The 288,358-nt window shown below is 44.7% G+C and overlaps 1 protein-coding gene across 6 annotated transcripts; it reads left to right on the plus strand.

Annotated features, from left to right (window-relative positions):
* The first annotated feature begins 181,010 nt into the window (after positions 1–181,010).
* Positions 181,011–186,204, plus strand: LOC125512594 (60S ribosomal protein L6-like). 6 transcript variants are annotated; one of them, XR_007285438.1, is made up of 6 exons: positions 181,011–181,314; positions 181,415–181,521; positions 182,240–182,421; positions 182,509–182,672; positions 185,136–185,363; positions 185,726–186,204. XR_007285438.1 is itself a non-coding variant. In XM_048677691.1 (5 exons), exons 1-4 carry the CDS (start codon positions 181,100–181,102, stop codon positions 182,662–182,664), a joined length of 660 nt encoding a protein of 219 aa, XP_048533648.1. In that variant the 5' UTR covers positions 181,011–181,099; the 3' UTR covers positions 182,665–182,672; positions 185,136–185,596. The 6 variants fall into 6 exon arrangements, 5 of the variants coding, with proteins under 5 accessions (XP_048533648.1, XP_048533647.1, XP_048533645.1 ...); XM_048677691.1 differs by lacking the exon at positions 185,726–186,204 and having other exon boundaries at positions 185,136–185,596; XM_048677690.1 differs by lacking the exons at positions 185,136–185,363; positions 185,726–186,204 and adding an exon at positions 184,852–185,119.
* Positions 186,205–288,358: the final 102,154 nt, after the last annotated feature.

Here is a 288,358-nt window from a genome sequence, read left to right on the forward strand (position 1 = left end):
AATTGAATTATCAGGTACTTTTGTTTCTTGGTAACGATTCTAATGTTCATGAGAATATGATGCTTTCTAAATTGGATACATTTGTTTTGCTTACAAATGAAGGGCCTAGCTTGGACAAGAAAGATGAACCTTGGAGCAAGTTCAAGCATGGAGATGATGGCATGCGCAAGGGGAACAAGAACGGAGTTACAAGTGATGATTCCAGGACTCTGAAGCCACCATAATGAGTGCATGAAGCATGGGACGAAATATACAAGATGCCACTTCATAAATTTCGTCCAGAGGCTATTTTAGGTGCTGCGTCACCTTATTATTGGGCCAGGCCCATGTATTTTTGAAGTACTTAAGTATAGGCTGTTTTTAGAGTCCGTATGTGTGGGGAAACAAGAGTTAGGGTTGGTTTCAGACCCCTCCACCAAGGGCCACGAAATTCCCCCTCTCTCCTCCATATATACAGCCCTTAGGGCATCGTTTAGGCTTTGGGTTTTGTTTAGATTAAAAGTTCGCCATAGCTGCAACTTCGCGTACTTCGTTTGTGTCCAACCACCAGACCAAGATGTCACAGAACCCCACCTTGATCAATAAAGCTTTCATATTATATTCGCAATATCCAGATTGCAATCTCAGTTTCTTGCTTGTTCTTCGTTTGCTCGCAGGAAACAGACCCTCGTGGTCAGGTTGATCATGCTCCGGCGTGCTCAATAACCCTCGGAAGTTGGTTTAGCGATTGCTAAGGCGCGACGTCTCGCACGTTCGTAGTCGGATCGTCAAGGTCGACTCCCACAGAAAACGATAGCCACCATCTCATTGAAACATCGGGACACCTTTGCCTCTATCAAGTGGTATCAGATTTTCAGGTTGCTCGGTGAGATTTTACAGTTTTTCGTAGATTAGATCGAGTTTGTTCTTCATACCTACAGTCCACGAAAAAGCCAAAAATAATTAGGGTTAGTTCGTCCTATCCGAACCAATCTGAGCCTTTGCATAATCTTTTCTGTATTTGCTTTGTTGAATTTGCGGTTGCATCGTCATGTCAAGTTGCTGGTCTTAGCGTCTAGTCCTTTAGAGTTTCGAGTTCTGTTCACAGGTTGTCACGCCGCCGCCGCACCATCGTCATCATCATTACCATATACCACCACCCCACCATATACATCGCCGCTGCCATATACAACCACCAATCCGAGTCCACATATACCATCGCCATATACCACCACCAATCCGAGTCCAGATATACCATCGCCATATACCACCACCAATCCGAGTCCAGATATACCACCACAGTCCGACTTCCACCAGATTCAGATTCATCTCCGCACCAGTCCTAGTCCGTGTCCAGTATTTGTTGCTTTGTTTTTGAGTTCTAGATCACGCCATACTCCGAGTCGTGAGAGAGTGGGACTCCTGAGATTCCGTGCTACCCGCAGAAGAAAAATAGTTCCAAACTCAAAAAAAAACTAAGTTTGGAAAATTCTGGCTAGGCAGTTTTTAGACCATTTGTAGACTTTTTCGAAAAAAAAATGTTGTGGAGCAAAAAAAAAGAGGAAAAAAGTGCAAAAAAAAGTGAAAAAAAGAGAAAAAAATTCAGAGTGTGCTCCTCCATTGTTTACGTGCAGCATCGTGATTTTGTTAGTGTTCTAGGCTCGCGTCTCTAGCACGGTCTAGCCTAGGACCAGCACAGTACCGTCGTTGAGCGTTTATTCAACTTTGCATCTCTGAATTGATTATTGCTGACCCTTTTTGCTACCATATTATAAGCCTTCCCAGCTCCACATACATCTACGTCGTGCGTTTGACTCTCCCTGGTAATCACTCTATCCAAGCTTTGAGAGTTTTGACTACAACGGTTTCCGATCACTGCCTGCTGCTGGGTAAGAACTGGTAAGAATTTGAGATTGGCTTGACGGATTTGTGACACCACCACCACCTCTTGTTAGTATTCTATAGGATCATATTCTTGTGTGTTTCTATTGTTGGCTAACCATGGCAGGATCACAAGCCGACGAGACTGACTAGGAGAACATGACGAATCAGGAGTTGCATGATAAATTTCAGCAAATGATGAATGGACAGGTGCAGGATGTGCTAAACAGATTTGAAGAGGCCATGGAGAAGATAGATGGCATGGAGAAGACGTTCAAAACAAAGCTCGATAACATGTTTAATGAATTGCTCGCACGTCTTCCACCACCACCACCGGCTGCACCTAACGCACCTCTACAACAACAAGAACGACTACCTACACATCGTGAAACAGCCCTCCGCCGAGCGAGCCGTCTCCCTCTTGCACCTGGCCAAACTGTTGGTGCTGCTGTTGATACTTCTGTGGCTCCTGCTGCTGATGCGGAGGAGGATGATTTTGCCGGCGATTACGAGGATGAGGTTAATCAAAATCAGAACTACGTGCCGCCACCAGCACAGCAACCACCAGGTCGTCCACATGCAAATAATGGCAATGATAGGGCTCACCCTCAGGTACGAGATCATGACCATCTCCCTAAACTAAAATTGAATATTCCATCATTTGAGGGTAGATATGTTCCTGATATATATCTTACTTGGGAGTTAGAAACTGAACAACGATTTACATGTTTACAATATCCTGAGGAGAGACGTGTTCCTGCTGCTGTTTGTGCATTCACTAGTTTTGCATGTGTTTGGTGGTCTGAGCATTGTAGATTATATCCTATTCCTGCTACTTGGGCTGCTTTGAAAACTGCTATGCGTACTCGTTGGGTTCCACCATATTATCAACGTGAATTACTTCAAAAATTGCAGCGTTTAAGACAAGGAAAAAAATTCTGTAGAAGAATATTATCAGGAATTACAAACTGGCATGATTAGATGTGGTATTGTTGAGGAGAATGAAGCTATGCTTGGGAGAATGAAGCTATGCTTGCACATTTTATGGGTGGATTAAATAGAGAGATTCAGACCATCCTAGAGTATAAGGAGTATAATAATATCACTCGTTTATTCCATCTTGCTTGTAAAGCTGAACGTGAAGTGCAGGATCGACAGGCATTGGCGCGAACTAACTTTTCTGCAGGTCGATCTTCATCATGGACACCACGTGCATCCTCTACTTCCACTCCACCAGCACCTACATCAGGTGCCACCTCCAGCCGTGATACAATAAAGCAGGCACAACCACCACTATCTGCTAGGAGCACACCTGCTGGACCTGCGCAGAGCTCTTCTTCTTCCATGGCATCAACAGGGCACACAAGTGATATTATTTGTTGTCATTGTAAGGGAAGAGGACATTTTGCGAGAGAATGCCAATCTCAGCGTGTGATGATTGCTACTGAGGATGGTGGGTATGAGTCCGCTAGTGACTATGATGAGCAGACTTTGACTCTTATTACACGTGAAGAACACGGTGGAGATGATTCTGATCATGAGACGCAATACATGGCTGCTGAAGATGCTGACAGGTATGAATGTTTAGTTGCTCAACGTGTTTTGAGTGTGCAGGTTACACGAGCTGAGCAAAATCAGAGGCATAATTTGTTCCATACAAAGGGAGTTGTGAAGGAACGTTCTGTTCGCGTCATCATAGATGGAGGGAGCTCCAATAACTTGGCTAGCATGGAGATGGTGGAGAAGCTATCTCTCACCACAAGACGACATCCACATCCTTACTACATCCAATGGTTCAACAACAGCGGCAAGGTTAAGGTAACACGTATTGTCCGTGTGCATTTTAGTATCTCTACATATGCTGATTATGTTGATTGTGGTGTGGTACGTATGCAAGCATGTTCCTTATTACTTGGTAGACCATGGCAATTTGATAAAAATTCTGTACACCATGGTAGAAACAATCAGTATACTCTTGTTCATAAGGATAAAAATATTACTTTGCTTCCTAGGACTCCTGATTCCATTTTGAAAGATGATATTAATAGAGCTAATAAAGCAAAACAGGAGAAAAATAAGAGTGAAAATCAGATTGTGGCAAAAGAATTTGAGCAACAAATGCAGCCCAATAATAATAAACAATCTAGTGTTGCTTCTGAAATTAAATTGAAAAGTGCATGTTTACTTGCCACCAAATCTGATATTGATGATCTAGATTTTAGCAAATCTGTTTGCTATGCTTTTGTGTGCAAAGAGGCATTATTTTCATTCGAGGACGTGCCTTCCTCTTTGCCTCCTGCTGTCACTAACATTTTGCAGGAGTTCGCTGACGTCTTTCCACAAGACGTGCCACCGGGATTACCACCTATTCGAGGGATTGAGCATCCAATTGACTTAATTCCCGGTGCATCATTACCCAACCGTGCACCATACCGTACCAATCCAGAGGAGACGAAGGAGATTATGCGTCAAGTACAAGAACTGCTCGACAAAGGTTATATACGCGAATCCCTTAGTCCTTGTGCTGTTCCTATCATTTTAGTGCCGAAAAAGGATGGTACGTCGCGTATGTGCGTTGATTGTGAAGGCATTAATAATATTACTATTCGTTATCGTCATCCTATTCATAGGCTAGATGATATGCTTGATGAGTTGAGTGGCTCTACAATATTCTCCAAAGTTGATTTGCGTAGTGGATACCATCAAATTCGTATGAAATTGGGAGATGAATGGAAAACAACATTTAAAACTAAGTTTGTATTATATGAGTGGTTAGTCATGCCTTTTGGGTTAACTAATGCACCTAGTACTTTCATGAGGTTAATGAACGAAGTTTTACGTGCTTTCATTGGACGATTTGTGGTAGTTTACTTTGATGACATATTGATTTATAGCAAATCTTTGGAGGAACATTTGGAACATTTACGTGCTATTTTTATTGCTCTACGTGATGCACGTTTGTTTGGTAACCTTGGAAAGTGCACCTTTTGCACCGACCGAGTATCTTTTCTTGGCTATGTTGTTACTCCACAGGGAATTGAAGTTGATAAAGCCAAGATTGAAGCTATTGAGAGTTGGCCGCAGCCCAAAATGGTCACACAAGTGAGGAGTTTCCTTGGCCTCGCTGGTTTCTATAGGCGTTTTGTGAGAGATTTCAGCACCATTGCTGCACCTCTCAACGAGCTTACAAAGAAGGATGTGCCTTTTGTTTGGGGTACCTCACAGGAAGAAGCCTTCACGGTATTGAAAGATAAGTTGACACATGCTCCTTTACTCCAACTTCCTGATTTCAATAAGACTTTTGAGCTTGAATGTGATGCTAGTGGAATTGGATTAGGAGGTGTGTTATTACAAGATGGAAAACCTGTTGCATACTTTTCTGAAAAATTGAGCGGGCCTAGTCTGAACTATTCTACTTATGATAAAGAATTATATGCTCTTGTTCGGACCCTAGAAACATGGCAACATTATTTATGGCCCAAGGAATTTGTTATACATTCTGATCATGAATCTTTGAAACACATTAAAAGTCAAGCAAAACTGAACCGTAGACATGCTAAATGGGTTGAACTCATTGTGACTTTCCCTTATGTCATTAAACACAAGAAGGGTAAAGAAAATGTTATTGCTGATGCCTTGTCTCGTCGTTATACTATGCTTTCACAACTTGACTTTAAAATATTTGGTTTGGAGACCATCAATGATCAATATGTTCATGATGCTGAATTTAAAGATGTATTGCAGAATTGTAAGGGAGGGAGAACTTGGAACAAGTTCTTTCTTAACGATGGATTTGTGTTTCGTGCTAACAAGCTATGCATTCCAGCTAGCTCCGTTCGTCTTTTGTTGTTGCAGGAGGCGCATGGAGGAGGATTAATGGGACACTTTGGCGTCAAGAAGACGGAGGATATACTTGCTACACATTTCTTTTGGCCAAAGATGAGACAGGATGTTGAGCGGTTTGTTGCTCGCTGCACTACATGTCAAAGAGCTAAGTCACGACTCAGTCCTCATGGTTTATATATGCCTTTTCCTGTACCTAGTGTTCCTTAGGAGGATATATCTATGGACTTTGTTTTAGGTTTACCTCGAACAAAGAAGGGGAGGGATAGCATATTTGTTGTCGTGGATAGGTTCTCGAAAATGGCACACTTTATACCATGTCATAAAAGCGATGATGCTATTAATGTTGTTGATTTGTTCTTTCGTGAAATTATTCGCTTACATGGTGTGCCAAATACTATTGTTTCAGATCGTGATACTAAATTTCTTAGCCACTTTTGGAGATGTTTATGGGCTAAGTTGGGGACTAAGCTGCTTTTTAGTACTACTTGTCACCCCCAAACTGATGGACAAACTGAAGTAGTCAATAGATTCATCTCCGCCACCAGTCCTAGTCCGTGTCCAGTATTTGTTGCTTTGTTTTCGAGTTCTAGATCACGCCATACTCCGAGTCGTGAGAGAATAGGACTCCTGAGATTCCGTGCTACCCGCAGAAGAAAAATAGTTCCAAACTCAAAAAAAACTAAGTCTGGAAAATTCTGGCTAGGCAGTTTTTAGACCATTTGTAGACTTTTTCGAAAAAAAATTGTTGCGGAGCAAAAAATAAAAAGAGAGGAAAAAAGTGAAAAAAAGAGAAAAAAATCCAGAGTGTGCTCCTCCATTGTTTACGTGCAGCGCCGTTATTTTGTTAGTGTTCTAGGCTCGCGTCTCTAGCACGGTCTAGCCTAGGACCAGCACAGTACCATCGTTGAGCGTTTATTCAACTTTGCATCTCTGAATTGATTATTGCTGACCCTTTTTGCTACCATATTATAAGCCTTCCCAGCTCCACATACATCTACGTCGTGCGTTTGACTCTCCCTGGTAATCGCTTTATCCAAGATTTGAGAGTTTTGACTACGACGGTTGCCGATCACCGCCTGCTGCTGGGTAAGAACTGGTAAGAATTTGAGATTGGCTTGACGGATTTGTGACACCACCACCACCTCTTGTTAGTATTCTGTAGGATCATATTCTTGTGTGTTTCTATTGTTGCTAACCATGGCAGGATCACAAGCCGACGAGACTGACTGGGAGAACATGACGAATAAGGAGTTGCATGATAAATTTCAGCAAATGATGAGTGGACAGGTGCAAGATGTGCTAAACAGATTTGAAGAGGCCATGGAGAAGATAGATGGCATGGAGAAGATGTTCGAAACAAAGCTCGATAACAGGTTTAATGAATTGCTCGCGCGTCTTCCACCACCACCACCGGCTGCACCTAACGCACCTCTACAACAACAACAACGACTACCTACACATCGTGAAACAGCCCTCCGTCGAGCGAGCCGTCTGCCTCTTGCACCTGGCCAAACTGTTAGTGCTGCTGTTGATACTTCTGTGGCTCCTGCTGCTGATGCGGAGGAGGATGATTTTGCCGGCGATTACGAGGATGAGGTTGATCAAAATCAGAACTACGTGCCACCACCAGCACAGCAACCACCAGGTCGTCCACATGCAAATAATGGCAATGGTAGGGCTCACCCTCAGGTACGAGATCATGACGATCTCCCTAAACTAAAATTGAATATTCCACCATTTGAGGGTAGATATGTTCCTGATATATATCTTACTTGGGAGTTAGAAACTGAACAACGATTTACATGTTTACAATATCCTGAGGAGAGACGTGTTCCTGCTGTTGTTTATGCATTCACTAGTTTTGTATGTGTTTGGTGGTCTGAGCATTGTAGATTATATCCTATTCCTGCTACTTGGGCTGCTTTGAAAACTGCTATGCGTACTCGTTGGGTTCCACCATATTATCAACGTGAATTACTTCAAAAATGGCAGCGTTTAAGACAAGAAAAAAATTCTGTAGAAGAATATTATCAGGAATTAGAAGTTGGCATGATTAGATGTGGTATTGTTGAGGAGAATGAAGCTATGCTTACACGTTTTATGGGTGGATTAAATAGAGAGATTCAGACCATCCTAGAGTATAAGGAGTATAATAATATCACTCGTTTATTCCATCTTGCTTGTAAAGCTGAACGTGAAGTGCAGGATCGACAGGCATTGGCGCGAACTAACTTTTCTGCAGGTCGATCTTCATCATGGACACCACGTGCATCCTCTACTTCCACTCCACCAGCACCTCCATCAGGTGCCACCTCCAGCCGTGATACAAGAAAGCAGGCACAACCACCACTATCTGCCAAGAGCACACCTACTGGACATGCGCAGAGCTCTTCTTCTTCCATGGCATCAACAGGGCACACAAGTGATATTATTTGTCGTCGTTGTAAGGGAAGAGGACATTTTGCGAGAGAATGCCAATCTCAGCGTGTGATGATTGCTACTGAGGATGGTGGGTATGAGTCCGCTAGTGACTATGATGAGGAGACTTTGACTCTTATTACACGTGAAGAACACGGTGGAGATGATCCTGATCATGAGACGCAATACATGGCTGCTGAAGATGCTGACAGGTATGAATGTTTAGTTGCTCAACGTGTTTTGAGTGTGCAGGTTACACGAGCTGAGCAAAATCAGAGGCATAATTTGTTCCATACAAAGGGAGTTGTGAAGGAACGTTCTGTTCGCGTCATCATAGATGGTGGGAGCTCCAATAACTTGGCTAGCATGGAGATGGTGGAGAAGCTATCTCTCACCACAAGACGACATCCACATCCTTACTACATCCAATGGTTCAACAACAGCGGCAAGGTTAAGGTAACACGTATTGTCCGTGTGCATTTTAGTATCTCTACATATGCTGATTATGTTGATTGTGGTGTGGTACGTATGCAAGCATGTTCCTTATTACTTGGTAGACCATGGCAATTTGATAAAAATTCTGTACACCATGGTAGAAACAATCAGTATACTCTTGTTCATAAGGATAAATATTACTTTGCTTCCTATGACTCCTGATTCCATTTTGAAAGATGATATTAATAGAGCTAATAAAGCAAAATGAGAAATAAAAGTGAAAATCAGATTGTGGCAAAGAATTTGAGCAACAAATGCCTAATAATAAACCATCTAGTGTTGCTTCTGAAATTAAATTGAAAAAGTGCATGTTTACTTGCCACCAAATCTGATATTGATGATCTAGATTTTAGCAAATCTGTTTGCTATGCTTTTGTGTGCAAAGAGGCATTATTTTCATTCGAGGACGTGCCTTCCTCTTTGCCTCCTGCTGTCACTAACATTTTGCAGGAGTTCACTGACGTATTTCCACAAGACGTGCCACCGGGATTACCACCTATTCGAGGGATTGAGCATCAAATTGACTTAATTCCCGGTGCATCATTACCCAACCGTGCACCATACCGTACCAATCCAGAGGAGACGAAGGAGATTATGCGTCAAGTACAAGAACTGCTCGACAAAGGTTATATACGCGAATCCCTTAGTCCTTGTGCTGTTCTTATCATTTTAGTGCCGAAAAAGGATGGTACGTCGCGTGTGTGCGTTGATTGTAGAGGCATTAATAATATTACAATTCGTTATCGTCATCCTATTCCTAGGCTAGATGATATCCTTGATGAATTGAGTGGCTCTACAATATTCTCCAAAGTTGATTTGCGTAGTGGATACCATCAAATTCGTATGAAATTGGGAGATGAATGGAAAACAACATTTAAAACTAAGTTTGGATTACATGAGTAGTTAGTCATGCCTTTTGGGTTAACTAATGCACCTAGTACTTTCATGAGGTTAATGAACGAAGTTTTACGTGCTTTCATTGGACGATTTGTGGTAGTTTACTTTGATGACATATTGATTTATAGCAAATCTTTGGAGGAACATTTGGAACATTTATGTGCTGTTTTTATTCGTCTACGTGATGAACGTTTGTTTGGTAACCTTGGAAAGTGCACATTTTGCACCGACCGAGTATCTTTTCTTGGCTATGTTGTTACTCCACAGGGAATTGAAGTTGATAAAGCCAAGATTGAAGCTATTGAGTGTTGGCCGCAGTCCAAAATGGTCACACAAGTGAGGAGTTTCCTTGGCCTCGCTGGTTTCTAGAGACGTTTTGTGAGAGATTTTAGCACCATTGATGCACCTCTCAACGAGCTTACAAAGAAGGATGTGCCTTTTGTTTGGGGTACCGCACCGGAAGAAGCCTTCATGGTATTGAAAGATAAGTTGACACATGCTCCTTTACTCCAACTTCCTAATTTCAATAATACTTTTGAGCTTGAATGTGATGCTAGTGGAATTGGATTAGGAGGTGTGTTATTACAAGATGGAAAACCTGTTGCCTACTTTACTGAAAAATTGAGTGGGCCTATTCTGAACTATTCTACTTATGATAAAGTATTATATGCTCTTGTTCGGACCCTAGAAACATGGCAACATTATTTATGGCCCAAGGAATTTGTTATACATTTTGATCATGAATCTTTGAAACACATTAAAAGTGAAGCAAAACTGAACCGTAGACATGCTAAATGGGTTGAATTCATTGAGACTTTCCCTTATGTCATTAAACACAAGAAGGGTAAAGAAAATGTTATTGCTGATGCCTTGTCTCGTCGTTATACTATGCTTTCACAACTTGACTTTAAAATATTTGGTTTGGAGACCATCAAAGATCAATATGTTCATGATGCTGAATTTAAAGATGTATTGCAGAATTGTAAGGAAGGGAAAACTTGGAACAAGTTCGTTCTTAATGATGGATTTGTGTTTCGTGCTAACAAGCTATGCATTCCAGCTAGCTCCGTTCGTATTTTGTTATTGCAGGAGGCGCATGGAGGAGGATTAATGGGACAATTTGGCGTCAAGAAGACGGAGGATATACTTGCTACACATTTCTTTTGGCCAAAGATGAGACGGGATGTTGAGCGGTTTGTTGCTCGCTGCACTACATGTCAAAGAGCTAAGTCATGACTCAATCCTCATGGTTTATATATGCCTTTGCCTGTACCTAGTGTTCCTTGGGAGGATATATCTATGGACTTTGTTTTAGATTTACCTCGAACAAAGAAGGGGAGGGATAGCATATTTGTTGTCGTGGATAGGTTCTCGAAAATGGCACACTTTATACCATGTCATAAAAGCGATGATGCTGTTAATGTTGCTGATTTGTTCTTTCGTGAAATTATTCGCTTACATGGTGTGCCAAATAATATTGTTTCAGATCGTGATACTAAATTTCTTAGCCACTTTTGGAGATGTTTATGGGCTAAGTTGGGGACTGAGCTGCTTTTTAGTACTACTTGTCACCCCCAAACTGATGGACAAACTGAAGTAGTCAATAGAACATTGTCTACTATGCTTAGGGCTGTTTTGAAGAATAACAAGAAAATGTGGGAAGAATGCTTGCCTCATATTGAATTTGCTTATAATCGTTCATTGCATTCTACTACTAAGATGTGCCCTTTTGAAATTGTGTATGGTTTCCTACCTTGTGCACCTATTGATTTGTTGCCTCATCCATCTTCAGAGAAGGTTAATTTTGATGCTAAAGAACGTGCTGAATTTATTTTAAAAATGCATGAGTTAACTAAGGAAAACATTGAGCGTATGAATGCTAAATATAAACTTGCTGGAGATAAGGGTAGAAAACATGTTGTGTTTGCACCTGGAGATCTTGTTTGGTTACATTTGCGTAAGGATAGATTTCCTAATTTGCGCAAATCAAAGCTAATGCCACGTGATGATGGTCCTTTTAAGGTGTTAGAGAAAATAAATGATAATGCATATAAACTTGAGCTGCCTGCAGATTTTGGGGTTAGTCCCACTTATAACATTGCAGATTTGAAGCCTTATTTGGGTGAGGACGATGAACTTTTGTCGAGGATGACTTCATTTCAAGTAGGGGAGGATGATGAGGACATCAATACCATTGTTACACCCACAGCCCCTGCTGCTATACACACTGGACCGATTACTAGAACTCGCACACGCCAATTGAATTATCAGGTACTTTCGTTTCTTGGTAACGATTCAAATGTTCATGAGAATATGATGCTGTCTAAATTGGATACATTTTTTTGCTTACAAATGAAGGGCCTAGCTTGGACAAGAAAGATGAACCTTGGAGCAAGTTCAAGCACGGAGATGATGGCGTGCGCAAGGGGAACAAGAACAGAGTTACAAGTGATGATTCCAGGACTCTGAAGCCACCATAATGAGTGCATGAAGCATGGGACGAAATATACAAGATGCCACTTCATAAATTTCGTCCAGAGGCTATTTTAGGTGCTGCGTCACCTTATTATTGGGCCAGGCCCATGTATTTTCGAAGTACTTAAGTATAGGCTGTTTTTAGAGTCCGTATGTGTGGGGAAACAAGAGTTAGGGTTGGTTTCGGACCCCTCCACCAAGGGCCACGAAATTCCCCCTCTCTCCTCCATATATACAGCCCTTAGGGCATCGTTTAGGCTTTGGGTTTTGTTTAGATTAAAATTTCGCCATAGCTGCAACTTCACGTACTTCGTTTGTGTCCAACGACCAGACCAAGACGTCACCGAACCCCACCTTGATCAATAAAGATTTCATCTTATGTTCGCAATATCCAGATAGCAATCTCAGTTTCTTGCTTGTTCTTCATTTGCTCGCAGGAAACAGACCCTCGTGGTCAGGTTGATCGTGCTCCGGCGTGATCAATAACCCTCGGAAGTTGGTTTAGCGATTGCTAAGGCGCGACGTCTCGCACATTCGTAGTCGGATCGTCAAGGTCGACTCCCACAGAAAACGATAGCCACCATCTCATCGAAACATCGGGACACCTTTTCCTCTATCACTAACCGGCTGGAGGATTCACAGTCCTCAAGTGTAAAAGTCTTCATATCACACAGACAGGAAGACTTCAGTGATGCCTAACACTCTTTGGCTCTGGGTGGTTAGGGCTTTATCCTCGCAAGGAATTATCTCTCAAAGGCTTCCAGGTGGGTTGCTCTCAAACGACAAAAGCCGTACACTAACTCTGAGCAGCCAACTGTTTATGGTTGTAGGGGGTGGGCTATTTATAGCCACTAGGCAACCCGACCTGATTTGTCCGAAATGACCCTGGGTCACTAAGGAACTGACATGTGTTCCAATGGTCAGATTTCAAACACACACAGCAACTTTACTTGGGCTACAAGCAAAGCTGACTTATCCAACTCTGGATAAGATTTGCTCTCATTGTCTTCGCTCGAAGACATAGGATTTTGGTTAAGCATCACTTCAGTCATTCTGACTGGTTCTCTTGGACCCCACTTAACAGTACGGTGGTTCTTACGACTCAACAGAGAAGAAAAAGAACGACGAAACAACTAAGTATTCGCGCTCCATAGTCTTCACACAATGTCTTCTCTTGTCATAGTCTTCAATGTGAATGTCTTCACATACCACCTTTGACTTCAATGTCTGCATACATTTTTAGGGGTCATCTCTGGTAGGAAAACCGAATCAATGAGGGACTTCTACCTATGTTATCCTGCAATTCTCACAAACACATTAGTCCCTCAACCAGGTTTGTCGTCAATACTCCAAAACCAACTAGGGGTGGCACTAGATGCACTTACAACCACACTTGTGCTTCAATAGATGCACTTACAACCACACTTGTGCTTCAAAGTATCACCATGTTCTTCATATAGAGAGTCTCTTGAGTTATCACTTTCATATACTAGTGGGAATATTCATTATAGAACTTGGCTTGTATATTCCGATGATGGGCTTCCTCAAATGCCCGAGGTCTTCATGAGCAAGCAAGTTGGATGCACACCCACTTAGTTTTAGTTGGAGCTTTCATATACTTATAGCTCTAGTGCATCCGTTGCATGGCAATCCCTACTCAGTCACATTGATATCTATTGATGGGCATCTCCATAGCCCGTTGATATGCCTAGTTGATGTGAGACTATCTTCTCCTTTTTGTCTCCTCCACCATCATATTCTATTCCACCTATAGTGCTATGTCCATGGCTCACGCTCATGTATTGCGTGAAAGTTGAAAAGGTTTGAGAACGTCAAAAGTATGAAACAATTGCTTGGCTTGTCATCGGGTTGTGCATGATTTGAATATTTTGTGTGGTGAAGATGGAGCATAGCCAGACTATATGATTTTGTAGGGATAACTTTCTTTGGCCATGTTATTTTGAAAATACATGATTGCTTTATTAGTATGCTTGAAGTATTATTGTCTTAATGTCAAAGGATAGACTATTGCTTTGAATCACTCGTGTCTTAATATTCATGCCATGATTAGACATATGGTCAAGATTATGCTAGGTAGCATTCCACATCAAAAATTATCTTTTTTTTATCATTTACCTACTCGAGGACGAGCAGGAATTAAGCTTGGGGATGCTGATACGTCTCCGTCGTATCTATAATTTTTGATTGTTCCATGCCAACATTATTCAACTTTCATATACTTTTTGGCAACTTTTTTATATTATTTTTGGGACTAACATATTGATCCAGTGCCCAGTGCCAGTTCCTGTCTGTTGCATGTTTTTGGTTTCGCAGAATATCCATATCAAACGGGGTCCAAACGGGATAAAAACGGACGGAGCTTATTTTTGGAAAATATGGAAAATTTGGAAGGAAAATCAACGCGAACCAGTGCCCGAGGTGGTCACGAGGCAGGGGGCGCCCCCCTAGGGCGCGCCCCTACCCTCGTGAGCCCACCGTAAGGTGGTTGACGCTCTTCTTTTGCCGCAAGAAAGCTAATATTCGGGAAAAAAATCACGGCGAAGGTTTCAGGCCAATCAGAGTTACGGATCTCCATATATATACGAAATGGTGAAACAGAGCCAGAACAGAATGCAGAAACAGAGAGAGACAGATCCAATCACGGAGGGGCTCTCGCCCCTCCCGTGCCATGGAGGCCATGGACCAGAGGGGAAACCCTTCTCCCATCTAGGGAGGAGGTCAAGGAAGAATAAGAAGGAGGGGGGCTCTCTCCCCCTCGCTTCCGGTGGCACCGGAGTGCCACCGGGGGCCATCATCATCACCGCAATCTACACCAACACCTTTGCCATCTTCACAAACATCTCCATCACCTTCCTCCCTCTATCTACAGCGGTCCACTCTCCCGCAACCTGTTGTACCCTCTACTTGAACATGGTGCTTTATGCTTCATATTATTATCCAATGATGTGTTGCCATCCTATGATGTCTGAGTAGATTTTTGTTGTCCTATTGGTGGTTGATGAATTGCTATGATTGATTTAATTTGCTTGTGGTTATGTTTTTATCCTTTGGTGCCCATCATATGATTGCGCGTGTGGATCACACCCTAGGGTTAGTTGTATGTTGATAGGACTATGTATTGGAGGGCAAGAGTGACAGAAGCTTCAACCTAGCATAGAAATTGATGCATACGGGATTGAAGGGGGACCAATATATCTTAATGCTACGGTTGGGTTTTACCTTAATGAACGTTAGTAGTTGCGGATGCTTTCTAATAGTTCCAATCATAAGCGCATAGAATTCTAGGTCAGGGATGACATGCTAGCAGTGGCCTCTCCCACATAATACTTGCTATCGGTCTAGTAAAGTTGTCAATTGCTTAGGGGAAATTTCGCAACTCCTACGACCACTTTTCCACACTCGCTATATTTACTTTATTGTTTCTTTATCTAGACAGCCCCTACTTTTTATTTACTTGCTCTTTATTATCTTGCAAACCTATCCAACAACACCTACAAAGTACTTCTAGTTTCATACTTGTTCTAGGTAAAGCGAACGTCAAGCGTGCGTAGAGTTGTATCGGTGGTCGATAGAACTTGAGGGAATATTTGTTCTACCTTTAGCTCCTTGTTGGGTTCAACACTCTTACTTATCGAAAACTGTTGCGATCCCCTATACTTGTGGGTTATCAATGCTTCTCCCCCTTTTGTCAGTAAGGACCAAAAAGGTTTGAAGACATAGAGCGCCTACTCGTTCCCATGAGGTGCAGGCGAGGCAGCAGGGTCGTCGTTGAGGTCCGGTGGTGCAGAAGAACTTGGTGCAGTGTCGACATGCGCTGAAGTTGGAAGAGGTGAAGTTGCATCATCTTGGTCATCGATGACTCTGGCATTCACTGTCGCAGCTGGGGACGAATAGTCAAAGTCTTCAAGTGAGGGAGTCCGACGCAAGTGAGCATTCCTTGGAGGAGTTGAGTCAAACTTGAATCTTTCGGTGAAGCCATCGTCCTGCAGATCAGCTTCAGCACTAAGCAATGTCAAACTCTTCCAAGACCTCCGACAGGTTTCATGAGTAACAAAGGCATTCTTGGTGGCAAGATTGCGAATGCGATTGACATCCACCAAGAGGCTTTGCATCTGACGCTTAAGCCAGTTGTGATGCTTGTCCTGTTTCTGGTGTAGCACGACGAGAAGCTCTTGGTCATTGAGAACACGAGATCGCCTCCGAGGCCTTTGGGCAATGGTGCTTCCAGTGGCGTCAGTTTGAGCGCGAGGGGCACGTGTATTGCCAGCCAAGGGATAAACACGCGAGACTGCCTGAACTCCTTCAATGGGCTGGGTGAAGCTTTGGTGATCAGCATTGTGAAGATAAATGGGATCCTTAGCAGGCTCTGGGTAAATAGCTTCAACAGACAAATCAACCTCTGGCAAGAATACAAGATGATTGCGCGTAGACGGCTGATAGTTGATGGCAGAGTGAAGCTTGATAAGGCGCATTACCCATGGAGCATAGAACTTCAGACCAAAAATGTCGGAGCCAGATGCAGCCAACTGCCTGATGAAGATGTCTTGAGCATTGAAGCTGATGCCATTGAAGATATAGAAAACCAAAGTCTTCATTGCTCCTTCAAGCTTCACTGCAGATGAATGTCCTTTGACAGGCCATAGAATTTTTCTGATGATATGATAAATGGTGCGAGGCAAATACTCTAGGTCTTCAACAAAGAATTCAGATGGGTAGTCAGCGTCGTGAGGCAAAGGCTTCATCATGCTCAACATTTGGCTCATGTTGGGTTCTGGCTTCTGAAAAATGCTCTCCAAATCATTCTGGTGTTGTTGACAACCTAGTTCATAGTATTCACCAGGAGTGGGCAGGCATGTGAGCTCAACGATATCAAGAGCTTTGGCTTCATGATGGACATTGCATGTCATCCACTCAAGGAACCAAGTCTTTGGATCCCTGTTGTAGCCTCGAATGTGAAGAGTTGCATAGAACTATAGCAGAAGCTCTTCATTCCAGTGTTCCTTGTCTGTGACAAACTGCAGGAGTCCAGCGTCTCTGAAGCAATCCAACGCTTCTTCTAGACAGGGCAGGCCAGCTATAGCTTCAGTATCAAGACGCATATGGGGAAATATGCGCCCTTGATTGTATAAGACGCAGGAATAGTAGCTGCGCTGCTGATAGCTCCAGAACCGATCCGATGAAATGCGAGGTTTGGTGTAAGGGTTCTTGGCGCTGTTGAAGAAGGTGTTATGTGCCACGAAGCCATTCACATTGAAGATTCAAGAGAGGTTGCAGTGCCTGGGAATCTAGGAAGTCTTGGCTTGGGCTTCTGGACATGAGGTCTGTGCTCGACATGATAGTCAAATTGTGGACCCGCAGCAGGTGGAGGAACCAGAATGGGCCATCGGACCATAACAGGCTGACCACGATCAAATGCCAGCTCAATTGTATGAGGTCTTGGAGGGGGTACAGAAGCATTGGCATTGGCGTTGACATGGGCTTCAGGGTCCACATTGGCTTCAGGAGCTTTAGTATTGGCTTTGGGCGCTGCAGTGGCTTCAGGTGCATGCACTTCTGGCACCGCATGAGCTTCAGGCGCCACATTAGCTTCAGCCATGACAACGTCATTGGCTTCAGTGTTGATGTTGGTGGCCGCCTCAGGATTGTTAACCTCCACTTTAGGAGCTGGAGGGTAGGACACGTTCTCCTCGAGAACAACATCTTGGTGGGACGGGGGTGTAACAACTCTTTCTACTTCAACTCGTGGTTCTTCTCCTTCATCGGCTGATGCAGCCGGAATATCTTCAGCCGTTTTGGCTTCAGACTCAGAAACGTGCACAGTAGAAGGGACTTGGGGCCCTGGTCCTTTGCGAAGCCTGCGTAATGCTGGCGACACTGGTGGAGATGGAGTCGTCTGGGCCTCAAAGTCATCATCATCTTGTGGTTGGGGGGCACTTGGGGTGTCTTGGTGTTGTGGGTGATCAGCCCATGATGCATCCTGAGAAGTTGGCGTCAGAGGACGACCAATGCTGATGAGTTCGCTATGCGTGAGCATAGGAGATGATACCAAATTGTGCTCGATCTAAGGAAGGACTTCATCATCTTCAACATTGTCGTGAGGACCAATGTCTTCAGCTGTGGTGGGGTCAACAGCTGGATTGTCTTCAGCTTCAGGAGCCTCTGTGGAAGCAGGCTCATGAACTATCACTTGGCGCTCTTGATGTTCAGACGCAGGACGAGCCACTGAGATTGGCTCGACATCAAGGGGCTCTGTGGGAGCAGACCGATCTCTCTTCTTGGTTTTCCATTTCTTGGTTGGGGGAGCATCATCAGTGGTGGCCTTGGTCTTGCGTTTTCTTGCATCGGCTTCAGCTGCCCTTGTTTTCTTGAGTTCTGAAGCCACTGTGGGGACCTTAGGCTTCGAGCCTGTCATACTGGTTGGGAAGACAATTGGATGTATTTCTTACCTTGGTGCTTCGGGTTCTACCACAGCTGGCTTCTTCTTCTTCTTGGCCGCCATTCAGGGGTCGATGCCCTGACGCCCCAAAGCCTTGCGCTTTTCAGCTTCATTGTATCCTTGAACACATTTAGCAGCAAGATCCTTCATGCGCTCACGAGAACCTTTGGTTTCTTCGCGTTTCGTGCGGAATGCTTCCTTGAGCTCATGCATCATGACCTGGAAGTTCTGAATGTCTTCAACATTGAGCTTGGCCATATGCTTCTTGAACTGAGCCTTTTCTTAATCTATCTTATGCTTCAGCTCAACAATTTTCTGAGCTAGAGCCAGCTCAGCAGCAATGGCTCCGTGGAAGGAGACGCTGAGGCCAATGGGAAGCTGAAGATCATCAAAGCTGACATTTGGGCTGTCAAACCACTCATCAATGAACTTGTTTAAGATTTCCACATCAAAGAGAGGAAGGTCATTGAAGATTTCCGCCTCTTGCTTGCTCTTGATCAACTGCTCAAGAACGTCATCGCCAAGATCGTCGTCGCTGGACAGATCAATGGTGTCATTCTCGTTGCGCAGAACAGCAGCAGGGGTCAGTGCTTGGCTAGTGGGTTGCATGGGCATCTTCACTTTGGCGGGCTTGGAGATACGTGAAAAATCTTCAGACTGCACACTGTCCTTAGGAGGTACAGTGGCTAGAGGCTTCGCCCGTGAAACCTTTGGTGCAGGGGAAGGCTTCGAAGCTTTAGGTTTCTTCAGCTTCTTTGGCTTCGGTGGTGCAGGCGCTTTGTCAGAATCAGCGTCGTCTGCAGGTTCATCCACGGCTGTCCCTTGAACCATAATATGAGAGATGAGACCATCTAGGTTGTAGAAGGGCCCAACAAGATTGGGTTCAGCTTCGCGAGTGCCATCGGCACGAGGAGCAGAGGGACCTGGATTGAAGTCTAATCCCCGCGACTTCTTGTTTTCTTTGGCCGAGTTCTTGGCAAACTGGAAGTTGCACTTGAACAGATTATTGTCACGGCACCATAGTAATGAAGATGGGTCTGCATCTGCAGGCTGTGGTCCACGGACCATGCAAGGATAGAAGCCTTGTTCAATGGCTTCAAATCTGGACCTCGATTGAAGATTTCTGTACAAGATGTCTCCCCACGGTCGCTTGATGGCATTCTTCTCAGCATATTCCTGGGTCACGAACCTGTACTTGTACCATTGTTCTGCCCAATATCTTCGAATCCATTGGATTCGGGTTTTCCGCTGATTGTAGTCCTCCTCTGGATCTGTCTTGTACAGCTCATAGAGGTCAGGAGGAAAATCTCTTGAGGTGTTTCCACGGCGCTGTCTGCCACCTTCCTTGCAGATTTCTCTGGTGCCATGAAGTTTAGACTGAAAGGCTTCAAAACTGTCAAAGTCTTCCGTCTACTGGTCAGACAAGAACTGGCTTCAGGAGAATTTATATGATGCTGTAAGAACTCTACAAATGAATGCAGACTATGAGAACCAAGGGATTCTCCCATGGACATGTACCTGTGACAGCATTAAAGGTGCGAGGGAAGGGGAAGAGGTCATATGCATTCTCAGAAGATTTTGAAGATAAATCAGTTTAGAAGACATTGACCTCATAGTGCGAAGACATTCACTCATAGGTAGAGAGTTGGTTCCAGATTTGTACGAATCCACGAATAAGTACAAGTGAGGAATCTAACTACTTTGTGAAGCATAAGTGAACATACTATGCATGTTATGAGATGCAGTATGAGATAGATCCAACTTGTGTGAACAGAAACTACTTGTGGTGGAAAAGGATGAATCTATCGGATCAAAAAGACTGTAAAAAGGAGGTTTTATTTACCACACGAGGAACTTCTAGACGGAGTGGGAGAGGAGGCCGAGCAGTTCGATCTTCTGTGCCCTAACTTGGCGATGGAGGACACCTACAGTGACGACGGAGAAGACGATGTCCGCGGCCGGCGTGAGGACGGCGTCAGTGAGGTCGCGGCAGCTAAGGGCTTCGTCGCCGGCGTCGTCAAGGGCTAGCGGTGGCGCTAGGGTTTGTGCGGGAGTGGAAGAAGAGATAATGACTGGGGTGAGGCTTGTATTTATAGGGACAGGGACGACACAGTGTTATTACACAGGTACCCCTGGCGATTCGCATCTGAAGGACACGTGGCGATCATGCAACACGTGAGAGGTTGTTCCACATTCCCACGCACGCCTGGATTGTCGGGTGGTCGTTCCCACTTCTCCGGGATTCAGGCAGAAGGGATTTAGCATTGAAAACAGATTAATGTTTGTCTCCATGTCTTCTACTGACAGGGATGCAGAGAAGATGTTTTGACAGTTTCAATAGAATGCATATGATTTGGATAGATAGACTTAAGACAGGAGCATAGAAAGGTTAGGGTCCGATCACATTCACTTAGTTCAAAATATTCAACAAGAAGACATAGCTATAAGTGAATGCTGTAGAGGACAGAAACAAAATCAGTACAATGAAGATAAACAAGAAGCCATGTTGACATTGAAGAAAAACGAAATGCGAAGACTTTGCAATGTAATACCAACAGAGAGTATTCCAAACAGGAGTTTGGTGGTGGCGTTACCCACCGTATAGGAAATATTAGACCCAGACACGGCGCACAATTATCGTGGCGCTCCGAAGTCAAATTCCATGTTAATGTATTCACACTCAGAATGTAAGTCTTCATTGATTGAAGACATACTTTACTTCGTGCGTTGCTCATCTAAGTCATCATCATGCATAAGTGTTAGGATGTGTGCCTGATCACATGACATTTGAGGATTCCAAGATATTTAGGTCACACCGTAACTTGCAAAACCTCTTCTCATCCAAGGGCTTTGTGAAGATATCTGCCAGTTGCTCTTCAGTGTTGACGTGTATGATATCAATATCTTCCTTCATGACATGATCTCTGAGAAAGTGATGACGAATTTCAATGTGCTTTGTCTTTGAGTGCTGAACTGGGTTATTAGCAATCTTGATGGCGCTTTCGTTGTCGCAGTAGAGTGGCACTTGCTTCAAATGAATGCCATAGTCTTGAGTGTTTGCTTCATCCATAGAAGCTGAGCGCAGTAAGATCCAGCAGCAATGTATTCAGATTCAGAAGTGGAGAGAGATACACAGTTCTGCTTCTTTGAAGACCAACATACAAGTGATCATCCCAGAAAGTGACATGTGCCTGATGTAGACTTGCGATCCACCTTGTCACCAGCATAATCAGCATCCGAGAATCCAACTAGATCAAACTCTGAGCCCTTTGGATACCATAATCTTAGTGTTGGGGTGTGAGCCAAATATCGAAGAATTCGCTTCACAGCTAAGTGATGCGATTCCTTTGGTGCCGCTTGGAATCGGGCACACATGCAAACACTAAGCATGATATCTGGCCTAGATGCACATAAATAAAGCAAATAACCAATCATGGAGCGGTATACCTTTTGATCGAACTCTTTACCATTGTTGCCAGGACCCAAATGGTGTTTAGCTGGCATTGGTGTAGTGTAACCTTTGCAGTCTTGCATTCCAAACTTCTTCAGGCAATCTTTGAGGTATTTCTCTTGAGATATGAAGATGTCGTTGCATTGCTGTCGTATTTGAAGACCAAGGAAGAACTTCAGTTCACCCATCATGGACATCTGATATTGCTCTTGCATCATATATCCAAACTCATCACTGTATTTCTGGTTGGTGCAACCGAAGATAATGTCATCCACATATATTTAGCACACAAACAGTTCACCATCTTATGTCTTCGTGAAGAGTGTGGGATCCAAAGAACCAGGTTTGAAGCCTTTGCTCTCCAGGAAGTCCTTGAGTGTGTCATACCAAGCACGAGGGGCTTGTTTGAGTCCATATAGTGCCTTGTTGAGCTTATAAACCATGTCAGGATGTTTTGGATCTTCAAAGCCAGGCGGTTGTGCAACATACACTTCTTCTTCAATCTTTCCATTGAGAAAAGCGCTCTTCACATCCATTTGATACAGAAGAATGTTATGATGATTTGCATAGGCCAATAGTATGCGTATAGCTTCAAGCCTAGCCACAGGAGCAAATGTTTCATCGAAGTCAATTCCTTCAACTTGAGTGTATCCTTGAGCAACGAGACGAGCTTTGTTTCTGACAACTTAACCATGCTCATCTTGCTTGTTGCGATATATCCATTTAGTGCCTATGATATTGTGCTTACAAAGATCGGGACGCTTGACCAGTTCCCATACATTATTTAGTTCAAATTGTTGAAGCTCTTCTTGAATAGCTTGAATCCATTCAGGTTCCATGAAGGCTTCATCAACTTTCTTGGGTTCAGATATTGAGAGGAATGCGAAGTGCCCATAGAAATTTGCTAGTTGTGTTGCCCTTGAACGAGTGAGTGGGCCAGGTGCATTAATGTTGTCAATTATTCTCTCAATCTGTACTTCATTTGCAACACGAGGATGAACTGGACGAAGATTTTGCTCTTGCTGATCATTGTCATAGTTGGAATGATTGTCTTCAGGCTGAGCATTGTCTTCAGGATGATTAGGTGCAGAGATGATGAGTTCCTCTTCAGGCTGAGCTTCAGATGGTATGATTTCTCCGGTTCCCATAAGCTTGATGGTTTCACTGGATGGAACTTCATCTAGCACATTTGGCAGGTGCTCTCTTTGCGAGCCGTTAGTCTCATCGAACCGTGCATCCACAGTTTCAACCACTTTATAGTGAAAGAGGTTGAAGACTCTGTAGGAGTGCGAATCCTTTCCGTATCCAAGCATAAAACCTTCATGTGCTTTCGGTGCAAATTTTGAAGTGTGATGTGGATCCTTGATCGAGCACCTGGCACCAAATACTCTGAAGTAGATGACATTTGGCTTCTTACCAGTGAGGAGCTCATAGGATGTTTTGTTCAGAAGCTTGTGAAGATAAGCACGGTTGATAATATGGCATGCAGTATCAATGGCTTCAGGCCAGAACTTTCTTGGAGTCTTGTATTCATCGAGCATCGTCCGAGCCATCTCAATAAGTGTTCTGTTCTTGCGTTCCACGATGCCATTCTGCTACGGCGTGTACGGAGCTGAGAACTCATGAGTGATGCCCAAAGTATCAAGATAAGTGTCGAGGCCAGTGTTCTTGAATTCAGTGCCATTGTCACTTCTGATGTGCTTGATCTTGACGCCATAGTTGTTCATGGCTCGATTGTCGAAGCGTCTGAAGACATCCTGCACTTCAGTCTTCACAGGCACCGCATAGGTGATCCTTCTTGAACTTGATGCCCTCGATGCCTATAACATGCTTCTTCTTTGCAAGAGTGTGCAAATTCCTCATGCCAGCATGCCCTAGCCTCCGATGCCAGAGCCAGCATTCTGAAGCTTTTGCTAGAAGACATACGGCAAGTTGTGGTCCTGCTGAGAAATCTACCACGTACAAATCATCTTTCCGATACCCTTCAAAGACTAGAGACTTGTCAGATTCCATTAGAACAAGGCAACGATAGTTTCCAAATATCACAATCATGTTCAAATCACAAAGCATTGAGACAGACATTAAGTTGAAACCAAGGGATTCAACAAGCATCACTTTATTCATGTGTTGATCCCTTGAGATTGCAACTCTGCCTAGACCCAATACCTTGCTTTTACCCGTATCAGCAAATGTGATGTGACTCTTGTCATATGGATGTAAAGTTGAGTCCATGAGAAGACTTCGCTTGCCAGTCATGTGATTAGTACACCCACTATCAATAATCCATTCTAAAGCAGCTGGCGTCATACCCTACAGTGCAGTTAGGGGGATAGGCTTCACGAAGAGAATTGTGAAGCATAAACATTTGACGAGCAAGTGGATTCTGAAAGCTTAGATCAAGGTTAGGACTGATAGGGCAGGTAGCAAGTGACTCAGGAACAATATACATAATAAGACCATTTGGGCATTTGATCTTGCACCCTACAAGATGTTTAAGGTCCCCAGCAATAGCTTCAGACGAATTTGATTTTCGGCAGGAGACCCTTCCCTGCAAAAGAGAGTTAAGATTTCTTAGCCACCCACATCTTCAAGGGTGGCTTCGAAGCAATGAGTCTAAGTGTAGCATCTGAGAACTTTGGCTTTGAAGCCCTAGCAAATAGTCTTGCATGAGGGCAATAGTACTCATAAGAATAAGCAGAGTAGTTCTTGGTCTTATGAACATGGAGATTTGATGAAACGCGCTCATATTCATAGGCCTGAGTATGGTTTCCCTACAAAACATTTGCATTAGTGCGACTCAGGTGAGCCCTCTGTCTGTATGAAGCCTTTGGACCATATGAAGCATGTGGTCTCGGGTTTGTCTTCTTCACTTGTGGTGTCATGATTACATTCACAGGAAGTTTCTCCAGACACCTTTTCGGCACCCAGACTTTCTTCAAGGTGGCCCATTCCTGCAGTTAGTACCAATATACCTGGCAAACACTTCACCATTCTGATTCTTAAATAGTTTATAGTTTGCACCAAAGGATTCATCAATAACAATGGGATTAGCACAAGTGAAGCCAGATAGGGTGGATGGATCCACTGAAGATTCCTTTGCACCAACCCATGTGGTTTTGGGGTACTGCTCAGGTTTCCAGTAAGAGCCATCAGCATTCATTTTCCTTTCGAACCCAACACCCTCTTTCCTAGGGTTTCGGTTCAGGATCTGCCTTTTGAGGACATCACATAGTGTCTGATGTCCTTTGAGACTTTTGTACATCCCTGTTTCAAGCAATGTCTTCAACCTAGCATTTTCATCAGCAATAGCAGTGGCATCCTCAGCAGAGGGGTTAGTTACCACATCAACAGTTGAAGATATTGCAACAGTAGCAGCAGTAGAACATCCAGCAACAGAAGTAGCGTTATCACGCTTAATGCATTTAAGACATGGTGGTTCAAATCCTTCCTGAGCGGGACTGATCTGTTTGGCGCGAAGTGACTCGTTTTCCTTTTGAAGATCTTCATGAGCCGCTCTCAATTTCTCAAGATCTTGCTTCCTTCGAAGATAATCATAGGAGAGCTTTTCATGAGTTGTTGAGAGCGTTTCATGACGACTTTCAAGTTCCTCATACTTAACATGAAGATTTTTTATGTCTTCAATTAAGGACTGAGATCGAGTCATTTCAGCATCTAACAGGCCATCGCTTTTGTCTAACAGTTTTTGAATATGTTCCATAGCTTTCTGTTGTTCAGTTGCAATTTTAGCAAGTGTTTTGTAGCTGGGTTTGGAACCACAATCAGACTCATCTTCACTAGATGTTTGATAGTGAGTAGTGCGTGAGTTTACCTTGGCACCGCGTGCCATGAAGCAGTAGGTGGGAGCGGAGTCATCCTGGTCATCAGCATCGGCGTCGGTGATGTGGTCATTGTCTTCAATGTTGAAGATGGACTTGGCAACGTAGGTTGTAGCCAGACTCGCAATGCCAGAATCGGACTCCTCCTCAGACTCCACTTCCGCCTCCTCAGAAGCAGACTCCTCCTCTGAATCCATTTCCTTGCCAACAAATGCACGAGCCTTGCCAGATGAGCTCTTCTTGTGTGATGAAGACTTGGAAGATGACTTTGAGTATTTCTTCTTCTTCTTGTCGTCAGAATCATATTCCTTGCTTTTCTTCTTCTTGTTGTTCTCATTGTCCCACTAAGGACACTCAGAGATGTAGTGGCCAGGTTTCTTGCACTTGTGGCATGTTCTCTTCTTGTAGTCATGAGCAGAAGCTTCATCATTCCTTGAGCTAGATCGCGAGGACTTTCTGAAGCCTTTCTTATTGGTGAATTTTTGGAACTTCTTCACAAGCATAGCAAGCTCCTTTCCAATGTCTTCAGGATCATCAGAACTGCAATCAGATTCTTCTTCAGATGAGGAAATAGCTTTTCCCTTCAAAGCATGAGTTCGCCCATAGTTGGGACCATAGATGTCTCTTTTCTCAGAAAGCTGAAACTCATGTGTGTTAAGCCTTTCCAGTATGTCAGACGGATCGAGTGTCTTGAAGTCAGGGCATTCTTGAATCATCAGGGCTAGGGTGTCAAACGAGCTGTCAAGTGATCTCAGGAGTGTCTTGACGACTTCATGCTTGGTGATCTCAGTAGCACTGAGGGCTTGAAGCTCATTTGTGATGTCAGTGAGTCGATCAAACATAAGCTGAACATTCTCATTGTCGTTTCTCTTGAAGCGGTTGCGAAGGACACTAATTCTTTGACCTCTCTGGGTTGATACGCCTTCGTTGACCTTGGAGAGCCAGTCCCAGACTAGCTTGGATGTTTCCACAGCACTCACACGGCCATATTGTCCTTTGGTCAGATGACCACAGATGATGTTCTTGGCAGTGGAATCCAGTTGAACGAACTTCTTGACATCAGCAGCGATGACACCTTCACCAGCCTTGGGGACGCCATTCTTGATGACATACCAGAGGTCGACATCGATGGCTTCAAGATGCATGCGCATCTTATTCTTCCAGTAGGGATATTTAGTTCCATCAAAGACTGGGCATGCAGCAGAGACTTTGATTATCCCTGCAATCGACATAGCTAAAACTCCAGGTGGTTAAACCGAATCACACAGAACAAGGGAGTACCTTGCTCTGATACCAATTGAAAGTGCTAGTTATCGACTAGAGGGGGGTGAATAGGCGATTTTTATGAAAGTCTTCAAAACATGGAAGTTTCGAAGACAACCGATAGAAACAAACCTATTACCATGCAGCGGAAGGTAGACTACACTAAGAAAACCATAGTCAAGTATTCAATGAGGAGACAACACAAAGACTAATAGCAGCTAGGCAGTATAGATCAGGATGGAAGATAGTATGAAGCCAATCAAAACAGCAGTCACACAGTGAAGATAAATAGATAATGCAGACAGGCAATGACTTCACAAGGACCAATCTGAAAGTAAAGAGATAGGAAGGATGGAACCGTAGCTCGTTGAAGACAATGATTTGTTGGACCAGTTCCAGTTGCTGTGACAACTGTACATCTGGTTAGGGAGGCTGAGATTCAACTCAGAATACCACGTCTTCACCTTATTCTCCTTGAGCTAAGGACACACAGTCCTCGCCCAATCACTCTGGTAAGTCTTCAAGGTAGACTTCCAAACCTTCACAGACTTCGTTCACCGGTGATCCACAATGACTCTTGGATGCTCAGAACGCGATGCCTAACCGGCTGGAGGATTCACAGTCCTCAAGTGTAATAAGTCTTCAGATCACACAGACAAGAAGACTTAAGTGATGCCTAACACTCTTTGGCTCTGGTGGTTAGGGCTTTATCCTCGCAAGGAATTCTCTCTCAAAGGCTTCGAGGTGGGTTGCTCTCAAACGACAAAAGCCATACACTAACTCTGAGCAGCCAACCGTTTATGGTTGTAGGGGGTGCGCTATTTATAGCCACCAGGCAACCCGACCTGATTTGTCCGAAATGACCCTGGGTCACTAAGGAACTGACCCGTGTTCCAACGGTTAGATTTCAAACACACACGGCAACTTTACTTGGGCTACAACCAAAGCTGACTTATCCAGCTCTGGATAAGATTTGCTCTCATTGTCTTCGCTCGAAGACATAGGATTTTGGTTAAGCATCACTTCAGTCATTCTGACCGGTTCACTTGGACCCCACTTAACAGTACGGTGGTTCCTATGACTCAAGAAAGAAGAAAAAGAACGACGAAACAACTAAGTCTTCGTGCTCCATAGTCTTCACGCAATGTCTTCTCTTGTCATAGTCTTCAATGTGAATGTCTTCACATACCACCTTTGACTTCAATGTCTTCATACATTTTTAGGGGTCATCTCTGGTAGGAAAACCGATTCAATGAGGGACTTCTACCTGTGTTATCCTACAATTCTCACAAACACATTAGTCCCTCAACCAGGTTTGTCGTCAATACTCCAAAACCAACTAGGGGTGGCACTAGATGCACTTACATTGGTGATGATGGCGGTGAAGTTGTTGGTGTAGATTGCGGTGATGATGACGGCCCCGACGGCGTTCCGGCGCCACCGAGAGAGAGGGGGAGAGAGCCCCCCTTCTTCTTCTTCTTCCTTGACCTTCACCCTAGATGGGAGAAGGGTTTCCCCTCTGGTCCATGATCTCCATGACGTGGGAGGGGCGAGAGCCCCTCCGAGATTGAATCAGTCTCTCTGTCTCTCTCTGTTTCTGCGTTCCATATTCTGCCCCTTCACCGTTTCTTAAATTCCCGGAGATCCGTAACTCCGACTGGGCTGAAATTTGGACACTGTTTTGATCCGGATATTAGCTTTCTTGGGGCGAAAGAAGGGCACCAACCGCCTTACAGGCTGGCCACAAGGGCCCAGGGCGGGCCTGACCCCGTGGGGCACACCCCCTGCCTCGTGGCCCCTCGGGCATCGTCTCGCGTTGATTCTACTTCCCAAAAATCACATATATTCCAAAAAAAATCTCCATCAGTTTTTATCCTGTTTGGACTCCGTTTGATATGGATTTTCTGTGAAAAAAACATGCAACAAACAGAAACTGGCACTAGGCACTGGATCTATATGTTAGTCCAAAAAATAGTATAAAAAGTTTCCAAAAGTATATGAAAGTTGTATAATATTGGCATGGAACAATAAAAAATTATAGATACGACGGAGATGTATCAGCATCCCCAAGCTTAATTCCTGCTCGTCCTCGAGTAGGTAAATGATAAAAAGATAATTTTTGATGTGGAATGCTACCTAGAATAATCTTGACCATATGTCTAATCATGGCATGAATATTAAGACACGAGTGATTCAAAGCAATAGTCTATCATTTGACATTAAGACAATAATACTTCAAGCATACTAATAAAGCAATCATGTTTTTTCAAAATAACATGGCCAAAGAAAGTTATCCCTACAAAATTATATGGTCTGGCTATGCTCCATCTTCACCACACAAAATATTCAAATCATGCACAACCCCGATGATAAGCCAAGCAATTGTTTCATACTTTTGACGTTCTCAAACCTTTTCAACTTTCACGCAATACATGAGCGTGAGCCATGGATATAGCACTATGGGTGGAAGAATATTATGGTGGAGGTTGTGTGGAGAAGACAAAAAGGAGAAAGTCTCAAATCGACGCGGCTAATCAACGGGCTATGGAGATGCCCATCAATTGATGTCCATGTGAGGAGTAGGGATTGCCATGCAACGGACGCACTAAGAGCTATAAGTGTATGAAAGCTCAAACTGAAACTAAGTGGGTGTGCATCCAACTTGCTTGCTCATGAAGACCTAGGGCATTTGAGGAAGCCCGTCGTTGGAATATACAAGCCAAGTTCTATAATGAAAATTCCCACTAGTATATGAAAGTGATAACTCAAGAGACTCTCTATATGAAGAACATGGCGCTACTCTAAAGCACAAGTGTGGTAAAAGGATAGTAACATTGCCCCTTCTCTTTTTTCTCTCATATTTTTCTTATTTTTTTGGGCCTTCTCTTTTTTTTGGCCTTTGTCTTTTTTATTTTTTTATTTTTTCGTCCGGAGTCTCATCCCGACTTGTGGGGGAATCATAGTCTCCATCATCCTTTCCTCACTGGGGCAATGCTCTAATAATGATGATCATCACACTTTTATTTACTTACAACTCAATATTACAACTCGATACTAGAACAAAGATATGACTCAATATGAATGCCTCCAGCGGTGTACCGGGATGTGCAATGATCTAGCATAGCAATGACATCAAAAAACGGACAAGCCATGAAAACATCATGCTAGCTATCTTACGATCATGCAAAGCAATATGACAATAAATTCTCAAGTCATGTATATGATGATGATGGAATTTGCATGGCAATATATCTCGTAATGGCTATGGAAATGCCATGATAGGTAGGTACGGTGGCTGTTTTGAGGAAGATATAAGGAGGCTTATGTGTGATAGAGCGTATCGTATCACGGGGTTTGGATGCACCGGTGAAGTTTGCACCAACTCTCGAGGTGATAAAGGGCAATGCACGGTACCGAAGAGGCTAGCAATGATGGAAGGGTGAGAGTATGTATAATCCATGGACTCAACATTAGTCATAAAGAACTCACATAATTATTACAAAAATCTATTAGTCATCGAAACAAAGTACTACGCGCATGCTCCTAGGGGGAGAGATTGGTAGGACAAGACCATCGCTTGTCCCCGACCGCCACTCATAAGGAAGACAATCATAAATACCTCATGCTCCAACTTCGTTACATAACGGTTCACCATACGTGCACGCTAAGGGAATCACAAACTTCAACACAAGTATTTCTAAAATCCACAACTACCCACTAGCATGACTCTAATATCACCATCTTTATATCTCAAAACTATTGCTAGGAATCAAACATATCATATTCAATGATCTACAAGTTTTATGTAGGATTTTATGACTAACCATGTGAATGACCAATTCCTATCATCTCTCTGAATAGATATAAGTGAAGCAAGAGAGTTTAATTCTTTCTACAAAAGATATTCCCACGCTCTAACAAATATAAGTGAAGCAAAAAGAGCATTCTACAAATGGCGGTTTTCTATTGAAGAGAAACAGGCAATCCAAACTTCAAATGATATAAGTGAAGAACATCAAGCATTCTATAAAGCCATACTCAAAAGATATAAGTGAAGTGCAATGAGCATTCTATAAATCAACCAAGGACTATCTCATACCAGCATGGTGCATCAAAGAAAAGTGAAAACTAAATGCAAAAGACGCTCGAAGATTTACGCATATCATGTGACGAATAAAAATATAGCTCCAAGTAAAATTACCGATGATTGTTAGAAGAAAGAGGGGATGCCTTCTGGGGCATCCCCAAGCTTGGTTGCTTGGGAGTCCTTGAATATTTCCTTGGGGTGCATTGGGCATCCCCAAGCTTTGGCTCTTGCCACTCCTTATTCCTTCATCCATCGTGATCTCTCCCAAAACTTGAAAACTTCAATCACACAAAACTCAACAGAAAGCTCGGTAAGATCCGTTAGTATAATAAAGCAAATCACTGCTCTAAGTACTCTTGCAAACCAATTCATATTTTGTTTTTGCATTGTAGCTACTGTAATATAACTTTTCCATGGCTTTTGCATTGTAGCTACTATAACAAACAAGTATATGGGATCAATTGTAGCCTATTTCGATAAGTAAGAGTGTCGAACCCAACAAGGAGCTAAAGGTAGAACAAATATTCCCTGAAGTTCTATCGACCATCGATACAACTCTACGCATGCTTAACATTCGCTTTACCTAGAACAAGTATGAAACTAGAAGTATTATGTAGGTGTTGTTGGATAGGTTTGCAAGATAATAAAGAGCGCGTAAATAAAAAGTAGGGGCTGTTTAGATGAAGACACAGCTAAGTTAGTTTTATTAGAGAGCTTGTTGTCACACAAGAAAGTTATTTGTCCCTAGGAAATCGATAACTAGACCGGTAATCATTATTGCAATTTTATTTGAGGGAGAGGCATAAGCTAACATACTTTCTCTTCTTGGATCATATGCACTTATGATTGGAACTCTAGCAAGCATCCGCAACTACTAAAGATCATTAAGGTAAAGCCCAACCATAGCATTATAAGGCATCAAGTCCTCTTTATTCCCATACGCAAACAACCTACTTACTCGGGTATGTGTTTCTATCACTCACGCCACCCACCATAAGCAAATCATGAACATATTGCAAACCCTACAGCGGGGATCCCTCATGCTTGCGCAACACGGAGAGCACCATAGGACAACACCAATAATAAAACATACAACTCAAACCAATCACGATCATCAATTAACCCATAGGACAAAATGGATCTACTCAAACATCATAGGATAGCCATACATCATTGGGAAATAATATATAACGTTGAGCACCATGTTTAAGTAGAGATTACAGCAGGTAAAAGAAGGGTTACACCGCTGGATAGAGGGGGGAAGAGTTGGTGATGATGGCGGTGAAGTTGTTGGTGTAGATTGCGGTGATGATGATGGCCCCGGCGGCGTTCCGGCGCCACCGGGAGAGAGGGGGGAGAGTCCTTCTTCTTCTTCCTTGACCTTCTCCCTAGATGGGAGAAGGGTTTCCCCTCTGGTCCATGGTCTCCATGGCGTGCGAGGGGCGAGAGCCCCTCCGAGATTGGATATGTCTCTCTGTCTCTCTCTGTTTCCGCGTTCCAGATTCTGTCCCTTCACCGTTTCTTAAGTTCCCAGAGATCCGTAACTTCGATTGGGCTGAAATTTGGAGGTGCCGTACGTTCGGTGCTTGGATCGGTTGGATCGCGAAGACGTTCAACTACATCAACTGCGTTACTAAAGGCTTCTGCTTTAGGTCTATGAGGGTACATGGACACACTCTCCCCTCTCGTTGCTATGCATCTCCTAGATAGATCTTGCGTGATCGTAGGTAATTTTTTTGAAATATTGTGTTCCCCAACAGTGGCATCCGAGCCAGGTCTATGCATATATGTTATATGCATGAGTAGAACACAAAGAGTTGTGGACGATAATAGTCATACTGCTTACCACCAACGTTTTACTTTGATTCAGCAGTATTGTTGGATGAAGCAGTGATGTCTACTACACAACCTTCTTCTTGTAGACGTTATTGGGCCTCAAAGTGCAGAGGTTTGTTGGACAGTAGCAAATTTCCCTCAAGTGGATAACCTAAGGTTTATCAATCTGTGGGAGGCGTAGGATGAAGATGGTCTCTCTCAAACAACCCTACAACCAAATAACAAAGAGTCTCTTGTGTCCCCAACACACCCAATACAATGGTAAATTGTATAGGTGCACTAGTTCGGCGAAGAGATGGTGATACAAGTGCAATATGGATGGTAGATATAGGTTTTTGTAATCTGAAAATATAAAAACAGCAAGGTAGCAAGTGGTAAAAGTGAGCGTAAATGGTATTGCAATGCTAGGAAACAAGGCCTAGGGTTCATACTTTCACTAGTGCAAGTTCTCTCAACAATAATAACATGATTGGATCATATAACTATCCCTCAACATGCAACAAAGGGCCACTCCAAAGTCACTAATGCGGAGAACAAACGAAGAGATTATGGTAGGGTACGAAACCACCTCAAAGTTATCCTTTCTGATAGATCTATTCAAGAGTCCGTAGTAAAATAACACGAAGCTATTCTTTCCGTTCAATCTAACCTAGAGTTCGTACTAGAATAACACCTTAAGACACAAATCAACCAAAACCCTAATGTCACCTAGATACTCCAATGTCACCTCAAGTATCTGTGGGTATGATTATACGATATGCATTACACAATCTCAGATTCATCTATTCAACCAACACAAAGAACTTCAAAGAGTGCCCCAAAGTTTCTACCGGAGAGTCAAGACGAAAACGTGTGCCAACCCGTATGCATAAGTTCACAAGGTCACTGAACCCGCAAGTTGATCACCAAAACATACATCAAGTAGATCACGTGATATCCCATTGTCACCACAGATAAGCACATGCAAGACATACATCAAGTGTTCTCAAATCCTTAAAGACTCAATCCGATAAGACAACTTCAAAGGGAAAACTCAATTCATCACAAGAAAGTAGAGGGGGAGAAACATCATAAGATCCAACTATAATAGCAAAGCTCGCGATACATCAAGATCATTCCGAATCAAGAACACCAGAGAGAGAGAGAGAGAGAGAGAGAGAGACCAAGCACATAGCTACTGGTACATACCCTCAGCGCCGAGGGTAAACTACTCCCTCCTTGTCATGGAAAGCATCGGGATGATGAAGATGGCCATCGGAGAGGGATTCCCCCCTCCGGCAGGGTGTCGGAACAGGTCTAGATTGGTTTTCGGTGGCTACAGAGGCTTCTGGCGGTAGAACTCCCGATCTAGGTTATTCTCTGGAGGTTTTTGTATTTATAGGAATTTTTGGCGCCGGTCTCACGTCAGGGGGGTCTCCGAGTCATCCACGAGGGTGGAGGGCGCGCCCTCCTATCTCGTGGATGGCTCGAGACTCTTCTGGCCCAACTATTTTACTCTGGGGGCTTCTTTTGGTCCAAAAAAATCATCAAAAATTCGCACGTCAATTGGACTCCGTTTGGTATTCCTTTTCTGTAAAACTCAAAAACAAGGAAAAAACAGAAACTGGCACTGGGCTCTAGGTTAATAGGTTAGTCCCAAAAATCATATAAAATAGCATATAAAACATCCAAGGTTGATAATATAATAGCATGGAACAATAAAAAATTATAGATACGTTGGAGACGTATCAAGCGGCCCGGACCGCCATTACATGACCGCGCTCATGAGACTGGTTCCACCGATGTGCTTCGCACACAGGTGGCTGGCGGGTGTCTGTTTCTCCAACTTTAGTTGAATCGAGTTTGACTACGACCGGTCCTTGTTGAAGGTTAAAATAGCACAATTGATGAAAAATTGTTGTGGTTTTGATGCGTAGGTAAGAACGGTTCTTACTAGAAGCCCGTAGCAGCCACGTAAAACTTGCAACAACAAAGTAGAGGGCGTCTAACTTGTTTTTGCAGGGCATGTTGTGATGTGATATGGTCAAGACATGATGTGATATAATTTCTTGTATGAGATGATCACAAATGGCAGGAGCCTGATGGTTGTCTCTTTATTGCATAAGATGCAAGCACCATATAATTGCTTTACTTTATTGCTATGCGATAGCAATAGTTGGAAAGGCAATAATTGGCGAGACAACCATGTGACGACACGTTGATAGAGATCAAGATGATGGAGATCATGGTGTCATGCCGGTGACGATGGAGGTCATGACGGTACTTTGGAGATGGAAATCAAAGGCACAAGATGATGATGGCCATATCATGTCACATATTTTTTGATTGCATGTGATGTTTATCTTTTATACATCTTATTTTGCTTAGTTCGACGGTACCTTTATAAGATGATCCCTTACTAAAATTTCAAGGTATAAGTGTTCTCCCTGAGTATGCACCATTGCGATAGTTCGTCGTGCCGAGACACCACGTGATGATCGGGTGTGATAAGCTCTACGTTCACATACAATGGGTGCAAGCCAATTTTGCACATGCAGAATACTTGGGTTAAACTTGACGAGCCTAGCATATGCAGATATGGCCTCGGAACACTGAGACCGAAAGGTCGAACGTGAATCATATAGTAGATATGATCAACATAGTGATGTTCATCATTGAAAACTACTCCATCTCATGTGATGATCGGACATGGTTTAGTTGATATGGATCACGTGATCATTTAGATGACTAGAGAGATTTATATCTAGGTGGAAGTTCTTAAGTAATATGATTAATTGAACTTTAATTTATCATGAACTTGGTCCTGATAGTATTTGCAAATTATGTTGTAGATCAATAGCTCGCGTTATAGCTCCCCGTTTATTTTTGATATGTTCCTAGAGAAAAATAAGTTGAAAGATGATAGTAGCAATGATGTGAACTAGATCCGTGATCTGAGGATTATCCTCATTGCTGCACAGATTAATTATGTCCTTGATGCACCGCTAGGTGACAGACCTATTGCAGGAGCAGATGCAGACGTTATGAACGTTTGGCAACCTCGATGATGACTACTTGATAGTTTAGTGCGCCATGCTTTACGGCTTAGAACCGGGACTCCAAAAATGTTTTGAACGCCATAGAGCTTATAAGATGTTCCAAGAGCTAAAACTGGTATTTCAGACTCATGTGTCGGCGTCCTGGGAACGGGGGTACCCAGACTTGCCTGCCTGCGGCCCACGGCGTGGCTCTACCGGCGGCCCGGTACAGCCCATCTTCATCGGCAACCACTCAAGACCCTCGCGAGGGGCCAAGCCTCGCGAGGCGGCTGACGCAAGACCTCCTCAGGGGCAGTCTCACTAGGCTGGCTCCCAAGGAGCGGAGATATCAAGGCGGGGGGGAGGCACCTCACGAGGTTCGGTGACGTGAGTCATGACGACCGAAGCCAGGCGGGCGCTAGTGGGCGCAGAGTGCCAGTTTCCTCTTCGGTGTTAAAGAGGCAGGAGCAGGTGAGGAGTCTCGAGGCATCAGGCAAAGGTTTCCATATCGGTGCAACAAGACCAAGACCAGCAGGACGGAGGTCACCGCGGAGCCCATAGGTGCATCACCACCAGAACCTTTGGCAGGCGAAGACCACCTTTTGTCAGGATAACTTGTACTAGTTGTCTCCCTTCGAAATTGGTCGTTGTGGAATCCCTTCCCGCCTAACATTTGGGAAGAGGACCAGGGCCTCTATAAATAGGACTAGCCACCACTGTAGTCATGATCGACTCATCTTGGATTGGATCCACTCCACCAAGGCCATCTCACCAGCTCAATGAGCGCAAGAACACCTCTCCTCAGGAGGCTGTTCATCCACTGTACTGGTTCATCCTTAGCCCACGAGGCAATCCACCACACCACACTTGAGTAGGGTATTACACCACAATGGTGGCCCGAACCAGTATAAACCCTCGTGTCTCTTGTTCCTTGGGTTCGGTGAGCTAGGCCTTGAGAATCGTTGCGAAAGTGAGCAAAGATGATAGAGGCGGGTGTCCCGATGTTTCGATGAGATGGTGGTTATTGTTTTCTGTGGGAGTCGACCTTGATGATCTGACTATGAACGTGCGAGACGTCGCGCCTTAGCAATCACTAAACCAACTTCCGAGGGGTTATTGACCACACGGGAGCACGATCAACCTGACCACGAGGGCCGGTTTCCTGTGAGCAAACGAAGAACAATCAAGAAACTAAGATTGCAATCTGGATATTGCGAATATAAGAGGAAAGCTTTATTAATGAAGGTGGGGTTCTGTGACGCCTTTGTGTGGTCGTTGAACACAAAAGAAGTACACGAAGTTCAGCTATGGCGAACTTTTAATCTAAACAAAACCCAAAGTCTAAACGATGCCCTAAGGGCTGTATATATGGAGGAAGAGGGGGAATTTCGTGTCCCATGGAGGAGGGGTCCGAAACCAACCCTAACTCTTGTTTCCCCACACATACGAACTCTAAAAACATCCTATACTTGACTATTTCCAAATTACATGGGCCTGGCCCAAAAATAAGGTGACGCGGCACCTATAATAGCCTCTGGACAAAATTTATGAAGTGGCATCTTGTATATTCCGTCCAAGTCTTCATGCACTCATTATGATGGCTTCAAAGTCCTGAAATCATCACTTGTAACTTCGTTCTTGTTCCCCTTGTGCATGCTATCATCTCCACGCTTAATCTTGCTCCAATGTTCATCCCTCTTGTCCAAGCTAGGCCCTTCATTTGTAAGCAAGAAAAATGTATCCAATTTAGGCAGCATCATATTCTCATGAACATTAGAATCATTACCAAGAAACAAAAGTACCTGATAATTTAATTGGCGTGCACAAGCTCTAGTAATTGGTCCAGTATGTATAGCAACAGGGGCTGTGGGTGTAACAATGGTATTGATGTCCTCATCATCCTCCCCTTCTAGAAATGAAGTCGTCCTCAACGGAAGCTCATCTTCCTCACCCAAATAAGGCTTAAAATTTGCAATGTTAAAAGTGGGACTAACCCCAAAATCTGTAGGTAGCTCAAGTTTATATGCATTATTATTTATTTTCTCTAACGCCTTAAAAGGACCATTAGCACGTGGCATTAGCTTTGATTTGTGCAAATCAGGAAATCTATCCTTACGCAAATGTAACCAAAAAAGATCTCCAGGTGCAAACACAACATGTTTTCTACCCTTATCTCCGGCAAGTTTATATTTAGCATTCATACACTCAATGTTTTCCTTAGTTAACTCATGCATTTTTAAAATCAATTCAGCACGTTTTTTAGCATCAAAATTAACCTTCTCCGAAGATGGAAGAGGCAACAAATCAATAGGTGCACGAGGTTGGAAACCATACACAACTTCAAAAGGGCACATCTTATTAGTAGAATGCAATGAACGATTATAAGCAAATTCAATTTTTGGCAAGCATTCTTCCCACATTTTCTTATTATTCTTCAAAACAGCCCTAAGCATAGTAGACAATGTTTTATTTACTACTTCAATTTGTCCATCAGTTTGGGGGTGACAAGTAGTACTAAAAAGCAGTTTAGTCCCCAACTTAGCCCATAAACATCTCCAAAAGTGGCTAAGAAATTTAGTATCACGATCTGAAACAATAGTATTTGGCACACCATGCAAGCGAATAATTTCATGAAAGAACAAATCAGCAACATTAACAACATCATCGCTTTTATGACATGGCAGAAATTGTGCCATTTTTGAGAACCTATCCACGACAACAAATATGCTATCCCTCACCTTCTTTGTTCGAGGTAAACCTAAAACAAAGTCCATATATATATATCCTCCCAAGGAACACTAGGTACAGGCAAAGGCATATATAAACCATGAGGATTGAGTCGTGACTTAGCTTTTTGACATGTAGTGCAGCGAGCAACAAAACGCTCAACATCCCGTCTCATCTTTGGCCAAAAGAAATGTGTAGCAAGTATATCCTCCGTCTTCTTCGCGCCAAAGTGTCCCATTAGTCCTCCTCCATGCGCCTCCTGCAACAACAAAAGAAGAACGGAACTAGCTGGAATGCATAGCTTGTTAGCACGAAACACAAATCCATCGTTAATGATGAACTTGTTCCATGTTCTACCTTCTTTACAATTCTGCAATACATCTTTAAATTCAGCATCATGCACGTATTGGTCTTTGATGGTCTCCAAACCAAATATTTTGAAGTCAAGTTGTGAAAGCATAGTATAACGACGAGACAATGCATCAGCAATAACATTTTCTTTACCCTTCTTGTGTTTAATGACATAAGGGAAAGTCTCAATGAATTCAACCCATTTAGCATGTCTACGGTTCAGTTTTGCTTGACTTCTAATATGTTTCAAAGATTGATGAGCAGAATGTATAACAAATTCCTTGGGCCATAAATAATGTTGCCATGTTTCTAAGGTCCGAACAAGAGCATATAATTCTTTATCATAAGTAGAATAGTTCAGACTGGGCCCACTCAATTTTTCAGAAAAGTATGAAACAAGCTTGCCATCTTGTATTAACACACCTCCTAATCCAATTCCACTAGCATCACATTCAAGCTCAAAAGTCTTATTAAAATAAGGAAGTTGGAGTAAAGAGCATGTGTCAACTTATCTTTCAATACCATGAAGGCTTCTTCCTGTGCGGTACCCCAAACAAAAGGCACATCCTTCTTTGTAAGCTCATTGAGAGGTGCAACAATGGTGCTAAAATCTCTCACAAAACGGCTATAGAAACCAGCAAGGCCAAGGAAACTCCTCGCTTGTGTGACCATTTTGGGCCGTGGCCAACTCTCAATAGCTTCAATCTTGGCTTTATCAACTTCAATTCCCTGTGGAGTAACAACATAACCAAGAAAAGATACTCGGTTGGTGCAAAAGGTGCACTTCCCAAGGTTACCAAACAAATGTGCATCACGTAGAGCAATAAAAACATCACATAAATGTTCCAAATGTTCCTCCAAAGATTTGCTATAAATCAGTATATCATCGAAATAGACTACCACAAATCGTCCAATGAAAGCACGTAAAACTTCGTTCATTAATCTCATGAAAGTACTAGGTGCATTAGTTAACCCAAAAGGCATGACTAACCACTCATATAAACCAAACTTAGTTTTAAATGTTTTTTTCCATTCATCTCCCAATTTCATACGAATTTGATGGTATCCACTATGCAAATCAACTTTGGAGAATATTGTAGAGCCACTCAATTCATCAAGCATATCATATAGCCTAGGAATAGGATGGCGATAACGAATAGTAATATTATTAATGCCTCTACAATCAACACACATACGCGACGTACCATCCTTTTTAGGCACTAGTATAATTGGAACAACACAAGGACTAAGAGATTCGCGTATATAACCTTTGTCGATCAGCTCCTATACTTGACGCATAATCTCCTTCATCTCCTCTGGATTGGTACGGTATGGTGCACGGTTGGGTAGCGATGCACCGGGAATTAAGTCAATTTGATGCTCAATCCCTCGAATAGGTGGTAATCCCGGTGGCACCTCTTATGGGAAGACGTCAGCGAACTCCTGCAAAATGTTAGTGACAGCAGGGGGCAAAGAGGAAGGCATGTCCTCGAATGAAAATAATGCCTCTTTGCACACAAAAGCATAGCAAACATATTTGCTAAAATCTATCTCATCAATATCAGATTTGGTGGCAAGTAAACATGCACTTTTCAATTTAATTTCAGAAACAACACTAGATGGTTTAGTATTAGGCTTCATTTGTTACTCAAATTCTTTTGCCACAATCTGATTTTCACTCTTATTTTTCTCCTGTTTTGCTTTATTAGCTCTATTAATATCATCTTTCAAAATGGAATTAGGAGTCATAGGAAGCAAAGTAATATTTTTATCCTTACGAACAAGAGTATACTGATTGTTTCTACCATGGTGTACATAATTTTTATCAAATTGCCATGGTCTACCAAGTAATAAGGAACATGTTTGCATAGGTCAAACATCACAATCAACACATGCAGCATATGTAGAGATACTAAAATGCACACGAACAGTACATATAACCTTAACCATTGGATGTAGTAAGGATGTGGATGTGGTATTATGGTGAGAGATAGCTTCTCCACCATCTCCATGCTAGCCAAGTTGTTGCAGCTCCCTCCATCTATGATGACGCGAACAGAATGTTCCTTCACAAATCCCTTTGTATGGAACAAATTATGCGTCTGATTTTTTTCAGCTTGCGTGACCAGATGTAGGTCTATAAGTCTATGATGAGTTTGATATTTACAGAGAAAGTCGACCCCTAAAAATGAATGTCTTCAATTGAAAACTTTGGTTTTCTGAAGACTTTGAAAGTGAAGAAATTGGTCTGATCCTAAAGACTTGGTATTTATGCGAGGAACATGAAGCGTGAAGACTTTTGTTTTTGTAGTTTCATTTTCTCCTTCTTGAGTCATAGGAAACACCGTACTGTTAAAGGGAGTCGAGGAAAAACTAAGGAAAAAATTCCACGTGATGCTCAACTCAAAATCCTACACCTACCAATCCCTTCGAGTGAAGCCGTTGGAAATCTCATACAGTTCAGTCAAGTTCTTCAGTGACAGAGACGAAGCTCTTCTGGTCTCTGAGGAATTTGTCTTGCCTGAGGAGTTAGGAATTCGCTAGTGCGGATTGCCTACAAGTGAGGAACATGATAGCCCTGAGGAATTTGAACCTCAAATTTCTGACCGTTGTTGTGCTATGCGCCAGCTGTCCCAAAATATCTTATCCACCTAACGGTCATATCATTGAAGGGCATTTATGCCTTATCATGTCGGGCTGCTCCTTAGGCTATAAATAGCCGCCCCCTACAACCACTAGCTAGTTGGCTACTCCAATAGAAACCGACACTTGTCACTGAGAGCATCCCATCTTCCGAGGACTTTGAGCGAAAATCATCAAGTGAGGAAAGCCCAAACCCAAACACCTACAAACCCAAAGTGATCAAGCATCACTGAAGAGATTGTTCCTGTGTGGAACTGACCCTTGTTACCTTTGAGGACTGTGCATCCTCCACACAGTTAGGCATCATGGTCTAGAGCATCGAAGAGGAAATTGTGGATCACCGAGTGACCGAGTCTGTGAAGGTTTGGAAGTCACCTGAAGACTTACCACGAGTGATTGGACGGGGTCTGTGTGACCTTAGTTCAAGGAGAATATGGTGAGGACTGTGTGTCCTCAGGTTTAAATACCTAGCCGCTCCAACCAGACGTACGATTGTCACAGCAGTTGGAACTACTCTACCAAATCATTGTCTTCACCGAGCTAACTGGTTCTATTTCCTCAACCCTTTCATTTTATCATTACTGTGTTGTGTGCTTGTTCATATCTGTTTGAAGGCTTTGATTGAAGACTTTCTCAATTTCCTCAGTTCAATTTCTTCAGTCTATTCATCTTCACCCTGTTTTATCCTATGCTTACGCTTTTCGTACTCTATGTTTGTTTTCATTTCATCATGATGTCCATGCTTATGTTATGTCATGTCTGCATCTGAGTACTTATTTCGCTGCAAGTAGTTCTTCGCTTAGGAATTTCCTCACCCTGAAATTCCTCAGTGAAGAATTCATAAAAATCGCCTATTCACCCCCCCTCTTGTTGACTTAACGCACTTTCAATTGGTATCAGAGCAATGTACTCCCTTGTTCTGTGTGATTTTGGTTTAACCGCCTGGAGTTTTAGTTATGTTGACCACAGGAATGAAGACAGTGACATGCCCCATCTTTGACGGTCATGATTATTCCAAGTGAAGGCCATGATGAAGAAGCGCCTCATGATGATGAACAACGAACTGTGGACCGTCACTGATATTGGTCTTACCGATCTCTGCAAGATGGTGAAGGTTGATGATATTCGTAAGTACACTCTACTTAACCTCGCGGCGAAGGACATCATCTGCTCCGTCTTGTCTCAAAATCAGTTCAAGAACATTATGCATCTCATTCATGCGAAGCTCATCTAGGACCATCTATCTGAGGTCTATGAAGGTCATTGAACTCATCATGATCCCTGGTTTGGGGATTTCATGGAATCACGCAAGGCTATGACTTCCAATCCGGAATCATCATCTTCTTCACCATGCCTTATGGCAAAAGGTGCCAAGGTAACTGAATGCTACCTAGATGAGTCTAGTGATGATGAATCTGGTGATGAATTTATACCCAGCTATACCAAACTTGCTTCCCTTGCCACTAAACAACAAAGAGCTTTGGAAAAAGTTCAAAACATGCTAGATGAGAGCGATGATATGTTGGGTGAAGAAATGGACCGTTCAAAAGCTTTGGCTGAAAGTCTTCAGAGACTTCAGACTAAGTTTGATAATCTTCAGAGTCATCATAACACTCTATTATCTGATCATGAGAAGCTTTCTTATGAATTTCTTCAAAGAAATCAAGACCTTGAGCAGCTAAGGGGGAGTTATGAAGATCTTCAGAAGGAGCGTGATTCATTACTTGCTCAACAAATCAGTGCTACTCAGGAAGAATTTAATCCTCAATGTTTGAAGTGCATTGAACGTGAATCTGCTAATTCTTCACCTGAAAGTTCAAGTGCTTCTATTGCTGCAAATTCTTCAACTATCTCTGCTATCACTAATTCCTCATCTGAGGATGCTGCTAGTATCACTGACCATGCAGGGCTAAAGGAATTGTATGTGATAGGCATGTACAAAAGGCTCAAAGGACATCAGGCTCTTTGTGATGTGCTTGAGAAGCAGATCCTCAACAGGAACCCTAGGACAGAGGGTATTGCCTTTGAGAGGAAACTCAATGCTGATGGAACCCACTAGAAGCCTAAGAAGTATCCCAAAACCTCATGGGTTGCTGCAAAGGGACCTTAAGTGGATCCATCTACTTTATCTGGCTTTACCTGTGAATCTTCCTATTCTTCTGATGAGTCATTTGACTCCAATTATAAGCTGTTCAAAAATCAGAATGGTGAAGTATTTGCTAGATATATTGGCACTAACTGCAGGAACGGTCCTCCTATGAAGAAAATCTGGGTTCCCAAAAGGTGCCTTCACTACAAAAAAAACACTTCCGTGATGATACGTGTTTGTCACAGTAGGTCACGTTTTCTGTCATGCATGTACATCCATGACAATTTTATGACAGAATCAAGATAGTCATACCTGTGATGTCGTAGAAGTGTTACATGACATTACCAAAATTATCATCACGGAAGTGTCCACTTCCATGCCGTTAAATCGCGCATCACAGAAGTGCTTTCGTCAAGGGTGACCGACACGTGGCATCCACCGTAACGGAACCTCGTTAAGCTATCAGGTCTGGTTTTGGATCCGATAACCCGTTAACAACCAGGACCAATGGGGATTTTCCACGTGTAAAATTCTGATTGGCTGACGGAAACACGTGTCAGCTCCGCGTTGGCACAGGTGTCACTCATCCAATGGGCGAGATGTGCCTATGATACGTTGACACGTGGACCGGCCCAAAAGTGGCCCATAAAGGTTAAATGGGCCGACCCAACTAAAGGCCCGCAAGATTTTGCGGACCATAATGGGCCAGCCCAGCTAAATGCCCACGAGATTTTGCGAGCCATAATGGGCTGGCCCAGCTAAAGGCCCACAAGATTTTGCGGGCCATAATGGGCCGACCTAGGTAAAGGCCCACAAGATTTTGCGGGCCATAATGGGCCGGCCCAGGTGAAGGCCCACAAGATTTTTGCGGGCCATAATGGGCCGGCCCAGCTAAAGGCCCATGAGATTTCGCCGACATTAATGGGCCGGCCTTGGTTGTACAACTGAAAACTTAAATTGAGAAGGACAAACTTTTGTTTATGAACTACATAATAAACTTTAAACATGCAATTTAATGCAAACACCAAAAATAAATAGCTGTTGCAGTCATGCCTAACCAAATATACACAACAAAGTTTGAAGGCTTGAGAAGGACAAACTTACATTATTGGTGAAGGCAGGCTCTATAAAGCCCTTGTCCAGCTGATGGGGGGGGGCAATTCAAGAAGTTTACCACCGAATCTTCTTCATAAGCATTGCCTTTATTCTACATTTTGTTAAGAGTAAATATAGATGTGACAATATAAGAAAAATGGAGAATATTTAAGATAAGATGAAGAGTGATGCTACATAACCAAGTAGCTATAAATGTAAGTACGACGATACAGGCAAAACGTACAGCCAAGAGCAATGCAGAGCTAAACTTCTTCAGTGCCATTCGTGTTATCCAACCTTATGGTAAGAGTAAATATAGATCTTATGTGTAGAAAATGGAGGGCAAAGGAAAATAAGCTGCAGAGTGATGGTACATAAACAACTACCTGTCAATATAAGTACACTGATAAAGGACAACAGGTGCTTACAAGAACAATGCAGAGCTAAAAAAATTCATTGGCATTGGATATATTCTACATTAATGTAACCATTCATACAGATAAGATAATTTGGAGCGAACAATTGATAAGCAAGCTATCATGCATACTGCTGTCACATAATGAACCAGGTATGTATGCAAGTACAGTGATACAGGACAACGGGTACTAACAAGAGCAAAGCAGCGGGCAACATATTTGCGATATCCTGTCGTTCTTTTCAAACCGAAATTCTTTTTCGAGCATATTTCCTGCAAAAAAGATCCGTAAGGCACATGCAGAAAAGTAGAAGTTCAAATTGTCATGTGATATCATAGACAATACCTCATCCTCGGAACGAGACCAGTGCATAACAAGGTTTTTCCATTCAATGTCTTCTAAATTTAGCACATGAGACTTCACCAGAAATTCGTTTATAGACTTGCCATCAAAGTGTGATTTCCTCAGGTAACACCAATGCTGCTGCAATGCTTCCTTGAAAAGCACAAGCAAGCTTTGCTCATCATGACTATCCAGATTGACCCTTGCCTACTTACAACAATGTAATGTAAATCATTGATGTGTTCAATCAGCAGAAAACAGGAAAATAATCACCATGAATAATAGCACTTACACGTAAGTGGGACAGGAAGATGTGAAAATGGTGTTTGTCTTCACTATAATATTCCCATGATGGGAATATATGCACGTAGTCCCTAACAACATTGAAAGCATTGTCTTTTAAATTGGGAATAACTGGAATGGGGTTCCAATCTGCAGGAATTGGCCGTGTCTGCAGTTGGGATAGGTCTTCGGCCGGTGGACTTGCTATACTTTTTGCTGGAGTGAGATTTTTTTGTGGTACGGCTGGTGCTATGGCAACTGAAATCGACATACTTTTTGCTGGAGTGCAGGTCCTGTGTGGCGCGGTTAGTGGTGTGGCCAGTGAAGTATGGGTACAGTCTGCTGGAGTTGGTCCTACGTTTTGTGTCACTGGTTGTACAACCAATATAAGTGGGGTGTTGTCTGATTTCTCCGGCACAACCACGTTTTTCAACGACTTTGCTGGTGGTCCTTCAGGTTCGGCAATCACCCTCTTCCTTTTTGATGTCCGATGCACAAGAACAACATTTGAGTGGAAAAACATGGTATGATGACAGATGGAAAATGTATTGATAATGGATGGGCATGGCATCTCGACATATATGATGAGTAAACTAAGCAGATGGCGGTGCAACAAAGTAGAGGAAATGCAAGACAACATATGCAAGATACACGAAATCAATAAAACCTTGCCAAATTAGAACATGCACCTTGATGGGTGAATAGGACAGGCCATCTGCCTTTGACTCCTCGAGGTTAGAATAGTCATTAGGATCATATTCTGAACAAGAATCAACAGGTGGGTAGCGTATGAGTTTCACTGCATCCAGAATGGCATTCAATGCCTTGGTGCCAATTTTGTAAGTCATTGCGGTGTTTAGCTTCAAGAGTGGACTGCTGCTAGTGCGACACAAAGCAGCGACATAGATCATAGTGTAGATATAACGGGAAAACCGTAAGCATAAGAGTAAAATCAGCAAAGTGGAACTTGCTGGAATATATGTGCTAGTATTGTCGATACGGCTAGAAAGGCTTCAGATACCAACTCTCTTCAACTGAAGGTGTGGTACTGTTAATCTCAGTGTAACTCTCAAAGGCGACACAGCTCCCCACATTTCCATGCTATTCTTATAGGATTCAAGTGGGCAGGCCACTACAAATCATATTCCCATGTTTACAAAATCCTACGAATCAAAGAGGCCCGAAGACTTCAAATTGTCCATACCAACCGACTGTATAGACCTCTACACTACAAATGTCCCTGCTCATCTTCACTACAAGGAACATACTGTACTACTATCATACTCCCTCCATTCCAAAATATAAGTCTTGGTAGAGATTTCCACTATGGATCACATACAGATGTATCCAGATACATTTTAGAGTCTAGATTCACTCATTTTGCTCCATATGTAGTCCATGGTGGAATCTATACAAAGACTTGTATTTAGGAACGGACAGAGTACTTATTAGAGAAGAACGGAAGAGGAACATGCTAAAGAAGAGCAAGTAGATTTTGGATAATAAAATGTTCGTTGCCCAGTGCCCACAGATGATGAACCAGAGCGCATTAAGAAAGCAACTCCCTGCTATCTCTCTATATGTGGTGCACGTGCTTTTTCGAAAGTAAATTAGGAACATTAGCTGACCAATTAAATGTTATCTGTTTTAGTAATATCAACATCATATCAGATTCGTACTTGAGCAACAAGTTTGGAATTATGAGTGGCACGTTGTTTAGTTTGATGGATTCAGGAGCAGTGCTAAGCAGGTACGATGATGGTACTAAATATAGAGGCATGTCTGCATGCAAGTCGCGTGACTTTTGTCATTTGGGTCAGTCGACCATTTCAGGCAGTTGGATGAAGATCCTACGTCTCCTAACCCTTCTTCTTCCTTGTCTCTGATTCTTCCCATACAGAACACCTCACAGGCCGCCGGCCGGACCACCGGCCCCCACCGCCTGTGTTCCTTCGCCACCCCCACCCCCACCCCCACCGGTGTGGAGTTTTCTTTGTTCGGCGAGGCCCCACCATCGCCCCCAACCAAAATCCCCACCCGAGCCCCTTCGTTCGCACCAGCGAACTCCGGCGAGCTCTAAAAAATCGACTGACCCAATTTTGAAATTTAGTCTACTATGATTTAACTAGTGTGGAATATAAAAGGGGAAAACCATAAGCATTGGGAGTATAGTGTTGAGCGTGCCATGGCGGATCTGAAGGTGCAAACCGGACAAAGGCAACTTCGCAACCAATGTTTGCTTTCAACTAGCAAGTAAGTGATGGACAAGAAATCAGAGTAAAGAAGTGGCGATCTATTTTCTTGCTGTGATAAATAAGTTGAGCAGATACGAAAGAGTACTGCCTCTGGTGCGGCGCCGTGTATGCATCTGCTGAGAATTTGACGGTGCTGTGGTAGCGATGGCTGTCGGCGGCGTGGAAGCAGATCTAGGGGGTAGACGGTGGCGGCGGGGCGCGGTGGACGAGACGGTCGTAGGAGCGGCGCCGGCAAGGTGGACGACGGCGGGGATGAAGCGAGAGGACGGGATGCAAGGATCATGGTCTGAAGCCGTGGATGAGAGAGGTCAATCTCTTGTAATGGACGGCGACGTCGGGGTATCAGCTCCGGCATGGTGGAGGAGGACGGCGGTGGATGGGGTGGCGGACGGAGGAGGCTGGGGTAGAGAGGGTGTTTTGGTGCCCACGGAGTACGATGGGGAAATGGAGGTGGAGAGGAAGGGGGAACCATGTCTTCAGGGTGCGCTTGTCTCAAATGCGAGGAAATTTACAAACTTAGCCCCCGTTTCAAATTTCCTACATCACAGCAATATTAGTCGGTTGGGGATAGGACGGCAATCTCGCATACATTGAATATTTGCCGAAGAGAGTTTGTTTTTGGGGCCCATCGTGTATGAATCGGGGAGGGAGTCGATTTCGGCCGAGGACACACTGTGTTTCGGCGCCCACCGTGTATGAATCTGGGTGAGAGGCGGTTATGTCACGTTTGAGTGAAATTACAAACCTACCCCTATCAAAACCTATAGAAATCGAGCAGATAGGCTTTCAATGGCAGGGATAGGCAGTAGTAATTTCCATCTCGCATATTTTGGTTTCGGGCGGTTACTGCGACTTTCCCCGCTTCGTTCAAATTTTGCAGAGTGCATGTTTATCGTGCCAACTCAATTCGAATCCCGTTTGTATTCTATTTTTTTGGGGCGGGATCCATTTTCGATTGGAATAAAATTATATATACATCATTTATATATATATATATACTTTCAAAAGCACAACAAAGAATTCTGCTCCTTTATATGTATAATATGATTTACAAATACAATTATCTCAAAATCATAAGGTTGAATTCAAAAAATTAAACCAAATTATGTTCTACTAAAATGTATGGATCAGTAATATCTACATATTAAATAACATAGATGCGCGTGAATTCATATGAGTATGCATGTTTGATAGATCAATTTTGGTTCGACTATGGATTACATGTATCATCATCTCGAATTGAAATATTTGAATCCCTTTTATGTTCACTCCTTTCACGCACATCTCTCTCGCATGCATGCTCCTTCATGTAGCTGTAATATCCCAAATTTTCAATTTGGAATGTTATACACTAGATCATCATTGCATATCATATTTATTGCATTTTGGTTGATCCTAGAAATTTCACGCAACTCAAGGACCCTCGGAGAGAGTTGGGATTTCGTTATTTTCATATTTGAGTTGTCTCAAATTTTGAAAATAGGATCATTCTTTTGATTTTATTTATTTTATCTTCAATTATTTATATTACAAAAATATGAGAGAGGGAATAAAATGACTTTCCCAAAATAAAGAAATATTGAGGATTTAATAAAAAATCAAATAAGAATTATTTTGGTTTTATTTGTTATTTTATTTGAATTTAGGAAAAATGTGTGTTTTTCAAAATTGCATTTAGGCCCCAAATAAATGTTCATCCTGTGCGGCTTGATTTTAGAAGCCGGGGAAAATTTATTTCAGGATTTTTGGAGTCCGTTTAGTATTCCTTTTGTTTTTTTTCTGAGCGTAACTATTTATATAAAAAACACAACCGACCTAACGGCCCGTGTCCGACCCGGACACTAGGCTCGTCCGGCTTTATAAGCCGGGGAGCCCAGCCCGGGACCTCCCAAACCCTAGCGCCACAGCCCCGCCGCCCTAGCGCCGCCGCCGCCGCGCTGCGCCGCCGCCTCGCCGCCGCTGACCGCCGCCGCCGCCGGAGCACCGCCGCCGCCCGCCGGATCCGTGGCCGGAGGTAGACCTCGCCGCCGACGGTTTTTCTCGAAAAACCGTTCGGTTTTTCCGACGGTTTTGTTCATTTTTTTTGTTTCGCTTTTTTTAAATAGATCGGTTTTTCTGGTTTATTTAAATAGCAAGCGTTCGTCCGTTCGTTCGTTTTAACGAACGTTCATCGTTTTTCTTTTTCTCGGATTAAATCTGTGTTTTTTTTAGATTGCGATTTCTGATCCGATTTTCGTTTTAGTCTAACTTTTCGCTCGTTTATCGGAATCAGGCGATTCAAGCGCGTGGAGTTTCATCTCGAAACCCTCTTTCCGTTTAACCAACTCAAACAAGTTTTTGTCACTGTAAAAAATTTCGTAGATCCAGAATAGTAAACAAAGCTTGTTTCTTTTGCCGTTTGTCTTTCGTTGCTTCGTTCGATTTGATTCTTTTTGCCAACCAGAGTTTTTAAATTGAACTTTCTGGTTAGATCTCTTATTTGAGGTTTACCTGTGCATTAGTTGAGTACTTATTGTATGCTTGTTTGTTTGCGATAGAGTACCCGGAGTGCGCCGCTTGCTACTTCGAATCGCTAGGTTTCCCAGATCACCAGCAAGGCAAGTAACACTTTGATCATGTTTTCCCACTACCCAGTTTTATTGCATTAGATCAATCCTCACACATTGAATGATTAGGATCTAATTAAATTGTGGGTTTGGGAAGTAGTTGAGGTAGTACCTATTACCTGTTTATTATCAAACCTTTGGGAGTTACTTCTATGTTTGCTTATTATGCCATGCTATGCTAGTAGACGTGGATGGGGTGAGTGTATCCATGACAGATGTGAGATTTTTAATTAATGGTTTATTTAAGGTGGCAACTTAAACACACATCTGGGTGGATTGAGGTACCTGGGTATTCCAGGATTGCCTGTTTTCTTTATGGACCGCCACCCAGGCTCAAAGGGATCATGAGATTATTCATGCTAGAAACTTCCGTGTGCAGCCAAAAGCTATTATGGGATCTAGCATAGTTGATTAAGTTGTGCGAACTCTTACAGTGGTAGACTAGCAGATGTAGGGGAAAGTAGGTGTAACGGTCTACCCGATCGTAAGGTGCTAGCGCTTCTGAAAGACTATGTCTCGGTCATCCATCTTCTCAAACACCATGCAATGCGAGAAACCAAACGGAGGCGATCGAGTCTTGTGGGGAAAAGTGCGCAAACCTCTGCAGAGTGTATAAACTAATCATGATTAGCCGTGTCCCCGGTTATGGACATCTTGAGTATCTAGTACTTGGATTATCATGTGAATCTCAACATGTTACTCTAAAATTTAATTTGTTGGGTTTTGTTTAATGATGATGCTTAATTGGGATTGAGAATGCTGTCAACCATTCTCAATGTTTAACAACTACCATGATAGTTAAATAAAATTTATTCCTTTGCAGTATGGAAAAATTGGCTTTACGCAAAACTGTAACCATAGAGCTTTCCACCAGCCGAATATGCATATAGAATAGCTGTTTCATTCCATTACTCTCTATATGTTACTTTGCCAGCATATTCCATGTGCTGACCCATTTCGGGCTGCAACGTTCATGTTGCAGACTTTTCAGACGATGATTAAGGAGTTTTTAGGTCGTGGTTCTATACTCAGTGATGCCGTTGGAGTTGATGGACTCACTTATCTTCCAAGCCTTCCGCTGTTATCATTATTAGATGGCCTTAAGCCATATTTATTGTAATAAGTTCTCTTTTGAGACACTCGATGTAATAAGTGTGTGATTGCTAATCTGTTATAAATCCTTCAAGTACTGTGTGGTGTCAGCATTACTGATCCAGGGATGACACCTGAGCACAGAGATTGGACCGTTTGAGGTCTGGTCGCTACAAGATGGTATCAGAGCACACGCTGACTGTAGGACACGACCACTAAGCTAAAGACCTAGATCACTAATCACTCTCTTCTCTTTCTGTCTTCTCATCTTCTCTACTCTTTTAGGATGGCGGGTGCAAGGAACAAGTTCACTCAACCGGATGAAGATACACCCTTTGGACATCATTTGAAGGAAGTCACTAGATATATGAACATAGGAGTACCAAGATTCACCGGAACCTACAACGCCAATTTACCTGAAGAAGGGCGCTGGATGATTCAAGTTCAAGTTCCAGGAAGGACGTTCATGCCAGTCACTGAGCCCATAGAGTTTTCTTTTGATGCACCAACTTGGAGTCTAGGAAAGAGCATGGCAGCTCACATCGCCATGGGACGCATTGGAGAAGTCTACCGCAGTGATCCCAAGGATACTATCTACCAGATTTGTGGGTGTTAAGATGAGCACTGGGAGATGATCAGCACCAGAAAGGATAGATCAATTGCAGCTTTTATCCAGGAGTTAAACCAGCACATTCGACGTCAGGAGAACCAGATGTGCGCCGACATGATAGATCTGAAGAAGGCAAGGACAAGAATAAAGGAACTAGAGGAAGAACTCAAGGCTACATGTGAAGATTATGAAGAGGAAATTGGAGTATTAGTGGATAAGAATGCCGACCTAACAATGAAGATTGGAATATTTATGGGAGGCCCTACACCAGTAGAAGAAGACGAAGAACCCAAGGAGATTCGCCCGGAAGACTACATCATCATCGACGACACCGACTCGGATCCAGATGATAGCGATGATGACTATGTTGATGAAGCCGGAGCAGATATAATGGAGTCTCCAACCGAAGAATATTTCTAGTAGACCACCTCATCAGTAGTAGTAGTCCACCATGTAAATATAGTAGCCCGAGCACTTTTGCGATAGTTAGACCGATCGTATGCCCTTGTTTGATTGATTGAATGAAGTGAATTGTTTGCTTTTGCCTCATGTGCATATGGGTAGTGTTTTCTCTTTAGACCCCCTCTATTTTTAAATCTCATCTTTTCTAAAACCCACAGATGCCTCCGAGACGTGACCCCGGATTTACCTTCCCACCGGAGCTCACCCAGTTGATCCAGCAGCAGAACACATTGATGCAGTTGCTAGTCCAGAATCAGAATCAAGGGAACAACAACAACAACCCACCACCACCACCACCTGTTGATAACTTAGCCCATTTTCTTAGGCTGAATCCGCCGGTGTTTTCCAGTAGCACTGAGCCGATAGTAGCAGATGATTGGCTCCGCAAGACAGCTAGAGAGTTGACCACAGCAGGATGCATGGATGCGGAAAAGGTGAAGTTTGCCACGCATTAGCTTGAAGGACCCGCAGCATCATGGTGGGAGAATTTCACAGCCACTTTCCCTGTCGACACTGTCACGTGGGACCAGTTTCAGCAGGCTTTTCGAACTGCCCATATTTCAACAGGAGCTATGGCCATGAAGAAGCAAGAGTTTCGCAACTTGCGCCAAGGAGGACAGACAGTTGACCAGTATGTGGAGGACTTTAGTAAATTAGCACGTTACGCCCCAGATGACGTTGCTACGGATGCAGCTAAGCAGGAGAAGTTTCTGGAAGGGCTGGATGATGAGTTGAGCATGCAGTTGATGGTAGCCACCTTCAACAACTACCAGGAGTTGGTAGACCGTGCTCTCATGATTGAAGGGAAGCAGCAGCAGATTGAGAACCGCAAGAGGAAGTATGGACAAGGGAAGCACACTTCAGGAGCTCAGCAGAAGCCACGTTTTACCCCTAGACCGGGAGGACATTTTCAGCATACCCATGGAGGAGGTAGCTCGCACAATCACAATGGCACCAAGAATGGTAATGGGAATGGAGGAAGTAACGGCCAGAACCGCACCAACCCATCGACCCCAGCCAAGAGAGACCTGAGCCAAGTCACTTGCTTTAAGTGCCAGAAGACCGGACATTATGCCAATGAATGTCCAGAATCATAGAATGGAAATGGCAATGGAAGCTCTGGGAAGAAGTCGAACCCTTTCAATAGGGGACAGGTGAACCACATTAACGTGGAGGAGGTTGAAGAGCAGTCGGATGTAGTAATCGGTAAGTTTTTGGTTAAGTCATTTACTGCACTTGTTCTTTTCGATACCGGTGCATCGCATTCATACATATCAAGGGGATTTGTGGATAAGTATAACCTGCCCACCAAAGTACTTAGAACACCTATGTTAGTAAGCTCACCAGGAGCGGAATATATGGCTAGCCAAGGATGTTTTCAGGTGCCATTAAGTATAGGTAGGCATGTGTTCCCCTCAGATTTGATAATATTGGAATCACAAGGTTTGGATGTAATTCTGGGTATGGATTGGTTGTCGATGTATGGAGGAAACATCGATTGCGCCAGTAAGTCGATCTTGCTTACCACCCCAGTAGGGAGAAGGATCAAGTATGTATCCCAGCATGTGTCGAAGAGGACTCAAGTAAATTGTTTAACAGGAGTTGTGTAGGAGGAAGTACCAGTAGTGAAGGATTTCCCTGATGTATTTCCAGAAGAATTGCCAGGCATGCCACCGGATAGAGATATTGAGTTTTTGATTGAGCTTTTGCCAGGCACCGGGCCAATATCAAAGAGACCATATAGGATGCCCGCAAAGGATTTGGTGGAAATTAAGAAGCAAATTAAGGAGTTACTGGATAAAGGATACATTCGCCCAAGTTCATCACCTTGGGGATCACCAGTACTTCTAGTGGAGAAGAAGGATGGATCGTAAAGGATGGTTGTTGATTATCGAGGATTGAATGAAGTAACCATCAAGAACAAGTATCCACTACCGATGATCAATGATCTATTTGATCGATTGCAAGGATATAAGGTGTTTTCCAAGATTGATCTGCGATCAGGATACCACCAGTTGAAGATTCGAGAACAGGATATACCCAAGACGGCTTTTACCACCAGGTATGGGCTGTACGAGTATACCATTATGTCATTTGGTCTGACTAACGCACTTGAATATTTTATGAACATGATGAACAAAGTGTTTATGGAGTTCTTGGATAAGTTCGTCGTAGTGTTCATTGATGATATCCTGATTTACTCGAAGAATGAAGAGGAACATAAGGAGCATTTGCGTTTGGTTCTTGGAAAGCTCAAAGAACATCAATTATATGACAAATTTAGCATATGTGAGTTTTGGTTGAAAGAAGTTGGATTTCTCGGACACGTTATATTCGGAGAAGGTATAGCAGTAGATCCCACTAAAGTTGATACTGTGACCAAGTGGGAAGCGCCAACCACAGTTGGAGAGATCCGGAGTTTTCTTGGACTCGCAGGATACTACCAGAGGTTTATTGAGAATTTCTCAAAGATTGCGAAGCCTATGATGGAGTTGTTGAAGAAGGATACCAAGTTCATATGGACTGAGGAATGTCAGGCTAGTTTTCAGGAGTTGAAGAAACGTTTGGTTACCTCACCAGTGTTGATTTTGCCAGACCAGACCAAGGATTATGAGGTGTATTGTGACGCTTCACGTCAAGGACTTGGAGCAGTACTTATGCAGGAAGGAAGAGTTGTTTCATATGCCTCACGACAACTTAAGCCTCATGAGTTGAATTATGCTGTGCATGATTTGGAGTTAGCAGCCGTAGTGCATGCACTGAAGACTTGGAGACATTTTCTGATTGGAAACCATTGTGAGGTGTACACGGATCATAAGAGTTTGAAGTATATTTTCACACAAAAGGAGTTGAATCTCAGACAAAGGAGATGGTTGGAGCTCATCAAGGATTATGATATGAAATTGCATTATCACCCCAGAAAGGCTAACGTAGTAGCTGACGCGTTGAGCCATAAGAGCCACGTCAACACCTTGATGATGGGAGATTTACCAAGGGAGTTAGCCGAAAATCTTCAAGAGCTTTGTTTGGAAATAGTTCCGAGAGGCTATGTAGCAGCATTGGAGATTCAGTCTACGTTGATGGATAGGATCAGAGAAGCCCAAAAGACTGATAAGGAGATTGCCGAGATAAAGGAGAAAATGAGCAAAGGAAAAGCTAAGGGATTTCGTGAGGATGAGCATGATACCTTATGGTTTGAAGACCGTGTTTATGTGCCGAATGATCCGGAGATCAGGAAGTTAATTTTTCAAGAGGCCCATGATTCACCATATTCGATTCACCCAGGGAATACCAAGATGTATTTGGATTTGAAGGATATTTTCTGGTGGACTAGAATGAAGAAGGATATTGCGAAATATGTAGCAGTTTGTGATGTATGTCAGAGAGTAAAGGCAGAACATCAGAAGCCAGCCGGATTGCTACAGCCATTGCCCATACCCGAATGGAAGTGGGATAAGTTAGGCATGGATTTTATTACAGGATTGCCCAGAACACGTTCAGGCTATGACTCGATATGGGTTGTAGTCGATCGCTTGACAAAGGTAGCTCATTTCATTCCAGTGAAGACTACCTATACCAGTGCAAAGTTGGCAAAGATATACATGACTAGAATCATTTGTCTGCATGGAGTTCCAAGGAGTATAGTATCAGATAGAGGAACCCAGTTTACCTCAAAGTTCTGGAATCAGTTGCATGAAACTTTGGGAACCAGACTGGAGTTTAGCACAGCTTTCCACCCGCAGACAGATGGACAGACTGAGAGAGTCAATCAGATTTTGGAGGATATGCTAAGAGCTTGTGCACTAGATTACAGATCTAGTTGAGACGAGAATTTGCCGTATGCAGAGTTCTCTTACAACAACAGCTATCAATCCAGTTTGAACATGGCCCCTTTCGAAGCCTTGTACAGAAGGAGGTGCAGGACCCCATTGTCCTGGGATGAAGTTGGAGACCGCCAGTTGTTTGGACCGGATCTGATAAAGGAATCTGAACAGAAAGTGAAATTAATTCGCAATAGGCTGAAGGTAGCTCAATCCAGGCAGAAGAGTTACGCAGATTCTAAACGCAAGGAGACAGTTTACAAAGCCGGAGACCGAGTTTATCTTCGAGTATCACCACTTCGAGGAGTTAAGCGCTTTGGAGTTAAGGGAAAATTAGCGCCACGTTTTGTAGGCCCATACATAGTTTTGGAGCGTATGGGAGAAGTAGCCTACAAGTTGGAATTGCCCAAAGGATTGTCGGGAGTTCACGACGTGTTCCATGTATCCCAGTTGAAGAAGTGCCACACAGAGATGGCTGACATACCGCTGAGAGATACGGTACCACTAGAAGCAATTCAGTTGGACAGTGATTTGACCTATGAGGAGAAACCAGTTAAGATTCTAGAGTATGCTAGTCGAGTCACCCGCAGCAAGCTTATCAAGTTTTGCAAGGTTCAGTGGAGCCACCACACGGAGGATGAAGCCACCTGGAACGAGAGGAAGATTTGCTGAAAGACCACCCTCACCTATTTTCTAGCCAACTCGAATCTCGAGGGCGAGATTCATCTTAAGGGGGGTAGGTTTGTAACATCCCAAATTTTCAATTTGGAATGTTATACACTAGATCATCATTGCATATCATATTTATTGCATTTTGGTTGATCCTAGAAATTTCACGCAATTCAAGGACCCTCGGAGAGAGTTGGGGATTTCGTTATTTTCATATTTGAGTTGTCTCAAATTTTGAAAATAGGATCTTTTGATTTTATTTATTTTATCTTCAATTATTTCTATTACAAAAATATGAGAGAGGGAATAAAATGACCTTCCCAAAATAAAGAAATATTGAGGATTTAATAAAAAATCAAATAAGATTTATTTTGGTTTTATTTGTTATTTTATTTGAATTTAGGAAAAATGCGTGTTTTTCAAAATTGCATTTAGGCCCCAAATAAATGTTCATCCTGTGCGGCTTGATTTTAGAAGCCGGGGAAAATTTATTTCGGGATTTTTGGAGTCTGTTTAGTATTTCTTTTGTTTTTTTCTGAGCGTAATTATTTATAAAAAAACGCAACTGACCTAACAGGCCGTGTCTGACCCGGACACTAGGCCCGTCCGGCTTTATAAGCCGGGGAGCCGAGCCCGGGACCTCCCAAACCCTAGCGCCCCAGCCCCGCCGCCCTAGCGCCGCCGCCGCCGCTGCCTTCGCCGCCGCCTAGCGCCGCCGCCGCCTAGCGTCGCCGCCGCGCTGCGCCGCCGCCGCCGCTGCCCGCCGGATCCGTTGCCGGAGGTAGACCTCGCCGCCGCCGGTTTTTCCAATGGTTTTGTTTGTTTTTTTGTTTCAGTTTCTTTAAATAGATCAGTTTTTCCGGTTTATTTAAATAGAGAGCGTTCGTCCGTTCGTTCGTTTTAACGAACGTTTGTCGTTTTTCTTTTTCTCGGATTAAATCCGCGTTTTTTCCAGATTGCGATTTCTGATCCAATTTTCGTTTTAGTCTAAATTTTCGCTCGTTTATCGGAATCAGGCGATTCAAGCGCCTGGAGTTTCATCTCGAAACCATCTTTCCGTTTAACCAACTCCAACAAGTTTTTGTCACTGTAAAAATAGCCCTAGATCCAGAATAGTAAACGAAGCTTGTTTCTTTTGCCGTTTGTCTTTCGTTGCTTCGTTCGATTTGATTCTTTTTGCCAACCAGAGTTCTTAAGTTGAACTTTCTGGTTAGATCTCTTATTTGAGTTTTACCTGTGCATTAGTTGAGTACTTATTGTATGCTTGTTTGTTTGCGATAGAGTACCCGGAGTGCGCCGCTTGCTACTTCGAATCGCTAGGTTTCCCAGATCACCAGCAAGGCAAGTAACACTTTGATCATGTTTTCCCACTACCCAGTTTTATTGCATTAGATCAATCCTAACACATTGCAAGATTAGGATCTAATTAAATTGTGGGTTTGGGAAGTAGTTGAGGTAGTACCTATTACCTGTTTATTATCAAACCTTTGGGAGTTACTTCTACGTTTGCTTATTATGCCATGCTATGCTAGTAGACGTGGATTGGGTGAGTGTATCCATGACAGATGTGAGATTGTTAATTAATGGTTTATTTAAGGTGGCAACTTAAACACACATCTGGGTGGATTGAGGTACCTGGGTATTCCAGGATTGCCTGTTTTCTTTATGGACCGCCACCCAGGCTCAAAGGGATCATGAGATTATTCATGCTAGAAACTTCCGTGTGCAGCCACAAGCTATTATGGGCTCTAGCGTAGTTGATTAAGTTGTGAGAACTCTTACAGTGGTAGACTAGCAGATGTAGGGGAAAGTAGGTGTAATGGTCTACCCGATCGTAAGGTGCTAGCGCTTCTGAAAGACTATGTCTCGGTCATCCATCTTCTCAAACACCACGCAGTGCGAGAAACCAAACGGAGGCGATCGAGTCTTGTGGGGAAAAGTGCGCAAACCTCTGTAGAGTGTATAAAGTAATCATGATTAGCCGTGTCCCCGGTTATGGACATCTCGAGTATCTAGTACTTGGATTATCATGTGAATCTCAACATGTTACTCTAAAATTTAATTTGTTGGGTTTTGTTTAATGATGATGCTTAATTGGGATTGAGAATGCTGTCAACCATTCTCAATGTTTAACAACTACCATGATAGTTAAATAAAATTTATTCCTTTGCAGTAGGGAAAAATTGGCTTTACGCAAAACTGTAACCATAGAGCTTTCCACCAGCCAAATATGCATATAGAATAGCTGTTTCATTCCATTACTCTCTATGTGTTACTTTGCCAGCATATTCCATGTGCTAACCCGTTTCGGGCTGCAACGTTCATGTTGCAGACTTTTCAGACGATGATTAAGGAGTTTTTAGGTCGTGGTTCTATACTCAGTGATGCCGTTGGAGTTGATGGACTCACTTATCTTCCAAGCCTTCCGATGTTATCGTTATTAGATGGCCTTAAGCCATATTTATTGTAATAAGTTCTCTTTTGAGACACTCGATGTAATAAGTGTGTGATTGCTAATCTGTTATAAATCCTTCAAGTACTGTGTGGTGTCAGCATTACTGATCCAGGGATGACACCTGAGCACAGAGATTGGACCATTTGAGGTCTGGTCGCTACAGTAGCTATCACTCTCTTTTTTTTCAGCTCACCCGCACGCTCACATCATGTTTCTCCTATCCTCACAAACATGGTCTCTCGACGTCTCCCTTGAGAAGTGTCACACTCTCCCTATCATTATACATTACACGGTTTTCATTATCTCTCACGTCTCTACCATTCTCTCGTATCACTAGGTACCTAAGCTTTCTTTTTCACCACCACACACACAGTCTCCACTCATCTTTCACTTTGTCTTTCTCTCTATGGGATTCTCTCACACACCCTATATGTCTCTAGATATGAATCATACCACTAAAATTACTCTATATCTCTCTTCTGTAGACACAACATTTGTTGCGGTCTCCTTTTCGTCTCCATCCCAGACTGACATTATTCATTTGTTTACCGATCAGACAAACTCCCCCCTCTCTCTCTCACACACACACACAACTCCTGCTTCCACTCCCCTTCCCAACTACCGTCTCTCTCTCTCACACACACACACAACTCCTGCTTCCACTCCCCTTCCCAACTACCATCTCTCTCTCTCACACAAAACTCTCGCTTTCGCACCCCCGACTCATATTTCTCTCACAAACATTTGTCGACTAGCCTACACCCGCACACTCATGCTTCCACTATCGCATACATGTCTCTGTCCCTCTCCTTGTATCTATGTAGATTTTTATTACCTTCTTGAGACACGCCCTCTCAATCATGCACACACACACTATCGCCTCATTTTAAGCTGATACCTCTCGCACACACACTCTTTGTGTCTTTGTCGCACATGCACTCTATCCTCCTCCTCTCTCCCTCTCTCTCTCACACACATGGGCTTTTTGCAACAACTAGCAAGATGCCCATGCGTTGCACGGAACATGAAGATGCATTTGTATGAGTAGTTTATCTTGTGGGAGAAAAGGATGAACAAGGGAAGGCCTCATTTGCAAGTGTGGAGCGGGGTGTGGGTATCTTTTTGCAAAATTGCCATAGTTTCCTTCCTATCCGTCAGATATAGATCGGACGGCCTATATTGCAGGATGGCAGGCACACGATCATCACCGACTATGCTTTTTATAAGAGTAGGGATAAAAAACAGAGTTGGTGATGATGGTGGGCCTGCCATCCTGCAATATAGGCCGTCCGATTTATATCTGACGGATAAGAACGAAACTATGGCAATTTACCCGCACTCCTCTCCACATTTGCAGATAAGGCATTCCCTCGTTCATCCTTTTCTCCCACAAGATCTTGATGTTCCGTGCAACGCACGGGCATCTTTCTAGTAAGAGTAGAAATTAGACATATACTACTTCTCGAATCTTGAAACCAACAACATTCCTCCCTTATCTCATCAAAACTGCCAAAGGAATATATTTTGAGTGAAACATAACATTTTCTTAGTGATATACGTATTTCAAAACACACACAACTCCTGCTTCCACTCCCCTTCCCAACTACCGTCTCTCTCTCTCACACAAAACTCTCGCTTTCGCACCCCCGACTCGTATTTCTCTCACAAACATTTGTCGACTAGCCTACACCCGCACACTCGTGCTTCCACTATCGCATACATGTCTCCCTCCCTCTCCTTGTATCTATGTAGATTTTTCTTACCTTCTTGAGACACGCCCTCTCAATCGTGCACACACACACTATCGCCTCATTTTAAGCTGATACCTCTCGCACACACACTCTTTGTGTCTTTGTCGCACATGCACTCTATCCTCCTCCTCTATCCCTCTCTCTCTCACACACATGGGCTTTTTGCAACAACTAGCAAGATTCCCATGTGTTGCACGGAACATGAAGATGCATTTGTATGAGTAGTTTATCTTGTGGGAGAAAAGGATGAACAAGGGAAGGCCTCATTTGCAAGTGTGGAGCGGGGTGTGGGTATCTTTTTCCAAAATTGCCATAGTTTCCTTCCTATCCGTCAGATATAGATCGGACGGCCTATATTGCAGGATGGCAGGTACACGATCATCACCGACTATGCTTTTTATAAGAGTAGGGATAAAAACAGAGTTGGTGATGATGGTGGGCCTGCCATCCTGCAATATAGGCCGTCTGATTTATATCTGACGGATAAGAACGAAACTATGGCAATTTACCCGCACTCCTCTCCACATTTGCAGATAAGGCCTTCCCTCGTTCATCCTTTTCTCCCACAAGATCTTGATTTTCCATGCAACGCACGGGCATCTTGCTAGTAAGAGTAGAAATTAGACATATACTACTTTTCAAATCTTGAAACCAACAACATTCCTCCCTTATCTCATCAAAACCGCCAAAGGAATATATTTTGAGTGAAACATAACATTTTTTTTAGTGATATACGTATTTCAAAACACACACAACTCCTGCTTCCACTCCCCTTCCCAACTACCGTCTCTCTCTCACACACAAAACTCTCGCTTTCGCACCCCCGACTTGTATTTCTCTCACAAACATTTGTCAACTAGCCTACACCCGCACACTCGTGCTTCCACTATCGCATACATGTCTCTCTCCCTCTCCTTGTATCTATGTAGATTTTTCTTACCTTCTTGAGACACGCCCTCTCAATCGTGCACACACACACACACACTATCGCCTCATTTTAAGCTGATACCTCTCGCACACACACTCTTTGTGTCTTTGTCACACATGCACTCTATCCTCCTCTCTCCCTCTCTCTCTCTCACACATGGGCTTTTTGCAACAACTAGCAAGATGCCCATGCGTTGCACGGAACATGAAGATGCATTTGTATGAGTAGTTTATCTTGTGGGAGAAAAGGATGAACAAGGGAAGGCCTCATTTGCAAGTGTGGAGCGGGGTGTGGGTATCTTTTTGCAAATTTCCATAGTTTCCTTCCTATCCGTCAGATATAGATCGGACGGCCTATATTGCAGGATGGCAGGCACACGATCATCACCGACTATGCTTTTTATATGAGTAGGGATAAAAAACAGAGTTGGTGATGATGGTGGGCCTGCCATCCTGCAATATAGGCCGTCCGTTTTATATCTGATGGATAAGAACGAAACTATGGCAATTTACCCGCACTCCTCTCCACATTTGCAGATAAGGCCTTCCCTCGTTCATCCTTTTCTCCCACAAGATCTTGATGTTCCGTGCAACGCACGGGCATCTTGCTAGTAAGAGTAGAAATTAGACATATACTACTTCTCGAATCTTGAAACCAACAACATTCCTCCCTTATCTCATCAAAACCGCCAAAGGAATATATTTTGAGTGAAACATAACATTTTTTAGTGATATAGGTATTTCAAAACTAGACCTTTTTTTCTATCAAATTGGTGAATATGTATTAATCTACTCTGATCGTGTGGTAGCGCATTGGCACATTGCTAGTAGTTATTATAATTTTTTGGACACCAGACAAATGGTGGAGTACATATACAAAGAGAAGAGGTGCACGCACATAGTCGGTCTCTCGCTGTCTCGCACACATGAGTGTTACGTAAAGGCAATGTTAAAAAATAAACCCTAAAACCCTAGGTGCATGATTGCTGCATTCGCGGGTACTGGGTACGTGGTGGAGTGCACCTTTGTAGGAATAGTCAGCTCGCGTGATAATTTGATCCATAGGAGTTGATGGTCGGGACCACAAGTGAATGACTTGGAGGCGGTGGCTCGCCAGTTGCCACAGATCGAGTAGCCACGTTTAAAATATCATTTTTAGCGGGGTTAAGAGTTCTGATTTTCAATGGCGCGTTATAAGTACTAAGTAGTTTTTAGAACGATTGGTATGGAGCGAAACTGGAATTCATAGTACTACGTACCTCCTTGGCGTATGGTTGTATGGGTTTATGTTGCGAGATGTTGAACCTGGTAGTTCTAGGGCAAATACTATGGTTTAGATTTAGATGTTGGTTTTCAGTAATGAAAATCGGAAGGGGGAAACCCTTCTTTGATTAAAAAACTACTACCTCCATTCTAGTTTACTAGTCCCCATTGTATTTTGGGTCAAAGTTTGTCCACGAATTTTACTTGTAAAATGTGAATGGAAAACGAGATTTTGTTATACGCAAACAAAAAAGGACTGGAGGGAGTGATTGCTCTGACACGGATGCGACCTCTCATAGCGCAGGCATTGAACCGGCGCGCCGGCCAAGAGGGCCCCACTCGCTGCAGGCCCAGCTGAACACGCCTCCTCGCCGCATGCAACTGGCTTCAGACTGCCCCGCCTGCCTTCATTGAATCCGCGCGTGTGCCAGCAACACGTCCTTCCGCGAGCTGGCCGGCATTTTTGAACACAAAAAATGACCAAAATATAATTAATTATGCATGGTCTTGACTTATTGTGCTTGCACTGGTAGCAGGAACTAGAGGTTTTTCTTTATTCATAACTCTCCTCAATTTTTTTGGCTTTGAAGTGAATCATGGTTGTGGACATTATGTATGAATGTGGAGATATCTGTGAACATGAGTTTGATGTGGAAGTTGAACTTGGAATGCCGGGCTTGCGCGTGAACTATACCATGTCCAATGCTTCGTTTATTATTGTTTGGAAAGTAATTGTTGTTATTACATGACCCGAAAAAAATTGTGCCACGTCAGTAGATGCACGGACATCACAACAGGCATGTTGATTGGATAAACATTTGGACCTAGTTACTATGAAGGAAATTTTGTATTGACAACAGTTTTAGATAGCAAGAGATGCCTAGCCTGCTCTGCCTCTGCTAGCTTATTTCTGGCTTCTTCCATCTTTTCTTTGGCATGGGTGAAGATAGCATCTAATTGCTCTTTTCGCTTCTTCAGGAACTCAACTACATTCTCAAGGGCTGCTGCATGCTTTCTTTCAGCCTTTACTAGAGCCATGAGGACACGAACAGTTGACGACTCCACCTGGCTTGTGTGTAATCCAGCATCATCTGGGAATTTGCACCTTGTGTCTAATCCAGCATCATTAGGGAACTGGCACCTTGTGTGTAATCCAAACTCATTCTGGAAACATGATCTCGAGGTTGACCATACTTCCCTCCTCGCAGGAACTACATCCTGACATGAAGTTACTTCTTTTTTAGATCAATACTCAGAGCAACCCAGATCCATTTAGTAGAAGCCAGATAAATAGAACTGGTAGAAGTGAATTCAAAAGGAAAAAAAATTATAAAAATAGACTACAAGGTGAGAAAACCCACTTCCTACATCAAGCTAAAAACGAAAGCATTAGGATGATTAAGACTCTTCTTATGAAACATAGAAGAACACGAGGCTTAAGAGAAACATAAACTACAACATATACACATCGAAGAACACGAGGCTAAACGAAAGTAATTGAAAGGGTGTTACTTACCAAAGCTCGTTTTACAGGTTCGGTGCAACTCCTCTTTAACTTGCCACGCTCCTTGAAGATGTCCCCAATATCCCGTGTTTGGTCTTCATTGCTCATCTGCATGTTCGCACTCGTGGTTTTAAAATCTCAACATGGCAATAAAAATGGAGGCTATAACCAATTACTTTTACGGGAACAATAGCACCCAGGAAATTTGAAGGGTAGGTATGAACAAAATTGGAACTGCACATGTACTGCTAAGTGATTCAATACACACATTACCAATCAAGGAGGAGAACGATGGTCGCGGCGGCCTCTGTGAGTCATGGTCGGCAACGGGAGTCAGTTCATTGTCCACGACGGTGGTGCTTCTGCGCTTGGCGTCAGCTTCCGGGAAGCAGATCCGAGACCATGGAAGACGGTGCCGGGGGAGAGGCTCCATGTACGATGACGATGGTGGACCGGCTCCAGTGCGGCGTATGAGGTCGTCGATGAGGCAGATGCGCTGTGGTGGACGAGTGCACCAATGTAGAAGGGGAGGAGCACGAAGGCTGCGGTGCCGTGGAGAAGTCTATTTTGCGGTGGGGATAGAAAATGGGGAGTATTCAGGTGTACTACTCTGGGTGCCGGGGTGGGGTTGGCTGGGTAGGGTGAACCTGAAGTTACGAAAACAGCCCCCTACCAACCGTCATCCGTAGGTCTGTTCCGAAGGCTATGATGGTAACTTCCCACTGCTCGAATCAGGGTCGCGGGAGATTTTCCCGCCGACCTCAAAATTTTGTGACACTGAACTCCCCGTGTGGCGTGTTGGGTGATTCAGCTAAGCAACTAGCGAGTAGTACTAGTAAACTCTGCATATTTGGTTTGACCGAAGTTAAACTTCCTAAAGTTTGACCAAGTTTATAGAAAAATATAAACATTTACCATAATAGATATGTATGGTGTGAAAGTACATTCAATAATGAATCTAATGGTATTTATTTGTTATTGTATATGTTAATATTTTTTGTTATAAACTTTCTGAGAGTTTACAAAACTTGACTTTGACCAATGCTAATACGCGGACTTAAATAAAAACGGAGGGTGTACACATTTATTTTCTTAGTATGTAGTGAATTAATCATTTGTTGAAACTGTGAAATAAATATATTAGGCTACTGACTTCGAATGTAATGGTCTATACAATTCAATAGTTACAATCATTCTCGAATTCCAAGATGTATACAAGGTCTATAGTACTTCACAACATGCTCAAACTCGCATAATCCCAGTCAAATGACAATCAAAATGCATTTCATAGTTATTATTTTGTAGGATGCAACAAAACCAACAATAACTCTACATCAGCCATTATAGAAGCAACATTTTGAACATATCCCAATGTGTGAATGAAACATGCAGAGAGTGAAAGTGCGTTATATCGACTAGAGGGGGGGTGAATAGGCGATTTTTATGACATTCTTCACTGAGGAATTTGCTGGTGAGGAAATTCCTTAGCGAAGAACTACTAGCAGCGGAATGAGTACTCAAAAGTAAACATAACAGAATACAAGCATAGTCATCATGATGAAATGAAGACAGACTCAGAGTACAGGAAGCGTAAGCACAGGATAACACAGGATGAAGACAAACAGACTGAAGAAATTGAGCTGAGGAAATTGAGAAAGTTTTCAGTCAAAGTCTTTAAACACAGATATGAACAAGCACACAACACAGTTATGAGGAAATGAAAGAGTTGAGGGAATAGAACCAGTAAGCTTGGTGAAGACAATGATTTGGTAGACCAGTTCCAACTGTTGTCTCAGTTGTATGTCTGGTTGGAGCGGCTGAGTATTTAAACTCGAGGACACACAGTCCCAGACACCCAGTCCTGAGCACGCAGCTCAGGACACCATGTGCTCACCCTATTCTCCTTGAGCTAAGGTCACACAGACCTCGCCCAATCACTCGTGGTAAGTCTTCAGGTGACTTCCGGACCTTCACAAACTTGGTCACTCGGCGATCCACAATTCCTCTTGGATGCTCTAGACCATGACGCCTAACCGTCTGGAAGAAGCACATTCTTTAAAGGTAGCAAGCGTCGGATCCACGCAGGATCAATCTCTTCAGTGATGCTCAATCACTTAGGGTTTGTAGGTGTTTGGGTTTTTCCTCACATTCTTCAAAGGTAACAAGCGTCGGATCCACGCAGGATCAATCTCTTCAGTGATGCTTAAAGTCCTCAGAGGATGGGTTGCTCTCAAATGACAAGTGTCAGTTTCTCTTGGAGTAGCCAACCAGCTAGTGGTTGTAGGGGGCGGCTATTTATAGCCTAGGGAGCAGCCCAACATGATAAGACATAAATGCCCTTCAATGATATGACCGTTAGGTGGATAGATATTTTGGGACAGCTGGTGCATAGCACAGCAATGGTCAGAATTTTGAGTAGCAAAATCCTCAGGGCTATCATGTTCCTCAGTGTGTAGGTAATCCGCACTGGCGAATTCCTAACTCCTCAGTCAGAACAAATTCCTCAGAGACCAGAAGAACTTCGTCTCTGTCACTGAAGAATATGACTGGATTGTATGAGATTTCCAATGGCTTCACTCAAAGGGATTGGTAGGTGTAGGATTTTGAGTTGAGCATCACATGGAAATTTTTTCTTAGTATTTCCTCGACCCCCTTTAATAGTATGGTGTTTCCTATGACTCAAGAAAGAGAAAATGAAACTACGAAAACAAAAGTCTTCACGCTTCATGTTCCTCGAATGAATACCAAGTCTTCAAGGTCACACCAATTTCTTCACTTTCAAAGTCTTCAGAAAGTCTTCAGAGATTTAAAGTCTTCAGTCGAAGAACTTCATTTTTAGGGGTCGACTTTCTCTATAAATATCAAACTCCTCATAGACTTATAGATCTGTGTACACTCACAAACGCATTAGTCCCTTAACCTATAAGTCTTCCATACACTAAAATCACTAAGGGGCACTAGATGCACTTACAACCTCCCCCTTTTTGGTGATTGATGACAATATAGGTTAAGTTTTCAATGGGGATAAACATATGAAGTGTAAATACTGATATTGAGGAATTTGATTGCAATATATAGAAGAACTCCCCCTGAAGATGTGCATAGTGAGGAATTTGCTTTTGAAGCAATGCACACTTGAATAGTTGAATCATGGAGATCCCCCCTATATCTTGTAATTCATACACGCATTTTACATATAATAGTGAAGAATTTGAAATGCATGATGAAATATGGTGACTGATGTAATTCAGCATGCGTGCAATAACATATATGAGGAATAAGCATGCAGAAAAACATATCAAAAGTATCAGAGCACCATCGGGTTTAAGTTTACAACTCGATCCAATAAAGTCTCAGAAGAACGAGAGTTGTAACTTGCAAAAATAACGCCCATATAGAAGGACCCGCTTGAAGACTAACTCAAAATTCTCCCCCTTTATCATCAAAGGACCAAAAGGATCGAATATGAGGACTAACGCCCCTGAAGAATATCAAGTTGATGAAGGAGCGCCAGCGTTGTTGGGGTCGTTTGTTGTAGTAGGGCATGCCGCAGTGTCGTCCAAGTCTTCATTTTCATCAGTGTCGCGTGATGAAGAATATGAGCTGGCCACCAGAGAACGAACCTTGACCTTCTTGAATTTCTTCGGTGGAGGTGCAGACCAGTCAAAATCTTCCTTGAGACCCATTTTCTTCAGATCGTCTTCACCATACATGTAACGCCCCGAGACCGATGTGCCAGGTGTCGTCCAGTTATTCGCTGTTGTTTACCTTGTCATTTCTTGCGTGTCATGCATTGCATATCATGTCATCATGTGCTTTTCATTTGCATACGTGTTCGTCTCATGCATCCGAGCATTTTCCCCGTTGTCCGTTTCGCATTCCGGCGCTCCGTCCTCCTCCGGTGGTCATTTCTATCTTCTTCTCGTGTGTGGGGATTAAACATTTCCAGATTGGACCGAGACTTGTCATGCGGCCTTGGTTTACTACCGGTAGACCGCCTGTCATGTTTCGTGCCATTTCGACTTTGTTAGATATTCCAACGGTTAACCGAGGGACCGAAAAGGCCTGTGTGTGTTGCAGCCCAACACCCTTCCATTTTGGCCCAAAACCCACCTAAACCTGCTCCATCATCTCGGTCGTTCGATCACGATCGCGTGGCCGAAAATCGCACCTCATTTGGAGCTTCCTAGCTCTCTCTACCTCTATAAATAGACCCCTTCATTTTCGATTGCGGATCTTTTCCCCGAAACCCTAGATCTTCCTCCTCCGCGCGCCGGACACGTCCACTCCACCGCCGGACATGTCCGCCGGCCACCTCACCCCGGCCAATCGCGTTGTGCCACGTCATCGCCTCCTCCGCCTCAGCCACTCAGCGCGCGCCACCTCATCCCTCCGCCGCCCTCTCTCTCCTCAGCCCCGCCGCCGGCCCGCGTGGCCCGGATCGGGCCCGCGGGGCCCGTCTAGCCAGCGCCGCCGTTCAACCGCCGCCGCCGCCCCTGTCTCCCCGAATCCAGGCGGGATCGGGACGACGACCTCGCGCCGGCCATGTGGGCCACGGCCCAGCTCCGCCCCCGCCGGCCCATTTTCCCTCCGGCCCGGTGTATTTTTTTCCTCTCGCAAGGGTATATTTCTACTAAGTCACTGAATTTCCCAGATCCATTTGCTCCTGTTCATCGCCTCGTAACTTTGCATCCATAGCTCCGATTCATGCATATAGCATATCAAAATGTTCGTCTCAGAGAGTACATCATTTCATATCATTGCATCATTTTCATTTGAGCTCATCTTGATGCCCGAAATGCTGTTAGAAGAATGCTACTTGAGATAATTGTCAGATCTGCTGCTCCATTTAGATATTTGTCATTTTTGCCATGATTATTGTGTGCATGGTATGCCCATGAGCTCTACATGTGTTTTGTTATATGTTTTGCCATCTATCCAGAGGTGCAACCCATGTATTTTTGTGATGTGTGTGGTGATTAGCACAAGCTTGCAAAGTGGTGCACTTGTTAATGCTGATTTCAGGGACTTAGCATTTCCACCAAGTCCTTGGTCTGTTTATCTTATTATGCCATATGTTCATGTTGTTTCCTAGTGATCTGTGCCTCTTTTGAGGATCATCAGTAAGGATGTTTTGTTAATCTTGTAGTTCTCTATCCATCCATGTCTTTGTTTGCAATTATGGAGCACCCTAGCTTGAGTCAATCGAGCTCTACTTTTGCTATTTTGTGAATCTGGGCAGATTGTCTACTTGTTAGCGATTTTGCCAAGGATGTTGTAGGTGATCCGTGCATGCTATGTTATTGTTCTTGCCATTTCTAGCTTGAATAATGTGTATTATTGATGGGTGTATGCTTAGATTGTCCTGACTTGCTCTGTAGTGAGTGCATCGAGCTCGTAAACATGCCTACTTGATATCTGTTTCAGCATGCTCCAGTTTTCACTAAGTCTGTGAGCTGATTATGTTTTTGCCATGTTCACATGCTTGCAATTGTATTTTCTGATCCCTTTTGGCTCAAGGTCACTAAGGGACTTTTGTTAAGCTCTTTGAGTAGCTCCATGCCATGCTTTACTTTGCCATGTTCAGGTCCTGTAGCATATAGTTTTCATGCTCCAAAGAGTGCTATCTGATCTGAAATTCCAGACAAGTGTTAATTTCACTAAGTCTGAAATCTGTTTACCAAATGCATTTTTGCCATGCTTGTTTGAACCTGTTAATGGATGAATTAGCCGTAGCTCAGTGCTAGACTTTTGTTAAGCATCATGAATGCATCCCTTCCATGTATTTCGTTACCATGTTTGGGTGTTGTAGCTTGTTCATATCATTGCATTTAGATGGCTACTTGCTGTAAATCGCAGATCATAGTCATATTTGAATTGCTTGCCATTTCCAAACCGTAACTCCAATTCCAGTGATCTTTATATTGTTTTCAAGCGATTTCATCTCACCTTTCCAGTGGAACACTTGGATTTCCATGTTGAGGCCAGGTTCATTCATTCCTTGTCAAATTATGCATATGCATCGCATACCGCATCCCGCATATCATACCATGTTCATGTGTTGGTTGTTTACTATGTTGTGTGCTTCTTTTCCGGTGTTTGCTTCTTCGGGTTGGTTCCGATGACGCCGCGTTGTGAGGACCCGTTCATCTACGTCCGTTTGTCTTCTTCATGGACTTGTTCTTCTTCCTTGCGGGATTTCAGGCAAGATGACCATACCCTCGAAATCACTTCTATCTTTGCTTGCTAGTTGCTCACTCTTTTGCTATGCCTATGCCGCGATACCTACCGCTTGCTTATCATGCCTCCCATATTGTTAAACCAAGCCTCTAACCCACCTTGTCCTAGCAAACTGTTGATTGGCTATGTTACCGCTTTGCTCAGCCCCTCTTATAGCGTTGTTAGTTGCAGGTGAAGATTGAAGTTTGTTCCTCGTTGGAACATGGAGATGTTGTTCCTTGTTGGAACATGTTTACTTGTTGGGATATCACTATATATCTTATTTAATTAATGCATCTATATACTTGGTAAAGGGTGGAAGGCTCGGCCTTATGCCTGGTGTTTTGTTCCACTCTTGCCGCCCTAGTTTCCGTCATATCGGTGTTATGTTCCCGGATTTTGCGTTCCTTACGCGGTTGGGCTATTATGGGAACCCCTTGACAGTTCGCTTTGAATAAAACTCCTCCAGCAATGCCCAACATTGGTTTTACCATTTTCCACCAGCCTTTTCTTTTCCCATGGGAGTCGCGCTCCTGAGGGTCATAATTATTTTACCCCCCCCCCCGGGCTAGTGCTCCTCTGAGTGTTGGTCCAAACTAGAGTCCTGTGCAGCGTCCCCTCGGGGAAACTCGAGGTTTGGTTTTAGTTGTATGGAGAGCTCATCTGAGTGTGCCCTGAGAACGAGATATGTGCAGCTCCTATCGAGATTTTTCGGCACATTCGGGCGGTGTTGCTGGATTTGTTTTACCATTGTCGAAATGTCTTGTAACCGGGATTCCGAGTCTGATCGGGTCTTCGCGCTAGAAGGAATATCCTTCGTTGACCGTGAGAGCTTGTGATGGGCTAAGTTGGGACACCCCTGCAGGGATTTGAACTTTTGAAAGTCGTGCCCGCGGTTATGGGCAGATGGGAATTTGTTAACGTCCAGTTGTAGAAAACCTGAAGTTAACCTTAATTAAAATGCGTCAACCGCGTGTGTAACCGTGATGGTCTCTTTCTGGCAGAGTCCGGGAAGTGAACACGGTTGTTGGAGTTATGCTTGACGTAGGTTGTTTTAGGATCACTTCTTGATCATACTTTTATCGACCGTGCTTTGCCTTCTCTTCTCACTCTCATTTGCATATGTTAGCCACCATATATGCTAGTCGCTTGCTGCAGCTCCACCTCATACCTTTACCTTACCCATAAGCTTAAATAGTCTTGATCGCGAGGGTGCGAGATTGCTGAGTCCCCGTGACTCACAGATACTTCCAAACCAGTTTGCAGGTGCCGATGAGTCCTTGCAGATGACGCAACCAAGCTCAGGAGGAGCTCGATGAAGATCTTGTCCTTTGTGTTGTTTTGTTCTAGTTGATCAGTAGTGGAGCCCAGTTGGGGTCGATCGGGGACCTTGTCGCATTTGGGGTTCTTCTTTTATTTTGGTTCCGTAGTCGGACCTTGTGTGTATCTGGTTGATGTAATGCTTTATTCATGTATTTGTGTGAAGTGGCGATTGTAAGCCAACTATGTATCTTTTCCCTTATTGTATTACATGGGTTGTTTGCGAAGATTACCCCACTTGCGACATTGCTATCAATGCGGTTATGCCTCTAAGTCGTGCTTCGACACGTGGGAGATATAGCCGCATCGAGGGTGTTTCAATACAGATGTGACAGTATTGCCCAGGTGCGACCGAAGACTTCATGGAGGTAGTAATGGTTTTTCTTCACTACATTGTGTGTAGCAGTCATGTTGTGAAGAAATGAACCAAACTGACACTTAAACCATTTATGATTCCGATCCACCTTCTGGTGAAGACTAAGCAGAAGCTCACGATCAGTCATCACACGAGGAGCAGTGGCTTGAGGAGTAGACTTGGGTGCATTGGCAGAGTCATGTGTGGCAGAGTCATCATTGGTGGAATAAGAGGCAGGTTTGCGAAACTGGCATCCAATGGACGAATGCCTTCATCTATAACAGTTGGTGCCTTGCCCTTTCCATCAACTAAGATATAAGTCTGCTTGAGGACTTCAATCGGGGGCATGTATCTGAGGTGATTCTGAAAATCAGCTTTGTAGTTGAGTGAAGACCTTGTCCTGACGAATCTCATAATCCAAGGTGCGTAAGGCTTCAGCTCAAATGGAGACAGTGCAACATTTGCCAGAGTCCTCATGAAGAAATCATGATAATTGACAGGAATGCCATGAACGATATTGAATACCAGATTCTTCATGATGCCAACAATTTCCTCATCAGATGAGTCGTGGCCTTTGATAGGACTCATTGTCCTCGTAAGAAAACGATAGACAGTTCTGGGCACATAAAGCAATTCCTTCACGAGGAATTTGGTTCTTGGTGCCTGACCTGACTTCAAAGGTTTCATCAGAACCTGCATGTAGTGATTTGTAAGCTCAGGTTCATTGTAGATGCAACGAGCTTCTTCAAGTGGAGGACTGAGTGGTAAGGCACGAAGCAATTCAGAAGCTGGTGCAGTGTAGTGAGTGTTTTTAGACATCCAGTCCAGCACCCATGAATTCACATCTTCAGAATCTCCTGTGATGTGCAGTGTTGCATAGAATTGAAGAATCAGTTCTTCATTGCAATCGCAGATGTCAGAACAAAAGTTTAACAGTCCAGCATCATGAAGAACACTAAGGACTGGTGTGAAGCACGGCAGAGATTCCATATCCACGTGAGGAATATGCTCATGGTAGAAGATTTTCTCTTTGTTGAACAACACTGAGGAATAGAAATTTGCTTGACTAGCAGTCTAGAAACGCCTCTTCCTAATGCGAGCAGAGTTATAAGGGTTGTAGTCTTCGAAGAATACATGCTCGCCGAAGAAATCATCAGCCTTGAACTTTTGCTTTCGTGAGAATGGATCCTTTGGCTTGGGCAGAGGAGTGTCAGTGAGTTGCATCACGACCTCAGGAATCACAATCTCAGGTTCTTCAGGCTGAGGAATTTCTGGTTCCTCTTTAGTGGCAATCTGTGTCTTCAGATGTTCAGCAGCAGCAGTTTCTTCAGCACTAGTGGCTGGAATTTCTTCATGCACAGATGAAGTGGGGTGCGTTTCTTCAGAGCCCATTTGAACAGTTGGTGCAGGCGACTGAGGTATTTGCTGCAACGGTGTGAACATTGGAGAGTTTGGATGCTGACTTTCCCAGAATTCATCACTGATTACAGGTGTGGAGCACCCAACGTCCACATCTTCATCTTCCATTTCTTCAACGCCAGCCTCTTCAGCTGTGAACTGAGGCATAGGCGAGGAGATGATCGGTGTTGAAGGGATCGCATCCACTTCAATTTCTTCATCAATCTTCTCTGACGAAGCAGCAGAATGATTTTCTTCATCAGATCCGCTAGGGATCTCATATTCTTCACCAAAAGGAACAAGGTCCTTTGATGGCCTGGTTGAGATGGGAAGAGCATCAATGGGATTAGCAAATGAACTTGACATGGGCTTCATCTTCTTTGGAGCTGAAGAATCTGAAGCACCTGATGCTTTCCTTTTCTTCACTGCTGCACGCTCCGCAGGCTTGGTCTTCTTCACATCTTATGCAGATGGAAGGATTGGAGTTGGTGTAGGCGCAGGAGGAGCAGAGGAATTTGGTTGATTTTCTTCAGGCACAACTGATGTAGTTGCCCTGATTTCTTCAGTTTCTTCAGGCGCACCACTAGTGGATGCCCTGGCAATTTCTTCAGCGGCTGGAATGCATTCATCAGCCCTAGAAATCACATTTTCTTCAGCAGCCGGATTGTCATCAGCGGTGCTGGCATTTTTATTCAGTAGCCTGAGCAGATGCTTCAGCCTGAGGAATTTCCTATTGCGTTGGGGCTGCAACACTGGAGGTGAACTGTTCTGTGATCTTTACAAATCTGACTTTGGCTCCCAGCTAGTCAGCATAATAGCAATCAAATTCATCACTCAGTTTCTTGATTTCAGATTGGAGAGCAACAAGTTCTTCAGGTGAAAGCTTCAGAACGTTTTGCTTCAGAAAGCGCTCTTTCTTGTACTGCGCTTTCTTCACTCTCCTCCCCTGTTCAAATTTCCACTTCTCTTCTTGTATGAAGTGAGTCAGCATGTGACTTTGACCAGGAGTCAGCTTGAAATCAGGCATGGGAGTGTTGGGGTCCTTGTGCCAAACATCAATGTATTCGAGGATCAACTTGGGATCCAAAAGCAGTGGCACATTTGTTCCCTTGGCTCTAGCGGCCCTGACTTTCCTATCTCTGATGATTTCTGGAAGTTCATCATCATCCGCTTTGTCTTCATTGGACGACACTTGGAAGGCGACTTGCTTCTTCTGAGGAATAGGGCGAGGACCTTGTCCAGCAGTGGCCTTAGTCTTCAGTAGAGAGGGTCACGTTGAGGAAGTTGGTGCAGCTGAGGAACTAGCTGAAGCTCCTGAGGCAATGGACATGCATGTAGTCCTTTGGCACGAGGCATGATGCACAGGTGCTGGGGACTTTGTTGGAACAACTGAGGACTTTGGAGGAGCTGAGTATTTTGAGGGAGCAGGAGCAGCATGAGGAATTTGCCGTGAGGGCTTTGAGGATTCTGGCCGTGAGGGCATTGCTGAGGAGCTTGGCCTTGAGGGCATTGTTGGTGAAGCACTTGGCTTGCGCGCAGGCTTCTTTGACATAGCCTTCTTTGGCTTGACAGCAGAGGCAGCAGCAGCAGAGTCTTCATTGAATTTCCTCATTGCTTCTCTGGCTTGCTTAGCCAACTTGGCTTGGTGCTTGGCCCATTCGTCAGGATAGTCCTCACCGCGCTTGAGGCTGGTGGGATCAGCTATTTGTCCAGGTGCCAATGGAGGTCTTGGGCATGGAGGATTGAGTGCGAATTTCTTCATATACTTGGGAGTGACATATCTGTACTCCCTCCACTCTCTAGCCCATCTCCTCTCTATCTTCTGAATGCGCACTTTGCGCTCATTCTTGGTTTCCTCAGTAGGTGTGCAGTACCCAACATATATTTCATCAGGGATCTCAAACGTTGTATTGACCTCAGGCCTCTTTCCTCCTTTCTGTGGCTTCTTACCATCAGCCATTTTCTTCAGTTGAGGAATTTGGACAATTGAATTCTCTGAAGAAGTATGTAACTTTTCTTCGAGGAACGCTGCAAATGAGTTAAGTTGATGAGAACCTAGTGATTCAGCAGCTGACATGAGTACCTGTGAACATAGTATAGTTGCGAGGAATTTGGAGAGGTCATATGCGTTCTCAGAAGGTTTTTCAAAAAGAACAAGTTTGAGGAACTTGACCAGATGAGTCTTGAAGAATTTCACTAAGCGTTCTTTGTCTTAGGTTCCAGAGTTGTATAGATCGAAGATCCACACAATTGAGGAATCTTGAAGAAAAATGATGCTTAGAGAAACGAATCAAGAACAGATGACTTGTGAGGTGTTTAGTGTGTGAAGATATGAATAAAAACACCTTTAAAGATTTTGTAGATAATCATTCGAATCAACGAGGGCAGTAAAAGTAACTTTTAATTACCCTGGATGAAGAACACGACGAACAGTGAAGAGGAGAGGTGAAGTTCGTTTGTGTAGATCTTCCACGCCCTAACTCGGCGGAGGAAAATGGCTACGGCGGCGGCGGAGTGAAGATTTCCGCGATCGGCACGAGTACGTCGGCGACAAGGTCGAGGCAGTGAAGCTCTTCCTCACCGGCGACGATGAAGTAGCGGCGGCGCTAGGGTTTGAGAAGCTCGAGCTGGAGAGAGATCGAGCGGAGTAAAAGAAGTGAGGAAGGGAAGGAGGGGTATTTATAGCCACGGTGAAAAACTGCTCGCCCGAAGAAATTGGACGAACGTGCCCCTGACCCTTCTCATTCGCATGACATGTGTCACCCACGTACTGAGAGGTGGAGATCGTGTGCGATCGTGGGTGAATGGATAAGTGTATCGTGGGATGCGGAACGGTTTGAGCGGCAAAGCCGAAAATTTGGATAAGATAGGATTTAAAGTTTCGTTCGCAATTTCTTCAGCTGACAAGGACACGGTGAAGATTTTGAACGAGTTTCAAATAGAACGCACATGAAGAATTTGTGAACAGATTGGGTTGAGTATAGAATAGAGGGGGAAGGGTCCGATCACATTCACTTAGCAGAAAAAACCAACTTGAAGAATTAGCAATAAGTGAATGCTGTAGAGGACATAAACTTATATATATATAGCCAATGAAGAAAAACGACGGAAACAATGAAGACAATGCAAAGTTGAAGAATATGATTAATTGAGGAATTTCAACTTTTGGTGGTGGCGTGACCCACCGTATAAAAATGATGATTTCAGACACCGCGTACAATTATCGTAGGGTTTTGAGAATCAAATTCTTCGTTAATTTCTTCACACTAAGAGTGTTATTCTTCATTGATTGAAGAAAAACGTTTTCTTCATGTGTTGCACATCTAAGTCATCAATTTTGCATAAGTGTTAGGATGAGTGTCTTTTTCAAAGAACATTCGAAGGTTCTAGGATATTTAGCTCACACCGCAACTTGCTAAATCTCTTCTCATCCAAGGGCTTTGTGAAGATATCGGCTAGTTATTCTTCAGTCTTCACATGCTCAATAGAAATGTCGCCCTTCAACACATGATCACGAAGAAAATGATGACGAATCTGAATGTGCTTTGTCTTCGAGTGCTAAACTGGGTTGTGAGCAATCTTGATGGCACTCTCATTGTCACAGAAGAGAGGCACATTCTTCATGTTGACGCCGTAGTCCTTGAGAGTTTGCTTCATCCATAGCAATTGAGCACAGCAAGAACCAGCGGCAATGTACTCAGCTTCAGCAGTAGATAGTGATACGCAGTTCTGTTTCTTCGAGGACCAACAAACCAAAGATCGTCCGAGGAAATGACATGTATCAGATGTTGACTTGTGGTCCACACGATCACCAGCATAGTCAGAGTCAGAATATCCAATGAGATCAAAAGCCGAGCCCTTGGGGTACCATAATCCAAGTGTTGGTGTGTGAGCTAGATATCGAAGAATATGCTTCATAGCCTTATGGTGTGATTCCTTCGGTGTAGCTTGAAATCGGGCACACATGCAAACACTAAGCATTATATCTGGCCTAGATGCACATAAGTACAATAAAGAGCCAATCATGGAGCGGTATACCTTATGATCAAAGTCGATACCATTTTCATCAGTGCACAGATGGCCATTTGTGGGCATAGGAATTTTGACGCCTTTGCAATCTTGCATGCCGGATTTCCTCAGTACATCCTTGAGGTATTTCTCCTGAGATATGAATATGCCATTGTGTTGTTGGCGAATTTGAAGACCTAAGAAGAATTTCAACTCTCCCATCATAGACATTTGATATTCTTCACTCATCATATAGGCAAATTCATCGCTATAACGTTGGTCAGTACAACCAAAGATAATATCATCAACATATATTTGGCACACAAACAATTCACCATCATAGGATTTAGTGAAAAGAGTAGGGTGGAGTGAACCGGGTTTGAAGCCTTTCTTCATGAGGAATTCCTTCAAGGTATCATACCACGCCTGTGGGGCCTGCTTGAGGCCATAGAGGGCCTTGTTGAGTCTGAAGACTTTGTCAGGATTCTTTGAATCTTCAAAACCTGGGGGTTGAGCAACATATACTTCTTCCTCAAGCTTACCATTGAGGAATGCACTTTTCACATCCATTTGATATAAAGTGATATCAGGATGGTTAGCATAAGCAAGTAATATGTGAATAGCCTCAAGTCTAGCAACAGGTGCAAAAGTTTCATCGAAATCAATTCCTTCAACCTGTGTGTAGCCTTGAGCTACAAGCCATGCCTTATTCCTCACCACAAGGCCATTTTCATCTTGCTTGTTGCGGTAGATCCACTTTGTGCCAATGATATTGTGCTTGCGAGGATCTGGACGTTTGACCAGTTCCCAGACATTGTTGAGCTCAAACTGATGTAATTCTTCTTGCATGGCCTGAATCCATTCAGGCTCCAGAAATGCTTCATCTACCTTAGTGGGCTCTGTGATAGAGACAAAAGCATAGTGCCCACAAAAGTTAGATAAACATGAAGCTTTTGAGCATGTGAGAGGACCTGGTGCTTTGATGTCATTGATGATCTTTTCAACTTGCACTTCTTTTGCAATGCGAGGATGAGCTGGTTGTCATTGAGAAATTTGATCAGCATTCTCTTCAGCACCATTTTCTTCAGTATTTTCTTCAGGTGCATTAGCTCGACGTTCTTCATGTTCTGGAACGAATGCTTCAGCAGATTCTTCAGTGGGAATGACATCCTCAGTAGCCTTGAACTTGATAGTTTCCTCGGGTGCTGGTTCATCTATCACAGTAGGTAGGTGCTCTCTTTGCGAGACATTAGTTTCATCGAACCGCACATCTACAGTTTCAACAACCTTGTGAAGAACGTTGTTGAAGACTCTGTAGGTGTGCGAGTCCTTTCCGTAACCAAGCATAAAACCTTCATGTGCTTTTGGTGCAAATTTTGAGTTGTGATGAGGATCTCTTATCCAACATTTAGCACCGAAGACTTTGAAATAACTTACATTGTGTTTCTTATCAGTGAGGAGTTCATAGGCAGTCTTCTTGAAGAATTTGTGAAGATATACTCTGTTGATGATGTGGCACACAGTATCAATTGCCTCAGTCCAGAAACGATGAGGCGTTTTGTATTCATCAAGCATAGTGCGAGCCATCTCAGCAAGAGTCCTGTTCTTGCGCTCCACGACGCCGTTCTGCTGAGGAGTATAAGGAGCAGATAACTCATGAGTAATACCAAGTTCATCAAGATAGTCATCGAGACCAGAATTCTTGAACTCAGTGCCATTGTCACTTATGATGTGCTTGATCTTCACACCAAAGTTGGTTGAAGCCCTTGAGGAAAATCATTTGAAGACTTCCTGCACTTCATGTTTGTAAGTAACAAGGTGTACCCATGTGTAACGAGAGTAATCATCAAAAATAACAAAGCCATATTGAGATGCTTCATTTGAAATAGCAGAATAATGATTAGGACCAAAGAGATACATGTGAAGCAATTCAAATGGGCGAGTGGTGGTCATGACAGTCTTCGCTGGATGCTTGGCCTTCGTCATCTTCACAGCTTCACAGGCTCCGCATAGGTGATCCTTGAGGAATTTGACATTCTCGATGCCACTGACATGCTTCTTCTTCGCAAGCATGTGCAAATTCCTCATGCCTGCATGACCAAGTCATTGATGCCAGAGCCAGCCTTCTAAAGCTTTTGCAAGTAGACACACGGCTGGTTGTGGTCCTGTAGAGAAATCAACAATATACAGGTCTCCTCTCCTAAAGCCTTCGAAGACTTTGGAATTGTCAGCTTCCATAACCACAACACAACGGTACTTGTCAAAGACAACAACCATATCAAGATCACAAAGCATTGAGACAGACATAAGGTTGTATCCTAGGGACTCAACAAGCATGACTTTGTCCATGTGTCGATCCTTTGTGATCGTAACCTTACCTAGACCCAATACCTGACTTTTGCCTTTGTCAGCAAAGATGATATGCTTCAGATGCGACGGAGATAATGGAGCATCCATCAATAGTTTCTTGTCACCAGTCATGTGATTTGTACATACACTATCGAGGACCCACTCAGTGGCTTTGGGTTGATCATCCTGCAGATGAATTAGTGCAGCTTACAAACTCATATACTTCATCAGTGAAGAATATGACATCAATTCATTAGATCAATTTCATCAAGCAAGAGAACAGATAAAGCAATATGAGGACGTGAGAAATGAAAGTTCATTTCTTCATGATTAGCCTGCATCCTATCACGCATGCTCAGGTCTCCAGCAAATTCTAGACGATTACGTACGTCTGGAGACCTGACCCTGCAGAAGAGATTAGTTCTTTTTCTTCACCACCCACATCTGAAGGGGTGGCAAAGAGTTCATCATTCTGCGAGCTCCATACGAGAAGGATGGCATAGAAGCCAGTCCATTTCGTTTCACATAAGAGGGGTTAGAATAAGCATAAGAGTAAGCAGAGAAATTCTTCGAGGACTTATGGACATAATAATTTGAAGAATAATGCACATATCCATAATCCTTAGATCTTCCCTGCGAAACAGATGGGTTAGCACGATGATGTTCATATGAGGACTTTGATCCTTTTGAGGAATTTGATCCATGTGAGGAGTTTGGTCCGTATGAGGACTTGGATCCATATGAAGAATTTGGTCCATATGAATAATTTGAACTGGGGTTCCTATTCTTCACAGGTGGTGTCATGATGACATTCACCTGAAGATTTTCAAGGCATCTTTTGGGAACCCAGATTTTCTTCATAGGGGGACCGTTCCTGCAGTTAGTGCCAACATATGTAGCAAATACTTCACCATTCTGATTTTTGAACAGTTTGTAGTTGGAGTCAAATGACTCATCATCAGAATGAGGAGATTCACATGCATATCCAGATAGGTTAGATGGATCAACTGGAGGTCCCTTTGCAGCAACCCATGTAGTTTTGGGGTACTGCTTAGGCTTCCAATATGTACCATCAGCATTGAGTTTCCTCTCAAAAGCAATACCCTCTTTCCTAGGGTTCCTATTGAGGATCTGCTTTTTAAGCACATCACAAAGAGTCTGATGCCCTTTGAGGCTTTTGTACATGCCTGTCATGTACAATTCCTTCAACCCTGCATCATCAGTGATACTAGCAATGTCCTCAGATGAGGAATTAGTGATACCAGAGGAATGTGAAGAATTTGAAACATTAGCAGCATTTGAACATTCAGGTGAAGAAATAGCAGATTCACGTTCAATGCATTTCAAACAAGGAGGAACAAATTCTTCCTGAGATGCGCTGATTTGTTGAGCAAGTAATGAATCGCGCTCCTTCTGGAGATCTTCATAACTCACTCTTAGCTTCTCAAGGTCTTGCTTTCTTTGAAGTAATTCATAAGAAAGCTTCTCATGATCGGATAAGAGAGTTTTATGATGACCTTGAAGATTGTCAAACCTAGTCTGAAGTCTCTGAAGATTTTCAGTCAAGGCTTTAGTATTTAAACTCGAGGACACACAGTAGGTGTTTGGGTTTTGGGTTTTTCCTCACTCGATGATTTTCGCTCAAAGTCCTCACAGGATGGGTTGAGTATTTAAACTCGAGGATACACAGTCTCTGGAGATTGTCAACCCATTCCTCTTGGATGCTCTAGACCATGGCGCCTAACCGTCTGGAAGAAGCACAGTCTTCAAAGGTAACAAGCGTCGGATCCACGCAGGATCAATCTCTTCAGTGATGCTCAATCACTTGGGGTTTGTAGGTGTTTGGGTTTTGGGTTTTTCCTCACTCGATGATTTTCGCTCAAAGTCCTCAGAGGATGGGTTGCTCTCAAATGACAAGTGTCAGTTTCTCTCAGAGCAGCCAACCAGCTAGTGGTTGTAGGGGGCGGCTATTTATATCCTAGGGAGTAGCCCGACATGATAAGACATAAATGCCCTCCAATGATATGACCGTTAGGTGGATAGATATTTTGAGACAGCTGGCGCATAGCACAACAACGGTCGGAATTTTTAGTAGCAAAATCCTCAAGGCTATCATGTTCCTCACTGTGTAGGTAATCCGCACTGGCGAATTCCTAACTCCTCAGTCAGAACAAATTCCTCAGAGACCAGAAGAACTTTGTCTCTGTCACTGAAGAATATGACTGGATTGTATGAGATTTCCAATGGCTTCACTCGAAGGGATTGGTAGGTGTAGGATTTTGAGTTGAGCATCACATGGAAATTTTTCCTTAGTATTTCCTCGACCCCCTTTAACAGTATGGTGTTTCCTATGACTCAAGAAAGAGAAAATGAAACTACGAAAACAAAAGTCTTCACGCTTCATGTTCCTCGAATGAATACCGAGTCTTCAAGGTCACACCAATTTCTTCACTTTCAAAGTCTTCAGAAAGTTTTCAGAGATTTAAAGTCTTCAGTCGAAGAACTTCATTTTTAGGGGTCGACTTTCTCTGTAAATATCAAACTCCTCATAGACTTATAGATCTGTGTACACTCACAAACGCATTAGTCCCTTAACCTATAAGTCTTCAATACACCAAAATCACTAAGGGGCACTAGATGCACTTACAGAGAGAGCTTGCGAAGATGGAGCAGATAGGGCAGGAAAGACTGTATGTATGTGGACAAGAGAGTAGGAGACAAACCTAAGAAACAGAGAGAGGGAGATTGAGAGAGAAAGAGAAAGGAAGAGAGAGGAAGAAGTTCGGTCTGTGAGAAAGATGGAGACATGTAATATACGTGAGATGCGTGTGCATCCGGATTCTGTACACGTGGAAGGAGAAGAGACAACAGGTTTGATGAGAGAGCTAGAAAACATGGACGAGAGGGGAAGGATCTCGTGGGTTGAGGGATTGATAAATTTGTGCGGGGGAGAGAGGGATTGGTAATTTTGTGCGAAAGAGAGAGGGTGGGGGGAGGAGTCAGTCAGCCATCGTCACATCATCCTGCTTCCAAATGGCCCCGCATTCTCTAGCGCAGTGTGGTCGTCGTCTTCGATCTCCTCGATGCCCTCTTTGAAGATTGAGGTGTTGTGCATGCTCGGGTGCAGAGAAGCACAAGCAAGAGTGGTCGCCATATAACCTTGGATGGGGATGAATTGTGTGCTCGGGGGAGTGGGTGTGTGTGTGCTGTGTGCTGTGTGCTGTGTGTGTGTGTCAGATATTGAGAGAAAACAAACCTAAGGAGAGAAATGTGTGTGTGTGTGATGGAAAGCTACATGCTAAGCAGGGTATTCATGAAGAGATTGTGCGTGCGAGATAGAGAGTGATGTGTGGGCCTTGAGGTGGGCAGGGGGCGGGTGAGGGTGTCAAAATGTGCGCGTTGATGCATGTGTTACGTGCGATCGTGCAAGGGACGAACTCGAGAGAGATGGTTGTTGTGTTACGGATGCTTCTCTCTCACACACACACACACAAAAGTAAAATAGAAGACCGTTCTCTCATGTATACACAAGTACACAACGTATAGGCATCTGTCTATGTCTCACTCATGCATGATCATTTTCGCATTCACACCTCTCTATGCCTCTATCACACGCACACCGTCTCCACATTGCCCTTCCGCCACAACACACATATGGAGACATACACATGTTCTCTCTCAGTCACACACACAAAATCAGTATTAAAAAAACTAGGGCGCACCTAAAACGTCCAAATCCAAATAAACACGAACTGGAGCTAAATTCAAATATATGGAAATATTGTAGCGTCAAGAACTTTTCTAGGAAAAAAAGTTGAGTAATATTTGGGGATTGTTTTCACACACACACAAAAAGGTTCGGTGGATGTCCTTCGAGCGCGACACGGTGACGCACCGGTCGATCACCCGCGCAGTCGCGGTTCACGCGCTTGCACAGGCTTCCGTATCTGGTAACTAATAAAAGCGTGCTTAAGTCTAATGTTTACATGTACTAGTACTATTTTCTTTTAAGTTTGACCAACCCTATATAAAACTAAACAAAGCTCCCATACACGCACTCATCAATATGCCGCCGACGCTGTTGCGCATGCCAGCCCCCGCCTGCTCTGGCCAACAATTTCTCGCCCATCACCGCCGTGTCGCCGCCAATCGAAGGCTTGCCCGCTCATGTCGTTTGCAGTCCCTCCTCACGATGCCGCCGCGCTGCCAAGCACGCGAGCAGCTGGTGGAGCCGCGTCTATGCACGTAGTGTACGAAGAGGAGGACGAGCGCGTGCTTCAGCACGCCGGCGAGGAGGAACTAACGTGTCATTGTCGTCTCCACCCGGGCGGAGGAGGCGCGCATGGTGGCTATCGCGGCGGAAGCCGGTGGTCGAGCCCGCACACCGGGTGCGGACACGGAATCTACCTTCGAGACCTTGAATGCCACGTGGATCCTACAATCTGAAGGAGCAATTTGGGTCAGTCGACTCTTGTGAGCCGTTTGATGCAACATGGATGGCTAGAAGGGCTTCTTCAACCTCCGAAATTGATGCACGGTTCATCTTCTCAGCCCGCCACACGCCTAACCGCCTGCCGCCGCCGCGCCCTCCCCTGAACCGCCATGCTCCCCCCACCCCCGCCATCTGTTTAATCCCGGGCACGATCCATTTTTTTTGGCGAACTGCATTCCACACCCAACACTCATAAGATAGATCATGGGCACCCTGCCACCCTAATATAGATACTAGGGTAGCTTCTTTGCCATCTTCTTCCTTCGCTCCGTCGAACTTCTTTCACAAATCGACTGACCCAAATTATACTACTAGTACGAATGTATTAAGTATAGTAGGAACACGAAGATACGAGCAGTAGTACCAACTGCAAGAAGAACAGTAGTAAGACATGGTACTAGTACCATTGTACGTACTAAAGAGTTCAAATAATGAGAAAGAACATAAACATAGTTCTCCTGGGGCCTTAGCACAACACACCCTTGGAAATAAACTAAGCAACTAGTCCGCTTGACACTGCAGTAGAACCAGCATGAGCGACGACACTGCCACCTACTCGGAGTCCGAGTCCACATCCTCGACTTCGTCCTCGTCCCTCTTCCTCTTCCTCTTCGCCGACGCTTCTTTGCTTGAACCGGACACTGGGTTCTGCTTCTTCATCCAACCCTTATAGATATTTAAACAAAGGTAGGCATCCATTCCTGTGTACAGGATGTGATGTTCATCTAATGTCTTCGACTCCCATGCATGATGAAACTCGTGGTGAGGTTTCTTCAGTTTAGCGTACGAAGGATCAATCATGGCTGCTGCCAGGGTCAGCATTGAAGGCTGAGAGGAGGACACCAGGCTTGCCCTCTAGAGATCGAAGGGCTGGCCTACAACGAGGCCTATCCGACCCAGGACATCCCTGTCGTTCCTAAAGTCTACAGTAACGAATTTCACTCTCCCATCCTTGAGGAAGTTCTTAAAATCCTGGCACTCAACGTCGGCATGGCATATGTGGTAGACCAAGCACACATTATGTACGCAAACCTGGATCATGGCGGGCTTCTTCTTCTCTGCCTCCTTTAGTTTCTTCTCTCTTTGCAGGAATATGGTGTACTCAACATCTAGCCCAGCGACCCACTCATCCGTTGAACTGTTGAACATGCGTAGGAAGCGAGCAAGGCATGCTTTCACTGTCGCAGATCCACGTGTGTAGATGACGAAGAACTCATCGCGCAGCTCCGCGGCATGACACGCCACGCCGGGCGCCCGCGCGCGAAGAAGGAAGCTGCCAAGTAGTCCCAAGGCCGCCAGAAAATGCTCCTACGCTCCCAGCACCACTGCGTCAAGACCGGGTGCCGCCTGCGGCGGCGGCGCGTGGATATCAGGATCAGGCTCCGCCTCCGCGACGGGCTACGGTGACCACAGCAGGCCATCGTGCCTTCACTCCCGAGCTGCGCAGCGTCTTCTAGCCCGACAAGTTCAAGCCAGAGCTGCCTCCGCGCTACGACGGCACCCCCGACCTCGCAGAGTTCTTGCAACTCTAGGAGCTGAGCATCGAGGCAGCCAACGGCGACGAGAAGGTCATGGTGAACTGGTTTCGCATGGCCCTCAAAGATGGCGCGCGCTCGTGCCTCCTGAACTTGCCCGCGGGATCGATCTTCTCCTGGGCGAAATGCGCGAGCGTTTTGTCGCCAACTTCCAGGGCACTCGCGACCGCCCGCCGGCCGCGGGTGACCTGCGACGCATCAAGCAGCAGCCAGGGGAAACCTTGCAGAAGTACATCCAGCACTTCAACAGCGTTCGCCTCAAGATCCCCAAGGTGACGGACGAGGCCATCATCTCCGCGTTCTCCGACGGCATCCGCGACGTCAAGATGAAGGAGGAGCTCGCCATCCACGAGGAACTATGCACGACCCTGGAGATGTTCAACATGGCGACCAAGAGCGCAAGAGCTGAGGGAGGGCGCCTCTCCCTCCTCGAGCTTCGAGCCGCTGACCCGGAAGACAAGAAGGCCAAGGCCAAAGACGTGAAGCGTAAGGGGGTAGTCGTGCTCTCGGCTGAGCCAGAGACAAAGCGCGACCAAGACCACCCCGAGTCGTCCAAGAGCAGCCGTCCGTTCTGTGCCTTCCACAACATACACAACCACAACACCAATGACTGTCAAGAGCTCAGGGCCATCCGCGGCGGGCGCTTCGGTCGACGCCCTGAGCACAGTGACCGAGGCTACGACCGAGGAGGAGGATGAAGTGGAGGACGTTGGGATGATAGCGGCCCCCACCAGGAGTGGCGCGACTGACATCGTGAGGATCGCTGGCAGGACCAACCTCGCGAGGGTGCCTGGAGGGAGCATCCTCGTGAGGACCGACCTCAGGGCAACACCGGCCTCCCTCCGCTGCCACCGCTGCCAAGGAGAAACGATGACCACCATCAAGATGAGGGGGTTGGGGGCTTTCAGGAGCCCCGTGCCATCGCCTGCATCTTGGGTGGTGCTCAGGCCCCAGCCTCCCAGTGCATCTTCAAGCAGCTCGCCCGTGAGGTGAACGCGGCTCTCCCTTGGCTCAAGGCCACGCGCTTGCTCAGGTGGTCCAAGTGCGCCATCACCTTCAGCTCATTCGACCAGCTCAAGTGTGCGGCAACTACCGACGCCCTCCTGATGCTCTGCTCCCCCATCATCAGCAACGTCCAAGTCACCAAGACCCTCATCGACGGCGGCGCAGGGCTCAATATCCTGTCCGTCGAGACGTTTGATCGCCTCTAGGTGCCATATGATCAGCTGCAGCCTACCAAGCCCTTCTCAGGAGTGATCAATGGCTCCACCACCCCAATAGGGCAGGTCCGCCTCCCTGTCATCTTCGGCAAGCGCGATAACTACCGCACCGAGCTCATCTACTTCGACATCGCCCACATCCGCTTGCCGTACAACGCCATCCTCGGGTATCCAGCCCTGGCCAAGTTTATGGCAGTGACCCATCATGGCTACAATGTCCTTAAGATGCCAGGGACCAGCGGCGTCATCACGGTCGCCTATGAAGAGAAGGATGCAGTGTGCTCCCTCGAGCGTGCTTACCAAGCTGCAGCAGCTAAAGACCCAGATAACGAAGGCGCCATCTACCCTCCCGAGGCCATACCCAAGAAGAAGAAGCAGCTGCTCCACCAGGGGCCTCAAGAAAGCAGAATTTCTAGCGGCACCACCTCAGGATCTGCGCCCACAGCTGGGGTGCCTCCTTCCCTCCTCGGGCTGGGCTCGGGGGCTCTCTTCTCGAGGGCCTCAGACCTAGCCAACGTCACGAGGGAGGCGCTCGGGCACCACATGGAGGCGTGCTTCGCCGCACGTTTCCCTCAAGAGGGCACAAGGCGTGGAGTGCCTAGTGCCCAAGATTCCATCACCAAGGCGACTAAGGAGCACCAAGAAGCAAGGGCCATGTCCTGGCAAGAACGACGAGCTACGCATCTGCGTCGACATCCTAGGGCTACATCTCAGGAGCATTTCTGGCCTTCGTGTGTTCGGTGCGAGGGTCCACCTCAAAACTACGTTCACATGCCATTCGGCTTGCCGAACGCGGCTGTCACCTTCCAACGCCACTTACGGAGCGTTCTGGCAGCTCAGGAGGCCAGGCACCATGCAGTCCTGGTGGAGATGGTGACGGTTCTTCAAGAACCACTCGAGCCCCAGAGCCTCCTGAGGCTCAGGGCCCTAGCGGATCGTGAGGAGCGACCTCCCCAGCATACATCTTCAGCTGCTTCAACACCTCTTCAGCAATGGTACCAGGTGACTTTTTCTGGTTCGTTCAGCTGGGGGCGCCCCTCGGGCTACATCATCCCCATGTCGCATGGGCCTGTCCCTGCGACGTGTATCCTTTTGCATCTTTAGCTTACTCTGTTGGGAGCGACTCACGGGCTGCATCATCCCCAGGCTACTCGGTTCTGTCCCAGTGGCAAGTATCATTCTTGCATCTATCTGAACTAGCTTGCTCTCTTGCATGGATTACCTTCTAATCACCACATGTTTACTTGTCGCCCCTCGTGGCCACCGCATTGCTGACCAGCTTCCTGCTCATCCCGCAATGGGGGCTACACATGCTGGCACGGCGCTTGTGCTCGGGTCCGTCCCTGCAATGCTGACAAACCTGAGTGGTCAAGCTCTAGCTCGCGGCACGCCCGCGCACGTCACCTGAAAGTGCAATATTGCACTAAAGTGTTTTTTTGACATTGATGACAACTTCATTTGTGTTTCTAACCACATGCTCTAAGTGTTAACAGCCCCGATTAAGCTAAAAGTGAAGCATGGATGGTTATTTCCTCTCTTATTGAAAAAAAGGAAAAGCGGTGCACTCAAGAAAAGAAGAGTACCTTAAAGTGTTCTTATTTCTTGAGTCCTTAGGGCAGCCGCACTATTAAGAGGGGGTGCATCATAAAAAAATCCGGGGAATCAACTTACCTTCTCACATTGATCTGAAAATCCTAATGCCAAGTTTCTGTTCAAGCCGGAACTTCCGAGACGGCCGGAACTTTCGGGGACCGGAATGTCCGGGCGGGGTTCGGGAAGCTTCCGGGTACCCAGAGAAACTGCACTTTTTCGTGCAATCTTTCTGTGTAGCCCGGAACCTCGCCGGAACCTGGTCGGAACTTCCGTCGGCCGGAACTTCCGGGCACCGGAATTTCCGTCTCCTGTTTCAGTAGCTTTCGGGGTACTACTGAGTGGTGCAAACTCTCTGTGTAGCCCGGAACATGTCCTGAACTTGCCCGGAACTTCCGGGGTCCAGAACTTCCGTCTGTAGCCGGAACTTCCGGGCTACGCAGAAATCTGCCTCCAACGGCCAGATTTCATCCCCACCTATAAATAGTCCTCTTCTTCCTCACGAAGGAGTCAACAACTCCATTTCTCTCACCTCCATTTTCAGACCTCAATTTCTTGGAGATCTCCCTCCTTAGCCAACCAAAGCTCTTGATCTTTTGAGAAGTGAAGGAGAAGTGCTTGATCTACACATTCACCAAAGCGAAAGTTGATTCCCCCTTGTTTTTGTGGTGCTTCTTGTTACTCTTGGAGGTTGGAGACTCCTAGGCGGTAGGAGTGCTCTGGCGATGAATAGACCATTGTGATTTCCCCCGGAAAGTTTGTGAGGGTTTGGAGACCACCCCAAGGTCTACCACTAGTGGTTGAGAAATGCCTTCGTGTTGTTGTCTCAAGGAGAGAATAGGGTGAGCCTTCGTGGCTTTGGTGTGCCTTCGTGGTAACATCCACCTCTCTAAACGGTGATGTAGTTTCCCTCCAAGGAAGTGAACATCGGCATACATCCTCGTCTCTCGGAGTTGTGGTTATTCCTAACCCTAACTCTCTACTTGTGGTTACTTGTCTCTTAGCACTTACTTATATCATCCTGTGATTGCTTACTCATATATTTGTGTCACTTGTTTATCTTGCTTAGCTCATTAGTATCATACTTACAATTGTTAGGCTCACTTTCACTTTCCTCATTATTGCCTAAAATTGCTCAGTAACAATTAAAATTTGTAATTATACCTATTCACCCCCCCTCTAGGTCCATCTCGATCCTTTCAATTGGTATCAAAGCCTCGTGCTCTATTCTTGTGGCTTAACCGCCCTAGAGTGAGATGAACCCCGATGGGACTCCTCTTATTGTTGATCCAAAGGATAAAGGTGAGGCTTCTTCTGAAGTCAAGTCCTTTACTTCTGAGGATCTGGAACGGGCCCTTGCTAAGCAAAAACAGGAACATGATGCTTCTCTTGAGGCCTTGGTCCAAATGAGACTAGCCACGTTGTCCACGGTGCTTGCACCACTTTTGGGTGGTACGTCTTCGAGGCCAACTGTGCCTACTCCGTCACTTGGTCAACAACCTCCTAGCAATGAACACTCCAGTGTTCCTTGGCTTTATTCAAGACCCCAAGTTGAGAAACCGAAATATAACCCTCAAGGCAAACCTCCTTTACTTGATGCCACTTCCGATTTTTCCTTGTGGAGAGTTGCTATGCAGGATCATCTTCGATATGGAAATGATGAGATGCTAGAGATCTTGGAGTATGGTTACCATGTGGTTGATCCAAAGAATCCTACACCAAGAGAAATTTATGACAAGAATCTCAATGACACTGCAACCATGTGTATAAGGAGAGGTATGGTTGAAAAGCAAAGGAGACCTTTCATACACATCACAAGTGCCAAGGAACTACGAGAAAGTATTATAAGATCCAAGACCGGTACCTCCACCCTTCGGAGTGCTCAATATGAAATTGCCAAGGGGCAATTGCAAAACTTTTGTATGGAGAAAGGTGAAGCTCCAAATCAACTCCTTGAGCGTCTCATGACTCTCACCGCTGATATTGAGTCATGTGAGTGTGACAAGACACAAGATGGATTCAACATGACTAAGCGATTCCTTATGGACAAGTTGCTCCATGCTCTTGCACCATATCACCATCAAATGGTATGGGACATAAGACAACACCATGCCTTCAAGGAAATGACTACAGATGACATCATATCCACTTTCCAACTATTTGAAGAGTCAAAGGCAAATGCTACAAAACATCTTGCCATGCATGGTACTCCATCATCAAAGATCAATCTTGCATTGAAGGCCAAGCATGTATGTGAAGATGAGCAAAGTGAAGAAGAAGAAGAAGAAGAAGAAGAAGAAGATGATGATGATGATGATGATGATGATGATGATGAAGATGGTGATGAGGTTGAATCCGATGAGGGCCCTTCATATGAAGACATGGCTCTCTTTGTCAAGAAGTTTAGCGCGGGAAAATTCAAGGGAAGATTTAAAAAGAAGAAAGTAAGAAAATGCTACAATTGTGAAGAAACCAACCACTTCTCCAACGAGTGCCCTTATGAGAAGAGAGAAGATAAGCCAAGGTTTCCCAAGACCTTTCCCAAAAGAAGTTGCCAAATCCTTTGAACTCCAAGCTCAAGAAGAGAGATGGGAAAGCAATGGTTGCTCAAGAAGAATCCGATCTGGATGATGTTAGTGGTGTTGCCGGAGTTGCTCAAGATTCTCAAAACACATTGAGGCTAGTCAACAAAAGTGGTGATGTTGTCACCTACAACTACATGAAGGACTACAAGGGCAACGCTCACAAGTGTCTCATGGCAAAGGCTGTGGTAGAAGATGGGAGGACCAACACTCTCCTGACAAGGTCAAGGTAACCCCACGATCAAACCCTCCTCTTTTCACTCCTCCTACTCCTAGTGATGAGTATCTTGATGCGGAGGATAGTTATGAGGATGATGAGATAGATGATCCTATGCTTTCTAAACTAAATAAGTTCATGTGCTCCCTTAAAGGAAAGAAGCTCACTATGTTTCGTATGCTTATGGAGATGGTGAGTAAGCACACCATCTCCATTAAGGAACTCGAAACCCTCGTCGCCAAGGAAAAGGAAAAATATGAAATCCTTGAGCAGAAAGTCCAATATGCGGAAGCACGAAATGATGAACTATGCTTAAAAATTGGGTCAAACATTGATGTCCATACTAAAGATCTTGCCTCCTTGAAAAAGGCTATTGACACTTGCAAAGAGTTCATGAAGAATAAAAGTAAGCTTGTGAAGTCTAATGCTTCTCTCTCTAAGGATTGTGAGCTCCTATCCGTGTCCCTCAAGACTAAGGAAGAAGAGCTCACCCTTCTTACAAAGAGCTTTGAGACACTCAAGCTCACTTATCTTTAAACTCTAGCCAAGGCTTACTCTCTCCTATTATCAATGTTGATGCTTGTACTACTAACTCTAGTAGTGATCTAGCATCTATTCTTGAGGAGAATCGCTTTCTCAAGGCTCAAATCGAGAAAGGGCTCATGACATGTGCTCAAGGGTAAAAGAACCTTAATGAGGTATTGATCCAACACAATGAAGTGTTTGCCAAAGAGGGACTCGGGTTTGACCCAAGCATAAGCAAGAAGAAGACGTCCTCCCAAAAGTGCACCACCCCTCTAAAAGAAACTTTTGTACGAGAAGGGCACAAGGAGAAAGGTAAGGTTGTTAGTGGGAAGGCCACAAGGGGCATGCCCACTCTCAACAAGCCAAAAGAGCTCATGCCTCCATCCTATGTACTTCATAAGACTACGAATGGAGAGGTTTATGCAAATTTTGTTGGTTCTCGAAATGCATTCCGGTTTTATGCTATTTGGGTCCCTAAGACCCTTGTGACTAACCTGAGAGGTCTCATTGCAAAATGGGTGCCTCTAACCAAGTCATAATTGTGTGTAGGTTGCTTTCTCCGATGGACTAAAATGGGTGATTGACAGTGGATGTACCAATCATATGACCGGAGATAGCAAGTTGCTCTACGATTTCATGGAAGCTATTCAACCATTTATGAGCATTATGTTTGGTGGAGGATCAAAAGGACAGGTACTCGGGTTGGGCAAGGTGGCTATCACAAATGACATGTCTCTTGCAAATGTCATGCTTGTCCAATCCCTTAAATACCATTTGCTTTTTGTTCGCCAATTGGCTTCTATTGGTTACGATACACTCTTTGGACTAACGGATGTGAAAGTCTTTAAGAGAGATACTCTCGAAGTGGCCTTTGTTGGAGAGTTGGATGGCAACCTTTACATGGTTGATTTCTCGAAAGAGATCACATTCCATGCAACTTCTCTAATGGCCAAGGCCGACAAGGGGTGGTTATGGTATCGCCGGCTAGCCCATGTCAGCATGAGAAATCTTCAAGATCTCTTAAAGGGTAATCACATCCTTGGACTAACCAATGTCTCTTTTAAGAAAGATCGTGTGTGTAGTGCATGCATAGCTGGGAAGCAACATCAACCAAAGCACCCACCCAAGAATATTGTGTCTACTTCAAGGCCTCTGGAGCCCCTTCATGTGGATCTTTTCGGGCCTCCTTCATGGGATAGTCTTGGTGGGAAAAAGTATGGGCTTGTCATTGTTGATGATTACTCAAGATATACATGGGTCTTCTTCCTCAAGTCCAAGGACGAGACAAAGATCACCTTCATTGACTTTGCCAAGCAAGCTCAACGCAAGTTTGACAAAGAAATCTTGGCAATAAGAAGTGATAATGGCTCTAAGTTCAAGAACTACACTTTGGAAGAATTTCTTAGTGATGAACGGATTGAACATCAATATTCAGCTCCATACACTCCCCAACAAAATGGTGTAGCAGAAAGGAAGAACCGCACACTTGTGGAGATGGCAAGGTCCATGTTGGATGAATACAAGTCGCCATATAGTTTTTGGGCTGAGGCTGTCAACACCGCATGTCATGCATCAAACCGGCTCTTCCTCCGCACTATATTGGAAAAGACTCCATATGAGCTCCTAACTAGGAACAAGCCAAATGTCAAGTACTTTCGTGTTTTGGGTGCAAATGTTACATCCTCAACAAAAGAGAACGGTTAGGAAAATTTCAATCTAAAACCATTGAGGGCATATTTGTTGGGTATGGATCAAACTCTCACGCCTATAGAGTATACAACAAATCCAATGGATGTGTTGTAGAAACTTGTGACGTGGTGTTTGATGAATTTAATGGCTCCCATGGGGAGCAAGTTGATCTAAGTGATGTATGTGAAGAAGACTCTTCTCAAGATATCTTGACCATGGGTGTTGGCGCACTTATTCCAATGGAACAAGAACCTCATGATGATGAAGAAGAAGATGGAAGCTTCGCACATCATAAAACTACTTCAACACCCATACCACCACAAGCTCCTATTGCTCAACCAATGACCGTGGACCAAGTACGAGATGATGATCAAGTTCCTCTTCATGATAATCATCAAGAACAAGATCATCCTCAAGGGCAAGAACAAGAAAGTGCAATCATTGACAATGAACCTCAACCAATGAGAGATGAAGAAGAAGATCTTCCACCACACATTCATGATCCATATGTTGAGGATGTGGATGATGGACATGAAGTTGAACCTCGTGAAACACTTACCTCCATCATGCCTCGAGTGGCCGGTCGTGTTGATGTTGATAAAATCCTCACTGGCATATCGGAAGTTAGAGTCACTCATAAACAATTAACAAACTTTTGTGCTCACTTCTCGTTTGTGTCTAGTGTTGAGCCTCTCAAGGTACAAGATGCATTGATGGACAATGATTGGCTTGTTGTTATGCAAGAAGAATTGAACAGTTTTGAACGCAACCAAGTGTGGTCATTAGTCAAGAAGCCTACTACCGAGCACAACGTCATTGGAACAAAATGGATTTTCAAGAACAAGCAAGATGAGAATGGTGTAATCATCTGTAACAAGGCAAGGTTAGTGGCACAAGGGTACTCACAAGTTGAAGGTTTGGACTTTGGTGAGACCTTTGCTCCCGTTTCTCGTCTTGAATCCATTTGCATCTTACTTGCTTATGCTGCTTTCGATGGCTTTACTTTACATCAAATGGATGTGAAGAGTGCTTTCCTTAACGGTCCTCTACAAGAAGAAGTATATGTGTCACAACCACCTGGGTTCGTTGATCCCGATCACAAAGACTATGTGTATAAACTTCACAAGGCCTTGTATGGCCTCAAACAAGCACCTCGTGCTTGGTATGATCATCTTAAGAATTTTTTACTCGATGATGGTTTTGTGAGAGGGGTGATCGATCCCACTCTTTTTACTAAGAGGGACAAGGGTGATTTGATCTTATGCCAAATCTATGTAGATGATATCATTTTTGGTTCTCCTAACATTCATTTGTGCAAGAAGTTTGTGGCTTCCATGACCAAGAATTTTGAAATGTCACTCAATGCGGATTTGAAGGTCTTCCTCGGATTTCAAATTCAACAATTTCAAGAAGGAATTTTCTTGTCTCGAGCAAAATACCTCAAGGATATCCTAGAGAAGTTTGGCATGTCTAATGCTGGTCCATGTAAGACACCCATGCCAACAAAAATTGTACTCACCGAAGACACAAACGGTATCCCTTTCGACCCATCTAAATACCGCTCTATGATTGGATCATTGCTTTATCTTTGTGCATCTAGACCAGACATCATGTTTAGTGTCTGCATGTGTGCTAGATTTCAAGCTTCCCCTAGGGAAAGTCATCATAAGGCGGTTAAGATATTCTTAGATACCTTGTTCACACCCCAAAGTTGGGTCTATGGTACCCCAAGGATGCTAAGTTTGATCTTATTGGGTACACGGATGCGGATTGGGCCGGAGACAAAGTGGATTGTAAGTCCACCTCCGGCGCATGTCAGTTTCTTGGACGCTCCTTGGTAAGTTGGTCCTCAAAGAAACAAAATTGTATTGCCCTCTCTACCGTAGAAGCAGAATACATTGCAACCGCCAGTTGTGCAACTCAATTACTATGGATGAGGCAAAATTTGAAGGATTACGGTATCACCTATAGACATGTGCCTCTTCTATGTGACAATGAAAGTGCCATTGTAACACCCCGGATGTAACTTTCCCAATTTGTACTCCAACTCTTGTCGTTTCCGGCGTTAAGTTATTTTATTTTCTCGGGTTCGGGTCTTTGTCTCCGTGTGTTGTGGTCGTTGTCATGCATCTCATATCATGTCATCATGTGCTTTGCATTTGCATACGTGTTCGTCTCATGCATCCGTGCACTTTCCCCGTTGTCCATTTTGCATTCCGGCGCTTCGTTCTCCTCCGGTGGTCATTTCTAGCTTTCTTTCGTGTGTGGGGATTAAACATTTCCGGATTGGACCGAGACTTGCCAAGCGGCCTTGGTTTACTACCGGTAGACCGCCTGTCAAGTTTCGTATCATTTGGACTTCGTTTGATACTCCGATGGTTAACCGAGGGGCCGAAAAGTCCTCGTGTGTGTTGCAGCCCAACACCCCTCCAATTTGGCCCAAAACCCACCTAAACCTGCTCCATCATCTAGAGCGTTCGATCACGATCGCGTGGCCGAAAACCGCACCTCATTTGGACTCTCCTAGCTCCCTCTATGCATATTTAAATACCACCCCGCCGCCGCGCGCCATCTCCGGTGAGGGCGACCGCCGCCACCATCGCCGCGCCCTCAAGCCGCCACCACTCCGGCCGCCGCCATCCTCGTCGCCTCCTCGTCTCCGGCCGCCGACCACCACCGCCACCTCGGTCCCCGCGCCACCCCGCACCATCCTCGCCGTCTCCGGCCTACTCCAGCCACCGCGACGCCACTCCGGCCAGATCCCGGCGATCCTCGGTTTGCGCGCCGGGTTAAACCCTAGATCCGCGCGGGGTAAATTTCTTCTAAGTCCCGGAAAATCACAGATCCAAGTGCTCCTGTTCGCAGCCCCGTAACTTTGCATCCGTAGCTCCGATTCATGCATATAGCATATCAAAATGTTCATCTCAGAGAGGACATCATTTCATTCCATTGCATCATTTTCATTTGAGTTCATCTTAATGCCTGAAATGCTGTTAGAAGAGGGCTACTTGAGATAATTGTCAGACCTGCTGCTCCATTTAGGTTTTTGTCATTTTTGCCATGATTAATGTGTGCATGATATGCCCTGATGCTCTACATATGTTTTGTTAAGGGTTTTGTCATATTTCCAGAGGTGCAACCCATGCATTTTTGTGATGTGTGTGGTGACTAGTGCAAGCTTGCAAAGTGGTGCACTTAGTAATTCTGTTTTCAGGGACTTAGCAATTCTACTAAGTCCTTGACCTGTTTATCTCATGATGCCATATGTTCATGTTGTTTCCTAGTGATCCATGCCTCTTTTGAGGATGATCAGTAAGGATGTTTTGTTAATATTGTAGTGCTCTATCCATCCATGTCTTTGTTTGCAATTATGGAGCACCCTAGCTTGAGTCAATCGAGCTCTACTTTTGCTACTTTGTGAATCTGGGCAGATTGTCAACTTGTTTGCAATTTTGCCGATGATGTTGTAGTTGATCCGTGCATGCTATGCTATTGTTCTTGACATGTCTAGCTTGCATTTTGTGCATTCTTGATGGGTGTATGCTTATCTTGTCATGACCTGCTCCGTAGTGAGTGCATCGAGCTCATAAACATGCCTACTTGATATCTGTTTCAGCATGCACCAGTTTTCACTAAGTCTGGAAACTGATTATGCTTTTGCTATGTTCACATGCTTGCAAATGTATTTTCTGATCCCTTTTGGCTCAAGGTCACTAAGGGACTTTTGTTAAGCTCTTTGAGTATCTCCATTCCATGCTTTACTTTGCCATGTTCAGGTCCTGTAGCATATAGTTTTGTTGCTCCGAAGTGTGCTATCTGATCTGAATTCCAGACAAGTGTTAATTTCACTAAGTCTGAGATCTGTTTTCCATATGCATTTTTGCCATGCTTGTTTGAACCTGTTAATGGATGATTTGGCCGTAGCTCAGTGCTAGACTTTTGTTAAGCTTCTTGAATGCATCCCTGCCATGTATTTGTTGTCATGTTTGAGTGTTGTAGCATGTTCATCTCGTTGCATTTAGATGGCTACTTGCTGTAAATCGCAGACCGGTGTCATATTTGAATCGCTTGCCATTTCCAAACCGTAACTCCGATTCTGGCGTTCTTTATATTGTTTTCAAGCGATTTCATCTCATCTTTCCAGTGGCACGCTTGGATTTCCATGTTGAGGCCAGGTTCATGCATCCCTTGTCAAATCTTGCATATGCATCCCGCATCGCATCCCGCATAGCATACCATCTTTGCATCTTATTGTTTGAGCTTGCACGTGGTTGATTGTGTTCCATTTGCTTGTTTGTCTTGTTTGGGTAGAGCCGGGAGACGAGTTCGCTAACGAGGAGCCCGTTGATTTTGCTTTCGAGGATCCAGTCAACTCTGACAACTTTGCAGGCAAGATGATCATACCCTCGAAATCACTACTATCTTTGCTTTGCTAGTTTGCTCGCTCTTTTGCTATGCCATTGCTACGATGCCTACCACTTGCTTTCAAGCCTCCCAAATTGCCATGTCAAAACCCTAACACACCATGTCCTAGCAAACCGTTGATTGGCTATGTTACCGCTTTGCTCAGCCCCTCTTATAGCGTTGCTAGTTGCAGGTGAAGATTGGAGGCCGTTCCTTGTTGGAACATTTATTTACTTGTTGGGATATCATTATATTGCTATGTTATCTTAATGCATCTATATACTTGGTAAAGGGTGGAAGGCTCGGCCTCTCGCCTAGTGTTTTGTTCCACTCTTGCCGCCCTAGTTTCCGTCATATCGGTGTTATGTTCCTGGATTTTGCGTTCCTTACGCGGTTGGGTTATAATGGGAACCCCTTGATAGTTCGCCTTGTTTAAAGCTTTTCCAGCAATGCCCAACTTTGGTCTTACCATTTGCCACCTAGCCTCTTTTTCCCTTGGGTTTCCGGAGCCCGAGGGTCATCTTATTTTACCCCCCCCCCCCCGGGCCAGTGCTCCTCTGAGTGTTGGTCCAAACTAGAGTCCTGTGCAGCGCTCCCTCGGGGAAACTCGAGATTTGGTTTTAGTTGTATGGAGCGCTCATCTGAGTGTGCCCTGAGAAAGAGATATGTGCAGCTCCTATCGGGATTTGTCGGCACATTCAGGCGGTGTTGCTGGTCTTGTTTTAACCTGTCGAAGTGTCTTGAAGAACCGAGATACCGAGTCTGATCGGAACGTCTTGGGAGGAGGTCTATTCCTTCGTTGACCGTGAGAGCTTGTCATGGGCTAAGTTGGGACTCCCCTGCAGGGATTGAACTTTCGAAAGCCGTGCCCGCGGTTATGGGCAGATTGGAATTTGTTAATGTTCGGTTGTAGATAACTTGAACCTTAACTTAATTAAAATGAATCAACTGAGTGTGTTACCGTGATGGCCTCTTCTCGGCGGAGTCCGGGAAGTGGACACGGTGTTGGAGTAATGTTTGCGCAGGTTGCTCTCTAGTTTCTCGCTCACGGTTTGCCTCCTCTTCTCGCTCTCTTTTGCGAATAAGTTAGCCACCATACTCGCTAGTCGCTTGCTGCAGCTCCACATATAATTACCTTGCCTTACCTATAAGCTTAAATAGTCTTGATCGCGAGGGTGCGAGATTGCTGAGTCCCTGTGGCTCACAGATTACTATTACACCAAATGCAGGGCCTGATGATTCCGCTCCAGGAGACGCGTATGAGCTCAAGTGGGAGTTCGACGAGGACTCTCAACGTTACTATGTTTCCTTTCCTGATGATCAGTAGTGGTGCCCAGTTGGGGGTGATTGGGACCGTGTCGCATGTTGGGTTCTCTTTTATTTTGGCGCCGTAGTCGGGCCATGAGTGTTTGGATGATGTGATGTTATTTATGTACTTGATTGACGTGGTGAGTGTAAGCCAACTATGTTATCTCCCCTTTATGATTTATATTACATGGGATGTTGTGAAGATTGCCTAACTTGCGACATATGCCTTCAATGCGATTATGCCTCTAAGTCGTGCCTCGACACGTGGGAGCTATAGTCGCATCGAGGGTGTTACAGCCATCAATATTGCCGAGAACCCCAAAGATCATACCCGCACCAAGCATATTGATATTAGGTATCACTTCTTGAGAGATCATGTGGAGAAGGGTGATATTGACATTTCTCATGTTGGCACAGATAAGCAACTTGCAGATATTTTCACCCAGCCATTGGACGAAGCAAGGTTTTGTCAACTTAGGTGTGAACTTGGTATCTTGGAGCTTGACAATATTATGTGAAATCTAGTACCCATTCATGCATTTTCATAATGTCGTGTCTAGATGTAGCCATGTATTTAGGGGGAGACATTCAACCCATGAGTTATCTCACCCTATATGATGCATAAATAAACCAAACACTCTCAAAGTTACTATGTTATCACTTTGTGACTTAGTACTTTAAATGATGGAGTTGTGATGTTGGGCTCAAGGTTAAAATCTTCGCAGTACCAAGTCACACATACTCAAACATGGTGGACTCGTCCACCGCCCTCTCTTAGAGAGGCTGGACTTATTCTTCATTTCTTTTGTTGTGTGTTTGTCCGGTGTTCTTTCTCTATTTGAGTGTTCTTGTTGTTGCTCTTGTGTTTTGCCCCTAGCTCAGGTTCTACCCAAGCCCCTCTCATCTCGAAACCATCTGATATTTATCTAGTGCACAAGCTTCAAATCATCACCACATAAATGTTGATGTGGTGTGTGGTGTCTTGGGAGCTTCCGGACCACCTCCCTCTAGTTCTCAGGAGTTCAGAGAGACTGTAATCTCTTAGGATATCCCAGAACTTCCGGGGGTGGGCCCGGAACTTTCGGCCGTTGGAACTTCCGGCCTTGCTCGGAACTTCTGGGCGTCGTGGGTAGTGGGCACATATTATGGGCAGGGGATAACAAAGGGGTTCCTTTTGTTTTCCTCCTTCTCCTCTGTTCCACTGCTCTCTCTCTCCCTGCGGCGCCCCTCACCCATCAGCGACTTCCGGGCAAGCTGTCGGCCCCCGGAACCTCCGGCCCCTTCTTCCCTTTCATCGTGCTTGGAGGGAATCTGTCCTCTCCACCATCTCCATGGAGGAAGGTAACCTAAGCTTCTCTCTGCTCTCTCTAGATTCCTAGGGATTGTAGGCTACGCTTATGGTTCTAGGATAAACACAAACTTCACATTCTCAAGCCCTGCATCCACTTTAGATCTGCAGTGCTCCATGACTTCCATTTCTCAATTGGTCGATCCATGTCTGTCCCCTGCTGAGATTCGGAAGGAACCTTGCGACCATGCTGCTGCTCGGAACTTCCGGGCAGGCCGGACCTTCTGGCCTCGCTAGGGTTTCCATGTTTGGGCTGGGCCGGTACTTCCATTGGCCAGAACTTCCGGGCTCCCCAGAACTTTCGGCTTCTGAAACTTCTGTCCTCCCCCGGAACTTCCGGCCCAAGCAGAGTTCTGTCAAATTTTCGACCAGTGAGATTCTTTGATTTTCTTTCTTTTGAGGCTTGTGTACTTATTCTATCCCTATGCTATTCTCTATCTCTGTTAGGAGGAGGGTCCGGTTCGCGTGCTCACTCATCCAAGGTGTATGAACGGAAAACCAAAGTTAGGGTCAAGAAGACAACGGCTGTTGTTTTGGGGCGTGAGAACATGTTTGACTGCCATCCTGAGGAAGATGCTGTGGCTGAAGACAGTGCATCTCCTCCTGCTGCTACCGCCCACTCCAAGAAGTGGAAGACCACTTCCAAGAAGGCCAAAGCACAAAATGTACAACCTCCTCCTCCTGAGCCAGTCACCATGAAGGAAATTCCCGCACCGGAGTGGATTGCTCTGCGCCGTGTCAATCCCTATCGTCAAGACCGTGATCATGTAGCTGATTCCAAGTTTTGGACACTTTTCCAGCAACGCAACTATGAAGAGATTTTTTCTCAGTTCGTCAACAAGTGTGTCATTTAGAAGAATATCAACATTGCTCACTTTGACAAGACTCCAACAAACTCTGCTTACTTTGAGGGGATCCAGAACATGTGTGTGAAGCTCAACCTCCTTCCACTCATGCGCTTTCAACATGATGTGTCTCCGCCTCTTGTGGCTCAATTCTATGCCACTGTGCATTTTGGGACTGATATGCAGCGCACTCTTACTTGGATGAGTGGTAATGAGAAGTTCTCTGCTCCGTTCTCCGTGCTAGCCGGTCTTCTGGGCTATGAGTATACTGACATTACTGCTGACCGTGGCTACAAGATTCACGACAAAGGGGTCTTCCAAGCTATTCACTTGGCTGATTTGTATCCTCCATCCGGAAAGGTTGGATCTGTTGGTGATCTTCTGCCTTTTTATGACATCATGCACCGTATCTTTCGAGAGATCCTTGCGGTCAAGGTAGGTGACAAGAACAAGATTCGTGGCCACCTCATCAACCTTCTTCACTACACTTGTCACAACTCCGAGCAGGGACCCATTGATGTGATGGACTTTATGTGGCATGAGCTATACAGTGTGGTAATGAACCGCAAGGTTCCTATCTATGCTCCATATATTACTGCTTTGATTGCTGAGATTGCTCCTGATGCACTTGCGGGTCAGCGTCTGACTGGCCACTCCAGTGTTAACTTGCTTATTAAGAAGGGCAAGGCAACTGCTCATGAGGGTGAAGATAAGGAGGCAGAGGAGCTACATGCTGGAAATCCACACCACTTTGAGCTTCGTCTCTACTCACATACTTTTCATCATGGGGAGCCTAGTGACTCCGGGTCCAAGAAGAGCAACAAAATTTGGCGTCTTCTCAAGAACATGTTTTGTCTTCAGCAAGATATGCATAAGAAGCAGTGGGATGAGCACAAGTCTAGGAAGGAGAGCATGAAGGCTCTTAAGGATGGTATGCGTGCATCTGGTATGGACATTGCTCACGGCTCCAAGTCTCATGCGACTTCTTTTGAGAAATACTAGTCCAAATTTGCTCGGTTTGATGTTGAAGCCGGCGATGAAGCCTCTTCTCACCGCCCTCATGGCTCAGAATCTTCTGGAGAGTCGTCTGATGACCCTTCTGCGTCCCTCTCCTAGGGGCTATTTATGGATTCCTCCATCTTTCCTTTTTTCCATCTAGGTGACAACAGGGGGAGATGTTGTGGTGCTTGATATAGGGCTTATCGTTTATCCTTGTTTATCTGCCTATTTACCGTTGATCCTTGAACCTTTGCTTTTATTTGCCTCCATTTGGATCTTAGCTTGCTATTTGAACCTATTTATGTTCCGTTAATTAATCTATCTGTGTGTGAGAAACTTATGGCAAGGAGGGTACATGGCATATTCTAATTGCTCATATTGTAAGAGAGATCTATCACGCTATGATTATATCTATATTTGTACCCTCACTATGAAGAACAAAGGTTAGTAAAGTGTTCTATGTTGATATATCATTCTTGTGTGGGTATGCATAGTGATAGGGGGAGAATCCTCTAACCATGTCATTTCATTTCAAATGCAATCTTAAAATAAGCCATGGGTTGTGGGGAAGTACCTTCCTGTCATTAAAGTTGCTTAATTCTGTATATACTTTATGAGTTTACCCTCTCAAGCATTGTTGTCATCTATGTCAAAAAGGGGGAGATTGAAAGTGCAATATTGCACTAAAGTGTTTTTGACATTGATGACAACTTCATTTGTGTTTCTAACCACATGCTCTAAGTGTTAACAGCCCCGATTAAGCTAAAAGTGAAGCATGGATGGTTATTTCCTCTCTTATTGAAAAAAAGGAAAAGCGGTGCACTCAAGAAAATAAGAGTACCTTAAAGTTTTCTTATTTCTTGAGTCCTTAGGGCAGCCGCACTATTAAGAGGGGGATGCATCATAAAAACATCTGGGGAATCAACTTACCTTCTCACATTGATTTGAAAATCCTAGTGCCAAGTTTCTGTTCAGGCCAGAACTTCCGAGACGGCCAGAACTTCCGGGGACCGGAATGTCCGGGCGGGGTCCGGGAAGCTTCCGGTTACCCAGAGAAACTGCACTTTTTCGTGCAATCTTTCAGTGTAGCTCGGAACCTCGCCGGAACCTGGTCGGAACTTCTGTCAGCCGAAACTTCTGGGGCGGCCGAAACTTCCGGGCACCAGAATTTCCGTCCCCTGTTTCAGCAGCTTCCGGGGTACTACTGATTGGTGCAAACTCTCTGTGTAGCCTGGAACCTGTCCAGAACTTGCCCGGAACTTCCGGGGTCCGGAACTTCCGTCTGTAGCTGGAACTTCCGGGCTACGCAGAAATCTCCTCCAATGGCCAGATTTCATCCCCACCTATAAATAGTCCTCTTCTTCCTCATGAAGGAGTCGACGACTCCATTTTGTCTCACCTCCATTTTCAAACCTCAATTTCTTGGAGATCTCCCTCCTTAGCCAACCAAAGCTCTTGATCTTTTGAGAAGTGAAGGAGAAGTGCTCGATCTACACATTCACCAAAGCGAAAGTTGATTCCCCCTTGTTTTTGTGGTGCTTCTTGTTACTCTTGGAGGTTGGAGACTCCTAGGCGGTAGGAGTGCTCCAGCGAGGAATCGACCATTGTGATTTCCCCCGGAAAGTTTGTGAGGGTTTGGAGACCACCCCAAGGTCTACCGCTAGTGGTTGAGAAATGCCATCGTGGTGTTGTCTCAAGGAGAGAATAGGGTGAGCCTTCGTGGCGTTGGTGTGCCTTCGTGGTAACATCCACCTCTCTAAACGGTGACGTAGCTTCCCTCCAAGGAAGTGAACATCGGCATACATCCTCGTCTCTCGGAGTTGCGGTTATTCCTAACCCTAACTCTCTACTTGTGGTTACTTGTCTCTTAGCACTTACTTATATCATCTCGTGCTTGCTTACTCATATATTTGTGTCACTTGTTTATCTTGCTTAGCTCATTAGTATCATACTTACAATTGTTAGGATCACTTTCACTTTCCGCATGATTGCCTAAAATTGCTCAGTAACAATTAAAATTTGTAATTGTACCTATTCACCCCCCCCCCTCTAGGTCCATCTTGATCCTTTCAGTCACCTCACCAGACCCTCAGTGCCTTCATCTTCTTGTGGAACGACTAGCGGCAGGACAACAAAATGAGATTACAAGCTATATTCCCCTCTCGAACTAACCCGCAGGAATCTCTGGAGCTTGACTACGGGTGGCCCCGCCAGCTGCATCCTTTCTCATGCAATTCGCTTGCGTGTTAAAGGGGGGCTCCTGAGAATCGCGCCTCAGGAGCTCTTACTGACTCTCCAGCCCTCACCCCCTGGCCTTGACCACGGCATCGCGACCTGGCATACCAGCGGCGGCTGAGCTTCGCTCGAAGGTCAGGACCCGAGGACGCAGAGCACTTAGAGGAGTGTGAAAAAGGGGGGAGATGGCGCGGGCCTAACCCAGTCGTACCACCATGGCTGACGCGCAAATCGGGCACTGTGCAAGGGATCAACCCAGGATCGCTAAGATAAGTCACGCACTCAAGCCAGCCCAACGCTGTGACACAGGATTTCCAGCTGTTGCAGCATTTCTTCCTGCCTTCAAGGAGTTGCTTGCATGCTAAAGGGGACCTCTTGATCATCACGCCTCGGGAGCTCTCACCGGACCTCGGGCCGCTCACCTCCTGGCCTTGACCACGGCATCGCAGCCTGGCATACCAGCGACGGCTGAAGCGTGCCTAGGGACTGGGACATGTCGGTGTAGAGCGCTAAGCTACCGCGAGGTTGGAAAGGGGGGACCAAGCCAAAGCAAGAAACGCAATCCTAAATTTTCGTAATAAGGATGATATTGACACAATAGGCACTACAGATTCTTTAGACACCCCCGAAGGGTTCATCTCGATTCCTTCCAGGGAATAAAAGGAGAAGTCTATCAGAAGTCGTATCTACCGGCATCGCCGCCGACGCCATCATCAACAGTGGGCCATGGGAGGCCGGTGCCAACCCCATCCTGATCAACGACGACGATGGGCGGACGCTGTCGGCGTTCTGGGAATGGGGGTCCCCAGACTTGCCTGTCTGCGGCCTGCGGCATGGCTCAAAGGGGGCCCGGCACGGCCCATCTTCACCAACACAAGACTCAAGACCCTCGCGAGGGGCCAAGCCTCGCAGGGCGGACGATGCGGAGCTTCCTCAGGCGCGGCCTCATCAGGCTGGCTCACGAGGAGGCAGAGAAATCAAGGCGGGGTACCTCGCGAGGTGCCCGTGACGCAAGCCATGACGACTCAGGGCGCCAGGCGGGTGCCAGCCCGCGTAGCATCCTCCTTTCCTCTTTGGTGCAAAGGGAGCAAGCGCAGCCGCGGAGTACCGAGGCATCAGGCAAAGGTTGCCATTTCGGTGCAACGAGACCAAGACCAGGAGGACTACAAGACGGAGGTCATTGTGGAGCCCAAGACGGCGTCATCACCAGAGCTTTGTGCAGGCGAAGACTACTTTTGTCAGGATAGCTGATACTTGCTGTCCCCCTTCGAATTAGCCCTCCATTGTTGGCTCCCTTCCCGCTCAATATTTGGGAAGAGGACCAGGGCCTCTATAAATAGGACCAGCCGCCCACAGAGCAACGGGGTTGGAAACAAGGAAGGGGAGGCTCGATAGAGAGGTTGGAAGCATAGAGAGAGAGAGAGAAAGGTGGCTGAACTCCTCCCAGCAGTTCATTGCCCCAGCCAAGAGCAGACCCTCGCGAGGTTGTTCTTCCTTGTATTGTTCATCATCATCAGCCCCAAGAGGCAATCCACCCACCACACACTGGAGTAGGGTATTACACCACAACGGTGGCCTGAACTAGTATAAACCTTGTGCCTCTTGTGCAGTTCTTTCAGTAGTCTAGATCCTTGCGAAACGGAGAGGTAGAAGACGTAACCTTCGCGCGCACCCCAGAGTTCGAACCTTAAGGGTCTGCCGGAACCCGAAATCCGACATTTGGCGTGCCAGGTAGGGGTGCGCTGGAATTAGTCTTCCACCGCTCCGTGCCCCGTCGCGTCGTCATCACCATGCCTGGCGACCAGGAGGGCAACCCCGCCCCATGGGCTGCGTGGCCCGCCCGCGCGGAACCGCTCGCCTCGGGCGACCCCGTGCCCCAGGCAGCTCGCGGTCCGCAGGGCGCTGCAGGCCGCGGGCGACGCGGACAGACTTCGACAACTCTTACACCGCGACAGGCACGGTCGGCAGCAAGGGCCTCCAATCACGCCGCGACCACGACGCCGTACACCCGCCGGGAGCAGGCGAACTCGAGGGCCGCGCTCACGGTGGCCCGAGAGCTGTTGCAGTGCAGACTGCTGGAGGGCGGCCATGACGTGCTGCTGGAGCGAGTGGCGGAGCTCCTAGGCTTCGCCGCCTCGGGGGCTCACCCCTTCTCCACCCAGCTCCCATCTCAAGCCCAGGGCGACCCACGCGCGCCCGCGGGCTCCAAGGCTACTCCGACGCCAGCGAAGCTGTCAGCGCCGGACCGGCGGCGGCACTGCCCCCGCCCCCGGCCCGCGAAGAAGAAGGACTCAACGCGACCCGCGGCCCCAGTGGGCGGCCGCGCTGCCACCCCGTAGTGGGCGTGACAGGCAGGACCGCGTGGCATGCGGGGCATTACAGCGTAGCATTCGGGATGACGGCGCCGGAGGAATACGTGCCCCTCATGATGGACCAAGGACACCCTCACGAGAACGGACAAGGCTTGCTCCTCAGCCCAAGCTGGGGGGACGAGGCACTAGAAGCTGGGCCTTTTCAGGAGCCCCGGAACGGTCCCACTGACCACGCTGGAGGCAACGATTATCGGGCACCGCTAATTCCTCAGGAGCAGGTATACGCTAACCATGGATCGCAGGAGGTGCAGGTCGCCGCAGCAAGCAGCTGCCCCGCTCCCACGGTTTCCTACCCCTCGGGAGGAGGGCGCAGGGGGCTGCAGGAGAGGGGCCGAGATCCGACATCACCACCGCGGCGTTCGGAGCAAGGTGTTCTCAGGAGGTAGGCCCTCTGTTGGGGAGGTGCCTCAGGGCCTGCCCCTGGCGGAGGACCCGTGGTCGTCGGGGGAACCGCTGGCGACCGCTCTACCCCATCGGGCGGCGTCCTGGGTTCCGGTCGTTGCTGATGGCACTAGAGTGTGGCGCAAGGCGGGGCCCTCGTCTGGCGATATGAAGCAAGGCCAGTACCTGTGAAGAAGGCCCAGTGCCTGTGAAGCTCGCCGCCCCGTGACACTCTCACGTAATAATGAGTGGGGTTGTACACGCCCCGGAGTCTCAGGGGTGCCGGCCTCAGGCCCTGGGGCTCCCTCCCACGCCCAGTGGACAGCACTTAGCTCCGCGCTGGTGAGAAGATGTCCAAGACTAGATTAGGTGCCAGACGCGGCCTTTTGTCTGCTTTCATTGCCTTTCCCTTTGGCTGTATCTTTTCCCCCACTGGATTTAAGTTGGATTCGAATTTGAGATTTGCGTGTGTTCGGGGAAGGGGTGCTTATTCTCGTTCGAGCCATTTCTCGCATTCTGGTTACCGCTTCGCCACAGCTGCCTCCCCTCGTGAGCCCCTCGCGAGTCGGGTCAGGCCTGGCTCGTGCACAACCCAAACTGCCGATGTTGCTCCCTCTCGGGAGGATATTCAAACGCCTGTGAAGCTGTCGCGTTCAGAAAAAAGGCCCAGAGCCTGTGAAGAAGGCAAACGCCTGTGAAGCTGTCGCATTCAGGAAAAGGCCCAGAGCCTGTGAAGAAGGCAAATGCCTGTGAAGCTGTCGCGTTCAGGAAAAGGCCCAGAGCCTGTGAAGAAGGCAAATGCCTGTGGAGCTGTCACGTTCAGGAAAAGGCCCAGAGCCTGTGAAGAAGGCAAATGCATGTGAAGCCGTCGCATTTGGGAAAAGGCCCGGAGCCTGTGAAAAAGGCCAATGCCTGTGAAGCTCCCCGCCAGCGACACTCTCGTACCCTACGGATTCAACTAAAGAACACCCAAGACGTCACAGGCTGCTTCGGGGCTTGCACGAAACAAAGGTAAACCAGCCAACCACCAGGCGCGGGCACTCGTGCAATATGACAACTGCCAATACGATGAACACAGGTTTTACATGAGGGGCTTCCCCTCCCAAAATGCTCTCACGGCCATCAGGTCAAAAACCTGAGTTCTATTCATGCAGGGTAAAAAAGACAGGAGCAATACACACTCAGTCGTACCAATCCCCCAATGCGTCCTCAGAAGCACCTCCCGGGCCGTCGCTGGCGTCGCCGGACTCGCCATCGTCATCTGCGTCGCCACCAACGGCGTCAGGACCGTTCACCGCACCGCCCTCGTCAGCAGCCACGATCACGTCGTCATCGTCCGAAGCGAAGGCCCTGACAAGGGCATCCACGTTGTCTTCCACCCAGTGCGCCAGGTCGCCTCGGACGGCCTGGGGAACTGGGGCGATGGCGGCGTTAAAATCGAAGTGGGAATCCATGTTCAGGAGATGGCTGAAGGCACAGGAAAAGGCGCGCCCGAGCAGAGCGCGGCTCCTCTCTTCCACCAACCTGTCGGCCCTGGCCGACCACGCCTCCAGCTGCGTCACCACGGCGGTGAAAAACTGAAGGTTGCCGGCATAGTTGACTGTGTGCGGCTCGCCGACGGCCGCCTCATAGATGTTGCCCAAGTCTGTGCTAGCTCTCTCCCGGAGCGTTGCGAGCATGGGGCCGTGCATGTGCTCTAGGACCTGCCGCTGACATATCTCATCCGCGTTCTGGCGTGCGACGCCCTCAGCCTCCTCCACCCACTGGCGAAGACGGAGCATCTCGGCCTGGGAGGCGGCTAACTCCCCTTGCGCTTCCTCAAGGGCAGCCCGGGAGGCGTCGTCCAGCCGCGTCGCCTCCTCCCGCTTGGCCCTCAAGGCTACGGTCCTCCCTTTAGCTTCGGCCCGGATCAACTCCAGCCTCCCCTCGAACTCACGCTCGAGGTCTTGGCGCGCCATCGCCACCCGGCGCCCGACCTCCTCCAGGACACGAGCTTCCCGCGCGGCGACATCGTCCTCCGCCTGCGTCACCAAGTGCTCCCTTGTCTCCAACCGCTCGTACTCGCGGGTGCGTTCGGCGGCCTCCAGCGTCAATGCTTCCTCACGCTTCTGGAGCTCAGTTGGGTCGCTGGAGGCCACCCGCATCGACGCAAGGGCCAACTCACGCAGCTCCACTTGCTCCTCCAGTGAGTGGCACCGGGCCAGGAGCTCCCGAGCCCGCTCCTCCGCCGCCTCTCGCCATCGGTCAGCTCCCCGGGCCTCCTCGGCAGCCTGGGATCGGGCCACCCGAGAGGCCTCTAGCGATGCCTTCACCTCTTCATCGTCAAGATCACGCTGACAGCGCGCGAGGACGATGGCGGCCTCCAGCTCGCGCCTCCCTGCAGCCAGGCGCAGGCCCTCGGCCTCCAGGCGCGCGTCTTCGTCGGCAAGCTCCTCCCCAAGCAGGTTCACCGCGTCAGTCGCCCTTCGAAGGAACCCTTGGCGGCGAGCGCGGCGTTCCCGGGCACGCTCGAGCACGTCTTCCACACCATCATCAGCCCCAAGCAAGCGCCGGGGGCCATGAATCATCGTTCCCCTTCGGGCAGGGGGCTGGGGGCTGGCACCCTCGCGACGGCCGGGCGCGCCGCACCAGAAGCCCAGCCTGGAGCCAGCCCGTCTCCAGATGAAGGGCGCAGGGGGCGCCTCAACCAGTCGCAGTCCATGACCAGACGAGAAGGCCACGGCAGGCTGGCTATGCCTCGAGAGGGCCCGCGAAGGAAAATCGGGGGGGATGAAGGGCCGCGGTGCACCTCGGGGAGGTCCACCCCTTCGATCGCCCTCACCACAAGGGCAGAGCGGCTCGGAGCACTTGAGGACGGTAGAGGGGGCGAAACCAAAGGAGGCGGCACCTCGGCTACTTCCGCGAGCTCGGCCGGAAGGGGCCTGCGGATCAAGGATCAGTGAAAGCAACGAGAGGATCAGGAACCAGAAAGGGAGAAGACTTACTCATCAGTGGCGAAGTACTTCCTACGCTTCAGTGCGCGACAAGGAAAGTCATCACCCAGGGCCTCCCTTTTCCTCCGGAGGGCCTCAAAGTCCACGCGGAAGCGGCCCAAGAGAAGAGCGCAAGGATCAACCTGCGACGAAGATGGAGCATCGAAGCGATCCGCGTCAGGGGCGCCTGCCTGGCGCGTGCCGCCAATCACCTCGCCAGAAGATGTGGCTGGGGCCTCAGAGGCCTTAGCCCCGGGCACTGGGAGCGGCTGCTTGCCACCCTCAGCCTCAGCGGCACGGGTCCCAGGAGCTGTCCCCTCGAGAGCATCACCCGGCGCTGTCACCTCATCGGGAGCCCCCTCGGCCTCCGGCGCCGCATGCCTCCCTGCTCCGCCACTTGAGGAGGAGTCGCCTTGGCCGATTGGAAGGGCAGTCACCACCACTGGATTCTCACGAGGTCCCTGGAGGCCGGCAGGACGCAGCCCCCACTCATCGAAGACGGGCATCTGCTTCACAAAGTCGACCCTGCTCTGGCAGAGATACAACAAGGCCCCTTCCTGTCGGACGCTGCCGGGGTTGGGGTCCCCGGCCAAGGTCAAGAGCGCTGTCTTCAGCACCTCAGGAGCCAGGTCCTCTTCCTGGAGCCTCATGTTATCCTCGCGCCCACGGAAGGCCCACATCCGGCGAGAGTGGCGCTGAAGGGGAGCAACACGGCATAACAGAAACTCCTTCACCACCTTGGGCGCTGTCACGCCAAGCGACCTCAAGAGCGCGAAGCAGCGCCAGACGAAGACGAGCCGAGGGCTCTCGAGCGTCTCCTGTCCCCAACCCGAATTGGGGACCGCACGCGAGGCCGGCTCCGATAGCAGGGGGCTGGGCACCCCTGCGTCCACATACAGCCACCGCTCGCGGAACCCAACCCCGGGCAGGGGTGCTTGAAGTCGATCCCAGAGGCCGCAGTCTCAGGCTCGGCAGCGAAGCTCACGCACGCCCAGCATTGGGTAGGGTCAACAAGATGCAGCGAGAAGAAGTGGCGCAGCAAGGCAACCGAAGGAGGGATGCCCACCATGGCTTCGCAAACGAAGGCGAAGACCGAAAGGAGGGTGATGGACTCAGGACTTAGGTGCATCATGTGGATCTGATAATGGGAGAGCACGGTATTGAAGAAATCGGAAAAGGGGGGAACCAGACCCGCCCACAGGGCGTCGTCAAAACATGGGACCTCGGTAGCTATCCTGTCGATGGAGAAGTGGGGCGCGGGCCAGGCCGTCGTCCTCCCGCACTCATTGAAGATGGTGGCCAGAGCCAAGCTGACCTTGCCCAGACACTCTCGATCGAGTATGGTCGATCGGCCGACGGCGGGGGCCACCGATGGTGGCACACAAGACGGAGGCATGGGTTTCTTTCCTCTCTCCTTCTTCGTCGGAGCCATGGCGATGGGAAGGAGGGGAAGATTCGAGATTGGATTGGAAGCAGGAGCTGGCGTTCGAAGGGAGGAAGAACAGGGGACGCTCGAGCAACAGGAAGGGGAGCGGCTGTGTACAACTACAAGTCCGCCTAGCAGGGCGCAGAATAAGGGGGCGTGGGGGAACAGTGCCGCCCACGTCCAATCAACCGCCACGCGGCGCCCAAGGCCGCAGGTTGTTAGGGCCCGCGGCGCTTCGCCCTTGCCCTTTCGCCTCTCAGCACGGCCAAGTCTGGACGCGCCTTGGGCCCGGGGGCTACTGTCGGCGTTCTGGGAACGGGGGTCCCCAGACTTGCCTACCTGTGGCCTGCGGCATGGCTCAAAGGGGGCCCGGCACGGCCCATCTTCACCAACACAAGACTCAAGACCCTCGCGAGGGGCCAAGCCTCGCGGGGCGGACGACGCGGAGCTTCCTCAGGTGCGGCCTCATCAGGCTGGCTCGCGAGGAGGCGGAGAAATCAAGGCGGGGTACCTCGCGAGGTGCCCGTGACGCAAGCCATGACGACTCAGGGCTCTAGGCGGGTGCCAGCCCGCGCAGCGTCCTCCTTTCCTCTTTGGTGCAAAGGGAGCAAGCACAGCCGCGGAGTACCGAGGCATCAGGCAAAGGTTGCCATTTCGGTGCAACGAGACCAAGACCAGGAGGACTACGAGATGGAGGTCACCGTGGAGCCCAAGACGGCGTCATCACCAGAGCTTTGTGCAGGCGAAGACTACTTTTGTCAGGATAGCTGATACTTGCTGTCCCCCTTCGAATTAGCCCGCCATTGTTGGCTCCCTTCCTGCTCAATATTTGGGAAGAGGACCAGGGCCTCTATAAATAGGACCAGCCGCCCACAGAGCAACGGGGTTGGAAAAAAGGAAGGAGAGGCTCGATAGAGAGGTTGGAAGCATAGAGAGAGAGAGAGAGAAAGGTGGCTGAACTCCTCCCAGCAGTTCATTGCCCCAGCCAAGAGCAGACCCTCGCGAGGCTGTTCTTCCTTGTATTGTTCATCATCATCAGCCCCAAGAGGCAATCCACCCACCACACACTGGAGTAGGGTATTACACCACAACGGTGGCCTGAACCAGTATAAACCTTGTGCCTCTTGTGCAGTTCTTTCAGTAGTCTAGATCCTTGCGAAACGGAGAGGTAGAAGACGTAACCTTCGCGCGCACCCCAGAGTTCGAACCTTAAGGGTCTGCCGGAACCCAAAATCCGACAGACGCTGCGGCGGCACTCTGGTCACGGCGAGAGCTCGGGGCGTGTAGCTGTCTTCGCTCGTCTCCGGAGACTCGTCGGGCTCGGGAGAGTCGCTGGACTCCCGGGCATCATCGCTGCTGCTGGAGGAACTACCGGCAGGACCAAGGGCGGGCCCAGCGCCAGCCGCTGCGCCATCCCGGCGACCCCCTCCAGGGCAGCATTCCAGGCGGCGGCCTTCCTTGTCGAAGACCTTGAAGAACAGCGTGGATGTGCCGTCGTACTCGAAATGGATGACGAGGGCCCCCTCCGCGCGGCAGACACGGGCGACCTCACCCCATCCGCGGGTCATAAAGATCTTGCCCGGGGAGACGACCTCGACCTCTGCTCCCGTCGCCGGGGTGTCGCACTCAGCGTGCTGCAGCCACAGCAAGAGTGGCCTCCTCGGTGGCATCTCTTCAACATACAATTGCAGGAATCGGATCCACGTGCGCGGAGGCATCGCCGCCCACACCACGAGTTCAAGCGAGGAGCCCTCGGCGTGAGTTCGTGGGGCAGCGGCACGCACCGCCATAGCATGTTCACCGCGGCCAAGGCGCGAGCGGCGCGGGCCGCTGCCCCCTCTCCGGAGCCTAGCGCCTGGGCATACAAGGGCAACGGGTAGCCGGGGGGAGGCCGCTCGTACCAAGGCCTCGTCACCTCTGGCCTCACGGCAACATCGTGAGAGCAGGCCAGCCTCTTCTTCCGTGGGAGTGGCCCAAGCTCTTCGAGGGGGGTTTTCCCTTCTCGGCGGCAAAGAACCTCCGTATCTGTGCCATGAGTGTCGTAGCAAGGAAGAGGAAGAAGAAGCAGGCGGATGGAGGAAGAGATGAGAAACGGGGGCTCCGCCCCCCTCCTCATTTATAGCCAGATGGAGGCCAACCGTCGACCTCCACGATTGCAGGTAATGATGGTTTTTTCTGCATGCAGCAGGGACTCGTCAAGGTGAACGGTTGCCGAGGCAGCGTGGGGGGCGGAGACGCACGCGTCCTGTCAATCGCCAAACATCAATCAAGGTTGTAGGTGGTTGGGGCTGGCGGCGCTCCGCACTTGCCCTTTGGCTTCGCCTCGAAGCCAAGTCCGAGCACGCCTGGGGCCTGGGGCCTACTGTCGGCGTCCTGGGAACGGGGGTACCCAGACTTGCCTGCCCGCGGCCCATGGCATGGCTCTACCGGCGGCCCGGTACGGCCCATATTCATCGGCAACCACTCAAGACCCTCGCAAGGGGCCAAGCCTCACGAGGCGGGTGATGCAAGACCTCCTCAGGGGCAGCCTCGCTAGGCTGGCTCCCGAGGAGCAAAGATATCAAGGCGGGGGGCACCTCGCGAGGTTCGCATGACGTGAGCCGTGATGACTGAAGCGAGGCGGGCGCCAGCGGGCGCAGAGTGCCAGTTTTCTCTTTGGTGCTAAAGAGGCAAGCGCGGGCGAGGAGTCCCGAGGCATCAGGCAAAGGTTTCCATATCGATGCAACAAGACCAGCAGGACGGCAGGACGGAGGTTGATACGTCTCCGTCGTATCTACTTTTCCAAACACTTTCGCCCTTGTTTTGAACTCTAACTTGTATGATTTGAATGGAACTAACCCGGACTGACGCTATTTTCAGCAGAATTACCATGATGTTGTTTTATGTGCAGAAAACAAATATTCTCGGAATGACCTGAAACTCCATGGGAGGTCTTAGAAAAAATAATAAAAAATCCTTGCCAAATATGAAGACCAGGGGCCCACACCCTTCTCACGAGGGTGGGGGGCGCCCCCCCCTAGGGCGCGCCCCCTACCTCGTGGGCCCCCTGGAGACCCTCCGACGCCAAGTCCAACTCTATATATTTGCTTTCGGGGAGAAAAAAATAGGAGAGAAGAAATCATCGCGTTTTACGATACGGAGCCGCCACCAAGCCCTAAAACCTCTCGGGAGGGCTGATCTGGAGTCCGTTCGGGGCTCCGAAGAGGGGGATTCGTCGCCGTCGTCATCATCAACCATCCTCCATCACCAATTTCATGATCCTCACCGCCGTGCGTGAGTAATTGCATCGTAGGCTTGCTGGACGGTGATGGGTTGGATGAGATTTATCATGTAATCGATTTAGTTTTGTTAGGGTTTGATCCCTAGTATCCATTATGTTCTGAGATTGATGTTGCTATGACTTTGCTATGCTTAATGCTTGTCACTAGGGCCCGAGTGCCATGATTTCAGATCTGAACCTATTATGTTTTCATGAATATATGTGATTTCTTGATCCTATCTTGCAAGTCTATAGTCACCTACTATGTGTTATGATCCGGCAACCCCGAAGTGACAATAATCGGGACCACTCCCGGTGATGACCATAGTTCGAGGAGTTCATGTATTCACTATGTGCTAATGCTTTGCTCCGGTTCTCTATTAAAAGGAGGCCTTAATATCCCTTAGTTTCCAATAGGACCCCGCTGGCACGGGAGGGTAGGACAAAAGATGTCATGCAAGTTCTTTTCCATAAGCACGTATGACTATATACGGAATACATGCCCACATTACATTGATGAATTGGATCTATTTCTGTGTCACCCTATGTTATGACTGTTACATGATGAACCGCATCCGGCATAATTATTCATCACTGATCCGGTGCCTACGAGTTTTCCATATACTGGTTTACGCTTATTTACTTTTCCGCTGCTACTGTTACAATCACTACAAAATACCAAAAATATTACTTTTGCTGTCTTTACTTTTGTTGCCGCTACCATCACTATCATATTACTTTGCTACTAAACACTTTGCTGCAGATACTAAGTTTCCAGGTGTGGTTGAATTGACAACTTAGCTGCTAATACTTGAGAATATTCTTTGGCTCCCCTTGTGTCGAATCAATAAATTTGGGTTGAATACTCTACCCTTGAAAGCTGTTGCGAACCCCTATACTTGTGGGTTATCAAGACCTTTTTCTGGCGCCGTTGCCGGGGAGCATAGCTCTATTCTTTGAGTCATTGGGATTTATATCTTCTTATCACTATGAAGAACTTGAGAGATCCAAAAACCACGATCTATCCCTCAACTACGAGGGGAGGTAAGGAACTGCCATCTAGCTCTGCACTTGATTCACCTTCTGTTATGAGTAAGTTTGCGACACCTACACCTGCTTCTGCTATTCGTTCTGATATGTCGCATGTTATTGATGATGCCACTTCTGCTATGCATGATACTTATGATGAAACTGCTTCTATGCCTGATACTACTGTGCCCATTAGTGAATTTCTTGATGAACAAATTGCTAGGGCTAGAGAAAAAGAAATTATTGAATCTGAATATGATGATGATAGTGATGATGAAAATATGCCTGTTATTCCTGAGGGTTATCTTTTTGATATGGAATCTTCTGCTGCTATTTCTGCTTGCAAAGATAGATATGAGCTTAAGAGGTTATTAATTAAATGGAACAAAGAATCACTTAGAGATAAAATGAGACCTGGCCCTGCTTTTGCTACTTCACCTATATGTGTTCCTGATAAATATTATGAATTCTCTGTTGATCCTGATATAATTACTTTGGTTGAATCTGATCCGTTTTATGGCTATGAATCTGAAAGTTTTGTGGCACATCTTACTAAGTTAAATGATATAGCTACACTGTTCACTAATGATGAGAGATCGCGTTACTTTGATATACTCAAAATATTTCCGTTCTCATTAAAGGGTGATGCTAAGATATGGTTTAATTCTCTTGATCCTGGTTGTGTGTGTAGTCCCCAGGATATGATTTATTACTTCTCTGCTAAATATTTCCCTGCTCATAAGAAACAAGCTGCTTTGAGGGAAATATACAACTTTGTGCAAATTAAAGAAGAGAGTCTCCCACAAGCTTGGGGGAGGCTTCTCAAGTTACTTAATGCTTTGCCTGATCATCCTCTTAAGAAACCTGAAATACTTGATATCTTTTATAATGGACTAACGATCCTTCCAGAGATTACCTGGATAGTTGTGCTGGTTCTCTTTTCAGGGAAAGAACACCGGATGAAGCTGAAATTCTATTGAATAATATGTTGACAAATGAAAATAATTGGGCACTTCCTGAGCCAGCTCCTGAGCCAACTCCTACTCCAATTACTGAGCCTATTCCTAAACCAACTCCGAAGAAGAGAGGTATTTTATTTCTTAGTCCCAAAGATATGCAAGAGGCAAATAAATCTATGAAAGAGAAAGGTATTAAAGTTGAAGACGTTAAGAATTTACCTCCTATTGAAGAAATACATGGTCTTAATATACCGCCTGTTGAAGAAACATATGATCTTAATTATTTATTTACTGAAGAACCTCCTGATCCCGATATCCCGACACAGGTAGTCAAGGTAAATTCTCTCTATAGATATGATAAAGCTGAAGTCCCTCCTACTAAAATTGCTAGTCAATGCTTGGATGAGTTTGATAACTTTATGTATAAACAAGATGACTTCAATGCTTATTTTTGTAGACAATTAAAAGAAAATGCTTATATGATTAGACGCTTGGGTGATTATATGGCTGATATTAAAGGTGAACTTAAACTTGTTAGTAAACATGCTTCTATGGTTACCACCCAAGTAGAACAAGTACTTAAAGCTCAAAAAGTAGTGCTTGATGAAATGAATAGTAAGAAAATGATTATGCTGTTAGAGTGGCTACTAGAACTGGTAGAATGGCTCAGGAACCTTTGTATCCTGAAGGCCACCCTAAGAGAATCGAGCAAGATTCTCAAAGAAATAATATTGATATTCCTAGTTCATCTAAAAAGAAGAAGAAAAATGATAGAACTGTGCAAACTTCTAGTGAACCTATTACTGAACCACCTGATAATCCAAATGATATATCTATGTCTGATGCTGAAACACAATCTGGTAATGAACATGAACCTAGTAAAAATATTAATGATAATGTTCATGATGATGCTCAACCTAGTAATGACAATGATGTAGAAATTGAACCTGCTGTTGATCTTGATAACCCACAATCAAAGAATCAACGTTATGATAAAAGAGACTTTGTTGCTAGGAAACTTGGTAAAGAAAGAGAACCTTGGGTTCAGAAACCCATGCCTTTTCCTCCGAAACCATCCAAGAAAAAGGATGATGAGGATTTTGAGTGCTTTGCTGAAATGATTAGGCCTATCTTTTTGCGTATGAGATTAACTGATGTGCTCAAAACAAATCCTTATGCTAAATATATGAAGGATATCATTACTAATAAAAGAAACATACCGGAAGCTGAGATTTCCAGCATGCTTGCTAATTATACTTTTAAGGGTGGAATACCAAAGAAACTTGGAGACCCCGGAGTACCTACTATACCTTGCTCCATTAAAAGAAATTATATTAAAACTGCTTTATGTGATCTTCGAGACGGTGTTAGTGTTATGCCTCTCTCTTTATATCATAGACTTGACTTGAATAAGCTGACACCTACCGAAATATCTTTGCAAATGGCTAATAAATCAACTGCTATACATGTCGGTATTTGTGAGGATGTGCCTGTTGTGGTTGCAAACGTTACTATTTTAATGGACTTTGTTATTCTTGATATTCCCGAGGATGATAGTATGTCTATTATTCTTGGAAGAACTTTTCTTAATACTGCAGGGGCTATTATTGATTGCAACAAAGGCAATGTCACTTTTCATGTTAATGGTAATGAGCATACAGTACACTTTCCGAGGAAACAACCTCAAGTTCATAGTATCAATTCTATTGGAAAAATTCCATCGATTATATTTGGAGGTTTTGAATTTCCCCTTCCTACTGTCAAGAAGAAATATGATATTCTTATTATTGGGGATGTGCATATCCCCGTTGAGGTAACTTAGTGTTATTCGAAATTTATCCGGTTTCATGATTATCGGAATGAGTTTGTTAACAAGACTTGATCAACCTTGTTAGTGGATTCTTTTTGATGAGCATGAGATGGATGAAACTAGAAGCACAAACTTCTGTACCCCACTTTTACTTTCTGCTATTTATATTAAATAAAGTAAAAGTAGTATTTTCTGTCTGTTTCCTAACTTATCCGTGCAATATAAAAATATCCTGAAAATAAAAGTCCTCAGAATGCCATGCCAATTTAATATGATTTTTTCGGAATATTTGAGGATTTACTGTGCAAAAATTACCGCGGGAGGAGCTGCCACCTGGTCACAAGGGTGGTGGGCGCCCCCCCCCTATAGGGCGCGCCCCCTGCCTCGTGGGCCCATGGTGGCCCTCCTCCACTTATCCCAGCACCCATCTTCTTCCTCTGTCTCACACAAACCCGAAAAACCAACTCAAGCACGAGTTCCAGCCACTTTTGCTGTGATTTTCGATCTCCTTGCTCAAAGCACCTCTCGCAAAAATGCTTGGGGAGATTGTTCCTTGGTATGTGACTCCTCCATTGGTCCAATTAGTTTTTGTTCTAGTGCTTTATTCATTGCAAATTTGTGCTGCATAGGTGACCATGTTCTTGATCTTGCATGTCAAATTTATATGGTTCCAAGTAGTTCTAATGCTTGATATAGGCTCTAGGCACTTGTAGTAGTAGTTACTATCAGTTTTATTGAAGTTGGTTCATTTTTGTTTGAAGTTACTAAAAATTTCAGATTGTTTTAGAAAAATGATGAGCAGATTATTGAGGGGCTCATCAAGCCAAAGCTCAAAGGAAAAGGCACCGAAGCCTAAGTATAATTTGCCACGCACCGCGGAGATTCGGGCGTGTGAATGGCCTTCTGAAGATTTCTTGAGAGCATCTGGTATCTATGAAGATTTTCATGAATTGGCCCACAATGCAGGCCTCACCGCTTTCCTCCACGACCAATGCGATCGGTATCTCTTACTCACAAATACCTTTGTGCAAAACTTTTATTTTCATCCTAGGAACTCACCACCTACGGTGGAATTTCATTTATATGATGAGCCTAAGGAGATGTCACTTTATGATTTCTGTCGGATTTGTTTAGTCCCTTTTGAGGGCAAGACAAAAGAACCACATCATGATGATGTGGCTGGGTTTATTGATAATATCACTGTAGGAGAAACCAGGAAGGTTACCGATGCACGAATCACTAGCATACATTTTCCTGTTTTGCGTTACTTTGCATTATTTGCTAGTCGTTGTTTAATTGGACGCGGAAACTCTGGAAACCTTAGTGTCCCTGATTTAATTATTCTGCTCCAAGGTTTATATAGTGATAACACTTTTAGTTTGGGCGGTATTATTGCTAGACGGTTAAATATGAACCGTACTAAGGGTCCCATCTTTGGAGGCATTTATGCTACACGCCTAGCCGCACATTTTAGCATACCTATTAGGCATGCTGAGAAGGAAGAAAAAGTGCTACCCCGTGTTTATCTAGATCATAAAAGTATGGTGGCACATGATTTTATTATTAAGAATAGGGTAGGGGAGCTTAGATATCAATTGTTCTTTAATAAACATCATCCTGAGACTATTACCTTGCCTGCTCCTTCTTTGTTTGATTTGACTGTAGGCACGTACCTTGTTCCGTTGACGGCTATTCATGCCTACCGAAACCCTACACCAGTCGAGGAGCCAGAACAGGAACCACAAGATGAGCCTCCACGACAATCTGTTTATTCTTGGGATCCAGATATGACTGTTGGCCAGTGGCAGTCAGAGTCTTCTTCTTCATCACAGTATGATCCCAACTATTCCTCCTCATCACAGTACGACCCCAACCATTCCTCCTCATCACAGTACGACCCCAACAACTATTATTATGGATATCCGCCAGGCCAGCCGTGGCCATAGACCAACTTAGGCCAAAAGCCTAAGCTTGGGGGAGTACGTATTTCTCACCGACATTACATTTATGTTCACACACACTCATTGCTAGATGTCGATGCTCATACTTTTTCATTGTATCATCCATACTAGTTTATTTTCTTTTTCCTGCTTTCTTCTCGTGTGTTTAGTAAACCTTAAGAAAAACCAAAAAAAATTAGTAGTAGTTTATTTTTCTGCTGTAGTAGTAATAACTAAAAAGAAAACCCAAAAATATTTCCCGTTCTTCTTCTGCTTGTTGGGAGTTTTCCCGTGTAAATAGTTTTATTTCTTTTCTTTTCTTTTCTTTGGGGGTCAGTAGGAGAAGACCATAATTAAATTGTTGAAGTGGCTCTTATATGCATTATTGTTGATTTAACCCAAAGAGCCCATATTGCCTTGTCTTCTCCTGTTTATTGAATGCTCGCAGATTCCAGCTCAGTCCAATGCACGTGCACTCTTATTATTATTCACACCGTTCGGTCGTGCAAGTGAAAGGCAATTATGATGATATATGATGGACTGACTGAGATGAGAAAAGCTGGTATGAACTCGACCTCTTTTGTTTTTGTAAATATGATAAGTCCCTCGTTCTTGATTCAGCTTATTATGAATAAACATGTTTGCAATGACAATTAGAGATCATAGTTGCTTGTGCCATGCTTGATTAGCTATGAGTTATAATGATTTACCTTGTGTGCCAACATGCTATTGAGATGATTATGATGTGGTATAATGGGGTGGCATCCTCCTTTGAATGATTTAAGTGACTTGACTTGGCACATGTTCACGCATGTAGTTGAAACAAAATCAACATAGCCTTCACGATATTTATGTTCATGGTGGATTATATCCTACTCATGCTTGCATACAATGTTTATTAATTTTAATGCATGTACATGGCTGTTGTCGCTCTCTAGTTGGTTGCTTCCCAGTCTTTTGCTAGCCTTCACTTGTACTAAGCAGGAATGCTGCTTGTGCATCCAATCCCTTAAACCCCAAAGTTATTCCAGATGAGTCCACCATACCTTCCTATATGCGGTATCTACCTGCCGTTCCAAGTAAATTTGTATGTGCCAAACTCTAAACCTTCAAATAAACATTCTGTTTTGTATGCTCGAATAGTCATGTATCAACCAAGGTTGTCCTTATCTTCCGTGTTAGGCGGGTTATTCTCAAGAGGAGTGGACTCCGCTCCTCACTCATGAGAAAATGGCTGGTCACCGGGATGCCTAGTCCCATGCTTTATGCAAACTAAATCAAAATTAATTGCAAACAAAACTCCCCCTGGGACCTGATTTATGTTGGAGGCACTCGTTGTTTCGAGCAAGCCATGGATTGATGCTTGTTGGTGGAGGGGGAGTATAAACTTCACCATTCTGTTTGGGAACCGCCTACAATGTGTTTAGCATGGAAGATATCGCCATCTCTTAGTTGTTACGTTGACAATCAAAGTATACCGCTCAAAATACAATTTATCTCTATTTCAAAACCGAGCTCTGGCACCTCTACAAATCCCTGCTTCCCTCTGCGAAGGGCCTATCCATTTACTTTTATGTTGAGTCATCACCCTCTTATTAAAAAGCACTAGCTGGAGAGCACAGCCGTCATTTGCATTCATCACTATTAATCTATGTTGGGTATGGCTATGATTGGATCTCTTTTACCATGAATTACAATGTCTAGTCAGTCCTTGATCTTTAAAGGTGCTCTGCATTTATGTTTTGCGGTCTCAGAAAGGGCTAGCGAGATACCATCTTGTTATATCATATTATGATTGTTTTGAGAAAGTGTTGTCATCCGAGATTTATTATTATGACTTTCTAGTTGATTATGCTATTGATATAAGTAATTGTGAGACCTGAGATTATTGCAAATGTGGTTAGTTATGATTTATGCTAAAAACCTGAATGCTGGCTTGACATAGTTACAACAACAAGAGCAAACAGAGTTTGTAAAAGTTTTTCTTTCTTTCTTTCAGTTTGTCAATTGAATTGCTTGAGGACAAGCAAGGGTTTAAGCTTGGGGGAGTTGATACGTCTCCGTCGTATCTACTTTTCACACTTTTGCCCTTGTTTTGGACTCTAACTTGGATGATTTGAATGGAACTAACCCGGGCAGACGCTGTTTTCAGCAGAATTACCATGATGTTGTTTTATGTGCAGAAAACAAATATTCTCGAAATGACCTGAAACTCCACGGGAGGTCTTAGAAAAAATAATAAAAAATCCTCGCCAAATATGAAGACCAGGGGGGCCACACCCTTCTCACGAGGGTCCCCTAGGGCGCGCCCCCCTACCTCGTGGGCCCCTGTAGACCCTCTGATGCCAACTCCAACTCTATATATTTGCTTTCGGAGAGGAAAAAATAGGAAAGAAGAAATCATCGCGTTTTACGATACGGAGCCGTCGCCAAGCCCTAAAACCTCTCGGGAGAGCTAATCTGGAGTCCGTTCGGGGCTCCGGAGAGGGGGATTCGTCGCCGTCGTCATCATCAACCAACCTCCATCACCAATTTCATGATGCTCACCGCCGTGCGTGAGTAATTGCATCGTAGGCTTGTTGGACGGTGATGGGTTGGATGAGATTTATCATGTAATCGAGTTAGTTTTGTTAGGGTTTGATCCCTAGTATCCATTATGTTCTGAGATTGATGTTGCTATGACTTTGCTATGCTTAATGCTTGTCACTAGGGCCCGAGTGCCATGATTTCAGATCTAAACCTATTATGTTTTCATGAATATATGTGAGTTCTTGATCCTCTCTTGCAAGTCTATAGTCACCTACTATGTGTTATGATCCGGCAACCACGAAGTGACAATAATCGGGACCACTCCCGGTGATGACCATAGTTTGAGGAGTCCATGTATTCACTATGTGCTAATGCTTTGTTCCAGTTCTCTATTAAAAGGTGGCCTTAATATCCCTTAGTTTCCAATAGGACCCCGCTGCCACGGGAGGGTAGGACAAAAGATGCCATGCAAGTTCTTTTCCATAAGCACGTATGACTATATACAGAATACATGCCTACATTACATTGATGAATTTGAGCTAGTTCTGTGTCACCCTATGTTATGACTGTTACATGATGAACCGCATCCGGCATAATTATCCATCACTGATCCAGTGCCTATGAGGTTTCCATATACTGGTTTACGCTTATTTACTTTTCCACTGCTACTGTTATAATCACTACAAAATACCAAAAATATTACTTTTGCTATCTTTACTTTTGTTGCCGCTACCATCACTATCATATTACTTTGCTACTAAACAATTTGCTGCAGATACTAAGTTTCCAGGTGTGGTTGAATTGATAACTCAGCTGCTAATACTTGAGAATATTCTTTGGCTCCCCTTGTGTCGAATCAATAAATTTGGGTTGAATACTCTACCCTCGAAAGCTGTTGCGATCCCCTATACTTGTGGGTTATCAGAGGTCAGCGCGGAGCCCACAGCTGCATCACCACCATAACCTTTGGCACGCGAAGACCACCTTTTGTCAGGATAACTTGTACTAGTTGTCTCCCTTCAAAATTGGCCGTTGTGGGATCCCTTCCCGCCTAACATTTGGGAAGAGGACCAGGGCCTCTATAAATAGGACTAGCCACCACCATAGTCATGATCGGCTCATCTTGGATCGAATCCACTCCACCAAGGCCATCTCACCAGCTCATCGAGCGCAAGAACACCTCTCCTCAGGAGGCTGTTCATCCATTGTGCTGGTTCATCCTTAGCCCACGAGGCAATCCACCACACCACACTGGAGCAGGGTATTACACCACAACGGTGGCCCGAACCAGTATAAACCCTCGTGTCTCTTGTTCCTTGGGTTCGGCGATCTAGGCCTTGAGAATCATTGCGAGAGTGAGCTAGGAAGAGAGAGATCTTCGCGCGCACCCCAAAGTTCGAACCTCAAGGGTTTGCTGGAACCCCGAATCCGACATCGTGCCCGAGTCGAGAGGTATGAGACCTTTGCAAGTATTTTGCCTACAAGATGGAAGAGAACAGCTCAACCAGTGAGCATGTGCTTAGAATGTCTGAGTACTACAATCACTTGAATCAGGTGGGAGTTAATCTTCCAGATAAGATAGTGATTGACAGAGTTTTCTAGTCACTATCACCAAGTTACTGGAACTTCGTGATGAACTATAATATGCAAGGGATGACGAAAACGATTCCCCAAGCTCTTCGCGATGCTGAAATCGGCGAAGGTGGAAATCAAGAAAAGCATCAAGTGTTCATGGTTGACAAGACCACTAGTTTCAAGTAAAAGGGCAAGGGAAAGAAAGGGAACTTCAAGAAGAATGGCAAGCAAGTTGCCACTCACATGAAGAAGCCCAAAGCTAGACCCAAGCCTGAAACCGAGTGCTTCTACTACAAAGGAAATGGTCACTGGAAGCGGAACTGCCCCAAATACTTGGAAGATAAGAAGGATGGCAAAGTGAACAAAAGTATATATGATATACATGTGATTGATGTGTACTTTACTAGTGTTCATAGTAGCCCTGGGTATTTGATACCGGTTCAATTGGTATGATTAGTAACTCAAAACAGGAATTACAAAATGAACAGAGACTAGTTGAGGGCGAGGTGACGATGTGTGTTGGAAATGATTCCAAGATTGATAAGATCACCATCGCATACTCCCTCTACCTTCGGGATTAGTGTTGAACCTAAATAAATGTTATTTGGTGTTTGCGTTGAGCATGAATATGATATGATCATGTTCATTGCAATAAGTTTATTCATTTAAGTCAGAGAATATTTGTTGTTCTATTTACATGAATAAAACCTTCTATGGTCATACACCCAATGTGAATGGTTTATTGAATCTCGATGGTGGTGACACACATATTCATAATATTGATGCCAAAAGATGCAAAGTTGACAATGATAGTGCAACATATTTGTGGCACTGCCAATTAGTCATATTGGTGTAAAGCGCATGAAGAAATTGCATGCTTGTGGGATTTTGGAATCACTTGATGCTTGCGAACCATGCCTCATGGGCAAGATGACTAAGACTCCGTTCTCCGGAACAATGGAGCGAGCCACTGACTTATTGGAAACAATACATACTGATGTATACAATCCAATGAGTGTTGAGGCTCGCGTCGGGTATCGTTATTTTCTGACCTTCACAAATGATTTGAGCAGATACGGGTATATCTACTTAATGAAACATAAGTCTGAAACATTTGAAAAGTTCAAAGAATTTCAGAGTGAAGTGGAAAATCATGATAACAAGAAAATGAAGTTTCTACAATCTAATCGCAAAGGCGAATATTTGAGTTACAAGTTTGGCCTTCATTTAAAACAATGTGGAATAGTTTCACAACTCACGCCACCTGGAACACCACAGTGTAATGGTGTGTTCGAACATCGTGACCGTACTTTATAAGATATGGTGCGATCTATGATGTCTCTTATCGATTTACCACTATCGTTTTGGTGTTATGCATTAGAGACGACTGCGTTCACGTTAAATAGGGCACCATCTAATCTGTTGAGATGACACTGTATGAACTATGGTTTGGCAAGAAACCTAAGCTGTCGTTTCTTAAAGTTTTGGGTTGCGATGCTTATGTGAAAAAGCTTTAGCCTGGTAAGCTCAAACCCAAATCATAGAAGTGCGTCTTCATAGGATACCCAAAAGAAATAGTTGGGTACACCTTCTATAACATATCCGAATGCAAGATCTTTGTTGCTAAGAATGGGTCCTTTCCAGAGAAGGAGTTTCTCTCGAAATAAGTGAGTGGGAGGAAAGTAGAACTTAATGAGGTAATTGTACCTATCTTGAATTAGAAAGTAGTTTCATCACAGGAATCAGTTCCAGTGATTCCTACACCAATTAGTCAGGAAGCTAATGATGATGATCATGAAACTTCAGATCAAGTTACTATCGAACCTCGTAGGTCAACCAGAGTACGTTCCGCACCAGAGTGGTAATCCTATTCTGGAAGTCATGTTACTAGACCATGGCGAACCTATGAACTATGAGGAAGCGATGATGAGCCCAGATTCCGATAAATGGCTTGAGGTCATGAAATCTGAGATAGGATCCATGTATGAGAACAAAGTATGGACTTTGATTGACTTGCCCGATGGTCGGCGAGCCATTGAGAATAAATGGATCTTCAAGAGGAAGACGGACACTGATAGTAGTGTTACTATCTACAAAGCTCGAATTGTTGCAAAAGGTTTTCGACCAGTTCAAGGTGTTGACTATGATGAGATTTTCTCACTCATATCGATGCTTAAAGTCTGTTTGAATCATCTTAGCAACTGTCGCATTTTATGATTATGAAATTTGGCAAATGGATGTCAAAACTGCATTCCTTAATGGATTTCTTAAAGAAGAGTTGTATATGTTGCAACCAGAAGGTTTTTTCAATACTAAAGGTGCTAACAAAGTCTGTAAGCTCCAGTGATCCATTTATGGACTGGTGCAAGGATCTCGGAGTTGGAATGTACGCTTTGATAGTGTGATCAAAGCATATAGTTTTATACAGACTTGCGGTGAAGCCTGTATTTACAAGAAAGTGAGTGGGAGCACTACAGCCTTTCTGATAAGTATATGTTAATGACATATTGTTGATAGGAAATGGTGTAGAATTTTCTAGGAAGCATAAAGGAGTGTTCGAAAGGAGTTTTTCAAAGGAAGACCTCGGTGAAGCTGCTTACATATTGGGCATCAAGATCTATAAAGATAGATCAAGACGCTTGATAAGTTTTTTCAATAAGTACATACCTTGACAAGTTTTTGAAGTGGTTCAAAATGGAACAGTCAAAGAAGGAGTTCTTGCCTGTGTTGCAAGGTTTGAAGTTGAGTAAAGACTCAAAACCCGACCATGGCAGAAAATAGAAAGAGAATGAAAAGGCATTCCCTATGCCTCAGTCATAGGTTCTATAAAGTATGTTGTGTACCATACCTATTGTATACCTTAGCATGATTTTGGCAAGGGAGTACAATAGTGATCTAGGAGTAGATCACTGGACAACGGTCAAAATTATCCTTAGAGGACTAAGGAAATATTTCTCGGTTATGGAGGTGATAAAAGAGTTCATCGTAAAGAGTTATGTTGATGCAAGCTTTGACACCAATCTGGATGACTCTGAGTCTCGATCTGGATACATATTGAAAGTAGGAGCAATTAGCTAGAGTAGCTCCGTGCAGAGCATTGTAGACATAGAAATTTGCAAAATACATACGAATCTGAATGTGCCAGACCCGTAGACTAAAACTTCTCTCACAAGCAAAACATGATCACACCTTATTACTCTTGGGTGTTAATCGCATAGTGATGTGAACCAGATTATTAACTCTAGTAGAACCCTTTGAGTTTTGGTCACATGGGGATGTGAACTATGGGTAAAGATGTGAACTATTGGTGTTAAATCAGATGGAGATGTGAACTAGATTATTGACTCTAGTGTAAGTGGGAGACTGAAGGAAATATGCCCTAGAGGCGATAATAAACTTATTATTTTATTTCCTTATATCATGATAAATGTTTATTATTCATGCTAGAATTGTATTAACCGGAAACTTGATACATGTGTGAATACATAGACAAAACAAAGTGTCCCTAGTATGCCTCTACTAGACTAGCTCGTTAATCAAAGATGGTTAAGTTCTCTGACCATAGACATGTGTTGTCATTTCATGAACGGGATCACATCATTAGAGAATGATGTGATGGACAAGACCCGTCCATTAGCTTAGCATTATGATCGTTGAGTTTTATTGCTATTGCTTTCTTCATGACTTATACATGTTCCTCTGACTATGAGATTATGCAACTCCCGAATACCGGAGGAACACCTTGTGTGCTATAAAACATCACAACGTAACTGGGTGATTATAAAGATGATCTACAGGTGTCTCCGATGGTGTTTGTTGAGTTGGCATAGATCAAGATTAGGATTTGTCACTCCGAGTATCGGAGAGGTATCTCTGGGCCCTCTCGGTAATGCACATCACTATAAGCCTTGCAAGCAATGTGACTAATGAGTTAGTTACAGGATGATGCATTATGGAACGAGTAAAGAGACTTCCTAGTAACGAGATTGAACTAGGTATGATGATACCGACGATCGAATCTCAGGCAAGTAACATACCGATGACAAAGGGAACAACATATGTTGTTATGCGGTTCGACCGATAAAGATCTTCGTAGAATATGTAGGACCCAATATGAGCATCTAGGTTTCGCTATTGGTTATTGACCGGAGATGTGTCTCGGTCATGTCTACATAGTTCTCGAACCCATAGGGTCTACACGCTTAACATTCGATGACGATTTGTATTATGAGTTATGTGATTTGATGACCGAAGTTTGTTCGAAGTCCCGGATGAGATCACTGACATGACGAGGAGTCTCGAAATGGTTGAGAGGTAAAGACCGATATATTGGAAGGTTATATTCGGACATCAGAATGGTTCCTAGTGATTCGGGTATTTTTCAGAGTACCGTAGAGTTACGGGAATTCGCCGGGGGAAGTTAATGGGCCTTATTGGGATTTAGTGTAGAGAGGGAAGAAGCGCCTCCCCCCTGCCCAAACCGAATTGGACAAGGGGTGGGGGCGCCCCCCTTTCCTTCTCCCTCTCCCTCCTTTCCTTCTTTCCTACTCCAAAAAGGAAAGTGAATCCTACTAGGACTTGGAAGTCCTAGTAGGACGCCCTACACTTGGTGCGCCCCTAGGAGGGCCGGCCTCTCTCCCTCCCTCCTTTATATACGTGCGCAGGGGGCACCCCAAAGGCACACGAGTTTCTCTTAACCGTGTGTGGTGCCCCCCTCCATGGTTACACACCTCGGTCATATCATCGTAGTGCTTAGGTGAAGCCATGCACCCGTAAATTCATCATCACCATCGCCACACCGTCGTGCTAACAGAACTCTCCCTCGTCCTCAACTGGATCAAGAGATCGAGGGACATCAGCTAGCTGAACGTGTGCTGAATGCAGAGGTGCCATACGTTCGGTGCTTGGATCGGTTGGATCGCGAAGATGTTCGACTAAATCAACTGTGTTACTAAATACTTCCGCTTTCGGTCTACAAGGGTACGTGGACACACTCTCCCCTCTTGTTAGCATGATGGTGTGGCGAAGGTGCTGATGATGTGATCCACGCAGGGCTTTGCCAAAGCAGTATGACAATATGACCGAGGTGGAGAACTGTGGAGGGGGCACCGCACACGGCTGAGGAACAATTGATCTACCTTTGGCGTGCCCCCTGCCCCGTATATAAAGGAGGAGGGGAGAGGCTGTCGGATTCAGGGCTCCGCAGACCCTTGAGAGGTTCGAACACTGGGGTGCGTACGAAGGACTCCTTCTCGCCAACCTACCGGCCCAACGATTCCACAGCCTAGCTCGACGAACCCAAGGGACAAGAGATACATTAGTTTATCCTAGTTCGGGCCACCTTGCGATGTAATACCCTACTCTAGCTTTGTGGATTGCCTCGAGGGGCTGAGGATGAACTAGTACAGTGGTTGAGCAGCCTCAGGAGGTGAGGTGTTCTTGTAGCGACCTGACCCAAATGGATCAAGTCTCTGTGCTTAAGTGTCATCCCTGGATCGGTATGCTGACACACACAGTACTCGAAGGATTTATAACAGAGGTAAATCACATGTATAAAGTAACGTAAATACTATTACCTCAATCCATAAAGCGGAAGCAACAAGGTTGTGGATTCCCATCAACACCAACGGCAAAGTTGAGTGCAGAAATCGTAACCCTAACGTATCACTTACTCGTCATAAGAAACCTGCAACATGAGACGTTGCAACCCGAAATGGGTCAGTACATTGTATGTACTGGCAAATTCACACCATAGAGAATGATGAATAAAGACTATCACTACATGCATATTTGGCTGGTGGAAAAGCTCTATGGTTATAAGGTTTTTGCGAAAAGCCAATTTTTCCCTACTGCAAAGGAATAAATTTTATTTACTATCATGGTGGTTGTTGAACATTGAGAATGGTTGACAGCATTCTCAATCCCAATTAAGTAACATCATTAAACCCAACAATATTCATTTAAAGTAACATGATGAGATTCACATGATATTCAAGTACTAGATACTCAAGTTGTCCATAACCGGGGACACGGCTAATCATGATTAGTTTGTACACTCTGCAGAGGTTTGCGCACTTTTCCCCACATGACTCGATCGCCTCCGTTTGTTTTCTCGCACTACATGGTGTTTGAGAAACGGATGACCGAGACATAGTCTTTCAGAAGCGCTAGCACCTTACATGTGGGGTAGACCGTACCACCTACAACCCCTACATCTGCTAGTCCACCCCGTAAGAGTTCGCACAACTTAGTCAACTATGCCAGAGCCCATAGTAGCATGTGGCTGCACACGGAAGTTTCTAGCATGAATTATCTTATGATCCCTTTGAGCCTGGGTGGCGGTCCAAAATAAAAACAGGCAAGTCCTGATAGACATCAGGTGCCTCAATCCACCCAGATGTGTGTTTAAGTTGCCACCTTAGATAAACCATTAAAATTACCAACTCACATCTGTCATGGATATCACTCACCCAATCCACGTCTACTAGCATAGCATGGCATAAATAGCAAACGTAGAAGTAACTCCCAAAGGTTTCATAATAATACAGGTAATAGGTACTACCTCATCTACTTCCCATCCCACAATTTAATTAGATCCTAATCATGCAATGTGAGAGGATTGATCTAATGCAATAAAACATGGGTTGTAGAAAAGGTATGATCAAAGTGTGAACTTGCCTGCAATGTTGATGAAGATGATTCGCACTTAAAACTCTTGATAGATCTACTCGTCACACTCCGGTCAATCTATCGTAAGAAAACAATAGTAACCACACAATAAGTACTCATCTAATGCACAAGTAAAACTCGAACGAGAGAACGAACCAGAAAGTTCAACTTAAGAACTCCGGTTGCAAAGAAAGAACGAACCGAACAAACGACGGAAAACAAACGGCGGAAGAAAACAACTCGGTTCTAGCAAGTTGAAACTAGGTCAAATTTTACCATAGCAAAAACTTGTTCAAGTTGATTAGATGGAACGGCGGTTTCGATACGAAACTCCAGGCGCTTGAATCACCTGATTCCGATAAACGGGCGAGAAGATAAACTAGAACGAAGATCGGATCTGAGATCGCGATCGCGGAATAAATCCGACGAAAAGAAAGAGAAGAACGGTTAAACGAACGGGCGTCGTTAACCGGGAATAATCGGTGATCACGTTCGTTGAGACGAACGGTCCGAAAGAAGAATGAAAACCGATCTAGGGTTTTCGGAAAAGAAACCGAAAAAGAAAACGGAAAACCGATCTAGGGTTTCGGAAAAGAAACCGAAACGAAGAATCGGAGAGAAAAACAGGAAAAGAAAACCGGAACGGTTTCTTTTAAAAGAACCGAACCGCGGGGAAGAAAAAGAGAGGCGCGGGGCTACCTCCGGCGAGGCGGGGCGAACGGTGGCGACGGCGGCGTGCTAGGGCGGCGGCGGCGGCGCTATAGGGGCGGCGGCGGCGGGTGAGGGGCGCGGGGTGGGGCGCGGCTTGGGGAGGAGAGGGGGTTTGGGTTTTTGGTGTGAGGAGAGGGGGGTCTATGGGGGTATTTATATAGGAGAGGGGAGAGATTACTTGGGGTAGGGGACAAGAAATAGAGTAGGAAAAGGAAAAACGAAACAAGGAAAAGGGGCTAGCCTAGAATCCTAATAGGATTCGGCCAAGGAAGAGGCGGCGGCTGGCCTGGCGCCTGGCGCCTGGCGCTGCGCGCGGCTGGGGTGGAGCGGCGGCTGGCTGGGCCTTTGGCCCGGCTGGCCTGCGGAATTTTTTTTTAACTGGTTCCGCGCGCAGAAAAACAAGAAAAATAAAAAGTAAACGGGCTCCAAAAACCCTAAAGTAAATTTTCCCCGACTCCTAAAAATGAGTCGAACAAAATGAACTTTTCTACGGACCTAAAATGCAATTTTCGAAAACGCGCATTTTTCCCTATCCAAAGAAAAACAAACAAACACCGGAAAACGAAATTTGATCTATTTATTAAATCTTAATTTTTCCTATATTTTGGGAAAGTCGTATTATTCCCTCTCTCATATTTTGATATCGGAAAAATAATTGAAGATGAAATAAATAAATCAAATGATCCTCTTTTCAAATTCGAGAAAACTCTCAAATATGAAAATAACGAAATCTCTAACTCTCTCCGAAGGTCCTTGAGTTGCGTGAAATTTCTAGGATCGACCAAAATGCAAGAAAATAAGATATTCATGATGATCTAATGTATAACATTCCAAATTGAAAATTTGGGATGTTACAGTTCTTGAGCTCGGTGAGCTGGTGGGTCTGAGGATGGCCTGAATGATCCGATCCCCCTCTCTGGTGGTGGCTAAGTCCTATTTATAGTGGCCTTGGTCCTCTTCCCAAATATAGGCGGGAAGGGATCCCACAACGGCCAAATTCAAAGGCAGACAACTAGTACAAGTTATCCTGACAAAAGTAGTCTTCGCCTGCAAAGGCTCTGGTGGTGACGCTGTAATGGGCTCCGCGATGACCTATGTCCTGTCATCCTGGCGGTCTTGGTCTTGTTGCACCAATATGGAAACCTTTGCCTGATTCCTCGGGACTCCGTGCCTGCGCTTGGCCCCATGGCACCAAAGGGGAAACTGGTACGCTGCGCCCGCCTGGCCTTGGTCATCATGGCTCACGTCATGTGAACCTCGCGAGGTGCACCTTGCCTTGATATCTCCACTCCTCGGGAGGTAGCCTAGTGAGGCTGCCCCTCGGGGAGGTCTTTGTGTCGTCCGCCTCATGAGGCTTGGTCCCTCGCGAGGGTCTTGAGTCGTTGTTGCCCATACTAGGCCGTATCGGGCCACTGATGGAGCCACGCCGTGGGCCACAGGCAGGCAAGTCTGGGTACCCCCGTTCCCAGGACGCCGACAGTAGCCCCCAGGCCCAAGGCGTGCTCGAGCTTGGCTTCGAGGCGACACCAAAGGTCAAGCGCGGAGCACCGCGGGCCCCAATCGCCTGTCCATAAAACTAGACGATCATAATGCTAAGCTAACAAAGTCTTGTCCATCACATCATTCTCTAATGATGTGATCCCGTTCATCAAATGACAACACATGTCCATGGTCAGGAAACTTAACCATCTTTGATTAATGAGCTAGTTAAGTAGAGGCATACTAGGGACACTCTGTTTGTCTATGTATTCACACATGTACTAAGTTTCCGGTTAATACAATTCTAGCATGAATAATAAACATTTATCATGATATAAATAAATATAAATAACAATTGTATTATTGCCTCTAGGGCATATTTCCTTTAGTCTCCCACTTGTACTAGAGTCAATAATCTAGATTACATAGTGATGATTCTAACACCCATGGATTCTTGGTGCTGGTCATGTTTTGCTCGTGAGAGAGGCTTAGTCAACGGATCTTCAACATTCAGATCCGTATGTATCTTGCAAATCTCTATGTCTCCCTCCTTGACTTGATCGCACATGGAATTTAAGCGTCTCTTGATGTGTTTGGTTCTCTTGTGAAATCTGTATTCATTCGCCAAGGCAATTGCTCCAGTATTGTCACAAAAGATTTTCATTGGACCCGATGCACTAGGTATTACACCTAGATCGGATATGAACTCCTTCATCCAGACTCCTTCATTTGCTGCTTCCGAAGCAGCTATGTACTCTGCTTCACACGTAGATCCCGCCACGATGCTCTATTTGGAACTGCACCTACTTACAGCTCCACCATTCAATATAAATACGTATCTAGTTTGTGACTTAGAGTCATCCGGATCAGTGTCAAAGCTTGCATCGACGTAACCATTTACGACAAGCTCTTTGTAACCTCCATAAACGAGAAATATATCCTTAGTACTTTTCAGGTATTTCGGGATGTTCTTGACCGTTGTCTAGTGATCTACTCCTGGATTACTTTTGTACCTCCCTGCTAAACTTATAGCAAGGCACACATCAGGTCTGGGACACAGCATTGCATACATGATAGAACCTGTGGTTGAGGCATAGGGAATGACCTTCATTTTCTCTCTATCTTCTATAGTGGTCGGGCATTGAGTCTGACTCAACTTCACACCTTATAACACAGGCAAGAACCCTTTCTTTGACTGATCCATTTTGAACTTCTTTAAAACTTTATCAAGGTATGTGCTTTGTGAAAGTCCAATTAAGCATCTTGATCTATCTCTATAGATTTTGATGCCCAATATATAAGCAACTTCACCGAGGACTTTCATTGAAAAACTCTTATTCAAGTATCCTTTTATGCTATCCAGAAATTCTATATCATTTCCAATCAACAATATGTTATCCACATATAATATTAGAAATGCTACAGAGCTCCCACTCACTTTGTTGTAAATAAAGGCTTCTCCAAAAGTCTGTATAAAACCATATGCTTTGATTACACTATCAAAGCATATATTCCAACTCCGAGAGGCTTGCACCAGTCCATAAATGGATCGCTGGAGCTTGCACACTTTTTTAGCACCTATAGGATCGACTAAACCTTCTGGTTGCATCATATACAACTCTTCTTTAAGATATCCATTGAGGAATGCGGTTTTGACATCTATTTGCCAAATTTCATAATCATAAAATGCGGCAATTGCTAACATGATTTGGACAGACTTAAGCATCGCTATGGGTGAGAAGGTCTCATCTTAGTCAACTCCTTGAACTTGTCGAAAACCTTTCGCAACAAGTCGAGCTTTGTAGACAGCAACCTTACCTTCAGCGTCAGTCTTCTTCTTGAAGATCAGTTTATTCTCTATGCCTTGCCAATCATTGGGCAAGTCAACCAAAGTCCACACTTTGTTCTCATACATGGATCCCATCTCAGATTTCATGGCTTTAAGCCATTTCGCGGAATCTGGGCTCACCATCGCTTCCTCATAGTTCGTAGGTTCGTCATGGTCAAGAAACATGACCTCCAGAACAGGATTACCGTACCACTCTGGTGCGGATCGTACTCTGGTTGACCTACGAGGTTCGGTAGTAATTTGATCTGAAGTTTCATGATCATCATTATTAGCTTCCTCACTAATTGGTGCAGGAATCACTGGAACTGATTTCTATGATGAACTACTTTACAATTCGGGAGAAGGTACAATTACCTCATCAATTTCTACTTTCCTCCCACTCACTTCTTTCGAGAGAAACTCCTTCTCTAGAAAGGATCCATTCTTAGCAACAAATATCTTGCCTTCGGATCTGTGATAGAAGGTGTACCCAATAGTCTCCTTTGGGTATCCTATGAAGACACATTTCTTCGCTTTGGGTTCGAGCTTATCAGGTTGAAGCTTTTTCACATAAGCATCGTAGCCCCAAACTTTAAGAAATGACAGCTTAGGTTTCTTGCTAAATCACAGTTCATATGGTGTCATCTCAACGGATTCAAATGGTGCCCTATTTAACATGAATGCAGCCGTCTCTAAAGAATAACCAAAAAACGATAGCGGTAAATCGTTAAGAGACATCATAGATCGCACCATATCTAATAAAGTATGGTTATGACGTTCGGACACACCATTACGCTATGGTGTTCCAGGTGGCGTGAGTTGTGAGACTATCCCACATTGTTTCAAATGAAGACCACTCATAACTCAAATATTCAGCTCTATGATCAGATTGTAGAAACTTTATTTTCTTGTTACGCTGATTTTCCACTTCACTCTGAAATTCTTTGAAGTTTCAAATGTTTCAGACTAATATTTCATTAAGTAGATATACCCATATCTGCTCAAATCATGAGTGAAGGTTAGAAAATAACGATACCCGCCGCGAGCCTCAACACTCATCGGACCGCATACATCAGTATGTATTATTTCCAATAAGTCAGTTGCTCGCTCTATTGTTCCGGAGAACGGGGTCTTAGTCATCTTGCCCATGAGGCATGGTTCACAAGCATCAAGTGATTCCAAAAGCCCACAACATGGAGTTTCTTCATGCATTTTACACCAATATGACCTAAACAGCAGTGCCACAAATAAGTTGCACTATCATTATTAACTTTGCATCTTTTGGCTTCAATATTATGTATATGTGTATCACTACAATCGAGGTTCAACAAAAACAGACCACTCATCAAGGGTGCATGACCATAAAAGATATTACTCATATAAATAGAATAACCATTATTCTCTAATTTCAATGAATAACCGTCTCGCATCAAGCAAGATCCAGATATAATGTGCATGCTCAACGCTAGCACCAAATAACAATTATTCAGGTCTAAAACTAATCCCGGCGATAGATGTAGAGGTAGCGTGCCGACGGCGATCACATCAACCATGGAACCATTTCCCACGCACATCGTCACCTCATCCTTAGCGAATCTTCGTTTAATCGGTAGCCCCTGTTTTGAGTTGCAAATATGAGCAACAGAACCAGTATCAAATACCCAGGCGCTACTACGAGCATTAGTAAGGTACACATCAATAACATGTATATCAAATATACCTTTCACTTTGCCATCCTTCTTATCCGCCAAATACTTGGGGCAATTCTGCTTCCAATGACCAGATGATAACCCACAAGTATAGGGGATCGCAACAGTTTTCGAGGGTAGAGTATTCAACCCAAATTTATTGATTCGACACAAGGGGAGACAAAGAATATTCTCAAGTATTAGCAGCTGAGTTGTCAATTCAACCACACCTGGAAACTTAATATCTGCAGCAAAGTATTTAGTAGCAAAGTAGTATGATAGCAGTGGTAACGATAGCAAAAGTAACGGTAGCAAAAGTAATGTTTTTGGTATTTTGTAGTGATTGTAACAGTAGCAACGGAAAAGTAAATAAGCGAAGAACAATATATGGAAAGCTCGTAGGCAATGGATCAGTGATAGAGAATTATGCCAGATGCGGTTCATCATGCAACAGTCATAACCTAGGGTGACACAGAACTAGCTCCAATTCATCAATGTAATGTAGGCATGTATTCCGAATATAGTCATACGTGCTTATGGAAAAGAACTTGCATGACATCTTTTGTCCTACCCTCCCGTGGCAGCGGGGTCCTAGTGGAAACTAAGGGATATTAAGGCCTCCTTTTAATAGAGTACCGGACCAAAGCATTAACACATAGTGAATACATCACTAGTAGAAAAAGGGTTAAACGTGAAGCACATTAGTGCCGGTTTGAATTTGAGCCGGCACTAATGTGTACATTGGTGCCGGTTCCAATGGCTAGCCGGGCCGCTCTCATTAGTACCAGTTCGTGGCGAACCTTTAGCACCGGTTCGTGCCACGAACCGGTACTAAAGTGAGTGGTGGCAGGATGTTGTTAGTCCGGGGCCCTCCAGCACCTTTAGTAACGGGTCGTATCACGAACCGGTACTAAAGGTCGTCCTACATAGACCCTTTGTCCACCCGAGCTCGCTCTGTTCTTCCCCTTTCCCCTCTCCTCTCTGTTCTTTTCCCTCTTCCTCTCAAGCTCATCACACATTTTGCCCAAGATTTGAAGGCCCCCATCCATTCAAATGATCACAAAGGTTAGCAACTTTTTCCTTTCATCTCTCATTGCTAGATTAGCTCGTGCAATGCTTTATATAGTGATTGATTTTTTAGTTTAGTAATTTGGGAGGAATTGTATATATGTGCTAGTATTTGATTTATATGCAATTTGAGGTCAAAAATAACACTTAGTTTTGCATATGTAGGTGTGGTTTACTTAGTACCTTCTAAATCTCCGTCGTAACCACCGTCGATCGCTCGCAACGTCCTGTCGCCGGCACCACCTTGTGGTGAGCCTCTTGTTCATGAAGTTTTATATAAAAAATGATGTTTGTGTGATTTGGATATATAGTTACTCGTATAATTATCTTACCCATACGTTGTTTGTTATGCATAGTGCCATGGTTTTGATATCCGTCCCCGTCGGCCCTCGTCCGGGTTATGATTCGGATGTGGTATATTCTCTTTTAAAACTATTCATTGCATTTCGTGTTTATGACAAATTATGCCCATCAAGTTGACATAGATATTTGTATGTAGGAGGTAGTTGAACCCGAAATTCCAACCGACCCTATTGTCGAGAGGTTAAATTTAGTTGAAAGAGAAAACGAGGATTTGAAGGAAAAATTGAAAAGAATTGAGGGGGAGAAGATGCAATTGGAGTTGCATGTTGCCGATGTCGTCAATGATCACAAGATTAAGATGGAGAAAATGTGCTTGAAGATTAGAAAGATTAGAAAATATGCCATTCATAGTGAGGCTTGGTATCATTATGTTGTTGGATCAATTGTTACCTTAGTTGCGATCTTGATCGCATTTGTTGTTGCATTTAAATTCTTTAGCTAGAGAGTTATTTGTTTGTTGCATTGAAGTGTTGTATGATCTTTATGTATGAACTTTATGTATTGTATTAATTTGATGTTTTCGGTGCTATGTATTGAAGATGAGCCGGCAATGGATGTACGATGACCGATGCTCTCCCGAGTTCATTAATGGCGTGCGTACTTTTATGCTTGCGGCTGAGGCAAACAAGCGAGCGGATGGTTTTATGCATTGTCCATGTGCTGGCTGTAAGAATGGTCGCAATTACTCTACGTCAAGAACCATTCATGTCCACCTGTTTGAGTCCAGTTTCATGCCCCACTATAATGTTTGGACCAAGCATGGAGAAAGAGGGGTTATGATGGAAGACAATGAAGAAGAAGAGGACGACGACAGCTATCCTGGCCATGGGTTCCCTGAATACGATGATACAACAATGAGGGAAGAAGCTGAGCCGGTAATGCGGGAAGAAGCTGAGCCGGCAATGCGGGAAGAAGCTGAAGAAGAGGCATCGGATGAGCCCGTTGATGATCTAGGTCGGGCCATTGCCAATGCAAAGAGAAACTGTGCAAGTGATTTGGAGAAGAAGAAGTTGCAGCGCATGTTAGAGGATCACAAAAAATTGTTGTACCCGAATTGCGTAGGTGACAAGAAAAAGCTGGGCACCACACTGGAATTGTTGCAATGGAAGGCAGAGAATGGTGTATCTGACAAGGGATTTGGAAAGTTGCTGGTAATGATAAAGGATATGCTTCCAAAGGACAACGAATTGCCCGAGAGTACGTACCAAGCAAAGAAGGTTGTCTGCCCTCTAGGGTTAGAGGTGCAGAAGATACATGCATGCCCTAATGATTGCATCCTCTACCGCGGTGAGTACGAGGATTTGAACGCTTGCCCGGTATGCGGTGCATTGCGCTATAAGATCAGCCGCGATGACCCTGGTGATGTCGAGGGCGAGCGCCCCAGGAAGAAGATTCCTGCCAAGGTGATGTGGTATGCTCCTATAATACCACGGTTGAAACGTTTGTTCCAAAACAAAGAGCATGCCAAGGCGATGTGATGGCACAGAGAAGACCATAAGAAAGACGGAAAGTTGAGAGTACCCGCTGACGGGTCGCAGTGGAGAAAAATCGAAAGAAAGTACGGGAAGGAGTTTGCAGATGACGCAAGAAACGTATGGTTTGGTCTAAGCACAGATGGCATTAATCCTTCTGGGGAGCAGAGCAGCAACCATAGCACCTGGCCTGTGACTCTATGTTTGTATAACCTTCCTCCTTGGTTGTGCATGAAGCGGAAGTTCATTATGATGCCAGTGCTCATCCAAGGCCCTAAGCAACCCGGCAACGACATTGATGTGTACCTAAGGCCATTAGTTGAAGAACTCTTACAACTTTGGAATGGAACAGGTGTACATGCGTGGGATGAGCACATGGGGGAAGAATTTGACCTAAAGGCGTTGTTGTTCGTGACCATCAATGATTGGCCTGCTCTCAGTAACCTTTCAGGACAGACAAACAAGGGATAGCACGCATGCACGCACTGTTTGGATGATACCGACAGTATATATTTGGCTAATTGTAAGAAGAATGTGTACCTGGGACATCGTCGATTTCTTCCGAGCAGGCATCTCGTAAGAAAGAAAGGCAAGCATTTCAAAGGTGAGGCGGATCACCGGACGAAGCCTCGCCACCGTACTGGTGCTGATGTACATGATATGGTCAAGGATTTGAAGGTGGTCTTTGGAAAGGGTCCTGGTGGACAACCTGTTCCAAATGACGCTGACGGACGCGCACCCATGTGGAAGAAGAAATCTATATTTTGGGACCTGCCCTATTGGAAAGACCTAGAGGTCCGCTCCGCAATCGACGTGATGCACGTGACGAAGAATCTTTGTGTGACCCTGCTTGGCTTCTTGGGCGTGTATGGGAAGACAAAAGATACACCTGAGGCACGGGAGGACCAGCAACGTATGCACGGAAAAGACGGCATACATCAGGGTCATGCAAGCTACGCTCTTACCAAAGAAAAGAAGGAAATCTTCTTTGAATGCCTGCTTAGTATTAAGGTACCGTCTGGCTTCTCGTCAAATATAAAGGGAATAATAAACATGGCAGAGAAAAAGTTCCAGAACCTAAAGTCTCATGACTGCCATGTGATTATGACGCAACTGCTTCCGGTTGCATTGAGGGGGCTTCTACCGGAAAACGTTCGATTAGCCATTGTGAAGCTATGTGCATTTCTCAATGCAATCTCTCAGAAGGTAATCGATCCAGAAATCATACTAAGGTTAGAGAATGATTTGGTGCAATGTCTTGTCAGTTTTGAGTTGGTGTTCCCACCATCCTTCTTCAACATCATGACGCACATCCTAGTTCACCTATGCGAAGAGATTAACGTTTTGGGTCCTGTATTTCTACACAATATGTTCCCCTTTGAGAGGTTCATGGGAGTCTTAAAGAAATAAGTTCATAACCGTGCTAGGCCAGAAGGAAGCATCTCCAAGGGCCATGAAAATGAGGAGGTCATTGAGTTTTGTATTGACTTTATTCCTCACCTTAAGCCGATTGGTGTTCCTGAATCGCGGCATAAGGGCAGACTGGATGGAAAAGGCATGCTAGGAGGGGAACAAATAATATGTATGGACGGACATTCTCTCACTGAAGCACACTACATAGTTCTGCAGAATTCCGCCTTGGTGGCTCCGTATATGGATGAACACAAGAATTTGCTACGCTCCAAACACCCGAAGCGGTCTGATGACTGGATTACACGTGAACAAACCAGGAGTTTCGCCAGCTTGTTGCAGACACGTACCATGCATGACACCTCTATTGAAGATGACCTGTACTTGCTGTCCCAGTTACCATCTTCGAATATAATGACTTTCAAAGGGTACGAGATAAATGGTAATACATTTTACACGATCGCCCAAGATAAGAAGAGCACCAACCAAAACAGTGGTGTCCGCTTTGATGCAGAAACCAAGACAGGAAAGGAAACATATTATGGTTATATACAAGACATATGGGAACTTGACTATCGACGTGGTTTGAAGGTCCCTTTGTTTTGATGCAAATGGGTAAATATGACACGAGGCGGGGTAACGGAAGACCCGCAGTACGGAATGACAACAGTGGATCTCAACAATCTTGCGTATGCAGACGAACCATTCGTCCTAGCCAATGATGTGGCACAGGTTTTCTATATGAAGGACATGTCTACCAAGCCAAGAAAAAGAAAAGATAAGGAAGCGAATGCATCGTACGATGAGCCAAAGCGGCACATAGTTCTTTTTGGGAAGAGAAACATCGTGGGAGTGGATGACAAGACAGACATGTCAGAAGATTATGAAAAGTTTGATGAAATTGCTCCATTCACAGTGAATATTGACCCGAGCATCCCGTTAAATGATGAAGATTTTCCATGGTTACGGCGCAAAGGGACACACGCGAAGAAAAAGTTTCACACCCAAAGATCTGGGATGTGATCGGCTTCACTATCATCACTTTCTTCTGTGTTTCACACCCAGGAGGGAATCTCTGTAATAGTTAGGGTAGTTATGTGTTTTGGCATTTGAAACACGAAGAAATTTTATGTGCAAACAAATTCTTTCATGCCTTTACTGATTTTAAAGTTAAGTTATTCACAAACTAGTGATTCACACTAATTTCAAATAATTCAAAATTTAAACTATTCAAATTTGAAAACTACGGGCACTAACAGAAAGTTTGTAATTTTTTGTACCTAAAGCAAAAATATTCACAAAGAAACTCTAAATACACAAAAAACAACTCAAAATAAATAAAGCAAAAAAAATAAAAAAGCCCGCCTACTGGGCCAGAGCGGCCTGCATACGGCTAGAAACCCAACCTGTTGTTGGGCCAGGATGCAGGCCCACAAAGGCCCAGTAGGCCCACAGGGCAGCACAGAACATGTAGGCCCAGTAGCCTGCTTTGGAGAGGAGCTCGAGAGAGCTACCGCACGGGGGTTTATAAACCAGTGCGGACGCCCCTCGTCTAGTGAGGTGGGACTAAACTTGCCGCACAGCACCTTGCCAGCGCACCCCCTTTAGTACCGGGTGGTGGCTCCAACCGGTACTAAAGGCCCCCCCCTTTAGTACCGTTTGGAGCCACCACCCGGTACTAAAGGGTGTGCGGTTCCCGCCGCTTGGCCTGGCCAAAACAGGCCTTTAGTACCGGTTGGTGGCTCCAACCGGTACTAAAGGTCCATCCTATATAACTAAACACTTCAAAAATTTCAGTTTCTCATCTGCTTCTTCTCCTCTGCCCTGTCGCCCGCCGCCCCCGTCTCCATATCCCTCGTCGCCGCCCCATCCCCGTCGTCGCCGCCCCGTCGTCCCCGTCCCCGTCGTCACCGTCGCGCCGTCCCGGCCCGTCCCGCGTCGTCCCCGTCCCCGTCATCGCCGCCCCGTCCCCGTCGTCGCTGCCCTGGCCCGTCCCCGTCGTCGCCGCCCCGTCCCTGTCCCCGTCGTCGCCATCCCCGTCGTCGCCGCGCCCGTCGCCGTCCCCGTCGCCTCTCGCCTCGCCGGTGAGCACACACACACATACATTTTTTTTAGTTTTTTAGTTATAGAAATAGTTATAAAAATGTTAGAATTTTTTCTTTTTTTAGTTATAGAAATAGTTAGTTATATAGCATTGTTATAAATGTTATAGAAAAGTTAGAATTGTTAGGAATTTTTCTGTTTTTTAGTTATAGAAATAGTTATAAAAAAGTTAGAATTTTTTCTTTTTTTAGTTATAGAAATAGTTAGTTATATAGCATTGTTAGAAATGTTATAGAAAAGTTAGAATTTTTAGGAATTTTTCTGATTTTTAGTTATAGAAATAGTTATAAAAAAGTCAGAAATATTTCTTTTTTTAGTTATAGAAATATTAGAAATGCTATACAAATGTTAGTTATATATATATATATAGAAATGTTATAGTTTTTTTCTGTTTTTTAGTTATAGAAATATTAGAAATGTTATAGGAATGTTAGTTATATAGAAATGTTAGAAATTTTAGTTATCAAAATCCAATCATTAAAAAAATGTTACTTTTTGCGGGCATATAGCTAGTATTTGTTCTCGACGATGCCCGGCCCGCATCCTCGTCGTCGACCCGTCCGCGACGATGTCCGGCTGACCCATGTCCGGGACTGGGCTCCGTCGAGCTGGCACTGGGAGGTGCTTCCTGGAGGGGCGCGCCGCTTGATGAGGAACCCGGCCCCGGTCGTCGACCCTGATCTCGTTTGGTGGCGTTCGCGTGGGCCAGTTTCGGTGTGGAGGGAGCCGGCCCCGCCGAAGGTGGTACGTCGCCGTGTCAGGGAGGAGGACGAGCATGTCCATCGCTACATGGTTGCGTTAGAGGGCGGCAGGTTCTCCAATACCTGGCAGTTTCTTCAGGGATCTCACTTCAGCTATGATCCTGTGAGGGTTCCTTCTCTTTGGGTGTCCACCGCCCGCGCCACATGATCCGACGATGTATTCGAGATTATATCTATTATTCGAGACGATGTATTCGAGATTATATCTATTATTCAAGACGATGTATTCGAGATTATATCTATTATTCGAGACGATGTATTCGAGATTATATTCGATGATGCTTATTATGTGCTATGATTGATTCAGTTTTTCCTTATTAATTGATTGCATCCATGCATTGTAATTTGAATATATTTCTTTTGGATTAGTTAAACAAAACCCATGGCGGACAATACCGGTAGAGAGGGAGAAGAGGCCCTGTTCAATATCATACGCAATCTTCGCGGGCCAGATGATGATCAGAATGAAGAAGATTATGACGGCTCTGAATATCTAAACAACACCGGGGAGGGTGATATGATATTCGATCGCGACGACCGAATTGATGAAGTCATGAACTATGAACATGACAAAGAAAATGTTGATCTTGAAACAACAAAGACCGGCGAGGTATATATATTTATATAAGCAGGCATCTGGTGATCATCACATGTTTTGAATGACTTGAAGATATATTAACGAATCGATCTTTCTTCTTTCAGCCATCCAGATCGAGCAAATCTTTAGGCAACAGGACGAAACGAGGCCCGAACAAAAAGTTGAAGGAGGGCGTAAAGTACAATATCGAGGCAATCAGACCTAATGGCGAACCATTCGCGCCTAAGAAGATTGCGGACAAGTTCGTTCGTCAGTGCGGAGTTCTTGTGAAGGACCAACTCCCGATCTCCCTTCAAGAATGGAGAGAGCCAGCAAAGCCACGTCCAGGAGTTACTTTTGTCGACGACAGACAAAAACATTTGCTTTGGGAAACGCTCATGGAACATTTCACCCTACCAGATCATTTCACAGATGCAGATGTGGAGAAAGTCAAGGACGCTGCTCTTAGGAAGATGGCAGTTGCATTCAAGAACCACAAGATTCGTGAATGGGCCGAGTACGTCAACGGAGGAAGGAAGACTCCAGTATTCGAGGGAACACTAGAGAACCAAAGTGCTCATTGGGACGATTTTGTGAAATTCAAGGATTCGGAATTATCTAAGGAACGGTCGAGAATAAACAAGGCCAATACCGCAAAAAAGGATAAGTTCCATAAGCTGGGGCCAGGTGGCTATGCGGTGGGAATGCCTAAGTGGGATAAGTCTGAGAAAGAGATGTTGGATGCAGGTGTCACTCCAGAAACATTGAGCTAGCCCCCCAGGTGCAGGACTTGGTTCTATGCGCATGGGGGGGAGTTGGACCCGAAGATAGGCAAAGTTTCGAAGAAGGCATGTCTGGAGGGAGCCGAAGATAAGCTACTTGTTGCAATAGAAGAGGCTCGATCCAGGTTGTTCGAGTCCAACAGAGAGAACGACGAGCTTACGCGTGCCCTGGGAAATCCTGAACACCCGGGAAGAACACGAGGCATGGGCGCTATTCCGTGGTATGAGGGGTTTTCGGACTGGAACGCCGACTACAGAACCCGTGCGAGAAAGAAGATTGCGGAGGAGAAGAAGAGGAAGATGGAGGAGGAGCATAGGAAGCTAGACTATGAACGCCTTCAAGGCCTAGAATCAGCGCACGCGGACTTGGCAATCAAATTCCAGCGGCAGCAGGAGCAGATCGACTCACTTAGCCAGCAAAGGGGATCTCAGCAGCTAGCGGATGATCCACCAATGGATAGCACCGTCCCATCCATGCCGAGAAGCAGCGTGGGTTCCGCCCCGGGCGACGCATTGATGGATAGCTACCCAATGGATGACATCATGGAGAACACTAACTGCGAGCTACACTTCAAAATGAAGAACATATCCATGAAGGTGGCGGACGCCCTTGCTTTTACAAATCCCCCCAAGGCAACCTTCCATTGCAACCCGATTCCAGCTGGCTATGCTCGTGTCTTGGTTGATGAGGTGGTTGACCAATATTCGGGGCTAGAGCTTGACATTCCTGGAGGTGACAATGAGCACACACTAGGAGAGGCCAACCATCGTATCATCCTATGGAGAAAGGATTGCATCATCTTTCGAAGGCCACCGACACCGCGTCATCCGACTCCTCGTCGTAGTCCGCCATCGAGTCAGCAGACTCCCGCTCCTCCAAGTCCACCAACGCGTCAGGCCACTCCTCCTCCAAGTCCGGCACAGCTTCAGGCCACTCCTCCTCCAAGTCCGTCAAAGCGTCAGGCCACTCCTCCTCCAAGTCCGGCACAGCTTCAGGCCACTCCTCCTCCAAGTCTGGCATAGCTTCAGGCCACTCCTCCTCCAACTCAGCCACGTCATCCGTCTTCGCCACCTCAGCAATCACGGAAGAGAGCCGCCTCAGCTATGGTGCGTAGCGGTACAAGTCGAGGTAGTACTGCAGGTACAGGCAGAGGCAAGCGATTTCAATATGGTCCAAGCCTCGTGCCTCTTCCGCAGAGGCCTTACGACAAGTCTGAGGAGGAAAACGTAGCCATATCGAAGGCCGAGGTGGAAGCCCATTTTGCACCGAAACTGCCATAGCTGCCAAGGGAGAAAGTGCCTGTGGAAAAGATTGACCACTTCATTCGTATGGCTAGACCACCAGCTCCCAAGCCTGTTGACACAGACTATGAGCGCCACCTCAGGAAGTTAAATCGAGCACGTCTACAGAAAGAGGCGAGCTCGAGCTCGAGCAAATCAGTTGGCAAAAGGAGTGGTAAAACCATTCCCCAGCTGGGAGAACAGGCGGCGCAATCAATCCCCCCGCTTGTTGTGCCAACAACACATGAGAGTAGGCGCGCCCAATATTATTGTGGGCAAACCGTTAACGTTCCCGGGGTGGGCGATGTGGTAATAACCGAGGAGCATATTGCGCAGGCTGAATCGATCGGGATCACTGTTGGACAACTCCTTGATATCGAGCCCATGTCTCCGACTAGAGAGGAGGAAATAAAACGGAAATATGCCCGGGGCCAACCTTTGGTCGAGCCAGAGGAGGTCAATAAGCTCCCAACGAGAATGTATGAATTGCATCAATGGTACATGGACATTACCAAGATTCCAAATCGAGAGTCCCTCATGGTGAATGTCAACGAGGAGCATTACTACCATAAGAAAGTTGTGACCGTTGAGTATTCAGAACTATTTCAGCTATACAATAAAGACGCACTTGACAAATCTATCGTCAGTTGCTATTGTCTGTAAGTGATTTCTTTCTGTAATTTAAGTCTCAAGCTAGCTGATCATTTTGATCAATCATTACCTGTAATTATCCTCACTATATTCTTTTCTGTGTTATTATGTAGGATGAAGATTTATGAAATGAAAGAAGGTGGACGCTATGGCATTGGGTTCATTGACCCAAATACCATTAATGAATACACATGGAAAATAGATCCATATCACGAAAAATGTGTAGAGGAAAGCATGCTACAGTTCTTCAAGGAACTCAAATACAATGAAGATATACTACTTCCTTACAACTTCTAGTGAGTCACATTGTCTTGTACTACAAATCTATTTTTCCCCACTAGCTATAGCTACATGTTTTTGCTTACATATGCCCGCTTAATTAAGACATGCAAATGTGTGTGCATGCAGATTTCACTCGATCTTGTTAATCATTAAAGTTGATGAAGGAACAGTTGAAGTACTAGACTCGCTACTTAAGAAAGCAAGTGACTACACCATCGTGAAGGGGATAGTCAACAGGTAATTTCAATCATTATTAACTATATCTCGGCCTATTTAATTAGTTTGTCATTTCCTGATAACAACTATTTAATAACCCATTTATTCATTTTCTTTGTCGGCGGGGCAGGGCTTGGGCAAAGTTCATCAGGGCCACTCCAGGCGCATGGAAACAAAAGCTGAAATGGTATCGACCCAAGGTAAGTAATTAAGTAGTACTAGCTAGCTGCCATCTCTTTAATTATCATGCTTGATTAATTATTATCTGATCAAATTTCATTCTCGTAAAGGCCCTGAGGCAGGCGTCGGGGAATGATCTATGTGCATACTACGTTTGCGAGAACATTCGCATGATGGCGTCTGAAAGGAGCAAATCTCAAAGACAGGAGTGGGTACGATATCGATTGTCAGAACACTATTCACAATTTTTACACCATTATCGATATCTAGTCACACAATTAATACACATGCATATTGATCTCCTTCTTAACAGTTCAAAGAGGTGCGGGACAAGCTCCTAGCACAGGACCGCATAGAAGCAATTCAAGAGGACATAGCGGGATTTTTGCTCGACTAGGTCATAGATCCCAAAGGAGAATACTATTACCCGCTACCGCCCCCATGAACCACTTCCAATTGTTATCGTGCTCCGAAGGCACCAATTAGCTAGGCTAATGCCACTGGCTCCGAAGGCACCAATTAGGAGAAATTGTATATATATATACATGTGTGTATATATGTGTGAATTAATTAATGGTGGTTGTGTGAGACATTCGATGATATATATATATATATATTATGATCGGTTCTACTAGAAATTCTATTTATATATGTGCATAACGTGTACAATATGTAGTATCGTAAAATACCAGCAAATGAAAAAGAATTAAATGGAAAACACAAAAAGAAATGAAAAAGAAATCATAAACCCAACCCCCCCCCCCCAACATTTTAATACCGGTTGGTGACACCAACCGGTACTAAAGGGCTCCCTGCCCCTGAAGCTGGCTCGTGCCACGTGGTTGCCCTTTAGCACCAGTTCGTGCTGAACCGGTACTAAAGGGGGGGCCTTTAGTGCCTACATTTTAGCGCCGGTTACCAAACCGACACTAAAGGGCCTTACGAACCGGTGCTATTGCCCGGTTCTGCACTAGTGCATGAACTCCTCAAACTACGGTCATCACTAGGAGTGGTCCCGATTATTGTCACTTCGGGGTTACCGGATCATAACACATAGTAGGTGACTATAGACTTGCAAGATAGGATCAAGAACTCTCATATATTGATGAAAACATAATAGGTTCAGATCTGAAATCATGGCACTCGGGCCCTAGTGACAAGCATTACGCATAGCAAAGTCATAGCAACATCAATCTCAGAACATAGTGGATACAAGGGATCAAACCCTAACAAAACTAACTCGATTACATGATAAATCTCATCCAACCCATCACCATCCAGCAAGCCTACGATGGAATTACTCACGCACGGCAGTGAGCATCATGAAATTGGTGATGGAGGAAGGTTGATGATGATGATGATGATGGCGACGGATTCCCCTCTCCGGAGCCCCGAACGGACTCCAGATCAGCCCTCCCGAGAGGTTTTAGGGCTTGGCGGCGGCTCCGCATCGTAAAACGCAATGAATCCTTCTCTCTTATTTTTTCTCCCCGAAAGCAAATATATAGAGTTGGAGTTGAGGTCGGAGGAGCTCCAGGGGGCCCACGAGGTAGGGGGCACGCCCCCCACCCTTGTGGCTAGGGTGTGGGCCCCCTGGTCTTCATCTTTTGCAAGGATTTTTTATTATTTCCAAGAAGACATTCCGTGAAGTTTCAGGTCATTCCGAGAACTTTTGTTTCTGCACATAAATAACACCATGGCAATTCTGCTGAAAACAACGTCAGTCCAGGTTAGTTCCATTCAAATCGTGCAAGTTAGAGTCCAAAACAAGGGCAAAAGTGTTTGGAAAAGTATATACGACGGAGACGTATCAACTCCCCCAAGCTTAAACCTTTGCTTGTCCTCAAGCAATTCAGTTGACAAACTGAAAGTGATAAAGAAAAACTTTTACAAACTCTGTTTGCTCTTGTTGTTGTAAATATGTAAAGCCAGCATTCAAGTTTTCAGCAAAGATTATAAACTAACCATATTCACAATAATGCTTAGGTCTCATGTTTACTCATATCAATGGCATAATCAACTAGCGAGCAATAATAATAAATCTCGGATGACAACACTTCCTCAAAACAATCATAATATGATATAACAAGATGGTATCTCGCTAGCCCTTTCTGAGACCGCAAAACATAAATGCGGAGCACCTTTAAAGACCAAGGACTGACTAGACATTGTAATTCATGGTAAAAGAGATCCAGTCAAGTCATGCTCAATGTAAACTAACAGTAATGAATGCAAATGACAGCGGTGCTCTCCAACTGGTGCTTTTAAATAAGAGGATGATGACTCAACATAAAAGTAAATAGATAGGCCCTTCACAGAGGGAAGCAGGGATTTGTAGAGGTGCCAGAGCTCGGTTTTGAAATAGAGGTGAATAATATTTTGAGCGGTATACTTTCATTGTCAACATAACAACCAAGAGATGGCGATATCTTCCATGCTACACACATTATAGGCGGTTCCCAAACAGAATGGTAAAGTTTATACTCCCCCTCCACCAACAAGCATCAATCCATGGCTTGCTCGAAACAACGAGTGCCTCAAACTAACAAGAGTCCCAGGGGGAGTTTTGTTTGCAATTATTTTGATTTAGTTTGCATAAAGCATGGGACTGGGCATCCCGGTGACCAGCCATTTTCTCGTGAGTGAGGAGCGGAGTCCACTCCTCTTGAGGATAACCCACCTAACATGGAAGATACGGACAACCCTAGTTGATACATGAGCTATTCGAGCATACAAAACAGGATATTTATTTGAAGGTTTAGAGTTTGGCACATACAAATTTACTTGGAATGGGAGGTAGATACCGTATATAGGTAGGTATGGTGGACTCATATGGAATAACTTTGGGGTTTATGGGATTGGATGCACAAGCAGTATTCCCGCTTAGTACAGGTGAAGGCTAGAAAAAGACTGGGAAGCGACCATCTAGAGAGCGACAACAGTCATGAACATGAATTAAAATTAATCAACACCGAATGCAAGCATGAGTAGGATATAATCCACCATGAACATAAATATCGTGAAGGCTATGTTGATTTTGTTTCAAATACATGCGTGAACATGTGCCAAGTCAAGTCACTTAAATCATTCAGAGGAGGATACCACCCTATCATACCACATCACAACCATTTTAATAGCATGTTGGCACGCAAGGTAAACCATTATAAGCTCCTAGCTAATTAAGCATGGCACAAGAAACTATGATCCCTAATTTTCATGGCAAACATGTTTATTCATAATAGGCTGAATCAGGAACGATGAACTAATCATATTTACAAAAACAAGAGAGGTCGAGCTCATACCGGCTTTTCTCATCTCAATAAGTTCATCATATAATCATCATTATTGCCTTTCACTTGCACGATCGAACGATGTGGATAATAATAATAGTGCACGTGCATTGGACTAAGCTGGAATCTGCAAGCATTCAATAAACAGGAGAAGACAAGGCTATATGGGCTCTTTGTCAGATCAACAATAATGCATATAAGAGCCACTTCAACAATTTAATTATGGTCTTCTCCTATAGACCCCCAAAGAAAAGAAAAGAAATAAAACTATTTACACGAGAAAGCTCCCAACAAGCAAAAGAAGAACAGGAAATCTTTTTGGGTTTTCTTTTTAATTACTACTACAAGCATGGAAATTAAAACTAGCTAAAAGCTACAAGCAATTTTTTTTGTTTTTCTTAAGGTTTATTAAACACACAAGAAGAAAGCATAAAAAGGAAATAAACTAGCATGGATGATACAATGAAAAAGTATGAGCACCGACATCTAGCAATAAGTGTGTGAACATGAATGTAATGTCGGTGGGAAATACGTACTCCCCCAAGCTTAGGCTTTTGGCCTAAGTTGGTCTAATGCCATAGATGATTCAGATAACAGACAGAAAATACTATTTTTTATTTAATTTAATATAAATAACAGAAATCAAAAGGAGGGTACAGAGAGTTGTGTTTTCTAAATTCATCCATCTCATGATCATCAAAAGGAATCCACTAACAAGGTTGATCAGGTCTTGTTAACAAACTCGTTCGGAATGACATGGAACCGGAGAATTTTCGAATAACACTAGGTTACCTCAACGGGGATATGCACATCCCCAACAATGAGAATATCATATTTCTTGTTGACAGTAGGAAGAGGAAATTCAAAATCTCCAAAAATAATCGATGGAATTTTTCCAATAGAATTGATACTATGGACTTGAGGTTGTTTCCTCGGAAAGTGTACTGTATGCTCATTACCATTAACATGGAAAGTGACATTGCCTTTGTTGCAATCAATAACAGCCCCTGCAGTATTTAAAAAGGGTCTTCCAAGAATAATAGACATACTATCGTCCTCGGGAATATCAAGAATAACAAAGTCCGTTAAAATAGTAACGTTTGCAACCACAACAGGCACATCCTCACAAATACTGACAGGTATAGCAGTTGATTTATCAGCCATTTGCAAAGATATTTCAGTAGGTGTCAACTTATTCAAATCAAGTCTATGATATAAAGAGAGAGGCATAACACTAACACCGGCTCCAAGATCACATAAAACAGTTTTAACATAGTTTCTTTTAATGGAGCATGGTATAGTGGGTACTCCTGGATCTCCAAGTTTCTTTGGTATTCCACCCTTAAAAGTATAATTAGCAAGAATGGTGGAAATTTCAGCTTCCGGTATATTTCTTTTATTAGTAACAATTTCTTTCATGTACTTAGCATAAGGATTCATTTTAAGCATATCAGTTAATCGCATACGCAAAAATATAGGTCTAATCATTTCAGCAAAGCGCTCAAAATCCTCATCATCCTTTTTCTTGGATGGTTTGGGAGGGAAAGGCATGGGTTTCTGAACCCATGGTTCTCTTTCTTTACCATGTTTCCTATCAACAAAGACTTTCTTATCATAACATTGATTCTTTGATTGTGGGTTATCAAGATCAACAGCAGGTTCAATTTCTATATCATTATCATTGCTAGGTTGAGCATCAACATGAACATTATCATTAACATTATCACTGGTTTCAGGTTCATTACCAGATTGTATTTCAGCATCAGAAATAGAAATATCATTTGGATTCTCAGGTGTTTCAGTAATAGGTTCACTAGAAGCATGCAAAGTCCTATCATTTTTCTTTTTCTTCCTTTTAGAAGGACTAGGTGCATCTATATTATTTCTCTGAGAATCTTGCTCAATTCTCTTAGGGTGGCCTTCAGGATACAAAGGTTCCTGGGTCATTTTACCAGTTCTAGTAGCCACTCTAATAGCAAAATCATTATTCTTACTATTCAATTCATTGAGCAAATCATTTTGAGCTTTAAGTACTTGTTCTACTTGAGTGGTAACCATAGAAGCATGTTTACTAATAAGTTTAAGTTCACCTTTGACATTAGCCATATAATCACCCAAGTGTTCAAGCATATCAGCACTGCATTTTAATTCTCTACCAAAATAAGCATGGAAGTCTTCTTGCTTAACCATAAACTTGTCAAACTCATCTAAGTATGGGCTAGCAAACTTAGTAAATGGGATTTCAGCTTTATCATATCTATAGAGAGAATTTACCTTTAATACCTGTGTCGGGTTATCAAGACCATGTGTTTCTTCAATAGGAGATGGATTAAAATTATGCATTTCTTCGACAGGAGGTAAATTAACCATGTATTTATTCAATAGGAGGTAAATTCTTAACATCTTCAGCTTTAATACCCTTTTCTTTCATGGATTTCTTTGCCTCTTGCATATCTTCAGGACTGAGAAATAGAACACCTCTCTTCTTCGGAGTTGGTTTAGGAATAGGCTCATGAGTTGGCTCAGGAAGTGTCCAATTATTTTCATTAGTCAACATATTATTCAATAGAATTTCAGCTTCATCCGGTGTTCTTTCCCTGAAAACAGAACCAGCACAACTATCCAGGTAATCTCTGGAAGCATAGGTTAGTCCATTATAAAAGATATCAAGTATTTCATTTTTCTTAAGAGGATGATCAGGCAAAGCATTAAGTAATTGGAGAAGCCTCCCCCAAGCTTGTGGGAGACTCTCTTCTTCAATGTGCACACAAATATATATAAACCTTAAAGCAGCTTGTTTCTTATGAGTAGGGAAATATTTAGCAGAGAAGTAATAAATCATATCCTGGGGACTATGCACACAACCAGGATCAAGAGAATTAAACCATATCTTAGCATCACCCTTTAATGAGAACGAAAATATTTTAAGGATATAAAAGTAGCGAGTTCTCTCATCATTAGTGAATAGGGTGGCTATATCATTTAATTTAGTAAGATGTGCCACAACAGTTTTAGATTCATAGCCATAAAAAGGATCAGATTCAACCAAAGTAATTATATCAGGATCAATAGAGAATTCATAATCCTTATCAGTAACACAGATAGGTGAAGTAGCAAAAGCAGGGTCAGGTTTCATTCTAGCATTAAGGGATTGAAGCTTCCATTTAGCTAATAACCTCTTTAGATCATATCTATCATTGCAAGCAAGAATAGCTCTAGCAGATTCTTCATCCACAACATAACCCTCAGGAACAACAGGCAATTCATATTTATTAGGGGGAGAGTCTTCATCATCACTTTCATCAATATTATCAGTTTCAATAATTTCATTCTCTCTAGCCCTAGCAAGTTGTTCATCAAGAAATTCACCAAGTGGCATAGTAGTATCAAGCATAGAAGTAGTTTCGTTATAAGTATCATGCATAGCAGAAGTGGCATCATCAATAACATGCAACATATCAGTATGAATAGCAGAAGCAGGTTTAGGTGTCGCAAGCTTACTTAAAACAGAAGGTGAATCAAGTGCAGAGCTAGATGGCAGTTCCTTACCTCCCCTCGTAGTTGAGGGATAAATCTTGGTTCTTGGATCTTTCAAGTTCTTCATAATGATAAGCATATATAAATCCCAAGTGACTCAAAGAATAGAGCTATGCTCCCCGGCAACGGCGCCATAAAATAGTCTTGATAACCCACAAGTATAGGGGATCGCAACAGTTTTCGGGGGTAGAGTATTCAACCCAAATTTATTGATTCGACACAAGGGGAGCCAAAGAATATTCTCAAGTATTAGCAGCTGAGTTGTCAATTCAACCACACCTGGAAACTTAATATCTGCAGCAAAGTATTTAGTAGCAAAGTAGTATGATAGCAGTGGTAATGATAGGAAAAGTAATGGTAGCAAAAGTAATGTTTTTGGTATTTTGTAGTGATTGTAACAGTAGCAACGGAAAAGTAAATAAGCGAAGAACAATATATGGAAAGCTCGTAGGCAATGGATCGGTGATAGAGAATTATGCCGGATGCGGTTCATCATGCAACAGTCATAACCTAGGGTGACACAGAACTAGCTCCAATTCATCAATGTAATGTAGGCATGTATTCCGAATATAGTCATACGTGCTTATGGAAAAGAACTTGCATGACATCTTTTATCCTACCCTCCCGTGGCAGAGGGGTCCTAGTGGAAACTAAGGGATATTAAGGCCTCCTTTTAATAGAGTACCGGACCAAAGCATTAACACATAGTGAATACATGAACTCCTCAAACTACGGTCATCACCGGGAGTGGTCCCGATTATTGTCACTTCGGGGTTGCCGGATCATAACACATAGTAGGTGACTATAGACTTGCAAGATAGGATCAAGAACTCTCATATATTGATGAAAACATAATAGGTTCAGATCTGAAATCATGGCACTCGGGCCCTAGTGACAAGCATTAAGCATAGCAAAGTCATAGCAACATCAATCTCAGAACATAGTGCATACTAGGGATCAAACCCTAACAAAACTAACTTGATTACATGATAAATCTCATCCAACCCATCACCGTCCAGCAAGCCTACGATGGAATTACTCACACACGGCGGTGAGCATCATGAAATTGGTGATGGAGGAAGGTTGATGATGACGATGGCGACGGATTCCCCTCTCCGGAGCCCCGAACAGACTCCAGATCAGCCCTCCCGAGAGGTTTTAGGGCTTGGCGGCGGCTCCATATCGTAAAACGTGATGAATCCTTCTCTCCTATTTTTTCTCCTCGAAAGCAAATATATAGAGTTGGAGTTGATGTCGGAGGAGCTCTAGGGGGCCCACGAGGTAGGGGGCGCGCCCAGGGGTGGCAGGCGCGCCCCCACCCTCGTGGCTAGGGTGTGGGCCCCCTGGTCTTCATCTTTTGCAAGGATTTTTTTATTATTTACAAAAGGATGTTTCGTGAAGTTTCAGGTCATTCCGAGAACTTTTGTTTCTGCACATAAATAACACTATGGCAATTCTGCTGAAAATAGCGTCAATCCGGGTTAGTTCCATTCAAATCATGCAAGTTAGAGTCCAAAACAAGGGCAAAAGTGTTTGGAAAAGTAGATACGACGGAGACGTATCACCAGACCCTTTGCAGTAGAAGCACACAATCTCAGGCTTAGGTCCAGACTTGGGTTTCTTCCCTTGAGCAGCAACTCGCTTGTTGTTCTTCTTGAAGTTCCCCTTCTTCCCTTTGCCCTTTTTCTTGAAACTAGTGGTCTTGTTAACCATCAACACTTGATGCTCCTTCTTGATTTCTACCTCCGCAGCCTTTAGCATCGCGAAGAGCTCGGGAATTGTCTTGTCCATCCCTTGCATATTATAGTTCATCACGAAGCCTTTATAGCTTGGTGGCAGTGATTGAAGAACTCTGTCAATGACACTATCATCAGGAAGCTTAACTCCCAGCTGAGTCAAGTGGTTGTGGTACCCAGACATTCTGGGTATGTCTTCACTGATAGAACTATTCTCCTCCATTTTGCAGCTATAGAACTTGTTGGAGACTTCATATCTCTCAACTCGGGCATTTGCTTGAAATATTAACTCCAACTCCTGGAACATCTCATATGCTCCATGACGTTCAAAATGTCTTTGAAGTCCCGATTCTAAGCCATAAAGCATGGCACACTGAACTATCGAGTAGTCATCAGCTTTGCTCTGCCAGATGTTCATAACGTCCGAAGTTGCTCCTATAGCGGGTATTGCACCTAGCGGTGCTTTCAGGACGTAATTCTTCTATGTAGCAATGAGGATAATCCTCAAGTTAAGGACCCAGTCCGTGTAGTTGCTACTATCATCTTTAAACTTAGCTTTCTCTAGGAATGCGTTAAAATTCAAGGGAACGGTAGCACGGGCCATTGATCTACAACAACATAGATATGCAAAAAAACTATCAGGACTAAGTTCATGATAAATTAAAGTTCAATTAATCATATTACTTAAGAACTCCCACTTAGATTGACATCCCTCTAGTCATCTAAATGAACACGTGATCCATATCAACTAAACCATGTGCGATCATCACGTGAGATGGAGTAGTTTCAATGGTGAACATCACTATGTTGATCATATCTAATATATGATTCACGTTCGACCTTTCGGTCTCAGTGTTCTGAGGCCATATCTGCATATGCTAGGCTCGTCAAGTTTAACCCGAGTGCAAAACTGGCTTGCACCCGTTGTATGTGAACGTAGAGCTTATCACACCCGATCATCACGTGGTGTCTCGGCACGACGAACTGTAGCAACGGTGCATACTCAGGGAGAACACTTGTACCTTGAAATTTTAGTGAGGGATCATCTTATAATGCTACCGCCGTACTAAGCAAAATAAGATGCATAAAAGATAAACAGCACATGCAATCAAAATATGTGACATGATATGGCCATCATCATATTGTACCTTTGATCTCCATCTCCAAAGCACCGTCATGATCTCCATCGTCACTGGCTTGACACCTTGATCTCCATCGTAGCATCGTTGTCGTCTCGCCAACTATTGCTTCTATGACTATTGCTACCGCTTAGTGATAAAGTAAAGCAATTACATGGCGACTGCACTTCATACAATAAAGCGACAACCATAAGGCTCCTGCCAGTTGTCGATAACTTCTACAAAACATGATCATCTCATACAACAATTTATATCTCATCACGTCTTGACCATATCACATCACAACATGCCCTGCAAAAACAAGTTAGACGTCCTCTACTTTGTTGTTGCAAGTTTTACGTGGCTGCTATGGGCTTCTAGCAAGATCCGTTCTTACCTACGCATCAAAACCACAACGATTTTTCATCAAGTGTGTTGTTTTAACCTTCAACAAGGACCGGCTGTAGTCAAACTCGATTCAACTAAAGTTGGAGAAACAGACACCCGCTAGCCACGTGTGTGTGAAGCACGTTGGTAGAACCAGTCTCATGAACGCGGTCATGTAATGTTGGTTCAGGCCGCTTCATCCAACAATACCGCCAAATCAAAGTAAGACATTGGTAGTAAGCAGTATGACTATCATCGCCCACAACTCATTGTGTTCTACTCGTGCATATATCATCTACACATAGACCTGGCTCGGATGCCACTATTGGGGAACGTAGTAATTCAAAAAAAATCCTACGATCATGCAAGATATATCTAGGAGAAGCATAGCAACGAGACGGGAGAGTGTGTCCACATACCATCGTAGACCGAAAGCGGAAGCATTTAGTAACGTGGTTGATGTAGTCGAACGTCTTCACGATCTAACCGATCCAAGTACTGAACATACGGCACCTCCGTGTTCAGCACACGTTCAGCATGATGACGTCCCTCGAGCTCTTGATCCAGTAGAGGGTCGAGGGAGAGTTATGTCAGCACGACGGCGTGGCGACAGTGTTGGTGATGTGATCCGCGCAGGGCTTCGCCTAAGCACTACAACAATATGACCGAGGTGGTAAACTATGGAGAGGGGCACCGCACACGGCTGAGGAACAATTCATGTACCCTAGGGGGCGCGCCAAAGGGGGGAGTCCAACTAGGACTCCCAATCCTAGTTGGACACCCTTTCCTTTTCCGGAGCGGGAAAAGAGGGAAGCGAGAGGAAGAGGAGAAGGAAAGGGGGGCACGGCCCCCTCCCTAGTCTAATTCGGACTCTCTATAGGGAGGGGGCGTGGCTACCCCTTGTGGGCTGCCTCCCCTCTCCCCTATGGCCCATGTAGGCCGAATATTCCCCCGGGGGGTTCCGGTAACCCCTCGGTACTCCGGAAAAATCCCTGAATCACACGGAACCATTCCGATGTCCGAATGCAACCTTCCAATATATGAATCTTTACCTCTCGACCATTCCGAGACTCCTCGTCATGTCCATGATCTCATCCGGGACTCCAAAAAACTTCAATCACCAAAACACATAACTCATAATACAAATCGTCATCGAACGTTAAGCGTGCGGACCCTACGGGTTCAAGAACTATGTAGACATGACCGAGACATATCTCCGGTCAATAACCAATAGAGGAACCTGGATGCTCATATTGGCTCCTACATATTCTACGAAGATCTTTATCGGTCAAACCGCATAACAACATACGTTATTCCCTTTGTCATCGGTATGTTTCTTGCTCGAGATTCGATCATCGGTATCATCATACCTAGTTCAATCTCATTACCGCCAAGTCTCTTTACTCATTCCGTAATGCATCATCCCGCAACTAACTCATTAGTTACATTGCTTGCAAGGCTTATAGTGATGTGCATTACCGAGAGGGCCCAAAGATACCTCTCTGATACACGGAGTGACAAATCCTAATCTCGATCTATGCCAACTCAACAAACACCTTCGAAGACACCTGTAGAGCATCTTTATAATCACCCAGTTATGTTGTGACGTTTGATAGCACACAGGGTGTTCCTCCGGTATTCGGGAGTTGCATAATCTCATAGTCAAAGGGATATGTATAAGTCATGAAGAAAGCAATAGCAATAAAACTAGACGATCATAATGCTAAGCTAACGGATGGGTCTTGTCCATCACATCATTCTCTAATGATGTGATCTCGTTCATCAAATGACAACACATGTCTATGGTCAGGAAACTTAACCATCTTTGATTAACGAGCTAGTCAAGTAGAGGCATACTAGGGACACTCTGTTTGTCTATGTATTCACACATGTACTAAGTTTCCAGTTAATACAATTCTAGCATGAATAATAAACATTTATCATGATATAAGGAAATATAAATAACAACTTTATTATTGCCTCTAGGGCATATTTCCTTCAGGGTTGAGCAACAACAACAAGACACCCCCTGCAAGATGAGATCCGACGTACTCCACCAGCTGAAGTCACCACTCCAGTGCTTGATGATGATAACTTCACGGAACAGACCACTCCCTCTCCAAAGGCGTCGCCAACATTCTGTAGGCTTCGCAAAGGCCTCGGTTCTCAGGTCTCCATGTCAAGCATTCCAGAAGAGGATGTGCAACACACAAGCTCAGTAGCACGTCAAGTGTTCCCTGAAGCCATCCCTTCCATGTCTGCTTCTGAGTCTGAAGCTAAAGTTGCTGAATACATTCCGGCTGCATCAGCCGATGAAGAAGAGAAAGAAGAAGAGAGAGAAGCTACTCCCTCTGCCAGTGATCCAGTCCAACCCGAAGAGAATGTGATTGTGCCCGCCCCTCTAGTTGTTGAAGAGATGGAGGTTGAAAACAATGAGGCTGCCACAACCAACACCACTGAAGCCAATGACACTTTCATGGCTGATGACAATGTGGAGCCCGAAGCCAATGCTGCGATTGACACCATTGAGCAGCCAATCACTTCTGATGACGCCGTTCCTCCACCAAGGCCTCATACTATGGAACGTGCATTCAATTGGTGTGAGTTGGTGACTGTCAGATGGCCTATCATGGTTCCACCCACGGCTCCCGGCCCACAATATGATTATCACATGGAGCAGAGGCCTCAGGTTCAGAAGCCAAAGCCAAGATTGCCAAGGCTTCCAAGTGTTGCAATGACTCAAGGCTCATTCAGTGTGCTCAGCTTAAGAGAGCACAACACATTCTTTGACAACGCCAAGAACCCATACAAGAAGCCCAAGATCTCCTCTGGCGGGTTTTGGAGCCATCAGCAGCGAAGCTACTACTCCTGCATCCTATACAACCAAGACTAGATTTTTCCTCATAACCGTCTGGATTGTGATGCTATGGATGGGCTGCCATGCCTTGAGGAGGCCCTTGACTACTTCAGGGACGTTGGGCTGCTGTCGTTTGTGACTGACAAGGAGCACTGGAACGAAGAACTTCTGTTATAGTTCTATGCCACACTGCACATTCGAGGCTACAACAGGGATCCGAAGACTTGAATCCTTGAGTGGATGACAGGTGACGTTCATCATGAAGCCAAAGCTGAGGACATCATTGAGCTTACTTCCCTGCCCACTCCAGGTGAGTTGTATGAACCTGGTTGCCAGCTTCATCAGAACAAACTGCAGAGCATATTCCAAAAGCTAGAGCCCAACATGAGCCAAATGCTGAGAATGATGAAGCCATTGCCCCATGACGCTGAATACCTCAAGGAATTCTTTGTTAAGGACCTTGAGTACTTACCGCGCATAGTGTATCACATTTTGAGGCGTACTCTCTGGCCAATCAAAGGCAATTCTTTTGAAGCTAAACTCGAATGCTCCATGAAGACATTGGTGTTGTATATCATCAATGGCATTAGATTCAACACTCAGGATTTCTTCATCCGACAGCTTGCAGCCTCTGGGATTGATCTTTTTGGCCTGAAATTTTATGCTCCGTGCGTGATGCATTTGATCAAGCTTCATTCAACCATCAACTATCAACCTTCAGCGAGCAACCACATTGTATTTTTGCCTAATGCTGATATGTCCATTGAAGACATCTACCCCGAGCCAGCAAAAAAGCCACTCCATCTTCAAAATGCTGAATTCCAAAGCTTCATACAGCCAATTGAAGGGATTCATGTGCCAAATTCTGTTACTCCTGCTTATCCTCTGGTGGCAACCTGCGTCTCCCGCACCGTGCCAATACTGAAGCCACTGCCAGCAGCATTACTCAAAGGCCTCAGAAGCGTCCTCGTGTCCTCAACGACCGTGAGCTTCTGGTTTCTCTACATCAAAAGCGGGCATCATGACTGGCTGAAGTGTCAAATGTAGAATCTCTTGTGGATGTTAACCGCATTCGCAACTTGGCCACCAAGAACACATTCGTTGCGCATGAAGCCTATAGGCGGTCCTGGAAGAGCCTCACATTGCTCAGCTCTGAAGACGATCTTTGCGAAGATGGATTCACCAAGAGCTTCAAGTTTGACTCCAGGCCTCCGCAATCTGCAAGCTGGCGTCGCAAACCTTCAATTGAAAATTCTGAACATTCGTCTTCGGCTGCAGCTATTGCTGTGAGAGTCATCGATGAATAAGATGACGCCACTTCACCAACTCTGGCTGCAATGCACCACGATTCTGCTTCCGGCCCGTCTGCACCGCCCAGCTCCAACGTCGACCCTGCTCTAACACCTACTCCAACTGGGAATGAGTAGATCCTCTATGTCTTCAAACCTTTTTGGTCCTTACTGACAAAAGGGGGAGAAGCATATGAGGTTGATAGTCTTCAAGAGGGTCCATATGGGGTGGTTGCATTATTTTTGCTAAGTTCTTACAGCTCTCGTTTTGAAACTATTTGACTCTTGAGTTGTAACACTTAAACTTGATGGTCTTCTGCTACCTTTGCTGCTATTTTGTGATGCAATGATAAATTCCGCATGAAGTCATTCTGCAGACGCCCATTTTTCATTATGCATGTCATTATCTCCGCTACTCTGATATATGCATGATGAATTGTCTTCGTAAGTTGAAGAGGATCTCCACAAAGTAAAACCTGCCATGTGCATTTTCATTCAAGAGCAAACTACTTATATGCACATCTTCAAGGGGAGCCTTTTGCAACTTATGAAGAGAATGACTTTGATCTTTTACTTTCACATACTTTTATCCCCATTGAAAACTTCAACCAGTTTGTCATCAATCACCAAAAAGGGGGGATTGTAAGTGCATCTAGTGCCACCCCTAGTTGGTTTTGAAGTATTGATGACAAACTTGGTTGAGGGACTAATGTGTTTGTGAGATTTGCAGGATAACACAGGTAGTAGTCCCTTATTGATTCAGTTTACCTACCAGAGATGACCCCTAAAAATGTGTGAAGACATTGAAGACAATGGTAGTTCGTGAAGACATTCACGATGAATATTATGACATGTGAAGACATTCACTTGAAGACTATGGAGTGCGAAGACATAGTTGTTTTGTAGTTTCCGTTTCTTCTATATTGAGTCATAGGAACCACCATATTGTTAAGTGGGGTCCAAGTGAACAAAGTCAGAGTGAGTGATGTGATGCTCAACCACAATCCTATGTCTTCGAGCGAAGACAATGAGAGTAAATCTTATCCAGAGCTGGATGAGTTGGCTTTGCTTGTATCCCAAGTAAAGCTGTCGCGTGTGTTTGAAATCCGACCATTGGACATGTGTCGGTTCCTTAGTGACCCAGGGTCATTTCGGACATATCAGGTCGGGTTGCCTCGTGGCTATAAATAGCCCCCCCTACACCATAAATTGGTGGCTGCTCGGAGTTAGTGCACGGCTTTTGTCGTTTGAGAGCAACCCACCTCCGAAGCCTTTGAGAGAGATCCTTGCGAGGACAAAGCCCAAAACAGAGCTAAAGAGTGTTAGGCATCATTGAAGTCTTTCTGTCCGCGTGACCTGAAGACTTATTACACTTGAGGACTATGAACCCTCCAGCCGGTTAGGCGTCGCATTCTGAGCATCCAAGAGCCATTGTGGATCACCGATGAACGAAGTCTGTGAAGGTTTGGAAGTCTACCTTGAAGACTTACCAGAGTGATAGGGTGAGGACTGGGTGTCCTTAGCTCAAGGGGAATAAGGTGAAGATGCAGTCTTCTGAGTTCAATCGCAGCCTCCCTAACCATATGTACGGTTGTCATAGCAATTGGAACTAGTCTACCAAATCCTTGTCTTAACCAAGCTACTGGTTCTATCCCCTACTTCCCTTTACTTTCCAGTTTGTCTTCGTGAAGTCATTGCTTACCCATCTGATCTGATTGACCTCACTGTGTGAAGACTATTACCTGTTTGGCTTCATACTGTGTTCCATTCTGATCCATACTACCTAGCTACTGATAGTCTTCGTACTTTCACTAAATTGCTTATGTGACTATGGCGTGTCTAGTATAGTCTATCTTCCGCTGCATATCAATAGGTTCATTTCATCTGCTTGTCTTCAAAGACCTCATGTTTTTAAGACTTTCATAAAAACCGCCTATTCAACCCCCTCCAGTCGATAACTAGCACTTTCAGAGGCGCCTAGGCAGGCGCTCAGGGTGGCCTTCGCCCCCCTTGGGGCGCGCCCTAGGGCAGCCCCTCCTCTCCCCACCTATATATGAGAGGAAGGAGAGGGGAAACACACACCATGATCCCCAAGACGTGTGCGGCGCCCCGTCTCCCTCTAGTTCTAGTTCCTCCTCCGGCCACGTCTGTTGTGCTTGGGGAAGCCATGCGGATAGTTTCACCACTTCCATCGCCACGCCGTCTGCTACCTCGTGAGCACTGCGTTGGTTTTCCCTTGAAGAGGAAAGGGTGATGCAGCAAAGTAGCGTAAGTATTTCCCTCAGTTTTTGAGAACCAAGGTATCAATCCAGTAGGAGGCCATGCACGAGTCCCTCGCACCTACACAAACAAATAAAATCCTCGCAACCAACGCAATAAAGGGGTTGTCAATCCCTTCACGGTCACTTGCGAAATGAGATCTGATAGATATGATAAGATAATATTTTTGGTATTTTTATGATAAAGATGCAAAGTAAATAAAGCAAAATAAAAATGGTGCAAGAAATAGCTTGTTGATGGAAGATTAATATGATAGAAAATAGACCCGGGGGCCATAGGTTTCACTAGTGGCTTCTCTCGAGAGCATAAATATTACAGTGGGTAAACAAATTACTGTTGAGCAATTGACAGAATTGAGCATAGTTATGAAAATATCTAGGTATGATCATGTATATAGGCATCACGTCCAAGTAGACCGACTCCTGCCTGCATCTACTACTATTACTCCATACATCGACCGCTATCCAGCATGCATCTAGAGTATTAAGTTCAAAAGAACAGAGTAACGCTTTAAGCAAGATGACATGATGTAGAGGGATAAACTCATGTAATACGTGCCTTGCTGCCCCTACTGTCACTGGGAAAGGACATCGCAAGATTGAACCCAAAGCTAAGCACTTCTCCCATTGCAAGAAACATCAATCTAGTAGGCCAAACCAAACTGATAATTCGAAAAGACTTGCAAAGATAACCAATCATACATAAAAGGATTCAGAGAAGATTCAAATATTGTTCATAGATAAACTTGATCATAAACCCACAATTCATCAGTCTCAACAAACACACCGCAAAAGAAGATTACATCGAATAGATCTCCACAAGAGAGGGGGAGAACATTGTATTAAGATCCAAAAAAGAGAGAAGAAGCCAACTAGCTAATAACTATGGACCGAAGGTCTGAGGTAAACTACTCACACATCATCGGAGAGCCTGTGGTGTTGATGTAGAAGCCCTCCGTGATCGATGCCCCCTCCGGCGGAGCTCCGGAAAAGGCCCCAAGATGGGATCTCACAGGTACAGAAGGTTGCGGCGGTGGAATTAGGGTTCTGGCTCCGTATCTGGTAGTTTGGGGGTACGTAGGTATATATAGGAGGAAGAAGTACGTCGGTGGAGCAACGTGGTCCCCACGAGGGTGGAGGGCGCGCCTGGGGGGTAGGCACGCCCCCTACCTCGTGCCTTCCTGGTTGCTTTCTTGACGTAGGGTCCAAGTCCCCTGGATCATGTTCATTCCAAAAATCACGTTCCCGAAGGTTTCATTCCGTTTGGACTCCATTTGATATTCTTTTTCTACGAAACTCTGAAATAGGCGAAAAACAGCAATTCTGGGCTGGGCCTCCGATTAATAGGTTAGTCCCAAAAATAATATAAAAGTGTATAATAAAGCCCAATAATGTCCAAAACAGAATATAATATAGCATGGAACAATCAAAAATTATAGATACGTTGGAGACGTATCAAGCATCCCCAAGCTTAATTCCTGCTCGTCCTCGGGTAGGTAAATGATAAAAACAGAATTTTTGATGTGGAATGCTACTTGGCATAATTTCAATGTAATTCTCTTAATTGTGGTATGAATATTCAGATCTGAAAGATTCAAGACAGAAGTTCAATATTGACATAGAAATAATAATACTTCAAGCATACTAACTAAGCAATTATGTCTTCTTAAAATAACATGGCCAAAGAAAATTATCCCTACAAAATCATATAGTGTGGCTATGCTCCATCTTCACCACACAAAGTATTTAAATCATGCAAAACCCCGATGACAAGCCAAGCAATTCTTTCATACTTTTGGTGTTCTCAAACTTTTTCAATCTTCACGCAATACATGAGTGTGAGCCATGGACATAGCACTATATGTGGAATAGAATGCTGGTTGTGGAGAAGACAAAAAGGGAGAAGATAGTCTCACATCAACTAGGCGTATCAACGAGCTATGGAAATGCCCATTAATAGATATCAATGTGAGTGAATAGGGATTGCCATGCAACGGATGCACTAGAGCTATAAGTATATGAAAGCTCAACAAAAGTAACTAAGTGGATGTGCATCCACCTCGCTTGCTCACGAAGACCTAGGGCATTTTGAGGAAGCCCATCATTGGAATATACAAGCCAAGTTCTATAATGAAAAATTCCCACTAGTATATGAAAGTGATACCATAGGATACTCTCTATCATGAAGATCATGGTGCTACTTTGAAGCACAAGTGTGAAAAATGATAGTAGTATTGTCCCTTTTTTTCTCTCTTTTTTGGGCCTCCCTTTTTTGGCCTTTCTCTTTTTCTTTTTTTGGGACAATACTCTATGAATGATGATCATCACACTTCTATTTATTTACAACTCAATGATTACAACTCGATACTAGAACAAAGTATGACTCTATATGAATGCTTCCGACGGTATACCGGGATAGCAATGATGCATGAGTGACATGTATGAAAGAATTATGAACGGTGGCTTTGCCACAAATACAATGTCAACTATATGATCATGCAAAGCAATGTGACAATGATGGAGCGTGTCATAGTAAACGGAACGGTGGAAAGTTGCATGGCAATATATCTCGTGATGTCTATGGAAATGCCATGATAGGTAGGTATGGTATGGTAGCTTTTTTGAGGAAGGTAAATGGTGGGTGTATGATATCGGCGAAAGGTGCGCGGTATTAGAGAGGCTAGCAATAGTGGAAGGGTGAGAGTGCGTATAATCCATGGACTCAACATTAGTCATAAAGAACTCACATACTTATTGCAAAAATCTATTAGTTATCGGAACAAAGTATTATGCGCATGCTCCTAGGGGATAGATTGGTAGGAAAAGACCATCGCTCGTCCCCGACCGCCACTCATAAGGAAGACAATCAATAAATAAATCATGCTCCGACTTCGTCACATAACGGTTCACCATACGTGCATGCTACGGGAATCACAAACTTCAACACAAGTATTTCTCAAATTCACAACTACTCAACTAGCATGACTCTAATATCACCATCTCCATATATCAAAACAATTATCAAGTATCAAACTTCTCTTAGTATTCAACACACTCATAAGAATTTTTTTACTAATCTTGAATGCCTAGCATATTAGGATTAATTTCCTAATTTAAGTAAATTATCATGCTGTTTAAGACTCTCAAAATAATATAAGTGAAGCACGAGAGAATAATAGTTTCTATAGAACAAATCCACCACCATGCTCTAAAAGATATAAGTGAAGTACTAGAGCAAAAACTATATAACTCAAAAGATATAAGTGAAGCACATAGAGTATTCTAATAATGTTCAAATCATGTGTGTTTCTCTCAAAAGGTGTGTGCAGCAAAGATTATTGTGTCAAACTAACAAATAAAGACTCAAATAATACAAGACGCTCCAAGCAAAACACATATCATGCGGTGAATAAAAATATAGCTCCAAGTAAAGTTACCGATGGAAGTAGACGAAAGAGAGGATGCCTTCCGGGGCATCCCCAAGCTTTGGCTTTTAGGTTTCCTTAGATTATCTTGGGGTGCCATGGGAATCCCCAAGCTTAGTATCTTTCCACTCCTTGTTCCATAATCCATCAAATCTTTTACCCAAAACTTGAAAACTTCACAACACAAAACTTAAAGTAGAAAATCTCGTGAGCTCCGTTAGCGAAAAAAACAAAACACACTTCAAGGTACTATAATAAACTAATTATTTATTTATATTTGTGTTAAAACTACTGTATTCCGACTTCTATATGGTTTATAAACTATTTTACTAGCCATAGATTCATCAAGATAAGCAAACAACACACGAAAAACAGAATCTGTAAAAAACAGAACAGTCTGTAGTAATCTGTAGCTAACGCAAGTTCTGGAACTCCAAAAATTCTAAAATAAATTGCTGGACGTGAGGAATTTATCTATTAATCATATGCAAAAACAATTAACTAAATAGCACTTTCCAAATAAAAATCGCAGCAATTCTCATGAGCGCTAAAGTTTCTGTTTTTTATAGCAAGATCAAAAAGACTTTTCCCAAGTCTTCCCAACGGTTCTACTTGGCACAAACACTAATTAAACACAAAAAACACAACCAAAACAGAGTCTAGATAAATTATTTATTACTAAACAGGAGCAAAAATCAAGGAATAAAAATAAAATTGGGTTGCCTCCCAACAAGCGCTATCGTTTAACGCCCCTAGCTAGGCATAAAAGCGAAGATAGATCTAGGTATTGCCATCTTTTAATTTTTTAGCGGATTCATGCTTGAATCAGGGAGGTTCTTTACGTTTCCCTTCATATTCGGAAATTTTTAAACCTAAAGAGTCCAACCGCTTATTACAAAGAGTGATCAACATATTCATGCAGTGAAGATTCCCGCTAACAATCTTAAGAGGTTCAAGAGATTTTTGTAATATTTTCGTTACTTCTCAAATTTTCTCAAAAACTTGGGTTTCTTCCTGGGTATGATGAGGCCCCTTTTGTTGAGGTAGTGTTCCCACTATCCCCTCTATAATTTCATGCGCAATACTGGGATCGATTTCGATAAAATTTCCTTTGGCAACGCAGTCCAAGAGTTGTCTATGAGACATATTTAGTCCAACATAAAAATTGCAAAGCAAAATTCTAAAATGCACCTCTAGGGTGCAATTACGATAAGATCCCATCATCCTAAACCAACCATCTTTTAATTTTTCTCCTTGTCTTTGTTTGAAGTGAAGAACCTCAAACTCGGGAGACAAGGGAGCGGATAAAGGACTAGCCATAACGACAAGCAAGCAATCCAACACACGAGCAAACAAGAAACGGGAAAAAAGAGGCAAAAGGGGAAGAGAAGGAGGACGGAGAGAGAGGGCAAATAAAACGGCAAGGGTGAAGTGGGGGAGAGAAAAACGAGAGGCAAATGACAAATAATGTAATGCAGGAGATAAGGGTTTGTGATGGGTACTTGATATGTTGACTTTTGCGCAGACTCCCCGGCAACGGCGCCAGAAATCCTTCTTGCTACCTCTTGAGCATTGCGTTGGTTTTCCCTTGAAGAGGAAAGGGTGATGTAGCAAAGTAGCATAAGTATTTCCCTCAGTTTTTGAGAACCAAGGTATCAATCTAGTAGGAGGCCACGCACGAGTCCCTCGCACCTACACAAACAAATAAAATCCTCACAACCAATGCAATAAAGGGGTTGTCATCCCTTCACGGTCACTTGCGAAAGTGAGATCTGATAGATATGATAAGATAATATTTTTGGTATTTTCATGATAAAGATGCAAAGTAAATAAAGCAAAATAAAAACGATGCAAGAAATAGCTTGTTGATGGAAGATTAATATGATAGAAAATAGACCCGGGGGCCATAGGTTTCACTAATGGCTTCTCTCGAGAGCATAAGTATTATGGTGGGTAAACAAATTATTGTTGAGCAATTGACAGAATTGAGCATAGTTATGAGAATATCTAGGTATGATCATGTATATAGGCATCACGTCCGGGACAAGTAGACCGACTCCTGCCTGCATCTACTACTATTACGCCACACATCGACCGCTATCCAGCATGCATCTAGAGTATTAAGTTCAAAAGAACAGAGTAATGCTTTAAGCAAGATAACATGATGTAGAGGGATAAACTCATGCAATATGATATAAACCCCATCTTGTTATCCTCGATGGCAACAATACAATACGTGCCTTGCTGCCCCTACTGTCACTGGGAAAGGACACCGCAAGATTGAACCCAAAGCTAAGCACTTCTCCCATTGCAAGAAAGATCAATCTAGTAGGCCAAACCAAACTGGTAATTCGAAGAGACTTGCAAAGATAACCAATCATACATAAAAGAATTCAGAGAAAATTCAAATATTGTTCATAGATAAACTTGATCATAAACCCACAATTCATCGGTCTCAACAAACACACCGCAAAAGAAGATTACATCGAATAGATCTCCACAAGAGAGGGGGAGAACATTGTATTGAGATCCAAAAAAGAGAGAAGAAGTCAACTAGCTAATAACTATGGACCCGAAGGTCTGAGGTAAACTACTCACACATCATCGGAGAGGCTATGGTGTTGATGTAGAAGCCCTTCGTGATCGATGCCCCCTCCGGCGGAGCTCCGGAAAAGGCCCCAAGATGGGATCTCACGGGTATAGAAGGTTGCGGCGGTGGAATTAGGGTTTTGGCTCCGTATCTGGTAGTTTGGGGGTACGTAGGTATATATAGGAGGAAGAAGTATGTCGGTGGAGCAACATGGGCCCCACGAGGGTGGAGGGCGCGCCTGGGGGGGTAGGCGCGCCCCCTACCTCGTGCCTTCCTGGTTGCTTTCTTGACGTAGGGTCCAAGTCTTTTGGATCATGTTCGTTCCAAAAATCACGTTCTAGAAGATTTCATTCCGTTTGGACTCCATTTGATATTATTTTTCTGCGAAACTCTGAAATAGGCAAAAAACAGCCTGGGTTGGGCCTCCGGTTAATAGGTTAGTCCCAAAAATAATATAAAAGTGTATAATAAAGCCCAATAATGTCCAAAACAGAATATAATATAGCATGAAACAATCAAAAATTATAGATACGTTGGAGACGTATCACCGTCGTGCTGCCAGAACTCATCTACTACTTCGCCTCTCTTGCTGGATCGAGAAGGCGAGGACGTCATTGAGCTGAACGCGGAGGTGCCGTACATTCGGTACTTGACCGGGACGGATCATGAAGGTGTACGGCTACATCAACTGCGTTGATAAACGCTTCCGCTTAGCGATCTACAAGGGTATGTAGATGCTCTCCCTCTCTCGTAGCTATGCATCTCCATGGCTAGATCTTGCGTGTGCGTAGATTTTTTTTCTGTTTTCCATGCAACGTTCCCCAACATGACCTACCTCCGCCTCTATAAATACTCTAAATCCCAAAAGCCCTAGGGGAGTTGACGAAATACTTTTTCCACCGCCGCAAGTTCCAGAACCACGAGATCCAATCTAGAGTCCTTTTCTGGCACTCTACCGAAGGGGGCAACGATCACAGAGGGGTTCTTCATCATCCTTGTTGCCCCTCCGATGATGCGTGAGTAGTTTACCATAGACCTACGGGTCTGTAGTTAGTAGCTAGATGGCTTTTCTCCCTTTTTGATCTTTAATACAATGTTCGCCTCGATGTTCTTGGAGATCTATTTGATGTAACTCTTTTTTACGATGTGTTTGTTGGGATCCGATGAATTGTGAGTTTATGATCAATTCTATCCATGAATATTATTTGAGTCTTATTTGAACTCTTTTATGCATAATTGGCATAGCCTCGTATTTCTTGTCCGATTTATTGGTTTGGTTTGGCCAACTAGATTGATTTATCTTGCCATGGGAAGAGGTGCTTTGTGATGGGTTCGATCTTGTGGTGCTCAATCTCAGTGACAGAAAGCGACATGACATGCATGTATCATTGCTATTAAGGGTAACAAGTTGAGGTTTATTGATACATCTCCGCCGTATCTACTTTTCCAAACACTTTTCCCCTTGTTTTGGACTCTAACTTGCATGATTTGAATGGAACTAACCCGGACTGACGCTGTTTTCAGCAGAATTGCCATGGTGTTACTTTTGTGCAGAAATAAGAGTTCTCGGAATGACCTGAAAATCAACGGAGAATTATTTTGGAATATATAAAAAATATTGGAAGAAAGATCCGCGTCAGGGGGGCCACCACCTGTCCACAAGGGTGGGGGCGCGCCCTACCCCCATGGGAGCTCCCCCTGCCTCGTGGGCCCCCTGACGCTCCACCGACCTCAACCTTGACTCCATATATTCATTTTCGGGGAGAAAAAACCCAAAGAGAAGGGTTCATCACGTTTTACGATACGGAGCCGCCGCCAAGCCCTAAACTCTCTCGGGAGGGCTGATCTAGAGTCCGTTCGGGGCTCCGGAGAGGGGAATCCGTCGCCATCATCATCATCATCAACCTTTGTAATGCCCCGAGACCGATGTGCCAGGTGTCCTCCGGGTATTCGCTGTTGTTGCATTGTCATTGCTTGCGTGTCATGCATTGCATATCATGTCATCATGTGCATTTCATTTGCATACATGTTTGTCTCATGCATCCGAGCATTTTCCCCGTTGTCCGTTTTGCATTCCGGCGCTCCTATGTCCCCCGGTGTCCCTTTCTACCTCTTTTTGTGTGCGGGTGTTAAACGTTCTCGGATTGGACCGAGACTTGTCATGCGGCCTTGGTTCACTACCGGTAGACCGCCTGTCAAGTTTCGTGCCATTTGAACTTCGTTTGATACTCCAACGGTTAACCGAGGAACCGTAAAGGCCTCGGGTGTGTTGCAGCCCAACACCCTTCCAAAGTGGCCCAAAACCCATCCAAACACCCTCCATCATCTAGAGCATTCGATCATGATCGCGTGGCCGCAAACCGCACCTCATTTGGACTCTCCTAGCTCCCTCTACCTCTATAAATAGATCCCTCCATTTCAATCCCGGGTCTATTTCGCCCCTAACCCTAGATCCCTTCGTCCTCGCACCACCGGAAAATTATTCCTCCGTCCGGACATGTCCAGCCGCCGCGCCGGACCAATCCCACCTCGCCACGTCACCGCCGCCGGGCCTCTCTCTCCACCGCGCCGCCGGGCCCGCGGGCCCATCGCCGGCCCGCCCCCGGGCCGCACCCGGGCCGTGCCTCGCGCCGCCGCCCGAGAGCTGCGCCGCCCGTGTCCGCCGTTCGCCGTCGCTGCCAACCGCCGACCACCGTCGCGCGCTCCCACGCCCCGATGCGCCGTCGCCCGTTCGCCCTCGCCGGACCCAGCCGCCGCTCCTCCACCCCGCCGCGCGCGCCCCTGCCGTCGCCTGCTCATGTGCCGCCTCCCTGCTGCACTGCCGTCCCCGCGCCACCAGGGCTCGCCGCCGTCCTCCCTGCCGCCTCTCCTTCGCCGCTGCGTGCTCCGGCAGCCGCGCCGGCATGCGTCGCCGGAACCCTAGCCGGCCCTCTCCTCCGCGGATCGGGATCAGATCCACCACCTCGCCGATCCAAACACCCGCGCCCGTCCCCGGATCTCTCCGTCCCGGATATCCTCATCCCGCGTTGACTTTTCGCGGAGGTAAAATTTCACTAAGTCCCCGAAGTTTCCAGATTCATGTGCCCATGTTCATCATGTCATAACTTTGCATCCGTAGCTCCGTTTTGTGCGTGTAGCATATCAAAATGTTCGTCTCGACGAGTACATCATTCCATCTCATTGCATCATTTTAATTTGAGCTCATCTTGATGCACGAAATGTTGTTGGAAGAGGGCTATGTGAGGAATATTTTAGATCTGTTTCAGCAAATGGCCTTTTGTCATTTTTGCCATGATTAATGTGTGCATGCTATGACCCTGAGCTCTACATGTGTTTTGTAGAATGCCATGTCATATTTACAAGGGTGTATGCCATGTATTTTTGTGATCTTTTTGGTGACTAGCACAGGCATGCAAAGTAGCTTACTCAATGATGCTGATTTCAGGGACTTAGAATTTCACTAAGTCCTTGTCCTGATCTTGTTTTTATGCCATATGTTCATGTCGTTACCTAGTGATCCGTGCCTCTTTTGAGGATGATCGGTAAGGATGTTTTGTTAATATTGTGGTGCTCTATCCATCCATGTCTTTGTTTGCAATTATGGAGCACCCTAGCTTGATTCAATCGAGCTCTACTTTTGCTATAAAATGATCCTGGCAGATTGTTGACATATTTAGCGATTTTGCCGAGGATGTTGCTATTGATCTGTGCATGCTATGTTATTGTTCTTGCCATGTCTACCTTCTATGCCATGTCTTCTTCATGGGTGTATGCTTAGTTTGTCATGCCATGCTCTATAGCGAGTCCATCAAGCTCGTAAATATGCCTACTCGTTAACTGTTTTGCATGCTCCAGTTTTTCACTAAGTCTGGATTTGTTTGTGTTTTTGCCATGTTCACATGCTTGCAATTGTATTTTATGATCCCTTTTGGCTCATGGTCATTGAGGGACTTTTGTTATATGCTTAGAGTAGCTTCATGCCATGCCTGCTTTGCCATGTTATGTTCCTGTAGCATATAGTTATCATGCTCTAAACATTGCTTCCTGATGATAAATTCCTGACATGCTGTTAATTTCACGAAGTCTGAAACCTGTTATCATTTGCACTTTTGCCATGCTTGTTTGAACCTGTTAATGAATGAATTATCTGTAGCTCAATGTTCATCTTTTGTCAAGCATCTTGAGTGGATAACGACCATCTATTTTGTTGCCATGTTTGAGTGTTGTAGCATATTTATCTTGATGCATTTAGAAGGCTACTTGCTGTTTATCACAGACTGGTGCCATATTTGTTTTGCTTGCCATTTCCGAACCGTGCATCCGATTCCGGTGATCTTTATATCGATTTCAACCGAAATCATCTCACCTTTCCAGTGGCACTCTTGGATTTCCAAGTTGAGGCCAGGTTTAATCATTCCTTTCCAAATCATGCATATGCATCACATACCGCATCCCGCATATCATGCCATGTTCTTGTGTTGGTTGTTTACTATGTTGTGTGCTTCTTTCCGGTGTTGCTTCTTCGGGTTGGTTCCGATAACGTCGCGTTTGTGAGGACCCGTTCGACTACGTCGGTTTGTCTTCTTCCTGGACTCGTTCTTCTTCCTTGCGGGATTTCAGGCAAGATGACCATACCCTCGAAATCACTTCTATCTTTGCTTGCTAGTTGCTCGCTCTTTTGCTATGCCTATACTGCGATACCTACCACTTGCTTACCATGCCTCCCATATTGTTAAACCAAGCCTCTAACCCACCTTGTCCTAGCAAACCGTTGTTTGGCTATGTTACCGCTTTGCTCAGCCCCTCTTAAAGCGTTGCTAGTTGCAGGTGAAGATTGGAGTTTGTTCCTTGTTGGAACATGGATATTTTATTGGGATATCACAATATCTCTTATTTTAATTAATTCATCTATATACTTGGTAAAGGGTGGAAGGCTCGGCCTTATGCCTGGTGTTTTGTTCCACTCTTGCCACCCTAGTTTCCATCATATCGGTGTTATGTTCCCGGTTTTGCGTTCCTTACACGGTTGGGTTATAATGGGAACCCCTTGACAGTTCGCCTAGAATAAAACTCCTCCAGCAATGCCCAACATTGGTTTTACCATTCGCCACCTAGCCTTTTCTTTCCCTTGGGTTCTGCAGACTCAAGGGTCATCTTTATTTAACCCCCCTGGGCCAGTGCTCCTCTGAGTGTTGGTACGACCGAGTAGAATGTGGGTTCACCTCGGGGCAACTTGAGGGTTGGTTTTACTCATAGGATGTCTCATCTGAGTGTGCCCTGAGAACGAGATATGTGCAGCTCCTATCGAGATTTGTCGGCACATTCGGGCGGTGTTGCTGGACTTGTTTTACCATTGTCGAGGATGTCTTGTAACCGGGATGCCGAGTCTGATCGGATTGTCTTGGGAGAAGGAATATCCTTCGTTGACCATGAGAGCTTGTGATGGGCTAAGTTGGGACTCCCCTGCAGGGATTTGAACTTCCGAAAGCCGTGCCCGCGGTTATGGGCAGATGGGAATTTGTTAATGTCCGGTTGTAGAAAACCTGAAGTTGACCTTAATTAAAATACATCAATCGCGTGTGTAACTGTGATGGTCTCTTCTCAGCGGAGTCCGGGAAGTGAACACGGTGTTGGAGTTATGCTTGACGTAGGTTGTTCTAGGATCACTTCTTGATCATAGTTGTTCGACCGTGCTTTTGCCTTCTCTTCTCACTCTCATTTGCGTATGTTAGCCACCATATATACTAGTCGATTACTGCAGATCCACCTCATACCTTTTACCTTACCCATATGCTTAAATAGTCTTGATCGCGAGGGTGTGAGATTGCTGAGTCCCCGTGACTCACAGATACTTCCAAAACCAATTCGCAGGTGCCGATGATACCGTGCAGGTGATGCAACCGAGCTCAAGGAGGAGCTCGATGAAGATCTCGTTCATTATGTTGTTCCGTTTTCCAGTTGATCAGTAGTGGAGCCCGGTTGGGACGATCGGGGATCTGTGTAGCATTTGGGGTAGTCTTCTTTTATTTTGGTTCCGTAGTCGGACCTTGATTGTATCTGGATGATGTAATGCTTTATTCATGTATTGTGTGAAGTGGCGATTGTAAGCCAACTATGTATCTCTTTTCCTTATGTATTACATGGGTTGTGTGAAGATTACCTCACTTGCGACATTGCTTTCAATGCGGTTATGCCTCTAAGTCGTGCTTCGACACGTGGGAGATATAGCCGCATCGAGGGCGTTACAACCTTCCTCCATCACCAATTTCATGATGCTCACCGCCGTGTGTGAGTAATTCCATCATAGACTTGCTGGACGGTGATGGGTTGGATGAGATTTACCATATAATCGAGTTAGTTTTGTTAGGGTTTGATCCCTAGTATCCACTATGTTCTGAGATTGATGTTGCTATGACTTTGCTATGCTTAATGCTTGTCACTAGGGTCCGAGTGCCATGATTTCAGGTTTGAACCTATTATGTTTTCATCAATATATAGAGTTCTTGATCCTATCTTGCAAGTCTATAGTCACCTATTATGTGTTATGATCCGTTAACCCCGAAGTGACAATAATCGGGATACTTACCAGTGATGACCGTAGTTTGAGGAGTTCATGTATTCACTATGTGTTAATGCTTTGGTCCGGTACTCTATTAAAAGGAGGCCTTAATATACCTTAGTTTCCAATAGGACCCCGCTGCCACAGGAGGGTAGGACAAAAGATGTCATGCAAGTTCTTTTCCATAAGCACGTATGACTATATTCGGAATACATGCCTACATTACATTGATGAACTGGAGCTATTTCTGTGTCACCCTATGTTATGACTGTTACATGATCGATCGTATCTGACATAATTCTCTATCGCCGATCCAATGCCTACGAGCTTTTCCTATATTATTCTTCGCTTATTTATGTTTCCACTGCTACTGTTACAATCACTACAAAACCCAAAAATATTACTTTTGCTACCATTATCTTTTGCCACCGTTACCACTACTATCATATTACTTTGCTACTAAACACTTTGCTATAGATATTAAGTTTCCAGGTGTGGTTAAATTGACAACTCAACTGCTAATACTTGAGAATATTATTTGGCTCCCCTTGTGTCGAATCAATAAATTTGGGTTGAATACTTTACCCTGGAAAACTGTTGCGATCCCCTATACTTGTTGGTTATCATTTATCCATACATGAGTTTATCTTGTCTACATCATGTCATCATTCTTATTGCATTACTCCATTTTTTCATGAACTTAATACACTAGATGCATACTGGATAGCGGTCGATGCATGGAGTAATAGTAGTAGATGCAGGCAGGAGTCGGTCTACTAATCTTGGACATGATGCCTATATATATGATCATTGCCTTGGATATCTTCATAATTATTTGTTTTTCTATCAATTGCCCAACAATAATTTATTTACCCACCGTATGCTATTTTCTTGAGAGAAGCCTCTAGTGAAAACTATGCCCCCCGGGTCTATTTCCTACCATATATTAAACCAAAAATACCTTACTGCAATTTTTATTTATTTATTTATTTATTTTGTATTTTTGTTAGATCTACTTATTAAAACCTATACAATTTAATCTATCTCAATACCGTTGAGGGATTGACAACCCCTCTTACGCATTGGGTTGCAAGTATTTTTTTCAGGTGCTATTTACAAAGTGTTGCTTGGTTTTTCTATTGGATTGATAATCTTGGTTTCATAACTGAGGGAAATACTTACCTCTGCTGTGCTGCATCATCTTCTCCTTTTCGGGGAAATACCAACGCGAATCACAAGTAGCAGCCGTCCCCGTGTACAACAACTTGAAGCAGGTATCCTCCACCTCCTTCGCCTTCTGTCCCCTCCATTTGGTTTCTTGGATGCAAAGGATATCAACACCTCTTCTTGCCACTACATCAACTAACTCCTGAAGCTTCCGTGTCAGAGACCCTACGTTCCAGCTACCTAAGCGAATCCTCCGAGGCTCGGCTAACTTCCTTACCCTTCGCACTCGTCGAGTCAAATGCGAAGACCCTTGCTCATTTTCCACTACATCCAGGCGCCAATGCAGCACGCCACTAAGGATGCGACGACACAATCCTCGCTCACTTGCCATCGTATCCATATCAAGACACGACGCGCCACAAGAGGGTGACGGCCTGACCCTTGCCCATTTGACACCCCACCTGGGTTCCGATGTGGCGTGTCGCTGAGAGGGTTATACCCTAATGAAATTTTTTTGGGTTTCATCTCCATAAGAGTGGCTGAGTTTTTACGTTGGCTCGCCAAGTCTATCACAACTCTCCTTCTTTACCCGGGCTTGAGACTGGCTATGTTGAGACAACCTAGGCAGAGTTTTGAGCAAGACCAAAAACAGAAAAGCATGTGATCATGTAGTGATAATGTAGATTTTGAAAACTTGTGGATAACTTTTTGAAGGGAGACGTGCGTTGCACATGCATACTAACTAGTACTCCCTCCGTTCCTAAATATTTGTCTTTTTAGAGATTTTAAATAGACCACCGCATACGGATGTATATAAACATACTTTAGAGTGCAGATTCACTCATTTTGCTTCGTATGTAGTCACTTGTTGAAATCTTTAGAAAGACAAATTTTTAGGTACGGAGAGAGTGTAAAACAAAACCTATTTGGGAAAAAAAACTAAACGGTACGCATAACAGCACTCCAGAAAGTTAAAAGAACTGGGCTTAAGAAGCCCTTCACACGGGCTGTATCGGCCTGCGCAATTAGCCCACACTACATGAAGATATCTAGCGTTCCACCACCGCACACGTATAAATGAGCGACCAAAACCCTAGTCCATTCTTCCCACCGCCGCCTGGCCCGTTGCCGCTCCGCGTCCACCGAAGAATCACCAATGGCTCCGATGTCGAAGATGGCGCTCGGCATAAAGCGGGCGTCGAGATCGCACACCTACCACCGCCGCGGGCTTTGGGCCATCAAGGCCAAGCACGGCGGCGCCTTCCCCAAGGCCGAGAAGCCGGCCGCCGTCGCCGAGCCCAAGTTCTATCCCGCTGATGATGTCAAGCCACGCACCGTCAGCACACGCAAACCCCATCCCACCAAGCTCAGGTCCGTCCCTCCCCGGTTCTCCGGCAACTCCGCGCGCTTGGCTTCTTCCTCTCCCGATCCCGTGCGGAGTTTTACAGCGAGATCGATTCGGTTGTTGCAGATCGACCATCACACCGGGCACGGTGCTGATCCTGCTCGCGGGGAGGTACATGGGGAAGCGCGTGGTGTTCCTCAAGCAGCTCAAGTCCGGCCTTCTCCTCATCACTGGTAAACCTCGTTGCTTCGTATGATAGGCTAACGTGACGGGTCGGAGGGCGTCGTTTTTTTATGTGACATTTTGGTAGATCTGTTGCTTTACCCATGGAGAGCTGCTGATTGCGAACACATTTTTAGGTTGTATCTGGCTATTTGAGAAGGGTTGTTGCATTGTTGAATCCTTGGATGTTTTTTTTGGCTTGTTTAGTGGTGTACCTCTAGCACCTTGGTTAAGTTTTTGTATGAATGTGAGATTGAATAATAGCTCAACGGGTTATTGTGTTAACCATTCATAAGTCTTCATTGTATTTAGTAATGTGATTTTGAAATTGCACTAAGAACATTGCTTGCGTTACATGATTTCGTGTTCTGTAAATGCCCTCAAATTTCCGTACTTGTGGACTAGGTATTTATTTTAGTTAGCACTTGTCCCTGTCTCATTGGTATCCCGGATTCAAAGTTACGTAAATTCCCTCTGCTGTTGTCCCGCTCCTATTTTTTTGTTGGCAGTCCCACTTCTATTTCTCATGTGAGATGACTTATTTTGGAACTTAGATTCATGATTCGGATGACTTATTTTGGATCTTAGATTCGTGATTCAGAGTTGGAGTTGTTTGCTGATAATCGGTCTACTGTTTTTTACGTTAATCTGTATTCTCAAGCACTGGGCTTTCCCCCAGATGAGTCATAATTTGTAATGTCTATAATCTTAAATTTTGCTATTCTTTAGGACCTTTCAAGATCAATGGCGTGCCAATCCGCAGAGTGAACCAGACTTACGTCATTGCCACATCCACAAAGGTCGACATCTCTAAGGTTAATGTGCAGAAGTTTGATGACAAGTACTTTGCTAGGGAGAAGAAGACTAGGGCAAAGAAGACTGAGGGCGAGCTATTTGAGTCGGAGAAGGAGGTACATTCATGCATCATTATCCTTTTAGATGCCTTTTACCCGTCTTGTTCCAATACCTTATTTTATATCTTCTCTGTTACCCTGCAGGCAACCAAGAATTTGCCAGACTTCAAGAAGGATGACCAGAAGGTCATTGATGCCGAGTTGATCAAGGCTATCGTTGCTGTCCCAGACCTTAAAAATTATCTTGGTGCCCGGTTCTCTCTCAGGGATGGTGACAAGCCGCATGAGATGACCTTCTAAGTTACCTGGTACAAGTTTCAAGATCTGTCGAAGTATTTTTTGTCTAGTGTGTGTTCTGGTTCTGTACTTCTGATTTCTTTTGCCTGGTTGGTGAATATTTGATTTCCACTGAAGTCTGCCTGCCAAATATTTTGAGAAGATAACTAGAAGTACCATCCCCTTTGTTGGCTTGTTGCGACATTTTTTTGATCCGTCGTCGTATTATTCAGGCTGCAATTCCAGTCAATGTTTTATCTTCTGATCATTGTGCATGACGCCATGCTTTGACTCAGGTGTTGTGGTATGTATTTGCAACTAGGTCAACATTACTACGGTGGTCCTTATTTGCAGAGCTTGGACAGTGTTGTGATTTCGTTGGGGCATGTCAGTAGTCTGCAACAATCCGTTCCCCTAAAAGTGCTCCAGCAGATCTTGTAAACGTGGGTAATTTCTGGTTTAGGGAAAGTTGGGCCAAAAAAGAGCTCCAACAGATCTTGTAATCTTGGTACTAGTATCAACAGCCACACTTATTCTGGCAGAGTGCGTACAATCTGATACTCCCTCTTATGTGAAATATGTTTTGTGGTTTAAGTTCTTTGAACTAAAACCGCAACACTTATGTTGGCACTTATGGAAGCATCGTAACGGATTGGTATTTGGACCGACGAGGGTAAGCTTGACAGTGCCCATCTTCACTAGTCAGGTCTTTGATGAGCTTCGAGCATCTCTAGCCGTTGAGCCCTTCACAAGTCATTTTTTTTGCCCCCTGGTGGGCTGCCGGTGAAAAATTAAGCCTCGGGGTGGAAAAATATCCATTCGCTGCCCCTACGCACCTACCCAGCCACCACCACCACGCGAACTGCCCATGTGGCTAGCGGAGCCGTATGGAGCGGGGCGGCGAGCAGACCCGGCCGGGGGTGGAGTAGATCGGGCGAGCGGGCGGAGCCGGCCGGCGCGAACCGACCAGCCAGCGTGCGGGAGGCCGGGCGACACGGCGAGCGGGTGGAGGAGCCGACACGTGGGGAGGAGGCGGATGGGGCCGGACTTGGCGTCGCGGGTGGGGACGGTGACGAGCGGCGCGGCCCGCCGCGGGCAGAGTCGAGGACGAGGCGGCGAGATGCTGCTGGAGTCGAGGCCCTCGGGCGCGCCGCGACGCAGCTTGGGCTCCGACACGCCCGGGCCGGCGCGCGACGAGCAGGCGGCGATGGTGGCGCGCGGTGAGTAGAGTGAAGCGCAGGGTGGCGACGGTGGCGCGCGGTGAGCAGAGTGAGGCGGTGAGGAGGCAGCATGGTTAGCAGAGTGGCGGTGAGGAGGCAGAGGTCGGCGCGCGGCGAGGAGGCGGCCGCGACCAGCGGCGGTGAGGAGGCAGAGGCCGGCGCGCGGCGAGGAGGCGGCCGCGACCAGCGGCGGTGAGGAGGCAGAGGCCGGCGCGCGGCGAGGAGGCGGCCGCGACCAGCGGCGGTGAGGAGGCAGAGGCCGGTTGCCGCGTCGAGCAGCAGCAAGGTGAGCCGGCCGCGCCCACGGGATCCGGCCGGAGAGGCGGCGAGCTCGGGTGGCGCGGTGGAGCGTGGAGGAGAAGGGGCGGCGGGCATGCGGGAGAAAAAGGAGATCCGGCCGGAGATGCGGCGAGCTTCGGTGGCGCGGTCAGCGCCCGCTCGCCGGCCGTACTCGCCCGTCCGGAGCCGGCGCAGGCAGTGACGATGGATGAGGGCGTGGTGGAGCGTGGAGGAGAAAGAGAAGATTCTTGCATGCACTGGCACTGCACGTGGTGGGCTAGTTAGAAAAAGGAAGGAGAGAGAGATTAAAGACTGACAGTGGGCCTTTTGTAGCTAAAAACTAGTGCCGGTGCTTCAGCTGCCCCCGATTCTCTGGAATTGCCTTGCGAGCGCGGGTCGTAGATTTCGTAAATTCCGACGTAAAACGAGCCTGTGGGGGTGTGATTGGGACACTTTTTTAATGCCTGTGCTAAAAAAAACTCCTAGGGCTGTTATGGAGGCGCGTCTGGAGATGTTCTTAGGTCCTGGGTTAGAGTGAGAGCACAAGGAGTTAGCATATTTTGTGAGTAGTGGTCGAGTAGGAGTGGAGGTAACTGGGCGGCTGGTGCTTGTGCGTGCTGCTAGAGCCTTGCTGTAATCATACTCTTTACATATTTCTGCCTCGAGTTAAGAAATTGCGTACTCTTAATTTTTTTTATTTTTTGGATCATAGGCAGTACTTTTTAAGGAGCCCATATTACCTGTTGAACTTGCCATCTAGGCGCAAGGTGCTGCCAAGGCTGCTCTTCCAAAAGCGGGGGGGGGGGGGGGTGATGAGAACATCAATATCATTGTTACAGCCATAAACCCCTACTGCTACATATATTGGACCAATTACTAGAGCTCGCGCATGCCAATTAAATTATCAGGTATTTTCGTTTCTTGGTAATGCTTCTAATGTTCATGAGAATATGATGCTGTCTAAATTGGATATATTTGTTTTGCTTACAAATGAAGGGAAACAAGAACGGAGTTGTAAGTGAGATATTTGTTTTGCTTACATGGACAAGAGAGATGAACACTGGAGCAAGACCAAGCATGGAGATGATGCCATGCACAAGGGAAACAAGAACGGAGTTGTAAGTGATGCTTTCAAGACTTTGAAGCCATCATAAGGAGTGCATAAAGCTTTGGACGAAATAAACAAGAGGCCACTTCATAAATTTCGTCCAGAGGCTGTTCTAGGTACTGCGTCACTTTATTATTGGGCCAGACCCATGTAATTTCAAAATACTCAAGTATAGACTATTTTTAGAGTTCGTATGTGTGAGGAAACAAGAGTTAGGGTTGGTTTCGGACCCCCTTTCCAAGGGCCACGGAATTCTCCCCTCTTCCTTCATATATACAGCCCTTAGGGTGTTGTTTAGACTTTGAGTTTTGTTTAGATTAAAAGTTTGCCATAGCTGCAACTTCGCGTACTTCATTTGTGTTCAACGACCAGACTAATACGTCACAGAACCCCACCTTGATCAATAAAGCTTTCCTCTTATATTCGCAATATCTAGATTGCAATCTTAGTTTCTTACTTGTTCTTTGTTTGCCTCCAGGAAACAGACCTTCGTGGTCAGGTTGATCATGCTCCGGCGTGGTCAATAACCTCTCGGAGTTGGTTTAGCGATTGCCAAGGCCGGACGTCCTCGCATGTTCGTAGTCGGATCATCAAAGTCGACTTCCTCCAAAACGATAGCTACCATCTCATCGAAAGATGAGACACTTTTGCCTCTATCAACTGGGGGAGGTGCAGCCAAGGCTGCTCCTCCATGCCGTCGTCAGCGAGCTTCACTCTGACCCTGCATGCGTCCTTTATGCAGATGCCACCGACTATCTCTACCTACTCTGTGGTCGATGATGACTTCAGCATGTATAGTGCCAATGAGGTGTATCATGAAAGGGATAGGCAAAATAATTGGTTAGTTTTGATAGTATACGATTGTAATTTTATATGAAAATTTGTAGCGCACATTAGTTTATAATTACGATAATGTAGTCAGCAATCAGGAGAATGGTGAACGAGGCAGTAGGCAGAGGATATGTCTTTATAAACTTCGTTTGAGGATGACGATAATCAAGGTGATGTTGCTTTCGAAACAAAGTAGAGGGAGAGAAATTTCATGTAAGCATTGATCCAATAGAAGGGACCAATCAAAGCCTGAAGACCTATTAGAAGCGCATTGCATGACACTATCATGGCATTGTATCTGTTTTGATAAACCGTGCCAAACCTAGTTGAGTGACAAAGGGCATGGCGGGGGGGGGGGGGGGGGGGGGGGGGGGGGGGGGGGGTGGGGTGGTATTTATTGATTTATTGTTCAAACAGTTTTATGAACTGTTTACACCCAAGTTTTCGATGTGAAATTTTGAACTTGATAGCTCAACTAAATAAACGAGTTGTATGAGCGTAGGTATCCAAAAAACAGGTCTTTTGTCATGTTCCCTTGTTGACGCAACAATGATCCAACAAATAGGAACAATGAGCACAATAAGTGGAGATGTAGGAAGGCTAAACCATCGTAGGCTGCACAAGTGCACAACAATGACGATACGGACGATGATATTGATGAAGTCCAAATCCAGTCCCACCACAACTTCAAGCATCATTGCAAAGAAGTCGCATCGAAGAAGAGGTGAGAGAGACAAACAAAAGATGGAGGAGATGAAGTTATGTTCAAGACTGCAGTCAAAGAGATCATAGCTAGCAAAAGCAAGTTGGAGGAAGTAAAAACAAGGACTTAAGGTGGTTTGAGGTCAATGGAGAAGTGCAAAGTGGCAATCAAGGAGCACAAGGCGGCAATCCAAGAAGAGAAGTTGAGAGTTCTTGCCGACAAAGCACACATGAAGAAAATGGATCAAGAATACAAGGTAATGTTCACAAGCCCCGCATGTCTGACTCCTAATTGCAATATCGTGAGTGGATGAAGGCAAAAATTCTAGCATCAAAGAAGCGTGGATAGCCATGGAAGTGGAAATAGGAATGGTCATGGAAGTAGGAGTGATACTCTATGATTTATCATCTTGTTTATGCTTTCATTACTAGGGAAAACTTTATACGTAGAGGCTTAACAGGCACTAATATCTCCTTTTTATTGATCTGGTATTGGAACTAAAAGGAGTATCCCGCACCTTTTTTCCCAGAGGTGACCCTGGGTTATCGAACCCACGAGAGGAAGATTCCCTTGAAAGAATGGGGTCTCTAGCAATCTTTTGCCAAAGTGTCAAATCCAACTTTTGACCGGATCAACAAGCAAATAGTGATTCAAACACTTATAATAAAAAGAAGGTACGGGGATGAGGTCTTAATGCTATGTATTGGTGTTGGGATAAAAAAATGATATTAGTTTGTGCTCGAGAAGTCACCCATTAAGAGGTGCTTGCTTCATTTGGAATGGGGGATGTGTCCAAATAACATCCTGACCGACATGAGTCCTGCATCAAGAATCAGTTGTCCTACCGAAGGCCCTATCCGTCTCGCGGGGTTGCCCCGATAATTAAGATAATAATATCAGACAAAGCTTTGGACGTTCAATGACTACACCTCATGAATCCCCAAGGTTATGATCCATGTTACCCTACTAAATCTTACTTCATCGGTGTTTGATACAACATTTCATGGTCCCCTTGCTCCTAACCTCTCCGGCGCTCGATCTCCATGATTCTGGGTACCTGCATGGATGAAGATCGCGGACAAGACAAGACATACTTCATGATGTAATTTTATTTCACACATACAAGACGCTGTGTCAAAGACTTCCATTGGTCCCTTCACCAAATACATGCGGCTGCAAGGCTCATGCTTCACCCCATACCTTACCGGACTACTCACACATGGAGATTAGTTCACGAGAAGAAATCATTGAAGGACACATCTTGAGATTGATTGATTGATTGCAATATGTCTTACAATGGATGCTTTGTGCGATGCATGATTACAAGTATGAACTAGATGAGAGAGGGCTATGTGGTGGAGATGGCTATGGAGGGGAAAATGGCGGCGACTAGGGTTTGTGGATGGAGATGATGTTGAATGGGTTGTGGTTGTGCTTGACGCTCCTTCTCTGATAGTTCTGTTAATATTTCGATGGGGTCCCCTTCATAAAAGTTGTTTAGGTGGACGAGCTGCCTCAGTTTCCACATCAACGGCCACTCACGTGAGCGCGTGTTGCTCTAGAGGCCTTCTGGTGCCTCCTGATGATTTATTTCTCCCCATTTCCTTCCCTTTCCTTTCTCCACGTGATATCTTCCCTTTTTAGCCCATTTCTAGTGGAAAAAATATTAAAGAGAGGATTTGTGAAATCATTTGCATTCATTAGTCATTAGTGAAAATATTGAAGCAAAATTTCTCTCTTTTAATGAAATATCTTGGTTTAAACAAGGTTGAAATGAGTGTAAAGATATCACTCAATAACCCCCCAAAGGATAAACTTGATCGTCCTCGAGCAACATAGAGAGACATTCGAATCATAAGGAACTCAGTTGTTTAAACCGAAATAACGAGAAGGTTTTGGCTCACTTACGATCGGTATGCCTAGATAGCCCTCTGCTTCTTGACTTGAAAACTTATCATAGATATACTGGTGGCATGGTTATAGTGTAAGTGTTAGTGAAGTAATGATAATCAACACAAAGTTTATGATCTACTAGATAAAACAACTTTGCAACACTTCATTTCTTTTAATCTAGAAAACACTTGCTTGCCGGGAATGCATGGAAGAGTTTCTTAAGATAGAGCCATGAAAACATAAGTTAGGGAGTAGAAAGCATATAGTAAAACATGATGCTCAAGTGCTCTTGAAAACACCCATAATTGTGTCCTCCTCTAGGCTCTTAAACACTTTGTTTCAATCATTGTTTGCTGGAACTTCACGTGAAGGAGATTATGCCAAATAAGTGATCATGCATAGGTTTTCGCTGTGGCTTAATATTTGGGAACTATGGACCTTTAGCAAGAATGTCTCTTTCAAGCTCTTTTGACCAGTCCCCTTTATTTACCACATACACACCCATTCAAGAGAAAGCCGAATAATATTCGTTTGTAGTGTTGCTACTACGTACAGTAACAAACTCATAGCCGAAATCTATCGGGGAAGGATCAGTGATAAACAATACGGCTGGACAGAATACAAAGGAAAAAGATCAGAATTCCCTTACTTCTGGAACCGGGTTAAATTTACAGAAGGGATTTAACCCAACGACACTGCAATCTTCATACTTCGCATTCACCAGAACATTTGACATTGCGACAACATCTTCCTCGGTTAGTTGAACCGGGGTATGACGGAGAGAGTCATCCGGGTCTCCACCATATTCATACATCAACTTTGAGCGACGGCTTAATGGAATAATCCGCCATGAGATCCAGCAGCGGGTTAGATCAACTCCGGTTAAACCGTTCCCCAACAAGCCATTGATTCTTCTGATAGATGGAAGCAGCTTCTTGCGTTCAGCAACGGTAAGTTTATCCGGCAGGGCGAACTTGGTGTCAAGACGATCGGGGCGGTAACCCAGCAGTGGCTTCTCTTTGGCGGGTGAGATGTCGTGACAGTAAAACCAAGTTTGGTTCCAGTCCTTTGGGTGACTTGGTAAAACTATGAGGGGAAAAACCGCACCCTGCCGGCGCTGAATTGAGATACCTCCAAGTTCTAAGCTAAGGCCATTGGTACACTCATTCTGCCGGTTCAGATAGAAGTACTCTCTAAATAGTTCCACAGTCGGCTCTTGCTGAAGATATACCTCACAGAGCACTTGAAAGTTACAAATATTGGATATGGAATTGGTGTTGGAAATATGCCCTAGAGGCAATAATAAATTAGTTATTATTATATTTCCTTGTTCATGATAATCGTTTATTATCCATGCTATAATTGATAGGAAACTCAGATACATGTGTGGATACATAGACAACACCATGTCCCTAGTAAGCCTCTAGTTGACTAGCTCGTTGATCAATAGATGGTTACGGTTTCCTGACCATGGACATTGGATGTCATTGATAACGGGATCACATCATTAGGAGAATGATGTGATGGACAAGACCCAATCCTAAGCCTAGCACAAAGATCGTGTAGTTCATATGCTAAAGCTTTTTTAATGTCAAGTATCATTTCCTTAGACCATGAGATTGTGCAACTCCCGGATCGTAGGAATGCTTTGGGTGTATCAAACGTCACAACGTAACTGGGTGACTATAAAGGTGCATTACAGGTATCTCCGAAAGTGTCTGTTGGGTTGGCACGAATCGAGACTGGGATTTGTCACTCCGTGTAAACGGAGAGGTATCTCTGGGCCCACTCGGTAGGACATCATCATAATGTGCACAATGTGATCAAGGAGTTGATCACGGGATGATGTGTTACGGAACGAGTAAAGAGACTTGCCGGTAACGAGATTGAACAAGGTATCGGGATACCGACGATCGAATCTCGGGCAAGTATCGTACCGATAGACAAAGGGAATTGTATACGGGATTGATTAAGTCCTTGACATCGTGGTTCATCCGATGAGATCATCGTGGAACATGTGGGAGCCAACATGGGTATCCAGATCCCGCTGTTGGTTATTGACCGGAGAACGTCTCGGTCATGTCTGCATGTCTCCCGAACCCGTAGGGTCCTACACACTTAAGGTTCGATGACGCTAGGGTTTGCAAAGGAAGTTTGTATGTGGTTACCGAATGTTGTTACGAGTCCCGGATGAGATCTCGGACGTCATGAGGAAGTTCCGGAATGGTCCGGAGGTAAAGATTTATATATAGGAAGTCCTATTTCGGCCATCGGGACGAGTTTCGGGGTCATCGGTATTGTACCGGGGACCACCGGAAGGGTCCCGGGGGCCCACCGGGTGGGCACCTATCCCGGAGGGTCCCATGGGCTGAATTGGGAAGGGATCCAGCCCAAAGTGGGCTGGGGCGCCACTTCCCCCTAGGGCCCATGCGCCTAGGGTGGGGGGGAACCCTAAGGAAGAGTCCCAAGGGGGTAAGGCACCTCCTAGGTGCCTTGGGGGGGAGGGAAACCTCCCTTGGCCGCCACCCCCCTAGGAGATTGGATCTCCTAGGGCCGGAGCCCCCCCTTTGGCCCTCCTATATATAGTGGGGGAAGGAGGTCTCTTTCATCCATGCCTTTGGTTACCTCCTTCCCCCTTCTCCCAAGTCCTTCTCCTCTCCCGTGGTGCTTGGCGAAGCCCTGCAGGATTTCCACGCTCCTCCACCACCACCATGCTATTGTGCTGCTGCTGGATGGAGTCTTCCTCAACCTCTCCCTCTCCCTTGCTGGATCAAGGCATGGGAGACGGTCACCGGGCTGTACGTGTGGTTGAACGCGGAGGTGCCGTCCGTTCGGCACTAGGATCTCCGGTGATTTGGATCACGACGAGTACGACTCCTTCAACCCCGTTCTCTTGAACGCTTCCGCTTAGCGATCTACAAGGGTATGTAGATGCACTCTTCTTCCCCTCGTTGCTGGTTTCTCCATAGATAGATCTTGGTGACACGTAGGAAAATTTTGAATTTTCTGCTACGTTCCCCAACAGTGGCATCATGAGCTAGGTCTATGCGTAGTTTCTATGCACGAGTAGAACACAAAGTAGTTGTGGGCGTTGATTTTGTTCAATATGCTTGCCGTTACTAGTCTTATCTTGATTCGGCGGCATCGTGGGATGAAGCGGCCCGGACCAACCTTACACGTATGCTTACGTGAGACCGGTTCCACCGACAAACATGCACTAGTTGCATAAGGTGGCTGGCGGGTGTCTGTCTCTCCCGCTTTAGTCGGATCGGATTCGATGAAAAGGGTCCTTATGAAGGGTAAATAGCAATTGGCATATCACGTTGTGGTCTTTGCGTAGGTAAGAAACGTTCTTGCTAGAAACCCATAGCAGCCACATAAAACATGCAAACAACAATTAGAGGACGTCTAACTTGTTTTTGCAGGGTATGCTATGTGATGTGATATGGCCAAAAGGATGTGATGAATGATATATGTGATGTATGAGATTGATCGTGCTCTTGTAATAGGAATCACGACTTGCATGTCGATGAGTATGACAACCGGCAGGAGCCATAGGAGTTGTCTTAATTTATTTATGACCTGCGTGTCAACATAAACGTCATGTAATTACTTTACTTTATTGCTAACCGTTAGCTGTAGTAGTAGAAGTAATAGTTGACGTGACAACTTCATGGAGACACGATGATGGAGATCATGATGATGGAGATCATGGTGTCATGCCGGTGACAAGATGATCATGGAGCCCCAAGATGGAGATCAAAGGAGCTATATGATATTGGCCATATCATGTCACTATTATTTGATTGCATGTGATGTTTATCATGTTTATACATCTTATTTGCTTAGAACGACGGTAGTAAATAAGATGATCCCTTACAACAATTTCAAGAAGTGTTCTCCCCTAACTGTGCACCGTTGCTAAAGTTCGTCGTTTCGAAGCACCACGTGATGATCGGGTGTGATAGATCCTTACGTTCACATACAATGGGTGTAAGACAGTTTTACACATGAAAAACACTTAGGGTTAACTTGACGAGCCTAGCATGTGTATAGACATGGCCTCGGAACACAGAAGACCGAAAGGTCGAGCATGAGTCGTATAGAAGATACGATCAACATGAAGATGTTCACTGATGTTGACTAGTCCGTCTCACGTGATGATCGGACACGGCCTAGTTGACTCGGATCATGTAATCACTTAGATGACTAGAGGGATGTCTATCTGAGTGGGAGTTCATAAGATGAACTTAATTATCCTGAACATAGTCAAAAGGTTTTTGCAAATTATGTCGTAGCTCGCGCTTCAGTTCTACTGTTTAGATATGTTCCTAGAGAAAATTTAGTTGAAAGTTGATAGTAGCAATTATGCGGACTAGGTCCGTAAACTGAGGATTGTCCTCATTGCTTCATAGAAGGCTTATGTCCTTAATGCACCGCTCAGTGTGCTGAACCTCGAACGTTGTCTGTGGATGTTGCGAACATCTGACATACACGTTTTAATAACTACGTGATAGTTCAGTTAAACGGTTTAGAGTTGAGGCACCAAAGACGGTTTTTGAAACGTCGCGAAACATATGAGATGTTTCGAGGACTGAAATTGGGATTTCAGGCTCGTGCCCATGTCAAGAGGTATAAGACCTCCGACGATTTTCTTAGCCTGCAAACTAAGGGAGAAAAGCTCAATTGTTGAGCTTGTGCTCAGATTGTCTGAGTACAACAATCATTTGAATCGAGTGGGAGTTGATCTTCCAGATGAGATAGTGATGTTTCTCCGAAGTCATTACCACCAAGCTGCTTGAGCTTCGTGATGAACTATAATATATCAGGGACATATATGATGATCCTTGAGATATTCGCGATGTTTGACACCACAAAAGTAGAAATCAAGAAGGAGCATCAATTGTTGATGGTTGGTGAAACCACTAGTTTCAAGAAGGGCAAGGGCACGAAGGGATACTTCATGAAACGGCAATTCAACTGCTGCTCTAGTGAAGAAACCCAAGGTTGAACCCAGACCCGAGACTGAGTGCTTCTGTAATAAGGGGAACAGCCGCTGGAGCAGAATTACCCTAGATACTTGGTAGATTAGAAGGCTGGCAAGGTCGATAGAAGTATATTGGATATACATTGTGTTGATGTGTACTTTACTAGTACTCCTAGTAGCACCAGGGTATTAGATACCGGTTCGGTTGCTAAGTGTTAGTAACTCGAAATAAAAGCTACGGAATAAACGGAGACTAGCTAAAGGTGAGCTGACGATATGTGTTGGAAGTGTTTCCAATGTTGATATGATCAATCATCGCACGCTCCCTCTACCATCGAGTTTGGTGTTTGCGTTGAGCATAGACATGATTGGATTATGTCTATCGCAATACGGTTATTCATTTAAGGAGAATAATGGTTACTCTGTTTATTTGAATAATACCTTCAATGGTCTTGCACCTAAAATGAATGGTTTATTGAATCTCGATCGTAGTGTTACACATGTTCATGCCAAAAGATAGTAATGATAGTACCACCTACTTGTGGCACTGCCACTTAAGTCATATCGGTATAAAACGCATGAAGAAGCTCCATGTTGATGGATCTTTGGGCTCACTCGTTTTTGAAAAGTTTGAGACATGCGAACCATGTCTATTGGTGTATATGCATGAAGAAACTCCATGCAAATGGACCGTTTGACTCATTTGATTTTGAATCACTTAAGACATGCAAATCATACCACATGGGCAAGATGACTGAAAGCCTCGTTTTCAGTAAAATGGAACTAGAAAGCAACTTGTTGGAAGTAATACATTTTGATGTGTGCAGTCCAATGAGTGCTGAGGCGTGTAGTGGATATCGTTATGTTCTTAATTCACAGATGATTTGAGTAGATGTTGAGTACATTTATTTGATAAATCACGAGTCTGAATTATTGAAAGGTTCAAGTAATTTCAGGGTGAAGTTGAAAGATCGTCGTGACAAGAGGATAAAATATCTATGATATGATCATAGAGATGAATATCTGAATTACGAGTTTGGCACAGAATTAAGACATTGTGGAAATTGTTTCACAGCTAATATAGCCTGGAACACCGTAGTGTGATGGTGTGTCCGAACATCATAACTGCACTCTATTGGTTATGATGCATACCATGATGTCTCTTGTCGAATTACCACGATAGTTTATGGGTTAGGCATTAGAGACAACCACATTCACTTTAAATAGGGCACCACGTAATTCCGATGAGATGACACCATATGAACTATGGTTTAGAGAAACCTAAGCTGTCATTTCTTAAAAGTTTGGGGCTGCGACGCTTATGTGAAAAGGTTTCAGGCTGATAAGCTCGAACCCAAAGCGGATAAATGCATCTTCATAGGACACCCAAAACAGTTGGGTATACCTCCTGTCTCAGATTCGAAAGCAATAAGGGATTGTTTCTGGAATCGGGTCCTTTCTCGAGTAAAAGTTTCTCTCGAAAGAATTGAGTGGGAGGATGGTGGAGACTTGATAAGGTTGTTGAACCGTCTCTTCAACTAGTGTGTGGCAGGGCACAGGAAGTTGTTCCTGTGGCACCTACACCAATTGAAGTGGAAGCTTGTGATAGTGATCATGAAACTTCAGATCAAGTCACTACCAAACCTCGTGGGATGACAAGGATGCGTACTACTTCAGAGTGGTATGTAATCCTGTCTTGGAAGTCATGTTGCTAGACAACAATGAACCTACGAGCTATGGAGAAGCGATGGTGGGCCCGGATTCCGATAAATGGCTCGAGGCCATAAAATCCGAGAGAGGATCCATGTATGAAAACAAAGTGTAGACTTTGGAAGAACTACTTGATGGTCGTAAGGCTGTTAGGTACATATGGATTTTAAAAGGAAGACGGACAATGATGGTAAGTATCACCATTAAGAAATCTCGACTTGTCGTTAAGATGTTTTCCGACAAGTTCAAGGAGTTGACTACGATGAGACTTTCTCACTCGTAGCGATGCTAAGAGTCTGTTGGAATTATATTAGCGATTACTGCATTATTTATGAAATCTTGCAGATAGGATGTCAAAACATTGTTTCCTCGATGATTTTCTTGAGGAAAGGTTGTATGTGATACAACCGGAAGGTTTTGTCAATCCTAAAAGATGCTGATAAGTATGCAAAGCTCTACCAATCCTTCTAAGGACTGGAGTAAGCATCTCGGAGTTGGAATGTATGCTTTGATGAGATGATCAAAGATTTTGGGTTTATACAAAGTTTATGAGAAACTTGTATTTCCAAAGAAGTGAGTGGGAGCACTATAGAATTTCTGATGAGTATATGTTGTTGACATATTATGGATCAGAAATGACGTAGAATTTCTGGAAAGCATATAGGGTTATTTGGAAAGTGTTTTTCAATGGAAAGCCTGGATTAAGCTGCTTGAGCATTGAGCATCAAGATCTATAAGGATAGATCAAAACGCTTAATGGAAATTTCAAATGAGCACATACCTTGACATGATCTTGAAGGTGTTCAAGATGGATCAGTCAAAGAAGGAGTTCTTGCCTGAGTAGTAAGGTATGAAGTTGAGACTTAAAGCTCAACCATGACAGAAGAAAGAGGAAGGACGAAGGTCGTCCCCTATGCTTAAGACATAGGCTCTACAGTATGCTATGCTGTGTACCGCATCTGAAGTGTGCCTTGCCATGAGTCAATCAAGGGGTACAAGAGTGATCCAAGAATGGATCACAGGACAGCGGTCAAAGTTATCCTTAGTAACTAGTGGACTAAGGAATTTTCTCGATTATGGAGGTGGTAAAAGAGTTCGTCGTAAAGGGTTACATCGATGCAAGCTTAACACCTATCTGGATAGCTCTGAGTAGAGATACCGGATACGTATAATGGAGCAACAATTTAGAATAGCTCCAAGTAGAACAGTTATTTGGAATAGCTCCAAATAGAACGTGGTAGCTACATCTAGGAGATGACATAGAGATTTGTAAAGCACACACGGATCTGAAAGGTTCAGACCCGTTGACTAAAACCTCTCTCACAAGCAACATGATCAAACCCAGAACTCATTGAGTGCTAATCACATAGTGATGTGAACTAGATTATTGACTCTAGTAAACTCTTTGGATGTTGGTCACATGGCGATGTGACCTGTGAGTGTAAATCACATGGCGATGTGAACTAGATTATTGACTCTAGTGCAAGTGGGAGACTGTTGGAAATATGCCCTAGAGGCAATAATAAATTAGTTATTATTATATTTCCTTGTTCATGATAATCGTTTATTATCCATGCTATAATTGTATTGATAGGAAACTCAGATACATGTGTGGATACATAGACAACACCATGTCCCTAGTAAGCCTCTAGTTGACTAGCTCGTTGATCAATAGATGGTTACGGTTTCCTGACCATGGACATTGGATGTCATTGATAACGGGATCACATCATTAGGAGAATGATGTGATGGACAAGACCCAATCCTAAGCCTAGCACAAAGATCGTGTAGTTCGTATGCTAAAGCTTTTTTAATGTCAAGTATCATTTCCTTAGACCATGAGATTGTGCAACTCCCAGATACCGTAGGAATGCTTTGGGTGTATCAAACGTCACAACGTAACTGGGTGACTATAAAGGTGCATTACAGGTATCTCCGAAAGTGTCTGTTGGGTTGGCACGAATCGAGACTGGGATTTGTCACTCCGTGTAAACGGAGAGGTATCTCTGGGCCCACTCGGTAGGACATCATCATAATGTGCACAATGTGATCAAGGAGTTGATCACGGGATGATGTGTTACGGAACGAGTAAAGAGACTTGCCGGTAACGAGATTGAACAAGGTATCGGTATACCGACGATCGAATCTCGGGCAAGTACAATACCGATAGACAAAGGGAATTGTATACGGGATTGATTAAGTCCTTGACATCGTGGTTCATCCGATGAGATCATCGTGGAACATGTGGGAGCCAACATGGGTATCCAGATCCCGCTGTTGGTTATTGACCGGAGAACGTCTCGGTCATGTCTGCATGTCTCCCGAACCCGTAGGGTCTACACACTTAAGGTTCGATGACGCTAGGGTTGCAAAGGAAGTTTGTATGTGGTTACCGAATGTTGTTCGGAGTCCCGGATGAGATCTCGGACGTCATGAGGAGTTCCGGAATGGTCCGGAGGTAAAGATTTATATATAGGAAGTCCTATTTCGGCCATCGGGACGAGTTTCGGGGTCATCGGTATTGTACCGGGACCACCGGAAGGGTCCCGGGGGCCCACCGGGTGGGGCCACCTATCCCGGAGGGTCCCATGGGCTGAATTGGGAAGGGATCCAGCCCAAAGTGGGCTGGGGCGCCACTTCCCCCTAGGACCCATGCGCCTAGGGTGGGGGGGAACCCTAAGGAAGAGCCCCAAGGGGGTAAGGCACCTCCTAGGTGCCTTGGGGGGGAGGGAAACCTCCCTTGGCCGCCCACCCCCTAGGAGATTGGATCTCCTAGGGCCGGCGCCCCCCCCTTGGCCCTCCTATATATAGTGGGGGAAGGAGGGCTCTTTCACCCATGCCTTTGGTTGCCTCCTTCTCCCTTCTCCAACATCTCCTCCTCTCCCGTGGTGCTTGGCGAAGCCCTGCAGGATAGCCACGCTCCTCCACCACCACCACGTCGTTGTGCTGCTGCTGGATGGAGTCTTCCTCAACCTCTCCCTCTCTCCTTGCTGGATCAAGGCATGGGAGACGTCACCGGGCTGTACGTGTGTTGAACGCGGAGGTGCCGTCCGTTCGGCACTAGGATCTCTGGTGATTTGGATCACGATGAGTACGACTCCATCAACCCCGTTCTCTTGAACGCTTCCGCTTAGCGATCTACAAGGGTATGTAGATGCACTCTCCTTCCCCTCGTTGCTGTTTTCTCCATAGATAGATCTTGGTGATACGTAGGAAAATTTTGAATTTCTGCTACGTTCCCCAACAGATTGGGCCCGATATCCTGAGGATGGAGTTTGAAAAAGTGAAGAACTTCTCTGAAATTTTTTGAGTCGGGTGGTGAGAAGCCCCGGTTCATGTGATCATTAAAGACGATCACTTCACCGTCTTTTGGATTGGGTCGTTCTTCTTCCGGATCAGGAGCACGATAAGACATGATGTTTCTTGAGGGCAGAAATCCAATGAGGAAGAACTCTTTCAGACACTCCTCAGTTATGGTTGAGGGGACCCAATTGCAGATGGTGGGTGTCTTTGACGGCATGATGTACAAAGGACTGGAAAAGGAAAAACAACATACCGGTTCAATTAACAGTTAAAGGTTGAAGTTGTAAAACAAGTAACGGCGGCTTAACTAAGGGCTAATGACATATAAGGAAAAGAAAGCCGGAATAGTAAGCCGCCATGTAACACCCTCGATGCGACTATAGCTCCCACGTGTCGAGGCACGATTTAGAGGCATAATCCCATTGAAGGCATATGTCGCAAGTGAGGTAATCTTCACACAACCCATGTAATACATAAGGGAAAGAGATACATAGTTGGCTTACAATCGCCACTCACACAATTACATGAATAAACATTACATCATCAAATACACTCAGGTCCGACTACGGAACCAAAATAAAAGAAGAACCTAAATGCGACACGGTCCCCGATCGACCCCAACTGGGCTCCACTACTGATCAACTAGAACGAAACAACATAAAGGACAAGATCTTCATAGAGCTCCTCCTGAGCTTGGTTGCGTCATCTGCACGGACTCATCGGCACCTGCAAGCTGGTTTTGGAAGTATCTGTGAGCCACGGGGACTCAGCAATCTCGCACCCTCGCGATCAAGACTATTTAAGCTTATAGGTAGGGTAAAAGGTAAGAGGTGGAGCTGCAGCAAGCGACTAGCATATATGGGGGCTAACATACGCAAATGAGAGCGGGAAGAGAAGGCAGGGCACGGTCGAGCAAGTATGATCAAGAAGTGATCCTAAACAACCTACGTCCAGCATAACTCCAACAACCGTGTTCACTTTCCGGACCCCGACGGAAAGAGACCATCACGGTTACACACGCGGTTGATTCATTTTAATTAAGGTCGACTTTAGGTTTTCTACAACCGGACGTTAACAAATTCCCATCTGCCCATAACCACGGGCACGGCTTTCGAAAGTTCAAATCCCTGCAGGGGTGTCCCAACTTAGCCCATCACAAGCTCTCACGGTCAACGAAGGAATAGACCTCCACCCGAGACATTCCGATCAGACTCGGTATCCCGGTACAACAAGACATTTCGACAGGGTAAAACTAAACCAGCAACACCGCCCGAATGTGCCGACAAATCCCGATAGGAGCTGCACATATCTCTTTCTCAGGGCACACCGGATCGTCCAAACTTCCGGTGGGCCAGCCCAGAGTTGCCCCTAGTGGCCACCGGCGGCTGACAAGTTGGACCAACACGCAGAGGAGCACTGGCCCGGGGGGGGGGGGGGGGGGGGGGGGGGGGGGGTAAAATAATGATGACCCTCAGGAGCGCGACTCCCAAGGGAAAAGAAAAGGCTAGGTGGCAAATGGTAAAACAAATGTTGGGCATTGCTGGAAGAGCTTTACTTAAGGCGAACTGTCAAGGGGTTCCCATAATAGCCCAACCGTGTAAGGAACGCAAAATCCGGGAACATAACACCGATATGACAGAAACTAGGGCGGCAAGAGTGGAACAAAACACCAGGCATAAGGCCGAGCCTTCCACCCTTTACCAAGTATATAGATGCATTAAATAAATAAGATATATAGTGATATCCCAACAAGTAAACATGTTCCAACAAGGAACGGTATCTCCATGTTCCAACAAGGAACAAACTTCAATCTTCACCTGCAACTAACAACGCTATAAGAGGGGCTGAGCAAAGCGGTAACATAGCCAAACAACGGTTTGCTAGGACAAGGTGGGTTAGAGGCTTGGTTTAACAATATGGGTGGCATGACAAGCAAGTGGTAGGTATCGCAGCATAGGCATAGCAAAAGAGCGAGCATCTAGCAAAGCAAAGATAGTAGTGATTTCGAGGGTATGATCATCTTGCCTGAAATCCCGCAAGGAAGAAGAACGAGTCCATGAAGCAGACAAACGGACGTAGTCGAACGGTTCCTCACAAACGCGACGTTACCGGAAACAACCCGAAGAAGCACACCGGAAAGAAGCAGACAACATAGTAAACAACCACCACATAGACATGGCATGATGCACAAACAATTATGATGCATGTACGGATTAAAGAGGCATGGCAAAGTGCACAAACAATCCTACAAATTAAGTGGAGCTCAATATGCAACGAGTTGCATATTGACGGAACACCACATCAATTTTATTTAGTTCGATCTCGTTTATGTACCCAACAATATTAAATGTTGTTAAGCATGGCAAGAGGTGAAACATAAAGGGATTATCTATCTAACCAATTTAAATGGGGCCGGATATAGCAAACAACAAATCCGGTAAATCCCCATATGCATTAGTAAATTAATGCAAACAACAATTTAAACATTTTAATTGTTGTTATCATGATGCGGATGACATGAACAAGTTTTATGCAATTTTTATTAAGAGTTGACATGAGCATTATGAAGCATTTGGTCGTCATGGCGGAACAAAAGGGGTGCCACGGCAACATTCCGGTGATCCGACAACTAGTTGATATACCGGTGCAAGAAACAAATGTGAGATGTGCGGAATGTGAAAGAGGTACGGGGAGTGATCCCGGATACCGGGTTTCCCACATATCGGTGGCAAGGAAAATGAGTGACAAAACGGACACGGTGCGAACATGGCCAAACAGGAGCATATCATGCGACACATCACAAGCATTAGTCCACGGGCGTCGTCTCGAGGTTATACCTTTGAAGCGTGCGGTATTGCGGCGGTTCGAGTTCGTAGTGGAAGTAGTGGTACTCGCGGATCATAGTGGAAGTAGAGGTTCACGAGTCGAAGAGGAAGTAGACATTCACGGATCGTCGAGGGAAGTAGTGGTACTTGTCAAAGTGCACGTCAATGATTGTCGAACTTGACGTTTTTGGTTCGTGGGTCTTCGGCGTCGGTAGTTGCTCTTGGCGTCGGGCGTCGGGCGTCGAGGTACTTGGCGTTCTTCGGACTTGCTGGTCTCGTCGAAACGAAGGGGTACTTGGTACAATCCTCGTAGTCGTGCACTTGTCGTCGAGGGACTTGATGGTCTTGACAAAATGGAGGGGTACTCGGCAAAACCCTGTTCTTCGGAGGTCGACGGTAGTGGTACATGTTAACGGACATTGTGGTACTTGGTCTTCGCATTGCAGTTGCACAAAAACATCGTCGGACTTGGACGAATCCAGAGGCGTGCACGAGCGGTGGTGGTCGTCCATGGAGGAGCGCTAGTTGCCGGAGAAGAGCCACGACACGGGGCTCGGCGAGGAAGGCGGCGCGCAGCAAGAGCAGCTGCAGCAGGGCAGCGTCGCTGCACGCACGGGAGGAGGAAGGCCCTGGCAGAGGCAGGTGCTGGGTGCTTGGGGCGCCGATGGCGGTCTCCGCAAGGAGAAGGGCGCGACGGGGGCCTGGAGGTCAAGGAGGCAGGCAGGAGGGGATCGGGTCGAGGCGCCAGGGTATGGAACGACCAGGCAGGAAGGAATTCCCGTGGCGGAGCTCCATGGGAGGCGAGGCCATGCGCGACTGCCATAGCTTCTCATGCAGAGGAGAAGCCGGCGGTGTCTAGGCATCGGGGAACCACAGCGAGGAGGAGAAGGGAGCAGGGGCGCGCGACTGGGGAAGGCAGGCGGTGGCGGCTTGCTCTGGCGCGGGGAAGGTAAGGAAGAAGGGCGCGGCGCTCGAGCACTACGGGCGCGCGACGACGGCAGTAACGCCATTGCCGGCGACGTCCTTGGCACACCACAGGGGAGGCGGAGCAGAGGAACGGAATGGCCGGCTGCTCGAGGTCGAGCTCGCGCATGAGGGGAGAGGGTGAGGGCTCCTCCTTGACGGCGCTGGAGGGAGGATGAGAGGGAGAGGTATCGAGCAGAGGGGTCGAGGGAGATGGGGATGGCGTGGTCCTGGGAATCGAGAGGGAGATCGAGGAGAGGGAGATGGGATCGGGCAGAGGGCGCGTGCGTTGGCGGCGCTAGAGGAGGAGGCGAGGGAGAGTGGGGGTTGGGCTAGGGTTAGAGCAGTTAGGTGGGCCGGTGCTGGATGGGCCTAGTGGCACGCAGTTGATGGGCTTTTTCTCTCCCTTCTTCAAATCTCTTCCAAAAACAGAAAAGCAAAGAAAGAAAGGGAGAGAAAATAAATGAGTGGACAAGAATTTGGACATGGGGATAATTTTCACGGACTCGGAAAAATGTGCGCGGTCCGGGAAAATAGAAAAGGTCAAGTTTGAAAGATTAAATTCAAATTCCTTTGAATTTAATTCAAAAGGTTTGAACTAGGACAGGTTTTTCAAAGTGCCCAAAAATGTTGAGAATTTAGGTGGAGCTCCGGAAAATGACGAAAAGACATATGGCAAAGTTAAAGGCCAAGAGACGTGATGACTAAAGCATTGGGATTTTGCAAGTGTGTTAAGGTGAATTCCAAAAGAATGGAATATTTATTATAGCTCCCTAATAATATTGGGAGTATATGTTATATAGAGAAATCACCAGGTGAACTCCCTCGATTTAAATGGACTGAAAATCCATATGATTTATTTATTTGATTTGAGATGCAAAGATTAAAGACATGATGACATGATGCAAATGCTCATGATGCAAAGATGAAAATGATGAACCAAAGAAATCACACGACGAAACCCGGAAACATGGAAGGCATCTGAAGCTCCGGTCTTGGGGCGTTACAACACTCCACCACTATGAGAGGATCTCGTCCCGAGATCTAGAATGGCACCGGAGGGAAACGGAAGAGGAAGAGGAGAGGTAAAACTAAGTTGCTTCTTTGACAAACGAGTGAAACCACGAACCTTGAAGAGGTTAATCCACTTCGAGAAAAGAATACAACGGAGATAAATGAAGTTGAAAGCACTCCGTTAGCAAAGAGGAACAAGGAAGAACAACTTCGGTCAGCACTCCGGTTGAAAAGTGATACAAGACTTGATAAGATGAAAAGAACTTGAGCAGAGGACACGACACTCATGTTACAAGGATAAGCATGAAAAGATCATGATCTTCACAACTCGAGATGATGACTGAAAAGGGTAACAACACAATGCCTCCGGAACAAAATAATAGAAGATAGATAATTGAAAGAAAGGAATGGAGAAGAAAATGCCAGCTTCTGCCACAAAAGAGATTGAAAATGCATCCTTAGGAGAAGGGTCGAACGGAGTTGTTGGAAAAAACCAACAACGAAAAGAGTAAGCTTGAAGTGGGCTTATGGAGAACAACTCAAAACTATGAGGTGAAATTCTGCCACTCACGGAAAAAGAATTGGATTGGTAAGAACAAGGGGATGAGAAACTTATTTCACCGGGAGGGTAAATGAAGAACTTGGGTCATTTATAAGCACCATAACTAGCAACAATCCTTAGGAAAGGCTTTGGTGAAATATAACCCAAGATAACTCCAAAGAAGAGATTGATGGATTTAAAAATACCTCATTCTTAATAACATGTGAAACATGAACTTAAATTATCAAGAATGATGTAAAAACCACCTCCAAAGATACGGTAGAAAGAAATGCACTCCGGATTACAATATGAAGAATGCTTGAGCTTCTTAGAAAAAAATGTCGATGAACACTTCGAGAAGGAATTAAATCCTTGATGAACCCATCATGAAGAACCTCCATGAAGAACTCCGGAAATAAAAGAAATGATCAATCGAAATGGAGGATGAAAAGAATAAGGTTGAATCCTTGCAATGATTTAAATGGATCTCGCGATGAAATAATTGAGAGAACTTGGAACTCCGGGAAAGAAATAAGAGCACTTGAAACCGAGAATAAGTATGATGAACCACTCCAGAAAAACAGGAATTGAACAAACTCGATGAAACAAGAATAAGAATTATATTATGCGTATCCTTCACTAATTCGAATTGATGACAAGCAACGGATTTGGCATATTACTAATTCTCGTAGAAAGGATTTAGATAGATATAGCGCAAACTTAATGGACCACTGGTAGGATTGAAACAACGAATGAATATATACGATAACAAATGACGAGAACTCTTGGACGAACCACCGTAAGAATTGAAAAAGAACGAATAAAAGATAACGAATCACCGGAAAGAATTAGCAAAAACACGAAGATGCTAGAGAGGATTTAGATACGTGAGAACGAAGAGATCACGAGCCGATTAAAGATCACTTGCACGAAGCACTGATAAGATTTGGAGAACGATAGCTGAAAGATGAGAATGAATAAACCTGAATTGATGGACTCCGAATAATCAAACTGAGAAGACTCTTGAATTACTCCGGATAGGTGAAAAGAATTCTCACGATCAAAATAATTACGAGAGGATGGCAACAAGCTAGAATCACGAATCTTGAAGAGAATAGAGCAAGATTAAAGAGAAACTCTTCTTCGGTCTTCAAAATCCGAGAATGACGACGGGAAACACCACCAAGAATTGTTGAGATACTCCGGGATGAAGAAGAATGGAAAAGTTGAACCCACGATGAAAGAATTTGAAAGATCTTGGAGAAACCCTCTGGCTGATGAAAATCATTCTTACGTCAAACTTCGAAAAGAAATTTGCGGATAGCTTCGGAAAAATAAGAAGAGTCAGGTAAGATCCTGGGAAAAGACCTGTGGGTTAGGGCCCACACAAAAGAAACACCGTATAACGATTTAAAAGGGGGAATGCACCGGTTGAATTAAATGGCTTGAATGAGGGAACATCCTCGAAATAACTTGAACGAAAGTAGAGTGGAAACACGAATCTTCGAGATATCTTGAGCACTCCGGAACAATTGAATAGCGAGAAGTGAATTATTATGAGGTGCACCGGTATGAGAATGTATTTGAAACGAGGAGAAAGATATGATCAATAACGCTTGAATTTAACCACCGACGAAGAAAAATGAGTGAAGAGTGACGAACTTGAAGCTCCGTTAGAATCTTCATGAGAATCACCGGATACGAACATTGAAAGAAAAGAATGGAGAGACTTCCATCGATGGATACTTGACTAAGAAATCTGAATCCTTGATGAAAAAGGGTGGGTGGGCGGGAAAACAAATGCAACTTGGGATGGATGAAACGAACACCGTAGAGAAAGCTGAGATTGCAACTTGCGGATGTTGCAATGATCGGATCCATTTGAAGAGAAGCACACCGGTTGAGAAGAGGATTGACATGACAGTCTCAATTATCAAGAAGGACTAGTATTCACATAGGAATATGAGAACACCATTTGGAGGAAGGTATGGGATCAACATTTGACTTCGAAGCAACTCGAATACCACAACTCAAAACAAAACAAAGGATTGACTTGCAGAATAAGCCGGAACAAACATATGATAGAGATTTCGTCCGAAGTTTTCATGGTGGGGCCTACACGGGCTCGATCGTACAGCACCATCATGTACAAAGCAGTGCACATGACATACGAAGCGTCCCCGAGTCGGCATAGCCAAGGACTCTTTAAGACACAACGAGACCACTGTAAAACCGACCGTGAATAGGCGGACCACTAGACGTCGAACCCCAATTTCATATCATACATCTGTCGGAAAGATATCCTAAGAGCTACTTGTATTCCCACCTATGAAACTCCCGAACCTTTCCGGTTATGCAATCAGGTGTTGGGGATACAGGGGAAGCATAATATCTCACCCAAAACTAGCAAATCCTACATCCAGCTGTATCCATCCTTCAACACATAACCAAGAAACCTTCGGAAATCATCTACCTCAACCTTCGAAAAGCATCCGTTATACAAGTTATGGCAATACTCCCGAACTCCCGCCCCAGTACTGGGTGGCGTCGAGGTTATCTCACCAACGAACTGCATAAAAGAGATTTTCGATGTCGGCGTACTAAACTCAGGTATTCCAGAACTGCAACGATAAAATTATGACGACAACACCTCAGAGCTCAACTCCCCGGGACACTTCCACAAAACCCCTAACAGGAGGCACCAAGACAATGTTCTCATCATAAAACCATCGGAACGATTCCAAGATACCCGCGTGATCCTAAATTTTTTTTAGTGAAATTTGAGAAGAGAAGAGTCAAAACTCTACGTCAGGATGCCTTACCAGAGCGATGAGGAGACTGGGAAGTAAAAAGAATTCCTAAACTCTCCGATATATAATTCCTAAGACTCAAAACATTTTTCTAGACACAACTCGACTGCTAATAACGATCAAGCAATGGGGCTCCTAAGGTCGGGGAAGGCTCTGATTACCAACTTGTAACACCCTCGATGCGACTATAGCTCCCACGTGTCGAGGCACGACTTAGAGGCATAATCGCATTGAAGGCATATGTCGCAAGTGAGGTAATCTTCACACAACCCTTGTAATACATAAGGGAAAGAGATACATAGTTGGATTACAATCGCCACTTCACACAATTACATAAATAAAGCATTACATCATCCAAATACAGTCAAGGTCCGACTACGGAACCAAAATAAAAGAAGAACCCCAAGTGCGACACGGTCCTCGATCGACCCCAACTGGGCTCCACTACTGATCAACTAGAACGAAACAACACAAAGGACAAGATCTTCATCGAGCTCCTCCTGAGCTTGGTTGCGTCATCTGCATGGACTCATCGGCACCTGCAAGCTAGTTTTGGAAGTATCTGTGAGTCACGGGGACTCAGCAATCTCGCACCCTCGCGATCAAGACTATTTAAGCTTATGGGTAAGGTAAAAGGTATGAGGTGGAGCTGCAGCAAGCGACTAGCATATATGGTGGCTAACATACGCAAATGAGAGCGAGAAGAGAAGGCAAAGCACGTTCGAACAACTAAGATCAAGAAGTGATCCTGGAACAACCTACGTCAAGCATAACTCCAACAACTGTGTTCACTTCTCGGACTCCGCCGGAAAGAGACCATCACGGTTACACACGCGGTTGATTCATTTTAATTAAGGTCAACTTCAGGTTTTCTACAACCGGACGTTAACAAATTCCCATCTGCCCATAATCACGGGCACGGCTTTCAAAAGTTCAAATCCCTGCAGGGGTGTCCCAACTTAGCCCATCACAAGCTCTCACGGTCAACGAAGGAATAGACCTCCTCCCGAGACATTCCGATCAGACTCGGTATCCCGGTACAACAAGACATTTCGACAGGGTAAAACTAAACCAGCAACACCACCCGAATGTGCCGACAAATCCCGATAGGAGCTGCACATATCTCTTTCTCAGGGCACACCCGGATCGTCCAAACTTCCGGTAGGCCAGCCCAGAGTTGCCCCTGGTGGCCACCGGCGGCTGACAAGTTGGACCAACACTCAGAGGAGCACTGGCCCGGGGGGGGTAAAATGATGACCCTCAGGAGCGCGACTCCCAAGGGAAAAGAAAAGGCTAGGTGGCAAATGGTAAAACAAATGTTGGGCATTGCTGGAAGAGCTTTACTTAAGGCAAACTGTCAAGGGGTTCCCATAATAGCCCAACCGTGTAAGGAACGCAAAATCCGGGAACATAACACCGATATGACAGAAACTAGGGCGGCAAGAGTGGAACAAAACACCAGGCATAAGGCCGAGCCTTCCACCCTTTACCAAGTATATAGATGCATTAAATAAATAAGATATATAGTGATATCCCAACAAGTAAACATGTTCCAACAAGGAACGGTATCTCCATGTTCCAACAAGGAACAAACTTCAATCTTCACCTGCAACTAACAACGCTATAAGAGGGGCTGAGCAAAGCGGTAACATAGCCAAACAATGGTTTGCTAGGACAAGGTGGGTTAGAGGCTTGGTTTAACAATATGGGTGGCATGACAAGCAAGTGGTAGGTATCGCAGCATAGGCATAGCAAAAGAGCGAGCATCTAGCAAAGCAAAGATAGTAGTGATTTCGAGGGTATGATCATCTTGCCTGAAATCCCGCAAGGAAGAAGAACGAGTCCATGAAGCAGACAAACGGACGTAGTCGAACGGTTCCTCACAAATGCGACGTTACCGGAAACAACCCGAAGAAGCACACCGGAAAGAAGCAGACAACATAGTAAACAACCACCACATAGACATGGCATGATGCACAAACAATTATGATGCATGTCCGGATTAAAGAGGCATGGCAAAGTGCACAAACAATCCTACAAATTAAGTGGAGCTCAATATGCAACGAGTTGCATATTGACGGAACACCACATCAATTTTATTTAGTTCGATCTCGTTTATGTACCCAACAATATTAAATGTTGTTAAGCATGGCAAGAGGTGAAACATAAAGGGATTATCTATCTAACCAATTTAAATGGGGCCGGATATAGCAAACAACAAATCCGGTAAATCCCCATATGCATAGTAAATTAATGCAAACAACAATTTAAACATTTTAATTGTTGTTATCATGATGCGGATGACATGAACAAGTTTTATGCAATTTTTATTAAGAGTTGACATGAGCATTATGAAGCATTTGGTCGTCATGGCGGAACAAAAGGGGTGCCACGGCAACATTCCGGTGATCCGCCAACTAGTTGATATACCGGTGCAAGAAACAAATGTGACATGTGAGGAATGTGAAAGAGGTACGGGGAGTGATCCCGGATACCGGGTTTCCCACATATCGGTGGCAAGGAAAAATGAGTGACAAAAACGGACACGGTGCGAACATGGCCAAACAGGAGCATAACATGCAACACATCACAAGCCATTAAGTCCACGGGCGTCATCTCGAGTTATACCTTGAGCGTGCGGTATTTGCGGCGTTCGAGTTCGTAGTGAAGTAGTGGTACTCGCGGATCATAGTGGAAGTAGAGGTTCACGAGTCGAAGAGGAAGTAGACATTCACGGATCGTCGAGGGAAGTAGTGGTACTTGTCAAAGTGCACGTCAATGATTTTCGAACTTGACGTTTTTGGTTCGTGGGTCTTCGGCGTCGGTAGTTGCTCTTGGCGTCGGGCGTCGAGCGTCGAGGTACTTGGCGTTCTTCGGACTTGCTGGTCTCGTCGAAACGAAGGGGTACTTGGTACAATCCTCGTAGTCGTGCACTTGTCGTCGAGGGACTTGATGGTCTTGACAAAATGGAGGGGTACTCGGCAAAACCCTGTTCTTCGGAGGTCGACGGTAGTGGTACATGTTAACGGACATTGTGGTACTTGGTCTTCGCATTGCAGTTGCACAAAAACATCGTCGGACTTGGACGAATCCAGAGGCATGCATGAGCGGTGGTGGTCGTCCATGGAGGAGCACTAGTTGCCGGAGAAGAGCCACGACACGGGGCTCGGCGAGGAAGGCGGCGCGCAGCAAGAGCAGCTGCAGCAGGGCAGCGTCGCTGCACGCACGGGAGGAGGAAGGCCCTGGCAGAGGCAGTGCTGGGTGCTTGGGGCGCCGATGGCGGTCTCCGCAAGGAGAAGGGCGCGACGGGGGCCTGGAGGTCAAGGAGGCAGGCAGGAGGGGATCGGGTCGAGGCGCCAGGGTATGAACGACCAGGCAGGAAGGAATTCCCGTGGCGGAGCTCCATGGGAGGCGAGGCCATGCGCGACTGCCATAGCTTCTCATGCAGAGGAGAAGCCGGCGGTGTCTAGGCATCGGGGAACCACAGCGAGGAGGAGAAGGGAGCAGGGGTGCGCGACTGGGGAAGGCAGGCGCGGTGGCGGCTTGCTCTGGCGCGGGGAAGGTAAGGAAGAAGGGCGCGGCGCTCGAGCACTGCGCGCGCGACGAACGCAGCAACGCCATTGCGGCGACGTCCTTGGCACACCACAAGGGAGGCGGAGCAGAGGAACGGAATGGCCGGCTGCTCGAGGTCGAGCTCGCGCATGAGGGGAGAGGGGAGGGCTCCTCCTTGACGCGCTGGAGGGAGGATGAGAGGGAGAGGTATCGAGCAGAGGGGTCGAGGGAGATGGGGATGGCGCGGTCCTGGGAATCGAGAGGAGATCGAGGAGAGGAGATGGGATCGAGCAGAGGGCGCGTTGCGTCGTTGGCGGCGCTAGAGGAGAGGAGGAGAGTGGGGGTGGGCTAGGGTTTTAGAGCAGTTAGTGGGCCGGTGCTGGGATGGGCTTTTTCTCTCCCTTCTTCAAATCTCTTCCAAAAACAGAAAAGCAAAGAAAGAAAGGGAGAGAAAATAAATGAGTGGACAAGAATTTGGACATGGGGATAATTTTCACGGACTCGGAAAAATGTGCGCGGTCCGGGAAAATAGAAAAGGTCAAGTTTGAATGATTAAATTCAAATTCCTTTGAACTTAATTCAAAAGGTTTGAACTAGGACAGGTTTTTCAAAGTGCCCAAAAATGTTGAGAATTTAGGTGGAGCTCCGGAAAATGACGAAAAGACATATGGCAAAGTTAAAGGCCAAGAGACGTGATGACTAAAGCATTGGGATTTTGCAAGTGTGTTAAGGTGAATTCCAAAAGAATGGAATATTTATTATAGCTCCCTAATAATATTGGGAGTATATGTTATATAGAGAAATCACCAGGTGAACTCCCTCGATTTAAATGGACTGAAAATCCATATGATTTATTTATTTGATTTGAGATGCAAAGATTAAAGACATGATGACATGATGCAAATGCTCATGATGCAAAGATGAAAATGATGAACCAAACAAATCACACGACGAAACCCGGAAACATGGAAGGCATCTGAAGCTCTGGTCTTGGGGCGTTACACGCCATGACTATGGAATTTCGCAGAAAGCAACTACAGCTAAGTGTTGGCATAAACAAGTTTCACCAATCTATCATTATTATTTTGGATCAAATGGTTGTTCTGAAAATAAAAATATTCTAGACCTAAATATCTAGTACAGGTTAGTTCATCAGTTCTAAACAAAACCTCTGAACAGGAAAAGGAATTTGTTTGCATTTGAAGTGGGTGCGAAATAACTACCGCATTGGTTTTATACTATCCAAAGATCAAGAAATGGCGATGGTGATGAAATCTATGAAGAGTTCATGACGAACAGCGAAGAACACCAAGGAACTCGAAGGTCCTAATGCGGATCTGATGTCGAGGAAGAAAGAGACTTACAGATGCAGAGTGGCAGTAGAGGTTCGCTGCGTTTTCTTTTGGTCGAATCAGGTTGATGCGGCGGCCTGAGTCGATGAAGACAAGATCTGCAGCGGCGGCGGCGGAGCTCGAGCGGAAGAGAAGCGGCGAGAGGAAGAAGACGACCGAAGGGGGAGAATGGAAAAGACCTAGGTTGTGCCTATTTATAAGGAAAAGACTGATAAGTGGGCGTGAGAAACGAGGAGACCAAAACATGGTCATCCAGCTACCCAGGTGCCTCGATTTTCAGAAAGGCATAAAAGATAAAGATCCGTTAAAAGATGACGTGGTGGCAGGTTTCCGAAAAATCCGGGGATGATGTCATGGCGGGTTACAAGGAAATTTCCGTAAAGATAAGAAGATGGATTTTTTTGGCTAAGTATGGAAGATTGACAAAGAACAAATTTCAAGGTCAACCTGGGGCCTAATGTTGGGGATATTACTATCAGTTGAGACCCGCCCAGGAGGGGCCGGGTCAGCTTCAATGGCGGGTCATGCAAGAAGCCCAATAAACATTCAAGATTGTAGTTTATTTAGTCTTATAGAAGGCCCAAAAGCCTGGGGCCGGCTTAAGGCCCGATATTATAAGTAAACCGCCATATGTAAGGAAAGACTTGTAAAGAAAGGCATGTAAAGGAAGTCACCGAGCCGGACACGATTATAAGCCGGCCGGGACTCCTTAGGCCATCGGGTGTCAACCCATGTATATAAGGGGACGACCCGGTGGCGGCTTAGGGCAAGAAACAACCAAGTCGATAACCAAGCCGGCGAGTTGAGCCTCTTGGAGATCGAAACCTCAGCAATACCAATCCCAACTAGACATAGGCTTTTACCTTCATCGTAAGGGGCCGAACTAGTATAAAAACTCTCTCGTGTCCTTTGTCCCGATTAACCCCTTTAAGATTCCTAGTGCGATGGTCCTACGACTAAGTCCTTGCTCTAGGACATCTGCCGTGACAATTGCATGACAAAATCCGAGCTATCGCTCTTGGTGGATCGTTCATTGGCTAGCGGACTCCTCAGCATAACATCAAGAAGGGTGACGAAGCCACATTTGCACATGTAAACGCGCATTTAGTAGAAAAGGACATAGTACCAGCCGGAAGCTGTAACACCATGTTGAGATATACAACACTGATTTTTTGCATAATCTCACCACCTTTCAACTAAGTTCCTACAGATAATTTAATCCGCAAGTGCTATCAGGTCTATTAAAGTTAACAACATGAGGTTGAGCACGTTTAAACATCACTTCCCTACAATTTCTCAACTCCCAAGTTTTGAAAGACTTTCTCTTGTGCAAAGTTATACTTGGTTAATTTCATTTCATTTTCAAAACTGCCCATGACAAGCCTTAGTTGTCTAAACTAAAGGAAACAAAGGCTACAAAATTATTTTAGCTACCAGAGGAAACAAAACCTTTGCATCAACTATCAAGACTCACTCCTATCCACACATACTACACTCTAAGTATCCAAGTGCAAAAGACGGGGGGGGGGGGGGGGGGGGGGGGGGTCGTAGCACATACCTTCACGATTGCGAATTTACACACTTCTCTTCTTTATTCTTGCATTCCTTGTTGTCCTGGAATAGATCAACTCCGAAAACAAAATGCAAATGAACTCCAAGGGGCTAAATAATAACAAGAGCAAATCAAAGCTTATTCTTTTTTTTGGTTTTTGGTTTTTTGAAAACTAACTTGCAACCGAAAAATCGCAAAGGAAAAAACAAATCAAAAGAAAAAGTAAATAAAAAGTGAAGTGTTGGAACAGACCAACACGAGTGTTTTGAAGCTCTTTGAGCTTAAGTACAGTCTCATTACAATTTATTGATATATCGCCACATCTTGATGTAGAAGTGGTGATAACCTCCCCCAAGCTTAGGTGAAAGCACAAGTGCTCCCTGGGTGGTTTTGGTAATTAATGTCAACATATCTCTTGTTGGACTAACACTTTTACCTAGTATGTTTCAGATAAGTTCAACAATGGAGTGGCATGGACTAGAGGATGTGGAACCCCTTCAAGATGCTAAGGACAAAGGATTGGCTCAAGCTTCAAGATCAAGACTCTACATTTTCTATTTTAGTGATCCAAGATCACATTGAGTCTATAGGAAAAGCCAATACTATCAAGACGGGATGAGGTGTTGCTTAATGGCTTGCTTGCTCAAAATGCTTAGTGATATGCTCCAAACCCTCAACTACCTTCCCACATCCACATATGACCTAAACCAAAAGTCAAACTCGGCCCCACCGATTCTTTCTATCCGGAGCCACCGAGTTCAGTTAACATAGCCACTGCCAGAAACCCTAATCAGTTCGGTCTCACCGATGGGATCTCGGTCTCACCGAGATGGGCTTGCAAACTCTCTGTTACCTGTTGCAATATTTTCGGTCCCACCGAGATATGCAATCGGCCCCACCGAGTTTGCTTGGCCAACTCTCTGTTTCACTTATTACCCAAATCGGTCCCACCGAGTTTGAGTAATCGGTCAAACCGAGTTTTGGTTTTACCCTAACCCTAGCACATCGGTTCCACTGAGTTGAACTAGTCGGTCCCACCAAAAACCCTAAAGGTCACTAGGTTTACTAAATCGGTCCGACCGAGTTTTTCTCTTTGGTCTCACCGAGATTGGTAAATTGAGTGTAACGGTTAGATTTTGTGGGGAGGCTATATATACCCCTCCACCCACTCTTCATTCGTGGAGAGAGCCATCAGAACATACCTACACTTCCAATACACAGTTTTTGAGAGAGAGAACCGCCTACACTTGTGTTGAGGTCAAGATATTCCATTCCAACCATATGAATCTTGATCTCTAGCCTTCCCCAAGTTGCTTTCCACTCAAATCTTCTTTCCACCAAATCCAAATCCTGTGAGAGAGAGTTGAGTGTTGGGGAGACTATCATTTAAAGCACAAGAGCAAGGAGTTCATCATCAACACACCATTTGTTACTTCTTGGAGAGTGGTGTCTCCTAGATTGGCTAGGTGTCACTTGGGAGCCTCCGACAAGATTGTGGAGTTGAACCAAGGAGTTTGTAAGGGCAAGGAGATCGCCTACTTCGTGAAGATCTACCGCTAGTGAGGCAAGTCCTTCGTGGGCGACGGCCGTGATGGAATAGACAAGGTTGCTTCTTCGTGGACCCTTCGTGGGTGGAGCCCTCCGTGGACTCGCGCAACCGTTACCCTCCGTGGGTTGAAGTCTCCATCAACGTGGATGTACGATAGCACCACCTATCGGAACCATGACAAAAACCTCCGTGTCTCCAATTGCGTTTGAATACTCCAAACCCTTGTCTTTACATTCTTGCAAGTTGCTTGCTTTACTTCCCGCTGCTCACATACTCATTGCATGCTTGCTTGACATGTATTGTGTTTGTTAAACTTGTTCTTAAACTCCACTTAAACTTAAGAATATTAAAAACTGCAACTTTTGGCACTTAGTGTCTAATCACCCCCCTCTAGACACCTCTTCTCGATCCTTTCAATTGGTATCAGAGCATTGGTCTCCATTGCCTTGGTTTAAACACCATTGGAGGAAGATGGATGTGTCTACTTTGGGGAGTCTTAGACATAGAGTGCCTATTCTTGATGGAGAGTATTTTCATGAGTGGAAAAATGAAATGCTTGAGTTTTTTAATGAATATCATTTGAACAAGTACATTACTAGCCCTTGTGCACCTCATGTTGATCCTTTGCACCCTACCCTAGCTGAAGATATTGACATGATTCACAATCTTAGAACTGTTAATCTTATCACTAGAGGCTTGCCTAGAAACTTGATTGGATGTTTGCCGACTCTTAAGTGTGCCTACACCATATGGAAATTCCTTGAGGAACTCTTTCCTAATTACTCCTTGAAAGATCTAGATGAAATCCTCCATAAGTCTATTGCTTTGACTAAGATGAGTTCCAATGATCCCAAATTTGGTGACTGCTTATTTGAGCTTACTAATCTTACGAGTGCCAAAGGAGATGTTGGAATCATTAGCAACATCATTTCCAGAGCTATTAGAATTCATAAAGATAACTATAGAAATGATCATTTATCTAATGAATTGCCCTCTCTAGGAATTGATCAATCACAAGATGATGTTGAACATGAATACTCGGATGATGATGATGATGATGATGATGATAGTGACTATGATCTTGATGATGCGATGAGACACTTTGGTCTTATGGCAAATCTTCGCGGCTACATGGCTGGAGGAAAGGAATGGGTCCTTGATAGTGGATGTACTGATCATATGACCGGAGATAAAGACATGTTCCGTGAGCTTGCAAATGACGGCCCTCGAAAGTATGTCACTTTTGGTGATAATTCAAAGGGTAAGGTGGTTGGCCTTGGTAAGGTGGCCATCTCACATGATAGCTCCATACAAAATGTCATGCTCGTTGAATCTCTTGGCTACAACTTACTTTCAGTATCTAAACTTGCTGATTTCGGTTTCAATGTCCTATTTACTGAAGTAGACTGCCAAGTGTTTCGTAGAGATAATCATAAAATGGTCTTTACCGGTATACGTAGAGGAGATCTTTACATTGTTGATTTCACTAAAAAGGCTCAACCTAAAACGTGCTTAATTGCCAAATCTTCTAAAGGCTGGTTGTGGCATAGAAGACTAGGTCATGTTGGTATGCGAAATCTTGATAAGCTTATTAAAGGTGATCATATCCTTGGAATAAAACATGTCATATTTGACAAGGATAGACTTTGTAGTGCTTGTCAAGCAGGGAAACAAGTTGGAGGAAGTCATCGCGCGAAGAACATCATGACCACAAGAAGACCACTCGAGATACTTCACATGGATCTCTTTGGTCCAAATGCCTACAAGAGTCTCGGTGGTAACTCATTTGGTCTAGTCATAGTTGATGATTTTTCAAGATTTACGTGGGTGTTCTTTCTTGATGACAAATCGCAGGTCCAAAAGATCTTCAAAAACTTCACTAGGAAGGCCCAAAATCAGTTTGATGTGAAGATCAAGAAGGTTCGGAGTGACAACGGAACGGAGTTCAAGAACGCAAATGTGGACACCTTTCTTGACGAAGAAGGGATCTCACACGAGTTCTCGGCTACGTACACACCTCAACAAAATGGAGTTGTTGAAAGGAAGAACCGGACTCTTATCGAGATGGCAAGAACGATGCTTGATGAGTACAAAACGCCAAAGCACTTTTGGGCGGAAGCGGTTGAGACAGCTTGTCATGCAACAAATCGCTTGTACCTTCACAAGCTACTCGACAAGACGGTATACGAGATCCTCACCGGTAACAAACCCCAAGTTGGATACTTTCGAGTATTCGGCTCAAAGTTGTAACATCCCGGATGTAACTTTCCCTATTTGTACTCCAACTCTTGCCGTTTCCGGCGTTAAGTTATATTTATTTCTCGGGTTCGGGTTTTTGTCTCCGTGTGTTGTTTTCGTTTTCATGCATCTCATATCATGTCATCATGTGCATTGCATTTGCATACGTGTTCGTCTCATGCATTCGAGCATGTTCCCCGTTGTCCGTTTTGCATTCCAGCGCTCCGTTCTCCTCCGGTGGCCATTTCTAGCTTTTTTTCGTGTGTGGGGATTAAACATTTCCGGATTGGACCGAGACTTGCCAAGCGGCCTTGGTTTACTACCGGTAGACCGCCTGTCAAGTTTCGTATCATTTGGACTTCGTTTGATACTCCAACGGTTAACCGCGGGACCGAAAAGGCCTCGTGTGTGTTGCAGCCCAACACCCCTCCAATTTGGCCCAAAACCCACCAAACTCTGCTCCATATCCTAGAGCGTTCGATCACGATCGCGTGGCCGAAAACCGCACCTCATTTGGACTCTCCTAGCTCCACTTATGCCTATAAATAGCCCCCCGTTTTTCGGATCTCTCTCCCCCTCGAAACCCTAATTTTTCCAGATCCGCCGCTCCCCCCGCCGACGGACACGTCCGAATCAGGCCGGACGTGTCCGCCCTGCCGCGCCCAGCCATCCGCCGCCTGCCACGTGTCGCCCTCCGCCGCCTCCGCCGCCGCGGCCCGGGAGGCCCAAGCCGGGCCCCCGCGAGCCCGAGCGCCCCCGCGCCCCGCGCCTCCACCTCGCCGCCGCCTCTCCTACCTCCGGCGACCGGCGCGCCGCCGCGGGACGCCTCCCCGCCACCCGGCCGGCCGCCCCTCGCCGCCTCCTTGCCGCCCCGGGCCGGCGCCGCCCCGCCGCCTCCACGCCGACGAACTCCGGCGACCGGGCCGGATCCGGCTACCCCGGCGAGCCCCGGCCTCTCCTTCCTCTCCGGCGACGTCGAGCACTCCGGCGAGCTACAGTGTTGTGGGTCAACCTCGGGATCCGTGCCGCCAGATGCAGATCCAAAATACCCTAGCCGGTTGACTTTTCCCCTCTCCCCCTAATTTTTTATGCCTACTTTGACCGGCCGTATCTCCGCATTTGTAGCTCCGATTTGGGCATATAGTATATCAAAATGTTCGCCTCGACGAGTAAATCTTTTCGTTCCATTGCATCATTTTCATTTGAGTTCATCTTGATGCCCGAAATGCTGTTATAAGGAGGCTTCGTGAGTTAATTGTCAAATCTGCTAGTTCATCTTAGACTTTTGTCATTTTTGCCATGATTATTGTGTGCATGCTATGCCTGTGAGTCCTTCATATGTTTTGTTAAGAATTTTGTAATATTTCCAGAGGTGCAACCCATGCATTTTTAGGATGTGTGTGGTGACTTGTGCAAGCTTGCAAAGTGAGGCACCCGGTAAATCTGTTTTCAGGGACTTAGTAGTTTTCACTAAGTCTGGGATTATTTAGTTCATGATGCCATATGTTTAGCTTGTTTCCTAGTGATCTGTGCCTCTTTTGAGGATGATCAGTAAAGGAGTTTTGTTAATCATGTTATGATATATCCATCCATGTCTTTACTTGCAATTATGGAGCACCCTAGCTTGAGTCAATCGAGATCTACTTTTGCTTCATGGTGAATCTGGGCAGATCGTCAACTCGTTTGCGATTTTGCCGATGCTATTGTAGTTGATCCGTGCATGCTATGCCATTGTTATTGCCATGTATAGCTTGTATTTTGTGCCTTCTTAAAGGATGTATGCTTGTCTTGCCATTACTTGCACCGTGGTGAGTGCATCGAGCTCGTAAACATGCCTTCATGAGTAATGTTTCAGCATGTCTCAGTTTTCACTAAGTCTGAAAACTGATTGTCTTTTAGCTATGTTCGTGTGCCCGTTAGTATATTTTGTGAACCCTTTTGGCCCCAGGTCACTTTGGGTATTTTGTTAAGCTTGTTGAGTAGCTCCATGCCATGTTCTTACTTGTCTTAATCAGGTCATGTATCATGTTGTTTTGCTGCTCCGAAGAGGGCTTCGTGATCTGAAATTTCAGACAAGTGTTAATTTCACTAAGTCTGAGATCTGTTTTGCATTTGCGTTTTTGCCATGCTTGTTTGAACCTTATAATGGATGAATTGGCTGTGGCTCAGTGCTAGTATTTTGTTAAGCATCTTGTGTGCATCCCTGCCATGTATTTTGTTGTCATGTTTGGTGGCTGTAGCATGTTTGTTTTGTTGACTTTAGATGCCTACTTGCTGTAAATCGCAGACCGGTGTCATTCTTAAAACGCTTGCCATTTCCAAACCGTAACTCCGATTCCGGCGTTCTTTATATCATTTTCAAGCGATTTCATCTCATCTTTCCAGTGGCACCCTTGGAATTCCAAGTTGAGGCCAGGTTCATGCATTTCCTGTCATATCTTGCATTTTGCATCCCGCATAGCATATCATCATTGCATCATAACGCTTGATCCTTGCACGTGGTTGATTGTGTCCTTGTTGCTTGTTTGTCTTGTTTGGGTAGAGCCGGGAGACGAGTTCGCTACTGAGGAGCCCGTTGAGTTTGCTTGTGAGGATCCAGTCAACTCTGACAACTGTGCAGGCAAGATGATCATACCCTCGAAATCACTACTATCTTTGCTATGCTAGTTTGCTCGCTCTTTTGCTATGCCAATGCTACGATGCCTACCTTTTGCTTGTCAGCCTCCCAAATTTCCATGTCAACCTCTAACCCACCATTGTCCTAGCAAACCATTGATTGGCTATGTTACCGCTTTGCTCAGCCCCTCTTATAGCGTTGCTAGTTGCAGGTGAAGATTGGAGGCCGTTCCTTGTTGGAACATATTTTATTTACTTGTTGGGATATCATTATATTGCCATGTTATCTTAATGCATCTATATACTTGGTAAAGGGTGGAAGGCTCGGCCTCTCGCCTAGTGTTTTGTTCCACTCTTGCCGCCCTAGTTCCCGTCATATCGGTGTTATGTTCCCGGATTTTGCGTTCCTTACGCGGTTGGGTTATAATGGGAACCCCTTGATATTTCGCCTTGATTAAAGCTTTTCCAGCAATGCCCAACATTGATTTTACCATTCGCCACCTAGCCCTTTTCTTTTCCTTGGGTTCTGCAGACTCAAGGGTCATCTTATTTTACCCCCCCCGGGCCAGTGCTCCCCTGAGTGTTGGTCCACCTGTCAGCTACCGGTGGCCACCAGGGGCAACTCTGGGCTGGCCTACCCGTACCTAGGACAATCTGAGTGTGCCCTGAGAAAGAGATATGTGCAGCTCCTATCGGGATTTGTCGGCACATTCGGGCGGTGTTGCTGGTCTTGTTTTAACCTGTCGAAGTGTCTTTAGTTACCGAGATACCGAGTCTGATCGGAATGTCTTGGGAGGAGGTCTATTCCTTCATTGACCGTGAGAGCTTGTCATGGGCTAAGTTGGGACTCCCCTGCAGGGATTGAACTTTCGAAAGCCGTGCCCGTGGTTATGGGCAGATGGGAATTTGTTAATGTCCGGTTGTAGATAACTTGAACCTTAATTAATTAAAATGAATCAACTGAGTGTGTTACCGTGATGGCCTCTTCTCGGCGGAGTCCGGGAAGTGGACACGGTGTTGGAGTAATGTTTGCGCAGGTTGCTCTCTAGGTTCTCGCTCGTGCTTTGCCTCCTCTTCTCGCTCTCTTTTGCGAATAAGATAGCCACCATATATGCTAGTCGCTTGCTGCAGCTCCACATATATATTTGCCTTACCCTTCCTATAAGCTTAAATAGTCTTGATCGTGAGGGTGCGAGATTGCTGAGTCCCTATGGCTCACAGATACTATAACTCCAGATGCAGGTCCAGGTGATTCCGCTCCAGGTGACGAGTACGAGCTCAAGTGGGAGTTCGACGAAGACTCTCAGCGTTACTACGTGTCTTTTCCTGATGATCAGTAGTGGTGCCTAGTTGGGGTTGGATTCGGGGCCTTGTCGCATGTTGGGTTCTTTTCTATTTTGGCGTCGTAGTTGGGCCATGAGTGTTTGAATGATGGATGTTATTTACGTACTTTGATGTGATGTGGCGAGTGTAAGCCAACTATGTATCTCCCCCTTTTATTATACATCACATGGGATGTTGTGATGATTGCCTAACTTACGACATTGCTTTCAATGCGGTTATGTCTCTAAGTCGTGCCTCGACACGTGGGAGCTATAGCCGCATCGAGGGCGTTACAAAAGTGCTACATTCTTGATAAGCATCGTCGTTCTAAATTTGCTCCTAAATCTCATGAAGGTTTCCTACTTGGTTATGGCTCAAACTCTCACACTTACCGTGTCTACAACAATTTCACCTGAAAGGTTGAAGAGACGGTAGATGTGAAGTTTGATGAATCTAACGGCTCGCAAGTAGAGCAATTGCCAATTGATGTAGGAGACAAAGACCCTTCGGAAGCAATTCAAGACTTGTCCATTGGCAAGATTCGTCCAACGGAAGTGAAGGAGAGTACCTCGTCCGTCCAAGTGGAAGCTTCTACCTCACGACAAGGCGAACCAAGAGTTGATACAGAAGCATCCACAAGTGGGACATGCCAAGATGAAGAAAACGAGGAAGTGCACCAAGATGAACATCAAGAACCTCCTTCTCCATCACGACAAGAGAATGACAACGTCAACAATGAAGAAGGCCAACAAGAAGCACAAGATGAAGAGGATGTTCCACCCCGACCCAAGCAAAATCTTTCATGAGTTCGAGCAAGAATTGCTAAGGATCATCCCGTCGAGCAAATCTACAATGATATCCAAACCGGGAGAATCACTCGCTCTAAAACTCGTTTAGCTAACTTTTGTGAACATTACTCATTCATCTCTAGCATTGAACCTATGAAGGTTGAAGAAGCATTGGAGGATCCAGATTGGATAAACGCTATGCATGAAGAGCTACACAACTTTGAGAGAAATCAAGTGTGGACTTTGGTCGAGAAGCCCGACAACAACCACAACATCATTGGTACCAAATGGGTGTTTCGCAACAAGCAAGATGAAGATGGACAAGTGGTTCGTAATAAAGCACGTCTCGTCGCCCAAGGGTACACAAAAGTTGAAGGTATGGACTATGGTGAGACATATGCTCCCGTTGCTAGACTTGAGTCCATTTGCATCTTACTTGCTTATGCTAATCACCATGATATCACCTTGTACCAAATGGACATTAAAAATGCTTTTCTAAATGGCAAAATCAAAGAGGAAGTTTATGTTAAGCAAACTCCCGGCTTCGTCAATCCTAAGAAACCTAATCATGTTTACAAACTTCACAAAGCCCTTTATGGTCTTAAACAAGCTCCTAGAGCATGGTATAAATGCTTGACCAAGTTCCTTATTGAAAAAGGCTTTGAAATTGGTAAAGTTGATTCTACTCTTTTTACTAAAAGGGTTAATGGAGAACTATTTGTGTGCCAAATTTATGTTGATGATATCATATTTGGTTCAACTAACCCTCATTTTAGTGAGAAGTTTGGAAAGCTAATGTTGGAGAAGTTTGAGATGTCTATGATGAGTGAACTCAAATTCTTTCTCGGTCTGCAAATCAAGCAAACTAAGGAAGGTACCTTTGTCTCTCAAACGAAGTACACCAATGACTTATTCAAGAAGTTCAATATGCAAGAATGCAAAGGTATGACTACACCCATGCCTACTAGTGGACATCTTGATTTAACCAAAGATGGTGAACCGGTTGATCAAAAGGTTTATCGCTCTATGATTGGTTCATTGTTATATCTATGTGCCTCTCATCCCGATATTATGCTAAGTGTGTGCATGTGTGCACGATATCAAGCTGCTCCTAAAGAATGTCATCTTAAGGCTGTGAAAAGGATAGTGAGATACCTAATCCATACACCAAATTTTGGCATTTGGTATCCTAAGAGGTCCTCTTTTGATCTTGTTGTCTACTCCGATTCGTACTATGCCGGAGACAAGGTTGATAGAAAATCCACTTCGGGTACTTGTCAATTCCTTGGTAGATCTCTTGTGTCTTGGTATTCCAAGAAACAAAACTCGGTATCCTTATCCACCGCCGAAGCGGAATACATTGCCGCTGGTTCATGTTGTGCTCAATTACTTTGGATGACCCAAACTCTTAAAGATTATGGGATATATGTGAAACATGTTCCATTTCTATGTGACAATGAAAGTTCTATTAAGATTGCTCACAATCCCGTGCAACATTCTCGAACTAAGCATATTGAAGTTCGTCATCATTTCATTCGATATCATGTTGAAAAAGGGGACATTAACCTTAAGCATGTTCGCACCGATAAGCAATTGGCGGATATATTCACTAAACCACTTGATTAGAAAGTGTTTTGTAGGTTGAGAGGTGAATTGAACATCATTGATTCTTCAAACTTGGAGTAGGAACTCCATTTGATACATGCGAGGCATGAGCCTATGACTAATCCTCGATATTTCTCTTATGATGCTATTCATATGTCTTGGATATATTTGTACCTTGCATGTTATCTAACCCGTCTAGGTACTTGGTTGAACCTAAATCTATGAGATTGCGACTCACTCACATCTTGAGCAATCTCTACATCACCAAGTCTCTACACAATGGTGGTTGAAGACAAGGAAGCACGAAACCATTCAAACATATCCTTTAGCAAATTCCATGTTGAGTCTCATGATTGTCATTTTGGATACACAAGTGCTCTTCCTTGCAAAGCTAACCCATGTAGGTAGATGAACTCAAACTCCAAGTGGTGCTCCCAACCCTTGATGAACTACATCAACCTTGAGCAACCCACACAAGTTCAACTACATGAACAAGATCAACACCACCACCCAAGGTATGTTATTCCATCTTAGAGAGGCTTTACTCCAAGTCATGAGTCAAAGAAACTCGACAAGATGTGAATACATCAAAAGGCTTAAACGAAAAATGGTAACCCCATTTTGAGCTTAAACGATGAGTATGATCTATGATCAAGTGCTCTCACTTGACTCCTAAGTCAATATACTCTAACATAGGTGACTTTGTCACCGACCATTTCTAGATGAAGTTCTCTAGTGTTTCTCCATGCTTTTGCATTTGCATATTTGTTTCCCCTTTCAAAAAAACTTCATCTAGAACTTTTAGTTTCTTTTCTTTCCTTTTTGTTCTGCATTTTCTGCATCCAATTCATTGCAAATCTTTCAGTAAATTCCTTGCATATCCTTGTGAGATCTTACTTGTCTAGTGAGCCGAGGTGACAAGTGGTTTCACTCTGATAAACTCGGTCACAACGGTTTGTTCTCTTCGGCCCAACCGAAATCCTTCGGTGCAACCGAAGCCCACAACTCGGAGTCACCGATTTCATCACAGGAAAACCAACTTGCCACTTATTCCTGATTTTTGTTTGCTCCAGCTCCACTCAATGATTCTTGTCCTCTGCCTGCATCATATTAGACATGCTGCTTTGCTCTGTGACTCAAGGACCAACCCATTTGTATCACATGTCCAGAAGAGCCCTTCTCGGAAATTGATGTCAAAGGGGGAGAGAGAGATCACATCAAAGCTTAATCCTTCCTATAGGGGGAGAAAGAGAGAATACTCAGGGGGAGAGAGTTTCTCAACTAGGAGAAAGTAATATCATCAAAGACCCCAGATGCTTGGTGTTCAAGAGGAGAGATGTCACATGTCTTTAAGAGGGGAAAGACATGTTTGGTTGCTTGCTTTAGCTCAAGCTCTGTTGTTTCTTTTTTGTTGCTCTGATTTTCTGTTCCCTATCTTCTCCCAATATCCCATGCAGATTCAGGGGGAGCAAGACATCTAAGGGAAGGAAATCTCTGATTTTATTGCATATCTTTACCTTTGGGGGCATGTCTATATTCAATGTAGTACTTAGTACTCACTCTACATGTCATCCCAATCTTGGTTCTCTTGTGGTTTCTCTTGTTTGCTCTGCTCAGCAGGTGTATCTGTGTTATTTAACCTTGTTTGCGCAGGTTCATCCCATCCTAAGCCAACTCAAGACCACAAGGTAAGTATATGCATCACAGTCATGTGAATGAGAAGTTCTTGCTGATGTACATACTGTTTGCAAGAAGGACTCATGAGCATGAAGGTACATTTCTCACATTCACATCATTTGCTCTGATGCATATAGCCAAGATACATGTAACACATCGCTTACTCTGTCATGTTTATGCATTCACATGCTCCTATATTCAATATTCACATGATTGCATACATGTAGGGGGATCCTATGCATGTTACATGTCTTTCCAAAGCTTTACTTGCTATTCTCTATATCTTTATCTAAAGCTTTGATGTATGTTGTCATCAATTACCAAAAAGGGGGAGATTGAAAGCACAAGTGCTCCCTGGGTGGTTTTGGTAATTAATATCAACATATCTCTTGTTGGACTAACACTTTTACCTAGTATGTTTCAGATAAGTTCAACAATGGAGTGGCATGGACTAGAGGATGTGGAACCCCTTCAAGATGCTAAGGACAAAGGATTGGCTCAAGCTTCAAGATCAAGACTCTACATTTTCTATTTTAGTGATCCAAGATCACATTGAGTCTATAGGAAAAGCCAATACTATCAAGACGGGATGAGGTGTTGCTTAATGGCTTGCTTGCTCAAAGTGCTTAGTGATATGCTCCAAAACCCTCAACTACCTTCCCACATCCACATATGACCTAAACCAAAAGTCAAACTCGGCCCCACCGATTCTTTCTATCTGGAGCCACCGAGTTCAGTTAACATAGCCACTGCCAGAAACCCTAGTCAGTTCGGTCTCACCGATGGGATCTCGGTCTCACCGAGATGGGCTTGCAAACTCTTTGTTACCTGCTGCAATATTTTCGGTCCCACCGAGATATGCAATCGGCCCCACCGAGTTTACTTGGCCAACTCTCTGTTTCACTTATTACCCAAATCGGTCCCACCGAGTTTGAGTAATCGGTCAAACCGAGTTGGTTTTACCCTAACCCTAGCACATCGGTTCCACCGAGTTGAACTAGTCGGTCCCACCGAAAACCCTAACGGTCACTAGGTTTACTAAATCGGTCTGACCGAGTTTTTCCTTCGGTCTCATCGAGATTGGTAAATTGAGTGTAATGGTTAGATTTTGTGTGGAGGCTATATATACCCCTCCACCCACTCTTCATTCGTGGAGAGAGCCATCAGAACATACCTACACTTCCAATACACACTTTCTAAGAGAGAGAACCACCTACACTTGTGTTGAGGTCAAGATATTCCATTCCAACCATATGAATCTTGATCTTTAGCCTTCCCCAAGTTGCTTTCCACTCAAATCTTCTTTCCACCAAATCCAAATCCTGTGAGAGAGAGTTGAGTGTTGGGGAGACTATCATTTGAAGCACAAGAGCAAGGAGTTCATCATCAACACACCATTTGTTACTTCTTGGAGAGTGGTGTCTCCTAGATTGGCTAGGTGTCACTTGGGAGCCTCTGACAAGATTGTGGAGTTGAACCAAGGAGTTTGTAAGGGCAAGGAGATCGCCTACTTCATGAAGATCTACCGCTAGTGAGGCAAGTCCTTCGTGGGCGACGGCCGTGATGGAATAGACAAGGTTGCTTCTTCGTGGACCCTTCGTGGGTGGAGCCCTCCGTGGACTCGCGCAACCGTTACCCTCCGTGGGTTGAAGTCTGCATCAACGTGGATGTACGATAGCACCACCTATCGGAACCACGACAAAAACCTCCGTGTCTCCAATTGCGTTTGAATACTCCAAACCCTTCTCTTTACATTCTTGCAAGTTGCATGCTTTACTTCCCACTGCTCATATACTCATTGCATGCTTGCTTGACATGTATTGTGTTTGTTAAACTTGTTCTTAAACTCCACTTAAACTGAAGAATATTAAAAACTGCAACTTTTGGCACTTAGTGTCTAATCACCCCCCTCTAGACACCTCTTCTCGATCCTTTCATTAGGCTCTTGCAAGCCCAAAATGACGACATCATTGCGGCGGTTGGTCAGGAGCCCACTCTTGGCTCCAATTGGAGAAGTTCATGTTCATGTAGGCGGACATGCTCCTCAGGGATGACGCGTGGTTGCTCATATAATCAATAGAGCCCCGAAGGTTGTTGAGGTCCGTGTAGGTGGTGTAGTCTTGCTGGGGCTGCTCTTCCTCTCCGTCAGTGGCGAGTTACTTGTTCAGGTTCTGGCCCTTCTTGATCAAAAGTTGCATCTCCTTCCTGTGCAACATAATGCAATTATCCATTCTCGATGGAGAAACAGTTAGGCATAGGTGTGGGTAAAAAGTATGCCACTCCAGGAAACTGATAAAATGGCGGCCATTACGAACTACTACCATACCAGTGCTAGTAAGAACACATATGTTAACAAGGGTGTTACCAACAATGGGGCGGAGATGACTGTAGTCAAGGCTAAGGGAGTTGGCAAACATGGTGATCACTCCTCCACACATGATATCTCCTTGTGCATGATTTGCTTGATGCGCGAGGTGTAGAAAAGGTATTCCCCTAAGTTGGGTGAATAACCGACGTCCAGGTTTGCTGCTTTCCTGAGAACTAGCATGTTCTCATCATTCACCTTATGTAACGCCTGGATAATTAAACTACAGTGAAACTCTGCTAATGATGCCACGTCACCTCCGTTACCGTTTCTAATATCGCGTTAGTTCAAAACCGGTTCAAAAATCAAATTCAAAATATGGCAAACGATAAAAGTTTTCAAGCGTTAAAACAAAAATGTCCGATTAGTGCCAAATATTACATAGGTAATTATTGTAAAGAAAACACTTGTTTATAAAATACTAAAATGCTCTAAAATAAATAAAATAGAAAAAGGAAAATACAAAATAGAAAACAAAAAAAATGAAAAGCCCCCCTCCACTGGGCCGAATGGCCCAGCTGGCCAAAGCCGGCCCAATTGCCCTGGCCTATAAGGCCCTCCCCACACCCGAAACCCTAACCGGTCGCCCCACTCCCCCACCCACTCCCTTGATCCACCTCTCCCCTCCTCTGCCCCCTCGATTGGATCGGGGGAATGAACCACGCCGCCTGCCGCCCGACGCTGCCTAGACCTCGCCGGAGCCCCTCCTCACCGGACTGCCTCCTCGTACCGTTGCCCCAAACCCTACAAACCCACCGCGAGGACCACACCTCCCTCCCTCTTCTCCTCTGCCGCGCGCTCGCGCTTGCGGCGCCCCGCCCGCGCGGCCCCGCTCCGCCCTGCCATCCACTTCCCCTACTGTAGCTACGCCCCGTGCCGCTCGCCGCTGCCTCGCGCACGCGCTCACGCCACCCGCCACCTCGCGCATGCGCTCACGCCAATCGCCGCCTCCCGCTACTGCCGCGCCACCCCGCGTCCGCCCGCCTCCTCTGCTGTGCTCGCTAGCGCCGCCTCGCTCCCCGCCTCAGCGCATGGCCTCGCCCGCCGGCCGCCCTCTCCTCCTCCCGCGGCCGCTCCACCGCACCCGCTCGCGCGCCCCTAGCCACCCCCGCCCCTTCTGCTGCCTGCGGCTGCACCTGCACTGTCGCGCCGCTGTTGGGGCAGCTTCTGTTGGCTTGCGCGCCGCTAGTGGCGCCGAGCTGCCCTCCCACCGGCGCCCCCCTCCAGCGACCGCCCGGCCTCGCCGGCCTCGTCCGCCACGGCGTCCCTGGGCGTGCGCCCGCTCGGACCGCACCCGAAACCCGTCGCTCGCACCCGTTAGGCCCTTGGGGCCTATGACAAATGGGCCCCACTACCCAGAATGCTTTTAAAAATAAATAAATGAAATAAATAAATAAAATTAAATATTAATTAATTAATTAATTAACTTAATTAATTCTATTTAAACTAACTAAATTAATTAACTTAATTAATTGTGTTTAATTAGCCTAATAAACAGTTAACTAATGTTAATTAGCTAAACAGTCCTTGACAGGTGGGACCCACGTGTCAGGTTGACTAGGTCAACGGTCAACATTGACTGCTGACGTCATGCTGAAATCATGTTGGCGTCATAATTATATTTTCTAATTAAATTAATCTTGTTAATTCTAGAAAAAAATAAAATACTTTTAAAATTAATATAAAATAAACCGTAGCTCGAATGGGAAAACTTTGTACATGAAAGTTGCTCGGAACGACGAGACGAATCCGGATACGCAGCCCGTTCGTCCACCACACATCCCTAGCATAGCGAACACGCAACCTTCCCCCTCCGGTTCATCTGTCCGAAAACGCAAAACACCAGGGATACTTTGGCGGTTGTTTTCCCCCTTCGCCGCTATCGCCTCCTACTGCGATAGGTCACACCTGGCACCATTACTTGTCATGTCATGCATCGATATGCATCTGTTTGCATCTGTTTGCATTGTTTCCTCCCCGTCTTCTCTCAGGTAGACTACGAGACTGATGCCGCTCCTGGTGCCCCGATCGACTACGTTGTTGACGACCCCTACTTGCCAGAGCAACCAGGCAAGCCCGCCCTTGATCACTAGATATCTCCTATTCTTCTCTCTACTGCTTGCATTAGAGTAGTGTAGCATGTTACTGCTTTCCGTTAATCCCATTCTAATGCATAGCCTGTCCTTGCTACTACTGTTGTTACCTTTACCTACAATCCTAAATATTCAGTATAGGATGCTAGTATTCCATCAGTGGCCCTACATTCCTGTTTGTTTGCCATGCTATACTATCGGGCCGTGATCACTCGGAAGGTGATCACGGGTATATACTTATACATAATACATGATATATGTGGTGACTAAAGTCGGGTCGGCTCGTAGAGTACCCGCAAGTGATTCACGGATTGGGACCGAAAGGACGTTTGTCCTGACGGCCCTCTGAGTGAACCTTTGTGGCGGAGCGACAGGGTAGGTTGAGACCACCTGATAGAGCCGAAGGTGTCCCGATGTTTCGATGAGATGGTGGCTATCGTTTTCTGATGGAGTCGACCTTGACGATCCAACTACGAACGTGCGAGACGTCGCACCTTAGCAATCGCTAAACCAACTTCCGAGGGGTTATTGACCACGCCGGAGCACGATCAACCTGACCACGAGGGTCTGTTTCCTACGAGCAAACGAAGAACAAGCAAGAAACTGAGATTGCAATCTGGATATTGCGAATATAAGATGAAAACTTTATCGATCAAGGTGGGGTTCTGTGACGCCTTGGTCTGGTCGTTGAACACAAACGAAGTACGCGAAGTTGCAGCTATGCCGAACTTTTAATCTAAACAAAACCCAAAGTCTAAACGATGCCCTAAGGGCTATATATATGGAGGAAGAGGGGGGAATTTCATGGCCCTTGGAGGAGGTGTCCGAAACCAACCCTAACTCCTGTTTCCCCACACATACGGACTCTAAAAACAGCCTATACTTAAGTATTTCAAAAACACATGGGCCTGGCCCAATAATAAGGTGACGCAACACCTAAAATAGTCTCTGGACGAAGTTTATGAAGTGGCATCTTGTATATTTCGTCCAAGGCTTCATGCACTCCTTATGGTGGCTTCAAAGTCCTGAAATCATCACTTGTAACTCTATTCTTGATCCCCTTGCGCATGCCATCATCTCCATGCTTGAACTTGCTCCAAGGTTCATCTTTCTTGTCCAAGCTAGGCCCTTCATTTGTAAGCAAAACAAATGTATCCAATTTAGGCAGCATCATATTCTCATGAACATTAGAATCATTACCAAGAAACGAAAGTATCCGATAATTCAATTGGCGTGCGCGAGCTCTAGTAATTGGTCCAGTATATATAGTAGCAGGGGCTGTGGGTGTAACAATGGTATTGATGTCCTCATGATCCTCCCTTTCTTGAAATGAAGTCGTCCTCGACGGAAGCTCATCTTCCTCACCCAAATAAGGCTTCAAATCTGCAATGTTAAAAGTGGGACTAACCCCAAAATCCGCAGGCAACTCAAGTTTATATGCATTATCATTTATTTTCTCTAACACCTTAAAAGGACCATCAACACGTTGCATTAGCTTTGATTTGTGCAAATTAGGAAATCTATCCCTACGCAAATGTAACCAAACAAGATCTCCAGGTGCAAACATAACATGTTTTCTACCCTTATCTCCAGCAAGTTTATATTTAGCATTCATACGCTCAATGTTTTCCTTAGTTAACTCATGCATTTTTAAAAATCAACTCAGCACGTTCTTTAGCATCAAAATTAACCTTCTCCGAAGATGGAAGAGGCAACAAATCAATAGGTGCACGAGGTAGGAAACCATACACAATTTCAAAAGGGCACATCTTAGTAGTAGAATGCAATGAACAATTATAAGCAAATTCAATATGAGGCAAGCATTCTTCCCACATTTTCTTATTATTCTTCAAAACAGCCCTAAGCATAGTAGACAATGTTCTATTAACTACTTCAGTTTGTCCATCAGTTTGGGGGTGACAAGTAGTACTAAAAAGCAGTTTAGTCCCCAACTTAGCCCATAAACATCTCTAAAAGTGGCTAAGAAATTTAGTATCACGATTTGAAACAATAGTATTTGGCACACCATGCAAGCGAATAATTTCACGAAAGAACAAATCAGCAACATTAACAACATCATCGCTTTTATGACATGGTATAAAGTGTGCCATTTTCGAGAACCTATCCACGACAACAAATATGCTATCCCTCCCCTTCTTTGTTCGAGGTAAACCTAAAACAAAATCCATAGATATATCCTCCCAAGGAACACTAGGTACAGGAAAAGGCATATATAACCCATAAGGATTGAGTCGTGACTTAGCTTTTTGACATGTAGTGCAGCGAGCAACAAAACGCTCAACATCCCGTCTCATCTTTGGCCAAAAGAAATGTGTAGCAAGTATATCCTCCATCTTCTTGACGCCAAAGTGTCCCATTAGTCCTCCTCCATGTGCCTCCTGCAACAAAAGACGAACGGAGCTAGCTGGAATGCATAGCTTGTTAGCACGAAACACAAATCCATCATTAAGAATGAACTTGTTCCAAGTTCTCCCTTCCTTACAATCCTTTAATACATCTTTAAATTCAGCATCATGCACATATTGATCTTTGATGGTCTCCAAACCAAATATTTTAAAGTCAAGTTGTGAAATCATAGTATAACGATGAGACAAAGCATCATCAATAACATTTTCTTTACCCTTCTTGTGTTTAATGACATAAGGGAAAGTCTCAATGAATTCAACCCATTTAGCATGTCTACGATTCAGTTTTGCTTGACTTTTAATGTGTTTCAATGATTCATGATCAGAATGTATAACAAATTCCTTGGGCCATAAATAATGTTGCCATGTTTCTAAGGTCCGAAGAAGAGCATATAATTCTTTATCATAAGTAGAATAGTTCAGACTAGGCCCACTCAATTTTTCAGAAAAGTATGCAACAGGTTTGCCATCTTGTAATAACACACCTCCTAATCCAATTCCACTAGCATCACATTCAAGCTCAAATGTCTTATTAAAATCAGGAAGTTGGAGTAAAGGAGCATGTGTCAACTTATCTTTCAATACCGTGAAGGCTTCTTCCTGTGCGGTACCCCAAACAAAAGGCACATCCTTCTTTGTAAGCTTGTTGAGAGGTGCAACAATGGTGCTGAAATCTCTCACAAAACGCCTATAGAAACCAGCGAGGCCAAGGAAACTCCTCACTTGTGTGACCGTTTTGGGCTGCGGCCAACTCTCAATAGCTTCAATCTTGGCTTTATCAACTTCAATTCCCTGTGGAGTAACAACATAGCCAAGAAAAGATACTCGGTCGGTGTAGAAGGTGCACTTTCCAAGGTTACCAAACAAACGTGCATCACGTAGAGCAATAAAAACAGCACGTAAATGTTCCAAATGATCCTCCAAAGATTTGCTATAAACCAATATGTCATCAAAGTAAACTACCACAAATCGTCCAATGAAAGCACGTAAAACTTTGTTCATTAACCTCATGAAAGTACTAGGTGCATTAGTTAACCCAAAAGGCATGACTAACCACTCATATAATCCAAACTTAGTTTTAAATGCTGTTTTCCATTCATCTCCCAATTTCATACGAATTTGATGGTATCCACTACGCAAATCAACTTTGGAGAATATTGTAGAGCCACTCAATTCATCAAGCATATCATCTAGCCTAGGAATAGGATGACGATAATGAATAGTAATATTATTAATGCCTCTACAATCAACGCACATACGTGACATACCATCCTTTTTCGGCACTAAAATGATATGAACAACACAAGGACTAAGGGATTCACGTATATAACCTTTGTCGAGCAGTTCTTGTACTTGACGCATAATCCCCTTCGTCTCCTCTGGATTGGTATGGTATGGTGCACGGTTGGGTAATGATGCACCGGGAATTAAGTCAATTTGATGCTCAATCCCTCGAATAGGTGGTAATCCCGGTGGCACATCTTGTGGAAAGACGTCAGCAAACTCCTGCAAAATGTTAGTGATAGCAGGAGGCAAAGAGGAAGGCACGTCCTCGAATGAAAATAATGCCTCTTTGCACACAAAAGCAAAGCAAAAAGATTTGCTAAAATCTAGATCTTCAATATCAGATTTGGTGGCAAGTAAACATGCACTTTTCAATTTAATTTCAGAAGCAACACTAGATGGTTTATTGCTAGGCTTCATTTGTTGCTCAATTTCGTTTGCCACAATCTGATTTTCACTCTTATTTTTCTCCTGTTTTGCTTTAGTAGCTCTATTAATATCATCTTTCAAAATGGAATCGGGAGTCATAGGAAGCAAAGTAATATGGCTATCCTTATGAACAAGAGTATACTGATTATTTCGACCATGGTGTACAGAATTTTTATCAAATTGCCATGGTCTACCAAGTAATAAGGAACATGCTTGCATGGGTACCACATCACAGTCAACATAATCAGCATATGTCGAGATACTAAAATGCACACGAACAGTACGTGTTACCTTAACCTTGCCGCTGTTGTTGAACCATTGGATGTAGTAAGGATGTGGATGTGGTCGTGTGGTGAGAGAGAGCTTCTCCACCATCTCCATGCTAGCCAAGTTGTTGCAGCTCCCTCCATCTATGATGACGCGAACAGAACGTTCCTTCACAACTCCCTTTGTATAGAACAAATTATGCCTCTGATTTTGCTCAGCTTGTGTAACCTGCACACTCAAAACACGTTGAGCAACTAAACATTCATACCTGACAACATCTTTAGGAGACATGTATTGCGTCTCATAATCAGAATCATCTCCACCGTGTTCTTCATGTGTAATAAGAGCCAAAGTCTCCTCATCATAGTCACTAGCGGACTCATACCCACCATCCTCAGTAATAATCATCACACGCTGAGATTTGCATTCTCTCGCAAAATGTCCTCTTCTCTTACAACGATGACAAATAATATCACTTGTGTGCGCCGTTGATGCCATGGAAGAAGAAGAACTCTGTGCAGGACCAGCAGGTGTGCTCTTGGCAGATAGTGGTGGTTGTGCTTGCTTTCTTGTATCACGGCTGGAGGTGGCACCTGATGGAGGTGCTGGTGCAGTGGAAATAGAGGATGCACGTGGTGTCCATGATGAAGATCGACCTGTAGAAAAGTTAGTTCACGCCAATGCCTGTTGATCCTGCACTTCACGTTCAGCTTTACAAGCAAGATGGAATAAACGAGTGATATTAGTATACTCCTTATACTCTAGAATGGTCTGAATCTCTCTATTTAATCCACCCATAAAACGTGCAAGCATAGCTTCATTCTCCTCAACAATACCACATCTAATCATGCCAGTTTGTAATTCCTGATAATATTCTTCTACATAATTTTTTCCTTGTCTTAAACGCTGCAATTTTTGAAGTAATTCACGTTGATAATATGGTGGAACCCAACGAGTACGCATAGCAGTTTTCAAAGCAGCCCAAGTAGCTGGAATAGGATATAATCTACAATGTTCAGACCACCAAATACATGCAAAGCTAGTGAAAGCACAAATAGCAGCAGGAACACGTCTCTCCTTAGGATATTGTAAACATGTAAATCGTTGTTCAGTTTCTAACTCCCAAGTAAGATATATATATATCAGGAACATATCTGCCCTCAAATGGTGGAATGTTCAATTTCAGTTTAGGGAGATGGTCATGATCACGTACCTGAGGTGGTTGTGCAACCCTACCATTGCGATGATATGCATGAGGACGACCTGGTGGCGGTGGTGCTGGTGGTTGCACGTAGTTCTGATTTTGATCAACCTCATCCACGTAATGGTCCTCCACCTCTGCAGTAGCAGCAGGAGCTACAGAAGCATCAACAGCGGCACCAGAATTTTGACCAGGCTCAAGGGGAATGCGAAGTGCCCGTCCCACTTGATTTGGAAGGCGATGTTGTTGTTGTTATTGTGGTTGTTGTTGTTGTAGAGGTGCGTTAGGTGCAGCCGGTGGTGGTGGTGGAAGACGCGCGAGCAATTCATTAAACTTGTTATCGAGCTTTGTTTCGAACGTCTTATCCATGCCATCTATATTCTCCATGGCCTCTTCAAATCTGTTTAGCACATCTTGCACCTGTCCACTCATCATTTGCTGAAATTTATCATGTAGCTCTTTGTTCGTCATGTTCTCCCAATCTGTCTCATCGGCTTGTGATCCTGCCATGGTTAGAAGCAATAGAAACACACAAGAATATGATCCTACAGACTACTAGGAAGTGGTGGTGGTGTATCACAAATCCAGCAAGCGAATCTCAAATTCTTACCAGTTCTTACCCAGTAGCAGGTGGTGATCGGCAATCGTTGTAGTCAAAACTCTTAGAGCTTGGATAGAGCGATTACCAGGGAGAGTCAAACGCATGACGTAGATGTATGTGGAGCTGGGAAGGCTTATAATATGGTAGCAAAAAGGGTCAACAATAATCAATTCAGAGATGCAAAGTTGAAGAAACGCTCAACGACAGTACTGTGCTGGTCCTAGGCTAGACCGTGCTAGAGACGCGAGCCTAGAACACTAACAAAATCACGGCGCTGCTCGTAAACAAGGGAAAAGCACACTCTGGAACTGTTTTTTCGCTTTGGTTTTTTTGCGCTCCTCCTTTTTTTTGGCGCTCCTTTTTTAGGTGCTCCTTTTTTTTGCGGAAAATCACTATAATGGCGAGTGTCTCAAAACTCTTCCCTCGTCAAACTGATAGGATGGGCACGAAATTTTTTTGACTGTTTTTTCGGAAATCAGGGCAGCGGCGATGAAAAAGTGCGACAAAAAATCACTATGATGGCACGTGGCTCAAAAGACTCAGAAAAGCCTAAAAATAAGATAGGGAAAAAAATTTGCCTGCGAAAAGTTTGGCCTAAAAACTGCCGGGGGTCTCCAGACTTTTTTTCCCGAGACCTACTCAGGCAAGGAAACACGAAACGGAAATTAGATGGATCTCGAAAACAAACCTAATATGAAAGGAACTCGGATTGGTGGTGGATATATGGTGGTAGGATATGGCAGCGGTGGTTGTATATGGATACAGATTGGTGGTGGTATATGGATATGGATTGGTGGTGGTATATGGATACGGATTGGAGGTGGTATATGGATACAGATTGGTGATGGTATATGGAGACGGATCGGTGGCGGATAAGCGGTGGTGGTAGATTGCAGGGGCGATGATGATGGTGTGGCGGCGACGTGGTAACTTATGACCAGAACTCGAAACTCTAAAAGACTAGACTCTAAGAACAGCAACTAGACACGACGATGCAACGCAAATTCAACAAAGCAAACTACTGAAAAGACTATGCAAAGGCTCAGACTGGTTCGGATATGATTAACTAACCCTAATTTTTTTTGGCTTTTACGTGGACTGTAGGTATGAAGAACAGACTCGATCTAAACTAGGAAAAACTGTAAAATCTCACCGAGCAACCCGAAAATCTGATACCACTTGATAGAGGCGAAGGTGTCCCGATGTTTCGATGAGATGGTGGCTATCTTTTTCTGATGGAGTCGACCTTGACGATCCGACTACGAATGTGCGAGACATCGCGCCTTATCAATCGCTAAACCAACTTCCGAGGGGTTATTGACCACGCTGGAGCACGATCAACCTGACCACGAGGGTCTGTTTCCTTCGAGCAAACGAAGAACAAGCAAGAGACTGAGATTGCAATCTGGATATTGTGAATATAAGATGAAAACTTTATTGATCAAGGTGGGGTTCTGTGACGCCTTGGTCTGGTCGTTGAACACAAACGAAGTACGCGAAGTTGCAGCTATGCCGAACTTTTAATCTAAACAAAACCCAAAGTCTAAACAATGCCCTAAGGGCTGTATATATGGAGGAAGAGGGGGGAATTACGTGGCCCTTGGAGGAGGGGTCCGAAACCAACCCTAACTCCTGTTTCCCCACACATACAGACTCTAAAAACAGCCTATACTTAAGTATTTCGAAAATACATGGGCCTGGCCCAATAAGAAGGTGACGCAACACCTAAAATAGTCTCTGGACAAAGTTTATGAAGTGGCATCTTGTATATTTCGTCCAAGGCTTCATGCACTCCTTATGGTGGCTTCAAAGTCCTGAAATCATCACTTGTAACTCCGTTCTTGATCCCCTTGCGCATGCCATCATCTCCATGCTTGAACTTGCTCCAAGGTTCATCTTTCTTGTCCAAGCTAGGCTCTTCATTTGTAAGCAAAACAAATGTATCCAATTTAGGCAACATCATATTCTCATGAACATTAGAATCGTTACCAAGAAACGAAAGTACCTAATAATTCAATTGGCTTGCGCGAGCTCTAGTAATTGGTCCAGTATGTATAGCAGCAGGGGCTGTGGGTATAACAATGGTATTGATGTCCTCATCACCACCTAGGAGGGAGGTAGGCCTGGCCCTGGTCGGCGTCCGCGGTTAATTTAATTAACATGCTTAACGAGATCTGGGTATTTGATCTGAGTCTGGTCACTGGCCTAGACACACTAACCAATTACGCGGGAATAGTTATGGGCACTTGACGTCGTGGTATCAGTCAAAGCTTTCTTGACGTCAGTGACTGAGTGGCGCGCGCCGGATTGGGCTGGAACGCCTGCTCTTGTATTAGGGAGGCTAGGTCTGTTTTCGGCCGCATTCGCAATGTGCAGGTGTGCAATGGGCGATGGGCCCAGACCCCTGCGCCATAGGATTTAGACCGACGTGCTGACCTCTCTTTTGTGCCTAGGTAGGGCTGGGACGTGTTGATCTTCCGAGGCCGGGCATGACCCAGGAAAGTGTGTCCGGCCAAAGGGGATCGAGCGTGTTGGGAAATGTGGTGCACCCCTGCAGGGAATTTGATCTATTCAAATAGCCGTGTCCCTCGGTAAAAGGATGACCCGGAGTTGTGCCTTGACCTTATGACAACTAGAACCAGATACTTAATAAAATACACCCTTCCAAGTGCCAGATACAACCCGGCAATCGCTCTCTCACAGGGCGACGAGGGGAGGATCACCGGGTAGGAATATGCTATGCGATGATACTTGGTAACTTATCATCTACTCTCTTCTTCTGCTTCAAGATGGAGGCTGCCAGAAGCGTAGTCTTCGATAGGACTAGCTATCCCCGTCTTATTCTGGCATTATGTAGTTCAGTCCACATATAATACCCCTTTCATTGATACCAATGCATATGTAGTGTAGTTCCTTGCTTGTGAGTACTTTGGATGAGTACTCATGGTTGCTTTGCTCCCCCCTTTTCCCCCTTCCTATATCTGGTTGTTGCGACCAGATGTTGGAGCCCAGGAGCCAGACGCCACCGTCGATGATGACTCCTACTTCACTGGAGGTGCCTACTACTACGTGTAGGCCGCCGATGACGGCCAGGAGTAGTTTAGGAGTATCCCAGGCAGGAGGTCGGCGCCTCTTTCGATTTGTATCCCAGTTTGTACTAGCCATCTTATGGCAACTTGTTTAACTTATGTCTGTACTCAGATATTGTTGCTTCTGCTGACTCGTCTATGATCGAGCTCTTGTATTCGAGCCCTCAAGGCCCTTGGCTTGTAATATGATGCTTGTATGAGTTGCTTTATTTTTAGAGTTGTGTTTTGATATCTTCCCGTGAGTCCCTGATCTTGATCGTACACATTTGCGTGTATGATTAGTGTACGATTGAATCGGGGGCGTCAAACCTTAGAAACTTCTCCTCGTGTCTGCAAGGAGTTAGTGATAATATAGTAGAAATAACGTATATCAGGACATTCAATGCAACTGGCTCTTTTCTTGGAGCCACGACGACTCATCCTAAAAAGGATTGCCTCGGGTGCGGGTCAGTGAAATCATAAACATATCTAATTTCAGCATCATTGTTGGGGAAGCCAAAATAGTTACACCACTCAACAAAAGTGATATTTAAGTCTTGGTCAAGGAGATGGAAAGTGATCCTCCCCTCCTCATATACATTTGGCACTAATCCAACATTGTGCAAGAGAGTACTAAGAAACTCAAGCGTCAATCGTTCATAGGTCTCACACCCTTGATAAACAAAATGGTGCAACCCGGCATTATGACAAAGCAAAATAAAATCATGAGTAATACCTAGCTTGGCGAGAGTACTCGCACAAGCCCCTTTGGTTGCTTTGATCTTCCTTGTAGTGAGCTTTTGGAACTTCTTCCTTGCTCCACAGTCGGTGAAGATGATCCCTGAGTGAAAACTTGTTGCGGTTGCGCGGCGGATGAACTCGCATCACCGCGTATGCCAGAAGACCTCAGTGTAAACATCTACAAAACAATTTTTCAGTCCAACATAATGAAACAATAATGATCCTATGGTACTCACATCATCATACTCCACTAAAAACATCAACAAATCCATGCCAAACTCAAGTTTGAATAAAAAATATTCATCTCCTAGACATGGCAATGCTAGGCGTGTAGAACATGGATTTGCGAAAAATAAGTTGGGGATCGGAGGAGAAACATACCGTAGATCGATCACACGGTAAGATTCAAACAGAAAACGAACGAGTAAAGAGATCGAGCGAAGTTTTGCTAGGGTTTCGAGGAAGAAGAAGAAAAGAGAGATGGGGGCGAAATACCTCCTTCCTCGGGCTTATTAGAGCCGCCGGTGTGCATAACGACCGCTCATACGGGTGCAAGAGTCTGCATGGAACGCCGTATTTAACTTGGTTAGACTCACCTTTGCGTGTGCGCATATGAAACGACCACCGAAATAGGCGTCGACGTCTGTTTCAAATGGCTTTGTTCGTTCTGTTCTTCTTGTGCTTCTGGTCGAAGATGTTAAATGACCGCTCGGACAGGCGTGTGCGCCCGTTTGGAACCGTCAAATGCTCTGGACTCGTTCGTTGTTTCTTTAAAGAATCAAGACGACCACAAATACAAGCGTGTGCACTAGTTTGAAATGCCGTCCTTCAATTGTTTTGCGCTTGAACCTCCTGCAGGTCAAGCGACCGCCCACGCGACCGCTACGGTCGTAGGAAAGGCCGTCTTCTTGTTTGTTTCTTCCAAAACTTATATTTTTATTCTTTTCCCTGCGGTGTTAGTTCCATAGAAATACATAGAAACATATCTGGGCATTCAAACATCAATCTAGCATATAAATTATCTTGCACAAGGCTAAGCCTTCATTAGAACAACTCTTCTAAACTCACTTCTTCACATGGAACTGTTGGGGAACATAGTAATTTCAAAATTTTCCTATGCACACGCAAGATCATGGTGATGTATAGCAACGAGAGGGGAGAGTGTCGTCCACGTACCCTCGTAGACCATTAAGCGGAAGCGTTATGACAACGCAATTGATGTAGTCGTACGTATTCACGATCGACCGATCCTCAGTACCGAACGTACGACACCTCCGCGTTCAGCACACATTCAACTCGGTGACGTCTCGCGAACTCACGATCCAGTAGATCTCGGGGAAGAGTTTCTTAAGCACGACGGTGTGGTGACCATGTTGATGAAGCTACCGTCGCAGGGCTTCGCCTAAGCACCACTACGATATAACCGAGGTGGATTATGGTGGAGGGGGGCACCGCACACGGCTAAGAGATCAACAGATCAATTGTTGTGTCTATGGGGTGCCCCTGCCCCTGTATATAAAGGAGCTAGGGGGGAGGCGGCCGGCCAAGGAGGAGGTCGCGCCAAGGACTCCCTCTTTTCCTAGTTGGAGTAGGAGAGGAGAAGGAAGGGAGAGAAGAGAGAAGGAAAGGGGGCCCCCCTCCTTGTCCAATTCGGACTAGAGGGGGAGGGGGCGTGCGGCTGCCCTTGGCCGCCCCTCCTCTTCTCCCACTAAGGCGTATTAGGCCCAATATACTCCTCGGGGGGTTCCAGTAACCCCCCGGTACTCTGGTAAATGTCCGAAACCTTTCCGGTATCCGAACATAGTCATCCATTATATCGATGTTCACGTCTCGACCATTTCGAGACTCCTCGTCATGTTCGTGATCATATCCGGGACTCCAAACTACCTTCGGTACATCAAAACACAAAAACTCATAATACCGATCATCACAGAACTTTAAGCGTGCGGACCCTAAGGGTTCGAGAACTATGTAGACAAGACCGAGACATGTCTCCGGTCAATAACCAATAGCGGAACCTGGATGCTCATATTGGTTCCTACATATTCTACGAAGATCTTTATCAGTCAAACCGCATAACAACATACGTTGTTCCCTTTGTCATCGGTATGTTACTTGCCCGAGATTCGATCGTCGGTATCTCAATACCTAGTTCAATCTCGTTACCGGCAAGTCTCTTTACTCGTTCTGTAATGCAACATCCCGCAACTAACTCATTAGCCACATTGCTTGCAAGGCTTATAGTGATGTGCATTACCGAGAGGGCCCAAAGATACCTCTCCGACAATCGGAGTGACAAATCCTATTCTTGATCTATGCCAACTCCACGAACACCATAGGAGACACCTGTAGAGCACCTTTATAATCACCCAGTTACGTTGTGATGTTTGGTAGCACACAAAGTGTTCCTCCGTTATTTGGGAGTTTCATAATCTCATAGTCATAGGAACATGTATAAGTCATGAAGAAAGCAATAACAGTAAACTTAAATGATCAAGTGCTAAGCTAACGAAATGGGTCAAGTCAATCACATCATTCTCCTAATGATGCGATCCCATTGATCAAATGACAACTCATGTCTATGGCTAGGAAACTTAACCATCTTTGATCAATGAGCTAGTCAAGTAGAGGCATACTAGTGACACTATGTTTGTCTATGTATTCACACATGTATTATGTTTCCTGTTAATACAATTCTAGCATGAATAATAAATATTTATCATGAAATAAGGAAATAAATAATAACTTTATTATTGCCTCTAGGGCATATTTCCTTCAGTCTCCCACTTGCACTAGAGGCAATAATCTAGATTACATAGTAATGATTCTAACACCCATGGAGTCTTGGTGTTGATCATGTTTTGCTCGTGGAAGAGGCTTAGTCAGCGGGTCTGCAACATTCAGATCCGTATGTGTCTTGCATATCTCTATGTCTGCCACCTGGACTTGATCCCGGATGGCATTGAAGCGTCTCTTGATGTGATTGGTTCTCTTGTGAAATCTAGATTCCTTTGCCAAGGCAATTGCACCAGTATTGTCACAAAAGATTTTCATTGGACCCGATGCACTAGGTATAGCACCGAGATCGGATATGAACTCCTTCATCCAGACTCCTTCATTTGCTGCTTCCGAAGTAGCTATATACCCCGCTTCACACGTAGATCATGCCACGACGCTTTGTTTAGAACTGCTCCAACTGACAGCTCCACCGTTCAATATAAACACGTATTTAGTCTGCGATTTAGAATCGTACGAATTTAGAATCGTCCGGATCAGTGTCAAAGCTTGCATCGACGTAACCATTTACGACGAGCTCTTTGTCACCTCCATAAACGAGAAACATATCCTTAGTCCTTTTCAGGTATTTTAGGATGTTCTTGACCGCTGTCCAGTGATCCACTCCTGGATTACTTTGGTACCTCACTGCTAAACTAATATCAAGGCACACATCAGGTCTGGTACACAACATTGCATACATGATAGAGCCTATGGCTGAAGCATAGGGAACACTTTTCATTTTCTCTCTATCTTCTACAGTGGTTGGGCATTGAGTCTTACTCAACTTCAAACCTTGTAACACAGGCAAGAACCCTTTCTTTGCTTGATCCATTTTGAACTTCTTCAAAACTTTATCAAGGTATGTGCTTTGTGAAAGTCCAATTAAGCGTCTTGATCTATCTCTATAAATCTTGATGCCTAATATATAAGCAGCTTCACCGAGGTCTTTCATTGAAAAACTCTTATTCAAGTATCCTTTTATGCTATCCAGAAATTCTATATCATTTCCAATCAACAATATGTCACCAACATATAATATTAGAAATGCTACAGAGCTCCCACTCACTTTCTTGTAAATACAGGCTTCTCCAAAAGTCTGTATAAAACCATATGCTTTGATCACACTATCAAAACGTTTATTCCAACTCCGAGAGGCTTGCACCAGTCCATAAATGGATCGCTGGAGCTTGCACACTTTGTTAGTACCCTTTGGATCGATAAAACCTTCAGGTTGCATCATATACAACTCTTCTTCCAGAAAACCATTCAGGAATGCAGTCTTTACATCCATTTGCCAAATTTCATAATCGTAAAATGCGGCAATTGCTAACATGATTCAGACAGACTTAAGCATCGCTACGGGTGAGAAGGTCTCATCGTAGTCAACTCCTTGAATTTGTCGAAAACCTTTCGCAACAAGTCGAGCTTTGTAGACAATAACATTACCATCAGCGTCAGTCTTCTTCTTGAAGATCCATTTATTCTCGATGGCTTGCCGATCATCGGGCAAGTCAACCAAAGTACACACTTTGTTCTCATACATGGATCCCATCTCAGATTTCATGGCTTCAAGCCATTTTGCGGAATCTGGGCTCATCATCGCTTCCTCATAGTTCGTAGGTTCGTCATGGTCAAGTAACATGACCTCCAGAACAGGATTACCGTACCACTCTGGTGCGGATCTTGCTCTAGTTGACCTACGAGGTTTAGTAGTAACTTGATCTGAAGTTTCATGATCATCATCATTAGCTTGCTCACTAATTAGTGTAGGTGTCACAAGAACCGGTTTCTATGATGAACTACTTTCCAATAAGGGAGCAGGTACAGTTACCTCATCAAGTTCTACTTTCCTCCCACTCACTTCTTTCGAGAGGAACTCCTTCTCTAGAAAGGATCCATTCTTAGAAATGAATGTCTTGCCTTCGGATCTGTGATAGAAGGTGTACCCAACAGTTTCCTTTGGGTATCCTATGAAGACACATTTCTCTGATTTGGGTTCGAGCTTATCAGCTTGAAGCTTTTTCACATAAGCATCGCAGCCCGAAACTTTAAGAAACGACAACTTTGGTTTCTTGCCAAACCACAGTTCATAAGGCGTCGTCTCAACGGATTTCGATGGTACCCTATTTAATGTGAATGCAGCTGTCTCTAAAGCATAACCCCAAAATGATAGCGGTAAATCAGTAAGAGACATCATAGATCGCACCATATCTAGTAAAGTACGATTACGGCGTTTGGACACACCGTTACACTGTGGTGTTCCGGGTGGCATGAGTTGCGAAACTATTCCACATTGTTTCAAATGTAAACCAAACTCATAACTCAAATATTCTCCTCCACGACCAGATTGTAGAAAAATTATTTTCTTGTTATGATGATTTTCCACTTCACTTTGAAATTCTTTGAACTTTTCAAATGTTTCAGACTTGTGTTTCATTAAGTAGATATACCCATATCTGCTCAAATCATCTGTGAATGTGAGAAAATAACGATACCCACCGCGAGCCTCAACATTCATTGGACCACATAAATGAGTATGTATGATTTCCAATAAATCTGTTGCTCGCTCCATTGTTCCGGAGAACGGCGTTTTAGTCATCTTGCCCATGTGGCATGGTTCGCAAGTACCAAGTGATTCATAATCAAGTGATTCCAGAAGTCCATCAATATGGAGTTTCTTCATGCGCTTTACACAAATATGACCCAAATGGCAGTGCCACAAATAAGTTGCACTATCATTATCAACTCTACATCTTTTGGCTTGAACATTATGAATATGTGTATCACTACTATCGAGATTCAACACAAATAGACCACTCTTCAAGGGTGCATGACCATAAAAGATATTACCATATAAATAGAACAACCATTATTCTCAGATTTAAATGAATAACTGTCTCGCATCAAACAAGATCCAGATATAATGTTCATGCTTAACGTTGGCACCAAATAACAATTATTTAGGTCTAAAACTAATCCCGAAGGTAGATGTAGAGGTAGCATGCCGACGGCGATCACATCGACTTTGGAACCATTTCCCACACGCATCGTCACCTCATCCTTAGCCAGTCTTTGCTTAATCCGTAGTCCCTGTTTCGAGTTGCAGATATTAGCAATGGAACCAGTATCAAATACCCAGGTGCTACTGCGAGCTCTAGTAAGGTACATATCAATAACATGTATATCACATATACCTTTGTTCACCTTGCCATCCTTCTTATCCGCCAAATACTTGGGGCAGTTCCGCTTCCAGTGACTAGTCCCTTTGCAGTAGAAGCACTAAGTCTCAGGCTTAGGTCCAGACTTGGGTTTCTTCTCTTGAGCAGCAACTTGTTTGTCGTTCTTCTTGAAGTTCCCTTTCTTCTTCCCTTTACCCTTTTTCTTGAAACTGGTGGTCTTGTTGACCATCAACACTTGATGCACCTTCTTGATTTCTACCTCCGCAGCCTTTAGCATTGCGAAGAGCTCGGGAATCGTCTTATCCATCCCTTGCATATTATAGTTCATCTCGAAGCTCTTGTATCTTGGTAGCAGTGATTGAATAACTCTGTCAATGACACTATCAACCGGAAGATTAACTCCCAGCTGAGTCAAGTGATTATGGTACCCGGACATTTTGAGTATATGTTCACTGACAGAACTATTCTCCTCCATCTTGAAGCTGTAGAACTTATTGGAGACTTCATGTGACGCCCCGAGACCGTTGCGCCAGGTGTCTTCCAGTTATTCGCTGTTGTTGCCTTGTCTTTTGCTTGCGTGTCATGCATCCCATATCATGTCATCATGTGCATCGCATTTGCGTACGTGTCCGTCTCATGCATCCGATCATTTTCCCCGTTGTCCGTTTTGCATTCCGACACTCCTATGTACTCCGGTGCCCCCCTTTTGCCTCTTTTCGTGTGCGGGTGTTAAACTGTCTCGAAATGGACCGAGTTTAGCCAAGCGGCCTTGGTACACCACCGGTAGACCGCCTGTCAAGTTTCGTGCCATTTGGAGTTCGTTTGATACTCCAACGGTTAACCTGGGAACCGTAAAGGCCTCATGTGTGTTGCAGCCCAACACCCCTCCAAAGTGGCCCAAAACCCATCCAAACCCCCTCCATCCTCTCGGTCGTTCGATCACGATCGCGTGGCCGAAAACCGCACTCCATTTGGACTCTCCTAGCTCCCTCTACCTATATATATGTGCCTTCCCCCCGAAATTTCGCAGTCTAAACCCTAGATCCACTCCTCCCCGCGCCACCGGACGCGTCCGCGCTGCACCGGACTTGTCCACTGCCACCGCCACGTCGCTCCGATCAATGGGAGCATGACACATCACCCCGCCGCCGCTCCCCCTCCACTCACTACGCGCCACGTCAGCGCCCGCGCCGCCCCACTTCGCCGCCGGCCCGCGGGGCCCAGATCTGGCCCGCGCGAGCCCGACCGCGCCGCCACCCGGCCCGAGCATCGCCCGTCGCCAGCGCCTCGCGCCTCTCTATCCTTGCTCCGCCGCCGTCTTCGCGCGTCGCCGGCGGCCAACTCCGGCGACCGGAACCCCACCGCTGCTCTTCGCTGCCTCGCCTCCACGTCACCTGCGCCGCCCCGCCGCCTCACTCCCGCGCAACCGAGTCAGCCCCGCCGCCCACTCAATAGAGTGCCGCCCGCGCCGCCCGCCATTGAGCTCGCCGGCCGGAGCCGCCGTGTGCCGCACGCCGCCGGACCTCCGCAGCCTCGCCCTGGCTGGATCCGGCGCCATCCTCCCCGGATCCGTGCGCCCCGAGCCCCTCCAGGCCCATTCCTGTCCGTCCCTACCTTCCCCGCTCCTGATGCCGGCCGCCGTCGCCGGATCGAGCCACCACCACTGCCGCCTTGCCTCCTGCTCGAGGAGATGACGATCCGTGGGCCCGGGCCCCGCTGCAGGCCCAGCAACGCCAAGGCCGGCCCATCTCCGCCTCCCCCTCAGGCCGCTCCGATCCGGCCCAAGGGCCCTAGGTGAGCACCGCTCGTCTATCCTCCGCCCGTGCGCCGTTTAGTTATCGAGCGCTCGTTTTGAACTTGTCTGTTTTTTTCTCTAAGTCCTCAGTTCCATAAATTTTCAAGCTCTGTTCATCATGCCATAACTCCATGTCCGTAGCTCCGTTTCATGCGCATGATATATCAACATGTTCGTTAGGATGTCCTCTTCATTTTGTTCCATTTCACCATGCTTGTTTGAGTCCATCTTGATGCCCAAATGACTGTTGCAAGACTGCTATAAAATGTTAGTTCCTGATTCTTATCAGTTTATGAGCATTTGTCATTTTTGCCATGATTATTGTGTCCTGCATATGAGCATGAGCTCTACATGTGTTTTGTTATATGCCATGCCATCTTTACAGTGGTGTAGCCATGTATTTTTGTGATCAATATGGTGACTAGCACATGCATGCAAAGTAGCTCTCGTGATATCGCTGATTTCAGGGACTTAGAATTCTACTAAGTCTTTGTCTGCTGTTATTTTTATGCCATGTATTCATGTTGTTTCAGAGAGATCCATGCTTCTTTTGAGCATGTTCAATAAGGATGATTTGGGAATATGGTTGTGCTCTACCCATCCATGTCCTTGTTTGCATTTATGGAGTGCCCTAGCATGACTAAATCATGCTCTAATTTTGCTATAAAATGTTCCTGGCAGATTGTTTACATGTTATTCAATTTTGCCAAGGTTGTTGTAGTTGATCCATGCATGCTATGAGCTTGTTCTTGCCATGGTTAGCTTCTTGATCATGACTTTTTGCTGGTAGTATGCTTAGTTTGTCATGCAATGCCTTGTGTTGAGTGCATCGAGCTCGCAAACATGCCTACGTAATTCTGTTTATGCCATGTCCAGTTTTCTGCTAAGTCTGAATCTGTTAATGAAACTTGCTATGTTTATATGGGTGCCATCATATTTTCTGTGCCCTTTTGGATTATGGTCAGTAAGGGACTTTTGTTATATGCTTTGAGTAGATTCACGACATGCCTTTGTTTGCTATGTCCTGTTCCTGTAGTATGTTGATATCTCGCTCTAAATTGCCTCCTGATGTTAATTCCTGACATGTTAGTATTTTCACTAAGTCTGTGATGCTGATATCTTTTGCACTTTTGCCATGCTTGTTTGAACCTATCTTGTGTGATTTAGCTGTAGCTCAGTGTTCATATTTTGTCAAGCATCTTGAGTAGATCACTGCCATGTGCTTTGTTGCTATGTTGGAGTGCAGTAGCTTAGTTTCTTGTTGCATTATAGATGGCATCGTGCTGTTAATCGCAGAATTGTGCCATTTTTGTTTTGCTTGCCATTTGCAAACCGTGCATCCGATTCCGGTGATCTTTATATTGATTTCGAGCGAAATCAACTCATCTTTCCAGCGACACTCTTGTTTTGCCAAGTTGAGGCCTAGTTCAATCTTTTCCTTCCGGAGCACGCATAGGCATTGCATATTACATCCCGCATATCATGCCATGTTTTGCATCATGTTGCTTGCGCATTGCACTGTGGTTGATTGTGGTTTCTTTTGCTTGTGTTCTTGCCTTGGGTAGAGTCGGGAGACGAGTTTGTGATCGAGGAACCCGTTGAGTACGCTTACGAGGATCAATCTTACGACAACTCGGAGAACTTTACAGGCAAGATGACCATACCCTTGAAATCACTTCTATCTTTGCTTGCTAGTTGCTCGCTCTTTTGCTATGCCGCGATACCTACCACTTGCTATATCATGCCTCCCATATTGCCATGTCAAACCTCTAACCCACCTTGTCCTAGCAAACCGTTGTTTGGCTATGTTACCGCTTTGCTCAGCCCCTCTTATAGCGTTGCTAGTTGCAGGTGAAGATGGAGTTTGTTCCATGTTGGAACATGGTTTTTGATGGGATATCATTATTATCATATATTGTTTACATTAATGCACCTATATACTTGGTAAAGGGTGGAAGGCTCGGCCTTATGCCTGGTGTTTTGTTCCACTCTTGTCGCCCTAGTTTCCGTCATACCGGTGTTATGTTCCTTGATTTTGCGTTCCTTACGCGGTTGGGTGTTATGGGAACCCCTTGACAGTTCGCTTTGAATAAAACTCCTCCAGCAAGGCCCAACTTTGGTTTTACCATTTGCCACCTAGCCTTTTCCCTTGGGTTCTGCAGACTCAAGGGTCATCTTTATTTTAACCCCCTGGGCCAGTGCTTGTCTAAGTGTTGGTCCGAACCTGTCAGCAGCCGGTGGCCACCAGGGGCAACTCTGCGCTGGCCTACCGGAATCTTGGACAATCCGGTGTTGCCCTGAGAACGAGATATGTGCAGCTCCTATCAGGATGTCGGCACATAGGGCAGCTTTGCTGGTCTTGTTTTACCATTGTCGAGATGTCTTGTAACCGGGATTCCGAGACTGATCGGGTCTTCCTGGGAGAAGGAATATCCTTCGTTGACTGTGAGAGCTTGTGATAGGCTAAGTTGGGACACCCTGTAGGGTTTTGAACTTTCGAAAGCCGTGCCCGCGGTTATGGGTAGATGGGAATTTGTTAATATCCGGTTGTAGAAAACCTGACACTTAACTTAACTAAAATGAATCAACAACGTGTGTAGCCATGATGGTCTCTTTTCGGCGGAGTCCGGGAAGAGAACACGGTCTCGTGTTATGCTTGAACGTAAGTAGTTTTAGGATCACTTCTTGATCTTTGTAGCTTCACTACCGTGCTTTGCTTCTCTTCTCGCTCTCATTTGCGTAAGTTAGCCACCATATATGCTAGTGTTTGCTGCAGCTCCACATCACTACCTTTTCCTACCCATAAGCTTAAATAGTCTTGATCGCGAGGGTGTGAGATTGCTGAGTCCCCGTGACTCACAGATTACTTCCAAAACCAATTGCAGGTTCCGATGATACCAGTGCAGGTGACGCAACCCAGCTCAAGTGGGAGCTCGATGAAGATCGTGTTCATTGTGTTGTTTCGTTTCTAGTTGATCAGTAGTGGAGCCCAGTCGGGGCGATTGGGGATCTAGCGTTAGGGGTGGTCTTCTTTTATTTTGGTTCCGTAGTCGGACCTTGATTGTATTCTGGATGATGTAATACTATTATTATGTATTGTGTGAAGTGGCGATTGTAAGCCAACTCTTTATCCCTTTCTTATTCAGTACATAGGATGTGTAAAGATTACCCCTCTTGCGACATGCCTACTATGCGGTTATGCCTCTAAGTCGTGCTCCGACACGTGGGAGATATAACCACATCGGGGTGTTACACTTCATGTCTCTCAATCCGGGCACTTGCTTGAAATATTAACTTCGACTCCTGGAACATCTCATATGCTCCATGACGTTCAAAACGACGTTGAAGTCCCGGTTCTAAGCCATAAAGCATGGCACACTGAACTATTGAGTAGTCATCAGCTTTGCTCTGCCAGATGTTCATAACATCTGGCGTTGCTCCTGCAGCGGGTTTGGCACCCAGCGGTGCTTCTAGGACGTAATTCTTTTGTGTAGCAATGAGGATAATTCTGAAGTTACGGACCCAGTCCGTGTAATTGCTACCATCATCTTTCAACTTTGCTTTCTCAAGGAACACATTAAAATTCAACGGAACAACAACACAGGCCATCTATCTACAATAACATAGACAAGCAAAATACTATCAGGTACTAAGTTCATGATAAATTTAAGTTCAATTAATCATATTACTTAAGAACTCCCACTTAGATAGACATCCCTCTAATCATCTAAGTGATCACGTGATCCATATCAACTAAACCATATCTGATCATCACGTGAAATTGAGTAGTTTTGAATGGTGAACATCACTATGTTGATCATATCTACTATATGATTCACGCTCGACCTTTCGGTCTCAGTGTTCCGAGGCCATATCTGCATATGCTAGGCTCATCAAGTTTAACCCGAGTATTCTGCGTGTGTAAAACTGTCTTACACCCGTTGTAGATGAACGTTCAGCTTATCACACCCGATCATCATGTGGTGTCTCGACACGATGAACTTTGGCAATGTTGCATACTCAGGGAGAACACTTTTACCTTGAAATTTAGTGAGAGATCATCTTATAATGCTACCGTCAAACAAAGTAGAATAAGATGCATAAAGGATAAACATCACATGCAATCAATATAAGTGATATGATATGGTCATCACCATCTTGTGCCTTTGATCTCCATCTCCAAAGCACCGTCATGATCACCATCGTCATTGGCACGACACCTTGATCTCCATCGTAGCATCATTGTCGTCTCGCCAACTATTGCTTCTACGACTATCGCTACCGCTTAGTGACAAAGTAAAGCAATTACAGGGCGATTGCATTGCATACAATAAAGCAACAACCATATGGCTCCTGCCAGTTGCCGATAACTCAGTTACAAAACATGATCATCTCATACAATAAATATAGCATCATGTCTTAACCATATCACAGCACAACATGCCCTGCAAAAACAAGTTAGACATCCTCTACTTTGTTGTTGCAAGTTTTACGTGGCTGCTACGGGCTGAGCAAGAACCGTTCTTACCTACGCATCAAAACCACAACGATAGTTCGTCAAGTTAGTGTTGTTTTAACCTTCTCAAGGACCGGGTGTAGCCACACTCGGTTCAACTAAACTTGGAGAAACTGACACCCGCCAGCCACCTGTGTGCAAAGCACGTCGGTAGAACCAGTCTCGTGTAACCATACGCGTAATGTAGGTCCGGGCCGCTTCATCCAACAGTACCGCCGAACCAAAGTATGACATGCTGGTAAGCAGTATGACTTGTATCGCCCACTACTCACTTGTGTTCTACTCGTGCATATAACATCTACGCATAAACCAGGCTCAGATGCCACTGTTGTGGAACGTAGTAGTTTCAAAATTTTCCTACGCACACGCAAGATCATGGTGATGCATAGCAACGATAGGGGAGAGTGTCATCCACGTACCCTCATAGACCGTTAAGCGGAAGCGTTATGACAACGCGGTTGATGTAGTCGTACATCTTCACGATCGACCGATCCTCAGTACCAAACATACGGCACCTCCGCGTTCAGCACATGTTCAGCTCGGTGACGTCCCACGAACTCACGGTCCAGTAGAGCTCGGGGAAGAGTTTCGTCAGCACGACGGCATGGTGACAATGTTGATGAAACTACCATCGCAAGGCTTCTCCTAAGCACCGGTACGATATAACCGAGGTGGATTATGGTGGAGGGGGGGCACCGCACATGGCTAAGAGATCAACAGATCAATTGTTGTGTCTATGGGGTGCCCCTGCCCCCGTACATAAAGGAGCTAGGGGGAGGCGGCCGGCCAAGGAGGATGGCGCGCCAAGGGGGGAGTCCTACTCCCACCGGGAGTAGGACTCCCTCTTTTCCTAGTTGGAGTAGGAGAGGAGAAGGAAGGGAGAGAAGAGAGAAGGAAAGGGGGGCGACGCCCCCCTCCTTGTCAAATTTGGACTAGAGGGGGAGGGGGTGCGCGGCTGCCCTTGGCCGCCCATCCTCTTCTCCCACTAAGGCCCATTAGGCCCAATATACTCCCCGGGTGGTTCGGGTAACCCCCCGGTACTCCAGTAAATGTTTGAAACCTCCCGGAACATTTCCGGTATCCGAACATAGTCATCCAATATATCGATCTTTATGTATCGACCATTTCGAGACTCCTCATCATGTCCGTGATCATATCCGGGACTCCGAACTACCTTAGGTACATCAAAACACAAAAACTCATAATACCGATCATCACAGAACTTTAAGCATGCAGACCCTACGGGTTCGAGAACTATGTATACATGATCGAGAGATGTCTCCGGTCAATAACCAATAGCGAAACCTGGATGCTCATATTGGTTCCTACATATTCTACGAAGATCTTTATCGGTCAAACCTCATAACAACATACGTTGTTCCCTTTGTCATCGGTATGTTACTTGCCCGAGATTCGATCGTCGGTATCTCAATACCTAGTTCGATCTCGTTACCAGTAAGTCTCTTTACTCGTTCCATAATGCAACATCTTGCAACTAACTCATTAGCCACATTGCTTGCAAGGCTTATAGTGATGTGCATTACCGAGAGGGCCCAGAGATACCTCTCCGACAATCGGAGTGACAAATCCTATTCTTGATCTATGCCAACTCCACGAACACCATCGGAGACACATGTAGAGCACCTTTATAATCACCCAGTTATGTTCTGACGTTTGGTAGCACACAAAGTGTTCCTCCAGTATTTGGGAGTTGCATAATCTCATAGTCATAGGAACATGTATAAGTCATGAAGAAAGCAATAACAGTAAACTTAAACGATCAAGTGCTAATCTAACGAAATGGGTCAAGTCAATCACATCATTCTCCTAATGATGTGATCCCGTTGATCAAATGACAACTCATGTCTATGGCTAGGAAACTTAACCATCTTTGATCAATGAGCTAGTCAAGTAGAGACATACTAGTGACACTATGTTTGTCTATGTATTCACACATGTATTATATTTCCGGTTAATACAATTCTAGCATGAATAATAAACATTTATCATGAAATAAGGAAATAAATAATAACTTTATTATTGCCTCTAGGGCATATTTCCTTCAGGAACTTCAATCACCCTTTTATTTAAAACAAAACAAAAAACTTACTTGTGTACTTTATTCACGTGGGCTACCTCCCACGAAGCGTTTGTTTTCAGTCGGATAGCTCGACCGTAGTGGCGATCAGGGTGGTGCTAGAACACCGAGACCATAGCTTCTGGCATTCAGAATGATGCCTTCTCCTGGGGTCTTCAATTTCTTTTTCCCGGGGAAATGACTTCTAAAGGGATCTTTAGCTGTTAAATCAAAACAAATATTTCCCTCAAACACATTTATCAGAGCTTTGATAGTCCTTAGAAAATGTCTGCCGAGGATTATAGGAGCAATTGGATCTTCAGGCATATCTACTATAACAAGATCAATCATGACAAGGCAATCATTAATTGGAACTATAACTCCATGCTTAATGCCCACTGCCCGAGTAAAAGTAGAATTAGCCATATTAAATATAATCTCAGTACTAGCATAAGGACCAAGATTGAGTCTATCATACACAGATTTAGGGATAGTGGAAACACTTTCCCCTAGATCACATAAAGCACTGAACTTATTAAGTTCTATCTCAATCTCTATGGTTGGTTCAAAAGCACCCTCTTGCTTAGTTGGTAACTTACTGAATAATTTTTCTTTCATTATCAAGTTCATGTACCTTGGCTGCAACATGTTTAACAAAGAAATTATATGCCTCATCGTTAGTTACCTCCGGTAGTGGATACTTCATGGATATCATTTTGAAAAAATCTGCAATGGTATAATTGTACTCTGGCACATGACTTGTGTCAAGTACGTCAGCTTTTTCTTTCTTGCTTCTTACCATTTTAACTTCTTCAACTGTGTTAGGCTCCGGTTTCCCTAGAAACTCGGCCAAAATCAAGGTTTGGCTCTCTGCTATCTTTGCCACTTGTGCCTCCATATTCTTCGATCTGGCTTCAAGTATCCACACATCATTTGTTAGTCGAACAACCTTACCGGTCAATTAACCGAGTAAGTTATCATGATTCTTCAAGATATTCTTGAAGTTTTCATCCTGCTCAGTCTGGCTAGCAATAAAACTTTAAAGAGTTTCTTCAAGAGTATTTTTATTGCTACCATTAGCTCCATTAAAATTATTTGATGCTCCTCCATTATTAGGATAGGGAAGTTTAGGAGCACAACTATTATTTTTCCAATTGTGATTTTAGTTATTACGAGCAATAAAATTCATATCACTAATATCTTCATCAGTGATGGCATTGACATTTACCTCCTCTTTACCTTTCATCAAAGAGATAAGTTCTTCTAGATTGGTTGTTAACTATGAGCTATTTTGATCTATGAGATTCACCTTCTTGGCGGTGGTTCTCTCAACGCGCCATTGGGTATGGTTCTCTTGCATATCATCTAGTATCTTCTTGACATCTTCTATGTGTTTCCCCACGATTGTTCCTCCTACAGTTGTATCAAGCATAGTTTTGACATATGGTTCAAGCCATTATAAAAGATATGACAGATTAACCACTCCTCCATTCCATGATTGGGGCAGTTTCTTATTGCTTCTTTCATTCTATCCCATGCAAGCGCTAGTGGCTCACGTTCTTCTTGCTTGAAACTTGTAATCTGAGAACGTAATTGCATAATTTTTGCAGGTGGACAAAACTTAGGTAAAAAAATCACCGCAACAGGCATCCCAAGAAGTTATACTGCCTTTAGGCATAGCTGAAAGCCATTCTTTAGCTTTTCCTCTCAAAGAGAAAGGAAATAAGCGAAGTTTCAGAGCATCTGGGTCATAATCCTTTATGCGTGTCATGTTGCACAATTCAGTAAAATTATGTAAATGCATACCCGCATTCTCAGAAGGAGAGCCTCCAAATTGGTCTTGTTGAACCATGTAAACTAAGTTTGGTTTGATCTCATATTCTGAAGCTGCAACATCTGGTTGTGCTATTGGTTCACGCATGAAATTTCTGCTAGGAGTAGCAAACTCCCAAGATTACGAGCCATAGTAACTTTTTGGATTTTTCTACTAACAAGACTTGCAACAAAATAAGACTTAAATTAAAACTGAAAAAGTAAAGACAAAAACTGAAAATTAACTTTAACAAAACCTCTAAACAGAAAGACTAGGAATGCTAAACTCCTCCCGTGCAACGGCGCCAGAAAAATGGCTTGATATCTCCTTTTTATAGCTCCCGTATTGGAACTAAAAAGAGTATCCCACACCTATTTTCGTAGAGGTGACCCCAGATTATCAAACCCATGAGAGGAAGATTCTCTTGAAGCAATGGTCTCTAGCAAGCTTTTGCCAAAGTGTCAAATCCAGCTTTTGATGAGATCAACAAGCAAATAGTGATTCAAACACTTATAATAAAAAGAAGGTACCAGGATGAGGTCTTAATGCTCACAACCATATATTTGTGTTGGGCTAAAAATGATATCAATTTGTGCTCAGGAAGTCACCATCAAGAGGTGCTTGGTTCGTTTGTAATGGGGGATGTGTCCAAATAACATCCTGACCGGCACAAGTCCTGCATCAAGAATCAGTTGTCCTACCAAAGGCCCTATCCGTCTCACTGGGTTGCCCTGATAATTAAGATAATAATATCAGTCAAAAGCTTTGGACCTTCAATGACTACACCTCATGAATCCCCAAGGTTATGATCCATGTTACCCTACTAAATGTTACTATGATCGATGTTCGGTATAAAACTTCACGGTTCCCTTGCTGCTAACCTCACTGGTGCTTGATCTCCATGATCCTGGGTACCCGCAGGGATGAAGATCGCGAACAAGACAAGAGATACTTCACGATGCAATTTTATTTCACACATACAAGACGTTGTGTCAAAGACTTCCATTGATCCCTCCACCAAGTACCTGGGGCTGCAAGGCTCATGCCTCACCCCATACGTTACCGGACTAGTCACACATGGAGATCAGATCGCGAGAAGAAATCATTGAAGAAAACATCTTGAGATTGATTGGTTGAATATGTCTTACAATGGATGCCTTGTGCGATTGTAACATCCCAAATTTTCAATTTGGAATGTTATACACTAGATCATCATTGCATATCATATTTATTGCATTTTGATTGATCCTAGAAATTTTTCGCAACTCAAGGACCCTCGGAGAGAGTTGGGGATTTCGTTATTTTCATATTTGAGTTGTCTCAAATTTTGAAAATAGGATCATTTGATTTTATTTATTTTATCTTCAATAATTTCCATTTGCAAAAATATGAGAGAGGGAATAAAATGACTTTCCCAAAATAAATAAATATTGAGGATTTAATAAAAAAATAAAATAATATTTTATTTGGTTTTATTTGCTATTTTATTTGAATTTAGCAAAAATGCGCGTTTTTCAAAATTTCATTTAGGCCCCAAATAAATGTTCATCCTGTGCGGCTTGATTTTATAAGCCGGGGAAAATTTATTTCAGGATTTTTAGAGTCCGTTTAGTATTTCTTTTATTTGTTTTTCTGCGCGTTATTATTTAAAAAAACGCGAACCGACTCCAGGCCGTACCCGAGCGGGACTCCGCCCGGGGCAGCCTTTATAAGGCGCCCGCCCGAGCCGGCCAGCCCACCAGCGCCCCAGCCTGCCTCAAGCCCTGCGCCGCGCCCTAACCCTAGCCCTAGGTCGCCGCCGCCGCCGCTGCCGCGCGCCACCCCGCGTCGCCCCACGGCCTCGCCGCCGCCCCGCGCCGCCCCGCGCCGCCAGCGCCGCCGCCGCTGCCGCGCGCCGCCCCGCGTCGCCCCACCGCCTCGCCGCCGCCCCGCGCCGCCAGCGCCGCCGCCTCGCCGCCCCGCCGCCCCGCGCCGCCTCGCCGGACCCGCCGCCGAGGTAATCGCCGTCGCCGGCGGTTTTCTTTAGAAAACCGCCCGGTTTTTTTAAAGTCGCGGTTTATTTTTTTAGATTCGTTTTGTTTTTTTAGAACGGTTTTTTTTCGGTTTAGGCTAATTAGCGAGCGTTCGCTCGTTTGTTCGTTTTAACGAACGTGTTCGTCGTTTAGATCCAGTTAACAAACGTTCATTTGTTAAACTGTTCATCGTTTTTCTTTTTCTCGGATTAAATCCGCGATTTTTCTGACCGCGATTTCTGATCCGATTTTCGTTTTAGTATAACTTTTTGCTCGTTTATCGGAATCAGGCGATTCAAGCGCCTGGAGTTTCGTCTCGAAACCCTCTTTTCGTTTAACCAACTCAGACAAGTTTTTGCCACTGTAAAAATTGCCCTAGATCCAGAATAGTAATCAAAGCGTGTTTCTTTTGCCGTTTGTCTTTCGTTGCTTCATTCGATTTGATTCTTTTTGCTAACGGGAGTTCTTAAGTTGAACTTTCTGGTTAGATCTCTTATTTGAGTTTTACCTGTGCATTAGTTGAGTACTTATTGTATGCATGTTTGTTTGCGATAGAGTACCCGGAGTGCGCCGCTTGTTACTTCGAATCACTAAGTTTCACGGATCATCAGCAAGGCAAGTAACACTTTGATCATACCTTCTACTACCCAGTTTTATTGCATTAGATCAATCCCCACACATTACATGATTAGGATCTAATTAAATTGTGGGTTTGGGAAGTAGTTGAGGTAGTACCTATTACTTCTACGTTTGCTTATTATTGCTATGCTATGCTAGTAGACATGGATTGGGTGAGAGATATCCATGACAGATGTGAGATTTTTAAATCAATGGTTTATCTAAGGTGGCAACTTAAATACACATCTGGGTGGATTGAGGTACCTGGGTATTCCAGGATTGCCTGTTTTTTTATGGACCGCCACCCAGGCTCAAAGGGATCATGAGATTTTTCATGCTAGAAACTTCCGTGTGCAGCCACAAGCTATTATTGGCTCTAGCATAGTTGACTAAGTCGTGCGAACTCTTACAGTGGTAGACTAGCAGATGTAGGGGATGTAGGTGGTACGGTCTACCCATCGTAAGGTCCTAGCGCTTCTGAAAGACTATGTCTCGGTCATCCGTTTCTCAAACACCATGTAGTGCGAGAATTCCAACGGAGGAGATTGAGTCTTGTGGGGAAAAGTGCGCAAACCTCTGCAGAGTGTATAAACTAATCATGGTTAGCCGTGTCCCCGGTTATGGACATCTTGAGTATCTAGTACCTGGTTTATCATGTGAATCTCAACATGTTACTATAAAATTTAATTTGATGGGTTTGTTTAATGATGTTACTTAATTGGGATTGAGGATGCTGCCAACCATTCTCAATGTTCAACAACCACCATAATAGTTAAATAAAATTTATTCCTTTGCAGTAGGGAAAAATTGGCTTTTCGCAAAACTGTAACCATATAGCTTTCCACCAGCCAAATATGCATATAGTATAGCTGTTTCATTCCATTACTCTCTATGTGTTACATTGCCAGCATATTCCATGTGCTGACCCGTTTTCGGGCTGCAACGTTAATGTTGCAGACTTTTCGGACGACGATTAAGGAGTTTTAGGTCGTGGTTCTATACTCAGTGATGCCGTTGGAGTTGATGGACTCACTTATCTTCCAAGCCTTCCGCTGTTATCGTTATTAGATGACCTTAAGCCATATTTATTGTAATAAGATCTCTTTTGAGACACTCGATGTAATAAGTGTGTGATTGCTACTCTGTTATAAATCCTCCGAGTACTGTGTGGTGTCAGCATTACTGATCCAGGGATGACACCGGAGCACAGAGATCAGACTGTTTGAGGTCTGGTCGCTACATGAACTGTTATGCGTGGCGGTCGGAGCTTGATTTATTTATTGATTGCCTTCCTTATGAGTGGCGGTCGGGGACGAGCGATGGTCTTTTCCTACCAATCTATCCCCCTAGGAGCATGCGCGTAATACTTTGTTTCGATAACTAATAGATTTTTGCAATAAGTATGTGAGTTATTTATGACTAATGTTGACTCCATGGATTATACACACTCTCACCCTTCCACCATTGCTAGCCTCTCTAGTACCACGCAACTTTCGCCGGTACCACAAACCCACCATTTACCTTCCTCAAAACAGCCACCATACCTACCTATTATGGCATTTCCATAGCCATTCCGAGATATATTGCCATGCAACTTTCCACCGTTCCATTTATTATGACACGCTCCATCGTTGTCATATTGCTTTGCATGATCATGTAGTTGACATCGTATTTGTGGCAAAGCCATCATTCATAATTCTTTCATACATGTCACTCCTGATTCATTGCACATCTCGGTACACCGCCAGAGGCATTCATATAGAGTCATATTTTGTTCTAAGTATCGAGTTGTAATTCTTGAGTTGTAAGTAAATAAAAGTGTGATGATCATCATTATTAGAGCATTGTCCCAGTGAGGAAAGGATGATGGAGGCTATGACTCCCCCACAAGTCGGGATGAGACTCCGGACGAAAAAAAGAGAAAGGCCATAAAAAAAGAGAAGGCCCAAAAAAGAGAGAAAAACAGAGAAGGGCAATGCTACTATCCTTTTACCACACTTGGATGCACACACACTAGTTTCTTTTGTTGAGATTTCATACACTTATAGCTCTAGTGCATCTGTTGCATGGCAATCCCTATTCACTCACATTGATATTTATTGATGGGCATCTCCATAGCCCGTTTATACGCCTAGTTGATGTGAGACTATCTTCTCCCTTTTTGTCTTCTCCACAACCACCATTCTATTCCACATATAGTGCTATGTCCATGGCTCACGCTCATGTTTTGCGTGAAGATTGAAAAAGTTTGAGAACACCAAAAGTGTGAAACAATTGCTTGGCTTGTCATCGGGGTTGTGCATGATTTAAATACGTTGTGTGGTGAAGATGGAGCATAGCCAGACTATATGATTTTGTAGGGATATCTTTCTTTGGCCATGTTATTTTGAGAAGACATGATTACTTTGTTAGTATGCTTGAAGTATTATTATTTTTATGTCAATATTAAACTTTTGTCTTGAATCTTATGGATCTGAATATTCTTTCCACAATAAAGAGAATTACATGGATAAATATGTTAGGTAGCATTCCACATCAAAAATTCTGTTTTTATTATTTACCTACTCGAGGACGAGCAGGAATTAAGCTTGGGGATGCTGATACGTCTCCAATGTATCTATAATTTTTTATTGTTCCATGCTATTATATTATATATTTGGATGTTTATGGGCTTATTATACACTTTTATATTATTTTCGTGACTAACCTATTAACCCAGAGCCCAGTGCTAGTTTCTGTTTTTTCCTTGTTTTAGAGTATCGTAGAAAAGGAAAATCAAATGGAGTCCAATTGACCTGAAACTTCACGGAACTTATTTTTGGACCAAAAGAAGCCCACGGAGTATCGGAGATGGACCAGGAGAGTCCCGGGCTACCCACGAGGGTGGGGGGCATGCCCACCCCCCTGGGCGCGCCCCCTGCCTCGTGGACAGCCCGAAGATCCACCGACGTACTTCTTCCTCCTATATATACCCATATACCCCAAAAACTCCGAGGACGACAATAGATCGGGAGTTCCGTCGCCAGAAGCCTCCGTAGCCACCGAAAACCAATCTAGACCCGTTTCGGCACCCTGCGGAAGGGGGGAATCCCTCTCCGGTGGCCATCTTCATCATCCCAGCGCTCTCCATGATGAGGAGGGAGTAGTTCTCCCTCAGGGCTGAGGGTATGTACCAGTAGCTATGTGTTTGATCTCTCTCTCTCTCTCTCGTGTTCTTGAGGTGATATGATCTTGATGTATCGCGAGCTTTGCTGTTATAGTTGGATCTTATGATGTTTCTCCCCCTCTACTCTCTTGTAATGGATTGAGTTTTCCCTTTGAAGTTATCTTATCGGATTCAGTCTTTAAGGATTTGAGAACACTTGATGTATGTCTTGCGTGGGATACCCGTGGTGACAATGGGGTATTCTATTGATCCACTTGATGTATGTTTTGGTGATCAACTTGCGAGTTCCGCCCATGAACCTATGCATAGGGGTTGGCACACGTTTTCGTATTGACTCTCCTGTAGAAACTTTGGGGCACTCTTTGAAGTACTTTGTGTTGGTTTGAATAGATGAATCTGTGATTGTGTGATGCATATCGTATAATCATACCCGCGGATACTTGAGGTGACATTGGAGTATCTAGGTGACATTAGGGTTTTGGTTGATTTGTGTCTTAAGGTGTTATTCTAGTACGAACTCTATGACAGATTGAACGAAAAGAATAGCTTCATGTTATTGTACTACGGACTCTTGAATAGATCGATCAGAAAGGATAACTTTGAGGTGGTTTCGTACCCTACCATAATCTCTTCGTTTGTTCTCCGCTATTAGTGACTTTGGAGTGACTCTTTGTTGCATGTTGAGGGAAAGTTATATGATCCAATTATGTTATTATTGTTGAGAGAACTTTCACTAGTGAAAGTATGAACCCTAGTCCTTGTTTCAACGCATTGCAATACCGTTTGTGCTCACTTTTATCATTAGTTACCTTGCTGTGTTTTATATTTTCAGATTACAAAAACCTATATCTACCATCCATATTGCACTTGTATCATCATCTCTTCGCCGAACTAGTGCACCTATACAATTTACCATTGTATTGGGTGTGTTGGGGACGCAAGAGACTCTTTGTTATTTGGTTGCAGGGTTGCTTGAGAGAGACCATCTTCATCCTACGCTTCCCACGGATTGATAAACCTTAGGTCATCCACTTGAGGGAAATTTGCTACTGTCCTATAAACCTCTGCACTTGGAGGCCCAACAACGTCTACAAGAAGAAGGTTGTGTAGTAGACATTAGTGCCCCCTTCACCATCTCCATTAATGCACTCCTGTCTATCCTCCTCACTTTTCTCTCCTCCCTCCACTAGTTAGAGCCATATCCTCCCCAACTAGCTAGATCTACCCATTTAATGAAGTGTAACATATCTACCTCCCCAACTTGATCTATCCATTTAATGAAGTAAAGCCATCTTTGTCCACTTTCGATCCCCAGGTGTGTAGCGACACCAACCTCATCACCGTGCTCGATGTCTCTCGAGATATGTGAGTAAAAAATTGTGCTTTGCAAGAATGGAAATATGTGTGTGCGCGCGATATGACTGAATCAGGCGATATGATGGAAATTGTGCGTGTGGCATGAGTTGCCACCTATATGTGTATTTGCTGAATTGTGCGTGACATGAGAGTTGCTTATGTTTTGCCAAAATGTCGATTTGTTTCCGTTCCGGCGGATTTTGGGCAAACTCGATATGTACTTTTTAGGGAAGGTCATGCTGAATTTTGGTACGACTTTGATGCATGCATACGTGATAATCCTTTTGCTTATTATACCGTGCAGGAGATCAAGAAGGTCGTTAGTGGAAGGGTGGTAGAAAGAAGTTGCGATCTGTGATGCGCGACATGTACGAAAATAACCGGAAGGAGATTTTATGTCTGTGTCAAAGATGCGAAGGAGGAGTCTAGCTCGACCCCTATAAGGATGGACGTTTGAAGGCGCACCTGCTCATGATTGGTTTCATGGATGGCTATACTTGGGGGATAAGTGAAGATGATGATGATGAGGACATCGGCGGGGCAGCCAATGATGACATGGGGCCAGACGAAGAGATGGCGGATAATGGCGGCGAAGAAGAGGCCGGAGATGGTGGTGGAAAAGAGACCCGACATGGCGGAGAAGAGGCCAGACATGACGGAGAAGCAATGTTGAGGAAATTGTTAACCGATAGCTGCTCACTGATAACCCACAAGTATAGGGGATCGTAGCAGTTGTCGAGGGTAGAGTATTCAACCCAAATTTATTGATTCGACACAAGGGGAGCCAAAGAATATTCACAAGTATTAGTAGTTGAGTTGTCAATTCAACCACAGTAGGAGACTAAATATCTACATCAGAGTGATCGGTAGCACAATAGTATGGTAATTTGATAGTAATAGTAACGAATGCAATGGTAACAGTAACAACAATAGCAATAGTTTTGTAGCAATTGTAACAATAGTAACAACAGTAGTAGTAATAGTAATTTAGCAAGAACAATATGTGAAAATCTCGTAGGCATTGGATCAGTGATAATGTTGGATAATGTTCATCATATAACAGTCATAACCTAGGGCGACACAGGACTAGCTCCAATTCATCAACGTAATGTAGGTATGTATTCTGTATATAGTCATACGTGTTATAGGAAAAGAACTTGCATGACATCTTTTGTCCTACCCTCCCATGGCAGCAGGGTCCATAAGGAAACTAAGGGATATTAAGGCCTCCTTTCAATAGAGAACCAAAACAAAGCATTAACACATAGTGAATACATGAACTCCTCAAACTACATAATCACCGGAAAGAATCCCAATTATTGTCACCTTGGGGTATGCTCATCATAACATGTAGTAGGTGCATACAACTTGCAAGATCGAATCAAGAACAGAAATATATTCATGAAAACATATAGGGTTCAGATCTGAAATCATGGCACTCGGGCCCTAGTGACAAGCATTATGCATAGCAAAGTCATAGCAACATCAATCTCAGAACATAGTGGATCCTAGGGATCAAGCCCTAACAAAACTAACTCGATTACATGATGAATCTCATCCAACCCATCACCGTCCAGCAAGCCTACGAAGAAATTACTCATTGCCGGGGCGAGCATCATGAAGTTGGTGACGGAGGATGGTTGATGATGACGAAGATGGAAGGTCCCCCTCTTCGGAGCCTCGAACGGACTCTAGATGTGGGCTCTCGATGAAGAACAGGAGGTAGCAGCGGCTCCGTATCATAAAATGCGATGAACCTTCCTCTCTTATTTTTACTTAGGAAATAGGAATTTATAGTGCTGAGATTAAGTTCAGCGGAGCCACGTGTGCCCCACAAGCCACCAAGGCGCACCCTAGGGGTGGGGCGTGCCCTGGTGCCTTGTGGGCATAGGGTGACCCCCTCCATCGGTCTTTGCTCTAGTATTTTTTATATATATTTCATAAAAAATCTCCAAAATAATCCGTCCAATTCCGAGAACCTTTATTTCTGCACAAAAAGAACACCATGGTAGTTCTGCTGAAAACATCATCAGTCCAGTTTAGTTTCATTCAAATCATGCAAATTAGAGTCTAAAACAAGAGCAGAAGTGTTCGGAAAGTAGATCCGATGGAGACGTATCAACTCCCCCAAGCTTAACTCATTGCTTGTCCTCACGCAATTCAGTTGACAAATTGAAAGTGATAAATAAAATTTTTTACGAACTCTTTTGTTTTTGTGTCTATATATATGCTTAAATAATACCCAGGTTTTTTAGCAAACATTATAACCAACCATGCAAGTGATAACTCTTAGAAACTATATTCACTCATATCAATGGCATAATCAACTAGCGAGCAATAATAAAATGTCTCAAATTCCAACACTTTGTCAAAACAATCATGATATAATATGACAGTAATGGTACCTCGCTAGCCCTTTCTAAGACTGCAAAACATAAATGCAGAGCACCTCCAAAGTTCAAGAAACGACTAGACATTGTAATTCATGGTAGAAGAGATCTAGTCATGATGCACACAACATTACCTATACACAATGCATGAGAATGACAATAGTGCTCTCAGGTCTGGTGCTTGCTTGAAAAGGTGATGACTCAACAATAAAAGTAAAATAATGTAAAATTAAATGGATAGGACCTTCGTAGAGGGACGCAAGGATTTGCAGAGGTGCCAGAGCTCAAAGCTTAAATCAGAGATAAATATAATTTTGGGAGGTATGCCTTTCCTGTCAACGTCATGATATGTCTCCAACGTATCTATAATGTTTGATTGTTCCATGCTATTATATTATCCATCTAGGAGGTTTTATATGCATTTATATGCTATTTTATATGATTTTTGGGACTAACCTATTAACCTAGAGCCCAGTGCCAGTTTCTGTTTTTCCTTGTTTTTGAGTTTTACTGAAAAGGAATACCAAACGGAGTCCAATTGACTTGCCAATTTTTGATGATTTTTTATGGACCAAAAGAAGCCCTCAGAGTAAAAGAGTTGGGCTAGAAGAGTCCCAAGCCATCCATGAGGGTGGAGGGTGCGCCCTACCCCCTGGGCGCGTCCCCCTATATCATGGACGACTCGGAGACCCCCATGACGTGAGACCTACGCCAAAAATTCCTATAAATAAAGAAACCTCCAGAAAATAACCTAGATCGGGAGTTCCGCCGCCGCAAGCCTCCGTAGCCATTGAAAACCAATCTAGACCCATTCTGGCACCCTGTCGGAGGGGGGAATCCATCACCGGTGGCCATCTTCATCATCCCGACGCTCTCCATTACGAGGAGGGAGTAGTTCACCCTCGGGGCTGAGGGTATGTACCAGTAGCTATGTGTTTGATCTCTCTCTCTCTCTCTCTCTCGTGTTTTTGATATGGCACGATCTTGATGTATCGTGAGGTTTGCTATTATAGTTGGTTCTTATGATGTTTCTCCCCCTCTACTCTCTTGTAATGGGTTGCGTTTCCCTTTAGAAGTTATCTTATCAGATTGAGTCTTTAAGGATTTGAGAACACTTGATGTATGTCTTGCACGTGCTTATCTGTAGTGACAATGGCATATTCACATGAGCCACTTGATGTATGTTTTGGTGATCAACTTGTGAGTTCCGTGACCTTGTGAACTTATGCATAGGGGTTGGCACACATTTTCGTCTTGACTCTTCGGTAGAAACATTGGGGCACTCTTTGAAGTTCTTTGTGTTGGTTGAATAGATGAATCTAAGATTGTTTGATGCATATCGTATAATCATACCCACGGATACTTGAGGTGACATTGGAGTATCTAGGTGACATTAGGGTTTTGGTTTATTTGTGTCTTAAGGTGTTATTCTAGTATGAACTCTAGGATAGATCGAACGAAAAGAATAGCTTCGTGTTACTTTACTACGGACTCTTGAATAGATCGATCAGAAAGGATAACTTTGAGGTGGTTTCGTACCCTACAATAATCTCTTCGTTTGTTCTCCGCTATTAGTGACTTTGGAGTGACTCTTTGTTGCATGTTGAGGGATAGTTATATGATCTAATTATGTTATTATTGTTGAGCGAACTTGCACTAGTGAAAGTATGAATCCTAGGCCTTGTTTCAACGCATTGCAATACTGTTTTCACTCACTTTTATCATTAGTTACCTTGCTATTTTTATATTTTCAGATTACAAAAACCTATATCTACCATCCATATTGCACTTGTATCACCATCTCTTCGCCGAACTAGTGCACCTATACAATTTACCATTGTATTGGGTGTATTGGGGACACAAGAGACTCTTTGTTATTTCGTTGTAGGGTTGTTTGAGAGAGACCATCTTCATCCTACGCCTCCCACGGATTGATAAACCTTAGGTCATCCACTTGAGGGAAATTTGCTACTGTCCTACAAACCTCCGCACTTGGAGACCCAACAACATCTACAAGCAGAAGGTTGTGTAGTAGACATCAAGCTATTTTCTGGCGCCGTTGCCGGGGAGGTTAGTGCTTGAAGGTATATCTTTAAATCTTGCAACTGAATCTTTAATTTCTTGTTTTATCACTAGTCTATAAAAGAAAACTACAAAAAATGGAATTAAGGTTGCCTCATATGCTTCATCTTTTTAATATATTTTGTGAAAATAAGGATTCCGATAATTGTGCCAAAGTGTTAGAATAAGAATGTATTAAAATGTTTGGCACTAAATCTTTGGATGATGAGCATGATTGCAATGTTGTTAGTATGAATTCTTTGAATATCCATGATGCTAATGATATGCAAAGCCACAAGCTTGGGTATTGTAACATCCCAAATTTCCAATTTGGAATGTTATGCATTAGATCATCATTGCATATCATATTTCATTGCATTTTGGTTTGATCCCAGAAATTCTACGCAACTCAAGGACCCACGGAGAGAGTTCGGGATTTCGTTATTTTCATATTTGAGTTTTCTCAAATTTTGAAAAAAGAGGATCGTTTGATTTTAATTATTTTATCTTCGAATATTTCTTTTATGACAATAAAAAGAGAGGGGATAAAATGACTTCCCCAAAATAAAGAAATATTGGAGATTTAATATTAAAATCAAATAAGATTTTATTTGGAGTTTTTATCACTATTTTATTTGAATTAGGAAAAATATGTGTTATTCAAAATTGCATTAGAGGCCCAAATAAATGTTCATCTTGTCCGTTATATTTTTAGAGGACGGGAAAAATTTATTTCAGGATTTTTGGAGTCCGTTTAGTATTTTTTTCTTTGTTTTTCCGAGCAGATTTTTTTTAAAAAGTCAACCGACCTAACCGGGCCATGTCCGACCTGGACACTAGCCTGGCCGTCCCTTATAAGCCGCCGAGGCCCGAGCCACAGCCACCCCGCCCGAAAAACCTAGCCGCCGCCCGAACCCGTCGCCGCCGCCGGAGCCTCGCCGCGCCGCCGCCCCGTAGCGCGCCTCCGCCCGCCCTGCCGCGCCGCCCGTCCCGATCCCCGCCGCCGCCGTTGCCCCTCGCCGCCGATGCCGGAGCTGCCACAGACCTCGCCGCCGATCTCGCCGAGGTAGTTGCCGCCGCCGCCGGTTTTCTTCGGAAAACCGATCGGTTTATTTTTTGAAACCCTAGTTTTTTAGATCTTTTTTCCCGGTTTATTTATTTACCGAACGCCCATTTGTACGTTCGTTTTAACGAACGGTTTTCACTTGTTAACCGCAGACAATGAACGTTCGTTCGTTAGCCTGTTCGTCAGTTTTCTTTTTCCAGGGTTTTTCCACGGTTATTTTCGATTGCGATTTCTACCCTAATCTTCCTTCTAGTATAACTTTTCGCTCGTTAGTCGGAATCAGGCGATTCAAGCGCCTAGATCTTCGTCTTGAAGCCCTCTTTCTGTTTAACCAACTTGAACAAGTTTTTGCTACTATAAAATTTGATTTAAGTTCATATTAGTAAACGGATCTTGTTTCTTTCGTAGTTTGAGTTTCGTTGCTTTTTTTGATTTGATTCTTTTTGCAAACCGGAGTTCCTAAGATGAACTTTCTGGTTAGATCTTTTATTTGAGTTTTACTCGTGCTTCTAGTTGAGTGCTTATTGTATGCTTGTTGCTTGCAATAGAGTACCCGGAGTGCGAAGCGTGCTACTACGAGTCTCTATGTTTCACGGATCATCAGCAAGGCAAGTAACACTATGATCATACCCTTTTACTACCCAGTTTTATTGCATTAGATCAATCCTCAAACATTTGCATGATTAGGATCTGATTAAATTGTGGATTTTGGGAAGTAGTTGAGGTAGTACCTATTCACCTGTTTATTTTTCAAACCTTGGGAGTTACTTCTACGTTGCTTATATTGCTATGCTATGCTCGTAGACGTGGATTGGGTTTGAGAGTATTCATGACAGATGTGAGTTATATATTAATGGTTCAACTTAAGGTGGCAACTTGAATACACATCTGGGTGGATTGCTTGTGGGCACCTGGAGAACCCAGTGTTGTCCTAGGATATCCCGGAGGACCCGTGTGATCATCCTACGGCCCGCCACCCAGGCTCAAAGGGATCAAAAGATTATTCATGCTAGAAACTTCCGTGTGCAGCCACAAGCTATTATGGGCTCTAGCATAGTTGAGTAAGTTGCGTGAAGCTCTTGAAGAGGTAGACTAGCAGATGTAGTGGGTTGTAGGTGGTATAGTGTACCCAGAGTAAAGAGTTAATGCTTCAGAAAGACTGTGTCTCGAATCTCCGACCATGATGTATTCTAGTATTGTGGGGAAAAGTGCACAAACCTCTGCAGAGTGTATAAACTAATCATAGTTAGCCGTGTCCCCGGTTATGGACATCTTGAGTATCTGGTTCTTGGATTATCATGATTGATCTCATCACTCTTAATATTATTTGATTGGGGTTTAATGATGATGTTTAATTGGGATTGAGTTGGAGGAACCTTCTCAATGTTTAACAACTACCATGATAGTTAAATAAATTTATTCCTCTGTTGTAGGAAAAATTGGCTTTTCGCAAAAACATATTAACCATACAGCCTCCACCAGCCATATATGCATGTAGTGATATCAATTATTCTGTTCGTTATTCTCTTGTGTTACTTTGCCAGCATATTCCATGTGCTGACCCGTTTCGGGCTGCAACGTTCATGTTGCAGACTTTTCAGACGACGAGTAAGGAGCTATAGGTCATTGTCTTTCACTCAGTGATGCCGTTGGAGTTGATGGACTCATTTTATCTTCCAAGCCTTCCGCTGTTATCCATTTAGATGGCCTTAAGACATATTTATTGTTTTATGTTCTCTTTTGAGACATTCGATGTAATAAGTGTGTGATTGCTACTCTGTTATAAATCCTCAAGTACTATGCGTGTCAGCATTACCGATCCAGGAATGACACTGATGCACAGAGATCGGACTATCTGAGGTCTGGTCGCTACAAGATGGTATCAGAGCACACGCTGACTGTAGGACACGACCACTAAGCTAAAACCCTAGATCACTACTCTCTTCTCATTTCCGACTCTTCCCCTTTTTCTACACTTTAGGATGGCGGGCACGAGGAACAAGTTTGCACAATCGGATGAAGACACACCCTTTGGACGTCACTTGAAGGAAGTCACTAAGTACCTGAACATCGGAATACCAAGCTTCACCGGGACCTACAACGCCACTTTACCAGAAGAGGAGCGCTGGATGATCCAAGTTCAAGTTCTAGGAAGGACGTTGATGCCAGTCACTGAGCCCATAGAGTTTTCCTTTGATGCACCCACCCGGAGTCTAGGCAAGAGCATGGCAGCCCACATCACCATGGGACGCATTGGAGAAGTTTACCACAAGGATATCAAGGATACTATCTATCAGATTTGTGGGCGCCGAGATGATCGATGGGAGATGATCAGCACCAGGAAGGATAGATCTATTGCCGCTTTCATGCAGGAGTTAAACCAGCACATTCGTCGCCAGGAGAACCAGATGTGCGCAGGCATGATAGATCTGAAGAAGGCAATGACAAGGATCATCGAGCTTGAAGAGGAACTCAAGGCTACACACGACGATTATGAGGAGGAAATCATCGTGCTAGTGGAGAAGAATGATGATCTGACAAAGAAGCTAGGAGTATTCATGGGAGACCCCGCACCAGGAGGAGAAGATGACGATTCCACTTGCCCGGAGAACTACATCATCATTGATGACACCGACTCGGATCCTGACGATAGCGATGATGTCTTTGTTGATGAAGCTGGAGCAGATATTATGGAGTCTTCCACTGATCAATATTTCCAGTCGGCCACCATATCAATAGTAGAATTCCCCCATGTAAATAGTATAGCCCGAGCACGTTTGTAACGATAGCTAGATCGATTGTATGCCCTTGTTTGAATTGATTGAAGTGATATGTTTGTGTTTGTCTCATGTGCATATGGGTAGTATTTCCCCCCTAGACCCCATTCTACTCTGTTTTCTCATCTTTTCTAAACCCATCAGATGCCTCTGAGACGCGACAATGGATTTGCTTTCCCACCGGAGCTCACCCAGTTGATCCAGCAGTAGAATGCATTGATGTAGATACTAGTCCATAATCAGAATCAGGGGAACAACAACAATAACAACAACCCACCACCACCACCACCTGTTGATCACTTAGCTCATTTTCTAAGGCTGAATCCGCTGGTGTTCTCCAGTAGCACCGAGCCGATAGTTGCAGATGATTAGCTCCGCAAGATTGGAAGGGAGTTGACCACTACAGGATGCACAGATGCAGAAAGAGTGCGTTTTGCCTCACATCAGCTTGATGGACCCGCAGCAGCATGGTGGGAGAATTACACTATCACCTATCCCATCGACACTGTTACATGGGACCAGTTTCAGTAGGCTTTTCACACTGCCCATGTATCAACAGGAGCTATGGCCATGAAGAAGCATGAGTTTCACAACTTACGCCAAGGAGGATGCACCGTTGGCCAGTATGTGGATGACTTTAGTAAGCTAGCACGTTATGCCCCAGATGACGTTGCTACGGATGTAGCTAAACAAGAGAAGTTTCTGGAGGGACTGAATGATGAGATGAGCATGCAGTTGATGGTAGCAACCTTTAATAACTACCAACAGTTGGTAGATAGAGCTCTCATGATTGAAGGGAAGCAACAACAGATTGACAACCGTAAGAGGAAGTATGGACACGGGAAGTATAATTCTGGAGCTCAGTAGGGACCCCGTTTTACCCCAAACTTGGGAGGACCCCTTCAGCATAACCATGGAGGTCACAACCACAATGGAGGGATTACGCACAACCATAGTGGCCCCAGGAATGGAAATGGTAATGGAGGAAGCAACGGTCAAAACCATACCAACCCTGCAACGCCCGCCAAGAAGGATCTAAGTCACATTACTTGTTTCAAGTGCGGGAAGAACGGACATTATGCCACAAAATGTTCTGAAGCAAACAATGGAAATGGCAATGGAAGCTCTAGGAAGAAGCCCAACCCTTTCAACAGGGGACAAGTGAACCACGTTAGCGTGGAGGAGATTGAAGCACAACCCGATGCAGTAATAGGTAAGTTTATGATTAAGTCATTTACTACAATTGTTCTTTTTGATACTGGTGCATCGCATTCATACATATCAAGGGGATTTGTGGATAAGTTTAAACTGCCAACCCAAACCCTTAGGACACTCATGTTAGTAACCTCGCCAGGAGCAGAATATATGGCCGACCTTTGGTGTGATTGGTTACCATTAAGGATTGGTAACTACCTATTTCCCTCAGACCTAATAGTATTGGAGTCACAATGAATGGATGTGATATTAGGCATGGATTGGTTATCGAAGTATGGAGGGAACATTGACTGCGCCGGTAAGTCGATTTTGCTTACCACCCCAGAAGGAAGAAGGATCGAGTATGTATCCCGGCATGTGCCGAATAGGACTCAAGTGAACTCCTTATCAGGAGTTGTACAGGAGGAAGTACCAGTGGTGAAGGATTTCACGGATGTATTTCCAGAAGAGTTGCCAGGCATGCCACCAGATAGAGACATTGAGTTTCTGATTGAGCTTTTGCCAGGCACAGGGCCAATATCTAAGAGACCATACAGGATGCCCGCTAAGGATTTAGAGGAAATTAAGAAGCAGATTAAGGAGTTATTGGATAAAGGTTATATTCGCCCAAGCTCGTCACCTTGGGGATCACCAGTACTTCTAGTGGAGAAGAAAGATGGATCATTGAGGATGGTTGTTGATTATCGAGACTGAATGAGGTGACGATCAAGAACAAGTACCCACTTCCGATGATCAATGACTTGTTTGACCAACTCCAAGGAGCTAAGGTATTTTCCAAGATCGATCTGCGGTCAGGGTACCACCAGCTGAAGATTTGAGAGCAGGATATACCTAAGACAGCTTTTACCACAAGGTACGGGCTATATGATTATACCGTTATGTCATTTGGTCTAACTAACGCACCTGCCTATTTTATGAACATGATGAACAAGGTGTTTATGGAGTTTTTGGATAAGTTCGTCATGGTGTTCATTGATGATATTTTGGTTTATTCGAAGAATGAATAGGAGCATAAGGAGCATTTGCATTCGGTACTTGGAAATCTCAGAGAACATCAGCTATACGCCAAGTTCAGCAAGTGTGAGTTTTGGTTGAAGGAAGTTGGACTCCTAGGACATGTTATATCCGGAGAAGGAATAGCCGTAGACCCTACCAAGGTCATCACTGTGACAAATTGGGAAGCACCCACGTCAGTTGGAGAGATCCGGAGTTTTCTTGGACTCACGGGATACTACCGGAGGTTCATCGAGAATTTCTCGAAGATTCCAAAACCCATGATGGAGTTGTTGAAGAAGGACACCAAGTTCAAATGGACTGAGGAATGTGAGGCCAGTTTTCAGGAGTTGAAGAAATGCTTGGTTACAGCTCCAGTATTGATTCTTCCAGATCAACACAAAGATTACTAGGTGTATTGCGATGCTTCTCGTCGAGGACTTGGAGCAGTGCTTATGCAGGAATGAAGAGTTGTATCTTATGCCTCACAACAGCTTAAACCCCATGAGTTAAATTATGCTATCCATGATTTGGAGTTAGTAGCCGTAGTGCATGCATTGAAGACGTGGAGACATTTTCTCATCGGAAATCATTGTGAGGTGTACACGGATCACAAGAGTTTGAAGTATATCTTCACGCAGAAGGAGTTGAATCTCAGGCAAAGGAGATGGTTGGAGCTCATCAAGGATTATGATATGAAGTTACATTATCATCCCGGAAAGGCTAACGTAGTAGCCAATGTGTTGAGCCGCAAGAGCCATGTCAATACACTCATGACCGGAGAGTTACCCAAGGAGTTAGCAGAGGATCTTCGTGAGCTATGCTTGGAAATAGTTCCGAGGGGTTATGTAACAACATTGGAGATTCAGTCTACTTTGATGGATAAGATCAGAGAAGCTCAGAAGACGGACAAGGAGATTGCTGAGATAAAAGAGAGGATGAGAAAAGGAAAAGCTAAAGGATTTCGTGAGGATGAGCACGATACCCTATGGTTTGAAGACCGCGTATATGTGCCAAATGATCTGGAGATCAGGAAGTTGATTCTGCAAGAGGCCCACGATTTGCCATATTCGATTCACCCAGGAAATACCAAGATGTATCTGGATTTGAAGGATAGTTTCTGGTGGACCAGAATGAAGAAGGATATTGTGGAGTATGTAGCAGTTTGTGATGTATGTCAGAGAGTGAAGGCAGAACATTGGAAGCCAGCGGGATTGTTACAGCCATTGCCGATACCCGAATGGAAGTGGGATAAACTAGGCATGTGCTTTATCACGGGATTGCCTAGAACTCGATCAGGCTATGACTCGATATGGGTTGTAGTCGATCATTTGACGAAAGTAGCTCATTTCATCCCAGTGAAGACCACATACACCAGTGCTAAGTTGGCAAAGCTTTACATGACCAGAATCGTTTGTCACACCCTAGCTAGTTCAAGCATTAGAATGTGCATCATGTTTAAATTCCTCTTAAATTTGAATTGGGGAAGACAGAACCCCCAACACACCCCCCTTGGAAACAACTAGGGTTTACTAAAAATATTTTCAATGAACCTGAAATGCCCTTCTAAAAAGTTCACCCTCTTTGTCTTAGGTTAGAACCTCTGGCAAAATTGGTGCACAATTTTCTAGGTCAACAGAAGGTCATTGAATTAAATCATAAGTATTTGAATTTGGACATTTAAATGCTATAAAATAATCTAAATGCTCAAATAATTCTGGGAATAAATGTTTCCTGTTGGAAATAATCTAAACAGAGGCCACATTTATTTTCAGGATTTTTGGAAATATTTTAGTATTTTATTTAAAGCTAAACAGTTGCAGTTAAATAGAAAACAGAAACTAAATAAAAAAAAGAGAAGAAAGAAGCCCACCTGGGCCTTACCTGTGCTGGCCCAGCCACCTGGCTCGGCCCAGCCTGCTGGCGCTGCCAGTCGTCATCCTCCTCGCACCAGAAGGACGTGGAGCGCGTGGCCGGCGCCCGCGGCCACACGCCGGCCACCTCCTGCTTCCGCCGACGCCCGAGAGACGCCCTGAAGTGCCATGCGACCCCCCACGTCTCCCTCTCGCACTCGCTCACTCTCCCCCTCGTCTCCCTCTCTCTCTCCCGCGACGGCCGAGCGCGTACCTCGCCGCCGATCGCCGTAGTTGCCACCACAGACACCCCCTCACCCCTCCGACGAGCCCATTAGCTCCGCCTCGACTCCCTCGTCCTCCCCACCGAGCCACGCATCGCCGGAGGCCCTGCATCGCCGCCTTCGCCCTCGTCTTCAACCTCGGGCACCTGAGCCATCTCCGGTCAAATTCGCCGCCGCCAGGACCTCCCCGAGCCCGCTGACCCCCTCTCCGACTCCGCTGTGAGCTCCTCTTCCTTTCCCCCTAGTTCCCGTGCTTGATTACGCCTCGTAGCCACCGCCCCCTCCGAGCCCGAGTGCTCCTCGCCGCCAGCCATGCCGCCATCGTGGCTACGGCCGTGCAAGCACGCGTCCGAGCGCCTCACCGTGCTCAGCGCAGCACCAAGGACCCGTAGCCACCACCAGTTCTTCCTCCCATGCACCGTAGCCTCGAAACCGACCTCGCCCGAACTCTGGCCGCCGCCACGAGCTCGATTCCGGCGAGCTCGCTCCACCCCAGCTCCTCCCACTTGCCCCACTAGATGCGCACAAGCATTAGCTACGCGTAGCACGTCTCCGCCGTCAATTTGGTCACCGGAGGACCAAATCCGAAGCCCTCCGCCGTCTCGGGCCTCGCCGGCGTCGAGCCGCCGGCGAGTTGACCCAGTTTGACCCCTGGGTGGTCCCAGGAAGACCCCCTGAGTCTATGACAGGTGGGGCCGGTCGGCTAACTAAATTAGGATTAATCTTAATTAATTTTAATTAAATCAGTCACTGACATGTGGGCCCAGGCCCCACTGACAACTAATTAGTGTTAATCTAATTTTGCTAATTAGATGAGAGGCTGACAGAAGGGGCCCACCAGTCAGGTTTGACCTGGGCTGGCGCCTTTGACCTGCTGACATCACCCTGACGCAATGCTGACGCAGTAATTGATTTTCTGGATTTATTCTTATTCAGGAAATTCCAGAAAATAGTTCAAACTTCAAAAATTCATAGAAATTCAACCATAGCTCCAAATGAGATAAATTATATATGAAAAATTATCAGAAAAATTCAATCTATCCAACTGTAATGGTTTCATGCATGAAAAAACAAGTTACCTTGCTGTTTAGGCAGAATAAGGAAAAGCACTATTAAGGCCATGTTTAATGAGCTAATATTTGAATCTTTGATTCAAATGAGTTCATTCCTTTCTAATATAACTTGCATTAGGCCAAGACACATTCATATTGCCATGTCATAGCATGCATCATATTGTTGCATATCGTCATGTGTTGATTGTATTACGATGTGTTCTTCGTGGTTAGGTTCTGCCTCCGAGGATATCCACGAGTATCCAACTGAAGGGCAGTATCCCACTACCACTCCATCAGGCAAGCAACCATTGATCATTCCGATACAAACCCATGTTCTCACTTCTGCTCTTGTTTACTGCATTAAGACAACGCGATTCAAACTGCTGTGTGCTACGGTAGTTGAAACCTTATCCTCTGCATGACCTGTCATTGCCACAGTAACTAGATGAAACCCACTAGCATGTGTAGGAGTTGATTGAGCCATGTATGTGATTCTTACCTTGCTATGCCTGCTATGCTTAGAGTTGTGTCAGGTCTGGTTCATCTGGGAGATGGGCTAGAGTGAAATGCTTATGCCGGTAATGTGAGGGATGCGTTGAACATGTTTTGGTAAAGGTATCGATGAGAGGCCATGTAGGAGTACATGGTGGGTTGTTTCATTGAGGCCGTCCCTAAGCACTGAGATCTGTATGCGTGATTTAAGATTCAGCTACTACCACACATTGGGCCCTGAAATATGACCCCGCTTGACTTACTGACCCCTCTCGCCTCTGTCCAGGAGTTGCAACTAGTTTCTGGTGTTTGTAGGACACGTGTTGGCGGCCGTGCGTAGCGCTGACCCTAGGGGTGGGCTATGTTGCGGTAGATACACCATGGCACGGTGTACCGAGTCACCCGTTTGGTGTCGCGGGAACCCTATTCACATCGTTTGGGGCCGTTGAGGACACCCCGGCCGGATTTCCTTGCGGATGGAACCTGAATAGGCGATAAACCTGGACTAGAGACTTGTGAGGTTAGTCAGGTCGTGGTCTACACCCACGTCGGTTTTCGCTTGAAGTCTGCCGAGCACATGTCGTGTGCAGACGCTAAGTGGTGGAAACATGTGTGACGAAGTACACCCCTGCAGGGTATAAAACTATTCGAATAGCCGCGTCCGCGGTAAAGGACTACTTGGTTGCATATACAGTTCATAGACAAGTTAATGGATACTACTAAAAGACTCAAGATAAAGTGTGAGTACCGAGGATGGCCCTCTCATAGGATGACGAGGGAGGATCCCCGGTGGAGTATTGTGTTGGTGAGTAGTGGACTCGTGTGCGAAAACTATTTTACTGGTGAAGTTCCGTAGGATAGCTTAGCCAAGAGTCAAAGCTGGCTTGCTGCATCAACCCCACCGCCTTCTTGAGAATAAGCATGTATAGTAGGTTCTGATGTAAGACTTGCTGAGTACCTTTGTACTCATGTTTTGCTTATTTATTGTTTTCAGACGACAACACTGCCCCCTACGATGGGTTCTATGTAGACCTTGACGTCGACGAGTGACTAGCCACCCAGGTGGTGACCCTGGCCATGGAGGGCCTATGTAGATAGACAGGCTTCGAGATGCCTTCTTTCTTTGTAGAGTCTGTACCCAGACTAGTTGCTTCCGCATGTGCTTGTATGTTTGTATGACTTGAGTGTCGGGTCATGTGACCCCTATCTATATGAACATGTTATGTATGGCTCTCTGGAGCCTTTAAATAAAGTACTTGAGTTGTAGAGTTTTGTTGTGATGCCATGTTGTATGTACTCATATCAGGCATATTGTGTGTATGATTGAAATGCGTGGTATGAGTGGGATCCGACAATCTAGTTGTTTATCCTTGACAGCCTTTCTTATGGGGAAATGTAGTCTAGTGTTCCTCGAGCCATAGTAGTCTGCTATAGCCCGGTTCACCGGAGTCCTGCTAGCCCAGCACTACTGCTCAGGACACTTGACTGGCCGGCATGTGTTTCACTTCGTCCCTTTGTCTGTCCCTTCGGGGAAATGTCACACGGTGACTTCCGGAGTCCTTCCTAGCCTGCTACAGGCCGGGGTTCCCCGGAGTCCTGTTAGCCCAGTGCTACAGCCCGGAATCACTCGTTGATGACCGACATGTTCGATGTGATTCATGTATGCCTGTCTCCATAGGTCTGTGCCGCTTTGGGTTCACGACTAGCCATGTCGGCCCGGGTTCTCTGTCATATGGATGCTAGCGACACTGTCATATACGTGAGCCAAAAGGCGCAAACGGTCCTGGGCCATGGTAAGGCGTCACCCGTGGGATACCGTGCGTGAGGCCGCAAAGTGATATGAGGTGTTACCGGCTAGATCGATGTGACTTGGAATCGGGGTCCTGACATCGTTTGTTTGCATGGAGTTCCGAGGACCATTGTATCAGATAGAGGAACCCAATTTACCTCAAAGTTTTGGAATCAGTTGCATGAGACTTTGGGAACCATGCTAGAGTTCAGTACAACTTTTCATCCGCAAACAGATGGACAGACTGAGAGAGTCAATCTGATTTTGGAGGATATGTTGAGAGCTTGTGCGCTAGACTATGGATCTAGTTGGGGCGACAATTTGCCTTATGCAGAGTTCTCTTACAACAACAACTATCAAGCCAGTTTGAAGATGGCCCCTTTCGAAGCATTGTATGGAAGGAGGTGCAGGACACCACTGTTGTGGGATGAAGTTGGAGACCGTTAGTTGTTTGGACCAGATTTGATTAAAGAGTCTGAAGAGAAGGTTAAACGGATACGCGATAGACTCAAGGTAGCCCAGTCCAGGCAGAAGAGCTATGCGGATTCTAAGCGCAAGGAGATAGTTTACGAAGTCGGAGATAGAGTGTATCTTCGAGTATCACCACTTCGAGGAGTGAAGCGTTTTGGAGTTAAGGGAAAGTTAGCGCCACGTTTTGTGGGACCATACAAAGTTTTGGAACGTATGGGAGAAGTTGTGTACAAGTTGGAATTGCCCGAAGGATTGTCAGGAGTTCACGATGTGTTCCACGTTTCACAGTTGAAGAAGTGCCACGCAGAGATGGCTGATATTCCTTTGAGAGATACAGTGCCACTGGAAGCGATTCGGTTGGATAGCGACTTGACCTACAGGGAGAAACCTGTCAAGATTCTTGATTTTGCCAGCTGAGTCACACGCAACAAGGTTATCAAGTTCTGTAAAGTTCATTGGAGCCACCATACTGAGGATGAAGCCTGGGAACGAGAGGAAGACCTATGGAAGGATCACCCTCACCTATTTTCTAGCCAACCCGAATCTCGAGGGCGAGATTCATCTTAAGGGGGGTAGGTTTGTAACATCCCAAATTTCCAATTTGGAATGTTATGCATTAGATCATCATTGCATATCATATTTCATTGCACTCTGGTTTGATCCTAGAAATTCTACGCAACTCAAGGACCCACAGAGAGAGTTGGGAATTTCGTTATTTTCATATTTGAGTTTTCTCATATTTTGAAAAAAGAGGATCGTTTGATTTTAATTATTTTATCTTCGAATATTTCTTTTATGAAAATAAAAAGAGAGGGGATAAAATGACTTCCCCAGAATAAAGAAATACTGGAGATTTAATGTTAAAATCAAATAAGATGTTATTCGGAGTTTTTATCGCTATTTTATTTGAATTAGGAAAAAATATGTGTTTTTCAAAATTGCATTAGTGTCCCAAATAAAAGTTCACCTTGTCCGTTAGATTTTTAGAGGACGGGGATGATACGTCCATTTTGCATCATGCTTTTATATCATTATTTATTGCATCATGGGCTATTATTACACATTATGTCACAATACTTATGCCTATTCTCACTTATTTTACAAGGTTTACATAAAGAGGGAGAATGCCGACAACTGGGATTCTGGCTGGAAAAGGAGCAAATATTAGAGACCTATTCTGCACAGCTCCAAAAGTACTGAAACTCCACGGAAGACGTTTTCCAAATATACAAAAAATACTGAGAGCAAGAACTTCACCAGGGGGCCACACCCTGCCCACGAGGGTGGGGGGCGCGCCCTACCCCCTTGGCGCGCCCCCGACCTCGTGGGCCCCCTGGTGGCCCTCCGGTGACCATCTTCTGCTATATGAAGTCTTTCGATGGGAAAAAATAACAAGCCATCTTCTCGGACAAAACTCCGCCGCCATGAGGCGGAACCTTGGCGGAACCAATCTAGGGCTCTGGCGGAGCTGTTTTGCCGGGGAAACTTCCCTCCCGGAGGGGGAAATCATCACCATCATCATCACCAACGCTCCTCTCATTAGGAGAGGGCAATCTCCATCAACATCTTCATCAGCACCATCTCCTATCAAAACCCTAGTTCATCTCTTGTATCCAATTCTTGTCTCCAAGTCCGGGATTGGTGCTAGTAGGTTGCTAGTAGTGTTAATTACTCCTTGTAGTTGACGCTAGTTGGTTTAATTGGTGGAAGATCATATGTTCAGATCCTATATGCATATTAATACCCCTATGATTATGAACATGTTTATGCTTTGTGGGTAGTTACTTTTGTTCCTGAGGACATGGGAGAAGTCTTGCTATTAGTAGTCATGTGAATTTGGTATTCATTTGATATTTTGATGAGATGTATGTTGTCTCTCCTCTAGTGGTGTTATGTGAATGTCGACTACATGACACTACACCACTGTTTGGGCCTAGAGGAAGGCATTGGGGAGTAATAAATAGATGATGGGTTGCTAGAGTGACAGAAGCTTAAACCCTAGTTTATGCATTGCTTCGTAAGGGGCTAATTTGGATCCATATGTTTCATGCTATGGTTAGGTTTACCTTAATACTTTTGTTGTAGTTGCGGATGCTTGCAATAGAGGTTAATCATAAGTGGGATGCTTGTCCAAGTAAGGGCAGTACCCAAGCACCGGTCCACCCACATGCCAAATTACCAAAGTACCGAATGCGAATCATATGAGTGTGATGAAAACTAGCTTGACGATATTCCCATGTGTCCTCGGGAGCGCTTTTCTCTATATAAGAGTTTCTCCAGGCTTGTCCTTTGCTACAAAAAGGATTGGGCCACCTTGCTGCACTTTATTTACTTTTGTTACTTGTTGCTCGTTACAAATTATCCTATCACAAAACTATCTGTTACCACTTATTTCAGTACTTGCAGAGGATACCTTGCTAGAAACCGCTTATCATTTCCTTCTACTCCTCGTTGGGTTCGACACTCTTACTTATCGAAAGGACTATGACAGATCCCCTATACTTGTGGGTCATCAGGGGAAATTTATTTCAGGATTTTTGGAGTCCGTTTAGTATTTCTTTTTTTTGTTTTTCCGAGCGGAATTTTTTTTAAGTCAACTGACCTAACCGGGCCTTGTCCGACCTGGACACTAGCCCGGCCGGCCCTTATAATCCGCGGAGGCCCAAGCTGCAGCCACCCTGCCCGAAAACCCTAGCCGCCGCCCGAACCCACTGCCACCGCCGGAGCCTCGCTGCGCCGCCGCCCGCAATGCTGCCCCGCAGCGCGCCGCCGCCCGCGACGCCGCCCCGCCGCGCCGCCCCCAGCGCCACCGCCGCCCGTCCCGAGCTCCACCGCCGCCGTTGCCCCTCGCCGCCGACGCCAGAGCCGCTGCCGATCTCACCGAGGTAGTTGCCGCCACCGCCGGTTTTCTTCGGAAAACCGATCGGTTTATTTTTTTGAAACCCTAGTTTTTTAGATCGGGTTTTCCCGGTTTATTTATTTAGCGAACGCCCATTTGTACGTTCGTTTTAACGAACGGTTTTCACTTGTTAACCGCAGACAATGAACGTTCGTTCGTTAGCCTGTTCGTCAGTTTTCTTTTTCCAGGGTTTTTCCGCGGTTATTTTCGATTGCGATTTCTACCCTAATCTTCCTTCTAGTATAACTTTTCGCTCGTTAGTCGGAATCAGGCGATTCAAGCGCCTAGATCTTCGTCTTGAAGCCCTCTTTCTGTTTAACCAACTTGAACAAGTTTTTGCTGCTATAAAATTTGATTTAAGTTCATATTAGTAAACGGATCTTGTTTCTTTCGTAGTTTGAGTTTCGTTGCTTTTTTTGATTTGATTCTTTTTGCAAACCGGAGTTCCTAAGATGAACTTTCTGGTTAGATCTTTTATTTGAGTTTTACTCGTGCTTCTAGTTGAGTGCTTATTGTATGCTTGTTGCTTGCAATAGAGTACCCGGAGTGCGAAGCGTGCTACTACGAGTCTCTATGTTTCACGGATCATCAGCAAGGCAAGTAACACTATGATCATACCCTTTTACTACCCAGTTTTATTGCATTAGATCAATCCTCAAACATTTGCATGATTAGGATCTGATTAAATTGTGGATTTTGGGAAGTAGTTGAGGTAGTACCTATTCACCTGTTTATTTTTCAAACCTTGGGAGTTACTTCTACGTTGCTTATATTGCTATGCTATGCTCGTAGACGTGGATTGGGTTTGAGAGTATTCATGACAGATGTGAGTTATATATTAATGGTTCAACTTAAGGTGGCAACTTGAATACACATCTGGGTGGATTGCTTGTGGGCACCTGGAGAACCCAGTGTTGTCCTAGGATATCCCGGAGGACCCGTGTGATCATCCTACGGCCCGCCACCCAGGCTCAAAGGGATCAAAAGATTATTCATGCTAGAAACTTCCGTGTGCAGCCACAAGCTATTATGGGCTCTAGCATAGTTGAGTAAGTTGCGTGAAGCTCTTGAAGAGGTAGACTAGCAGATGTAGTGGGTTGTAGGTGGTATAGTGTACCCAGAGTAAAGAGTTAATGCTTCAGAAAGACTGTGTCTCGAATCTCCGACCATGATGTATTCTAGTATTGTGGGGAAAAGTGCACAAACCTCTGCAGAGTGTATAAACTAATCATAGTTAGCCGTGTCCCCGGTTATGGACATCTTGAGTATCTGGTTCTTGGATTATCATGATTGATCTCATCACTCTTAATATTATTTGATTGGGGTTTAATGATGATGTTTAATTGGGATTGAGTTGGAGGAACCTTCTCAATGTTTAACAACTACCATGATAGTTAAATAAATTTATTCCTCTGTTGTAGGAAAAATTGGCTTTTCGCAAAAACATATTAACCATACAGCCTCCACCAGCCATATATGCATGTAGTGATATCAATTATTCTGTTCGTTATTCTCTTGTGTTACTTTGCCAGCATATTCCATGTGCTGACCCGTTTCGGGCTGCAACGTTCATGTTGCAGACTTTTCAGACGACGAGTAAGGAGCTATAGGTCGTTGTCTTTCACTCAGTGATGCCTTTGGAGTTGATGGACTCATTTTATCTTCCAAGCCTTCCGCTGTTATCGATTTAGATGGCCTTAAGCCATATTTATTGTTTTATGTTCTCCTTTGAGACATTCGATGTAATAAGTGTGTGATTGCTACCCTGTTATAAATCCTCAAGTACTGTGCGTGTCAGCATTACCGATCTAGGGATGACACTGATGCACAGAGATCGGACTGTTTGAGGTCTAGTCGCTACAGGTATGCTATGTTTGATGAAGATGATATTTTTTGTCCCCCAAGTTTTGATGAGCAAATTTATTTTGATGAAAGCATCCCTCCTATCTATGATGATTATTTTGATGACATGTATGCTATAAAGAATAATGATATCCATGAAACTTGTCATCATGATTTTAATTTTCAATTGGATTATGCCTCACATGATAATGCTCCCACTACTATTCATGAGAAGAAATTTGCTTATGTGGAGAGTAATAAAACTTCTATGCTTGTAGATCATGAAAACAATGCTTTATGTGATAGTTATATTGTTGAATTCATTTATGATGCTACTGAAAATTATTATGAGGGAGGAATATATGCTTGTAGGAATTGCAATAATATAAAGTTCCCTCTCTATGTGCTTAAAATCTTGAAGTTATGCTTGTTTTGCTTTCCTATGCTAGTTGATTCTTGTTCCCATAAATTGTTTGCTCACAAAATCCTTATGAATAGGAAGTGGGTTAGACTTAAATATGCTAGTCATATTCTTCAATATGCTCTCTTTATGTTTCAATTCTTATCTTTTATGTGAGCATCATTGAAATCATCATGCCTAGCTAGGGGCGTTAAACGATAGCGCTTGTTGGGAGGCAACCCAATTTTATTGTTTGCTGTTTGCTTTTTGTTCCTGTTTAGTAATAAATAATTCATCTAGCTTCTGTTATGATTGTTTTTTATATTTTAATTAGCGTTTGTGCCAAGTAAAGCCTTTAGGATCTTCTTGGGTGACTATTGTTTGATCTTGCTGATAAAAATAGAAAGTATGCGCTCATGAAAATAATTATCGTTTTTTACCAGAGAGCGATAAAATACCAATTCCAACTGCAATAGGTCAATATACTTTTTACCCCGATCGTCCTAATTTTTCAGAATTTTCGGAGTTACGGAAGTATTTCGAATCTCCAGATTACTATAGACTATTTTGTTTTTGACATGTTTTGTTTTCATTGTGTTGTTTGCTTACTTTGATGAATCTATGAGTAGTATCGGAGGGTATGAACCATAGAGAAGTTGGAATACAATAGATATTACACCAATATGAATTTAGAATGAGTTTATAACAAGTACCAAAAGTGGTGATTTATTTTCATATACTAACAGAGCTTACGAGTTTTCTGTTAAGTTTTGTGTTGTGAAGTTTTCATGTTTTGAGTAAAGATTCGATGGACTATGGAATAAGGAGTGGAAAGAGCCTAAGATTGGGGATGTCCAAGGCACCCCAAGGTAATATTCAAGGAAAACCAAGAGCCTAAGCTTGGGGATGCCCCGGATGGCATCCCCTCTTTCGTCTTCGTTCATCGGTAACCTTACTTGGAGCTATATTTTTATTCACCAGATGATATGAGTTTTACTTGGAGCGTCAATTTATTTTGTTAGTATTTGCTTGATGTTATTTAGAATAATGTGTTGCATCTTTTATTTCAGTAAAAGTGGCAATGATAGCCTTTGTCATGCTTATTTTGCAAGTATACATGTTGCTGTTTGAAAACAGAAAGTTTACCACTATTGCAAAAATTCCTTAGAAAAGTCACAATGTGATAATATATTGAAACCTTTTACAAAATGAGCTATCATATATTTTCTTCTGTATGGTAAATTTTCATAATGTTTGGAGTTGAATAAGTATTGATACTCTTGCATTCTTTACAGACTGTACTGTTTTGGCAGATTGCTGTTATGTTTGCATTGTTTGCATATGTTTGCTTGTTAATTGATTCTATTTGAGGATAGGAGTATTAAATATGAAGAGGCACTTAGTATGCAATGATGAATAATAATTTTAGTGATTTTATACAGTAGAGAATGATAAGGTTTTTGCATTGGTTTATACTAACTTATCACACGAGTTCTTGTTGAGTTTTGTGTGGATGAAGCTTTTGAGATTTAGGAAAACCTTGATATGAGAAGAATTAAGGAGACACAAAATCTCAAGCTTGGGGATGCCCAAGGCACCCTAGGATAATATTTCAAGAAGTCTCAAGCATCTAAGCTTGAGGATGCCCCGATAGGCATCCCACCTTTTCTCTTCAACAATTATCGATTAGTATTGGTTGAGCCTAAGTTTTTGCTTCTTCACATGATGTGTGCTATTATTAGGATGTCATTTTATTTTATTTTGCTTGCTGGTTGATATACCAAGATATTAAATTCTTAAATGTCAGAGAGTCTTCACATAGTTGCGTAAGTATTCAACTACTCATTGATCTTCACTTATATCTTTCGGCGTAGTTTGTTGTTTGCTCTAGTGCTTCACTTATATCTTTTAGAAAACGACAATGGTTTTATTTTGAAGAAATTAATGAACTCTCATGCTTCACTTATATTTGTAGCGACCCGACCCGAATGGATCAAGTGCTCTGTGCTCAGGTGTCATCCCTGGATCAGTAATGCTGACACCACACAGTACATCGAAGGATTTATAGCAGAGTGGCAATCACACACTTATTACATCGTTGTCTCAAAGAGAACTTATTACAATAAAAATGGCTTAAGGCCAACTAATAACGATAACAGCGGAAGACTTGGAAGATAAATGGGTCCATCAACTCCAACGACATCACTGAGTATAGAACCACGACCTAAAAGCACCTTACTCGTCGTCTGAAAAGTCTGCAACATGAGAAGTTGCAGCCCGAAAACAGGTCAGCACATGGAATATGCTGGCAAGGTAACACATAGAGAGTAATGGAATGAAACAGCTATACTACATGCATATATGGCTGGTGGAAAGCTCTATGGTTACAGTTTTGCGTAAAGCCAGTTTTTCCCTACTGCAAAGGAATAAATTTATTTAACTATCATGGTAGTTGTTAAACATCGAGAATGGTTGACAGGATTCCGATCCCAGTTAAGTGAACAATTAAACCCAACAACATTAATTAGAAGTAACATGTTGAGATTCACATGATATTCAAGTACTAGATACTCAAGTTGTCCATAACCGGGGACACGGCTAATCATGATTAGTTTGTACACTCTGCAGAGGTTTGCGCACTTTTCCCCACAAGACTCGATCGCCTCCGTTTGGTTTCTCGCACTACATGGTGTTTGAGAAGACGGATGACCGAGACATAGTCACGTCTCGGAGGCATCTGAGGGTTTAGAAAAGACGAGAATTAAGAATAGAGTGAGGTCTAAAGGGAAAACACTAAACCAATGCACATGAGCAAATGCACACAAAATCACTTCATTCAATCAAACAAGGGCTTACAGTCGGTCTAAAACTATCGCAAACGTGCTCGAACTATAATGTTTACATGGGGGAATACTACTACTATATGGTGGTCATCTAGAAATTTGAACCGGTGGAAGACTCCATGATATCTGCTCCAGCTTCGTCTTCAAAGTCGGGTTCACTTGGATCCGAATCGGTGTTGTCGATGATGATGTAGTTGTCCGGACATGCGACGTACTCGTCGTCCTCCTTGGATGCTAACTTCCTCTTGAGTTCTTCAATCTCCTGCTTAAGATCGCCATTGTGTCTTGCTAGAGCTACGATCTCGTCCATGTAGTCCTTGCGTGTAGACTTCAGTTCTCCTTCTAGCTCGATGATCCTTGCCTTTGCATTCTTCAACTCTATCATATCATTGCACATCTGGTTCTCGTGGCGTCGAATGTGCTGGTTTAACTCCTGGATGAAAGATGCAATGGATCTATCCTTCTTGGTGCTGACTAACTCCCATTGTTCATCTCGGCGTCCGCAAATCTGGTAGATAGTGTCCTTGAGGTCTCCTTGATAAACTTCTCCAATGCGTCCCATGGTGATATGAGCTGCCATGCTCCTTCCCAGACTCCAGGTTGGTGCATTGAAAACACTATCTATAGGCTTCGTGATTGGCGTGAATGTCCTTCCCAGAACGTGAGCTTGAATCTTCCAGCGCTCCTCTTCAGGCAGAGTGGCGTTGAAGGTTCCCGTGAAGCTTGGTAATCCAATGTTCAGGTACTTGGTGACTTCCTTCAGGTGAAATCCAAATGGTGTGCCTTCATCCGGTTGAGCGTACTTAATCTTCGCGTTCATCATCCTAAAAGAGTAGAAAAGATGAGGAGTTAGAAAATGAGAAGAGAATGGTGATCTATGGCTTTAACTTAGTGGTCGTGTCCTACAGTCAGCGTGTGCTTTGATACCATCTCTGTAGCGACCCGACCCGAATGGATCAAGTGCTCTGTGCTCAGGTGTCATCCTTGGATCAGTAATGCTGACACCACACAGTACATCGAAGGATTTATAGCAGAGTGGCAATCACACACTTATTACATCGTTG

The sequence above is a fragment of the Triticum urartu genome, chromosome 6, assembly GCF_003073215.2.
Source record: "Triticum urartu cultivar G1812 chromosome 6, Tu2.1, whole genome shotgun sequence".
Lineage (NCBI taxonomy): Eukaryota > Viridiplantae > Streptophyta > Magnoliopsida > Poales > Poaceae > Triticum > Triticum urartu.

Bases quoted from the DNA above. Each gene is read 5' to 3' on its own strand.
- LOC125512594 (XM_048677691.1), top strand. From the start codon at position 181,100: ATGGCTCCGATGTCGAAGATGGCGCTCGGCATAAAGCGGGCGTCGAGA. The intron at 181,315-181,414 runs GTCCGTCCCTCC...CGGTTGTTGCAG, and splicing joins CCCCATCCCACCAAGCTCAG to ATCGACCATCACACCGGGCA. The intron at 181,522-182,239 runs GTAAACCTCGTT...GCTATTCTTTAG, and splicing joins CGGCCTTCTCCTCATCACTG to GACCTTTCAAGATCAATGGC.